Here is a 285529-nt window from a genome sequence, read left to right on the forward strand (position 1 = left end):
CTCGTGCAGCTTGTGCATCACAGACATGAACAAATCTTGGTGCTCTTGTGAGCAGATGAAGAAAAATATTTGTAATCTAATTGGGTTGGGCTGGGGGAAAGAAAGTCTGGAGTCATGGACAGGCCACATTGTTTGAAACTATCTGAAAAGAAAAAAAAAATCTTTTGCAAAAATTATCTTGGCAAATTCTTCTCATTTCCAAGAGTAGACAGATGAGTGTTTTAGATATAAAGCATGACTCACAGATTGAATAGAAACCTGGAATGTTTTAAGGATTTTAATGTACTGGCTGAAAGGACAAAGCCCAAAGCATCTCTTTGCTTTGAGTGATATCAGAAAACATGAGAAAAACCTACAGCTTTCTTATTTTGCCCCAAATATGAATGCTATATTCATGAATTTTAAAAAAAATCTAGGATTATTGTTCAAGGTAAGAAGACACAAAATAACATTGAAGCTATTAAGGCAGTGTGCTGTTATCTCTTGAAGGGTATTTAAACTGAGAAGAGGGCAAGTTTAGATTAGATATTAGGAAAAAATTCTGCACTGTGTAGGTGGTGAGGCACAGGAACAGGTTGCCCAGAGAAGCTGTGGCAAGTTTTGCTTTTCATATTCTGTATTTTTGATGTATAAAATATTTTTATTTTCTTTTCTGTATTTTATCATATCCGTTTAAAAATAATGAACTTTTTCCTTACAAAAAAATTTAATTAATAACCTGTTTTAAAAGCAAACAATTATTTCCTTCACTATTTCCTTGATATTTGGAAACTATAATTTGGTAAGTAACTTTTTTAAAAAAGTAGTTGATTGATTTTCTTAGAGGGGAGTGTAGTTACTGTATTTCATGGTGGACATGGAGTTTAGTCTGTAACATTTGTTTTATTGCTAATGTCTGTGCTTTTCTGCATTTGTAAAATACACCTTCACCCACACACAGATTTTGAGTGATACAGTTCTTGAAGGCTTATGAGCTTGCTGTAGCACTATTTTTTTTCATTCTCTCAAGCAACCCAGATATCTTCACTTTCTTTGCTTAGAAAAATTATATTTGACTCTTTGCTGAATGGTGGGCCATACCAGATATGGAGGCACATGGCAAGTGGACAAGAACAATAATTTTTGCCACAAAATTATTAAACAAAAACCTAATATAGAAGATGCTGATTTACAGATTCAAAATATGCCTAGACTACTGGAGAGCTTTGTTTTACTTTCCTATTGCTACTGATGGGACAATTGTGCTTGGACATCTGCCAGAGTAGATATTCCAGAAAAAACGCTTCATGTTTTCAAGTATTTTCTTCCAACACAAATAAAGCAATTTAAGTAAAAAACTCCACAAACCTGTTTTTATTCTGGAGGAATAGTGTTGACAATGGGAGGTCTGGAATAGTTATTGTGTTAAACTGTCAGTGTATGAAGGGAGCACTTGCTGGTGGGTACTGCAACAGATTTAAAAAAAACCCAAAACCTTAAAAATTATATAAGCTGTTGAAAAGGAAATTTTGGCTCTTAGAACAGAGCCAAGATAGACTCAAAGGAGGTAAGATAGCTAAATAAACTAAATATTTAAACAATAAGAGAGCAGAATATGTTTGGCCCTGTACAAATTCACAGGAGGTGAAAGTCTCAAGGAGCTTTTCACTTGCAAAGGTTCCTATTTGGCTTACAGGAAAGAACAGAATTATCCAGTGTCAGCCAAAAAAAGGATCCCTGCACAAGTTTACTTCCAGGATGGCTGGGTGGTCAGAGACCTTCACTGAACTGACAGGTAAAAATGGCTCTTGTCATGACTGTTTATGTCAGGCAGATGCACCTCTGCAAGGCTGGCTAGGTCTGGGGCTCACAGTTCCTTGCTGCCTTCAGAGGCACTCAGGCTCATCTGCAGATGAATTTACTTTGAGACCCAAAGTAGAGTGCAATGATTTGAATGACACATAGTTGGAGAGACTGAATAAAATATTGTAATTTCCTATCACGTGACCATGCTGAGTATTTACAGATGAGGGAGGGAGCTTGCAAAAATATAGTGACAAGTTCAAAGCAAATGAGGAAAAGCAAAATTTTTTTTGCTGAATTTTCTGTCATCACTACGATGAGAACACGTTGCTCTCACCATGTGTTTGTTAGTGAGAGGATCTCCTGTTCTCAATTTTTAAACACTTATTTACACATCACATGAGGACAGATCTGTTGGGCCTTTCTCTGCATTCAAAAAAGCATGCTAGATCATATTTCATGGATCTTTAGTATGGCCCTTGAGCTGCATTGTTTGAAAGATGGAGTATGAAAATGGTGATACAGAAATACCTGCCAGCATCCTCCTTTAAATTTAAACATCTCTCTTATGCAAGGAAGTCTAATTTTGGACCTGTATGTATCAAGCTAGTGTATTATCTGAACTGGTCAAAATCACACTGGGTCTAGAAAAGTAGATTCACTGCAGTACCCTGATGATCATGGCAATGAGGCAGCAGTGATAAAAACCCTCTAATCTTAGCAACAAGGGACCCAATTTTTTGCCATTGTGGGCCTGAAAACATAACACAAAAGGCCAGGAAAGGGTAATAATTTCAGTGTCAGTTTTATGAAGGCACCATTAATTTGATTTTTTTTGTTGTGTATTGTAATGTACTTCAGAGCATATTTTCTCCCTTTGTGGTAACTTATGTTCTCCAGCAGATGCCAATCACTTGTGACTTGAAGAAAATTGTAATTCCCTAAGTGTACCTTGCTAAACACACAGCATGTCCATCAGAATGCACAGCTACCTTGTCCTTGATTAGAGGACACTCCCCTATCAAGAGTTTTAAAACCTTGTTTTTCCTGCCGGTAGGTGATAATGCACTTCAGAGGCTGCTTCAATAAGTGCTGTGAAAGAAATGTGTAGGACTTCACCAAAGATACCACAAAGAGTTAGAATGAACACAGAACCAGCTGGTAAATGCAAAATGAATTAAAATCTGCAGTCTTATAGTGGCTGTTAAGAAGCTGGTAAATGGAACATGTCAAAAAGGTATTCCATGGGCAGACTGCATGGATGCTGCTGGTTTGTGAATATCATAACAATGTTAGTTCAAGGAGGAGGTGGAAGCAAGAAGGGAAAACTTGTTTCTTAAGTATTATTTATTTAATGGTGCACACTTACCTGTATTTAACCCAAACTCACACTAGTCCTCTGCAATTTAACTAGTTACTGTTCAGAAGGAACCACTACTAGGCTAATCATTGTTGCTTTCAGATGCAGCCAAGGGAGACATTTTCAAGAAAGAATTTTCAACCTTTAAAAAGGTCATGCTCACTTCAAGGCTGTTAGGTCTTATCCAAAGTGCTTCACTTAAGTTCCTTGGAATTTTCCTATCTAGCCTAGACAAAGGAGATAGTATTTAATTCTGCAATAAATACCTTTGACTGTAAGTATTGCTTTAAGAGAAATAAGAATGATTTATTTGTCTTGGCACTCATTGGGAATGGGCTGGATGGCTAAGGAATTCATTGTGTAGAATCACCATAGATAAGGCCAGATGATATCATCTTGGGCAAAAAAGAAGGGAAATTATGGAAAGAAAAGGCAAAAGAGATGAGTGGAGTTGCTACCCCTTCCTTTGTGCTAAGTGTATGGGCTGTGCCCACTGATGCTAATGGAGGAAGACCCAGGCCCTTTTAAATTTTCCTCTCATCAGCATGTCTGTCTGGAAAACCAGTGGGGAGTGTAAATGGATGGATGTGCAATTTTTCTTTATTCTAAAGTACAGTTATTTTGCAAGGACAGAAGAGAGACTGTTTTTTGAATTCTTCAATCAGAGACAGTCCATAACTGTAAAAGCATATTTTTTATTCACTTTCTCTTTCAGTTTATGCTGCTTTTTTTTTTTTTTTTTTTTTTTTTTTTTTTTTTTGTCAGTTTGTCTTTTTGTTTTTGTTTCTCTAACACTACTCTATAAGCTTTGCATGCTAATGTTGTCTCTGGCCATAATCACAGAAAGCTCTGAGCTAGAAGGGACCCACAAGGACCATTGGGTCCAACTCCAAAGGGAATGGTCTGTCCAGGGACTGAGCCCATGACCTGGGTATTGTTTGCTTGCAGTGTGCTCCTACTGTCTCTGTATGTTTAGTAATTCTATGTTTTATTTATTTAATGCTTCTGCTGGATTTGGAATAGGATGAGTTCTTAGATTAGTCTGACTCAATTTGCAGCCACCATTGCATGTAGGAACTGATGGGGATTCCTTCTCCTGTCAGTTGTTTCAACAGCACTCAAAGGCAGAAACAAGGAGTGATTGAGGAGGAAGTCAGAGACTGCACAGCTCAGCAGGGAGAGTCCAGCCAGAAACCAGTTCTGTGCATTTTTCCTCACAGGAAGGAGCAATGCCAGTTATTCCCCTGTGCCAGAACAACTCTGCCTAGGAAATGAGTGAGGTAAAGACCCTCTGAGGCTGCACCTCCTTCATCCCTGTGCCATGAAACTCGGGGAATGATGCTGACTGCCCTCCTGCACTGCTCCTGGCACAGCTGGGGAACGATGCTAGGCTGGAGCAGCATTTCCTCCACTTTCCAAAGCCTTTGGAGATAGCTGGTGGAAAGGAAAGCATTTTGCAGACTGCTGGGGCCTGGTCTTTGGTGAATAGTAAAAAATGGGAGGAAAATTTTATTGGAAATAATAAAAAATCATGTCAATGCTGGAGAAATACTGAGATCTGAGGTGGTGGGACAGACAGTAAGGTGTAAAACTCAAAGTATTTTGCTGAAACTGAAATAGAAAGTATATTTTATCACTTTAAGTGCTTATACTTCCAAAAGATCCCCACTTTAATTGGCTTAAAAGATAACAATCTTTTTCCATTATATAATGAAAACATAATTATGAGTGCTGTTGTTGTCTGCAACAAAAACACATTTAGAGTTTTGCTACTACCATGTGTCTGTTTTTCCTTTCAATATTTTCATTATTTCTGTGAAAGCTTCCTGATTGAACCTTCTTCTCTAAGAATTTTTAAGCACAAATTACAGATCATTCTAATTAGCTTTTTAATTACAGCTATCAGAGCACTCCTGACTGTTGGAAATGAGTCCATGTGGGGAGAAATAAGAGGTAAGTACTTTCAATGAAAAACAGCTACTGTCATTTTCCACTGACAAAAGGAAAAGGAAACAATTTCTACACCTCATAACAAATACAGACTTAGACTTGAAATGACTGTTTGGCTCAGAGTCCATACCTTGAAATTACCTGAAATTTAACTAGTTTTACCACAGGTATTTGCTACGAAGATTTTGAAGACATTGATATTATAACTTTCTAAATTCTTGTAGCAAGTCCATTGCATCATCTGGATAAAGAGTACCCCAGTTATGTTAAATACTGAATGCCTACAGGCTCTGGAAGCAAACTGTGGAGTAAGAAAATCTTTTCTGTGATCATCTGCCCAAAGTATGATAGAGCTTGAGGACAACTCCTGGAGTCATTGGGTGTCACAGGATGGGAGCAGCAGGAACAAGTCAGGTATGGACACTGCTCTGTGGAATTCATGGCTGCAGAGCCCTCCAGGAAACCCAGCCAAAAACTCTTTGGAGCCCTCTGCTAAATGCACGTATCTGGCTCCTGTTCAAGGTTAGCTAAGGAAAATGTGATTAGGTATCTGTGCTCCTAGCTCTTCTCTGATCATCCAGGTCTACATCCAGGGGAGCATAAAGGACAAAGTCATTATAATTTTTCTAAGTCTATAAATATGTGGTTTGAAAGGTAGCAATACTCTGAAAACTTTTTATAGCACATTTAAAAAAATAAATAGGCACAGAACAGTTCATTCTACTTTTTGGCCCCTTTGCTCTAATTCCCTCATATCCAGCAAAGTTTTTTTATCATCATGTTTATTGTGTTAACTCTCTGATAGCTATTTCTGTTTAGTGCAATCTACTTTTTGTAACATCTAAATATTGTTATTCCCTACTAATTCAGTATTTTGTTTTCTTAAATATTTATATACAAAACTACTGGAGATAACAGTGGACTGTCACAGTATGGAACAGCTGTCTATGGACTTCACTGTGTCAGACACCACCACTTTACAGTGATTCCTCTCCAATGCATGGAGAACCTTTGGAAGGAGTTTCTCTGCTACAGGCAAACGTTTGTCACCTTTCATTTGCAAATATCAAGGTAAGGAACTAAACATGTACATGAATACTTGTGTTCAAGCCTGTTTTCTACTTTGATAATTTGTGCATGGCTTATAATTATGCATTTGCTGTACAACTTTGGGATTCCTTGCTGGACTCTGGCCCAAACACTGGTCAAACCAGTTCTCTGCAGAGAAGGGTTTGCTCCTGGCTCCTTCCCAGGGAAGAACTCGGTTTAAATTGCCTGAATCCACCATTGAAACTTGGATTCACCAAGCACCAGGGACCCCAGCACCTCTGGGCACTTTTTTCCTTTCTGGCAATTTTTTTATTTTGATACTGATTGTGAAATCTGAATTTCCAGGAAAAGTTGTTCATCTTAAGTCAGGAATTAACAATACAGAGGCTTTGATTTTTTTTATTAGTGTTTTGTTAAATTCAAAACAATGTATTAAGCTTCAAAGGAATTAGCAATAATCATATGATATTTTCCCCTTTGTAAGAGTTTTCATTTAGGGTGGTGAATCTTGTTGAGGGGAAGAAAACTTTGAAGTAGTCATTAGAAATAGTAGTTGAAAATATCTTTAAAATTTAGGGGGCAATGATAAAACTGAGTTTAATTAAAAAAGAATCTTGTATGTAATTTGCCTCAAATGACACTTGAACTCCATGTGGCTGAATTGGAATTTTTCATTTAGGGAGTATGGTTTAAAAGATGTTAAAGAGCTGCAGCTGTAGGGTGATTCATAGTTAATTGCAATTATAAGCAGGGATCTGTCACCCCTGCATTTGCAGTCAGACTCATTTTGGAGTGGATTTTGTCTAATTCAAAATGAATTTTTTATTTTCGTATAATTTAGATGTTTAGAGTCAGGTTATTATCAAAAGCTAAAACTTTGGTTTAGAACCCTGTTTCAGTGGTGACTGCCATGAAAAGAGTGTGCAAGATACACTATTGGAGTAGTTGGAATATTTTCTTTGTATCTTGCAGAGAGTGGAATGGGATTCTGTGTCAATATTGATGGGATATTGGTCAGTTTGTTTCAATTATTGTGAGGCTACTTGTGCTATAAAACATTTCCTCTTTCAAAGTTACATATAAAATGTAAGGATCACTGTTTTGTCTGAGGAGGTTAGGATGCTGTGTTTAATTGCTTTTGGGCACCTATACTGCACTGGAAAATGCTACTGCTCCTTTTCTACTGCTGGACATGAGTTACAGTAAAATGTTTTAAGGAGCAGCTTTTGGATTTGGGGCACTGGATTTACTTCTCTATAGTTACTTGTATGACACTATAGAGTAATTGTTAAATGGAACAGTTCTAACTCTGTAAACACAGAGATTCAGTAATGGGTAGTATTAGTAGAGAACTGAAGGAATAGACATGATTTAGTATAAGTAGAGCCTGTAACAATTTCCACTGCCTGACATTTGGTCCTAGGACCTGAAGATCAAAAAAACCTACATGGAATTACAGGCTCCTGCTTAGAAGTCACAAAGGGAGGCAGGAGCTATTGCATTTTTTGGATTGATATTAGCACACTTTAAATAGTGGTGACAGGCAGATAGTTGTATTAACACCCAGTATTTAAGATCCCCTGCTAAGGTTAAACATTGCTTGGGTTCTTTCTTTGAGCTCAGGTTTGCTTGTCTACCTCCACCTCGAGTGATAGGATGGAGAAAGTAGATAAACTCAATTTAGTCTCAGCTCTGCTGTTAGTTCCTGATGAAACAGACATTTGGCTTAATATAAGTAAGTATTAATAACTTTTTATTAAAAGGTGGATTCAGAAGACAAGGAATAGGAATATGAAACTGTCAGGTAAATAATTTTATGTCCAGTATTATGTATTATATATATTATCTGTACCAACTTCCTCCAGAAATTCAGCACTCTATTAAATATAAGTATAGAAGAACACTTAAAACCAGAATAATGTCAGTAACTCTATTTTCTCCCTGCGTTAATATTTTGCTATCACAGAGTTAAGACATCTGTGAAAGCCAATTTAGATCAGCTTTGTTATATTACAGCACAAGAGAGATGAATAAATGGAGTAATATTTTATTGATCAGAAACAATACTTCTCTCAGCAATTAAAATGCATGATTCATATGAACAAGGTGAAAATGAACAACCAAAAAAACAACTTCACATTTTTTCCATTTTGTTCTTAGTGTAAGCAATAAATACAATGCATAGCTTCTATTAATCTTATTTACATAGTACAAGAAATGAATGTTGCCTGGTTGCCAGCCCAAATGTTTCTTGACATCAAAAGGAGTACATGTTGCAGCATTTCTACAGCCAAATACTCTTGTAGATCACCACCATGAAAAACTGCATTACATAAATACCAACATTAAACAACCCTGCAATGCAGCCATTTATTAATTGAAGACAGTAGCATTAAAAATAGACATTTTTCTCTCATTGAATCCTAACATGCTGGTGTGACAGATAACAAATATAAGACAACTCTTGCTGTAGCCCCTGTAGGATGATACAATAAATCCTCCCTAAATAATAAGAGAAAAAGAAACAGCAAATAGTAACAGGTAATAAACAAACAATCTGCATGTTCAGAGGAATCTCACAGCCTCACCAAGAGTTTACTTCCATCCCAGACAATACAGGTCTGGACTACAACATTCTGTAAAGTAGAAGAGAGCCATAAGAAATCAGCATAAGGATTTGATTTTTACCTTACAGTGACAGAAAAACATTTTAAGAAGCAAACCCTTCTCTTAGCTATGTAGAAACTGAAAAAGGTGAGGTAGGAAGACAAAATAGGGAATTGGTATTTTCCAATGCAAACTAGCTAACCTCAGCAGGAGAGGGGAAATATAGCTCTGCTATACTGTGTGACCCTTCACAGCCAGAAAGATTTTCCTGCACATCCAGCAGGATGTGTTTCTTTCCCAAAGTGAAGATGGGGGCATGGGCCTAGAAGGAAGCAGTGATTGTCCATCTAGAAGTAGGACAAATTTTGTAAAAAAACAATTTTTCCTCCTAAATTACTGTTACAAATTTCTTTAATAGCAGACACAGGGCAATTAGAAATATATATTAAATGACAAAATCTATAGTCTGTTAAATTTAAACTGCCTCTCTGAGAATTAAACTTAAAGTCTAATACTGTATCACACTCCAAACCAACCATGTGTTAATTGCAAAAATCCACCAGGTACCATGAAATAATTGTCTAATAATGTTCCATAAATGGCTTACAGCACATTAAAATGGACAGACACATGTCTGGGCTTTGAGTCTCAGTGGTACCTGCAGATCCTGCAAGGGGGCTCAAGACAGATTTATACCAGCTGGTGATCTGGTCCCACAAATATAAAACTGCTACACCAGAGCAGGGATTTTCTGCACCACTGATATCTTCAGAACATTGCACAAATTTTAAATAACACTACAAAGATCAGCAAGCAGAGTTTAAGCAGCCTCTTGTCATGTTGTAGCAGACGTTTTTATTGTCACTCATAAAATTTAGGAGACTGTGACATCTGATTGCCAGACCTCACACTGCTCTACACTACACAATGCAACAGATTCTTCAAATCATTCCCATCAACTGACCAGACAGCCCTGCAGAAGAGGAGAAATCTTTATTTGTGCATCCTAGCTGAGATTCTATATTGTGAAACTAAATCATTAATAAAACACTTTCTATATTCAAACTCCAGATATAAGAACTGTAAAAAAAACCTAAAGGAATATGCAAGTGGCATGAACTTGCCACATCCTCCTAATGTTTTCTAAGTACAAAGCATTTAATGCCTTATGAAGTCAGAAACTGATGAACACCAAAAATTACCTAGACACTAATGAAGCATAGAGAAAAGCTACTGACAAAAATGTTTAAATGCCAAAGTCAAGATGTTTTGTATACAATAATTTCATATGCAAATTTCAAACTAGTCTCAGAATGAACTGTCTTCCAATTTTTTGACTGGACTGTCTGTCACAGCTCCAGCATTTATTTCTTCTTCTGCCTAACTTTGGTTTTTCCCCACTTCAAGCAGATTTAGCTGCAAATGAAATGTATAAAATTTTTCTTATATTTTTTTAATTTTCAGTGAACTCACCTCGTTTCGTGCCCTCATTCTTAAGCATTTTTGTCATTTCACTTAACAAAACTGCTATTTCTTTAAAGCATAAAGATTTAACAAAAATATAAATTTCTATAAAGACACATTTTCTCAAGACCTTCCTGACAACCTCCTAGTTTTCAGAGAGACCTTTATACACCAGCAGAACCAAAGAAACAATATATAAAGTTCTGTTCTTAGCCAATTAACTGAGACAGAGATTCAGAATCAACCAATCAAAAATAATATTGAAATTCTCAATCCATAAAGTTTTGAACCTTTATAATACAAACTTTATACTGGATTTTCCAAATAATAAGAATTACTAACATTAGTTTGCTTGATGAGTCTGAGTCTCACATACTGGCTTTAAAGGTAGTATATCATGTGCACTGTGTTCAGTCTTGTATGCTCATCTCAGATAACAAAAATAGCCACAGAATTAATCAAAACTTTGCCCAAGAATGAAGGAATAAGTTATCAAGCATATGGCCAGGAAAATACATAAATGTAAAATCAGAACAATGTTAAAACATATTCGGTACATGATCTTCTCCAGCTGAGTAAATTCCTTAAGCAGACAGTGAAGTTCCACCAGCTGCTATCAGTGTCTGGAGAGACTTACAGTGACTCAGGTTACTCCTTTGCTCTCTGGCAGTGAGGCCTCATCAGTCTTGTCTTTGTTAAACCCAGAAGAAACTTCCATACAATTCAGGAGAAGGAGAGACTTCTGAATATCCTGAAACAGCTTAAATAAAATTGCTCAAATCTTGGTGCAAGATATTACATTGCAGTACAGAAGCACATCAAGGCTAATACTGGAAGCGGTGTCTCTGTGCTTGGCGTAAAACAGTGGGAAGAGAACAAATCAAAACATCAACCTCTTTGATCAAAACAGCATATCTATCTTTGAATCTGTTACCTCAGATTACCTGTCGGGCTTTTCTGACAGCCAAACAAATGCTGGACCAAAAAAAAAAAAGAACCTGGAAAACTTAATGTTGTTATTGCACCTACTTAAACCATTTTGCTTTGTTCTATTTTAGGTTGAATTAAGACAACAGAGTATGGTATTTACACTCTAAGATTCTATAGGCAAATGAAGTGGCTTCAACACAGCACAGTCTTATACAAACTTCCAAGAAAATAAGAAATCCTTCATTGATTCCCTTTGTACAAAAATTTGCCAACTTTGTCTACACAGTAGAAACTGAAGAGGCAAAGTTTGTATCCTTATATAAATGCACATACATATATAGATATATATATGTACAGATGTCCATACTGTATAGATACACAGAAACACAAACATACATATCTATGCATGTCTGCATACATATATATATATATATATATATATATATATACATATACACACACACAGATGTATGAGAAAGGTGTTGGTTGAGCTTGCATCATTCAGGAGCATACCCACACCCCACGCAGGTGAGGTGCTCTGGCCATGAAGTCACTGGGGCAGCGGGGCAGCCTCAGCCGTAGAGCTTGTCAGGCTTGAGCGCCACGCCGTCCATGTCGTGGTAGCCCTTGCCGTTGAGGTGCTCGCCGGCGCCCTCGTGGCCGTAGCCGTAGCCCTGCACGTCGCTGATGGTGGACACGGTGTAGGACGCCGTGCGCATGGCGTCCGAGTGGCTGAAGCTGTGCTCAAACTGGATCTTGTACTGGTTCCAGTGCCGCCTCAGCACGGCCTGCACCTGCAAACAGAGCGGGGTGAGAGCTCTGGGCTGCGTGAGGGACACGGCTACGGTGTCTCAGCAAATGAGACACCTGGACAAGCATTTCTGCGAGGAAAACTGGAGCGAGATCCAGCTGCTACTTAAAGCTAAACAGTCCAATTGAAAATTAACACCTATATTATTTATCCTTTTAACCTAATAATTAACTTCTCGTGACCCTCAGTGTGACACTGACCAACCAGAAACTACTGCCCGAAACCTCGAGGAAGGAAGATGAACACCAAAACAAAATCCTCCATCTTGTCCCATACCCATTACTATACTATTAAACCTCAAATTCAAAACCCTTTACCTTAACCCTTTACCACTTCTCTTTAACTACACCCTATGATTTTAGCTTCATCACCTGCCTACATGCCATTTAGCATTTGAGATGTTCTGAATTAGTCACCACTTAGGTAAGCATTATTTTTCAGAAAATTTGGTGTGACATAATGGCAATCCCAGTGTACTGCTAGAAAAAGCACAGGTTACAGGAGGTCACCCAGTTTTCTGCTTGCTCCCCTGTGAACTGCAGTCCAGTGTAGACAGATCAGAAACAGAGGTGAAAAAGGTAAATTCTGTTCATGCTTATTTTCAAAAGGCCACATCCTCAGCAGCTGTAAATTCATTTACTCTCGACATACCATAATTTACATTTACTATGATTTTGGCACAAATCAGTCTTTCCCAATTTCTGACTGTACCTTAAGCAAATGACTAGAAGGACAACTTCCTGAACTCCACATTTCTACCAGAGTTAAAAATAAAGCTGATAAAATAGCTGAAGCCCCCATTGGTTTACACATCTCCAGTGAAAGGATGTGATGTTTGTCATGGCCTTCCTCCCCCCCAGTATGGTTAAACACCTGTGCAGAGTGGATGAGGTGTCACATTCATGAAATTCACATGGAATTAGTCTTTCAGGGAAGATGCCAAGTGGGGAATGCTAACAATGGTAACAGCTCCTGCTGTTGCTTTTTTAAGCATTTTTCTATGTTAAAAAACTGCCTACAGGCCATGAATATTTAATTTCCTTTTCAGCCAAACTTTGTACAGAAAGCAGTCCTAACTGCTAACCAGTGAACAGTGACAGCCCCAGTTAATTGTTTATATTGTAGGCAAATATTTTTAGGATTTTCCATATGTCTTCAGGGTTTATGTTTGCTTTCCATTTCCCTCACACAATGGCTCCTTTTGTCTAATTTTACTCTGGCTTTAATGATGAACAATAAAAATAAATACAAGAGAAGGGATGTAGTTTTTAGACTTCCTGCAGTCTGGTATCAGAAACCTGTGTTTAAAGGAGAACTTCACATTTCTCAATTCCTTTACAAGGAAATATCAAAGAATAAGGAAAGAACTATAAAGCAATTAACAAAATAGCATTTTAGGGCAAAGGAAGTGCTCTCTCTTACTGTTCATAAAAACTTTCCAATCCATTCCAAACACCTAAACACATCTTCAAACCATGAGAAATCAACTATCTTAATACTTTTGAGTTTCAGATCTTATTGCTTTTCATATCAAAATTCTGTATTTCTTTCAGAGTCTAAACGCAGAGCTCTTGTTTTAGCATGGGAAGTTTTTGATTAATTAATATTTGCATTGCATAGAACCTTAGAATAGAGCCAATACATAACCTTAACCTTCAACCTTTGCATCTCCTGTAATCTAGCATAAAGGCAAGACAAGAAACATATTCAAAATTCCAGCTTTTCCAAGAGGGAAGCTTGGAATTTAGTTTGGAATCAATCAATCAGTGTTCATCTCTAAGCTATGTCCTATTTGTTCTCCTTTCACATCCAGTTACTTCAATAAGCTCAGCTAGAATGTAGACACACATGCAAAAAATTACACATTGAGCAATTTTCACTTTAGACAAGACAGGCTGGAGGTGGGGAAAATGCCAGCAACTGAAACTAAGTGACTTAACAAGGTCAAAGAAGTGTCTTGGCAGAGCTGGGAGATAATCTAGGCTTGCCAAATTACACACTCCAGTCCTCTCCCACACTTCTCGTGGTTACTTCAGTAACAATTGTTCATCTTATTTTTGCTTGTTAATAACATTTGTTAACCAGTCCTAAAGGATACCCAAAGGATTCCAGAGCTCCTGAGAGCCACCAGCATCCCTGCAAGACAAGTCTCTTGGGGCTACTGCCAGGGAAAAGCAGTCCAGCTGCTCCACGGCAGGGACAGAGAGCTATAAAAAGGGTTTCCTGTACAGGAGAACAGCATTTCCTCTGTGCCTGCCCCATCACTCTGCTCCATGCATTTCTAACTGAGCCATGTATTCCTGGCATTCTTCCCAAAACCTTTCTGTTACTGCTGAATCAGGACTGCATCTCTGTCCTGCTGTGTGTCTGCTCTTGGAGGGTCTTATATCCTTTCACCTCTTGTGAATGCCTTTCAGTCTTCTCTAACCTTCCAAGCAGTTGTAGAAAAAGGTGGGAAAAATTGATTACATTCTATTTAACAATGTGTGTGTCTGCCCACAGAGAGAGAATAGAACTTTTACCACCTTCTCCTCAGCTTTCAGCAGTGGCACAGAGCTGTAAATTTAGCTCAGGAGGGGTAGAACTTTGTAAGAAGAAAGGATATTAAGGAAAGCATTGAATGAAAAGTATTGAAATAATATGTGTTTCTCAGTCATTAACAGAGATGCTGGTTACAGCTGGGAGAGTCTTTCTTTCTTTCTCACCTTATAACTTAAAATGGCTGGATTTGATGAGTTTGCAGGAAGGACTCCTTTCAGTCAGCCCTTTAACACTGGTAGCTTGACGTTGAATATCAGACAAATTAAACAGCGCAGTAGCCAACCAGGAGAAAAAAAAACAACAAACCAAACCACAACACAACCTTATCTATCTCATCTATTGTACAACAGATTGTATAACCTTGCAAACCTGAGACAATGATCTTCATGGCAACATTTCTGTAGAGCAGTGAAATGAAAGAAGAAAAAAGCAAACAAGCCCCACAAGGCTTACACAGATCATGTAGGTAATTATAGCACCTGTTATTAAAATTTCCACAGGAATATTTCTACTGGTTTATCAGAGATCCAGGACAAGCTTCTCCTCTGACCACAGCCTGTATGACCCCAAAAGCCATGCTAAGGCCATCTGAAACTGGAACACATGGTGTTGAGAGCAGCTTACTCTGTGGGGTCCTGGCCCAAGAGCAGAATGTGAGAGTCCATGGGGAAGCCCTGCCACAGAAGATCCAAGCTGAAGGGCTTGCACATCCACCCTGTCTGGAGGAGGTTTGTGACCAACAGCTGCAGTGCCTCTAAGAACTGGATTTGACAGGCCATCCCTGGCTGCTCTGCTCAGCAAACTGGAGGTGTTCCTTAGCTACAGTCAGCACCACATACCAGCTATTTTTTCTTGCATTTCTTAATTTATCTTCACTGAAGTTCTATCCTAGCAGATCACTTTTGTTTACTTTTTGGCCAGAAGTGTCTTGCTTGAACAGGATTTGGCTCCTGATATTTGGTGAAGAATACACTAAAATGTACAGTAACAGCTGGGAAAGGCTGAGACTTAGAAAGAAATTAGTGCTTTTAGCATTTTTTAATTGCTAATACCCCAATGGGAATCTCTGCCTCACTGTCACTCCAAGAGTCAATTCCATGGTCAGCATCACCTTTAAAACATAGACTCGGTGCAGCCAAGTGCTGCTCCTCCTGTAGTCTCTCAGGAGGTGTTGCTGGGAAGGGGGATGAGCAGCATCCCCTGTGCAGCCCAGCTAAGCTGCAGCTGCAGGTTCTGTTCAGGCCCTGCTGTGACTGCAGGGGAGCAGGCGAGTGCCTGCAGCCCCACTTGCCATGGCCAGAACCTTTTAGGACACAAAGGAAACACATCTTTTCTGTGCTGACATTTTCCCCTACCTACATTGTCCCTTTGGATTTCCTTACTGATACAGTTGTTTATAAAACACTGAGTCCTTCTTGAACAAGGTGTACTGAAAATAATTTTAAAAAAGCAAATAGTGGTCAGTGAAGCACTGAACCCAAAAGTGGTTTAAAAAGCATAAGTTTCCACTCTCTAGAGAGCAAATACAGATATGTGTGCTTAAAAAATCCAGATCTATGGTCCAAAAATTGAATTCCTAAATTAATTAATGTTCAAATACCTAAGTCCTCCTTTAAACATTATTCTGCCAGTAGATATTCAGGCAGTGATTCACTTATTAGCATTTGTAGGAGTTGTGGAAGAGTTCATCTTTTACTACTGATGAGTCCATGGTGAATTTAGAGGATGACTCAGGTTTGGTTTTTCTTACACAGCAGAAGAGGATATACTAAAAAGTATGAGTTTTAAGCAAAAGAATATTAACAGATACAGGAATGGATTTCAATCTCAATCACAATTTAAAATTAAAAACAGCCTTGAAAGAGGCACGAGGATGAAGACAGAATTGAGCATCGGACAATGTTCTTTCATAAAAACAGAAATGTCAAGGTTTTCCACCCCTCCTCCCTAATTTTCCACTGCAGCAGAACAAATGGATTTTTTTCCAAATACCTGTTCTTTGAAGGCATTCTGAACTATACTATGGCAATCTGAAGGCATCCTGAGCTTTCTACTCTGTAGAAAGTGTGTGTGAAATGTCAATGCAGAGTGAGGGCAATCTGATCAGATCTGATCCAGAACACTTAATTACATTCTTGCTTTGAAGCAAATCTATGAGCAGGTTGAACCTGCATCTACCCTATGGTAAAATCAGGTCAAGGCCCCTGCCCCACACCCACTGAACTCAGAGAAAGCCTATCTTCATCTTTTCTGGCTCCTTGGAAAAAAATCAGTGAGACTCATGCATTTGGGTGGGGGGATACACAAGAAAGATACAAATAAACCTTCAAAGCCCATGGTAGTTTCATTGTAATTCTGTCAGCTTTGGACTTGGGAAAAGAAGGAAGGGCAACCTACATGAGTGAGTTCTAGCCAAATATTTACCTGTGAGTAAAAATTACTGCCCAATAACACTATGGAAACACACTGACACAATTACAGAACATCTGATTAAAAACCCTAAGGGCTCAGTCTTAGGAAAACATCTGGTTACTCCCACATTTCTGCTTACAGCCCATACTGTAACCATGCTAAATGCAGAACAAATGAGCAAACAGATGTGTAGGAATAAGGATAGCATTGTAATTGTTCTTCTGCCAAAAGCTTTGGCAAATTACCAGTTTGTTTTTTTTGGTGGAGGTAGTTTTGTTCATTTGTTTTGGGGTTGCTGGGATGTTTTTTGCAAGCAAGAGCAACTAAGAATTTCAGATCTATTTTTTTAGCCTTTCTACTACTTTGATCTCTGGCACTAAGCCTCTGGAAGTGTACTCTCTACAGCCTGGGGCAAGAGTTTCTACATGAAAGTCACCCTGTGCACTCCAAGGACCTTAACCTATCCAAGATAACAGCAAGACTTGTTAGCTTCAACAGGATCAATACCATCTATTACTGAAACCTGACACAAACCTCTAATGTCAGAATAAGGTTTGTCCTTGGAACTGGCTGACCATGGTACCTTAAACATGCACTTTTAACCCACACAAATTCCTCCCCTAAGTGCACCATGCTGTTAAGGTCTGACTCTTGGAATAATGCTTTTCACTTGTGCTAAAAAACACTTTTCTAAACCACAGCCTAAAATTTTCCCAGAGAGCATTATAAAACAATCCCAGACTCATAGAAGGAGTTTGGTTGGAAGAGACCTTGGTGACCATCTAATTCCAGCCCCCTGCCATGGGGTACAGCCACACCCCAGCCCAGCAAGGTGCAGTGTGTCCTGCTCCTGCTACAGAAGGACCAAGCAGTGATTCTCCAGGACAACATCCTGTCCAGCTTCCAACACAGTCAAATAAACCTTCTGAGTGTTAACTGCTTTGCAATGCTATGATATTTATATGGACTTTATAGCAAAGTGACAACTGCTGTCTTCAATTTCTTAATCAAGACAAATGTGTGTGTATAGCTTAGCACCCAAGAATCAGTCCTAACACACTTAATGGTGCCATGAATGATGGCACAGTCCTTTCCAAGCTCTGCTCTTGGCATCCTGACACTTTGTTTTCTTCTTTTAATTTAGACATATTTAGAAAGAAACTTAAAAAATATTACCACCTCCTTAATTGCTGAAACAAAAACATATAAAAAGAAAAATTATTATAGATAAAGTTGTTACTCTACCTCGCCATTAAAGAAGCAGAAAATTGTAGCCACCAGTAGACCCTGCAAGATAAAAAGATTCTGCTTTAATTCATATGCATATGGGGTACTTCAGGTGTGAGATAATTAAAGGTTTCTGATAAAATTCAGATATAGGTACCAGAGAAAATGCAGAGCAAATGTAAACATGATGAATTATTTTTAAAAATAGGTCACTAAAAATATGGGCCCAGCTTTCTGCCATATGTTTCTTTTCTTTGAAAATTGGAAGGCAATTAAATGAAAATTCAGCAAGCACATTGAGAAGACGACTGGATGAAGATCTTTAAAAATTGCCATAACACTTCATTTCTCTTTAATCTGATTGCTGTGCCAACTGCTGTGAGCTCAGGTGAGCAGGGTGTGTGCTGCCCACCTGGTAGTGCATGAGGATGTGCATCACGTAGTCATACACCTCCTCAGCGATCCTGCCCTCGGGTCGCCATGGGAACAGCACAAACTCGATGCCAAGGAGAGGGACCAGAATCAGGGTGGCTCTCACTGCTTTCATGTACAGGTTGGACTCAGCCTTGTGCGTGTCTTTCAGCTTGGTTATGAGAACACGGACGATGTTCAGCAGGAAGAAAAGGTTCACCTGTCGGGAAAGGAAATGACACTGAGAAGGAGGTCTGAAAAATAACCCTACACACTGCTCTGTGAGACTGGAAACCAGACAACACAAACTCACACTGCTTGGCTAGCACTGTGATTGTACAAGAGATATCAGATAAACATCTTTGAAAGCACCCTTAAGTAACTGAGATGCGGCTCTAACTTCCAGTATCCACACCCATTCCTCCAACTCTCCAAGCAAGTGGAAACGATCCACACACCTCTCTCTGCTGTCAGTAAATGTGCATGGGTGAAGGATTGGTCAAGAGAAAGGATGACGCTTTTCCCTCCTTGTGTTTAAATCTGGTTCTTCAAAAAAACTACTTTTTATTTTTCAAACATGAATTCAGTAAATTTATAGAGAAGAAAAAAATCTGAATAATAAAAAAAAGAGGCAAAATGCTGGTACAAGGAACTGTATATTCCTCTAGACAAACAGTCTAGATTTGCCATTCTCACAGTAGTTAATGGTTGGATCTTTTTCAGCAGAGCTGCCAATGGGGCAAGCACTGAGATGATGCTCTATGTCATCCCCTTGCACTACTGAGCTTAGTTCCACAGTTGTAAAGCCTTTTGCTGTTAGAAATGGTCTATCTCTGTTCCTTTTCTTGACCAGAAAAGACATCTCAAACTGTCACTGTGAGCAAGCACAAACCTGATACACAGACACAGATATGAGTATGGATGCACACACACATGCCTCAAGGATGAGTAAGCAGAGCAGCAGCAGCCTGAGGGATGATCCCACCCCATCACATCTCTGTACAGCCCCTGAAGGAAGCTGCAGGTGGATGAGACCCTGAGAGCTCAGCTAATCCTTATCCAAGGCACAGAGACAGGACAGAGGCACTCTGGGGAGCCACTATGGAAAGGAGAGACACAGGCTCTGCTCCTACCTCAGCTTTCTGAGGATTGTCTGCCTAGCCAACAGCTAGAGACAGGGAGGGTAGGGGAAGAAGCTGGCAGACAGACAGAGAGACAGACAACTCCCTTCTAAAATGTCTCAGAACTCCTGGTCTAGGAGGAGGCTCTGTCTTGCTGCAGCACAAATACAAGCAGGGAAGGCATTTCAGACCACGGGTGTCACGCTGTCTCCACAGCCCCAGCCCCAGCAGAATTCTTTCTGTCAGTTCAGGCTTTCAGAATAAAGAGCTGGGTGCTATTATAGCAACACGGCCCTTTGCAGATATGGGACGTTATTTATATTCTACTTACATGCTATTTAAATCATTCTAACAGGAAGTTGTTTAACATAGGAAACTACTGCATAAATTTCTCCTGGAAGCCTCCAGCTACCTTTAAGCTTTGTTTAAACAGCCAAGGTCTTCTGATTCTTTCTCGAGGGATTTATTTAGATTTTATGTAGCCCACAATCTCTATCCAACTTCCTATAAGTACGTGCAGACAATGAGTCCTTCCTTCATTTCTAAATTTAATCCTTCTCAAATCTACTTGTTCAACATTAATATGTCTCAAACACTGAGTTTTCTGCCCTCTCATGTTTTGGTAGAATGACCAATTCCACACTGTCCTTAAGTGCTAACTGGAGAGGAAAGTTGCAGCAGCCAGGCATAAATAGCTGTTCCTATTACAATATGCACAATGAGCTGTTTCTTTTAAAATATGCACAGAGTTTTTCTATTTGTTTCACTCACCAAAACCAAAATGCACAAAATTAATCATGCAAAGAGTCTGCAAATAGCCAAAAGGGCAAACAGAAAGCTGGAGGAGGCAAAGCAGGGGGCAGAGCTGAGTAGACCAGGACAAGCATCAGTACAAGTGTGTAGCACCAATTTTTGATGAATATCTCTTCTGTCAGAAAGTAAGAGAGAAATCAGGATGAACTGAATTTTTAATTAAAATGATGAAAGCAGGTCCTGGTCTTAAGTAAGGTGCTGAGTAGATTTTTACATTTAAGCAAAAGTAGGGCAGTGGAACTCCTCGCATACACATTGTCATCAAATTGACTGTGATGGTTTGGAAAAGCCCAAAGGAGCTCTGTTGTGCTAACTGCACAATGAACACAGAGTGAAACAGCAACAGCCCCACAGTGACCTGAAAACTGAACAGGGCAACTGAGTAAAAATAGAAACAGGCAGAGAAGGCAATCCTAGACAAAAAAAAATGTGTTGGTGCTTATACTGGAAACTCAGGAGCATTTAGGTTCTGGCTTGGGAGTGGCAGTGAAATGAAGCTGAGTTTCTAAGTCAATAGGGGCTGCAGTTTTTGATTAAACTCTCTTCAGATGATATTTCTACTTTTCTCCATGCTGAGCTTGCACTAAGTAGTATAGTAATCCTTGGAGGTTTAAATTCTGCTTCAATTCTTCCTTAGGATGATATATATATTTATATCATTCTCACTCGAGGCTCTCAGATATTCTTAGATATGAGTTGGTAGTCTTTGCTTGGCTTTTAATGCAGTTGTGTGGCTCCATATCTTTGCCTGCTTGGACACAACTGAGCATTCAACTTCTAAACTCCTAAGCCTGGCACCGAGTTCAGCTTAAAAACACAATAAACACAAGGACATGAAAGACAAAGCAGGGAGTACCTGAACTTCCTTCTAGCACACCTTCACTCAGAACTGGCATCTGTAATGGTCTGTCAGACTGGGACACCAATGCATAACATTATTACAGGGAGAAAGGAACATCCCTGTAACAATATTTATATAAACAATGGCATAACTAAATAATCCAATGGCACCCAAACAAAAAAAACCACAAGAGCACTGGCACATCTGAAGTCTACACAGAAATCACAACTGCTTTCACTAAAGTGCAAACCAATTCCTTTTCCCTTCCTCCCTCAATTTTGATCAATATTTGTCTAGCATGAAAACTAACATCACTCTCTACTGTCTCAATCCCACTCTGTTTCTTTAATTGTGATTGCTTAGGCAGACAGTTGTAATTTAATGGTGAGCTGAAGACAATTCCAATCAAAGTGCAACCTATGTCTGCTCCTGTTTCTTTGGCAGAAGAACTGACCACAGTTATGTAACAACAGGGACCATAAAAGCAGCGTTGTTTTAAACTTTATGTAATTGTAGGATTTTCAGTGATGTACAAGAGTTAAATTCCCATTGATTTCTGCCAATTCTCCCTGGCACCCACTTGACAGTCCCCTTCACGTTCTTTGAGACTGCTCCTGCAAATAGAAACAGTGTCTTCCCCCTCGTTATTTAATTTGCAGTTTAATGTTGTTGCTTAAATGTCTACTAAAGCAGGTCATGCTTAGTAAAGTGTGGAAATTGTATCTGGCAAGCAAGCTGCTTAAGCAAATGAGGGTTCTGTTCACAAAGCCTAAACACATGCATTTAATCTAATATCTTTAGCCCTGCCTTGTCCTTTCTGAATTGAAAAAAAACATCTTTTTTTGCTTCCAGAAAGGAAAGCAACTCCTTTAAAGTACTTTCACATCACAGGCAAGATGTACAGTTTAATCTGTTATTCCTACATGATTTTCAAATAAATTTACTGATTATACTGAGGTGAGAAAAATACAAGATAAACACTTTCAGTTGGATTATTAAAAATACAGGAATATCAAAGGTGGACAAAGTTGTAAATTGAAAAGAGGATGGACAAAGACTCTGCCCAGACCATCCCCACAGATGATTTATTATGCCTCCAGTAAAATCAAAGAACATTCTGAATGTGGCCCTGAATAGAAACAAGACTTGATCATTTGGGACAGATCCAGTGCATTCGAATCCCACAGGAGTCTGGCCACTTGCAGTGTGATTTTGTGGAGGCCACTGCTTAGAAGGAGAAAAAAAGACCTTACATCCTAAAATGAGGTCACTTAATGGAAGATAGTACAGTCTTACAGCTTTAACACAAATTTTCACATTGCTATGTAAAACAAATTCTAATACAAATTATCGTTCAGCTTGAAAGAACCTTACTGAAGTGATATATCTGTGAAGAGACACCAGACAACAGAAATGACAACCCACAAATTAAAAAAAAAAAAACCCCTATACTTTTCTATGCAAACAGGATTTCATCTTCTGTGTAAAGCAGAGAGAACAAAAATTGAAAGGATTTAGAACTGGGTTTAAGTTTACAGATTAGGGCACAGCTGATCCTTACATGATCAGATATAGCAAACCTGACTGCCAGGACAAGAGATTACCAACAATAATTCACAGCCCAAGAGTCACAGCTCTCAATAACTTCATGGGCATTGCTCTGGCTGTCCACACAGAGGGGCTCAGGTGTGTCATGGTATCATCACAGTCTTTAAGTTCACTAGTTAATAAAAAATGGAGTCACAAGAATCCCAGGATTTATACAGTGGTTTTCTGAGAGAATTCTCTATGCACAGAATGCCCTCCACAGGCATTAATTAACAAGTTAACAGAAGAGGAAACTGTAGATCAGAAATTGAAATTATTTCCATAAAGTTACTTAAGGTTTTCATTCTTAATCAACTTCCTTTTATGAACTGAAAAGCAGAGAGAAAAGGCAGCAGCCATGGACCCAACAGTTTGGCCAGATCAGCTCAAGGTTTCTGTTACAATAAAATAAATGACTGCCATACACAGGGGCTAATCACATACAGAATGCTTCTATGCTAATTATATTCATTATGTAGACAGTTGTTTAAGTACACACCTATTTCTATTTAGCAACAATCTACTGACTGAATTTCATAGGGTAAATCCAGTCTAGTGCAACTGACATACAAGGTTGATTTTTATTCAGTAATATCCTCAATTACTCACCTAGAATTTCACTTATAGTGAGCACTGAACAGAGCTGGCATTAACTTGGGGTGACACACAGAACACTGTGCTCTAAGATTTCATGAGCACTCCAGAAGCAGAGGAGCTGCAATACCCCAGTGGCCAAAGCAGACAGTGCTAAATTAGTATCAGAACAGGGGCAGTCACAGGTACTGCACTGGTTGTCTCACAAAGTGCCTGCTCTAGCTTCTCTCCATACCATATTCCACCCACAGTCAGTCCTGGAATCCAAGCCCCCTCTCCCTGAAGCTCAGACAGTCTGGTGGCTGTTTGGCCACAGCACACAATGTGGCTTCTAGCAGGGTCCACCTGACAATTAGTCTGGGCATGAGGAGCATTCTCAGCTAAAGGAAGGATTTTAAATTTCCCTCAAGTACTCCAGATAAGGTTTAGTCCTTCCTCGTCACTAGCATTTGAGTGGAATGATAATCAACATTGCAAACCTTGAGTTTCTCAAAGGACCAGAGGCACAGATCCTTGTGTCTGAGGCACCTGCTGTGCTAAGCAGCAGACTCACAAGTGACAGTGACCTCTAAATGTCAGCTTAAAGCTCTGACCTTTGTAAGCCCACCAAGAGCAGCCAGAAAACAAACAAGAAAACAAAATAGTATTTGAAAAATGCTTACCAAGAGAGCAGCACAAATAGGGCCATGGATGATGTAAAGCAGATGAGTATCAGAGCTGATCCAACAACTACAGAATGCAAACGGGAAAAAAAGGCATTTATTAGCTTTGGTTTATTTTGTACCTTACAGAAAATATAAAAGCTTTGCAAAGCAAGCTGAAACTACTTACTTGTCATTATAATATAAACTTCTTGCAACAGCATGTATGCAGGCAGGGATCAGTGGAAAACCTGTGGAGAAAAAAAAAAGTATTTTCTCCATTAGTAAAACCTGGTTAATAACTAAGCAAACTTGCAATCTTCTGTATTTTCACCTCACCCAAACTATATACCTGCAGAGAAAATAAACTAACATGGACCAATTTAAACTTTCTTTTCTTAGATTTCTTTCTGAGGGCTGTATGAAACCTTATTCCCACTGACTTGCCAAGAAATCCATAGCAACACACAGGAAAGGAAAATCAACTTTTCATTTTTTAGAACATAACAAGTGACCTCCATTAACACAGCTGCTTTTCAATCTGCAGTAGCATCAAATAGAAGGTAATATTAAAGTGGTGGCTGCATACATGAACACAGCTTTAACAGCATGACCATGGTGAGCATGTTCTCACTGGTATGAGGACAAAGCATCAATACCTTGCTGTATTTAGAAAAAAACTTTGAAATTAGACTCAGGAAATCAAGCAAAATGGAAACATTTTAAAAGAATAAGCAAATTAGCCATCTGGGGCCCTTGACACTCTGCTAGTACCTGATCTTCAGGAGCTGCTGAGCACCTGTGACCTTCCAGCCACAGCTCAGCTGTGCCTGCAGTGGGACCGTGACCCAGGTACCAGGTCCCATTGGAGCTGAGTGTGCCAATACAGCAAGGCTGCCAGAGCCTTCACTTCCACTCTGTGAATAAGCCCTTGTGCATTATCTGAAGTGAGCAGGCTTGGCTTATTAGTTTTCCTATTGATACTACTTGAGATCTTCAGTTATAGCTATTCTGCGTTTGCTTAGTGAGCAGCACAGGTCAAATGGAACTGCTGGAAAAATAAACCCTCAGCCGTCTCTAACTCAGTTCTGACTCTCCACCCTAGGCACGAAGAGACTTCTCTGAAAATAAACATCTTCGAGGTGAGGAACAATGAATAATTACTTCTTAAGATCTTTTTTATAATAGGAGACTATTTTCTCTATACAAAGGAGGAGTCACTTCCTGACTCCAGAAATGCATAATCTCTCTCTCTCTCAGCAGAGGGTACACACAGCTTCCTACATTAATATTTCTAAGCTTCTTAAAACACTACAGACAAAGAATTGGGGTGTGCCACTGTCACTCAAAGCTACAGCTCAGAGAGGCAAAGGTACAGCTGTTTGAAGGAGGAAGAGGCTGCATTGTCCTGAAAATATACAAGCTGAAATGACATACCCCAGCCAAGAAGGTAATACCACATCAAGTGCTGCTTCTCAGCAAAAACAGCCACCACAATCAGAGTGTGCAGGTAAATGCCTTCACACAGCATCCAAAAATAGTTGCAACCCATCAGGTACAGGTAGATGAACTGTGACACTTTGCAACTAACCTGCAGGGGAAAAAAAAAACAGAGTATAATATAAATTTTTAATTTGTAGAAATCTCAGAGCTTTATTTGCAAAGCGGAAAAAATACCACTTGAGGTAATGTTTATTCTGTTTTCAAATACAATTACATATTTATTTACTTTTTAAAATAGAATCTTTATGGCATTACAATCCCAACTTTATGGTGACAGAAAACTAATAACTGAGACTGGATTTTTATTATTCATGCACAAGGACCCCGAGATGCTCAGGTGTGGTAGAATGCTGTTATGATATTTTGCCTTATTGCAAATCTTGCCACACTTAACCATTCAAAATCCTTGAATTATCTGATAGTAACCCCACAAGAAATGTACTTTAATGTGGGTAATCCCTCTCAGCTTTACCCATCACAACATATAACTACCCCAGAGAACAATTCATGTTTTTGAAATGCTTACAGTACTTCGAGTTTTAACATACTCATAACTGCACCTAGGGACCAAGAGCTTGCAGTAGGTTCTGGAGAAGCCTGGCATTTATTTGTACTTAGCTTAATTAAAAAAAATATTATACAGTTCAAGTGCTATAATATAATTTATTGAGGTTGTGAACAAGGAGCAACAGCTAATTTGCAGATTTGGTCACATTAAATCCTTTTTTCCCTCCTTCCAGTATTGCTGCCTGTTTGATTGTTCTCTTTCTACCACTTAGCTTAAAACAAACCAAAACCCAATATTGTTTTACCATTTTCTGCTACCTAACTCACTTGATGATGATTATTAGCAGCTATCCCAGGTATGTTTTCCAGCATATTGATGACTGCTTCTACAGGAGAAAAGGAAATTATCTTTTTACTCAATTCAACTTCTGGAGTTTTATCCTAACTTCCACAGAATTAAGATTTATCTTCTGTGTCTAAATAACAATAAAGCCAGAGCTAGGGATTTGTTTGTTTGTATGCTTCATCTTTAGGCTTTTGTGTTGCAAAAATAAATTGTTCTTATTTTAACTGAAGATGACCAAGTTAAAGCCATAAGAAACTAGCAGAAGGAACTAAAATACCTTACAAAACCTTTTTTCCTTGGTGAATTCAGCAGTCAGCCTCCCTGACACCATCTAGAACAGGCTTTCCTGCAGTTGTTTCAGAGCCAAAGCGACTCTGTGGAGCTGGGAAGAGGCGTTCAGTAAGCTCAGTCCCTTCAAACACTTTCACTATTTCACAACCTCGAATGTGCAATGTCCCAGGCACTGTGAGCCATCTGCTGTGCTTCGTCACACGGGCAGGAACGCTGTAACCCCGCCACACACAGCATTCCATCAGCTGTGCAGCTCCCACCTCTGCTGAGCTGCTCCAGCCATTCAAACAAACACGGCTGGCAAACAGACTTGCACTTACTGGGTTCGTTGCAACTAATTCCTGGTTGTTGGCAACGGCTGTCAGTGAAATTATTGTTACAACAGAGTTGCAAACAAAAGAGAAAAACAGATTTTTATGCAGGGTAATCCTTTGGCAACTCAAGCTCCTAGAAAAGAGAAACAAGAACAAATGAGTACATGGGAGGACAGCTATGTGTACTTGGGGACAACTCTGACATTTTGAAATGCTAGAGCTCTTGATCTTACTAACAAGTCTTACATCAACCCTTTCTTCAGGTCCAGAGCAAATGTAATACACCAAAAGGAAGAAATCATGAACATTTAGACCCAGTATGTTTATAGTGAAGGACCTCCTTTGTAGTGGCCAGCTGAAAATGATTTAAATGCTGATAATAATTTTCAGATTATTTACCTTTTTTTGGTTAGTACCTGAAGAATTTTCCAATTACTTATTCCATGGATTTAACTTTCCCAAGCACCTATCACACCTGTGCTTGATGAAGCTGTCTTACCCTGTTTCTATTTACTCAAATCTGTTCAGATCTTTTGAGGGTAATTCCTGCTACTCATATCCTTGTCATTTTTCTTCCTTCAGCCTAAAGCTAGAGAAATATCTAAATAACCAAATTATGCAAATCTCCCCCAACATCTATCACTTACACACATGCCACTGAGAGAAATCAGAAACACATTCTAAAGAGCAGCAGGGGCCATGTCTATTCTGTCACCCAAGGAAAAAAAAATAAATCAAGTTTTCTTCAAATAATATGCCTAGAAATGATAAAGGAGGATTAATTTTTAATTTGAGAGGATGGAAGGAAGACCTTTACATTTTTTCAGAGAAATGCAGATATAGAATCTTCACAAAGGCTGGAGTAGTATATTGAAAACTGCTGACAAATGAAAGAACAATGAAGGTGACCCAAAGAAAAAAAGGGCAGCCCCATAAGCCTGGCCATAGGCAGATCTGGGCTGCTTCCTTTGCAGCTCTCACAGGGCACTGTACAAAGCACCCACAGATCCCTGAGCTCACAGCACCCACTGTGCCAGCCCTGGGACAGCCTGAGCCCAAGGCACTAAAAGCAGGGGAAGGAAGCCCCTCTAGAAACCAGTGCTGCTATTAAAAGGGACCCACAGAAAACTGAGTTTGCCACATGTTATTTGGCTGAAGAAAATACAAAAGAAAGCCTCCAAAATATGGAAAATGGGGTTGCATTTGAATTTGAGGAAAAAATATATGCCATTAGGCTGTTTAAGATTTTGAGTCTTGTTTTAATGCCCCAAACAGATAAACTTTAATTGTTACAACATGCAGGGTCTTACGTTCTTTGAAAATGTATTATTATATGTTTTTTCCCCTGTATGGTTCATATATGAAAAGAGAGACAATGCTAGATTCCAGCGAAGGGCTTTGTGTAAACAAGTCCTGAAAAACTCTGGAATTCTGTCTGCTTATTGTTAAGACTCAAGGCTCAGGCAAGGAAGAGCACGTACAGCTAATGGGGCCATCTCTCCGGGTCATCCCGCAGCTGTTCCTGTTGAATATTCAAACACACCCATCCACACCCACCTCCACCCATGCATGAAAGGGCTGAAAGGATCACCGGACCAGAAACAGAAAGCAAGACTGATGACATTTAAAAACTAAGACTGTTTTTGGTAATAAAAAGATTCTTCCTAAGCTTCCGCACCCTCCCTCTTCTGTTATTCTTCCTATATTCCTTTTTTTCTGTTTTTCTTAATGACATAATATCCTTTTATCACTTAATTCTCTTATTTATGATCTACATACATTTGAATGACCAACCCTTCAATTAAACCATGTGTAGTAAAATAAAAAACAGACTTCCTACTTTTTTGACTCCTGTATATCCTGGGAATTAGGGAAAAATTAATTTCTCCAAAAAAAAGTTAGCATTTTCAAAAGCCCCTAAGTGGGTTTGAGAAGTTTTTAAGGTATTTCAATACTGCAAAACTCAAGCAGTGAGATCCACACATGCACCTAAGGGGAATTATCTGTTCAGATGGCATTAACTGAGTGACTTAGGTAGCTCCTGTCTCCATAACAATCCAATAATCAGTGCTTTGTCCACTCTCTCTTTAGCACAGTGCTGCTCTCCTCTGTGAATGCTGTCATGGGATTTGACATGGCACTTGATCAACAACTCCTTTATTTCAGGTGGGTTTGTTTGGGTTTTTTTTCTGGCTGCTTTGAATTTTGTTGGGAGGGGTGGGGGCTCCCCTTTATCCTAAACCCTGCTTTTCTTGCCTTGTTTTTCCTTCTTTATGAAAACCATACCATTATTTTAACATTTGCAACATGTGCATGATCTCAAGTATGTAACAGAATAAGAAAGTAGAGACACTGCAAGAAACTACTTTTGTGTCTCATAGATGAGTTTTCAGACATGTTCAGAGTTCCAAGTTAATGACCTGTTTCATTCTGTTAAACCAAGAACTCCAGTGACCTCGGGGAACACAAGTCACAAACTGGACAAAGTATTTCCAAGCAGAAAATTTTCTGAAGAAAAAACAAAATTTAAAATGCAAACATAAAATGCAGAAAAATTTTAGTCCTAAAAAATAATTCAAATCCCAAACAGTTGATATTTCTTTTGGGGAAAAGTTCCAAATTTCTAGTCAAATCCAAAGACATCCTAATGATCAGAAATCCAGCAAATGTTGTCTGGAAACGTCCAATGACTTACAGAATAAAAGTTTTGGAAATGACAAATTCAAAGACACCCCCCACAATAGAAAAAAAAAAAAGTCCACCTGTTAAAGCTATGAATAATTATCCAAGCCTTTGCTGATATATAATACATCCTGGTATTAATCTAGGTCCTTAAATACCCTTCTGCTACTAAAAATACTTTAGAGGAACTGTACATCTCAAGAGAACAGCTTGCAGAGGACTTTCCTTAGCTTCCTTTGAATTTGTAATTTCCTTTTATATCCCAACATAACCACAGTCTAGAAAATGTGGTTTGTGGGTCTGGATTCATTCCATGCAGTTCTCTGAGGAAGGATGATCCTGCTCCCAGAGAAGAAAATCCCTGGATGGTGAGACAAATATGACACAGGATGGCAGCACAACTGTTCACCTGCTTTTGCACTAAGTGCCACAAGCAAAGATGAAATCACTTTGGTTTTCATATTATGGTATAGAAAAAGCATGCTTGACTCTCTGGGAACTTACAAAATCATATCCTACTCCAAATCTCTTTCTTTCCCCCGTGTTAAAGCATTTTTCTTGTCACATTAGATATTTAGTCTGCTAACCTTTGTGACGTTTATTGCAACAGCACCAACCTTTTTTATGCAAAATGAAAGCTCTTATGACTCAGAGCCATTTCACACATTGAGTTTATGGAAGGAAAGTGAATTCCAAAAGAAGAATTGTTTTTACAGATCATATAAAAATAAATTGATTGAAAAACAATTATATGTGTTTTCCTTTATGAAACAAGACCAGAAAAAGCTGAAATGTCATCTTGAATACTGGGTTTCAAAAAAAGGGCTACAAAGTTGAAACACTCCTATTTGTTGGAGATATGCAGAAATGCTGTGGAAGCCTGGGAAAATAATGCACAGCTAAAGTGGAGGCACTGCTTTCAGCCTGATGTGACTAAAAAGAACTTCTTTAAAGTCAGCTATCAGCTGCCTCCACCTAATCAAAGCCCACATCATGAGAAAAGCAGCATCCCCTGGCAGTGTGTCTGCTATTCCTGTTTAAATATCAGGAGGAAAGGGAAGCTGGAGTGAGGCAGCAGGGCACAGGGGCAGGAGTAGGTGAGTGTGAGGAGCAGATGTGCATTGCCAGGGAGAAGGTGTTTATGAAATGATTAAACCAGGCTGACAAGGGAAGCCCACACTGAGCATGGCAGCAGCTGGCACAGGGAACAACTTGTCTTTCTCAGCTCTGCTCATGTGGCAGCACTCCTGGGTTCACCTTTCCACCAGGCCTCAGCAGCTTCTTAAAGGACAAGAAAAAAAAAAAAAAAAAAGGAGCCTTTCATAGGGAAGGAAAGAAAATTCACCAAATATGAAGTAATAAGACTAATTTTAAATGGCCTGTGTATTCTATTATGAGCTGTTGGGGCAGTGGTGATACACTGCTCAAACGTCCTTTCAAGAAGGTGACATCATAACTGTTAGTCAGGAGATGACAAGCCTCTCATACACAATACTGTGAATAAAAAAAATGGGATTATTGTTATTATTTCTATTTCTATTGTAGCTCTTAGGCTTACTTCCCTTACAGTTGTCATATTTTGTGAGTAGTGCTTTGGGATGTTACTGTACCTATCAAATGTCATCACTATTTTGGTTTGACTTGCTCTTTAGCTCAGTTGATGCTTGGCATAACACAGAATCACAGAACATCCGGACTTGGAAGAGACCCACAAGGATGGAGTCCAATTCCTAGTGTCCATGCTGTAACTTACCTCTAAAAAAACCCAGACATCACAAACCCATAATGAGCAAACATTTTCCCAGTTCCTATTTTCAATATATTCTACAGTTATTGGGTTGCAGGTTTTTGATTTTAGGTTTCTGAGAAAAGAAACCTCAATTTTTTGTCACAGTATAAAGTCTAACAGCAAATCTATATACCGGCTTTCTTCACCTTCCTTCTTCATCTAATTTTATTTGGGTGGCTGGTGTTCCAAAGCACTGAAGCCAGGACTGTGGCCACCACTGGGATTTGATGAAGGATTTTAAACATACTTACTTAAAATAAAAGAATATGCCAAGAGAAATCAGAAGGGATACAATTGAAAGACCGTGTCCGATGATGGCCAAGTAATACAAGTTCAGAGCAGTCTGCAACAAAAAACAAAGCCAAGTGATTCAGACAGAGCTACTAATGATAAAGCACATACTTATACATCTCCTCTTGCAGTTAAGGTGACTATAATACTACAAAAAAAACCCCAAAGCCATTTCAAGTAATGATGGAACAAGTCCAGAATCCTGTCAAACAACATCCTACTGAAATCTCCCTCCATAGGGAACACAGCAGATTAATTGAAGAAATCACTAAAATTTACCAGTTAAAACACCAAGTTTCCATATACAGTGCTATGGTTTTTTTCTGAGTATTTATATAAATCTGTTTAAGTTCCTGTACTGGGTGCATTGCTGTTTGAGTCTTGATCCCTCTCTTAACACAACTCTGAAGTAAAGCACATGCTCCCTGTATGAATTTATATAATTTTTTCCCCACAGATTTTTTCTCAGCATTTAAAGATACTTCCTTCAAAGTGAGCTATGATTATGGCACTGGAAATTCAGTTTTTATTGAGCATTTTAGGAAGGGCATGAAAAAAATTAACAATGGCTCAAAAATCACAAAGACCACTATGTTAAACAGTCATAATTATGTTTCAATATTATGTTATGTTAAATAAGCCTACTGTCAATTATGGAATTATGAAAATCTGGGTAGAGAAAAAAGGTTAAAAAAAAGGAACTGGTGATTTAATATTTGGAATATGTTTATGTTATCATTAATTCTTGTAGCTAATATATTAATTAGCTGATTAATTTTATCAGAAAGTAACAAACGCTTGCTTTCAGTCATGGAACCTGTCTTGCAAAAAACACTTGCTGCATTAAATGTAAGGTTATCATTTGGCACATAAGGAAATTAAGATTTTGAGGTTGAACCTTATACTATCACAATAAAGCAGAACTAGTTGGGTTACACAGGGAGAGTTAGAGCACATATCCAAATGCTCACATACTGCAAACTCTGTGTATGCCCTGAACTTATCATTCCAAGTAAGGACAGAGTAATTGCAGCTTGCTGTATACACTGACTTTGGAGGTAATATAAAAAGATTACAGGTAAAGCTTTAAGTAGGTTGTAAGATGAAACAAGAGTAACTCTCGATGTGTGCTAGAAATTTTCAAATTATAATTACTTTTTAAAAGGAGATAACTTCCTTTAAAAAAAAAAGAAAAAACAAACAGCAGTGCAATAGATATAAGTGGAACTTATTGTGAAATGTGCAAAGTGAAAAATTTGTGAGTGACAAAAATCAAGCATTATCTCAAAATGCTAAAATTTGAGATGTATAAATGACAACAACCATTCTATGGCAAGTCCATTTCCTATATCACCCCCTCACTCAGTGACCAATCTATGCAGAAGGGAATTTTAAGGATTTAGAGATTGCCCCACAATTTATAATGGGCACAAAAGCATGGTACAGCAGGAAGCACTGCTGAGGGCAGTAACAATGAGAATTAATAATTCACAACAGCCAGAGCTACTGTGCAGTGTCTCAGCACAGTGAGGAGGTAATGCTGCTGAGAATAACAACACACAACTGCAGCAAGGCTTTCTTTAGAGCTGCTATTCCATACAATGGCTTCAGATTTGTGACAAGAGTTGAAATATGTTGGCAAAACAACCTGAGAGAAACTACCTCTTTATTCATAAAGTGGGATTGTCATAGATCTGCTCCTTTCTGAATAATATCCTCCATTCCCAGCCTAATATTAGCAAGAATCAATGAATTACGGCAATTCTGCTAATAGAATTAAACTACCATTAGCAAAAGTCTCATGATTTGAGAAAAAGCAATAATAAAGTGCCTTATTTGTAACCATCTTTGCCCAATATGGTTTTTAGGTACCCTAAGGCACTCAACAGCAATGGTGCAGGCAGTTAGAAATGCTACTACAGGTCAGATTTCTTGAAACAGCTACTACTGAACCCTTTAACACGAGGTCCAAATTAATTTACAGCCTGTCCTGGTCTGTAGTTTGTATTCCTGATTCTTGGGAATTTACAGTTTCAATTTACTGCCTCTTCCCACGACAGAATGTTTCATAAACATAAGGAATATTAGTGGACATAGAGTTGGGGAATTGGAAAGAATATGCAGTTTTGCCCACTGTATCCTTCATTTCACAAGGTAACTGTAAGAGGTCATTTAGAGATTTTGTTTTTCTAAATCTTTTAATGGATGGGCACGTTCAAGATAAACTGAAGTCTATAAAAGTAGCATCTATACATAGACCTACACAAGTACAGAGGCTACTTTTGATATATAGGAAATTGCTCAAAGCATTGTTGCATCAACTGTTGCCTTTTGAGTTTGGAAACTTGTAAAGATTCTCAGTTCAGTTTCTTGACTCAGGTACCATGCACTCATTCCTCTCCTACCTTCACTTTCTCATGGGTATAGATAGTGCACAGGGTGTAGTTTGTCCATGTCCTGTTGCTTTCTGGGTGTCTAAACCAATTCCCATTTGGATCACAGATCTTTGTAACTTTTTCTGCAAACAAAATTGATGGAATGAAAAAACAAAAGAAGAAAAGTGAAAGAAAAGCACAACGATCAGCACTGAAATTCTCCTTCCTAATGCCAAGTATTTAATAAAGATTGGCAAAAAAATGACAGTTTTATTAATATGACTAGAGAGACTTTGCTTGTTACTATGAGTTCTGAGAAACTCGAGGCCGTTGCTTTTGTTTGGCAGGGGCAACCGATGATGTGATTTGCCTTAAGAAAACAAATAGATTTTCTCTCTCCAATCCATTAAGCACCAAAATACATTGAACTAACTGTTAGAGAACTACCAGAAGAAGTGACAAGAATATTTAAATTGCTTGCTTAATATCCAAGGTGGAATCTGAAGCCTAACAAGAAATTAGTATTGGGCAGGCAGGAAAACATAAATAGCAAAACTGTTCAAGAACCAAACTGGAAAATTGCTGGAAACACAATGATTTCTATCATCAAATAGGGGCATGAATAGACCCTGGGAAATACAAAGAAATCCATGACATTTTCCACATGCTCACAAAGCTTAGCCCACAGAAACAGGAAGTGATTCGAAGTGGGAGAAACTCTTTGTCAACTTCAGCTGTTTAACTGAAGTAAAGGAGTAAGTCATATTTCTGCTTGTCTGTCAGAAAAGCTCATGCCTAAGAGGAGAGAAGTATGTTCTAACTTCAATTCCTACTCCCTAATCTACAGAATCCCTCAGGGACACAGTTCAGAAAAGAAAATAAGTAACTTGTCAGTTTTCTATGTGATAAAAGGAAAATTTAAATAATGGGTCTTGAGTTTCTGAAATCCGGGAGCATTAATGACTTGAGTGAGGCAAACAAGAGACATTAAAGCTCCAGACTCTCATTTCAGTGAGAAATAACATTGATGTAGAAGGCAATGCACTCATACCTGATGGGTTGAAATCCTGAAAGTAGTCAGGACAACGCTGCACTGACACGGTCCCAGCAGCAACATCACTCCAGCACAACCAGCCATCCCAGGTCCTGTTGCAGTAAGGACCTGCAATCAGATAGAGACCTGGGAATAAAGTAACTCCTGCTTCAGAATGGTCTTTCAAAGGTAAGGTCTAGGACTGGATAAGGTTGGTTTGCAGCAATGAGAAGAAAAGAGAAAAGATTGAGCAGTGGTTGATTAAAACTTCACTTAATAGATAGCTCCTTATACATACATTTCTATGAACATATTTTAAAATCTTGTCTCATCACCTTGAAATGGCCTACATCTACAATTAGCAAACCTCAGATCCAGAACATGGTGGGCAAAAACTCCTAAATCAATTCATATAATGAATCCTGTAAGTCAACTCAATAATGTACCTTAGCCTCACGATTTCAAAGATGGCCTTAGTAAATTTATTTATATTTTGGATGCATACCAAGCCTATACATATGTTTTCTCATTCACAGAAAACACGGTGGCATCCCAGGAGCCATGAGAAAGCCTGGCTGGGAGGCAGGCACAGCTGCTCTGCCCCAGGCTGGGCTGAGCCTGCAGCGGTCACTGTGGACAAACACTTCCCTAAGTGCCCCAGGAACAGGGAATTCAGTGTCCCTCAAGAGCTGTTCCAATGCCTCATTGCTCACACACATTTCAACATCTAAAATAAACCTCCCTTGAGAATAAGCTGGCATTTTATAAACAGCTTCTTTCCCAAAAGGCATGCAGAATGACTGTGTGCCTCTCTACAAATCTCAAGATGTTTTTATTATCTCACTTCAGTTTTCTTTTAAAGACTTAATAATGTCCCCATCTCAAAGGCTGCAGTTCTCAAACATGGTGTAATTCCTCCTCATCTGAAGATTCTCCCATTTGTGCAGATCCTCCTGAGGCTGTGAGGCCCCCTTATGTTTGGGCATAACTCACACTACCATCTTTGTATCCATTTCTGACCTCCAGACTCTCAGTTCCTCCAAATAATCATTTTGGAAGAGAAAAATCTCTTTGTAGAAGAACACAATCACCTTTCCTTGCCTCAAAAACCACTCAGTATTTCAAGAAGCTACCAAGTGAACACAGTGACAAGTGGAGTCAGTGACTTATCAGGAAAAGCAATAATGACACCAGCACAACCCTCAGAGCAGGGAAACTGTGTGGATTAAGGTACTTACAATTTTTAAAGGCAGATGTGACCAGGCAGACAGAGGTATAATAAGAGCATGAAATGAAATAAGGTGGTAAGATTAATTAGTCATGAAATTTTAATATAGATATCTACTTAAATTATCATTTTCTTATTTCATCACTAAGAAAAGCTTTGTGCTATATCAGAAGTGGTTCTACGGGCAGCCAGTATAACACATTACTTCATGCATCCTGAAATAATGTTAATAAAAAAATTGGGAAAATATTGTTACAACGTGGAATATAATTGTTAGCAAGATAAGAAATTAATATAACTAAAGGATCCTGAATTACAGAAATAATTTCTGTTGACCACTTGCATTAGTAAAACCTCATGGGAAAGCAACCTCTACCTTCTTTCTTGTGAATAGGGTCTTGCATAATCTGCTGGTAGCATTCATACTGTGCTGTCATGATTTTATTCCGTGTGACACTCAGCTGGGCAAAGTCCATTGTGGTGTTCTGATGTCCCTCAGCTGGAGTAGCAGTGGCAAAGAACTAAGAGAAAAACACTTCTTTTAGCAAACACATACAAGCTCCAATATAAACTTTTTCAATATCAATCTTTTCAAATAGTGTACTTTAAATATTATTTTCCTGATCTTCAAATCTTATTACTGACAACATGATTTTATGTTTTTCTGGTTAATTTAGGAATTCTTACTATTGAGTCTTGATAAATGTTTGCTGAACGAGCATGGGGTAGGAACAATTGGCAAGATTTGTAAATAAGAATGGCAATATGCACAGAAAGCACTAAGACAGTCAGAAGCATATGAACAGCTTCTGTAAAACCCAGTGAAATATATCAAAGTTTAGTCTGAGAGACATTTCAGTCAGGCCCAAAATGATCCTTTACGAAAAAAGACCTGCCATACATTTCATGCACTGAAGCATTTAGCTTGTCCAGAGCTATTTGGTTTCTCTGTAATCTGATGAACCATAAAGTCAACCCTCAAAATAGAGAACGTTATTCAAAAGACAATACATACACTTTGATAGTTATTAAAATTAAAAAAATCTTAGGAAGGTTGATCTTTAGCAAAACCTGAACCTTTTAAGTGCATTTTAAAAAAGAATTAAATATTTTATGAGGAGCTATTAAGCTTCACAGAAAAACAAAGCTGCAGATTGAAATATTGTACCACTGTTGTACAAGGGATGAAATTAAAATTTCTGAGGATGCCTCTGAATCTCAATCAGTTGCCTCCTCCTCTTCCTGGGGTATGGAGGCTACTGCCTCTGTGTCACTTCTCCACTGTTCTTAGCCAGCAGTGAGTATTCTGGATTCAGCAGAGGTAAATACTATTTCTGTTCCTTTGCCAAAGGAATTTAATGGACAACAGAAGGTAGATAAAGATCCTGTTGTACAGAAGCTACATTTGAACACAAAATTAGCTCTTTCTGCACTTCCATATTAATAATTTCTTTGGTACTCTCTACAGGGCTGTTAAAACTGGAAGTGATTTTAAAAATTCATAAGACTCACCATAGTAACTGATAAGAAGAGTAGCAAAAATGTGATCCAGATTTTTGTCATTTTTATATCTGGTGCAGTCAATTTTATGTCGTAGCTGAATGAACTCAAACTGCAATAGAAAAAAAAAAAAAAGAAAAAGAAATTGAGCAATCAATGAAAGCCAAAACTGATAAAAGACTTTAATATTTTATTTCTGAACTAAAATAGATTGATGGAGGCCCTCTTTGCTTCTTTTCACACACAGTGATGCCATGTGAAACACACAGGGCTGCACAATATGGTACTAAAACAAGCACTCAGTTCCTCAGCACTGAACTCCAGCAGCAGGATTTTCCTGCACTGCTACCTCAACCAACACCTTCAGAGAGTTTTTCCCAGGTGCCTGGCACCAGCCCCAAGACACAAACTGCACTTGGGGCCATCTCTGCCTTTGGGAGACCACAGCAAACTGCAGGTGGGTTCCCTCAAATACACTCAGACTTTCAAACACACACATTTATTTCCCATTTTCTTCATATCTCCTGATATTTAATTTTGCCATTTCTGGAATAACTGATCTAGTGAGAAGCCACTTGATCCTGAACTTCCAGCTTTGTAAGGATGATAGCAGCAATGCAAGAATTCATTGTGAGCTGTAAAATAGTTTCTTTATCTGTCATTTGAAGAAATTACAAATACCCAAGCCAGCTATGACCACCTTATACTGCAGACTCTTCTTGAAATTGATTCTTGAAGTGACAAATTCACCAAAACATACACCACTATTTATGAAGCACACAGACCATCTATCTAGTGCAACCCTGCTGTGAAAACTGCCTCAAAAGGAAGGGGAATGTCAGGGAGTTCTGTCTTTTCATATTTCAGCATCCTGAAGTATCCTGAGATGATCACAAAGCTGGGCCTGGAACTGAGCTAAGAGCTTTTCTTCTGATTGCATCATGGAAAAAGACCTCTGCATACTCAGTTTAGTCATTACAACTAAGCTGCATTTCAAAAATCCAAGTATCTCACTGCAGTAGCATTAATGAAGTTATTCTCAGCTAAAATAAAAGCAACAATGTGTGTGAGTTCAGTTCCCTGGTACAGATGAATTCATTCCAACTCTCACACTGTGATTTAAGACACAATCCTAGCATACCCCAAGTCCCTCCCACAGCTCAGAGACCCCAGGGCCAGAGAATGCAGAGGGCTGTGGGTGCTGCACCCACACACAAACCTGGGTCCTGACCCAAGCACATTCCCCCTCACATCACAGCTGCTCTCATCTTTCCAAGTTTTTCTTATTCAGCAGTGATGTGCTATGAGAGAATGGGGGATGACAAACAATTGGCTGTACATTGGCCAGCAGAGATAATGGTACAAAATTCTTATTAAAAGAAAACCCACCACCTGTCTCAGTCACAAAAATCAAATATTCAACATTGCTCCTTTTCTGCTTTAACACTGGACTGGGTCCTCCTAATACAACTACAGTACAATAAACAGCATCTTGTGGGACATTATTGACTACTAAATATGAAATAACTGCTGTTTATTGCACAGCCTGATGCAAAGACAAGAAATGTGTGGTAAAATCAGCTGTGCCTGTTTAACCCCTGTGCCTGTTAGACTAAAGTTGTATCCATAATCTTCCTTCTATTTTTGCCAGTGGCATGCAATCCTGGAACACTGATTGCTGCAAATTGCACAGGTGAGCTCTGAAATTCAAATCTGAAGGCTCTTAAAACACTTAGAGGAAGACAAATTAGCATACATGAAAGATATCCTTGGTTTGAGCTACTTATTCCCTGGATAATCCACTTGACAAGAACTAAAGTGAATAGATAACTTTAAAGACCCATATCTGTTAACTAAAGAAAAATCTAAAATCTTTGTACAGTGACTAAGGCTTGACTAAAACCAGATATCTAAAGTATATGTAAATTAACAGAAGGGCAATATGAGCTCAATTCTGCTGAACTACTTGGGGCAAGTGTGATTAATTCAAACCTATCACATTCCATTCATTTACAGCTGTGTCTGTTTTCCTAGGGGAAAAAGCCCTGACCTTCTAAGGAAATTGGAATTAATAACTTACTGTAAAGTAAGTCAGTAATATTTTCTCTCCCAAGTATGACAGAGCACATCTGTGCAGGGTTAAAATCCACAAATTACATGCACAGGACAAGACAAGAGATGAACCAAGAAGAAAATAGCAACTATAATTTAGTTCATGTTTTTCTATACCGATCTAACAGATCAAAATAATTTTCTCCACAGTAGTCCCAAAAATCCTTATGCTAAAACAAATGTTGGATAAAAAATTTAAAATGCATGTTTTTATATTGCTCTCACTTAGCCTTGCTTATTTTAATTTATCTGAAAGATACATCGTATAAACAAAGGCAGAAATTATCTGCTTTGATTCAGAGTCAAAGTTTATTTCTCTTTCATGATATCAAAAGTCATCCCCTTAGCTCAGTTCCTTTAATGGTCCAAGTCTTTTCATCCCTAGTGATTTTGTAGACATTTCCTATCAACTGCTCCAGTATATGCTGCTAAATTTTTAAGTCTTCTCAGGAGAAAAAATGTTAAGTCAAGCCTATAATGCACTCTATGCTTTCCACTCATTTCTGTCAGTTGCTAACATATATAGAGAAAGAAAACCCTAACCACTGCCTTTTTCTAAACATCACTACTTATGGACTTAATTACAAAACACAGGATGAAGGTCATTCAGATGCCTGTTTGGACTGCAGAAAAGCATTTCTTGCATCACTGCATGAATTCATTCACTCAACATTTATTCCAGTTAATCTGGACAAGCCATTTCCAAGGAAAATTAAGAACTTTCTTTGGGAGAGACAGTAATATATTCCATTGACTGAGGCAGCAAGCCAGTACTGCTAAAAAAGTCAGGCTGGTTTCATTATTCATCTGCTCTGATGAGATACAAACCAAACCAAATTCTCTGAAAGTTCTTTCCTTCTCAAAGCTGGGAGATACTAGGCCCACAAGAAATTAATAATGAAAAGAGACCATTCTTAGGTTTCCTTAAATAATTATGCTTCCCAAGCTGTTCTGCTACTGCAAGTCTGACAAGTCCACTTGTGAGCAGAGAAAAGAACTGCATTGGATTGATATTAATCTATGTTGAATTAATCCCTTGAGTCCACTCTGTGACAGTGGGAATCTGCACAAAAGCCAGTAGGGCTGGGATTTACTGAAACTGAGGTAGTATAGACAACACTACAGCTACAGGCAGTCCTCTGGCTGAAGTACTTTCCCACTAAGAAGGGACATCAGTGAGAAAAGAATTGGGGAACTGAAACAGTAAACCAGATCTTCGAAATATCATTTTTATTTCTGGTGCATGTTTGTGCATTTAGTGAAGACTGAGATTACTTAAACAAAACAAAACAACAACAAAAAAGGAGCTGCCATTAACGGTGGCCTATGTTGTGCTTGTCACTGATAGCAGTGACACCTACTGAAGAATGAGGAATTAAAAAGGAACTGCAAGCTGGACTTATCTAAAATAGTCACTGGTATAGCTTTAACAGATGTTCCCATTTCTCTTCCTCCCGCTTTCTCTACAGAGCCAGCCTGCCTCATCAGCTGTTTCTACTTTTAACTTTTCCCCATCCTCCCAGGAGTAAGTGGCACCCTTGATGAGCCCCAGACACTTCCCGTTTAAACCTCACAGTAAAAGGGTTAAAAAAAGCAGTCATTAAAAAGAAAAAAAAAATAATTTCTTTGAATTTGAAAATCACATTTAGTACAAAACAAAAAACACAATCAGATTCCACCTCAAGCAGTTTTCAAATCTGACCTCAAGTGAGAATGCAACTCTGTGCGAGTGGGACAGGAGGGAGATCCTACATACGGCCCATCCATAAATGCCCAAACGTTTTTCACTACTTGGTCATCTCTAATTTGCCCAGAAGCCAACAAACCAACCTTTTTTAATGACAACAAAAAGAAAGCCACAAAACTTGTGCAGAGTAAATTACAAACCTTGCAGTGTGCTGTAACCTTGTAACACTGAACTTAAACATGTTTGCATACAGACATAACCTTCATCTGAAAACGGAGTCAGAATGGGTATTTTCTTGACAATTTTGTTACTTCTGGCTCTTTTTGGAGGGAGACATACAACTTGAAGTATTTAAAACCTGGTTGTTTCAGCCCAAGATGAAGGCAAGAAAAACAAGTTGGAAAATGCCCAATACTTTTCAAAATGTTCCTAATTTGAATTGTTGTTCAAATTGCACTATTAATAAAAAACTCCCCCAAACCAACAAAACCAGTAGCCTCCAACGGAATTACAGATAGAGCCTCCACTTGTATCTTCACTCACATAAACTTTGTGGGAAATGTTGCTCTGACTAAAAGGGCTTTGCAAGTGGGCAGCAAACAATAATATACCCCAGATTCACTGAGTCCTGGACATGGACTGCAAACTCTCCACCCTTATACTAGAGAACAGTGTAAGGCAGTTTGGAAATCTTCCTGTTTGGGTAATCTGCCTTTTTTTCTGAGGGAATCACTTTTGCCAGGAATTGAACAAACTGCTCAATGGTATCCCATAACTGCTTACAGCTGTATGTGTGGGAATTACTCCATCCACCTAAAAATTAGAGAGCTTGAAAGTAAAGGTAAATAAAACAATGCCACACAAACATTCTCTCTCTACCTTTCTTTCCAGGAGTTTCTCCTAGGAAGAAGCTGTGGAGCAATGGTATTTGAGGATTAAAAGAAATAAAGAAACACAGTGGCATATCTCAATTTATCCCAGAGTTATTCTACAGCACCTTCGTTGTGCAGGTGGAAGTTCAGCTCAGTAAGGGAAAGTCCTCGCTGTTTAATCCTGGGCTGTGTGCTGTGCTGGTCTCTTGGTACAGGTCTGTGCAAGTAGGAAATTAGGACTGGCTCACTAAGGTGTTTCACATCTTGTATTCTCTTTATTAGCACACGTTTTGCTTTTGTTTCTGCATCTCTCTGGCTGCATGTCAGAGGCCTCGCAGAGATTGCAGAACCATCTGCATATGAGATTACACAGATTAAATTACTCCTGGGTGCTTCTTCCCATGAATAGCTTTTGGCAACCATTCAGATAAGTTTTGTCACCTGCACCCAAGAGAAATTACTAGCAGTAATTGGCAACACTCGTGGCCAGTTTCAGTAACACCTAAAGTTACAAGAACCTATGACAGAGTGATAGTGGTCCTAGTTTTCCTCTATTTTCTAACAGTTCTTTTGATCAGTTCACAGGTGTGGATAACACTGCAAGTTATTCTAAGGAGGTCCAGTTAAAATCAAAAGCAACCAAAAAAATGGAGCAAAAAATGCCACCACAACAAAGCTCTCCAAATAAGATTTTGGAGGAGGGAATGTCTACAAGGTTTTCTCCTGGTATATTCTACCATTTCTCTCTTTGGTCAACATTACTCCTCTTCACACAGCAGACTACAGAGCAGATTTTTTGTGGTTCTGTCCATCACACCAATTTTGGCTCTTTAAAACAGGATTTCCAGTGATAAAAATGGTAAGAGTATTTCCTCCTTGATTTTACACTGAGAAGTCTCCTCTTGGCCCTTGTGCTCTCCATGCTTTCCCTATAAATTATGAAGGCTCTGCCCCTCCTTGTCCAGTATGATGAACTTCCTACTGACTCCAGGACACACAAAGCAGCAGTACAGATCATGCAATACCATGTGGAAGAATGGCAAGGACTCAGTGGAGGTTATAGTTACAAGTCAGCAGGATATCTAACCCTGCCAAAGAAATGCAGCACAGGAATTTTAAAAAATATTGAAGCAAAGTAAAATTATTTGTCTCTCCTGAGGAACTAGTCGTTAAAGGAAGGCAACAGAGATTCTGGCAAAAGAAAATCTTTACCAAGAGACTGCTGGGGCTTTACTCTCAAGAGAGGCAAATGTAACTTCCAACAGTTTATAGTTCTTAATGCCTCCAGACTTTCCAGTGAGTGCTATTTGACTACTGTTGTGAAAAGCACATTTTTATCCTTATTTTACAAGCTTAACCCTTTTCAGCCCATAGCCCTAACTCAGCTGTGTCTTCACGACTAAAATCCACCAGCACAGCAACATATGCTGCCAGGCATATCTCACCACGTTCAGTTCAAAGTTCTGCAAGCCAGGCACTGAAATTCCAGAGCAGTCACTCAAGCACAAAGCAACTTTGCAGGGAGGCTGTTCTGCTGAACAAAGTTACCTGTAAAAATCCACTATCAAACAACCTAAAACCAACTATTAACTGAAAGTAACATGATGGCAGACTAGAATGATTAAATTCTAATAGCTGATGGATCAAGATGATTTAGTTTGGGTACTTCCTTTTTAATTTTTTTTTAAACTGTATTATATTCCTCTTATGGTAATTTTAAAAATGGATTGAAATATATCCAGTAAACTTCCCTGAAATTTTACTTCTTCCAAAACAACTGCTGTGATGTGGCAAGGATATTCCAATTAACATGCTATTTTAAATAAAAGGGAATCGCTCATGGCATTTGATGCTTTCCATGGGTTTCATGCTTTAACAAGTTGGAGAGCTCTCACATTGTAACTAGGTATATATTTACCTAGATACATTTGGATATGGATGATACTCTCAGCCATAAAATTTAACTTTAGGTAGTCCTGCCAGGAGCAGAGATACACTCCATGTGCTTCACCGTCCCTTTCAATTTCAGAAGTCCTATGACATGTGAAAAATACAGAATAGGTCTCCAAAGAAAATTTCTCCACCTTCAAGCAAAATTATTTCTGCTTTGAATTAAAGCAAAGACAGTATGAATTTATGAATTAAGCAAATGAACCTTAGGACTTGAGTAACACCCCTTGTTGAGATGCTGAAGTGGGATTTTTTTCCCAGCCACTGCTGCTAAAAAGCTGCAGAGTGTACTGCTGCTCTGTGTGCCCCTTTCAGGCAGTGTTTTTTATTTGAATGACTCTGTTTGATGCTGTTTACCAAGTAATGACCCAAAAGAGATCCAAAGGTTTCTTTGTGAAAATGTTTACGACATGAAGTAATTTTCTCAACTGGCTGAGTTTTAAAAGTTTTTTGTTATTTCTTCATTGACACATGCTAATTTTACAAGAACAGTATTTCCACAGTTCAAAGACTTTTCTCAAGGTCAGAACAAGGCAATGGGAAAATGGGTTAAGCAAAATGTACCAGGACTTTTGTTTTTTTCAGAGTTTACCACTCAGGCTTTTTCTCATTGGCTCCAGCCCAGTTTGACAGCTGAGCATATCCTATGACACTTACAGGTTTTACACCAGTTTCCTTTAGATTCATATTTACAAGTGTGAATATTTATGCACAAACATATTCTCATTCAGTCATAAATAAAGTGATAAAGTTTCAAAATGTGATTTTTAAATGAAATTGTTAATTTTCAGGTGGCCTGTGGCACAGCAGCAGCTCAGAGCTGATGGGGAGGGAGCAGGTGGCCAGGAAAGGGAACTGCTTTTGCCAGGATAAACAAACAAAGTGCTGGTGCAGCCACTGCATCAGAACCGGTGTCCCAACTTTGGGTTCACCTTTGGTCAATCACTTGACCAGAACAGATGAACAAAGTTGAGAAATAAAGTCTTCATGGAAATGTCAGAAGCACTATAGTCTTCTGATTCTGTGTTGCATTTCTTTCTTTTACTTAAAAAGCTCCCCAAACAACAACAACCAAACCAAAACCCGGAATGCAGTATAGAGAACTAAAATATCCCCAAGGCAGCTTTCACTGGCAATAGTTTTAGTCTGGCTAAGGATGAAATTTCAGATGGAAACTTCATGCCAAATATTAACATTTTCTCTCATGAGATATTTCTGATGCATTTACTAGTCCAAAAAAACTTCAGGTAAATTTAAGGCAGCTTTAGAAAAAATCAGCTTGGTATACTTATTTAAAACAAAATAAACCACCAGCTGGTTCAAAGCCTTTACCAGGTCAACCTAAGTCACCACAGTTCAGAACATTTCCTCTTAAATTTAAAATTTCACATGCCAGAAGTCAAAAGTGCAAGCTCTGGAATATTTCAGCCTTTGAATATTAGACAATTCATGATATACTGTGCTAAATTATCAAAACTACTAATCCATCCTGCAGAAAAGCCAAGAACAAGCAGCAGCCAAAACCAACCTTTTGAATTCTAGTGTTCTGCAGCCTGTCTCCTTTGCCTTAATTAGATGCAGATATTCCCCATCTTTCCTATGTTTTTGCATTACTAAAATGGCATTTTAAGAGCAAATGGTTTAAGCTGGGCTCACACAGGGCATGCTGGCTGTAAAGGAGTCGGTGAGGCTCAAGGAAGTTAAACCAGAGGTCGTTAATCTTGATAGTATGGAAGAAATTACCTTCTATATCTTCTAAAGGTCCATACCTGCCTATTGGTGTACCCACCTATGGAGGCAGGGGAGGAGGGCAAAGGCTTGGGAATGACCTCTAATGGAAGAAAATCATGAATGCACATCCTTGAAGGGCAGGCTAAGAACACAACATCAAAGCTCTTCTCTTTACATTAACAACCAGAGCCTTCCTTTTTATCACATATACAGGGAGATAGCTCTCTCTTTCTCCTCATAGACTAGCTGCAGAAATCATCTTAAAACAGCCATAAAGGAGGCAGTGATAGAAGGCTTTCCCATCCTCTGCCCACATTTCCTTCAGATGATACATACCAAGATATTGCTAAGGTCAATGGTATTTTGCATTAATGTTATTTTCTGTCAGTCTGAGTTAACATTAGTTTTGCCAAACTGAGGTATTACCTGAGGTTGTTTCTAAGTCTTTGAAATGGGAATTACCTTCAATTTCATCCATGCCCTGCCACACTCACAGGAATATTGATATAAGCAAAAGTCTGACAGGGGCCAAAACATCTAGGAGAAAGAAACACTTTGCTAGAGATGTTGTCAGTTTAAAAGTCAATTAGAAGATCAAAGTAATTGACTAATCAGCTTAACAAAATGAGATCCTTGGAACAGAGGCAAACTGCCCAGTGGCTGCAGTAACCCCTCCCAGTATTTGCCCAATGCATTCCTCATTCTGACCTGGACACAGAGGGCAAAAAATAACTGGCACCAGTATAAACTTCAGACTCTCAACATGTTTTGTTACATCCAATCCCCCAAAGGGCACTTATGACTCTTTGGACAGGCAATACCATTTTCAACCACCTAGAACATATTTGAGTGTTGATCTTTATGAACTATCATTGTGCACTTACTTTTTTAAAAGAGTAATTTCTTTTTGGCTTGAGCTCAGTCTTTTAGTCTGAGTAAGAGTATCTAAGTAGAAATCTTTAGCACTAACTGAAATAACACATTTCTATATCTTTTCTGAAATACCACTTAGGCAAAATTTCTTCCATCTGAAATTGTATATAATTCTTACCTGAAAGAAAGAAGCTAAGCCTTTTCTAATATTCAAATTTGTCCAGCAATTGCATCTTGAAGTCTTAATTCACATTCTGAAATACTAGAGAGTAATAATGCTGAAAACTGGACAGGAACAAGTCTAGCTGGCCTTATACTTCAGTTGACACCCTGTTACTTTTTCATGCTGTTAACAGAGAAGGGAATCTGTGCCACTGAAAAAATTCTGCTTGCAGATCTGCTGCTGCCGTGAAAGACGTGAAAAGTTTGAAATAGCAAGAGCAGCTGGTGGGGGAGCCGACAATTTGGCTGGCACGCAGTCTGAAAGCCACACACACTTCTGAGGGTCAGCAGGGCCCTCTCTCCCAGCCCCACACTGTGGCAGTGCCACATCCCAGCTTTCTGCACGCCGGCTTTGTGTGCTCTGCTCTTCTCACAGCACACCCATCTGCTGCACGGAGCTGCAGAATGGAACCGGCGCTGCAATTATCACATAAACCCCTCTCTCTCCGAGAGGCAGGGATTTTACAGACAGTGCCAGCTGCAATCTGTAGGAAGCAGTGTGAATGTTTCCATGAATTCAGTTGAAGATCATATGCTCAGGGTGTGGCCGTGGGAAAGACCAGTGTATCTTACACACAGTCCCTAAAGTCCAATTAGTGTTCCTTTAATTACAAACAGACTTTTCCATATCCTTTTGCAGTATTCCGGCCTCTCTTACCTGAATGAAAACCAAAATAAAATACTATGAACATTAAAAATACTACATAAGTTGGACACAAACATCTCTACATTGATAAACTGGAGTCTCACTTGGACAAGATCAAATATTACATATCAAGCACTATAGCTACAGCAGATGAATGTGCATCAAGCACAGCTATTCTGGTCATGAATTGCATGCAAATTTTATTTGCACACAATTTATACATTTAAACACATTATCTCCCCTCCAGATGTAACATTAACAATAATATAAAGACAGGAAATGTAATGGAAAATCTCAGTTTAAAGCTTGTCAAAACTGCAAGCAAATGAAAATTTCCACTGCAAGCATGAAAAATACGATGTGGCTTTAATATAGGTGCCCATATTTTCTGCAAACTCACATCCTGCATTTATTTTCCTTGAGAAAAATAAACCTCACAGAAGTCTCAGACTGATTTCACACTCCAGAAAAAAGTCCTTGGCAGGAACAAAATGCATGGAATTTGATGGGAAGCTTTTATAGGGATATTATACCCAAATTAAGTTAAAAAATAATCATTTGGGTTTGAATTTGTACAGATCAGATCCTGCCATCATTCAGTCAGTGTCTCAGATACCAGTGCACAACTCTCAGACATTAGTTTGGCTTTCATACACAGCTTGGACATCAAATTTGCCGGCATTACTTCCCTCAGGCTGAGGTACCAAAACCCATCAAGAAATGCATTTTAAATGTTTTTCTCCCTGTACTCTTTAACTTAGTAAGACATCTCAAAAGTTTCATCCATTTCATGCACCTGCAAAGATCTGGACTTGCATCCCCCCTTAACTATAACCCTCCCAAAGCTGCATTTGTGCACCCTGTTCCACAGAGCATATGAAAATTCAAATTCCTCTTTCTGAGAAATTTTGTTCACAGCTGCTTGCTTGGCAGGGATTTGGTTGGGGAGGGAAGGGAGGGAGGAGGGAGAGAGAATTTTCCAAGCAGTGGGGAAAACAGCACAGAACTTTCATCATCAATGGCCTTGACATTGCTAGAGCCATCGGAAACAACATCACCCAAGTGAGGGAACCATTTGGACACAAAAAAATCTCCTGCATTTATTTCTATCATGGTAGCTTATGCCAAGCTTCCTTTGGTGAAATCCAGATTTCTCCTGCATTGGCTTCCTCCTGCTGTTGATAGAGCAGGATATTTGCTGAAACAAGCAGGTAATGAATGAGATATTCTGAATTAATCAGCATATATGCTGGGGAGAGAATTGTGTTCTCTTCTGAAGCTCTAAGAACAACTGGCTGTGTTTCTCCAAAGGAGTTATATTAAGGTAACAGACATAGGATTTCTGTACTAAATTCTAACTGGATGCAAGTCTTGCTGACAGGTGAATTCTATAACAGGTACATGTCTTACTGACCCCACCAGTGATTTTATGGAAGCAAAAATGCCTGGCAATTGATACAGGCCTACACCACACAAGCAACAGGTAACATTTCATAAGCTAACTTCTTATTGCCACAACTCCTCCAGGATTCCAAAAGAAATACAAATTTGCAGGAATAAAGCCTGGTTGGCTTCCTCCCCAACCAGTAAACATATTTCCCTTTCTCAAGAGAGTATTAGAAAAACAAGTACCACACAAATTTATTTTATTATTGCTCAATGATGAGTATAGTGTATAGAAATCACACAATCATTTTTATTCTTGGTGTTTTCTTATGATATCCCAAGCCTTTACTGACTGTGTAGAGCTAAACACTTCCTGTACATCATTCCAAAACTAGTGGCATTTTAAGGATGGCATTAGGTATTCCAGGTAACATAGAAACGTTTGATAGACCAGGAGGCAAAGTACTTTTAGCTTTGTCCAAGCCAAGCATAGAACGGATTAGATACAGACCTTGATCAAGAAAGACACTGACAACTTTACATGTATTTGGGTTTTCTACTCTAAATGACATAATTTCCAATATTTTTTCAGTAAGATGCTGAGATATCAGAAAGCATCATTTGCAACCACCAGAATAAGTAAACCCATTCTCATGTTACTGCCACCAGACAACTTCTATATTTGAAATCATTATTGATCATCAGACTGCTTCATTACACCACTTTACAAAGCTTTGGAGAACAGAAAGACACTTTTGAAGAGTGCTTTTAAGGAATAGAGAATTTTAAATCTGAAGTGGCCATCACCCAGAGATCTGAACTCTGAACCCCACTTGGCTGGTGATCTCTGAGGGTCAGACATTACATGAAATATGACCCTAAAGCATCTGTTGAAAATCAGACTACCAAACTGATGGGACATTCAGTCTATTCCAAATCTGGGAGCCAAGTCTGCTACTGAAAATATATAATGCTACCAAATGTAGAATCATTACCCTGTGAAGAAAATTATTTCAGTTCTAGCAAGAAAATAATAAAAAATAGTACTTCAATGCAGCTTTTCCTGTAAGGTCACAGAGAAGCACCAGAAAAAAAAATACAAAGGGAAGACGAGAGCAAGAGAATTAAAAAAAACAAACCCTGATCCTAAATCAAAGAGTTGAGAGTCGGTAGATATATTCAGTAAGGGCTTTGTGAAATAATTCTTAAGCCATATGTGGCTATTACAGACATATCTATTGTGGGAGGTATTTTAACCAGCTTCATGTCTGACAGACAGTCTGTGGAATATAAATAAATTTCAGCTTCTAATACAGATAATTTTCCTTCTCTGTAGGAGTGAATACTGGTGAGAAAGTGCAGTGTTTAGGATCAGTTCGTTTGGATTTACAGTTTTTGAAAAGCCTACAGAAACTGACAGTTTTTGAAGGCCATAAGTAATAAAACCCTTAACATGTTCAAGAGAAAAAAAGAAAGGAATCTAAGAGACTTTCCCACCACCAGTTTGCATGTTATGTCACAACTGAGATTTAAATATTAATTCAGCAATTAGAAATGGATTTATCATTCATTTCTGTTGGGATTTTCATCAGAAAGACTGAAAGTAGACAATAAAATTCCTTGGGTTAAGAGAAAACCCAGAGAAATGAAAAATCAGGAAAATTTAAATCAGTATTTCTGCTAAAAAATTATCAGTCTTTTACCAGTCTTTCACCTGGAGTTGCACTTTCCTGCCTCTGAGATAGTCTCAGGACAGAAATCCCTTCTAAGGCTGTGGTTTGGGTGTTAATACCACTCACTAGGGAGGTTGAAGGAACATCTTCCACAAGGAATTCTCAGTGCTAACTGTTATTCGAGTGAGACAATCTACCTCTTACACACCCTGCCCCAATAACCAAACAGATACAGCTTCACATCATGCTCTACCTGCAACTCCCAGCTGGAAACTGGAAGCTGGAAATCTACTTGGTCTAGTGAAACTTCAGTGCCACATCCCCATTAAGTAACAATCCCCTGTAATAGACAGGCATTGAGAAAGGTGACTGAAATGTCTGATTCTGGTAATCTACTAATTGGTCATATTTGATTTTCCTGATTCCTTCATCACTCCCATAAAGACCTAAGAGGAGCTGGAAATCTCTTTTACATATAACCACAAAGCAATCACAGCTCTTAAGCAAGCCATCCTGACAGAGGATAAGAATGTTAAGGAAGGAAACGAACCATGAGAAAATTACTTGTTAGAGATGGCATTCTTAGACAAAATGTGAAAAATACTACAATGTAAAATATGGTAAAACAGCATGCATAATATGTTAGTACTAGGTATCCATTGAACACCACAGCACATTCAAAATCCAGTAACTGATAATTATCATTACTGAGGATCAATTAAAAAACCTGCAGACATAAGAGTCAAGCCTTCATTTAGATTTTGAAACACTCAAAAGGGATTTTGAACAACTCTAGGGTCCTTTTAGATGGGGAAATTTATTCACAGTGGTCTGGTTGAAATACATTAAGGAATTCTCAAATCTCTGCACTCCAAACAAAACAAAGGAACTGAATGGGTGTTAACTTCGGAAGCTAACTTGAACTTTTTAAATACCAGCACTATCATCTATTTTTCTCTCAAAAAAATACCCCAGGAACACCCACAACACATGCTGGTGCAGTGGAAATGGACCTGCCCAGATAATCAGGATCACCCTTTTTATTTTTAATCGACCTTTTATAATAGCAAAAGTTGAACAACTGACACAAATATTGCAGAAAGCACAAAACCATTAGAAATAAACCTGTGTCTCTGATTTTGCTTTCTCCAAACTGCTAGGGGGGCAATCAGTCTCTAGCACAGCCTCCATGCTTGCACTCAGCTGTAACTGCACACATCTTGCCAATGCTGCTCCTACCTGTGTGGGTCAAGCAAGTCCAAAGGCTAAATTCCCTGCCTCTCGCAGAACTCCCCATGCCCTCTTGAGATGCCCAGAGGGTGAAAGAGACACTGGCCAAGCCTGGCCCCCATGGATCTGCTGTATCCTGATGGACTGAGCCAGGCTGCTTCCCAGGAAGCAGCAGGTGCCTGAGTGCTGGGTCATCCCATCCCCTCCCATCCCAAGCAGAGACCACTACAAACCCTTCCCCTATTAGTGGCTTCCCTATAAACAGCTGAGCTGAAGGAATAGGAATAATAATAATATAATAATAAAAAACAAGAACAAAAAGGACTCCCAATAAAGGGCACGTTTCTAAGTACAACTTCTAGAGAAACCCCAACAAGAGCCAGGAGGGCATGATGCAAATTTTTGGTGAGATCCAACACAGAGCTGGAAGCTCTTCTCAGCAGGGCTGTCAGCATCCAGAACCTGGCAAACATGACTTGAGCAGTTCTCCAGTGACTGCAGTGTCCCAGTCAGCAGGACAGATGAGCACTGTGGGCTGTCCCTTCATTCATCCTGTTTACACAGCCCTTTTTGCAGGAAACGGCTCCTCCCAGGGTTTAAGGGACCAAAAGAGTCAAGTGATCTTCAAGTACAGAGAGGAGGTGGAGGAAAGGGTGGTATTCTTTCCCATCAAAGATCATTTTTATTTAAATATCATTCTCTGTTGAGCTGAGACTCTTGTTCCTGAGGCTGTAATTGACACTGATGAGCTCTGCCAAACAGCCCTACAAATGGCAGCTCTGAAGGTATAAACATACAAAAGCAGCACCCTTCTCTGCTCCCCAAAGGAGCTGAAAAGAAATGTATCTTTGTAGAGACAATATTTAACAAAGAGATTTATACACTCAAGGAGAAATGCTATGGTGGATAAGACCAGATTGTGAACCTGGGTAATCCCTTGAACAACTAGTTAGTCCTCTGAAGTATTTTCACCACATCTGGAAGAGCTGAAAAGCCCAAACAGAACACGCACTAAAAACAAACAAACAAATAAATAAATAAATAAAGCTCATCCGCATTGCTCTGTGAGGTCTAAGTTTTGCTCAAGGTCTCTTCCATGGACCTTTGGTGACTGTTCAGCTGGAAATTAAGGGCCCAAGAGAGTTTTGTGAAAGCAGAAAGGGATATCCTGAGCCCCAGCCAGCAGCCTAACAATGCAGCTCCCAACAGCCAGGACTGTGTGGATTGTGCTAGGAAGATCACTCATTACCGCCCTGTGCACTCGTGGAGTCTTCTTATAATATCATTTCAGCTATTAAAAATGTTCTATTTATGAAAGATACTACACTTTAATCAACAGGTTCCTACTCTATAAAAATCAAACTATGAATTTTAGTTTTTATTTCTCAATATATTCAGGTAATGAGCTTAAAAGGTACCGTGTAAAATTATAATATATTAATTGGTAAAAACATTTTCACAATTTGCACTCTTTATGCTGTGGAAAGTCTATTTCTAACTTGACTTTCATTTGTATTTCACCTCAGACCAGTGTAACTTGAAATTTTCTTTATGACAATCTGTTCTAGCCTTCAAGGCAAAAAAAAAATAAAAATTCAAAACCCAAACCCAAAATTCAAACAAGACAAAAACCCTACCCAGTCTGTATTAAGCTATCATTGAAAATCTATGCATCTCCTGCTGTTTTCTACCATAAAATAGTTCAAATGCATTTCTCTCAGCAACATCCTCTCTCCTGCAGGACTGTGACATAGGTGGAGATGATCACTGTGGGACTGGATTAGGTTCTTGGCAAAAGCGGTTATGACATACTTGCTGCTACATCCTAAGGTTTGTTAGCATTCCTTGTCCTAGCTCGGTCTACACCCCAGAGGGACAACTGAGGAATTACTGCAGAAAGCCAGTATCTGAGCTGTGGATTTCAGAATTAGCTGTATTTATGTCCAAGGAATGAAATGCTTCAATAACTTTTGTGTTATTGCACATTACTTCCTCTTTGTACTGAAGCTCATAAAAGTGAGAAAATAGAACTGCTAAATTATAAAACTCTAAAATTTCTAAAGGTACATCTTCACACTCTTAAGACAAACTTATGTCCCATGCAACAGTTAAAGAGCTACAAAACGTTCAAAACTGTGAAAATCTCTAAATTCTCTCATTTTTTGGTACACTTGGCAAGTAATTTGAATTAGGGTCTTTAAATTTAAACTGCAGACAGACTTGTTGAGACAAATACAAATGTGAGTCTTCACACATTTATCATTCTCCCTGTGCTGCTTCTCACAGCCTGATGGCACACTGGAACTGACTGCTCCATGTCATTTCTGCAGGGTTACTCCCCCTAAGTCAGCCCTCCCTGCCCAGAAGAAACCTGGCTGTGATTGTGGCTCTTCCCTGAGAAGCTTCTTCATTACCAAAACTTTGATTATTTTTCATTTATTCTTTCCATACTTCATTGGCCCTCACACTATCATTAGGCAAAACAGTCATTGAAATGTAACTAACTTATTGAGGGCATCTAAAATTAAAATGCACAGTGCTTGATGCTCACATTATTAATCCAATTTCTTGTTAATGAAGGAAGAGGGAAGGTTAGAATAGGTGGTGAGTATTGATTCTGCCTTCAATAATGCTCAAATTATTGATGTTCAGATGCTCAAATGGTCTTTGTGCACAGTTCCTCATCATTCCTGGGAAGTGGAGTTGTACTCAGCAAATGCTTAGTGGGCAAACAAGAATTTTGTCACTCAGACAAAATTTTGTCACTTTGACAAAATCTGACTCTGAGCCACAAGTTTAGTAAAGTAAAAAAGAAAGTTAGGGAGTTGTTGTTGATCAAGGTTTCAAACAAGTGTGACTTCCTTTCTGTGCTAATTCTAGGAGGAGAAGGAAGTCAACACAGTTAATGGCTGATAATTATAAAAATACTGTGTTGCTTTATACAGTGCAGCATATAGCTTTCATAAACATGAAAGATGTTTCATCCAACTCCTTTCAGACAAGTCCTGGATCCTATTATACACCATCTTTGTTAGTGAAATGTGTAGTTGGATTAAAGGTATGTGAGTCTCACAGTACTAAGTAGTTCCCAAGGCCATTAAGGAGCAATTATTTTTTCTGTAGACAAGGCATTGAAAAAATAAATTCAATTTCTTAAGGTGATGTATTTTTTTTTTTTTTCATTTCAGGAAGCACCATGCACAGGCTACATACAGAAATCAAAAGGAGGATACTAAAGCTCACTATATCTGGTTCAAGATGGGAAATCCTATGTCCCGAGTATAAAGGTTCCAATACAATTACACCTGTGAAACAACATTAAGTATTCTAAAAAAACCAAAAAGTATTAAATGCATTACAAAAGTAAAATATTCTGACACCTGAAATATTCTGATCCCTGAAAACAACATGTCACTGCTAACAAATCAAAAACATCTGTTTCCACAACATTAATTGGTCTTAAGAGCAATCTGTTGTGGAGACAAACTTTTAAAAACTTAAGGAAAAAAAAAAAATAGGAGTCACCACTGGAAAACACGTATTTGTCCACAGGTAATGTATGGCAAATGTGTTTTTCTTTGAATGATTATATTTACTGATTTATATCAGTGAAAGATGAGAAACATTTCCAGTGAGCTCAACCCTACTTCCCTGAGAAAAAACAACAAAAACAAGGAGCAGCACCAGCTGCTTGGCAGGGCTGTGCTGGAATGATAACACGGCCTCGGAGCGCTCCTGCTCAGGCCGTGGAACTAATTCTGTGAGCACAAGCACAGCCTCAGCACTGAGAGCTGCTTCACCTGGCCCAGCAGACAGCCTGCTCTGCCCATGGTGCTCCCTGCTCCATGCACAGCTCCTACAGAACTAGTCTTGCATGCACTCCACCAATATTGGAACTAAGGAATGGACCTGGTCAAGCTATAAAATATGTACAACTAGAAAAGATTTGTGGATAAGGATAATTTGATATACTACTAGCATAAAACTCTGTGCTAAATTTACCTGAAACTAACCAATATTTCATTTGATAATATTCACCCACTAATTTGAGTGAATCTTCATTAGCAATCCAGTTCTAATTAAAAAATTAGTATGAACTGGTCCTATAGTTCATTCTGCAAAACTCCCATCACCCTCCAATTTAAAAGACTCTTGTTCATAAAAAGATGACACTTATTTCCAAGAGAATGAAAAATGATTAATCTGAATTTAAAAAAACCCCAAAGAACAGTAACAAGGGAAGGGACAAAGCAACAAGCTAAAATTACCCAAAAGTCTTTTTCAACAAAGTGACAAAGGAAGAATAATAACCAAAAAAAAATTCAACCTGAAAGCCAAAAAAGAAAACCAATGAAACTACACACCCAACAAAGCCACACCACATCAAAGAAACTCAACCACAAGCTCCACTGTAACTGTGTGATTGGGTAGGTTTCTACACTTCCTTGGATAATGTTCCAGATTTGTTGGAAATCTGGACAGCACTCTCATGAGAACAGGCTTTCTGATGATATTTTAGATACTCCCAGGTTATAAGTCTGCCAGAAAAAATGCAAGAGCAGCCTTTTTCCATAGTAGTTTTGTACTTGGATCCCAACTCCAGCAAAAGAGGGGGAATTGCAGAGATGTGTAAACTTAGAGAGGGATCAGCCACAAAACTTTCCCATTCCTGACCAGTGCACAATAGGGTAGAGCTGAATTTTGGGGAAGATGCAAGAGAATTCTAATTTCATTCCAAGTTTTGAAAAAAGTATTAATTGGTGCTATTTAAAACAAACACCTGACAGTGCTTTTCAGTGTTTCACCAAATGGTCGTCTAATGAAGATCAAGAATTTCTGTGTCTTGAGCACTGTGTTGTGAGTTGATCAGGAAGGATTCCTTACAGATATGGCTGGCAAATAAAACAGGATGTTACAAAGGTTACCTTCCTCACACAAAACAAGGAAAATATTGAAATCATTTAAAGACTGTGAAAAGGGATCTTCCATCAGCAACAACAACATGCTTGCTACATTTTGGAAGGGAAAAAAAAAAAGCCAAAGCAACAAATGATTTTCTGTTACCCCTTAAATGCTGGCAACAAAACTAGAGGCAGTTTCATTCCTGAAAACAATGATATAACCACAACTTCACACATATGTCTTGCACTTCTTTGGAAGATGCAACTTAGAAACACGTCTTCTGAAAACCACACTCTCGTGCAGTCAAGACAAAATAACTTAAAAGATCTTCTGGGGGAGGAGGTTCCTGGCTCACCTTTTGTGTTATTGACATAGGTTAGCTTCTATGCTTTTTTTATTATAATATATACTCTCTGGTTTCATGGGGAGAGAACAATAAGTTCTTCCAGAGGGCTGCAAAAAGGTGGAAATCCTTTATCTAGACATTTGTGGATACAGGTAGCTTTGGAAAGTCCAAGACACTTACAGCACAGGCAAAGGAATGAAGACACATTTGGTTGTTACAGAGATATTCTGGCAGATGAAGAGTCAATAGGATCCAAGTCAACAGGAACACAAAGCAGAATGAAAAGAACTCCTTCCATCTCTTGGAGTATTTACCTTCTCAGCTGGGAAAAAACCTCTAGATACTGGTAAATTCCCAGGAGAAGCACTGGCTTGTCTTTGAAAGCTCAGGTTCTGCAAAGTGGGGAAGGAAGGGCAGCTGAATCTCTTCAAACAGAGAAGTTGCTAGATAACTTGGTGACCTTCCTGTTAAGCCCAACGGGCCCCAAGCACACAGAATCCATACCACCCATGACATCATCAAATACTGGAAGTTGTTAACCAAATGCCCAGTGTTAGGAAACAACTATCTGTCCATGAAAAACTGAGTTCTTCCCTCTCTTTGGGACTGGAACTAATTTATTTTCTATCAAAGTATGCTTAAGTCTTTCTTTCTTATATCAAAAGAAGTATTTTCAGCAGTCACTTGCAGGTTACCCCTCTGGAAACCCTAAAGAAATTGATTTTAACCTGTTTGTTGTCTCCTTACTGGAATGATATTCACCCAAAAAACTAGTGCCCTTTGAAACGGCCACACTCTAGGAAAATCCAACTAATGCAAAAAATCATCACCTGTAATCCCTTTGTCATGTTCAATGCTCTGAGCATTTAAACATTAGCTTTAAAAAGTTACAAATGGATTCTGGAAATTCACATATATTTCTTGGTGCTTTCAAAGTTCACTAAAACTGCTTGCATTCATCCACATAAGGTCATGTGGTGTTTTAGGAAGAGGACCTTAACTATTGTGCTGCAGTCAGTTGAGAGAGAGTACTGTTGATTGGCATTAATTAGTTGCTTTATTTTTACACCAAGCAGTGCACACAGCCCTTCCTATATCAAGTGATACATTTTTTTTTTTTTTTTAAACAGCTACAAGTAACATTAGATGTGGTAAATAACTACTGAGCTCACTCTGTATCTCACCTTTCAATAGTAGGAGTGCTGTGGACCCAGTGCACAAGACATTTTCAGCATCACATACTTACTCTTCAATATTTCCTGCTCATCTCTAGCTTTTTTAACTGCTTTTAAGTGTTGCTGGATTTTCAAACCTTTGACCTTGCTTTGTGCTCTGAAATACAGTCTCAATAAGTATGTGAAGTTTGTAAGCGTGCCCCTTGTAACTTCAAGAATTTTGTAGGAGACTCAAAAGCCAGAAGGAGTTGGAGAGCTGAGGAAAAACGATTGGCCTCTAATGAGCCATCTGTCAAACTGGACAAAAGCTGTACAGCTTACAAAAGCTTTCAAGGAGCAGCAGTAACTCCAGTGTCACCCACTGTCACCTGGTGTCCGTGGATGTGTCCCTGAGACTCAGAGGAACATCCTGCCTGGCCAGCTCCGGCGCTCGCATGCGATGAGGCACCACAGACACGCCGAGGGATCCTGCCAGACTTCCCCTCACAGTCCTGCTAACCTCAGCCCTGACCTACAGTACCCTTAGTTTTCCATTCCTTAGACTCTCTTACACAAATATAGCCCAGGGTTCCAAATTGGGCTGTTTATCCCGAGAACACAAAGACAACCATTTTCACATCTAAGAAAATGACGTGTCTTGATAAAAAATTGAAGCATTTTCATACAATGCCATAAACAAATGCAGTTTTCATCAGTGTCTCAAATCCCTGTGGACTGGTTTCTAGTCTATTCTACTGATTCCTGGACCCCAATGCCAAATACATGTCTTCCAAAATTTGACTGAATCCTTTCTTGCTTGAACTCCTTATTTCAAATTAGCGGGACAACTTCTCAAATGTTTGCAACTGTGCCCATCAGCAGGTGCCTTTCAGGCAGAAAGTAAATTTAACAGCCCACAGTTGTTGCTTTAACTAAGTTCTATTTTTCATCTTTGCCTTTTAAATCAAACTGAACATTTGGATTCCAAGTGTTGCAAAGCATGGAAAATATCCTATATGTCTAAAAGCACCACTGCAAATAAGCTGCCTTCTTTTCAAAATTCAAGCAACATATTTTTCTTTTAAACGATCTATCTAAACTTTCCAATACAACAGAATCACAAGATTCTGTTATTTCATTTTGCTAAGTACATTAAGGCTAATTTGCAGTTTGACGGTGAAAAAACTTCCTGACTTTTTTTTTTGTCATTACCGATGATGATAAATAAATACCAATATTATAAAAATCCATAAATTTGTTATAAATACTGAAAAGCAGCTTTCCACAGCACTATTAGGAAGAAAAAGCTTCATTTCATCAAATTGACCTTTGCTAGAAAATGAGCAGTTCATAGCCTTACAACACCAATTAATAATAGGGTGCTGACAAATAAAACAAGCTGGTAAATATGAATCTTGTTCATAACAAGATTGCACAAGAAAATATACTGTAATGACCCTGTCTGAACATCCTGTAATAGCCCATTGTTCCTCTCTATTACTGTCATTCAGCAATTTTTTTTAATAGCGGATGCATGGCAGCAGAGGAACCAACACAACATGGGAGAGCACGTGCACAAATCCTGCCCCATCCTGGAGTGAGGGGACAGCCCTGGCACTGCTGGGCTGCTCACTGCATGTGGAGATCTGCACAACAGCCCCACATCTGCAGAACTTGGATGAGACAAATAAAAATACTCAGCTATAAGTGCCTTAATAATTTGTAAGCTAAGAAGAGAAGAGAATCCTTTTACCTGTAAAGGGCAAGTTGCAGGAATAATGGGAATGAATAATGGAAAAATCATAGGCTTAAATTCTGAGAGACTATGGAGTCTTTTAGTCAGTACATGGTAGAAGAGAAATAGGTATACTTCTGTTCCATAGATGAAGAGGAAAGGTGGCAATAAAGATCTTCCATGGGTGACAAGTGAGTATTTCACCTGCTCTCTGTATGAGGAAAGATGAGCTAACTTAGCACTGCAGTTACTGACACCTTAACTAGACCACAGACTGAAACCCAGCATCTGGATTTGCTGTCTAATTAAAATACTGAATAGACAACTAATTTCATAACCATATTGTGAATCCATGTCACAGACATAACTGCAAGTAGTGGTTTCTCACCAGTTAAAGGAATCTTTCTGTTTATTGAAGTCTGACTGACCACAGGACACCTGATTGAGCTTTGTCTCTGCAATAAGAGTCATGTTAAAGGCAACATCATTCCATTTACTGATTTGTTCAGTTTCCTAAAGGAACATTTTAAGGTTCAGGCTTTTCTTTTTCCTTTGTGCATTTCTTATTCCTTCCATCATTTTGTCTTCCTCGCTACCAGGCTTCATATTTTTATTGTTAATTAGTACTGAAGGAAGGAGGAGTTGGACAATGTCCTGCTTAAAATGTGCAGATGTTTAAAAATATAAAATCTCAATTCTATGAAACACAAGGGATAAAGGAATTGTAAAAATAAAACAAAACAAACCAAACCTCTGGCTTAACAATTTCTGCATTCCTGTATGGTACAACACTATTTTTGAACACTTTGATTTGGCACATGTGCATTCCCTGAGGAAGCTGAGTTATCACCGATAACTATGTCATGCCAGTCTTTCTTCATTGGACAACATAAATTTCCACAGGAACTTCTCTTCCCTCGCCTATGCTGACTTAGAAAGGTTATTGGTCCCTAAAATCTGCTTTGAACCAGGCTCTTTTGGTGCTGCCACACCACAGCTGCATACCCTGGAGGTGGCAGCAGCCACTGCCGTGCTCTGGTGCCCCAGTGCCCCTGCAAAGACAGCACAAGTATTTTGCTAGCCTTCCAACAAACCCTGAATTACTGCCATGTCCTTCACTGGTCTGTAATGTGACTCTAGGAAAAGCTTAGCATGTCAGCAGACTATTTTATCCCCACAGCCCTAAATAAAAAGCGTCCAGTTAAACTACTTGTCTGAATTCTTCCCTTGGACTGCATGCACAATGTTCAGAAGAGGGATCGTATGTGGAGAAAGAGGTCTACTTGTACAAGCTCTTCTGAAATAACTGAGGGAGGAAAAGGAAAAGAAAACCTAGGGCCAGCAGCTAACCCAGTGGATTGTGCTGAAAGGTTAAAAACATCTGAGTGATTTTCCTAGGTACTCTCAAAATGCTGATATAGCACATCCAGCTGGGTTGGGGGAACAAAAGGCTCTTAAACGATCGTGCTGTGACTTCCACAATTAACCCAATAATGACACTTTAAAGAGTTGGAGACGGACCAAGATCACCTCCTTTAGTCAGAAAGTAAGAACTGCCAGAATGAGAAACTAAAAATAATTTCAAATGAATACTACTGTACTCCAGACAGAATTGTTTGAGCTTCTAATTATAACCATTACTCCTGTTTTAGAAAAAAACCTACACTGTGATAGCAAATAGATATGAAACAAAAATCTATTTTCACTGGTGTGTAATCTGTGGCAATGTTAATTGTACTTAGACATAATACACAGAAAATTACATCTGATATAATCTTTCACACCTCTCCAAGGGAAAAACAATGGAGGGTAAGATTGCTCAGTGCTGTAGGACAAGAAGACTGCAATAGCAGAGTTCAACTTGATGGGAATTCTTACTCTTATTTGCATATTGCTTTCTAAAGTTCTTCTTTTCCAGGACCATAATTTCCCTGTTGGTTTTCAGCAGAAAGGCTTTCATTTCCTGGTGCACATAGACAATTAACAGATTAGAAACATTTTTTTAAAATCCTTCTTTACCCACTTCTTCTAAAACTGGAGAGAAAGAAAAAAAACAAACCAACTAAACAAAGGAAAAGAAACAAATCCTTTCCCACAAACCCCACACTATGCTGGCACGAACATAACCACAAGAAAGGCTGCAACTCAGTTCAGTGTTTAAGTGCCTCCTTAGCATGTGCCTTTTTCCCAGCTGCTGCCAGCCACACACAAACCCAGCACAGCCCTGGTGGCCTTGCATGCATTTTAATGCAATAAACAACACATTTAATGAAGAATGCGCAGTGGTAGCCACGCAGAGAGGACTTGAATAGCACTCAGGAAAGAGCCTTAATTTGGCTTTCCTGAGCTTGTTGAAGGTAACTTTTCCCCCAGCACACGCTAAAACAACCCTAGAGAGGTTCCCCATGTTACGGTACACACGCTGTGCAAGGAAGATGGCTCTCAAGTTCAACACGGTCATTTATGGAAAGGGCTCCCACCCCCACCTTCCCCTTCCAAGAAACTGGACGTGTGAAGACAGACATTTCTTTGAGAGGAAGGATAAGGCAGAGGTTAATTTCATCTGCATGAGCCAGTATAGGATAAGCTTTTGGAAATATTGTCAAGCCACATTCTTAATGCCTGGCAAAGTGACTCACTCAGAGTCATCACAGGAAAGGAAGTTGAATAGAATCAAAAACGGAACAGGATGGGGGCTTAAACAGGAGAAAGAAGTGAGAGAAAGGAAACTGGATTGTTTAAAGTAGGCTGAGGTTACAAGTTCTAGAATGAGATTATTTTCTAAATAAACATATAAAATATATATCTGTAAAAATAGGTACACATACAGAAAAATATATGAATGTATGCATGTGTTTATTTAAAAAAAAAAAAAAAAAAAAGCTTCTTTCCATTTAAAGACAGACCTGTATCTGTGAATTGCCTTCTAAAGCTGCCTGCTGAGGTATTTGTTTCTGTTTAAGGCGGCATTGACATGGTCTGGGAAATAAACAACAATCCCCTCCAGAAACCCACAAGTTTTTAACAATCGCATTCCTATTCCACACAGTATGAAACTCTCAGAGTATGGAGCTCCACGCTCAGGTAAAAATCCACCACAATACAACATTAGTACATCATTCCCTAAAGAAACACTAAGCAATAAACTAGACATTTCTTCTTCCCCACACCAAAAAATCCACCACTGACTTTTACTTGAAACTCATGGCAAAGTTTCTCTTCTCCAAACCTTTTTACTGTGAAAGTTTAGATGATTAGCCACCTCACATACCAATTTCAGTTAAGTCAAACAAACAGTATGTAGACTGTCTCAAAATATAAGTTACTTGCAGAAGCACATCCTTGACAACTGAAAACACATTACTTGTGCAAGAGAATGTCCACCAACAAAAGAAACAATTTGGTCCCCAAAGAAGATAATAAAAACGTCTTTTTAATATCATCAAGGCAATATTGAACTGAATCACAGTTCTTTATGTTTCAGTCATGTCACCTGTGAGTACAAGTTCTGACTGTGTAATTTCACACCAATGACTGTCCTTTTTCGTGTTCAAGAGGGCACACAGAAAGAGCAATACACCCATTAAATCATACAACTAAAAACAAATTTCAGATTTAAGGAGACATGCCTAGTCAAAAAATCGTCCTCTAAAAATGTATTAGAATAGAAACACTTCTAAATTCTCCTAAAAAAGCTTATCTCTGTTTGTGTAATATTACTTATTTAATCCCCAGAGTGACACCTGCTGGATTTCACTAACTGAAACTAAAAGGCAGATATTGCCATTATACAGAATATTTCAGGAACATAATTGCAAAAATGTGTCATTTTAGTAATAAAAGGCTGTGGAGCATAATACCTTCCCTACATTTAGGGTACTAAATAAACACATAGATGTAACCACAGAAGGAAGTATAATGACTAAGGGTCTTACTCATTTCTGAAAAGTAAATTTTAAAATTTCTGTCTAGGAAGGATTATAGGGCACCCCATTTGGTGACAAATTATATTAATTTCTGAAAATATTAATATGGAAAAAATATTTTTAAATTAGTTTGGGTATAACAAAAATGTTCTCAGTACATCCTTTGATTTACTTTAATGAAACTCTAAAACTCTGCCAGAATTATCAGTATTGGGATAACATAAAATTTATACAAATTAATAGGCAAGATTTTGCCACTATAATGGGGGAGAAAAAAAGGAGAAAATCTAAATGGTAATTCAAAGAGTGATTCTTTATGCCCATACAAACACTCAAGGTTGTGCAGTGCTCAAGCTGAGAATTTCAAAGAATAGGTGGAAAAGATGATGCAGTTTTTAGGAACAGAAGATAATCAGCCTAAACACAGCTGATGGCAAACAACAGTGTATGAGGTAGGTGAAGGTGCTTTGAACACAGTAATCCAAGGAAAAAAATTACCAATTTCCTTGGCTGGCCCTCTGTTCATGGTATTACATGGAAAGTCAGACTGGTATTACCATCACTAATTTTTGGGGGATATTTTTTTCAAATATATCCTGCATGACGCAGACCTAAATCCTAAAATACAACATTGTTTTATTTTCTAAAATCCAGTTAGAATGGTCAGCTACAACTTAAAAAAGGCCAAAACTGCCAGAAAAGGCTTGAGTGATACCTAGAATATACTAAAAGGTAACAGCCTCAGACACACATGCAAATTTACAAGAGTCTGATTTCTTTTCTTGCAGGGAGAAAGTGGCTTTTCTCACGGAAAGTCTTTTCTGGTGCATTACAATGAGTTAAGTGCATTTCAAATGCATGTTTCCAAAAAAAAAAGCAACTCAAAATAAATCACTTTTGGACAGCATATACTGCAGAAATGATTGAAAGTGTTTGCACAGAGCTAGGGCAGAAAAAGGATGACTTTGCTGGGAAAATGTAAACAGTATAAACAAACTTGGGAGACTGAAGCATGAGAGACAACTGTTAAAGCAAAACTTTGAAAATGTGAAAGTTTAGCCTTTCAGTTCTGCCCAGATTCTAAAATAGAAGAAAAAGTGCTGCTAAAGAGAAATGGTCTAATGGAACCCAATTTCATAAGATATTCTATTGTACCACAATAGCTGTGGAATTCTCCACCAAGGTAACAGCTAAGAAATAGGCTATTTTCTGCTGTTCCTTGTGCAAGTTTTTTACACTGAAAACATCAGAACTGCCAACATGAATATAAAAAGTAAAAATAATGGATTGTGTCCACATACAGAAAGCTTTCTCTGTTTTGTTCCAAACATTAGAAAGATGCAGCTTTCAGATGGACTAAATTCAGAATATTAACACACGTGATTCCCAGTTTTCCAAACAAAGGATAAGGTCTAGGTTAATTTACTGTGAAAGTTTCTTTATAAACCTATCTTCTCTCTTTACTTGCTACATTGGCAATAATGTAAGTCAGCATGAAATGGACCTGCATATGTTGCACATAGAAATAATATACTAAATATGTTATTATATGCCTAATACACATAAACACACATAAAACCACACTTATTTTACTGCCTAAAAGTTATTTGTTGGCCAAGTCACATCTGTTTTGATGGTAGCAGTATTCATTCCTTCCTGTACCAAGGATACAGTTAATTCCAAAGCTCTGGCAATTTTGCTACACCAAACACTTAAAAAGCTTCCCGGGGACAGAGCAGTTCCATGGGCAAGCAAAGACTGTTTTCAATAAGTGCAAAGCTTGGCTTAGGACACTGCTGCACATGAAACTCAATGGCAGAGCTACCCAGAGCAACGAGGTAAGGCAAATATTGTGTGTGTGCCACAGGAGTGGCAGCTGGTCAGATGCATTGAAGGGATTTTGGTACCAAATCAAGAACATTGTAAACACATTGGCAACAGATGGGAACAATTTCTTAAGGAGAAATCCTGCTTTGTTTAACTAACTGTAGACTTGGACTTCTGATTGGAGAAATTCCCCCAGTGGCTTTAATAGATAGCTTATGTTCAACATTTACTATAGTAGTGACTAGATATACCTCTTTTAAATATCACTGTATACGTGGTATTACTCAAAACAGATCAATAGTTAGTTTCTTCCAAATGACCACGGCCCAGTTTGAACTGTATGACTGCATGGACTTTTGTGGGTCCAAACCTACCCAGCTCCTGCACAAGCCAGGAATGCTAATGGAAAAAGATGATTACCTCAAATGTACAGAATATAGAAGCAAATTATTAATTATATAAGTGTAGAAGGAAATCTGTTAGTTCCCATGGTTTTATTCTTAACTGCATCCCAGGCTAAAATCTGAACTGCAATACACAGAGAGCCCATGGAACAATCCTATATTCCCAGAGTAAGTCCCTTTACTGACCCAGATAAGGTATTGGTCACCCAGTGAGACACATATAGATCTGTATTTTTCAACTATAGTGCTCAAAAATTACAGAAATTAAAAAAAAATTTAAAAAACCCCAAAAACAGCTGCCAACAGACAGCAAAATATAAGTACCTGGTCCATATCTAATTTCTTCAATAGAAAAATACCCACATTTAAGAATGCCTTGCCCTTTGACAGTGTCAGTGGAAAAATTCCCACTAGCTCTCTGTGGGCCAGGGTTTCAACAGTTGTGTTGTACCAAAAAAAGCCTATTCCAAGGAAAAAGTACTAAATCTCTTAATCTCCAACTGATCAGAAATTCAGGATGCAGTAATGTTTGAAGTCAAAAGGACACATATAATGCGATTCTTGAACCTGAAAAGTATTTTAGATATCCAGAAACTTAGTTTTGTCCAGTAAGAAGTGCAGCCATATCATTCTATATCAATGCCCATCTTTGCTTAACCTGCAAATAACGTAGATTTTGACATCCAACCTGCAAACACACACATGCCTGGCACATCCTCTCTGGGCAGACCCACTTCAACCTACACCAGTTGCTTGTGAAGAACAAAAAAATAAGAAGCTAAATCATTTAGCTGCTATACTTCTAAAGACAGTTGTTCCCAGTGCACTGAACATTCAAACAACATAAGAACCTTTTACGCAAAGTGTCACCTCCATTGTCACCACTTGTCTCCAAGTGCCTTTTGTGCAGAAGACTTCCAAAGCTGGACAAACAGTTTGGTATTGCTCCTATTTGCAGTGAAATAAATGAGAGTTTAGGCAAACTAGAGAAGAAAATACTGTGAAAATACAGACTGTTATTCTTAATTAAGAATTCAGATAGTTCCGTAGCATGTGCAGTTTCAAAGAAAACCCATCTGTTTTCAGTTGTGGTCTTACATTGATCTACATCTAGAGTGTCTCCACCAAGGGGACCTCAGATCCAGAGCACATCCTGAGCAGCTTTCAGCTATTAGACACATTATTCGTGCAAAGGAATGACAAGATTCCCAGTAGGCACAGTAAGACTGGAAGACTGGACCAGCGCAATTGTAAGAGCAGCCAAGCCCATCCCCAAGGTACCTGGGGTAAGTTTACTAAGGCAAAGAGACAAAAAAACTCAGCTACTTTTATAATTATTTCATTCTTTTCCCTTATCAACTGCACGGATAACTAAAGGATTCATTGTAGATCAAATCCAAGTGTCATTTATAGTCTAACAAGATTTATTTTCCTGGTTCTATGGCTCCATTGCTTACACACACGAGCAAATGACTAGAATTACCAATCTCAGCACTGCAACCGCATTTGTAAAACCCGAGGGTATCACATCTGTTACGGAAAGCTTAAGGAGCGGCAAGACTTTTAACAGCCCATCAGCTGGTACTTGAAGGCACGGAATCACACACTTGCACGGTTCAATGGTTTCTCGAGGAAAGGAAAAGTGGGCAATTAGCTGTCAATAAATCAGCTCGGTGTTTGCGGTTAAAAACCTCAAACAGTAACACGCCGGCACGCGTACAGGCTTCAAACCAACACAACTTTTCCCCAAGCAAACAGAAAGCCCAAACAAAACAGTAGCTTTAAGTTGTTTAATTACAACACAAAACCTAATTATGAACAACTCAAGTACGACCTCTGTCTGGTACTATAAGTTGAGAGAAATACTCAGTAAGCGAACCTACACCGCTTTATCACCTAATTCAGCCTCTATTGAAAGAGTTGCAGTTGTATTGAATTAGTCTTAAGGACCCTTTTCAATCCAATGAGCCTCTAATTCTCTCCAGATGCAAAGACAGAAATTTGGATAGTTAATATTAGAGGTTTCAGGCAGAACGCTTAGAGCGCTGATTTAAGCACGTTATCTCCTTTTCTATCTATTCATCCTACCAAGCACAGACGATAACACCGCCCGCTATAAAACCAGCTCAACACCTCGCTGACTAAAACCACAGGCAGGTTTTCCCCGTTTCTGCCTCGGCGCCGGTCCCGCATCCCGCGGCGGGGCTGCTGCCGGAGCCCGCACACACCCGCGGTGCTACCGCGGGCACAACAATGAGCCGCCGGAGCGGCACTCACCGCGCAGCGCTGCCGGGGGAAGCCGTGCGGGGCTGTCCCGCTGTCCCTGCCGAGAGCCCCGCTGTAATCCCGAGCCCAGGCTGGCGGCTCTCCCGGCGGAGCAGCGCTGCTGCGGGAGCGCCGGGAGCGTGTCCGATGGCAGCGCGGAGCGGCGGCAGCAGCCAAGCATCAGAGCTTCCTGTTACATCACCGACCCCGCCTGCGGCCCGCGTTGAGTTACCCTTCTCTCCCGAACGCACGTCCCGGGAAAGCCGGGCTCCGGGGCGCTCGGCGGGGAGCCGCCCGAGCCCCGGCAATGCCATCGGCTCCTCTGCCCGCGCCTGGCCCCGCTCGCAAAATACTCACTGCTGCTGGGGACGAGACCACGGGACCTGTCCTTTTCACGTATCCTCCTTCTCAGCTAGACCACAGAAACAGACAGTTCTATTTCATTCAGCGACAAAGAGCCGCATTCCTCCTCAGTATGACTGACCTGACATCTCACACCGTAAGGGCTGAAAAGCTCTACACAGAAATACTTTTATTCCTCAGGTGTAAATCGGCTGCAAAGGTCAGATTCAAATTTACAATTTCAGGTGGACGCATCATTTACAGTGCCACTTTGTTTTGTACCCAAGGAAAAAAAAAATGTATTTAACAAAATAAGTCTTTGAAGTATTAAGGGTAGAAAAATTTACAACCAACAGGAGCATTATTATTGCTGATGTCTATGCTATATTTTTCTAAACCCTGGTGATTTGAAAGCATGAGTGTTAATGGTTTAAAAACTGGCACGACAGAGCACAAAACAAAATTAATAGCAGTCTTTCTACTAGCTTCAAAGAATACTGTACCAGAAAGTAAAAATGTTTCCTTAGAACCATTTGTTCACTAGTTTCTATACAATCAATTCCCTGTGCTGTGGACAGAACCTGTGCCCTCTAAATCAATAACCAGTTACTTTTTTAACACAATGCTGAACAAATGGGGAGTTCATGGAGCACGAAACTCAAATTATATGAACACCTGTAATACCAGTACTCCCTAGGGAACACCATAAGAACCTCCCAAAAGTCACACTGTCATAAGGCTCTACCAAAATTATACCACTGAATTTCTCATAAAACAACTTAAAATATTCTGCTTGTTTCTTGCTACCTGTCACTTATCCACCTTTTTTTTTTTTTTTTTCTTTTTAAAATCAGAACAATCATTTGCGGAACACATTGTGAACTGGATGAAGGAAATCATCTGGGCACGGAAAACATTTTCCTCAAGGAGGAAAATAGTGAAAAACACAAAGCTAAGGGGGGGAAACTCCCATAAAACAAATAAAAACTTCAAACAAAAACCAGCCCAAATCCAGGGTTAGAAAAAATTGGAAGAGGCAAAAGAGGGCCAGGAACACTTTAAATTCAAATAGCTCCTAGACAATACAATTTGTGAAATCCCACTCCAGGGTTACCCAAAAAGCAGGCTTGGATATTCATTTGGCACATGTGAGAGTTGGTGCTTCTAGGATCTCACATCACATGGAGAATGTTTGAGTTTTACAATCAGTGAAGCACTAAGGACTGGCAATCTAAACATCTAGGCAATATAAACAGATATAAACTGGGAATTAGCTCTGATTCTGAACAGTGATGGAAATTAACTTCTCTAAAATAAATGGTGTCATCCCAGGTACAGGAGGAATTTCATCAGGAGTGAGCCTGGTAGCATTGCTCTAGGTCTGGGTTGCAGACTGCACACAGAGTACATTACACACTCTAATTTGGAGAATAATCTATGTATTCCAGCCAAGCACACATCTCCAAGACAGGCATCTGAATTAGCTAGAGACACGTATTGCATAGGCCATATTTAAATTGGATTGTCAAAGTCAGTGGAGTTTTGTGGGGGCTTTTTTTTTTTTTGGTAGGTTCTTTTCACTTGGTGCTTGCTCTGGGGGAAGGCAGGGGGTCATAGGGTTTATTTTTACAAAGTGTTGTATTCTACTGACCTAGTTAACTTCAAAACTTATTTACTCCTACCCTACAGACAGCCAAGACCCCTCAGCTGGTGCAGCTCGCACTTCTGAGAGCCGTGACCCCCCGGCACTGCTGCATCTCCTCATCCCCGGGCTGCGAGAAGCGCAAATCACACCCGTACGGGCTGCCCTGGGGGCCGACAGCGAAGGAGGGAGAAGTTCAAGGGGACCTAAAAGTGCAAACCTACCTGCACTGGGACCAAAGAAGGCTTAAAAGCGAGAAAAGCATTTAAATCCCATGAATTCCCCTATTTCCATCAGAGCGATCCCGCCCGGCGCTCGCCGCGCCGCCGGCGCCCTCTCGCGGCCGCCCGGGGCATAAACACAGGCGCGGAAGCTGCGCACAAGGATTTACCCCCTTAATTAATCCAGGAATTAATTACCTGTGTGAACAACCCCTAACCACACGCGTACAGCTCTGCTTTACCTGAACCTCGCTCTTTCTTTGGAGACATCGCTGAAAACAACAGGTTAGGAAACGTAACCCTTAGGTCCCCTCCACTAAGTTTGAGAAGGTAGAAACCAGAAAGATGACTTGCTCAAAACATAAATTAAAAACTATCAGCTTTGAGAGAGTAAATAGATTGGAAAAACAGGGAGAAATTCTGGATCAAGTGAACTGGATTTAAAACTGAAGCAGGGAGTAGAAAATAAAAAGGAGAAAAAGGAGGGCAATACCAGTAAAAATGCAAGGAAAAAAAGAATGAGCAAAAGGACGCTATTTCTCAAAGACATTTTGTTTCATCGTTTTCATGGATTAAGGGCACATACCAAGTTAGCAGATCAGAAGACATATGGAAACTCATGAAACCTCTGTAAAATTGCTTCAGCTTGTTGGCTGTTATCATACAGCATAGGAGAAATTTCACAGCACCCTGCATTTCCCTCCAAAGCAACCGGAGCAGATTCTGGAATGAAAGGACTGATGGATGGAATCTGGTCAAGTGGAACTGTACACTCATTGTAACACCCTAGCACAGCTCATGTTTTGACTGTTTCACCATTCTGGTGCCTAATCCATATATTTTCCTGTATTGTGCCTCAATTATCCCCCTGCTACATTCACCCTTCAGTTGTCTTTGGGAAAGGCACAGATTTTTTTTTTTTTTTTTTTTTTTTTGTATTCTTGGATATGGTTTTTCTGCAGCTATGGGAGTTACAGGAGCAAAAAGAAGTGAATGAAGCAGAAGGACACAAAAGAAACTTCTTGTTATGTTGAAGATCGTATCACACTGCAGTCTGGACTCTTTATGGGAAAAAAATCTCTATGTACTGTAGAGCTAAACAAAAACAAAAACAGCTGGATAGCTGGTGTGGTGGCCAAACTGAGTGCAGACACAGCTGAGAGCAGCCTGAACTCTCAGATCAAATCTTGATTTATAATCAGGTTTTTACAGTCTGTGACAGTGCAGTCATCACTGCAGATTCTCACTGCACTAAGTAACAAGCCTGACAGATTAATCACTATGAAATGTTTTCTTGGCCAATTGAAACAGAGGTACTCTTGAGATGCTAGCAGTACAAATTCTCTTCTGTCTCAACAATGACATGAGAGCCCTCACTGGATCACTTAATTACTGTTATTACAAAATGTACTACAGCAGCACAAGAAGTTTCTTCAACACAGTGTAAGTGGGGTAAGAGAGGATGGGAGAGTACCTGTCAGTCCTATCCTAGCTACAGCAGTCCTGGAGGAGTCTGCACAGTCCTGGGAGCAACTGATCCCTCAGTGAGGAGGCCCTGTCAGTCTGCAGTGGAGCTCAGCAAGAAGGAAGCTTATAAGAATGGAAAGCAGCCACACAGCCAGGGTTCTGCTGGAACAGAAAGGATGATTTTTTCCTTAGATTTTTTTCCCACGTGGGTTTTGAATACAGGCAGCCAGGGACAAGTTGCTGGAACAAGAGGAAGCCCGAAGGAGAGACACTGTCATGAAATGACACAGGAATTACAAAACAATCTGCATATAATTTCCTCTTTTCTTTCCTATCCTTCTATATCTATTGTCTCATTTCAAAATACTGTTTTAGAAAGTTCATAATTCTAATTTGTAATCTAATAAATCTTGCAAAGCTTATAGTAATTTTCAGTGTTAGTGGTGGGATGGCTTCATGAGTCTCATGTCTTTTACATGAAAGCCCTAAATGTTTTAGTTTAGTGCAGTCACTTCAGCTCTGTCTCCCTTTGAGGTATATCATGTAATCTAGCAATTATATGAATTTTAAGGACTGGAAATTTTTATGATTAAGAATGGAAGATCAGATATTTTTACTGGATTGTGCATATTCTGTGCATAGCAGCCCATGGAGTTTATAGGTTTCCTGGCAGAACTGCACTTGTCTGATTTACGTGGTTATTGCAGTGGCAGTCTGAGGTGCTCATATATTTTACATGACAAGGCTATACACATATGTGGCTCTCTGCTGTACACTCCTGTTCCTTGAGAATCTTTCAAATCAGACTTAATGCACCCTAGATTGAAAGAGCTTGAAAGGACTTAAGCACCAGAAAACAGATTTGGATATAATTTCAGTATAAAAATCTGATTTTACTTATCCCCTCATTCTAGTATTTAGAATGCAAATTTTTTTATATTCCCAGCAGTAAAGCTTAGCCATGAGTTTAGATCTGTAACAAGGGTAAAAGTCAATGATCCTAACATGTACACTTTTAAATCTTTCAAAAAAGATTTTTCAGCTTCACACCTTTAATACACCTTTTATGGATTTTGGTGGGTTAATTCTGATTCCATATTCATTTTAGAGTACTGTAATTACATGCACTTCAATGGAGTTAAGCCTAGGCCCGCATAACCTAAAATAAATCTGATTAAAGCATATCCACTGCCTATTTCCTTTTTATAGTAATACACCTACCTTTTAATTGATGATTGAAACAATCAGCTTGACTAGCAATTATTCTTTCACAAATGTTATGTTTTCTTTAGTACAAAAGTAGAATTCAAAAAGAACAATGGGGTAAGAAATTAAATTTGAATCTTGTCTCCGGTTTAACCATTCACTCACATTGTCTGTTGTCCTGCTGCAGCTCTGGCAATTATATACAACCAAACTGCAATTGAAAAGCCTTTAGCAAAGTAAAAGGTAATGTTTATTAACATGATTGAGGAATACATAATAAAAATATATGCAGCTTAGTAATATATAATCAAAATAATCAGTACAGTAAATATATTTTTATGGTGTACACTGAAGGTTTTCATTCACAGGTGAAGAGCAGTTTACTTCACATTTCCATAAAAATCAAAGTTGCATTCTCTCAGGGATGATTTCCATGCCCAGAGCCTTTACTGGCTGTTTCTTTCTTTTTTTCTTGATTTTTATTAATCTTCTTTCACCTTTTTTTTTATTCATTCCTAAAGGTAAAATTAACAAAGTAAGGTTAGAAGACATTCAAGATCATCAGAAATAAGAGACAAAGCTTGTTTCAATAAAACTTAAAATAAGAAAACATTGTCTTACCTAAAGTCTTCAATATGCCTGACCAACTCCAGGTTGTCTTATTGCTGTTCTTTTACACTGCACTTAGTGTCCCTCCTTCTCTCTCTAGCTCTGCATCTCTCCTGATTTCCATCTCCACTTTTCTGAGACTTTCAACTATTACATTTGATCAGGCCAAGCCTCACTACCAAAAGTGGCAAGAGAACGTTTTGACCTGCACAATATTTACCTCTTAAGGATAGCCGGGGGCAGAATCACTTCCCATACCTTTCTTGCAGATCCTCAAACACGACTTTCTGGAGATGAAATTATTCTCGTTCCCACCACAACCGCTGTAGCTGAATGGGCGACACCTTCCAGTCGAGTGGTTGTAGAAAAATCTTAACTCTTTGGCTCTGCAAAGCCCTCTGTCCATAGGGGTCATGCACAAAGAAGGGATAGCAGGTGGTTCTGGAAAAGGTGGTTCAAGAAAAACAAGGTGAGACAACACTGCAGCATTTCAGTTTTATGTCAATATTATTTGAAGTTGTTGCCAGCAAATTCAATTCTGCTCTCCTGAAAATCCAAGATACTTTACATAAGCATCTTTTTTTATGATTAAAAAAATAATAATACCACAGTAAAATGTCATTCTTCCTTTGGATTTCCAGCAAAAGCTTACCTGAAAGCTAAATATTTATGTGTGTTGTTAGTGATAAAATTGCCATTTCTGCCACAGGAGAGAGCACACAAATTCATTTTGAGGAGTTTCAAGTGAAGCATTTGTAGAAAGTGAGGTGAAATCAATTAAATGTGAACAGCTTTAAAAATACGGTAAGTATTTTTAATAATTAATGGAGAAAATCACTGCTAGACATCCTGAAATCAAGAAGGTAAAAGTACCCAGCATTTCAATGTAAGATTCAATAACTCAGTGCTGAGTTTGTTGAATGACTACAGAAAACTTGACCTAAGTAACAGGGTCTGTCAGCAACCACTGAGCAGTTATAAAACAATAGCCTGTAACTTGCAGAATAAAAAGCTACTAAATGTGAGGAATAAGTGCACAAATTAGTGGAGATGCTGCTGTGCAAAAGTGATGCTGGCAGGATTTTACCATTCCAGGGAGAGGCTGATGATTTGCTCCTTCAGGGTTGCTGCAAGTGAGAACTGAAATGCTGGAGAATGAACCAGAGGTAGCCAAAGGACCTGGGCACTGGAACAATTCAAGAAGCAAATCCATCCCAGAACTTCCAAACCTGGAAGGAACTCCATCATCTATCACCCCAAAGTGACTACTATATAAAACTGAACTGACAAAGTTGCTGCACAGGCTGCAAGAAGATGAATGGAAGCCATTATATCATCAGTTATGTGGGACCCAAAGGAGCACCATTTTTCCTCAGGAAGCAGCAGAACTGAGGTAGCTGAGTGCATAAATGCAATAAATGAATGTATAAATGCAAACATGAAGCCAGTCAGATGGAACTTTTGAAGATACAGAAGGGGTTCAGTGGAAAAACAAAGTAAAAATTTCAGGAAACCATTTGGCTTACACCAAAGCTGAAGACATCCTGTGGTCACAGAAGGGGGAAGCAGATGAGTTGCTGAAAGCAAGTAGTTGTACATTAACCTGGGCAATTCAGGAGGCTGAAAAAATATCCAGAAAGCACATACTACATCTTAGGTGTCTTACACAGAGTGCAGCTGCTGAAAAAATGGTCCATCTGAAATGAATAAGGACTGAACTGGTGTGTGAAAACGTATGAAAAACTGCTAGGAAAGACACAGAATGGCGTGTTAGCAACACCATAGTATTAAAAAAAAAAAACAACCTGAAATTCAAAAACCAAGTAATGAGCTGCTTTTTTGAGATAGACTAAGCTAGTTTCAAGTTATAGAATGAGAACACTTAACTTCTTTTCATAATTGTGGCATTACAGCAATAGTGGGCTCAGAGTAGAAGTCCACAATGTGATAAAATCTGTATTAAACCTATTGGTTTTTTATAATGAAAGTGGTAGTTAAATGAACTAAGGCAATGCTTTTGATGCTGCTCTGAGAACTCTTGAGCCTGGAACTAATTTCATCTCTCTCTAGCTGGAGAGGATGTTAGTTTACAGAGCATATGTTCACCATAGCTTACTGTTTTAACCTACTAATTTTTGAAGCTACAAAGCACAGAGCAGAAAGGCTTGCCAATGAGGAAAGGCTCAAACAGCACAGGTTTGTTAATTAAAGTAGAGAATTCAAACGTGCATTTGGTAATGTAAATTACTTATCTGTCATGTAGAATTCTCCAGTGAGTAAACAGTCCCCTCATGAAGGGGTTCTCGCAATGACTGCAAGATTTGGGGGAACCATGGAGCCAGCAATGAGGTAAACAAGAACTGTGTATGTGCAGGGCACCAGAGAGAGCTGCAGGTGCTATTCAGAATGCCTCTTGTATTCTTCCCAAAAACTATGCTATTCCTTGCCTACACCATTCAGATAAATGCCTCAAATATCAAACACTGTTCCTTGCTTTTCTTCAAAATATCTGCATGTTCTTCACTCACAGAAGCAAGCAGCCCATGAAGAAAACCTCTTAATTTTGCCACCTAGAGCCATTTTTTCCAAACAAAACAGCATTTTAAAATAAAAACTAAATAACTTATCATAATTTCCTCTCTGCTGAAGATCATACAAAATACAAATTTATTTGAATGTGCTGATCACCAAAAGACTTGACTTCAGGTAAGCATAAAACATTCCCTTGTCATGCCCAGGGTGTCTGCTGGCAGGACAATCTGAAAGCCTGTGAGGCAGCATGTAAACAATGTCCCTAGAACATCACAGCAGCTGAGTTGTCTCTGTTCAGCTCCAGTTCCTACTGCAGTATTTATGGGTGTGATGGAACAGAAAGTGGAGATATTATGCCTATTCTTTGGGAGTTTCTTTCTCAGATGTTTCCATTTTACAGCCCCATTTTTCTGAAATCTATTGAAAAGTTCTCTCTTGCTTTTTCTATGAAGAAAAAAAGAAAATGAAAGAAGCAAAATTCCCACAAGCTGGAGAACTACATAAAAAAAGAAAAGGCACATGTTGTATGGTTTAAGATTCAATTCCTATAACACAGCCCTTTCTTAAATCCCATCCCCCTGAGGTATAAACAGGTGACTTGATCACAACTTCAGAATCAAAAATGCACATCCAGATGCAGACTCACATTTATCAGAAATAATCCCAACTCTGCATTGCAGCAATAATCCTTATCCCTCAGGCTTTGCAGGAGTTGTGTGACAATGGATTGCTAATTAATCACATTACAAAACAAGTTTGAAATGCTCTTGGAAGGAAAGGGAATGCAGTGAGCACTATTGCTGAATAGACACAAGTGTGTGGCATTCATGAAGCTTCAGGTTTATTGCCAGATTTTCAATACGTGCAGCTCCTCATTTCTGGTTGCAGCAAAGAGAAAATAAAAGAATCTTCAAGTAGACTTGAAGGCTATTACAAAAATAACAATTCATCTGCACTTGACAGTACTCCACAGGTATAAATTGGTGCAGATCCATTAAAGCAAATAGAACTGTGCCAATTTATATCAGCAAGAGATGACCATGACTCTGTATTAACAGGACCTGCATCCTTGTGCTATTCCAAATTTGCTGAGCTGAAAATTGACTTTTGATCCTGTCTCCCACTTAAATCTCACAAATCAAATGTAGCTACAGCTCTCACAATTTTCTACCATACATCACATAAAATTAAAGCTTTGATTCTTAGCCTCACTTTCCTTTAGTTTTCACAAAATAAAAGTTATTATAGATGTTTCAGCAGAGTGATACCAGAACTATCTTCAATCTCTGCAGAAAGTTCATTGCTGAGAGTGGTAGAAGCTTCATGTCTGTATCCATGGTTTCCTTCATTTGGCCATAGGACAGTTTAATTTTCTGAAGACCAAGAGCTATGTTGTAATAATAATCAGATATTCTTAGAGTTACACATAACAACAATATTTTTTTTCTTAAAAACAAGATGAAATAGCATGTCAATTGTGAGGTATTATTAAAGAGACAACTCCTTGTAATTTTTTTCATGCTTTGATGTAAATTAATGAAATTATATTTAATCTTCTAATAGTCTTTAAAAATGATACCAAAATTTCAATGATTTTTAAAAGACTGTCAAAAGCTTTACTGTTTTACATTCATTCATTTAAATAAGACTGCATTGATGCTTTGCATGTGGTAAACAAACAATACAACTGCACAGAAGCCTATGTCAAACCAGCAGTATATGTGGATAACAGTGCAGGCAAAAAATAGAGCAGAACACACATTCATGCTTTATTAGACACTCCGTCCTAAACAAAGAGCACAAGAATGCCACTTACAAACCTGTTATCTTACAGAACACATAAAATGCAAAAAGCTTAGTGAGTCTCTACATCACCACTCAGTCCTCAAAAGTACAAGCAAGTGCAAATGCAAAAAAACAACAGAAATACTTGGTGAGAATGCTCAGGCTCTTTCCAACTGTTTGCTGCTTCCTCTTGCACAACTGTGGATCATAAAAATGACGTGCTTCAAATTCAATCACCCTGCACAGTGTGAGCAAGCATGAGCCACCTACAGTAGACAGTGTCCAGCTGCTAATACTGTTAAAACCTATCCCTCCTCAGTAAAGGCCCAGAGTCCCATCTTTTACATAGTGCAAAAATACCTTGGAGCAACATTTAAAATTATTTCATACTCACTGTGATTGTACTCAACCCAAAACTGAGTTTAATATGGTCACAATGAAAACAAACATTATGGTATTAAACATATTATACTCTGCCATATTCTAAAATCCAAATGTCGTTCATTTTAATGGGTAAAAGGAATTAAAATCACTTGCCTATTAGATCCTGTCAAAAATATTAGTTTTTGACTGAAAGATTTATGCATCACTGCTTTTGCTCTCTGTGTTAATCAGGCGTTTAGGAAGTGCACACTTTTTAGAGAGTGGTCAGTCTTCCACTTCCTAATATTATAAAAGATCTATAAGTTGCTTTGCTTTGACTTCCTCTGCTTATGAAATCTTTTGGTAGAGGTGAAAGCCCATTCTTTAGTCTCATGTATGTCAGAAAGTGGGTAGGAAATGGAAATGCAATTCTGTATAAAAGACTGAGAGCTAAGAACTGGAAAAGCTAATTCTTACCAAAAAAAATGGGGAACTGGTTGGGCTCCTCCTTTGAGGAACTACTGTTCAGCGTGGTGGACTTCTCATTTGGAGCAGCTGGCAACAAATTAACTAAAAGAAAAAATAGAGAGAGTTGGTGTGAAACAGTCAAGGATGGGATATGCAGACATATCCAAGCTCTGGAAATGAGCTGTGACTGGTACTGTTGGCACTGCTCAAAAATCCACTGCTGATGCCAGTTGCCAAGCAACATCTCCAAGGACTGAAGGAGCAGGAAACTCAGCTTGCTGAAACAACTTTACAATGGGTTACTTTTTCTTCCCTAATTTTACTGATGTTAAATTTAGATCAAACACAGCTTGGTAAGGTTATTTTTATGTTACCAGCAGACATTCTAACCTTTGCAATTGTGAGCCTTTTTCAAAACATGCACTGCTGGCAAGAAAGCAACTCTGAAGCTATTAACATTATTAACTGCCCTGTGCTCAGGTATTTCCAGTGACATACATGTCTTCGAATAAATGGGAAAAAATCAGTGGACAAACCAAGGAGCATCAAAGGGTTGACTATAAACAGCAAAAGCAAACTTACCAAAAATCCCAGGAGACTGGCTGGGTTCTTCTGTTGGGGAGCTGCTGTTCACACTGTTGGGATGCTGTTCTGCTGAGAAACTACTGTTCACACTGCTGGGATGCTCTTCAGCTGCAACAGTTGGCAATAAGTTTGCTAAATTAAAAAAAACAACAACAACAAAGGCAATGAAAACTGTTAAGAAAAAACAAACAAAACTTGGTATCAATGAATCACTATCTCAAAAATAAGAACTCTGATCTATTTAGACCACAGTAACAGCCCCTAACCCTCTCTTGTTGTGTGTTCATGAAAATTTACATGAAAGTGTTATTTTAGACTAAAGTAATGAAAAAGAATATTCTGCAGCTTTTAGTCCAGAAGGTAAAAGTGGAATCACAGCCCAGGAAAGAAATGCTTTAGTAAAAGTAGGAGGAAATGCACATGGTTCTATATTTATAGTTTAAAAAGAAATCTTTAAAAAGAAGCATGGTGGGTTTTCTCTACTTTAAGTGTGAATAAGCTCGAGTTCCCCTTGCCAAAATGACAGCTTATGAAACAGTGCTGGAAAAAAGCCAAGTAGAGGCAAGCAAGATAAAAAGGTCTGAAGGCTCTCCATGAGAAAATGTATTTGCCTTATGAATAAAACACAGTACTTGGTGAAGGGTGAGGAGTTCCACACCCTGATGTAGACCATTTCGTTGGAAGGAGCAGGACAAGGAAGCAAATGACTGGTCTGTGGTCAGTCTGAATGGCTTTTGTAGCCACAGCTACACAGTCAAATAATTCCCAAAGGACAGACAGGTGTTCCATGAATCTTTGGGGGAAGCTAGCAATACACAGTAAGTTAAAAATTCCTATATGGGCACACCTCTCATTACAAGACTCTCTCATTACAAGACTTGGTTTGAAAGGAGCATATGCAGACCTATGGGTAGAAAACATACACTAGTGTTTTATGGTATTATAAAGCCAAACAAATGGCAGATTTTATGTTAGTCGTCATGAGAAAAGTAAAAACGTAGGAGTCCTGTAATATTCCTTACATAGTACCTACCAAGTGTTGTCTTAATACTTTACATTTTGGCATTTTTATTTAAAAATATGTATCATTATTGTAAATTTCACATATAAATTATTGCTGCCTCAGGGCACCCTAAATTGCCTTTTCTTTTTCCATGCAAAATCCTTTCAAAACACACAATTTTTTTTTTAAACAAGAGTAAAACTTAAAGTAATTAAAAACATCAGCTTACAGTTGTCTTGGCAGGTAGTCTGGCACTCCTCCAAACTCCTGAAGTTGTTCTGGTTTCCTAGACACCCACCATACTTGAAGGCTTCACAGAGTTTTGTCTCTTTGTTGTAGAAGTACCTGGTGAAATACCCTCGGCAGACCCCCGGCTCTTGGGCGTGGAAGCAGAAGTCGGGCTTTCCTAGAAACAAACCTAAACGATCAACAGGGTGGGTGAAGGAAAAATTAAAATGCATCCCAAGACAACAACAGAACTGCAGGAAGTTTACAAAATAAACCTATGAATTTGGGCTAAAAGCCAACTATAAAATAACTGCTGCTTTATTGTGCTGCTTTTGTTCCATGTTTAACACTGCAATATTACACTGGAACATTATAGGGGTATTTATTGCTCTGTTCAAGTAGCCACTCAATTACATCTTGAAAAACGTCAACCAGTGAGTCCTTTAAAGCTGCAAAACATTGATGCTCTAAGTTGAAAATTAGCTTTTAATTCTGGTTTAAAAGAAGACCTGAACCACAGCTGGATCACATGCACCTAAGTACACATCCTTGTTATTTATTTTTCAGTCAATGTTAATGTGAATTATACACAAAGCAATGTTCAAATAGAAGAAAAAAAGGAAGGAGTTTTAAAATATAACAGGAAAAAAATGTAGCAGTGCTGTTTGTTTAGAACAGTTTATAATAAGATACTGGAAACAGGGAGACAGAGCAGCTATTCTACAATATTTCAGCCCCAGTTCTGAGTTTGCAGTCAGTAACTACAATATCAACGAAGGGAAAGTTAACAAGTGAATATGGCATAATCTGACTGAATATCACAACATGATATCACATCCTCTGGCAGGGAAGAAAGACACAGCCATATGACAATTCCCAAAAGCCACTCCTCATCATATTTAGTTTTTTCTTAATATAGTATGCCTAAAATCATGGTAACAATAATGAAATATATGTGGAGGAATTCTCAGATTCCTGCTTATAGGTATTTTGAAATATGACTCTTGTCTGAGCTGACTTGCCGAGAAAAGTCTATTTAACCATGATATAAGAAAATCTTACCAGGTGTAACATAAAGGCCTTGCTTAGCTGTGAAAATTCACAAAACATTGAGACTAAAATGGTGTGCAGCAGGCTGTCATTTAAAAAAATGGATATAGAACAGTTACTTTGAAGTTCCTAACATTTTAGGAAGTAGATTATCAACTTATAAAGAAGTTAATCCTATTACACCTATTTTAGGTAGGTATATATTCAAATTCATTGCTAGAACAAGATTATTATCAAAGACAATTGATGCACATGTTGAATTTATATAAAATATAATAGCTCATAACCAGTGTTTTTCTAAGAATTAATTAGCAATACATTGCATTTCAATTTTAACAATACTTCATGAACTGCAAAAAATAATTTTCAGAAATCACATAAAAAATTAAATCACTAAAAGATTTCTGAATAAAGCAACCAAATCAACTGTTTTTAGCATTCCTGAATAGTTTCATTTTGATTCTTCATTACGAATTTCATTCTCTGCCAGTAAGTGTAATCCACACTTCAGGAGTTTCACCTCTCTTACTATGCAAAGGCAGCACCTATTGATGTGCACAGATTTAGAAAGCAAAGCTCACACAGAGCAAGATATATATAAGAAATATGTGAAAGGCATTGTGATGTGCTTTCAGCTGAAAACAAACGTGAGACAGGTGCACAGACAGGGAGCAGCAAGACTCCAGCAGGAGTATCTGTTCCATCTGCTAGGAGCTCATAGACAACAGGAGCTACAGAAAAAATCCTCTTATCAAACATTGCACAAAACTGTGAAATAACACAAAGAGCTTATTAGATACATATTAACTGAAAAAGGAAGGCAGAAAAAAATAAGGGTATGCAAAGTATGCTATAGTATTATTACTGATTCTTAAAAACAGATGCCCTTAATTTAGAATATTCTTATATTAAAAGGGTTCTTTCAGGTTCTTGCAAATGAAATTAAGTCCAAATTAGTTGAGTTCATAGTTAACTTTTATAGACACTTTTGAAGAGAGAGTTCATGAAGGCAATATAACCCTAACCATACAAACCAATATTACTAAATGCCACATCTTTCTCCAAGGATTTGATATTCAAGACTTCATTAGTGAAATAACAGCACATGTGCAATAATGCTGATGATAGCCATGAGCTGAATTTTACAGGATGTGTTCTGGTTTGTCATTAAAAGCAGAGAACTAGGGTCAGCCCTTAAAGGAAGTAGTGCCAAACTCTGCAGCATCTGTGGAAAATCAGCCTTAGTTGTTTCCACAGTATAATCACATTTTTTTTAATGCATTAAGAATAGAAAAGACAATAGAAAACAGGAAAAGAAAACCATCATCTCATATGAAAATATGTTCCAAATACCATTCCGTAAAGATAGGTGATTTAATTATAGTTTATTGAAAAACATATGTGCAAATATTTGTATTTCTGCAAGTTGCTAAATGCACACCCATTCAGCAAGTCCTGAGTGGAAGGAGGGATGAAGAAGAGTAAGCAGGAAAAGAGGAGCTGACTTGTGAGAAAGACAAATCAGGCCTGTGTTTGTGGAGCTCTGGCTGCCCATGATGGGCCCATCCAGGTGAGTCTCCAGCGTGCAAACAGGAAGGGTAGGGTAAGCTCTACTCTGAGTGTCAAACTTAAATACCCTTGTAAGAAATCTCAGTTTTCTCAACAGATCAGTGTTTCAGTAACGGTCTCCAAATGTTTTAGCACTGGCTATATTGGAAGTCTGGGGTATCAGGAATTTAAAGTTCTGTTAAAAGAATGATCCTTCAGGAATGTGAAACCTGTTCCCTTGTTTGATTTGCAATTAGGGCATCTGCCTTAACCTCTGGTAGCTCTTCCATAGATAATTCTTAAAAAGTACAGTTCCAGAGCTCTTTTTTCCTATTTTTCTACAAGTAAAAAGGCATTAGTACAAAGCATTTAGCTTGTTCTCAAAATACACGATAAGAGTTTCCTGTTGTGGCTAATTATACCATGCTTGAGTCTCTGCTGAGTTCCTCTTTCCACTGAAGAAAGAGAAAAGAATCATTATGTACTTATTTTGTGGAGAAGAGAGTACAGCTACCACCTTCATTGACCACAGCTTTCCTCAAATTCTTTGATGAAGACAGAAGATGATTCAGACTAAGAATTCACTTTAATCTGACACTGCTGTTTTTGTTAGAAGATAAATTATGTGTTGTTCCAAGCTAACAAAAGAAGATAATAAATCCCTTATTATGGTAGAAGAATCTTAGATGATACAAACATAATTACCTTTCTTAATTTTCGCTAACGCCATCTTCTGAGGCAATTCTGCAAGATAAAGAAAAATAAAAGTATTTAAGCACATGTTAATTTTCACTTGTGATACCAGTGTTTTTAACAGGGACAGTAAGCACTGAGAAGAAAATATACAGCATCTCTTCCTTCTTCTCTTTATCTGGGAAGCAGCACAAAAGCTCATTGTGGAGAACTGAAGTGTCATTATCTTTGTGTAGGAAGAGCTGCTGTATTGCAAACTTGACAATACAGAAAGTACTGAAATCAAATTATGCTGATATTGAATTGAACAGGAAAATTACTCCTCTTGCTACTGGATCCAGGATTTTGCATCATGTAATCTTACTCCTTGAAAGAGGACTAATTAGGAGACCTGCAAGCTGACTGCTGCAGCTACTAATACTGCACAGAGCTTTGGAGCTGAGGACTGAGTGAGACAGTAAGACTTGCCTCATCCTGTCCAATTCCCTCTGCTCTGCCATGGAGGGCCAGAGTGAAGCTTTCCTTACACAGTTAATGATATTAAGGCTCCTTTGGCCAAGTATCTCCAGGTATCCCTGGGGTATAGATGAAAACTTCGTCTGCACAACCTGCACCAAAGAAACTTATTGTCATTTTTAATGCAGGAGCCTGGGTTTTATTGGATCAGCTCAAGAAACTGGGTATCAACACCAAACTCCTTTTTAGAGATTGAAAACAAACCCACCTTCTTCTTGTAGGAGACTATCTAATCATAAAACTGTAAAGGAGTCCAAGGGCAGAGCCTATGCTAATCCTAGAAGATACAAGTCTGTATCTTGCAAAACAGTTCAGGCACCCACTGCACCTTCAGCTGATTTCCAGTTTCAAGAAAAGGCCTGGGTCCTCAATCAATTACGAGAAAAGGGCAAACAAAAACACCTGCCAATGTCTGCATAGCAGTAGTTGCTACCGGGGCACATCACTAATAGACAGCAGTGACAATTTTCAGCTGCTTGTGTTGTCCATCCTGAAAATAATTTACTAACTGCTCCCTGCTGCAGAATCACCCAGCATCATGGTCTTGAGCTCAGTAACCAAATACCAGTGAAAGCAAGATCTGTAGTAGGTACAGAGAAGAAGCCCTCAGTCTCTGAAATTCCACCAGTCTCTGAAAATACAAGCTTGCCAATTTCTAGCTCCACTGGCAGATTTAAGAATCTTCTAAATTTCATCCAGTCCTGTGAAGGATTTGCACAGCACTGAAAACCTTAATTAATTACAAGGATGAATTTTAGTAGCAAAACCAGCATTCACAAGGCCCTTGGTGCACATTGTGCTGTGTATCCTATGTTACATCTCATTTTCCTCTTTCCAAGCACAAAGCTGACAAATAGCTATAACTGACATTTTTAATGAGATTATTTACTACTGTAGAAGTAATTATGTGTAACAGAAGATGGCCAAAATTTTGGACAACTTCTATCAGCTTCTCAAGTGAAAGACAAATCTGGCATCAAAACTTGGGTTAGACACCCTGAATGCAATAAAAAAACATCCTAGCTACCCACCAGCTTAGCCCAGCCTCAAAAATCAATTTCACTTAAGAAATCACCCAAAACAGGGCTCTAGCTAGAAAATAGGATTCCTTGCATTGGTGTCTCTATTCTACAGGTACACTACAAAACCTACCTATCTTTCCAAATCCTAAATGTCTGCTTGCACCATGTAAAATAATATGACTACAACCTACTTGGGAACATAATTAATAGGAACTGCAGAGGGCTTCTACTTCCCAAATTCAAGTGGTTTGCAAAGGAGAAATAACTGATGCAAATGAAGAATTGGTAGGAGCATAAGAAACAGGTACTGGCCTTTTGCCACACACTTCTCCTGGCATTCCTCCAGCGTTAGGAAGTTGTTCTCATTGCCATGGCATCCACCATATTCAAATACTTCACACTTGCGGCTTTTAATATTGAAGAAATAGCGGATGTGGATGGCTTTGCACGGACCATCATCTGCTTTCATGGCACAGAATGAATGCACAAGCTTCAGTGGTGGCCAAGCAGCACCTGTAATGCAGAGGAGAAGTAAAATAACTGAGTTAATTTGCTGCATACTGCATAGTGTAACTCCCAAATGAGATTGCTTTTGTGTTCCACTAGAGAGGCACCACACAACATCTGTCTGCAAAGCTCTGAACACACTAAACAGATGTAGAAACAAAAACATCATTTGCATTGTAACACAAATTCCATTCAATCAAATATGTGGTTTCAATTTTTCCACTGAAACAGCTCATAGCATAAACCTCAACTCCTCATCACAAACCTCCAAACAGTTACGGAGTGTGGCTTAGGACTGGAGTGTGATGCTGAATAACAAAAACACTGAGAAAGTCCTGGTAGCTCCAAAAGACACGTCGACCAGGGGCAGAAAGGTTTCCTTGGGCTCTCCCCCATGCACTGCTCCCAGCGAATTTGGCTCATAAAGGATCTGCCAGGGAGCAGTGTGGGATGGCAAGAGCCCTGCAGAGGGCATCCCTCTCCTGTCAGATGTCACTTCGCTGGGACACAAACCCTGCCAGGACCACTGACAGGCACCAGACTCTTTTTCCTTGGATCTCACCGTTATTGCATGACAGCTTTCAACAGCATACTACTAGAACGTCAAGGCAAAACAAAGCTGAATGTTTTCAAGTTGTGTCATTTCTGTCTTTCAACATACATTAGGTCAGGGAACATAACGCATAATTTGTCATATGCATTGTGAAGAACACTAGCAAAATTTCACCCTGTCAATGTCTATAATGAAATTCTGACTAGAAATCCAGGTCCTGATACTGTTCCCTCAAATATATTTTATTGATAACTAATAATTTACAATTCATAAAAATATATTTTTTCTGTAATTGCTTTTCCAAGGCAGTATTTTACCCTAGAGGGTTTTGAAAGCTCTACAGAGTTTGTGTGGTTGCTATAGGAGCCAGAAGAACAGACCTAAAGTTTTTCATAAATTCTCCTACAGCTAGTTAGAATATGGATGTCTCAGAACATATATGCAAACATATCTGTGTTCTTCGCAGTGGCCCAGGAAGGAGAAAAAAAACAAATTAAGAGTTTACATGATTGAGTAATCATTTCAGATTCCTACTATTTCTAGGTTAAGTTTCCAGTTTTAATTAAAAGAATCCACAAAAATCAGGCTTATATTATGGTTAAAAGGGAACTTGTGTACTACCTACTTGCTCTGTGGCTATCTAATTTTAGCATTTAAATTGACCTTATTACACAATCTTTGAATTAAATTCAAAGAACTGAGATAAATCCTCATAAGTACTGAGGTCCAGGAAAGTTTACTAGTTTTATTCCATTTGAGATTTACAACTATTAAACCTACAGAGAAGAAACAATTTTCAGCACTAAAATATTTTAAAGAATAGCATTTAAGTTAAAAACTTGAAAAACCAGTAACTTCTACTTCACAATTACTACCAACAGAACAACTGTAGCATGCAATCAGATCTTCCAAAAGTGGACCATTTAATGTTAAAATACATACAAAGAGGACTGATTTCAAAACTCTATTTAAATATTCACTCCCCCAAATAGTTTGTGACTTATGACATGTTGGTGAAAATACATTTTCAGATTTTAAAGTTATATAGATATAAATATAGATATTGTTCAGATATAAAGTTATATAGATTTAAAAATATTATTGATGACTGTACAATAGGAAATATTGATGAAATAAAATTAATAATTATAGGAGATGTTAGATTTGGTAAACTTGCTATGAAGCTCAGCTTGCCAAACAAGATGTCAGAATTTTTCTTCTTTCCAGTTTCATTAGCTGGGTCTTCCTGAGTCCATAAGGATTTTGTATTTAGAAGTCACAATAAATGCCAAGCTGGACTTCAAAGGGCCTAAAGTTCTCCAAAAGGCTTGGGAATCCTTTGGAAGGCACTTAAAAAGCTCAACTTAAAAAGTTGAGGAGATACTGCATTGCAAAATGAAACTTTGGATTTCCCCCACTTAGTACCAGGGAGAAATTGCCTTTGAAACACCAAAGTTTTCAGTAAGTTATGAACTCACTACTGAAATGCTGAAATCAAACACTCAGAGCTCCACAGAAACCAATCCAACTCCAATGCGATCAGGGTGAGGGCTGGCAGCTGGTTTATAAACACGTCATTTTCTTGGCACCTGAAAAATGAGATCCCCTCTGTGACTTCTGCCAGTGACCCAGTCCAGTCTACAGGAGGTTGTGAAAACTTACCAGGTTTCTTAACTACTGAGATTTCAGACACAGAGTTATGTCAGCTCATTTTCTTGCTGCATTGCACCACCCCAATGTTGTGGGCTATGCAAACAAAAATAGTATGCAAGCATAGTTGCAAAACTACACAAAGAGGATGAACAAATGGCTTAGCAGGGTTCATCCTGGGAACTTTCTGGTCTCCTCTCCCAGCCCACTTCCCATCAGACCCACAGAACAAAATCATTGTTTTGGTTACCTCCTAAGGCCTTTCCCCTGCAGTCACAGGGATGCTGCTGTTAACCACTGTCAGATGTCCTGACATCTGCTGCAAACATAATGACTAACTGTGTCACACTTCTTGGCAATCGATCAGTTTCCCAGGAATGCTAGAAAGTTGCCATAGTTTGAGTAAAATCTGTACCCTGTCAAGCCCCCAGGGGCCAAACCCTCCAACTCCAAACAGTAACCAAGTGACTCTGAAGAAATAGGTCTCAAAGGGATTCATCGGAAATGAATCATTCTTCTGTCTGGAAACAGTGACAGAATTCTTCCCCATTATTTTACACCTGGGAACACTTAGCTCACACAGATGATATAAAATTAGCTTTCCTTCTCAGATTAGAGCAGCAGATGAGAAGGCAAACAGGAGTGTTTGCCCAGTAGATCTGCATAGACACACATCTGCCTGTACTTATCTGATTTGTGGAATATACCTTGAAAAACTAATTCTTAGTGTAAGGCCTCATCCTCTGCTCTTGAACACTGAGACAAAGTGTTCTTACATTTTAGGTGCTGTGTGAAAAGCACAGGATATGACATTCAGTGAAGATGTCTGTCAGGAAGGTCAGTGAAAATACATCAACAGAAACAGGAAGATAACACTTGAGGGAATGTTAATGGAGTTTTTCATCCAAGTGAAGTAAAATTCCAAGCAATGTGAAGCAGTCAATTCTAGGATTTCACTATTCTTCTTGTAAGACAGTCCTTTTTTGGTAATATACTGCCTGAACAGTCTTTATTATCTATTAAATAATTTTTACTTCCCTCATGCATAGAAAAAATAAATTAAAACCATATGTAAGCACATGGTAAATCAGTTTTGATTCTCCAATCCACTTGAGTGTCTTGCAACTCAAGGCTGCTGCAGGGCAGAAAGTTGATTTCTGCACTTCAGTAGCCCAAACCTCTATCTACTTTCTTTTTATTGAAAGACTTTTGTTTCCTTTTCATTATCTCTGTTGAACTCCTTCCCATCTTTTATTTGCCTTGCTTTCTAATTTCTCGTAATTCTTATTTGGATGTTTCCTATTGTGTGGATTCCTGGTAAAATGTGCTGCAGAGAGTTGAATATAATCCCCTACCTGAGGCATTACTACCAGCAAATAGAGTGGAATAATTACCCTTTGATTTTTTCCTTAATCCAACACAAAATCATTGCCTTTGTTTTTAAAACAACATTGAATTACTTTTGCAATGCTCTGTAACTTCCATTTACTTTCCGGCAAATAGAACCTTGTTACACAGGTACTTCAACATAAATTTTTCATCTCGTGTTTATGATTGCATTGTTTCTCCTTAAGTGTAGCACGTTGCATTTCTAGTTTAAAAAATTTCTAGTTTAAACTCCCACCTTATATCTGACTGTCGGTTATTTATTACTCATCCAATTTAGACATCTAGTCCAAATACATTAGGAGTTCCTGTATAATTGTAGGACTGTACCAGCCTAGACCAAGACAATTTTGTTATAAATACATCAAATAATGATAACACCTGATGTTCACTATCACACAGAAGTTATTACTTCCCATACTAAAACTGAAAATAAACCCAGCAAAATCTCCTCTCCCCTTTTTCTTCACTCTCCCCAACTTTTTAATGTAATGACTCCCTTACATGAGCACTGAACATCCACAGCTCTGTTCTAACAGTCACTGCACTCCACAGTCTGTGTTAAGACCAAAGTAATGCCCATGAAATGGCTCACAATGAGATCATTGCAGGTATTTTTTGTCACTACTGTCTTCCTCCAGTCCTTCAGCCTTGCTGCTTTTAGCAACTGTCAAACAAGACATGGGCCAAGACTGTTCCTCTACAGCAGAGCCATTCTCACGATTGTTGTCACTATGGTGGCAGCTCAGGAGGACTGTTTAACACATGAACACCACTCCTCATTCCAGGTCACTCATTTCACTGAGAGAGCTCTAACAAGCTGCAGCCAACCCTGAGCACACGGGCTGTAGGTGATCCAGGCAAGGCACTGTTATCACTTCACTAGAAAGCAGGGTAATATTAACAAAGCAGAAGTGGTGAACAATGTCTCTAATCCTCTTACGTTAGTACAAGTGAAAACAATACCTTTCCTCTGGATGTAGGCATAAAAAAACTCTAATTTGGCTTTCAGACTCTTGTGGATAATCTGCAGGGCTACTTGAGAGAAGACCTCCTTTTAATTAGAAAATGAACTGATTTCTATACTACACTTGCAGCACAATAAATATCAAAGGTAAGCAATATGGAGTTGCTGCTTTTCAGAACACAACAATATAAATTGGGAGAGTAAAGATCATTAATATTTCTGAACTTCTAAATAAAAATGCTTTGTTTCAGTCTGCTTAGGTTATGCTTTCTCAACTTTATATGAATTTCCGTGGTTATCCTTAATTGTAAAGATATGCTGTCATCTTTCCAGCCTTCTTTGGCAATGTCTCCCTTTGATAAGTGGTATCAATACCAAGCACCTTGTCACTAATGAATAGCTGTTTCTCTTCTCTCCATCTTTGTCAGTTTGACAGCATCCCACCCACACACTGCTCAGTGCTCTTCCTACCCTGTGTTTCCTACACTTTCTTTAGGCAGGCACATTTATTCTTGGCAAGCTTTCATATGCGAATAAAAAGCACATTCCATTTGTGAGTCATTTTCTTCAGGCTTTGGAACATCAACTAAAGTTCTGCCTACCACATAAGGGATTAATGAACAATATGCATAACCTGGTTATTTTTATACCTTTCATTTTTGTTATTACACTTATCTGTTGATGGAAAAATGACAGACTTTGCTGGAAGAGAACAAATTAAAAATCCTTTTTTTACTCCATTGGACTTGACCCTGCAATCTTGATTACTGTAATTAAAACAGACAAAAACCCACCTCTTAAATTCACAAAGCACTTGTACTCAATGTGATCCAAAAGTATGGCATTAAAAATAATGGATGCACACAACTAATTTAATCTTTTAATACCTGAAATCTGTGGAATGCTGTGGTAAAATATATCATTACTTTATAATATCTAACTTCAAAAATAAATGTTATCAATGATATTGCAGCAAACAAAATTTCAACATTTAAAGTCTCTAGGTCCAGCAGTTAAATCTTGAGAAACACAAAAACAATTTTAATTAACAATATAAATATTTTGTGAAAACAGAGTACAGAAACAGCTTTACTGTTATAAACACTGCAACAGAATCTTCAGTAGTCATACAAACATGATCTGAGTTTAATATCTAAGCCTCACATTTGATGGTTTTTTACTTCAGAATTAAAGCCCAGAAGTTCAGAACTGCTTCTCATACTAAATCAGTTAGTGGTCACATGATCCTAAGTAACAGTTTGCAAAATAACCAGTGAAAAAAATAATCCCCAGTAAAATGACTATTTAATTTCCTTGAGATTATTTACTTATTTTCTTTTATAAACAAAGGAAATAGAGGAAAAAAATTAAGCCATCAGATTTGTTATGGTGACAAAAGTGTATAAGATGATTTGGCCTTCAAAACCTGTAATCTTGGTTAAGAATTTATCCAGCACTAAGAGCTGTGGGGCAAAAATAAATGTGATTTTGCCCTCAAACAAAAAAGGCATTTTTGTAACTTCAGAGTTAAAAACAAACAAATGTATCTTGTGAGAACCAGTCTTTTACTACACAGCCTAAGGATACTCTTAACCTGGAACAGTGCATATCTTGGACTGTAGTGACTAATTGTGACATGGTCCTATGTATAGCCATGGCTGTGCACAATTATTATTTCTGTCTCAAAGAACACTGCTGCAAAAGTCTGACAGAGAGAAATAATCAGGATAAAAATAAGAGAAAACATAACCAAAAGGTTCCCCTTAGCTGCACTTTCATTTGCACTTGAAAATCAGACTTTTCAAGCAAAAGCATCCACTTCATAGTCCTCTGAAGCTTAGGGAAGTGATCAGAGTTTCAAGTCATTTCCTCACAGGAAAAAGGAATTTTTAGTGTGACTCCAGAAGTATATTTTTCCCCTCATCTTTCTCAGAATTGTTTATGAATAAATTGAAATACCCTTCACAATGATATCTGGTCTAGAATTCTGATCCATCTTAATTTCAGTGAAGTAAACATTAATACAATATCGAGAACATCCCCAGTTCCAACAGTCATACCGTTTTTCTAACAAAATTTTTCTTTTGGTGAGTTTTTAGTCACAGAATTGTAGAATATCCTGAATTGTAAAGGATTAACAAGGATAAGTCCTACTCATTTACTTATCCAGTGATGTCAAATCACTTGGGGCAATACAAAGACCCAGGAAAACTACCAGGACAGTAATTGTACCATCTTTAAATCCAACTTTGCAAATTAACTGTGACTCAAGAGAACAGAGATGCATGGAACAGAGCAACAGCAATCTACAATGGTATTAATCTTATTTCTGCTTTTTCTGTGTGAGGAAATAAAGCCTGAGTTAACCAGCTCTATGTTTCCTTGCCTGAACATTGAGCATTTCCATTGTTCTACAGCAGAGCTTTAATGGAATTATCTTGATATCTAACCCAATGTTTGATTAGGATTAGATGTTCCAAAAAGCTTGGGAAACAGAAGCCCCAGTATAAGGCAATTTTGCTAAAGCTTAATAGATAATTCCAAGCATCTCTTGCCTACTTAGAGATCATTTTTAGCTTAGTCCCATTTCAAAAGATTCCCACAAAAGTTGTCAAGTACAGAAGCACATCTGCAGTGCATTTTAACATAGTGGGCTTTGTTGTTTGAGTGATTGGTTTTTGTAGGTTGAGTTTCAGGTGTTTTCTAGTATCTCTTACCCACAACATGCTCTTCTTCGCTGTCATCCAGCTCAGCAGTTGTGTGCCCGGCGATACAGAAGAACAGCAACATAAAGGGAGAAGGTAAGGAATGTCTCTTCTTTCTTCCCTTCATCTTCCCTGCGTGACATAAAAATGACAATTGACAAATTCAGTCAGATTCCTTGAGCATTCTGCAAAAGTCATTAGTGAGGCAGTGCAAAGCCCTGTGGACAGACACACAGACTGACTGCTTTGGGGATAACATGAGCTCTTTTGGTATAATCATGTAGTAAGCACAACAAAAAACAAGACAAGGATTGCAGTTATGCCCAGCAGATTGCAAGTCTCCTATCCCATCTCCTGTACAGGTTAGAGGCACTGCTATTGCTTTCATTCCAAGCCACAGCCAAATCACCTCCCAGAACACAACACCACACAAAACACTTGGTACCTTTAAAGTCCTGGCGTTGCACAATGTATTGGTGCTTGCTAAGTCAAATCATTCCAAGTTTTACTCCACCTGCAAAACCTAGATTCATTGCCAGAACATTTTTAACAAATATTTAATCAATTTATAGTTCCCAAGGTCCCAGACTCTTAAGTAAGTTGCATTTCAGAGGAATCCATTAGTTTTTTTTGCAACGTGGACTTCAGCACTTTAAGAAGGACTTTGTACCTTGTAGATGTCTTTAATACTGAGAACCTCACTTAAGTACAGAGCTCTTATTTATCACTTTGAATCACTGCAATCAGTGACAGAATGAAAACACTTTTATTCCATGGCAACTGGCACATTCAGGTTGCCAAAGAGGATGTCACACATGCAGACATGAAATTAACTCTGGAAAACTTTTCTTTAGCTTTTTTGGAAATACATATTTTACGACTACCTAAAAGTTACTTAAGGATCTCTGGATTTTAATTAAAGAATAGACTGAATATCTTTTTTGTTGCCAACGGATCAATTCCCAATTCACAATCCTTAGTTTCCTACTATCTTAAATACAATACTAACTTTTTTTTTGCCATGCTAATTAACATTAAGTAAATAATACCTAAAAATCTAAGGCCTCAGAAGTTTCGAGCCTTTAGACACTTTTTGGTCTTTAGTGGTTTTTGTTTGCATGTCTGCAATGTCTTCACCAAATCAGAGCCACAATTCTCATTTCTCTAGAAAACTTACCAATTTTTCCCTCTTGCATACTCATTGTTTTTCCAGCTTGAAGCATATAATAGAAAGTAAATGATTTCTTAAAAACAACTCTTGATGAAATCATGAGCAGCACTGACTATTTAGGTAACTTTCAAATTTGACAATGCCCTTTAGAAGGCATCAGTATATAGTGTAGTGAAAAAACACAGACTTCTTCAATTTTTCTTTTTTTTTTTTTTTTTTTTCAATAATGGAACAAAAAAATTTGAGTTTAAAGGTATTTTTATTTTAGCCCAAAAGCGTGGCCACAGTAGGTTCTACATCATAATGTATTCCTGCCAAAATAAACAAGAAATTGCATGTCTTTGATTCCTTCTAAACTCAATTATTAAGCTTAACTTCTGTGGGAACAAATAAGAGGCTTTATTCACATACACACTGGCAAAACATTTTGCAAACTAATACAGATTTCATTTTGTTCTTTTAATCATGATTTCAAAATCTTCCTCAAAGACTATTTTTTAATTCTGTGAAAAAATGCAGAAATTGTTTTCTAGCAGAGATGGAATAACCTCTCTTGGACTAGAAACTAATGCACAGGCTTTGAAATATTCCGTGGATAAGAAAAATGAGCAAGAGCTGGAGTTGCTTATTTTCAGGTATTTTTCAAAGAAATGGAAGTAGCATCTTTTATCATAATTCTAACTGGAACTCCAGTTTTACCATCCTTTATATACAAAGTTTTGTAGTACTTGACGTTGGAGGAATTATGCATTTTCATCCAATCTTTCAATTTACCCCTGATAAAAAGTCCAGTCATGCTTTAAAACAGAAAGTAACTCTCTACAATGTAACCTGAAGTTGTCTAAGACTGCCCTTTGTGATTTGAGAGATGTCTGATTTATGAGGTTCATTTGACGTCAACTAAAATTAAAATAAATCCACAACTAATAAAAATTATACGGGGAGAAATATTCAGTAAAAAATTCAAATAACTGCACAGATACTTGGCATTACAATATAAACAAGGTTGTTGATAGTTTGACATCATCTAGGCTCATTTCAAGAAGAAATAGCATCAAATATTCAAAGATTTGATACTTAGATATAAAGTAATAACTTTCAAACTACCTGGCTCCAGTGAGGTCACTGGAATAAAAAAATTACAAAATACAGTTATAGTTCTTGAAATTACATGGGAAAGAGCAAATTTCTAGCACATTGTTTTCCTTAGAAGTAATCATTGGCACAATCGTGACTCTTCATAAAGGAACTTGCTAATTATCCACAACCTCAGTAACCCATGTATCAATTCCATGTGTGTCCTCAACAAGCATGAGCCTTCATTTTCCATAATTGAGTTTTTCCAAATATGCCACCAAAACTCTCACTAGTTCAGCAAAATCTATTTGAATTTGGTTTTCTATCACTTAAATTGATGCTTTGGTTCCTTCTTCCAGGGATCTGCAGAGTATAGATTTAGATTGCAAAATTTAGCCATCAATTTTTAGTCACTTATCCCATATTCTGAAAAGCTTTTCCCCCAAGTAGGAGAAAGGCAATCAGGCAGAAATGGAAATCCTTAGTAAGTTGCCATATTTCTTTTTCATATGGAAATAGAATTTTGTGTATCAAGAGCTATCACACAGAATTGTCACTGTGTGATTATGAAGACAAATTAGTGCATTTTCACAGAGAACAAAACCCTTACCAGGGTACAGCATTTCTATTCTTCCACTCAACTCCTACATTTCCCTTAAAAGGAAGGGTCAAAAGTGTGCCAAAAGCTGGGTATCTCCATGCTTGGGCCAGCTCCCAGCAGGAACAATGCAGGCTGTGCAGCAGCATATCTGCCTTGCTGCAAAGTCTGCTGACCAAACACAATCTCCTTTATCTTCCTGCTAACCTTCCCAGGAGGTCACAGTCCCAGAACACTGGGTCGGGTTGGGGTGGAGGTAGGATGAGTCGGATGAAGTTTTTGGTAATAAAATTCTTAAATCCTTCCGTAGTTTAATTATTTCTTATTATTCCTAAAGGAAGAATGAAATCCCAGATCAAAATGTACTTGGCACTGTATTTTCAATTAAAACCCAAACCCTCTAGAAAAAGTCCAGGTTTTCTGACTGGATGTTCAGCTGCCCAGCAACAGAACTTTAAAGCTGTAAGCCTCTTATGATATTGGTATAATTTTTTTAAGTATTCTGATATTGTTGTTTTTGTATGGAGTGCAAAATTCAAAATACTTCACCTATGATGTCTGGCTCAGTAAAATGTCAAATTGGTGAAAACTGTCATGACAAAAACAGAAAATGTTTCAATTTTAAATGTCATGTTTAACTGTCTGATTATTTCAGCCACATTCTGAAAAATTCTGAGAGTAAATAAAGCCTTTTCCTCCAGAAGGATTCTAGCTTAGGACAGCCAGACAGCAGTCCAGCATTAATACTCTGTATCATCATGTCATTAATGTACATTTCATACAGACAATTCCTTAGGAGCTGGCATTCTACTGCTCCCAAATTTCCCACCTTTTAATGAGACATTTTATAAGAGACAACAAGAATTTTACTTGATGAACGAGATCAAAGGTCTATGGGTAATAGGCACTGATTTATTTACTGATTTAATTAAACACTTTCATTTAGTGCCATTAGCTTCCCTCAGGCTGAAAAACAGGTAGCCAAGGCAGACCACAAGCAATCAAGGAATGTCCCAGTAACAGATCCTTACTACCTGGCCTAATAACCAAGCCTTTTCTACCTTGACACCCAAAACAAAAAACAAAAAAAAGGATGATCAAGTTTTTTTTGCCAAAACCAGGAAAGTATAAAACTCAGTGTCTTGTCCATACAGTTTGCAGGATTTTATGTGTGTGTACACACACTTTTTTTTAATACCTAGCAGTCTCTTCAGCACCAATTTCTACAGTTCCCAGAATTTTTTTTTTTTTTTTTTTTTTTTCTCTTTCTAGTGTGGTACTTATCTCTAACAAGCTAACTGGAAAAAGAAAAATAAAACTAGCATTTCCCATAGTAGCTAAAAAAAAAAATAAATATACATCCTTAGAAAAAGGCCTAAAGTGACATTGCAATGACTGTAAAAGTGACTCATTCACACTGACAGCCCAGGAAATATAAACACACACACAAAAAAGGCAGAAGATATAATTAAGCAGAGGAATTAATAGCAGGAGGTAGGATGTGTACAGCCAGAGCTCCAATTTAGCACAGCCTAAAATTAAGGGTTAAAAGGTCTAACTAGACAGGATTATAACACTTCTGATAAAAAAGCAGACCTTTTTCACTTCACTGTACTTCAGAGACATTGTCTTTGACCTATGATATCTTGTACTACCTACTAGGACTTGTGTTTCACTAGGACAAAGGTTTCATTAATCTTATCTGCAGCATCTTCTCCCAGCTGGCAGAGTCTGTTCCCTCAAAAATTATTTTATTACATGTGCTGGTATGGAGCTATTTTCTCATTCCCTCAGCTGTAAATATGAAGAATGAAGTGAGCAGGAATTCTATTATCTCTGTTCTGATGGTGATACCTGAGTCAGTGATGAGCTGTCAATTAAACTGACTTCCACCAGAGTCACCAGAGCCTTGTGCTGTCACAGCAACTTAGTAAGTTCAGGCAGTGAATCATGAGCATGCAAACATTACTGACTGAAAGCAAAAGCTATAGAAATTCCACCCTCCACTCAAAATGACCTCCCTTCTTCTGTACCCTGCTGTAGCACCTCTCAGTCTGTGTCAGTCCTGACACCAGGGACTCCTTCCCCTTACTTTAAGAACTTCAAATTCTTTCTTGCTATGAAAGATTTTGGGTTGATTACTTACCTTTCACCATTTGGCATAAATGCTTTGCTGCTGCACTGTTCCAGCCTCTGAAATTACCTAGTGAAAACTGGAAAGTGAAGTGAAAACTGGGAACACTACCGAGAAAACTCAGAAAAACTAATGTTTTTAATTAGCTTTTGTGCTGAAAAGTTGTCACTTTTCACATTCATAACCTGATGTCACTGTTTCAGATCTAAACTCCCACCTTCTTTCTGCTTTTATGAAGGTTGTAAATGCTGCTTTTCAAACATACCTGATAAAAGAATTGAAAACACCTCATCATATTTTGAAATATAAATGAAAAAAATTAATTAATAAACCCAGTGCAAGTCCCGTTTTTTTTTTTTATAAGCCTCTACACCTCTTGCCTTTTCATTTTCCATGTTAACTTCTTTCATTCTTGCTTTAAGACTGTTTTCCACTTTCCCACCTTAGTCCAGGACCCATTTTCCCCCTTCTGCTGGTCTGTTCACATCTGGCATTGGGTACTTTCTGCCATCCTGCCTCCACTCAACTTCTCTTGTGACGCAGCTCCAGACTCTAAATTCCTCCTCTAGCAAGTTCTCCTTCTTGCCTGGCTCAGTTAAGTGTCCCATCCATGGTGTCCAGGACCCAAGAGCTGGGAACTGGATGTTATCAGGCAGGCAGAGCCATAGTGACAAGCAAGCCTTGGCTACAGAATCCTGCAAACAACTTCCCCAACTCCCTGACCAAGCAGATGAAACAGTCAAAGCAAATTATAACTTCTGAAATTAAGACTGATTTATTAAAATAACTGCACTTTTTCACAGGAACGCTGGGTTTGTCTACAGCAAATCACACAACTAGCTCATTTTCATTTTGATATAGCTTTCAACGGGGGAGACATCTTCTGCTCTTATCAAAATATTTTTACATGTGGACTAAAGCAAATAACTAGTTTACATAATTTCATACATCCTAACAAACAAAACAAACCCACTGCACTCAGGCCTGTACTGCTCAGACAAACTACCCGTTGGTAGCAAAAACATTGGCCATCTGATCTTATTTTGAAACAGGGAATGCTTTCCGTATCCTAATAAAAACCACTCCAGAGCACAAAACCCACTAGAAAAACAAACAAGCAGCAATATTAGCTACATCTAAGCACTATAAAGTGTCTGACCTGGTTTTTTTCCTAGCAGTTTGGACTGGAAAAGTCCAGTCCATGTGTTCAAGTCTCAGCTGTGCTTATCAAGAAACAGAAGCATATTTAGATGCCACCTTTTCTAGTGAGGAGAGTAGTTTCAGTCCTATATATATATATATATATGACCCAGTAGTGTGTAATTTCCGTTTGCACACACTGTGAAAGCATGACTATTCAATTGTGAAACTGTCAGACACAGAAAATACCACAGGCAGGCCCAGGAGGAAACTCCTGCCACAGTGATGACTCTTGTCATCTTTTGATTATACCCATTCACCTTTTGTAACCTCATCATCACATCAATCACATTTTCACACATATAGAGGTTCAAAATACAAATTTCCTTGCTCTGTCAGACAAGTTTAGCTCACCTGGTCTAACTTCCCAGCTGGAGACAGAACAGACACTTTTCCTGCAGTGGATGTGTGACCATCACACACAGGTTAGAAACACTGAAACTGCCTTCAGTGGGAATCACCCAGAATTCAGACTGCCTCAGATTATCACCCCACAGCCACTTTAAATCAACACAAAATAACAATGCCGTAGAAAAGAAGGGCTGTATTCCCTTCATCTCTCACCACAGTATAAATCACACTTCTCATTCTGATGGCAGTGCCAGCTCCTGTAGACATAGAGCAAATGCCAACACATTTTGAGAGACCTTTCCTGAAGTTCATAAAAACAGTACCAACCTAATATTTACTTTACATAAAATTTGTATTTCTACCTGACTTACTGCAACTACTCTTTTCTATGAAGTTACATTAAAATTAGCTCTCTTGGAATGCCTGGAATTTTCTGAAGGAAGGTTAAATTTTCTGAAAGAAAGTTGAACTTTCTTGTGGTCCAACTTATACTCTGGGGATCAAAAGCCTAATTTTAATTTCTCACTAAACTGTAAATCTAATTACCTGGTTAACTTCAGAGCTACACTCAGTTATGAGAGGCACCCCTCAGGGAAGATGGCAGGAATACTAAAGATGGGAAATACATAGCTGTATTAACAGCACAGGAAGTTATTAAGAAACTGAACAAAGAGTTGTGAGAGAAAATTAAAAGGATTAAAATAAGCCTATTTTACTGCGAAGTAACTATGAGGGAAAGGAATTATACAATTCTCCATATGGTTTTGCTTCATTCTGTCCCCAAGGGCACTCTGTCCCATTGTAAAGTCAAATGGTTTCATAAGAGAAACACAGAAGTGGGTAATTTGTTCCTGTTTTTTAAGACAGTTTTCCCTGGTTTCACTGTGAAGAGCAACTTCAAATAGGAAAACTCCATCACCCTCTCCTGACTCTCTAGAGAAAATATGACTGTTCAGCCCAAACAAACAACACTAGTAACTACTGGAATTTGACAAATTTTAAACACTTTGCTCCAAAATTGAGATATGAGAGTCATGTAAACCTCAATGCTACAAGTTCTACTGATATTCTTATATTAAATTTGAAAATTTCTTTTGTTCTTCCTATACACATGCTCTGAGTCCTTCTGGCAGACATTCTCAGAATGAACACCAACAAAATCATGACAGTCAAAAAGCACTTAAAGCAGATACCACCTTATTTTACAATGCAACCTAAAACTACTGCCAGAATCACCTTTTTAAAGTAAATACAGATATTAAGGCAACTTTCCAGAATGTGAGAAAGAGTGTAATGGTCTTTTTTTCAGAGGAGATATTTTTTCCCCAGAACCAATCTTAATCCCACTGATATGTCAGTGGGAAAAGTCTGTGTTCTGTGCCCTAAAAGTAATCCAAGATACCCAGAATTACAATAGCATAAAGGAAATCAGTGCCCCTGTGCTGGAGAACACCTGGGTATCAGGGTCTGCTTCTGTTTTTGCACTTGGAAGGTCTATTTGAGAAACAAATAGTCCTTGCAGGTAGAACTGGAGCTGAGTAATTCTCCCTCTCTAACTGTGGACCTCGACACGTTCTGAGAGTCTGCTAGGATGCTCCTTCTTTTGCACCCTTGCTTTGTTTCCAAGATCACTTTTCTCTAATTTCTTATAATTTCCTCTTCCCAGAAAATCTGCCTCCTATTTGAATGCTGTCCCTCACTTCCCTTCAGAACTAAAATAGACACCAAAAGAGTCAAATTTTTACCACTGGGCTTTCAAAATTACTCTGTTGAGATTGGGGACAGATAAACTCAGTGCCATTAAATTTCTACCTATCTGTCCTGAGTCAAAAACATAAAACTCTAATTTTGCATTTAGAGTATTATTAGGTGAATAACAATTAAGTTTTCATGAGCAGTATCAGCAAATGTAGGCACTACACTAAAAAGCTAAATGCACCTTAAACATCATGTAGCTACACCAGTGAGCTGAAATGCTTCAAAACACAAAATTACAAACTATGCAATGCACAATGTGAGGACAAACATACAGATTACTGAAAGGCAATTTAAAGGGCACTTGGTGACTCTGTGGCATAAAAGTCATAAAATTTTCAGCTAAATGGATTCATCAAGCAATTGGCCACATGGCTGCTTTTTAATGAACCATTTCACATGGGATATTATTTGATGGGATAAAAGGCCAGAGGAGGATGTGTTTTAATCACCTTTACCTTCTCCTCAGCATTGTTCTGTACACACTACACACAAAGTAAACTTGATTATAACTCTCAAATTCAGCTTAAACAATAATTCAGAGAAATCTGCTGTGGATACAGATACTTGCTATCTTCACAGACAGTAATAAATGTCTTCTAGTGAAATTAAAAAATGGGCAGAAGGTTCCAAATGGCAAAGGCTGACAGCTTTGCCCAAGTAAGTGCCTAGCAATTTCTCCAGCACACCCTTGCTGTCCCTATCTGCACTGACAGCTGCACTTCCTGTCCCTGTGTCTGTCCATAAGACACTGAGGAAGGAAGGTTGATATCTTTACATGTTTCCCACAAAACTTTCATGGCTAATTCCTGGAGAACTGAGTCAGACTGACCATCCACACACACTCCCCCCCAATCCAAATTGCTGTTTTTCTCCCTACTCCTAATTTCCCATTGTTATGGGCTTTTACCTCATTTAAACTATCCATTTTTTTTTAACATATTAACCAATTCTAGCAATATTTTAAAATACAGGCTATTATCATGGCTTTTTTCTTTTTTTTTTAGACCATTACTAAAACAGAAGTTTACATCAATTATTCTAAGTAAAACATTACAAAATATTCTGGTTTTTTGGGTCTCAGTGTGCATCTGTTACACTGATATGACTGGACACTTCACTCACTACCCTCATTAAGAGTTTCTTGTAAATTTCAAATATACTGCGGATGAAAACAGATTATGTTTTACCAGATTAATTTGATTCTCCTAAAATCTTTCTGTACTTCTCAAAATATGAATTGCTCCAGATGTTAGTTGCCTCAGAGTGATTTGAAACAGCCTGGCAGACCACTCTGCTGGAATCAAGCCTCTCTTGGATCTACTGCAGTGGAGAAATTGCTTCAAAAAGCAAGAGCTCTTCTTTAAATTCGAGCTATTGATCAGAATTAACTTACTCAGCTTCAGGACAGTTTCCTTTCCAAGGACTGTCTTGGAGTTTAAAATACCTCAGACTGAGATTATGGCAATCAAATATTAGTTGTATTAACCATACAAGTATATTCATTGTTGTGCTGTTTCAAATTTGCAGAGGAAAAGAAGTCTCCCTTTTCGTAGCAGTCTTTGCTGGACTTTGAATCCAAACATCTGACTATTGCATCTAAAAAAAAAAAAAGCCACCAGCTGATACTGCTTTCGGCAGCTAAAGGAAAAAGAAGTACTCAGTTAAAACCGAAAGTCTGCTGCAAAGTACTCACCAAACTCCTAGCAACAGCTCTTGAAGAAAGAGGGAATTCCTGAATCAGAGCTGAATATGATCCTGCCCTACTAATTCACGTTGAAGGGGTGTGGTGTAAAGCTACAAAGGCAGGGCTGCAACCTGATCTGGCCGGAGCGGGCTCAGCCTGGTGATTGCTGAGCTCGCCTTTCGTAGCACAAGGGCTCCTCCGGGCACAAGGCAGAGACCCGCGGCAGATTCCGCGGCGGGAATCTTCCTGCTTGAGGCTCCCATCTGCCTGGAGCTCGGAGCCACTGCTTTCCGAACAGCACCAGCTAAAATGAAATGCGCCTTCGAAGAGTGAGAGACTGCAGGATCATTTATTCGTCGTACCTGGCAGGCTCCGATGCCACTCCCGAGGATGCCCTATTCCTTGCAAATTTAACAGATGCGGTGTGATGGACTGCTGTGTTTTGTCTTTAAACGAAGCTGTCTGGAGCTCTTCTGCCTGCAGCTACAACATCCCATCTATTTAAACATCACACCAGTACGTGATAAAACTCGAGTTGAAGGTCATTAAGAGTACTATGGCTGATGATAAGAAGACCTTGTGACTCGTGTGTGTAGAGACTTGTGTCCAGAATCTCAGTCCTGGACACACAGGATGGGAGTTTCCCAGGTAAGGGATTAAACAGTAAGAGACAGAAATACCAGCTGAAGTACAATAATTTAGACAGCAGCTGTAACTCATTGTGATTATTTCTAGGCAAAGACAAACAGGCAGTTAATCACTTTAATTGAAGGCTACATTCAGCTGTTCATCACCATCCTGAAACAGACTGACAGTTTGTCCTGGTCAGTTAATGGATTAACTATCTCTGACAGAAACACAAGGGCTCCAGCCGGCTCCTTAGATCTCCTGACTGTAAAAACATCTGTAATACTTCTCAGAACAAAGTCAGTAGTCAGCTGAGACTACCTACTATTAACTGGGTCAATAATCAAACGGTGTAACTGTCCTGAAATGGACCAGAAGCACTCCCAAAATAAAGGGACAGATCAAATGCTGGGGGCGAGATTCTACTGTGCAGTTACTAATTACCAGCTCAGGTAAAGCAAGTGGCAAGCCAGCTGCAGAGGTCAGTGAAAAGGAAATGGTCAGTCTGTAATTTGTGTCACACCACAGCAAATGAAAAACATTGGGTTAAGAATTAGCATCTATCAGTGCTATAAATCTGAGGGCCACCAGAAAGACAGTCCAAAGCAGTTGCACTAAAATTACACTCTTAAAGAAATGTTTGTACCTTTACAGTAGAAGCAAAACTCACTAGATTTCAAAAAATGTACGTACTTCTCCACTGTGACAATGCACCTTTATGGATGAACAAGAATCTGTGCAGATAGTTTCAAACCTGCTCCACTCTAGAAGAAATTTACAAAGAAGTTGCTTTGGTTTTAGTTGTACTGAGTGCTAAATGGTCTGAAATTGCAAGCCTGTGCAAATGTATTTCAAATCTAGGGACTAGGCCTGGTCATAATTTCAAGTGGATTTTTTTGTTGTTGTTTTTATGAGATTTTTTTTTTTTAATGAACATAAGCAAAACAGAATTTTCATCATTTGTGTCAATATGTTAGCATCAGTCTTTTTCTCACAAGATCTTACTCAAGAAACTCAAAGGAATTCTGAAAAATATAGTCCACGCAGACATAAAGTAAAAGGAAAAAGCTAGAGTTTAAAATACATTTGACATCTTATCAAATAAGGGGAGAAAAACATATAAAGAAAATACTTTAAAGAATACAGAAGAGAATGAAGCCCTTATTTTGTTTATAAGTTAGGCTAAGAAATCTTTGGTAGATAATAAAACAGGATGAGAGTTAAAAAGGCCACCATGTGCTTAAGGAACACATACTCAAAAGGAAAATTACAAGAAAACTATTTCATTTTCAGATAAGCAGTTTTGCTTTCTATTCTGTTGATGCCTCTCCAGCTCCCACATGCAGTCCTCCTAATTTAGTTGCTAGGAATTAATTTAGTTGCCTTACTAATTTAGTTTGCATTATAACTACAACCTAAAAGACTTCATTTGAAATTGGAATCAGACTTTGAACATGAAAACAAAACTGATTTGAACCTTTAGTGTGATCAGAGAATTCCATTCAGCTATGACAGGCCTAGACAATCACACTATTCTCTGGCCTGCCCTGAAGCCTACCGCTAAATCTTGTCTGTCCACAGTGGAAAACATGAGGAGATATTAATTAGCAAATGCATACAATAGTAAAAACTACAACAGAGGTGCCATGAAAAAACTTGTTTGTATGTACTTGCAATGCTCAGTACTTTGCTCTGAAGGGTCCAAAGCTGAGATGATTAGAATTTAGCCTTCTAACAGTGCATAGGAGGTTTACATAAGAGGTCAGCATCATTACAAGCCTGATGAACAAACAGATACTGGTTGAAAAGGCACACTGTCAGTTACCCTCTGGCCACACAAAAAAATCCCTTTGCTCCATGTCAGCTGGGAGCTTTCACCATCAAGCTGCTGCTGGTGACAGCGCCACTTTTTCCAAGAGCCAAAACAAGAGACAATCCCAGGAAATCCCCTAGGCTGGATCTCTGTCTTGATTACCAGCCTGCAGAAGGTAGGCAAGGATAACAATACTAAGGTAAAAGCCTTTACATGTGCAAAATGCTTACAACACACGGGTTAAAAACACCTGGCTCTTCCTTGGACACAGCAGTGGCTTCAGGCCAGGTACTCCACCCTTCTCTCTACCATGTCACTGTACACAGCCTACATTTCTACCAGAGTGTGGCAAGCTACTTTTACACTGACAACATTGTTAGTGCCAGCAGAACATCAGGAAGTAGAAGGTAATAGCTAATAACTACCCTGAAAGCTTCAGAAGACTGGGGCAGGGTCACTGTCCTCTGCCATGTCTGTTACCAGTTTGGGTTGGTGCTCATGCTGACTGAAAGGGATGGAAGGAAAGGCAGTGAACTACAAATTCAGATTTTCCTAACCTGTCAGTTTTTATTTGTGTATGGTGCATGGGTATATATACTTCACCACAGCCCTAAGTATATGCTGTTCCTATACTTACCCTGTTCATATAAAATGATGCACAAATATCCAATCCTGTAATTGTTTTACTGTACCAGAATAGAGACAAAGCAGCATAAAAATCTATGTTTTATTTGTGCATATATAATTTTACTAATATTTTAAGCCCTATTTCTGAAGCAAGAATCACTATGTCACACAGTGACAATTTTCACAGAGAAGACAAAAGCTTGCATAAGTGTTGCTCACACATGCCTCTCAGTGAGGGTGTCACCCTGCTGGAGCTTTAACAACACACAGTCTGTGATGCCTTGTTGCCCTCTAGCGATGCCTCTTGATTTTCCCACTGCTTAGGTCTTAAATTTCCTCAGAGCTGGGAGCTGCCTGCCTCCTGCCTTCAACAAACTGCATCATAACTTCATAGTTCTGCTGGTGGTTGAACGAGATGGGAAGGCACGGGTATTTCTGAATCCTTATAAGGAGTAAGGAACCCACGATTAAGATAGCAGGAAAGCTAGCATCAGCACAGCTGGCTGAGCCCAGGGAGCTTAGAGGCAGAGCTAAAATGTAGCAGCTGCTGTCACCTTAGAGACTGGAGCACCACAGCAAACGCTGACAGAGGGAGCACTCAGGTACCTATCAGAGACTCCACGTTTGCACTACCAGCAGCACTTCTGTGCTCAAGTGAGAGATTATCTGAACATTATCTGATCCTATGTCTTTTCCAGCTAAGGTCATCTATGAGGCCATGACACACAAAACCCTAACTACTAGGTTGTAAAAGAAGAACATAACTTAATTTCCTTTTAGTATGAGTGTCACAAATGGCTCTATTACCGATTCATAGTTGCTCCATTATTTTTATTGTGGCCTCTGTAGTATTTAATATTTCAATCCCAACTAAAAACACGTCAATGGAAGTGAAATAGATCTTCCTCAGTGAAACCAAGATCAGAATCCAGCAGCTGTCACTTGAGAAGCTCTCTCTGATGCACTTCTCTGTCTACTCGTATTTTTGTTGCTTTCCTGTAACTTTATTTAAAAACCATGGCTATTCTCAAGGGTTTTCTAAAGACTGAAACTGAAATGCACAAAAGAAGGTGACTAGTTTTTCTGAAAGCAGAACATTGAGATTGATTGAAGTTGCCTTATTGTACTTTCAGGCTGTGTTTTTGTCCTCACTCCAAAGTAGTTAATAACTAAGTAACACATTAAGTCAATATATTACTAATGAAAACTTAGGAACATCTTTGAAAAGGAGAATCTTCAACACTTAACACCCAATTTATTTCTGCTGGGGTTTTGTGCTTTGAAAGTGAAACCTTTAACAGGGCTATCAAGGGTAAGTCGGGCACGTGGACTTTCCTAATGTGCTTTTTTCTTCAGAGGGGAGAAGAGGAAAGGAATTGAGTGGTGGATGAGAGGAAAGTGATTAACAGATCAATTTCTTATTAGTTGAAAAATCTTTCCAAGCTGAACTACCCAGCCTGAGTAGCAGCAAGGAATGCATTCAGCATCTGCCTTTCTGATTTTCAAGCCCCAGTCTTATAGTGAGCAATAGATTCTCTTGAAATTAAACTGCTTAGCCCTGCAGAGGTACAGAGGTTCTGCAGTCAGCTGATGCTCTTCTTTTTCCTGAAAGAAGTAGAGCTTTTAAAATTCTCCCTCCTTCAAATCCAGGACTTAAAAAAAAAAAACCCAAAAAACAAAAACACCAAAAACAACCAAATCAAAAAGGCTCCCCTTTTATTAGGCAGAACACCTTGTCATCTATCCTACAGAAACCCAATATTAGCATGCCACCAGAATATAACATTGCCTATGTTGACACCAGATGAAGCAAGGAGTAAATACCCAGCATATTTAATAATCTAAATATTACAGTGAACAGGGAGAAGCAACGCAATCCTAAGGATTTTTCTTCTCCTGTATCACAAACTACTGCCTCTTGCCTGAGGACAGATGTGACAAACTTTTGCCTTTCTTGTTTCCATCTGGGCAGTTGTTTCCATTTTAATTATTTTTATTCATTTTTATGTGCATTTCCTTTTGCTTATGACCTTAAATATTTTTTTTAACTCCTCAATTTCTTAAGAGTAAAACATGGACATCTGGGAGCATGCTTTGAAGTTGAAATCCTAAAAAACTAGTTCCTATTACTACCTTTTGAAAAAGCCGAGAGATAAAATAATTCTGTAGTACAATTACAGAAAGAGTACAGGACATATCGTGTGACATCTGGAATTATGTGGAAATTAAGACTCATACCCAATAAAAACAAAATTGGATAACTAAGAAAGTAGAGGGGTCAGGTCAGAATCAAATGCCAAGAGCCAGCAGCTTTGTGACATGTGAATGTCATTAAAAAACTCACAATTCCTTCAACCAAAACACAAAAAGGGATGTCTTATGTAAGACAATAAGCATTTTGTCACCTTTTCTACAAAAGGCAGGCTTATTTCTTTTTGGTCTTTTTATTTCATTAATTTGAAAAATTTCCACCACACACATGCATTTAGATCTGAGGTAGATCATATCTGCAGCAAAATAGAACAGAAGCATTACCTACTGAATTCTGTTTTGTTAAATAATAAAAAAGGGAGTGTGTGTAGGCTCCATCAAGCAAATTGCCTCATTGGAAAAAGCTCTTGTTTTAAAATAATATATTCCTTATTTGGCTCAGCAAATGCCTGCTTTGAGCTATGGGTTAATTCAATAGATAATTTTTCCTGATTACCTATTTATCAGTGATATTCATTCTCCTGTGGCATTTCTAATTATCCTCTTAATGAGTCCAATGTTGCACTAAAGATCTCCGTAAACAAACATCCCTTTCCATCCACATCCTTTAGTGCTCAGACTGAGCCCAGGATGAGCTGCCTTAGTCACTGGATGTCACTGTTGCAGCACTGAGAGCTTGGGTGTTTTATGTAGGAACAGCAAGTAACTACACTTGTGTTTTATCCCTTCTTTATTATTATTATTGGTTTGCATTCCTGCTCAGGCTGCAGCCAGTGTGAGTTTTATCATAAGTTAAATATTTAGAAGTACTCAGACCTGAGGATAATTTCTGCTTTGAGGGGAAAATGTTTCATTAAACTTTTAAAACTTTCCTTCCTAATTTAAAAGTGTGCCCTTTATTTCCACTGCTCTGAGATTTATTTCTGAATTTCTTTTTATGTATGCTCAGTGTACATATTTATATTTGTACATTACATACATAGATATACACACCATGCCAGAATAATATAATTTGTATGCATGAACATATGAAATTGATATTTCTTTAACAACTCCAAAATCACTTCTGGTTGGTTCACGTAACCTGTAAATTTAAATGTTTGACTATTGCAATATCTAAAATACCTACCCCCCCCCTTGCTTTAACAAACCTGAGACAAGGCTAGGTAGTGCAAGAAACACAACTCTACATGTTAAGAATGTTGAAAAACAACTAGTTCAAGCATGTGTGTAAGTAGCTTACATTGTCAGAGACTTCTTCCATAGGTTTTTCCAACCCCCCTCTTAAATGTGTTCTAGCAGGACCAAAATCATCAATCAGCAGTATACTCTGGCAGTATTTTTTAGCTGTTTCTAACTCTTGGTTAAATGAAACAAATTAAAATTAAATGAAGCATGCTTTTAGATAGAAAACCATAACACGAGCAGAAATTCCCATTCATTGGGCTTTCTACTGATACCTCAGAAAGCTGTGAGCACTCCTGTATTTTATCTTGGCATAGAATGAATAGAAGTGAAAGTTATTTCCTTTTCAGAGAATGTGACTGAGAGGCACTAGTTACAGTTGCTCCTCCAGACTGTACCCAGGCCACCTTCTCTGTCATTTTGGGTTTTCCGATATGCCAGCTTCTCCCAGGCTGAGCCTTCCTCTGTGGAAGGTGAATAAATCAGCTGCAGGATATGCACAGGCCATGCCATAAGGAAGAGCAGCAGGAGCCCCACAGCACGCTTTCAGGAAAGGATTTTAAGGGTATGGGTAAGTGAAAGAGGTGGCAGCTGAGGACACCACCGTGTGCTGCCTGTTCTGGGGAGCCTGAGCAGCCCATGAGAGCCATTTCCTGGCACACAGAGCTGCCTTCTGCTCCCCCCAGCCCCACCGTGGGTACCCTCACACCTCCCAGACTCCCTGCCCCACTTGTCACTTCTGCTCCATCACCTCCTGGCTCCTCACATCTACCCCAGACACAGGAAGGCAGCCCAGGCACACACACACAGGAAACCTGCTTTCCAATCTGCTAAAAACCAAAATAAAGCACCAACAACGACTACTGTGATAAAGACCTGCACTTCCTGGGGCTGGCTGCTTCCTCCCCAGCTCACTGACGTGCAGTCTTCCAGGCGTGCATTTGGAGAGGAAAAGGCTTCTCGAGGAATCGCAGAGACAGCTAAAGTCGTTTGGGAAACACCACCTAAACTTTGGCTCTTATCAGTTGCTATCCAGTATCTAAGACAGCATCTCTAAGCAAAACAAACATCTCAAGTGTGTTCACTTGAGTCATTAGACAGCTAAACTCAGCCAGTTGTTCCTCTGAGAGTTACTGCAGTGCACATGCTTACCAGGGAACAGTTATTTACACAGCGCTTCCAACTCTCAGAGCAATTCTCTCTGCCCTTTACCAAGTTCCCGCCCTCCAAGAAACTGGAAACAATTTGTGTTTCACAGATGACAGAGCACTAATCCATCTTCACCAAAGCTTATATTGCCTAGCAGTGAGAAAAAGATTTTTATTCTTTTAGTATTTAATAATACTTTCCTGGTATTAGAAAATAAGTAATAAATAATGAGATTAGACACATGGAAGAAGTCTAAACACCAGATTACACTTCAAGAAAGGGAGAGGTACTGGATTAGAACTGAATGGAAAAAAAAATCCTTATTAAAAGTCCAGCACCAGCTTATTTCAAAACTAATCAACCAAGAGAAGACTGCCAAACACTGAATACTATGTACACTAATACTGAAACTCACGACATGATAAAAGTTGTTGTATCACAGGTCCTGTCAGATGGCTCCAGGAAGGAAAGCCCTTTCCAACTCATTAGGCAACAGCCACCTTAGATGGCTGATATCTGTCAGATTACTCAGTGGTGAAATCATTTGCTCCTTTCTTCAGAAGCAAAACTACTGCAAGGAAGATGCTGGATTCAAAACATCTCTTCTGTGCAACTGTTTCATGGCAAACACACAAAACAACAACAACCCAAAACCATATCCTTGGCAAGATTGCCTATCCCAAGGGAGAGAAAATGGAACACAATGCCTTTGACAAGAGTTTTCCATTTTGGCTTGATCATTTCAAGACAAAGAGTAAACATCCTGAATGCTGATCAGCCAAAGTCTCTCAAGTGTGTACCAAAAGCTAAACATGCAAGCGATAACTCTGGAATAAAGCAATGCTTTTAAAAGGAGAGGAACACAACAGGTTGCTGCAGAGCAATTTCCTGATGCTGCATTCTTGTCTCATGAAGGAATTTCAGACACGTTGGTGTGCTCAGCAACTGGACAAATGAAGCAATTTAAACTGTATCCACAGCAGCTCTTTAACAGAAATGACTTAATGATGGCTCAGGTGCAAGATTTACTCAGAGTGCTACCAGAGGACAAGTCAGAAAGGAATCTGAGACGTCTGGACTGAGAACAATGCAATGAACCTGCTTCATTCATTAGAAAGAAGCCCAGTATTTAAAGGTGCTAAACACATCCTTAGTAAAGCAGTTTAACAGAACTGTTCAGAATACTTAAAAAAGTTGCATTTACAACATATGCAAAACTGTTTGGTTCTTGTGGGAAAACCCATACAATTACAGTAAAATCCTAGTTTGCTGGGTGGCAAATTTTTAACTGGCAAGGATCTCTCACTGCAATATTCTCATTACCTTTCCTGAATTAGCCTATTTTAGTAAGAAAACAGGCAGTGAAGGAGGATTTTTCATAAAGCTTGTGTGCTGTTGGTAAAAGAAGATTAAGAATTACTCCAACATTTTCTTCGATCCTCTGCAATCTATTTCTAGCACTATACAAATCTCCTCTAGATTCTGACAGAAGCCTGTCAGCTTATTTGATTTCTTTCCAATCTGTGAGATAGCTGGAGTGATATTTTTTGCTTACTTACACCCCAAGGTAATAACAAAATTTGCCCAGTGCTAAAACACTAATACACATACCCTGCTCTAATGCACAGATAACTCTTCTAATAGACACACAAATTTCTTTGACAGAATAACCCTCACAAAAATAAGTTACAACTGCTGGCACTTTGTTTCAAAGAAGCTACTTGCAGTAAATCAAACACAGAAACACAGTTTCTTCTCAGTAGCTAAATACAAGCTGAACACGGATTTTTTTATGATCAGAGTGCTATGTTGGACCATATTTAATGAAATGTTTAAATACTCCCCCAACAGATCTCATCCCTCAAAATCTCTTTTTAAAATTTGTTGCTTTTTGGAGAAATAGCTGCTGTATAGCTGAATAGCTACCTTTTCATGGGGGCTTTTCATCCTATTAAGATATTCATATATAATTTGACCAAACTAATTTTTCCTTTAAATGCTATGTAAGAATAATAAACACAACAAAGATAATAAATAGAAGCAGCACCTTACTTTGATGCTAGATGCAAAAGAAAACATGCAAATAACAGATTGATTTAAATATTTCCAATTTTAAATATTTTGAAGGACAGCTACAATAGACAGGTCCATCCTTCCCCTCCCACCCTGCAGTTCTGGAATACACTGTCAGATTTCTGCCAGGAATGAGAACTAAACGAGCTATTTATGCAGAAAGACTGGGGTTTCCAGCTCCATATAAGGAGGCTTTGTTAGTTCAGTTGTTCCTTCCAGTTTTATTTTACAACGAGCTGTAAATACCATGCAGAGTATTTCCTACTTGTTCAGGACAGAGGATGCAGAGTTTTGAGGGTAAATTATTTCAGAAGTGTGACAAATTGCAAACTTCTCTTTTATTTTTATTTCATTACTACTGAACTGACAAAAGCAGAAGTATGGAAGCTTTGTAAGCAAGAGAGGCTTGAACAGATTAGAGTTGGAATTGTTCATACAATGCAAGAAAATGAAGTTTTTCAGGACTTGTTCCACAGAATATGAAGTGATATGTACACAGGCAAAAGTATTCTTAAATTTCAGGATGTTTCTTCATTGCTACTACTGTAGAGCAGGGAATAGAAGATGGGGTCAAGAACATCAAGAAAGCAAAGTTGAATGTTTTTCAGAGTTATCAGTTGCTCATTAGAAAAAAATTTTAAAATTATTCACAAGAACATATACTATTACAATTAACGTTTTCAACACAGGCATCTTGGACTTCACAATTTTCTTTCCTACACAACGACCATTGGTTAAATTAGGGCTATCAATCGGGATACAAATTTGGGCATTTTTGTAACATTTAGTTTGCTTTTTTCATACTATGTCAACATTTTGGAAATAAATGAAGAACATAGGCATTATTACTGGGTTTTTTCTGTTTAAAACAAAGATCTTATGGGTTTCTGAACTTTGCTTTTTGGATACAAACTGTAGGCAGGTGGACAGGCCAGATGGAAAGCAGAAGGGAAAGAAAAGAACAGTAAGAAGTTTTAATTGCTCAAAACAAGAGACATTTATTTAAAGATGAATCCCTGTGGAGATTTTGTAAGTATTGCTGGGAAAGAAAAAAAAACATGCTAAAATAGGTCTTCCCTCAGTAAAGAGCATTTTTCTGAAACTAAAGTGCTTTTTGCTAAACATAGGTGATTCACATTACTGAAAGAAGGTTGATTTTTAAAGAAAATACTCATTTTTCTAACCAAAATATCATTCATAACTACCAATGCTTTTCTCACAAGAAACAGCATAAAAATTTAACCCAAATATCTGTGTGAATAATGAGCTACGAGTTCTTTCTTCTTATGAAAGTAAGGAGTGCTGATTAATCAATTAAGTGATCTATTGTTAAGACCTGGCTTGGCTTTAAGGCATATTAAGGCTCAGGTGCTTAAAACACCAAACATAAAAAGAGTTCCTTGGGGTTTTGTTACTGCTCTTTTGTGATAAGGATTAAACTCCACAATATTCCATTTGATCACTTCATTTTTCAGGATCATTTGTGACTTAGGTGTAGTTTTTAGTACTATTAAAGAAGGAAGATACCATTTCTTTCTTTATTGTTGCCACCCAGTCCTTCTGCCTGTGAAATCCAAGAAAGTACCTTCAGCTCTGCAATAACCAAGCCTGGAGATCTCCCCCCAGCTCACAGATGGACCTTTATGCCAATGCCTGCAATGTGTCTGCAAAGAACTCATTTAGCTTTTTTTCCAAAACAGCCTTGAAATCAGACAGCCTACTCAGTGCAGCTTTATCTGCATTGATAAATTAATTATTTACATTCTATCCATTACAAGCTACACATCTGAGGTTAAACTGTACAATATGTTGCTGGATGAAAACAGCATTTGTGATTTGTTTACCCACTATATGATATATGAAGACTTATTTGTTCACATGCTTGTATTTTCTGAAATAAAAGGATTCAAACACACCCCCACAAAAATACCCCTCAACAAATAAAAACCTCAAAACACCAAATGCCATCTGTTTTTCCCACTTACAGGTGATACAGCAAATCTTCTCTGTATGTGATAGCAAGCAGTGGCTGTGAGGAAAAAAGTCAATCCTCTATTGAGTATATTTTTGTATAGTAAAGCACCACACTAATTCTCTGTTATTACAGTGGCTACTTGTGAGAACATCTCTTCTCCTCCAAAATAAGCTGACTTTATTTAAAGTGGAAAGCTGAATAATTACTACCTCACAGTTGGAGATACTCCAGCATCCTCTGGCACATCTGCAAGTGTTTGGCTCTGGCAGATTCTGGAAGCCCACTGCTCAGAAAAGCAGTTTAACCACTAGGGGAGGAAGCATTCCCAAGGGCTCAGCTGTGTCACTGCATGGCCACGATGTGATGCACTGCAGTTTTCTAGCATGTGCTCATTAATTTCCATTTCCTCATTTCCATGTTCTATGCCTTCTTGGAATTACACATTAATTAAATTGCAGAGGTGTTTCAGTAAGCTGGACCATACAGAAACCTGTGAGGTTCAACTTCTCTGTAGACAAGGGGTTCCTATTAATCTCAAAGCCTAAAGTAGGCAGAAGCTCTAGTCAGGATTCTGAGCAAAATTTTTTTTTTTTGTGGAATGACAAATAACACAACCGACTAAGAGACTATGCTATACTTATTGCTGTTATAAGCTTTGAGGCCCTGAAAACAAAAACCAGAACCTCAAAACTGGGTATCTTAGCAGACCTCTAGTAAAGAGCTCACAGTTCTGCTTTACTTGGAGTTCTAGAGCCCTCAAAAATATATTGACTGCTTTAAAAAAGCTTCTATATCTCTTTAGAAATGCCATGGTTATTCCTTTGGTCAATATCATCAGAAAATGATATTTAAAAAAAAAAAAATGTATCTCTCAGTCCTAAATTTGCCTCTATATTATTGTTGTTATTTGTTATTAAAGTCATTGCAATACAAGTTAATGCTTTCTACACAGAGCAGTTTCCTATCTGAACAAATGCTTCTGATTAGAAAGACTATCTTTAGAATCTGCCACAAGAAAACATGTAGGAAGTCATAACTAATTACAAAACTACGCTACATTATTATTCATGGCTCTTTAAAAGCATGCACCAACACACAAAGTCCCCACATATGGAATATCCACTAGGTCTGTTCAATCACTAAAACCTCTTCAAAAGAAGAAAAATAATTTATTAGTGTAACATTAGTGAATTCTGCTTTACAGAATAAAGGAGGGGTTTTTTTCAGCATATTTTTAGTCAAACTCCTCTTCCAAAATGGACTTACATCCAAGACAACAGAAAGAAAACTCAAAATGAATGGTGCAGTTAAGGGAGATAAAACCCTTCTTTGAATTGCAGGATCAAGCCACACATCACCTTTCAATTTTCCTGCGTATCTAGTAGCTGACAGTCTTTATTGTTCCAATTGAGAGAGAAACATCTTGACAGAATAACCTTTTTCTAACTGTTACTACCCATAGTTTTAGATCTAAAGGAGATGAAGAAATACCTGAATGAAGGAATCTTATTTTGTATGAGGTGCTCTGCTCATCCACAGCTGCTGGATTAAAAGCAGAAAACCCTCCCCAAAATGTATGTATATATGGATGGCATATCTTATTTTCTTGGGATAAGAAAAAAAATATTTCACACTATTTGCTACAAAAGAAGGTCAGTGATGGCTTGAATTCATGCTACTTCCAACTTACTACTGAAATGTAAGAAGAGGGCATGAAGAAATAAGTTTTCCTAGCTGCTAAGTGCTCAACCTCCTCCTGCCCAGTCACTGTAATTTTTGACTAGTTTTTCTTTTGTTTATTTGTTCAAGTCCCCAAGTTGAACTTATAGCCATGAAAGTTCTTTATCTGGAGGTAAATCAGGTTATCTACAGAATAAACTGTCTGCAGACGTCTCTTTTCTGGAAATCTTAACCAAAAAAAAAAAACAAAATACTTAACTGAAATAAACCAGGTCTGCAGCAGTCTATTGCATGAGGCAACAAATTAAGTGTATCATTTAATTAGAGTCCATTTTCATTTCTTGATGTTTCTTACTTTCAAAATGAGTTGTTTAAGCATTCCATGCTTCCAGGGATAATTCAGGGGCTTTCCAAAACTACATATCAATTTAGAACTTTTTAATACTAGCCTTAAGATTAACTTCAAGATAGTTATTTAACAAGCTATAGAACAAGTTCTGTTAATACAATATGAAGTTTTATAAGACAATTAATTAGAGAGAAAATAAGAAAAGAAAAAACTATTGATACGAGGGTAAGTAGAAATTATAGCCTCTGGGGAATTAAGAAGTCAATCCTTGAAGCAATATCTGTTGCTGTGAAAGTACAGAACAGACCTATTTGGCATGAACAGGATTTGAAAATTAGAATTGTATTACAAGCTCTCAATCAGCCTGAAATATGCAAATTGAAGTCATTATTAAACAATTTTATTCATAGACAGAATGTGATGTAAATTGAGCTAAGTCTAAAGCAAGGCAAGACAACTGTGTTGCTGTGCAGAGGGTGAGCCCTTGCACTGTTTTCAGCATCTTTGATTAGAAACACTAATTTGATGGCCAAGGAGTGAAGTGACTCTTGGCCTCACAGCTCTCAAGCCAAGGAATAGAGGCTCACAGTGATATAGTTCTGGAGAGCTGCAGCAGAGCTTCAAGAAATTTTTTCATTGAACCAGTATGTTACTAATTTCCACAAGCTCCCTAAGGTTATAAAACACACATTCTATTCCAGAAACAGAGCAGAGAAGCAGGACCACTGTCCCCAACTGGCTTTTCTTACAAAGCATGTTTTGAACAATGTACTCACATTGCTGGCTGGCTGTCAAGAACCACATGCTTTACACACAACCACACTAAAAGGTAATTTCTTTAGCTCCTTGCTGGATCTTTTACATAATGTAAGTAAAAAATACTCAGCACTTCAGCAAACATCACATTTATGAAGCAAAGTCTCTCTAGTTCTTGCTTGTCACCACGAACAAGAGCCAACTCTAATCAGTGTTGTAGCAGCTTTGTTGGCTAAAAACCAATTTACTTCTCTCTGACCTTAAAATTGTATGTTTTGATTGTTAGGCATTTTATTATAGGTAATGACCCAGTGACCCTCAATTATAAGAGAAACACCATGATCTGAGGACAGGGCAGACACCAGCAAACCCTGCTGAAACAGTGTTCAAGCTCACCAATAAAGAGTGCAGTATCTTGGATAGTTCATGGCTCCAGAAGCACCAAACCATGAGGAGCTCCACAACAAATATTTTTTAAGCCTTACTCATGCCAAGGCATTAAATGAGGAGCAGAACAGAATACTTCCTGCCAAAGACTCCAACATTCCTCTTCCTCAGTGTTGGGCTGCAGTCCAAGGTTTATAACCTAGGCCTGATCCTGCACGAGCTCCTCACTGGGACCCTTCCTACTCCACCCACAGCAACACCTGCTCTTAACTAGGCACTAGAGGATTTGAGGAAAAGGAGTAATTTCCATGAGGTGAGCTTAATTTTCACCTTTAGCTTTTCTAGTAAAAAAAAAAAAAAAAAAAAAAACAAGCTTAATTTCTTTTGATGGAGCTCATTGTTTTAAGAGTTAGGTTTAATTTTGGGAGGATTTGGGTTTTGTTTCCTTGTTTTTCTTAGCATCAAGGTGACCAGTGCTACTACTAACATCTGTCCAGAGTGAGTTAAAAAAAAAATCTTCAGTTATTTGTGTGTGTACTAACAAAAAATTAACTGACAAAAAAGGCTAGGGAAGATGGCTCAGTCTATATTCATTGTGCAGATTATTAGAAAAAGCTGAACAACAATTTCACCTTCAAGAATACAAGCTGGAAAGCCCAGAATAAACTCAAAGGCCACTACTGCTGCATTTATCAATAAATCCAAAGGCACGGACAATCACTCTAAAAACTGAATTGCACCTGCAATTACTATTAGCCAGTTCTGCAGAAAAATGTACAGACACAGCAAGCAACACCTCTGTAAAACAAAAGGGAAAATTGCAGCTCATGCAATAAATACTATTTAGGCAGAACTACTTGCCCTTCACTTATTTTCTCACACTGCTAACAAAATAATGAGAAAAGCTCCACCCTTCTCATCCTCCTGTTCACAAAGGGATTGACAATTTCTTGTGGCCCCCTGTGGCACTACTCACTCCATTTAAAATATGCAAATATAAATAACAACAGAGATCAGGAACTGCCTCCAATGGGCTGGAGCTCAGGCTCCAGGAGGCTTTACTGAGCTGTATTTGCCATCCATTCTCTCTCTCACATATTTAGAGAGTGTTTAAACTCTGGCAGTGCAGCAATGATGAACATAAATCCACTAGTATTCCTAGTCTGGAAAACCCAGGCAGTCCCAGAGGAGCCCTTAACATATTTCTTCCTCTTGAGTAAATTCAGTGCAAGGGTCAACAACTCTGGAGAGAGAGCCTGTATGGCATATGCATATTGAATTTTTGTAGCAATATTAAAACTTCAGCAAAAAATTTCTAAAGAGTCACTGAACCTAAGTGTAAAATGTTGTCACTTTTCCCTCCAATCAGATATTTTCCCTTCCAGGACAATACAACATTTTTTCCTGTTGAACAGTTTTTACCTTGGGCCTAGCAACATATTTTAAGGCTTCATGTTTGGGCCTATACTTTATATGGCACATCTGAGACATTCAGGCTTACAATTTAAAAAGCCAAAAAAGCCACCCCCGACAAAACCAAACAAAAAAATCTGCCACACAAAAAAAAAAAAAAAATCATAAAACCCTAACAAAAGCCCCTTGTTTAAGCTATATGTAAATTTAAAGTTACTGCAAAAAATATTAAAATGAAATTAAGTGGGCACTGGCATAATAAAACACTTTGCATTCAGAGATCTCAGGCATTTGTGACTTGAGATATTTTCTCTGGGAGAACCAGGCAACCCGAGTTCTTATATCTTCTCTTTCAAAAGGCCAGTAATTTTGTCACTCTTGCCCAATTCCAAAACAATAATTCTACGTAAATGAGACACTGGATCAAAAAAATGTACCAATTACTTATAAATGTCAGCCATGTTTGAGTAAGTATAATTGTGAAGACCAATTCTGTGGTTTTAATGAGGTACAACACTTCCTAAAGTACAGAAAATACATCTATGAGTCCAGAGAAAATTTGACACTATTGAAAACCTATTTTTCTCCCAGTTCTTTACTTAGAGTAAGAAGCAAAACCTGCAAAACTTGCACTATTTGTGAAAACTGCATCTCATGCACCATGAAGCTTCCTGGCATGCGCTCTGAGTTTCATACTCAATATCTCTTGAATAAAACAAATTTAATGTTAAACCATATTTTGTATGTATTACATAGCATGTTACTACATTTTTGAACCAAGGTTAAAGACGAAAAATGTTTAATAGCAGCTATGCAAATGTCAAAATAGTCTCACTTTCAATAAACACAGAATCCATTTGTGAACCCTGTCATGGATCTAAATAGAATTCCTTTAAATACCTATAGATGGTGCTGAAATACAACCATTCCTTAAAAAAAGCAACAATCACAAGATAACTGTAGCACAGCTACCCACTAAGATGGATTTTTATTCCTGGTTGTACAGATTTACCTCAGGAAAACACAGCTGAATCACAATTTGAATGCCTTATTAATGTTTTCCTCAGGTACTAATCAGAACACATTTGCCTCATGCTCATGATGCCTTATAGCCAAGGGTAGTTGCAAAATATGAGGCTATTTTTTTTAATTAATGGAAATACCCAATAAAAACAGCAGGGCCTGTGAAAATGTTGCTATCTTGAACATGGCATTACTACAAATGAAAGGAAACAAACGTGTTTCGCCAAGAATTTCCCTTTCAGGTGGCACAGTTCACCCTGATAAACATAATTTTTGCCACTCAGTATAAATAATGACAATGAAGCTACTAATAGTTGTCTGGGCATCAGCCCAGTTTGCTGAAATGAAGCAGAACTAACTGGCTTCTCCACAAACATATAATGGAAAAGAACAAAATCCTTGCCAGGAATAATTAACATGTGGTAACATGATAATCAGCACCAGATGAATCCATACTTTCTGGCTTCAAAAAATACATAATAATTCTACATTGGTCCTTATTTATAGAGAAAGTGAAGTGCTAGCAATTATGGTAGCAAACATGGTTTATGGTAAAAGTCATAGCTTGAGCCATTTCCTGTAATGCTGACACTCAAGTTCCAAATTCTATTCAGCCTTGCAAAAGATGGAACTTAAGGAAACAAGTTGCAGTAACAAAATAAATTTAATATTTCTATAACTTTTGAAATATAAATAGTACACAGTAAAAAAAATTGTGCCATCAACAATTTGTATAAATAATTAAATGCTTACAAAGATTTTGAACAAAGGTTCATGCATATCACATAAAACAACTGAACAACATAAAACATGAAATGTAAAAGACTATATAGTCCCTGAATGCATCTCTATCCATTTTAAAAGTCAAAACACGCAGAACACCAAACTGCTTCACTTTCATCTTGCACCATAAACTGCAAGTCACAGAAGTGTTTTTCCCCAGCTCATTATAAAAACCACAAAATGCTACACTCACCACCAATTCCATCCCCTCAATTTTTCTCTGAAGAGAAAAACAAAAGACCAATACATTAAGCTCCTAAAAGAACCAAAAAGTTTCTAAAAGAAGAATGAAATTTGATATTTATTCTTGGATTCCTTTGGTTGCAAGTTCAGAAAACAAACAAAAATAGCTTGCATGGGAAGTAGAGGTATACATCCCCACAAGACATACATCATCCTTTCACTCAGCAAGTTCTTTTGATTAAGATGTAATCCATGTTTTCTTTTTCCCCCACCACCTTCCAGGCATTCCAGCTTCCTTGTAGCTGATTTGGAAGTTTAAACCCAGTGTAAGAAGACTGAGATGCAGTAAAGCAATGCAGCACACACAGAAAGGTTGCAAATGGGATATGAAATCCACAGAGACTATGCTGTGGCTTCACAGCTAAGGCAGACTCCTGCTCTAGACATACAAGGATATTATCTTCAGGTCTAGTTTGGAAATGAAAATATAAACAAATATCAATTTAGTCTGGACCATCTCATTAGAAAAAGTTTTGAGCTAGCACAGGATGAAGAACTCAGTTATGTCCTTTGGAAAATCCTGAATTATACTCGTCCTTCTCCTCAGAGCTCTTTTTGAATTATAGGGCACTGTTAGTCTTCAGTTTTGCTTCCTAATATCTTCCCAAACTTGGATCACATATTTTGGTAGGAAAGACTGGATTACAAGTTAGTAGTAGTAGAGAAAACTAATTCTTGAGAAAAAACAAGAGAAGCAATGTTTGCCATCTATTTTCTGATCTCTGGCAAACTTCTATAAACATAGAGGCGAGTCTAGAACTGTTTTAAATTGCTTAAAGAAGCTGCAAAAATGGAATTCCTTGGAATAAGAATGGTTTTACTCTTCCTCAGAAAAGGTAGACAGCATAAATCAGACATTGTGGTTAATGTTTAAAATTATACTTAATTATATCTCTATTAAGTAGTTTGATTACACAGAGAGCATTTAAGCTAACGTGAACAAGGCATTAGATTAGATAGGGGAGAACTATTTGGCAACATTTTGATTAATTCAAGTTGCTAGGGAAAGGACTTCAAAACTTTAGTAGTACAAAATAGTGCTACTGAATGCTACAACATGGATCAATCATTCCATAGGCAGACAGCAACACACTCAAATGCAGGCATTTGTAATGATGCATTTATATTGAGACTGTAGCTCAATATTGCCTGTAGAATGAGAAAACCCTAGACAAAATTATTCAAAAAAAAAAAAGTAAATTTAAAACCCTGCTAACTCAGAGTTGCAGCTGAACTTGACAGGTTTATTTTCCAATAGGCATACTTCAAGGCTGTTCCATGTGAAGGTTTAGTAAACTAATCACAAAGACCTGGCTGGTGGTGTGGTCCTATCTACCTACACAGGGTAAAAGATTCTCTTGGCAGGGGAGTGGCCACTGGGTGATCTTTCTCTTCCAACCCAAACCATCCCATGCTAGGCTGGAAATCTGGCTCAATAATGTGTTTTATCAGTTTAGCAAAAAGCAATGAGCTGGCAGCTACATTACAAATCCACCTTAAAAAGTGAAAAGCTTTAAAAAAAAAAAAAAAAGCTTAAAAAGTCCAAACTCCTCATTTGGTCTATCCTGTGTACCCTGCCACTGACAGGGGACTACATTTTGTACTTCCAGATAAATTTAGAGTGGAAAAAGAAAACATCTGGCACATATGTAGCTATTTATCTGAGAAGCTGAGGGGAAACAAGACAATAACTGCAACCAGATTTGAGCCATCAGCACTGAAGTTGAAGCTTTATCTAAACTCTTGTCATTTTTCATGCTGTAAAAGAACCAGTGATCTCATTTGTCAAATTCTCACTGCAGACAGCTCAGACAGGATATTTCATTCACTACTTTCTCTTTTAATGTCCTCTGACCTGCTTGCGATTGTCAGGAATTGAGGTAAGTTATTATTCCTTCCGTCTTCCCCTCATACTGTGGGACTGTCACTTTCCTTGCCTGCCTTCTCTTCCCTTGGGGAACAGCTTTTCCTCCTCCCAACAACAAAATACGTATTTTCTTGAGAGGATGCTGCATTTCACAGCTTGAATGCTTATCATAGTCTAAAAACTCCCTGCCTTACAGGGTGGACATCCTCCCACATCTCCCAGCCTCCTACACCCTGCTTTTCTCTGTTGTTTCCAGCAACCACATGCACCCTGCTGTCCTTCTCACTCAAATCACTGATGCTCAGTAAATAACCAACAATCTTGTTCAGACAAAAGAGAGGGGATCATGTAACCAGTGGACGTGTGAGGGGAAGGAAGGAATAGGGACTGTCTCCCCTTTTGCTGACAGCAAGTTGCTGCACTGGCTCAGCTCCAGCAGCATCACTTTCAGTTTCCTGATTGCACAGCACATCTAAATTCTCCATTTACCTTTAGTTAACACCTATTTCTCAAATTTGCAAGCCCTCATCTGTCACTATAAAAATCTTTAAAAACAAACCCCTGTGTTTTAAACAATTGCAGCTGAAAATAACCAGCAAACATGCCTTTCTCACCTTCTCTCTCCCTCTTGCATGGTAACTACCCCAGTGTTTTTCCCCCCTTATTGCTTTCAGAAATATCATGGAACTCTCATCTACCTTTTCTGCACACCCCCATACTCCAGAGTCACTACATGACTATGATCAGCAATAAAAACACAAGTCCTACTCCTCCCATCAGCCCTCCTGCTACTCTACCTACACATAGGCTGTTTATAGACATCAGCTGCTCAGTCAAGAAAGCTCTATCAACTGGTACAAATAGCTCTCTAAACATGACAGCCACCATGTACATAAGTAAAAAAAAAAACAAAACCATATTAACTAAGAGACATAAATGTTGTGCCATTTTTCCCCCCAAGTTTACACTGGCTCATGATGTTATTCATGGCAAGGGAGTTGAACTGTCATTACTCAGGTAGGGGAACACCAAACTGACTGCAAGAAAAACAGGCCACATTTCTAGGAGAGGCTGCTTAACAATGAATCCTCTTAAACCATTGTACTAAGACACAACAAAATAGGCACTATTCAATACAGAATGATTTTATCAATTTTAAAAATGTAATTTATTCATTAAGTTAGAACCCAGACTGATTTTACTCCTATCCAACATGTTTATCTCTGAAGTTTGAACTCTCTTCTGAAACAAACTTACTGTTCACAATCATGCCTGTTAATGGCAAGGCAGTACAGAAGTACAAAAAAGGCTAAAATTGAAATAATTGTATTAATTATCATGGCAATATCTTAAAATACACAAAATTCTGCTCGCCAACTGTAACATACCTATTTCTCTTGAATAATGTTACTGCTTGTGAAGAAATAGCTCTTTCCAATGCTCATGTGCCCTTTCTCTGAAAAGCCTTGAAAAGGTTATCATCACAAAAACAATGTCAAATCTACGCGAGACAAAAAACTGAGCCAGGTAACAACTGAATAAACATACTTTTTTTTTCCTTTCTACTCTGTAAATCCGTGTTTACTCAGTCTGTCCAACTTTGGTGCCTAATTATGCAAAGCACTAGCATCCTAACTGAATAAGATTCCATCAAGGGAGAGCAAAAGAAAGGATCAGTCCATATACTCAGGTCTGGTCAGAAGTGATTAAGTCAATGCTTATCAATCTGTGTGTACTTTTTTATCGGGGGAATAATAAGTAAAGACAAAGGAGCAATCACTATGCAACACTTACCCTTTAACAACTTCGTCCAGCACAATTCAAGATAACTCTACTAAGATAATCTGTCATTATCTAAGCATTGGATCTTCAGTAACCACAAAGAACAAAAGAAAGTCTAAGCAGCAGCTACTTTCAGAGGCTAGACTGGAAGGAATGGGAGTTTCATGGACTGCCTTGGAAACTGCACAGGAAAGAAAATCCTGAGTCTTAAACGCATGGTCTCATCAATATTTTATGAATGGTTTTACTTCCACTCTTGGAAAATGATAAATGCTTTGCTCCATTCTATTGATTAACTGCATGCAATGCACAGTTCTGATAAACACACTCAGCATTCATTCTTTCAGGACTAGGTAGAGAAAGAAACTGCCCCTTATATTGCATCTGACAGTACAGCTAAAATTTTTATTCATTCTATCATTTCTCATTAACCCAGCCTGAGGTCAGACTGTTGTAGCACTCTGTTCATGAACACAAAAGTTACCTTATTTACTAGAAATGCTCCCCAAAGCCTATTTAAAGCCATTAAACTGTTCAAATATTCATGTGGGTTAGTGCTTATTTTTCTTTATTATATCAGCACCTAGACAAAAGGGTGTTCTCATACTCAGAACAGCAGCATTTTTTTCTTACCTTCAAGGATGTAGCAGTTCACATACATGGCAAACAGGTGCTGCTACCCTAATTTATTCATAACACACTGTGATGTTATCTAGAGAAGCACAGAGCAGACTTGTGTGGTTTCTACCATCCCTTATCTCTGCTGTAATTGATACTGTGCTGCTTTGCAATACCCAAGGAGCACTTTGGCATGCTGGCAGCTAGTAATGAAAATATCGCTTTCCTCCTCCTCCTGCCACAGGGAAGCTAGCAGCTTTCATGAGGTACAAAGCAGAACAAAAACATTGTTTCTGTAATCACTTAATTAATAACTTATCCCAGCCACACACACAGTTCTGCTTTCTCTCCTATGAGGATGCAGCAGACACTACAACTCCAAATTATGCAAGAATTTGATTAGTTACTATCCTCATCAGCTGAGCCACTGAACACAGGGGAAGAAAGGGCAGTGTAAGTTGCATCCAGCATTTGCAGTATTTCAGAAAGCCTTATTTCCATGCACATCTCACCTGAAAACAGGCACGGCACATCCAGTTCCTGCAGGTTCCGTGGGCTTTTCTCACTGACGCCGGGAAAGGCTGACCTGGAACAGAGCGAAAGGAATTAAATAGTTGTTTATTGAAGGATACACCTTGAGCAGTACAAGAGCCTGGCCAGGGCTACACCCGAAGCAGCTGTGGCTGCTCCAGCAGCTCCTCCACCAGCATGTGCAGAGTGATGAACAGCACTGGGCAAAGACAGCAAATAAAGACAGAGTTAAACAAGCGAGAAAGTATTAGTTTCCCCACACGCTTAGTAAAAAGTTGATGGCGATAGTGGCAAATCGCTCTTTGGCCCCGCTCCTTCCACAGGACTGCTGGACTTCGAGCCGCCCTCGTTCTTTAAACTAAGAAAGACAAAGCAACAAAATACCCAAACCCACACAAAGAACACAAACCGAACCCTTTTATCGGGAGTTAAGCTCAGTAGCTCCCACAGAACCCCTGTTTGGAGCCGGCTGTAGGAGCGGGGGGAGCGCCCCGGCCCCTCCTGCCTCATAAACCCCGTGAGCCTCTCACCTGCAATTAATTACTGTAATTAGCGCGGGGGCGAAGAGCGCCCCTGCCTCAGACCGGCCCAGTACTGCCTTGCCTTTAGAGAAATACGGGACAGATCTCATCCCTGAGGGAGCCAAGAGCGCCTGCAACCCTGTAGTAATTATATCGAGATGGACACAACTGGCACCATCACCAGGCCCTTATTAAAAACTTTTCACGCCTTCTTTCAGTGGGCTTCTCTCAGGCAACTCTGACTCCTTTCCTCACAGGCAGCTCCACACAGCACTAACTCCTTCCCTCTGCAAGTTCCTTTCTTCCTTCTACATCACTGGCTAACCCTCACACGGCATCTTCTTACCTTGTCTGTCCCTTGCATGACCACACATCCTTTCTTCCTCACAGCAGACTCCATCCCAAACTACAGCAGACTCTGGGTCTCAAGCTCCAACTGTAACTTGTGGCCAGCTGCCCCCACTCTTATAACCCCCATCCTCACTGGGCAGGCAAGGCTGTGTCCATTCAGCAATCAGTACAGCTGTAGTTCATTGGGAAAGATTGCCTTCTGCACCATCCTTACAAACCTCTTCCCACACGGCCCCGTAGCCCTCATCCCTCGTCACAGCGGCACTGCCTTGCCTGTGGGGCGATTCCCTCAAATTGCAGGGAATAGCAGGGAAAAAAAAAAAAAAAAAAAGCAAGGCAGAGGCCTCTTTCTCAAGGGATTAAGGGTTACGTTTCAAAGAATCAAGGTTTCGAATATCAGAAGAAAACTGATTTGAAACCCGTGGAAAAGAGTTTGCGGTCGTCCCGCACTCGACGTGGCTCAGTGTGACTTATCCTGATGTTCCTGCTTTCACCTGAGTGTGTGAGCCATAATTAGCTCACCTAGAGCCGTAATTAGCTCACCTGACAAGGCATCAGCACCCCAATCAGCACAACCCTGCCCCAGCACAAGCTGCTCCTCGCAAACACGTCTCAGGTGACACCGCTTAGCACAGGGACCGCAGCCCTGCGCTGGCTGATATACTGGTGTTAATAGTACAAGTGTTCTGATGATTGGATTTCATTCAGTTCTTAGGGCTCTAATGACATCTCATTTTGTTCATAGTTGCAGTCAGTTCGGCTCCACTATGTAGGTGGAATTCACACAACGTGCTCTGGTTGTTCATTGTGTTCAAGCACATTCTGATGCAGGCTGGCTCTGATTAGAAGCAGGTTGGTGGACGATTATTCCAGAGGTAGTTAAATACTAATCACTACAATTAATTTTGTCCAGTTCTTGAACTACATGTTTAAAATCTCTTTAGCACTTAATGCTTCTTCCATTTTTAACAGTGCCCCCAGGTTTGATTATTTCTCTGGCCTATGTAGGATGATCCCCAAAATATTGGAGATGACAAGTGAAGGAGACAATTGCCTTCCTCACTCCCTTCTCTGTTTTTATCTTACATCCTCTTGTCCAGTCTGCAAAAAAGATACAAACACTCGTGGCTTCCTTTGTCTTGAACAAATACTTAATTTTCATATTCACAAATACAAATATTTTCAGATTGTTGAGAAGATTTTGGTGGGAAGCTGTGCTTTACATACAGAAGCAGAGTTTGGGTAAGGCACTGAGGTATGTCAGTGAGAAGAGCTGAAGGGTTTGGGTTTGCTCAGCAGAGTCCAGAAGAGTTTGCAGTGAGCAGAATGGTTTGATGAAGGGGAACTGAGGTGGTACTACTGTGTTTGGGCAGGAAACACTGAGTTATTCACAAAAACATTTGGGTGATAGCTGGTATGTAATAGAGTTTGTCAGCTGATTCATTGGGCAAAAGGGCTGAAGAATCGGGTGAGAAATCCAACAAATCCTCTGGGTGAAGGAGTGGCATGAAACAGCAAGCCCTTGAAGGTAGAGCAGTGAGAAACAAAAAGCTGAGGAAAATCTTTACTGAAAAGTTGAAAAAATAAGAAGGTTAGTGTGTGAGACAGTAGGTCTAAGCTGGTAAGTGTATGAAGCAGGAGACAGGATGAAGATCCCAGTAGGAAACGCCAAAGCAGCTTTCTTGACCACTGCTGACAGCTGCTCTGGGTGCTAAGTAAAATTCACTAAAGCTGAGTCAAAGGCTGTACTTCATGGTTTGAGACAGGTTAGAAAAAAATAGTGTTGCATCAAGGAAAGAAAACAATCTTCACAGACTTTCCAAGGCCACCAGGGAACAAGGGTTTTGAATCGCACTTAGAAAAGTAATAATTCCTAAGAAATTGAGAAGGCAAGTCTTAAGCTCCCAACTTAAATCCTTTTATTATTTTGTATCCTTACGGCACAAGAACAAATATGGGACTGAGACTGAGAGAAAATTTTTAAGAAAACAGAGCAAAAGAGTAGAAATGAGGTTGGTACTCAGGACCTGAGGAGCCCTTTGAAGGACAGAGCAGTGTGGACAGCTTTGTTAGACAGGGTGAGAGATGTCTCCTTTTTGTGTCTTGGTTTTGGCTTTACTGAGCAAGACAGAAGGAAGATTCTGGTAGGATGGAAGAAATTAATTCCTGTTTTTCCTTCTGGTACAACCACTTCCCCAGACCTAGAAAATTTGCTCAGTCATGGGCCTTTGGTCTCTGCCTTGTTCCTGGTCAGAAGATGAAGTCCTGCCCTGGGGACTGCTGCTCCCAAGTGTGAAAGAGTGGAAAACACTGTATTAGCAATAAGACAAATATCTTGGTGGTAATAATCATATGTTCAAAAAACAAAAAAAAACTTCAAGTAAGTGTTTCTGGCAGTAGTGAATTGGTATAATGAATTCCTGATTTATTTACCATACTTGCTACTCACTTTCAGTTCTAGCAGGAATCAATAATCCTTCACACACAGACTCCATACAAATTCTCCTCATAGGGACTACATTCATAACTAGTATTTTTTATAGTCATATTATAGAGATGTGAGTACAATACATTATGGCATTCTTCATAAAGCCTGTAGGCTACATGAAACAAGTATAACTCTCAGTCATGTCACTTCCCAAAACTCAGGCTCTGAAAAGCATGACAAGATTCATCAATTATTGTTAGTCTGAGTATTAAATAATGTATGAATAAATAAATATGAATAAACAAAACACAGAAAAAATCCAGGTTGGTTTTGTACACGCAAAGGACACAGAGTCCTAAGAGCTTTATTAACTCATTTTCTTCATGAAATCTTACTCAGTGTGTGCTCACTCTGTTTTCCTGATGGAAACAAGTGGCATAATGTCATTATTTTCAGTCTGGCTAGTAGTTCACTGAAAATTATGTTACCAACCTGGGTTTACACCTAGTTTAATCTTCCTGTTTAATTTGAGGGTATTTTTCCTATGTTTTTTAAACATCTACAAAGAAATGCAGGGAAGACTAGTAATGATATCTGCAGTAGCAAGGGAGTTGCCAACACTTTCATTCCTTCAAATCAAATTGCAAGTTTGATTCCATAGTCTTAACTTTCTGCTTCTTAAAACCTTGTGGGTATCTTGAGAGGTATCTAATGAATCCCTAAATGGTATTACAATCTGGAAAGATTATCAGCCTCCAGCATTTTGAGCTGACCATAACAGTAATTTTGTTTCCATTAGATAGAAGACATATCACAGAACCAAATTGTTAAAAAGCCACTAAACTCAATCAGCCCACACATTATTCAAAATTTGAAAAATCTATGTAGCTTTATCCTAATGAAATGTGCCTTAATGCTGGTATCTTTGTAAAAATACTATTGTGGAAATAAAGGTAAAAGAATGCTGCAACGAGACCCAGACTGGTACTAAAATGTAAGGGTTATTCAGTAATAAAATACTAATAATGCCACGTGGAAAAACCTAAGAATAAAACATATATTTTAATGTATTCATCCTCTTCTATATGTGCAGGGCTCACTATCAGAACAGTTTGACCAGAGTATAATGGAAATAAATATATTTGTGTCTCTATTCATTCACCAAGCATTTCCTAATTATGTGACACTGTCAGTAAGCTGGCTGCTTTTGCTGTGTTTGCTAGTTTTAATTTCACACAAAGAATAATAAATACAAATGATCTCTTTCATATTCCTTCTCAGCATGTTAGAATATTACTGCTTTTACTCTGAGAATGTAATCTCTGAAGAGAATGATTGTGCCATCCGTATATTTCAATGGGAGAAAGATGAGTTAATGTTACTATAAAATTGGCATGTGCTGTAAAAACAAGACCATCTAATTTTGTGATAAATACAATCTACAAGAGGGAAGAGACAGAACTGTCCGTTTTCATATCATGTTTTGAAAGAGCAATGAAAACAATACTAAAAGATGCTAGATATGCAGTTTGAAGGAATAGAGCTCCTCTGTGAAGATGATGGAGGGGGAGAACCACCCTGTTTTCACAGTACTTCTCATTTTTGTCCAATTCATTTCATAGGAACTATTGATAACCCTTTAATTGCTATTACTCTCCTGTATAATTAGAGTATCTACATGAAGAATGAAATGACAGCTGTTACAGAATTATTCACTAAGTAATTTCCTCAGAAATCATTTTCCTGATAGCATTAGTTCGTGAGATACACAATTGCTTCATTCATTGCTCAATTTTTTTTACCCTTCCATTTTCCTTGACTTTGTTAGGTAATGCTCAGATTGAAGGAGGCCACTTCCTAAGGGCTCATCCCACCAGCTGACCAGTTCTCTTTCTTCATTGTCTTTTTCTGAAACAACCCTCAGAGGAGGCCCTGTAAATGCTGGTTTTGTGATGTTTCTTGGTTCTATACAAAACCCTTAGTGATAATGTAGAACTAGGAGCAGCTGATGGTGGCAGAGCATGGGAAAATTTGCATTAAAAGTTTTCTGTGCATTGGTATGCTTAACAACAGTAATTATGTAGAGTTTTAATCAAAAATTGAATGCCAATCTATTAGGGTACATCTTTTGAACAACTTTTAAAATAACCATAATGCTGGTATAACTTGAAATGCTTAAGTAACTTTCTGACAGTAAGAGAGAAGCGCAGTATAATGAGTACAAATTGATACAGCTTTGAGTTTATTTAGTGGGAAAAAACATTGTGTGGAAATTTCAATTTCTAAAGTGATTATCAGTTACTAAATAACTATTTGAAGTGAATAATTTGAAACTAAGATAAATGGGTAGCTCAAATTTGTGCAATTTTGTGTTTATCTGGTGTAACCATGAATTCTGCCTAGACTGAAGTAAACCTGTATTTATGCTGCATGAAAACATCAGTAGCCATCTCACTGTCCACAATTAGTAGATAAGAATGATCTTTTAAAGCCCCCTCCAATGGCCATAATTCATGATCAATGGAAAGTTCCTCTTTTGTTGTAATGGAAAACTTTTTATTTCAAAACAAAAGCTAAGAAAATAAATTATTATATTCTGTTTCAAGATGATAGATAATGCAGTGAGTAAATCATTATTGTGGTACTCAGGATGACATCACAGACTTATTAACTGAGATCATAACTGTTTTGTGTAGGTTAAGACAGACACTTTCTGCATTTTGGTTTCTTTTTTACAAAATGAAGTTAATTTAAACTTCCTAATTTTGTACAGTATTATTTGGATAACTGAATTAAATATTCTGATAAGGAAATGATAGTAATAATATAGAGACTGTTATATCTGCATTAAATTTATAGAGGATGTGGTGAATTCAGATATTGTGACTACCCTAAGAGAGAGACTTCCTAATCTTCCATGAAATCAGATTGTAAATTCTCAAGGGCACTTCCTACTCCCAGCCCAGTGGGTAGCATAAAGACTCTGCTCAACTGCTCCTAACCTTGAAAATTTCAATTGATTGTTGGTTGAAATACTTTTAATAAGCACAAAACACTTTTTTTTTTTTAACATTTTTTTAAAATTCAATCCAAAGTGAATTCTAAAGTATCTCTGAGCATTTAATAAGCATCTGTAGGACAACTATTTTAGTATCTCTACAAAAACCACATGGTTGAAAACTCTGATCCTGCACCAACAGCTCCTCCCTCAAGGCACTCAGTCTTTTACCTTTATTATGTTGAAACTGTCTGGAAAAATCATTCATTTATAGACCACCATTTGCCCTGTGACTGCATATATCCAACACAAGATGATTCCCCAGATAGGTAAATGCCAGGCATTTTTGGAAACAGACCTAAAAGCCTCAGCTCTCTGCTTCACCTGTGGTTCCAGTCTCTCACATCACCAAGATTTCATATTATTTATTATTAATCAAAAACCTTAATCCAGCATGAATATGTTCAAAGCATCTTTGCTGGTTTTGAAGTGGGTGCAGGGAATGGTTAAGTGATGATTAGTATGATTTATCTTTGAGAAACTATTTCAGATTAGGAAAGGAAAAAGCAGTTACTACTGAGGCAGTCACTTGGAAGTCACAAAGACAACAAAATGTAGCAAGGTTTGGGTTTTTTCATGCTTTAATCTTTTATGGTTCAATTAGTAAACCTGTGCTCCCAATGAGTTCTCATTACCTGAGAGCAATAAATTTCTGTAAGTAGAGGTAACACACACTGCACCAAATCAAAACTCCCTTTGTCAAAGACATATGCTGAGCCTTCAGCACTACTTTCCATATGAATTTTTCTTGCTTTGTTTTAGCATTTTCCTGAAACGGGTTCTTTCATCTCTTGAGAGCTGAAGACTTGAAAACATTTTAATAATGGTAGTTCTGATAAAGCCTTGTTGCAGTTTAAACCCAAACAGAAAATACCACAGAAAGAAAATATACAGAATACCACAGAAATACAAAATGTTCTTACTGCATTATTGTACTGTTTGTTTCTCATTGTTACCTCACTAAAATATGCAAATCTTAGCAGTACAGAAACATTACATAGAATGCAAAGCAGCTCACCAGTAGATACTAAGGAATTTTACTCTTTAGCATCCTAGTTACAAAACGAAAAATATATTTTTTGTCTATAGAAATAATTTATTAGCACTTAAATTATCTCTTCCATGCACTGGACTGTTTCCAGAAAAATTTAAGCAATTGGAGAGTCATTTCAATTCAAAGACCTTATACATTATATACTTCTCCTCCCCCATTCCTTTTTCTACCAGCACCAGCAGCTCAAGGAATGTGTATTTTCATTTCTTTCAGTATCTCTATTCATGAAGAATGGCATTTATTTCAGAAACTACTTACAGATAAAGCTGAGGCAGCTCAACCAAAATAATGCCAGAAATGAACACAGGCACAGGTTTGACAGCACCAAATAGTTCAGGTCCGAGTTTCACCTAAAAAAAAATTGAAATACAGTTGGGTTAATTAATGGCTCATTAGTGGTTGTGAGATCTCCATCTCCCATTTTGCCACTAATTTATTGAATTATTGTAGCTAAATTGCTTTCAATTTTACTGCTGCTGTTTACCCATCTTTTTCTCCTCTTTCTCATTCTCATTTATTTAAGAGTACAAAGGTTCTTAATGTAGTGTAGCCTGAGTTCTCAAGGCTATAAAGCTCTCAGTTGCATTTTAGTACTGTAATATTTTTTTAGAGAAAAAATAATTTAAGTTAATTTCAATTTTCCCTCTCATTTGTCTCAGTCATCTGTTTGGCTCCTGACTGATTTATTCTTGGGCTAAAAAAACTGGATTTGTATTGTGAACTGAATTTGCTTCCAAATAAAAAACCTGAATTTCAAGAAACACTTTAAAAACCAAATCAGTTCACTGACAGCATACCATATTCCAGTCTCAACAGCTTTTTTGCCTTTCTAGATACATTCTATACTTGTATTATAATATTGTAGTCCTCATTTTCTGTCTCAAACTTTTAAATAATCTTCTCAAGAAGTGCTAAATTTTGTTAGTTTCACCATGAGTTTCATTTGAGATGTAGATAAGGTATAAAAACGGTGATCAAAGTATCAGAAAAACTGCCACCATTATATTTTGAAATAAGTTATAAGTGATAATCAGACAGACTTTCTTATTTTTCATGGATTCTGACCAGAAAATTCCCCTGGATGCTGAGAGACAATAGAAGGTTGTGCCACTCATAAAGTAATATGAGATCCATATGATTTTTATCATTCTTGGGTCATTTTTTCCCCTTGGTCTTCAAAAAGAATTTGTATAGTTAGTTCTCTTCCCCCTTCCCCCCATTCTATTAGGTTAATGCTTATTGTTCTAAAACAATAATGGACAGTCCTGCTGGGCATCATGGCATGAAGCAAGGTGAGAAACATTGTTACTAATAATCTATAATTACAATGTAAGTAGCAGAATGAGGCACTCTGCTGACATTTCTTCCTTATTTTGAAAATCACTGATTTAGAGTTACTTAACATAATGATGCCAATGGACATTCTTGGACATTATGTTAGAAGGTTTCTTTTCTCATTTTTCAGTTTCAGTGTTTAAATGATAACACTTATTTAGGATTGTAAGGAGAAAATCTGTCATAACCAGAGCAGTGAAGCTAAACCTCTAGTTCACAAGCAAAAGTAGAATATTAAATTCAAATTGCCTTACCTTGGACAATATACATGGCAAAGCATTCTGTTTTTCACTACACTGCCCCTTTAAAGCTACTTCTTTGTAACCTTATGTAGCACCTGTGTACAATACACATTTGGCCTTATGAAATACCAATCACAGAACTTAGCTTTTGCACAGTGATACTGATGAATGCAAACTAAGGTCAAATGTGTCCATACATCAGCTGTGTTAAATTTTTTAAACTGATTTACCTGAACAAAAGGTTAAGAATGTGAAGACCAATTGGTTCAGTTTCAATAGAAGAACATCAAAAATGGTAACTTAATGTCTTGAGATACTATTTCCTGTACTTGGCATGCATATATTTTGGAAGGACAGAATGATTTCTGCCTGTGTTCAGAGCATGATTCACTGCTAAACTTCCTAACTACTACTGCTAATCCATTTTATTACAAAAAAAATAATTCCCTGCCATTTTTATCTTTTATAGATTTCACCTTCACCCTAATAGAGATCAAAAAGTTAATTGCACTAGTAATTGCAACCTTGATCAATAGGAAAAAAAGTTAAATCTGTCATTTACAAATTTTTTTCTTTATTATACACCAAATTAAGTCATCTTGATGTTCTGGAAAGTGTCAGTCTTTTATCGCAAAGAAGAAACTGATCAAGTAGGTTTGCTTGTAGCTTTCAGATAGTAATTATACTGAAGTATTTAATGTATCACAGCAATTATTTTCAGTTCTTCAAAGTTACCTATCATTTTTTTTCTGTGAAATACTGCTTTACAACATGAAAGAGGAGAATTTGAAATTAGAATCATGCTCTTTGTTATTCTCTTTAATCATAAAAGAATAGTATCATGTTTTATGATTTAAAATAAAAAGACAAAAGAAAAAGTTGGGGCTTTTTTCCAAAGACCTCTGGGCATCACTGAAGTCCAAGAAGACAATTTTGAGGCAGTAGTGTGAAAGAAAACAAATGCAACATTTAAGATGAACATTTTACTAATGCTGAGATCTGCTAAATTCTAAAGGATCTCCCTAAAGAAAAGGCTGCAGCCCATTTGATAGAAACTGAAAGAATATCAACACTTGATAGCACATCATAACAAATAAGTCAATATTGAATATAATTATGAAAATACACCAGTGTTGTGTTTTTAAATATCTGAGAAAATGGAAAAGTAAGTAGCCACTTACAGAATGGCCACACATCAGAGTTTCAAGGATGGATGCTGCATATTGATCTGCATATCCAGAAACATTCACTGCTCCAAAATACTCCTGTGCTGGAAGACAAGGAAGTCTCAATATAATTGATCTCAGCACAGCTTCCATAATTTTGCTATGAAGAATCATTTCAGATGAATGATTTCAACAATCATTACATTGGATATTTTGTAATACAACCTATACTGAAAAATGTTATCTTTCAGTGAGTATACACAGTCATTAACTTCACCCACCTATTATACTATATTCTTTAATATTCTATTTACTGTAACAGAAATTTTCATTAAAAAGAAAAATTTAATAAAAATCTTGAATTAACTATGAAAACTACATAAGTGACATTGGAAAATCAACTTTCTAAATGTAGTTTGCCAATCTGTGGCAGTTAACTTCTACTTAAAACAAAAGACAGAGGGCCAACTTCAAACAACCCTTTCAAGAAAGTGAGTGTTATTTCATGTAGAGTTGTAAGAAGTGCATGAAAAATACACACCCATAAAATATTATTGTGCTTAAGCGAAGACAGCCCTCTAACATGAACAATTATTTCTCTGGTAGTGATTTTCATTGACCCTGAGGGATGGTTTTCTTTTAATTGTACCTAATGAGCTGGCTAGACTATCAGTTCTCTCATTTCCACACAAATTAGCTCTTGTATAACTAGAATACTGAGGGGATGAGAGAGAGCAGAAAGCAGCTCTAATTTCCACATCACCAGAGCTATTAGAAAAATGCCAGCACTTCCATTTAGGGAAGCTTTTTTGAAAAGTGGAATTCTACTGTCAAATAGTACAAAGCCACTACATTGGATAGTATCTCATGAGCACATTCCTAGATTTGTATGCAACTAAGAAAAAAGGAAAAGGAAAGGTGAATGCACTTAGAATCATTTTAGATGCATTTCTGTGTTGCTAGGTGATATCTTACTGCCACTTCACAGCAAGGCATTTTATGATTGTTAATAACACAGAACTATATCCTCATGTGATGAAGACTGTTCTTACTCCAGTGAAACTGCTTTAAAGAGGATCATATGAAGATCTGATTCTGCTTGAAAATCTCTCAGAAGTCAGTGAGCCAGCACTATGACTATTAGTTGAGATACAGAGTTAAAAACTTGCCTAGAAGCACACAGAAAATGTGAGTAGCCATGGTTTGAATCCAAGGAATTTAAGATCTTACATCAGCATCAATGGCATCAAATCAAAGAACTAGCACTTTGCATAAAGATCAAGCAAAATCTAATAACTGAAGAACAAGCCAAAAGTTCACACTAATCTCTCTTTGTTTTTCTGGAGAGTAAAATTAAACCATAATGAAAACCATGAAAATTCTGTAAGCACATGAATTCACACACCAAAAACTTCCTGAAAGACAAATTTCCCAGAGACAGGCATCTCCAGATCACTTCTTGCAAAGGATTTCACTATGCACAGCAGATTTTTTTGGCTGCTCCAATAGTGGCTCTGATGTGACAGTGCCTGTGAAGGACATTGATCCTGTGGGATGAAAACTGCCTTGTTGTTTCAGTCAAGGGTTTGAACGTGGTATGTTGGGAGATTCTTGGAAAGAGCCTGATGTCATACTATAGGCAAATCTTTACTCCTGTGCATTTTAACTTCTGTTCTTGTGCCTAAACTCCTAAGGAAGGCCTGTAAATGATGAAAGCCACTTGTGGCAGCCTGAAATTTAAAATCACTTGTTACAGCTGTGTTAGATGTCCTTTGACTCTACTGCTCTTATAATGTACTATGGCTTTTCAAAAGGCTCTTTTTACCCAAGTACCACTCAGTTGACTTAACTTCATATCCACTAAATTGTGTGTAATCAGGGGCTGTAATGTTAAGAACACTGCAAAAGTGGAGTTTACAAGTAATTACAAATAATTTTCTCTCTCACCATTGTATCTTCTAGTAATGAAGAGAAAGAATATCAGAAATTCTGTTTATTATATTAAAATACCTTTCCCCCCCACCCCCAATCAGCATAAATAAATGCTATATTGACTCAGGGGAGTAATTCTTGTTAGGTCACCAAAACCATTCTCTTTTAATTGGTGTCATATGAAGACAAAACTCAGCATCAGTTGCCCACTGTTCATCCAAAGCAAGTGTAACAACAATTAAAACATGCAATTTGCCCAAGAATTATATTTATCTTTCAAAATTACATGTTGCTCTGGACTTGGGCAGAATTTTTTTATTGCTTTAGGATTGCATCTGCAACTACTAAGAGGCTTGGAGGTTTATATTCAACTTTAAAATCATGCACTTATACTGCAAAATAAACTCTATTTCTAGGATTTGCTTGATCCCATTTGAATTTGGTTTTACAGTGGCTTTCCATAAATAAGGACATAAAATCTCTCATACTTGAATTAAACACACAGTTCCTTCCTCAAGTTGATAACATAATCGTGTTTTTGTTATAACCTATGAAACAGAAAGCACTGATCACAACTTTTGACTAAAAATACTCCTGTATGCAGCAGCTATCAGCCACCAGCTCTCTGGAAAGCATTATTGTAAGGGCTTCTCACAAATTCACCCATCTCTGCTAGCTGCTTATGGAAAACTGCAGATTTTTAATGAGTGTGATTCAAGCTTTGGAGAAAATTAGTGCATTTATTCAGGTATATTTAGTAGCTAATGAATCAAATGGAAAAACATGTTTAATGATTGTATGTATGAAACACTGCACTAGCAAATAAGATTAGAGGTCACACTCTGTTTGAAGCTGATTTATCAGATGAAAGTCTTCACTGACATAAGCAGAGATAAAATGGGATCAAACTGCATCTCTTCAATTCACCAACTTTCAGAAAAAGTGGTGACATGAAGCTCCCTGTCATGGAGATGATGAAACTTTCTGATTCACCTACAGAAATTGTACATATAGTGGAGAAAGTGAGCATAATTCATTGCAGAACACAATGGTTAAGAATGGTGTCCCTGTTGGTGTCCCATGTGTGGTGACCAGTGACACTGATATCACTGCCTGCCTTGGGCATGACAATGCCATATAAAAACTTGTCTCATAATATTCTTCATTTATGATGAAAATAGGAAAGTTAAAAGTAAGATCTGTTCTTATTCAATAATGTATACAATGCACTGTTTTGGATAGAATTCACCTGTGATACAGTATTCAATAGGTGGCATTTTTGATACAGGAGGATACATTTCCTGCCTTCGAAAACTTCAGCTCAATCATTCTCAGCCAGAGATAGTGTCCTTGTAAGCTGGCACTCTTTGATGCATGTTTTCCTGCTATGAATAAATCTGGGCTTCAGAGTTTAATTACATGCCCTGTGTCACATTTTTCGTAGTGCTCATTTATGTCTGGCAGTCACAGTGCTGCTGCACAGCACATCTGTGTGGGGTCAGGCAGGGCCTTTCTGAACAGGAATCCTCAATGTTTGGGCACTGCTAAAGCACATGTCTTCTGTGGGCATTTATGCTTCTCTACTTTGGACACTTTCCAAGCACCTTCACTTCAGGCACACGTATAGAAAAGCTCTTAAGTGAGATGCAAGCAAATTGTGAGTTAGTGCCCCCAGCTGTCCCCTTCAGGAACTCAGAAAGATTGAATACAGACACCCTCAAGATGCTGTCATTGACTCTCTGGGAAAGGGTTAACTTCACGGGTTTTATGAAACTTGGGAGCTGACACAAGACTCAAGGGGGAGGATGGACCTTGGTCTCTCCTTATTTTAATTAAAGTATAGAAGTCACAGAATATCATCCCTTCCTTCAAAGAACTTATCAAATTAATGAAAATATGATTCTCCCATGCATTCTAAGTGTCTTTCTTTACAGCTCTTTCATTCATCCACATCTGAGCAAAATGTGCTTATTAAAAATCAAGCTGTCTAAAATACCTCATAGAGCTCAAAATTGCAGAACAGTCTCTATCTGAAGAGGTACATTTCTCAGAGCTGAACTCTCTATTGATGATTTTGCAAAACACAAAAGAAATTAAATGTCAGTTACTGAGAGACTGGGATTGATCAATATCATATATAATTATACTTTCAAAACAAAAATAAGAGGAAAGTGGACCTTCGGTATTGGGGTTTGGGCTTCAAAAGGACTTTTAATTAACAATAGCATTTTCTTTAAGTGTTGGTGTTATCTGTCACAGAGAACAGGCATACCAGATTAGGAAGCCTGCTAGCTCAGTGGACCTCTTCAGGTAAAGAAAGATCTGTGTTGTTAAAGACTACCAGACTCCATTTGTTTAGATCTCCCATTAGCTGGTTTTATAATGTATCTTGGGGTTGTTTTTTTTTTGCATCTGAAAGGAAAGTAAGAGCTGTTTCCTATTCATCTGCTCAGCTGTCTATTGCTGAAAAAAAGAACATGCATAGGCTATCCACACTTAATTAAAATTAATTTAAATTTTAATTTAGACCTGTGGATGCTGTTCCACAGTATTTCTGCTTATTCATCCCCCTACAGGCACGGTCTTGATCATGAAATTCATAGAGGAACACTTTGAGAAACACAGTGATGAGGAAAACTTGCAGTACTTCATTGGTAAGGTTACCCCACGTCATAGCTCATTTCTGTAAGCCAGGCCTGGCTGTCTGTGCTAATGAGAAATGAGTGCCATTTCCCTCAGCAGCTCCCAAGAGTAGCACTGTGTTGAGGGAAGGTAAAGATCCTTCAGAGGTTTCAGGTCATCTCAGCCAGTTTTGGTAGGGTAGAAGATGAATTTTGTCACTTCTACTACAACAAAAAGAAAGGTTTCTCATGCTTTTCAGTCTTTTTGTTAGAGATTAATCCATGCAAGTAACAGAGAGAGAGAAGCAAATCTGAATTACACAGCAAGAAAGAGGGTTGTGAGGGAGCTAAAAGTAATCACTTTAAAGTTGCTGGCCCATTGTTATACACAGAGCCAATGTAAAAACGCAGCTTCAGGAAGCATTAGAAGTTATGGATGGCTCAGGCCTATCTACAGTTTTGCCTTTTCAAGGGATGAATGGTTTATATATATTTTATAATATATATATACATTACCTGTCTAATTCTAGGCAGGTAAACTCCACTAAAGCTGTTGCTGGCTCATGGACGCACACTGTTGAGTGGGAAGGCTTGCCATGGGAGAACTGAGTTGGTTTCAAGTGCTTTTGTAAGAATTTATCTTGATCATAAATCAGATGTCACTGATGGGAGGGGTGGAAGGAATCTGGTGGAATATGCACCCTAGGGGGTCTTGAACTCGGAGAAAATAGTAAAAGGTCTGTGATATGCAGAAATATTTTCAAAATTTTGAAGCTCACTACTTGAGAGCACAGTTTTTTACTTCTTTCTCAAGCAGGTGAATAGCTAATTTTTTATTGCCACTGTTTTATTGCACACTGATGTCCAAAAGGACATCTGGTGTGCTCAGGAGCCAACGCAATCAGAAAGTGCTCTCCAAAGAGAGATGATCACTCTCTTCCTGTGATATGGAAAGGGAAATTGGAACAATTGTTTTCTGTTACTTTTCAAAAACCACATATTTAACAGTATGGTGTTAGAAGCATTATTTAAGACATCAGCATCTTGTAAGGATCCAACCTGAGAATTAAAATATTTCTTACTGAATGCCCAGTTTATACACTGAGATAATGTAGTAAAAGATTAGCCAAAGGGGATTGAAAAGAGGTTAATTTACTACAACACAGCTTGGATTGCTAACAGTAAATATTATTGATGGCTCATAAAGAAGCAGAGCTGCAGTCAGCATGGACCTTGCAAAATAACTCTCAGTTTCTCCCAAGAGGGAGTTCTGTCCTACTTCAGCCAAGTGGACTTTGAAAACTTTAAGATAAAAGTCTTCCATGTACTGACTTTATTTTTCTCCACATATTTTTGTTTCACATCACACATTATGTTTTTAAAAACAGAAACAGGAAGAAATTTTAAAACACAGTTGAATAACTCATTAAGGTATGTATATTATTTTTTAAATCCACATCTATTTCTCAAGAGCACCGAACTACAAAGGTTATAATGAGGTAATAATTGATATGAAAGTGATAAGAAATCTAGATCTCCTTGGTCTCCACAGATTACTTCAAACTCTAAAAGTTTGTGCTGACCTCTTAAAACAAATTACAAAATTTTCTAAAAATTATTAAAATTCAAGAAGCCTTTTTATGCATCAACATCAGCATCATGTTCTGTGGAGAAGCAAGACAGCCATCCCTGTCAACTTGTGATTTATTTGTGCCAAGCAAGCAATTCTCCTGTAATAACTCTTCACACACACACACAGACCCAGTTACTGTAAGCATAAAAATTAAAAATAGAAACAGAGTACCATCAGCAGAGACCACAGGCCAAGCACCATATGGTTAATTGAAAATAATTATGAGGAAAAAAACCCAATAGTTTTATTAAAAGTGATTAAAATATTATTATCAGGATAATTACTGGCATATATTTGTACTACATTAAATTATGCATTTTACTTGTGGGTTGATACTTCCACTCTATTTGGAGTCTTTCTGGTTTTGCTTATTTTAGGTGCTAATAATTGGGATGTTTTACAAGAACCTGCAGAATGTACTCCACAGGTAAAGAGATACTAATTCAATTGGTCGGTTTGGTACAGTTTATATGGAATTACACAACTCATTAAATGCTCAGTAATTATATTTCACTTTATTTCTTTTAGTTTTCTGAGTTTTCTGAGGTCTCTAATTTTAAATATGTTGTTGGCCCCTGAATCATGACTGTATTACATTCACCAAAAACAGACTAAGTACAAACATAGCACAAAACTTCCCAGACTACTAAAGAAAGTCAGATACAAAGCCAATATACTTTTTTGACTCTAACATTGGTTCAGACTTTAAGGTAAAGAGATGCAAACAAAATTTAAAAAAAGTTTGAAGAGATATCAACACTTCTTTGTCAGTCCCCAGAACTCAGCTCTGGCAATGGGCTTGATGTCAAAACAGATTGAGAAAAGAAAATACACAGAAATGAAAATACTAACAGCTCTCTGTAGAGCAAACAAGGATGCAGGTAGAATATGGTGAATAAATACAGAAACCTGAGTTTACCTATAAGCAGTTGCTCTTACAAGTTAAGATTAGGTCTAATTTAAAGCTGAGCAAGGATAAAAATTAATTTTCTGTAAACAGGAACAAATGGGAAGTTGAATGAAGCTGGATGAAGTACCCCCTTATAAAAACTATGGAAAAAAAAATTGACTATTACTATTATATGTTCCAGAAAGTGGTCAGGCAGGGAAATTCAGGGATCTGACTCTAGGGAAAACCACAAGATTTTATAATAATAGATTTTAGCAATCACTCAACATGAATGAAGGACAGAAGTAACATAATCAAAAACCTGAAAGACCAGCTTTCACACTAGAGGATGAGAAACTTCAGTGAAGTATTTACAGCCTGTTTCTCAAAGAGACATATATGGTGTACAGTGAGACTGAACAATATACTGAGAGACAGTGAAAATTAAATTCTAGCACTGCAAATGGAGCACTCTATGCCATGGTTTTTCCTGGCACTGGTAGAAATTTCAGGAGCTGCAGTTCAAGCTGAAACCCAGGAAAACAGCACAGCTGTACAGAAGAGAATCACAGAATATTTTGAGCTGGAAGGACCCCCAGGGATCATCAAGTCCAACCCTTAAGTGAGTGACCCATATATAGGGATCAAACTCACAAACCTGGTGTTATTAGCAACATGCTTTAACCAGCTGAGCTAATTTCAGGGCCAGGCTCTGGTAGAGAAATGTACGTGTCAGTTAAACAACTGTCCCATTTTGAGGGGCAGGGAGAAGTATTTTACAGCAGTAATTATAAGGATTATTTTGTGCAAACTATTTGCATTGCCTTGGGCTGTTGGAAAAAGTTTAAAGCTAAGGAACTGCAAGCCTGAGAAAAGCCTTAAGTCATCAGTTTCATCTGCAACACACAAGCACTGAAATACTGCACTCACTGGCTCATCAGCATCACCATGCAGATCTCCATCTTGTAGCTTTATTTATTTTAAGGCTCTATGAGTTTGCCTAGTTATATTGCAGTCTGTGCCATTTCAGAGACTTGTTTCTACTTTGCCTTAAGAGCTGCAAAACCTTAAAAAACATAATTATGACCCTCCCAGTCCCAAAACGCCCTGTGAGGCAACCCTTTTATCCTCCCAAAAGCTCTATGATTAATTGTTGATCCTTCAAGTTATTTGGGAAAATGACACATCTTGTCTTGGTTCTGAAATAAACTTGAACTACTGATATACAAAGATCAAAATATCTGCTTTTAAAATTCAAATTGTACAATTGCAGATTAGCCCTGTGCTGTGAGCCAGCAAATCTGTCACTGAAGTGCCTACATTTTTTGATCAGAAAAGATAGACAGGATTATGCCCACAGTCCTTTTGGCAATGATTCTGCAAACTTTATGCATGAAATAAATGAGAATTCCCATTTTCTGTTTACATTGATCCATTTTTTTTCTCAGTTCCCTCACTAACTAAGACTATGCAGGCAAGTTGGATGATGTATTGCTGCACTTAAGCTTTCAAAATCCTTTAGCAGTATTTTTTTCTTCAGTTTTAAAGAACAAATATTACTTCCAGATATGTGTTAACAGCTTTTCCACAAGTCATGTTCTAATAATGGTGGTAAAATATTTTTGCCATAGAGCATAAAGCATACAGAACAGTTTTTGTGTTTTGGAAATTTTCAATGCCCACGTACAAATACAGTTTGTGACACCAGTACAACTTGTCTCTTGGGAATTCTGCATGTAACTGTGCCAGATATTGTGAAACAAACCATTTGAAAATACATGTATTCATTAGTTTAAAAATAACATTTGAGTTTGGAATACCACACATATATTCCATGCAGTTTTCCAGATAAATAGCAGTCTTTCCACATAGCACTTCAAACAAAAGGTGTGAGCAAAAGTATAAAGTGGGCACAATAAAAAAATAATGGAGTTGTTGACCAAATTAAATTTCAAACTAGAAAATGAGACTATTTGCAAATAAAGTGTATAAAACTGTCCTTTTTTACCTTGGATGAACTCAAACATAAGTCCCTTTTTCTGAAACTTTGAGAGCTGAGAAAAATCTCTGAGGCAAGTACTTTATAATAATAAAATCCTCCATCACAACCTTCTTTTTGAATGACACTGCTGGCATGTTCCTCTGTTGTAGTCACTCCTTGTCTGCTGAGCCCCAATTTTCTGAACAATAACTGAGGTTTCTCAAACAGCCCAGAAAACTGAAAGTGAGAGAAGAATTTAATGTTCCTGTCATCATAGTGAATGAGAAGAGCCTCACAATGAAATAATAAATAGCTCTCACTTCAGTATCTATGTCATAACTCCAAGTCTCTGAGGGCTGTGAAAATCCAGCAGGGACCCAAAACTGGCAGGTGTCACATTCCAAACAAATAGCTACACTCCAGGAACAAGCTAATAATTCTGAGTAAAATAATTCAGATAGGTACTTTGGACTGCAGAAGAGATATTCCTTTAAAAGACTGTCTGTACAGGCCACCACTTTTGTTTGACATTCAACCTTTCTACAATTATCAATCTTGTTTTTTCCTGGGAACAGACTGTCATACCAAGAGCAAGACTCTGAATTTTTGGCACAGTTATGCTGTGCTGTAAACAGAATTAATCATTCATTTTTTTCAATTAATTCAGCTATGTTATGGGCACTCTCTGAGTTCAGCAAGCCAGAGGAAGCTGGGGCTGCTGCAAGCCCAGTGTGAAACCAACAGAGCCAGTTTGTGCAGAGTTTGGGTCTTGGGCTGACCCTGAACTACAGCTGTGTATCAAGGGCTACACAGCATCTAAGGGACACTGCAGGGGATACCCTACCACAATAAAAAAAAACAAAATATTTGTTCCCTAAAAGGTAGCCAGGATGCCCTTTCTCTGTAGCCTTACTGCCTGTGTCCATTCTGTTGCAATACCTAGAGAATTGGCAAACACTAGGTGGACATGATCAAATCTCCATTCTATGTGATATATTCCAAAATTGCAGTAAATCTCAGGGTTGATTGCCAGCCCTGGAAGACAGGCATTTTTTAATAGCTTAAGGTAGACTGAAAGCTTTTATAGTGAGCTATACCAAGAAAACAGTAAAACGATAACATTTATTATCAAACCAGGTCAGAGTAATTTTTCATTTTTTAAAAGACACATTCTATCTCTCCATGACAAGGTTACAAAAATTCTATAACATATTAGCACTGATTAGCTAAGTCAAATAAATTAATTTTAAAATTTGTTCTGTTACATTTAAGATATAGCCTTTCATATAACCATTCCCATCTTATGGTTTTAAGGACTGTTTTTTACATGTAGAGCATAAATAATTTTTCTGAACCAAAACATTCCCAAGGTCTAAGGCTTAATGCTTTCAGGCTGATTTTCAGTGGTGTTCAACACATGACATTTTCTCTGTAATTGGGGTAAGCATAGGACAAATGAATCAGATAATTAAATCTCACAGGTTATAATCTAGGAAAATTTTTATCTACTTTATCTAAGAAAAGAATTATCAGTTTCCTGTTCTCTGTGTTTCTTTCAAGGGACATTAAAATGCTACTGATAATTTTGTTACAGAGAAGCATATTAGCATTTATTCCAGCAAATCATTATACCCAGTATCTGCAATGTATTGCCTGTAGATTTACCAGTTTAATTTTACTTTCTTAAGAATAATTGTTTTTCCTTTGTGCTCAGATATTATACTGTAAAACAAAGTTATATCTGTGAATTTATTCAGTAAATCAACATCCAATATATTAATTTTTCTTGGCTAATTCACAGTGAGGATAGAGCATTCCTTTACTGACAGATGATATTATTAAATATTTAGCTCACACAATAGATAATTGGAGTATTTCTGCAGTAAGTATTAATTTACTCATGCTGGTGATTCATGCTGATCCACATGAGAAAAACTGCAGCTAAATTCACACTTTAAGCTGTAGGAATCAGCAGCTGAATCAGAAGATAGAAATTACCATCTAACCCACACAGCAGCAGAGAGATGGAACACAGGCACCTAAACGATTCATCACATTGCCTTTATTCACAATTTAAATTTTTGTGCAATTCCTCTTGGGATGCACAGTACATTGTCAGACTGCATCATGGTGTTTCCATTTTCAAATTCTAACTCTTAAAAGAATAATGTATGACTTAAATTTAAAGTTAACTTAGGCTTTTTGAATTGAAGATGTTTGGGTACTGATTTATAATTCTGCATATGACAGGTGTTTCATGTAACCTGTGATGCTTGGAACTTGGGTTTCCTGTGCTATTAACCCTTGGCAAAAATCAGCCTATTGCCTAGAGGAAGACACCACTCTAATGATATGCAAATTCTTAAATGAGCTGGTTTCCATTAATATGGTGTAATAAACCAAACTCAAATTCTCCTATTTCAATTCACATTTACTCATTCTCTTTAGAATCCTGTGTTATAGACTGAATGTAGCTTAGAGAGCTGTGTCTAAGCAGTATTACAAAATGGAAAAATTGAATGGATTTTAGTTCCAGAAAGTCACAAACCAAAAGCTTCACCTTATACATAGTCTCATGCTCTCTAAAGTATGGATGAATATTCATGTTGGATCCCTGGAATCTACATCTCATTCCCTCCCCTCAGCATAGTGCCTTTTTTGTATTCAACTGGAATAAATGCATCAAGCAAAATGAATACTACCAGAACACTTTGTCCATTTTTTCTTCATAGTAGGAATGTAAATCTTTATCTGTTCAGAATATTGCTTTGAACACTGGAGGCATCACAGATTAGGCAGGTGCCACAGACTCTCTGCAAGGGCTAATAGTGAATCAGAACAAAGTCTCTTCACTTGACACACATTTTCATGGCAGCTGAACAGGCAACTGCAGTTTCATGATTTGTTCCATTTTCATGGTATCTTATTCAGGAAGAATAGCAATGACATGTACATTTATAGATTTAATAATTTTTCCTACCTCTCACTGTTTGCAGAAGAATGATATTTAAGTTATTTAGATATATTGCCACTAAACCCAGGTTGGCAACAGGACTGTGGCAACCTTCCACATGAGTCTCAGAATTGTGGAATCGCATTGACATAGCAGCACAAGACTGACATTTGGGTGGGAAGTGGAATTAGGAGAACACAAAACAAAAATTTTCCAAGACTTCTTCTAAATGGATAATGCCACCTACAACTTGACTATATATAAGTTGTCTGTATTTTACTTGGAAGTTTCCCTGATACCCTCTTGCTATTCAGACACTGGAAATAGTAATCTTGTATAAATGACTGAGTGAACACATGACTTGAGAGATTACTTTACACAGAGATCCTGTGAGCACCTTTTGTAGCTGGTCAGCTGTCCCTCTGCACAGACACAGCACAAAACAAAAGAAAAACTCCTGTTTTCCATGTTCCTCCCCTCTGTCCAACAGATACCAATTCAATGTTCATCTGGGTTTCTTTCAGAGGGAAAGAAAAAACAAAACCTGTTTTAATTGATTGGTCATGTGCCCTGTGGATGGTTTTTTCATCCTTTTCACACACATTCTGCAGTCACGGTTTGTGAGTGCTGCTAATCAACAGAGCTACCAGCTGCCACTTTGGTTTCATCAGCAGGCTGATACACTGGGTTTGGGTAATCTTGTTCAAGTATTGATCTTTCTCTTGAAGCTAATGCTCTTCTATCAAACAATCATGAACCCGATGATCCAAATTTAAATAGCTGCAGAGTCATTAATTAAAAAGCAATGCATAGTAGCAATTTAAAATACGTGCTTCAATATTTATGTACGTCTCTGAACTAGAGAGTGAGTGTACAGCAGATTTAATTTAATTTGTCAATTTTTTTGAGTTAAACTTTGCTAGATTAAAAATCAACAGTAAACAAGGAAAGGAACAGCTGCAGCTACAGCTGCTGCTTTGTAGCCACTTCAGTTTGGCTCTCCCCAACATGTGCATGTAACTTATAAATTACATCAAAGGATACATTAAAAAAAGAAAAGAGAAGTCATGCAAGTGTGGAGGAGGAAGAAGAGAGAGAGAGATATGGTGCTTAGTAGGACATTAATTTCTTACCAATAAATTGTCGTTTGAAAAACAGCAGGTGCCAATGTAAAAAAATTGTGCGGAGAGCTGAAATGAATACAAATGCCGGGAATACACTGGAAGTGTCCGGCAGTTCTGCTGTGCAGTGAGTCTGCTTGACAAACATTGCTCTGCAGCAGGCATAAACCATTCAGCAGAATCAAACATTTAGCTGTGCCATATCTCAGTCCTGGGCCCTTGTGAGCCCACCTTTTAGCAAACTGACAGATCTGAGGCAATGCCATGGGGCCATTAATTGCCACCGTGGTGGTGGCCCCAGCACGACCTGAGCTTTGCACTGTGCAGCAGGATGTTTGCAGAAGTGTTGTGGTTTGCAGAGTTGGGTTCTCTTTGAACAGTGTTACCACTGAGCACAATTAGAGATAAAATACCACATATTTAGAAAAACTGAGTACAAAGAGCAATGTGGTTTAAGGTCAGCTGAAAATGTTTCACTGCAGTGGCTCCTGCTCAAGCCCCTCAGATAAAGGAGCAGCAGCTCAAATCAAATAGAATGGTTAAATGGACAGCTCTGGAGTGACAGCCACGTCAGAGCCTGAGTGAAGCATTAAGGAGCTGCAGACACAGCACTCTCCACATGTTTAATACCATGTAAGCCCAAGTACAACATGCCTAGGTACCATCAAGTCAGGGCACTTGGGTACCATGAAATCTCTAAGCAGATAATTATGTTCTATCAGACAGCTAAAACCCCTTTTGATTTGTTTTAGCTAGTAAAATCTTAATTTCTGAGGGAAACAAAATCCACAAGTCTGTTTAAACAGAAAAGCTGTAATGTAAAACTGAAGGAAAATCAGTGTTTGTAAGATCAAAAAGAAGAGATGTATTCAAGAAATTGCATTCCCTTGGTTTCTTCTTTCTGATGGAATGTAAAACCTCCTAGAAAAAAAAGTGATATTTCATCATAAAATAAGGGGATAAATTAGAAAATACTTATTACAATAAATACAGCAGACAGCTGTGTTCAGTCTGAAAAGCCTGACTTGCTCTTGGATCTGTACTACAAGTGTGTTAATTGTTCCCTTTGGAGAGGAAACACCTTTTTTGACAAAAAAAGAAAAATAGCTTTTGCATGTTTTATACTATAGTTGTTCTACAAATCCCAAGCAAACTATTTTTATTTTTGATACTTACTAAACTGACACGAGGATCCAAAGAAATATATAAAATTAACGTACCAATGAATAATTGCAGCTAGTTCTACACAAGCACAGCTCTGAGAACTACAATTCCCTCTGTGCTAAAGAAAAATATATGAGTATGGCCTGGAAAAATTAAAATAATTTTAATAACGAAAGAGTTACAGTGGTAAAATGTAGAACAAAGTTATGTTCCACAGTTGAAAACCATAAGAGCAAGTCATAAATGTAACTATATTAAGCTCCTATTTCTTTTTTAGCCTATGATACATGGAGGGAGAATGGATGCATGAAATAATGCATTATTTAGGTCATGAATTCCTTTCTACAGATTTGTATGCTGATGCTATTAGATGGTAGAGTCAACCTCAGCTGAAAAATGTAGGTCAAGTATTTTGGTATGAGATTCATACTTTTAAATTTTCTGTCCAATCTACAATCCATGAAGTCTTGTTCCATCAGCTTCCATTAATTCTGTTTTCATTCTTTACCTCAGTCTTTAAGTTTTCTTCCTTGGAGTATTTGTTACAGTATTAGAAGTTTCAATGAACCAGACCAATAACTTCCTACGTCAGTATATTTGTCAGCTACCTGTTATCTAATACTACATCTAGTTTGATAGTTTGTTTGTTTGTTTTTTTTTTTTTTTTTTTTTCTCAAAGAGCAGTTTTATTGCAGTTTCAGTATTCTGGAATGGAAATTGTCTATCTCCCCTTCATCCTTATTATGACAATTAATTTCCGTTTTTTTCAGATATGCTTATTTTCATTTCAGCATTTATCCTGTCTCCATCCTCGTGCTCTACATTATCACCCTTGCTGGAAACTGAGTTAATGTATTCCTTTAGTTCAGGCACAAGATCTTGATCAGTTCCAATCTTATTTTCCTTATTGTCCAAACATGGACTCACCATTTTATCTTCTGACTAAAATATCATTTCATCAGTTTTAATTTCCCTCCTAAAATATAGTTCTGTTTTTCTCTTGACAATTATTGCTTAAGTTTGATAGTCCCTCACCTTTAAAATCTCACTTTCTATGGGATACATCTTTCTCTGTGGGCTGCTTGTATTTTCCTTATATCCTTTCTGAGACAATAATTCTTCCATTTCTCATTGCACTTTGCCCCTCAGGGAAAGTTCCCTTTGGGCAAAGTTCCCTTCCCTTCATTGCCTTCCCACTCCCTTCTGGAATACAATACAAAATGTGTTATTTTCAGTACTATGCTCCCACCACAAATATTTGCCATGAGTCACTCACAGCAGTTGCAAAATCCCTCAAAGTTGCTTGACTTAGAGGATAACTGAATAATTTTAAAAGAGAAAAAGTAGAAACATGTAAAGTCTACTCCCTGAAATAATAACCAATCAAAAATAAAAGAATGATACCTCAATATCATCCATCATACCAAAAAATTATCATCACTCAGACAACAATTTTTTAAAGAATACAGAGGAATCAAACACACAGCAGTGAGTTAACAATTCTGGGCTACATTTGGAAGGTTCAGTAATGAAAACTCTTTTGTTAAATAACGTTTTCCATTTTTGCAAACATGATATCCCTTAAATTTTTCACTTTGTAGCAAAACACTATTCAGATTAGAGTTGCTATAATGCTACTATGACTTCTGAAAAGAAAATAACTTTCAAGGACAGGAATTCATCAACAGATAAGGATAGATGTTTGTATACCTTTCTTTTCCCAACTGTGCCAGCTAAAATAGTATCTTCAGCCTAAACAGCTCTTCTTTTTCCATGCATCAGGATAAAGACAGTGAATTGTACCATCTAAGAAAAAGAGTTTTCCAAGTATTCCATTACAATTGTTGTATTTTATATTAAAAAGAAAATTCTCTTTCAGAGAACAATCCCTGTGTAGGAGCTGTATCCTTAGGGTGTCCAGTAAGGAACACAAACAGCATCTATTTCACATAAAATGAGAATAAAACACTTTTTTTTTTTTTCGCCAGGACCTAGAGTGGAAGGGTATCCTGACAAGGTCAGGAGTATTCTCAGTCATAATCACTCTCCTTCAAATCTTCAAAGCTCCACCTTTGTTATTTCACACTGGATTAGTGCCTCTGCCCTTCCTACATGGGGCCAGGAGCTCTGAACCATCATGTACCTGATGCTGCAGCCAACTGTTTTTCCTGGCTGAAATCCTGTATTTTGCTTTCTCCAAATATTCCTCAGCTATTTATTGTAACAGGCAGTTTATCTTAAAATTGAATCAGCATTTGCTTCTGCACAGAAGTACCATTTCAGTTTGAACTGATGGTCTTTCTGGTGACTTGTTGCTTGATTAAATCCCCAAGAGAAATTCAGCTAGGATGCACAAGATATTTCACTGCAAGAAGATCTGGAGTGAGAGAAGTTTTTGTGAACATAATTTAGATTGTACTAAATTTCGATTTTACTGCAAGCATTTTAGATCCTAGACCTCCTTTCATAGTCGATCTTCAGTATTTATTTCAGTTTAATCTGAGTACAAAACCTTGACTAGCACAGCAGGGGAAAAGGCTGTTCAGGTTTTTTATCCATTGCCATTTTTAACATTATTCTTGTGACTTACATGCAATTCTCCACTACTAGACAAATTATTGCCCATACATTTTTAAAATAAACAGCACAGGAAAATACCTAAATAAATATCCAAGAACACTACCTAAATAAATACCATATGAGTAAATACAGGAGAATTCAATGAATTTTTTAAAGGTCCATCATGTTGAACAATGACCTCCCCTAGGAATTGTAAGTTCTAATGGTCTCAAACCAAAGTACAAAACTGCCTTCTCCCTCCATCCTTGTCACTGTTCTAACAGAAAAACCTGGTTTTCAGATTCGAGGTACGCTGTTAGGTGAGATGCCTTTACTAAGGAATTAACACCATGGAAAAAAATCCCCAAAGATGTACCTGCAATTGCTTTTGTTTCTTAGAGTTTGCAATCTTGCATTATTAAATGAACACCCAGAAATAAAACTAACTCAAAACAGAGATCAGCTTGCTATTATTATATAGTCTTTAAAGAGAGAAAAAGATCACAAAAAAGAAAAGTGGGGAATTATACAGCACAGATTTCTAGGCTGTTGCAAATTTCACATTTGAGAAATCAGAATGTCCCTAAGCTTTTGGGCTTTATTAATAAAGAAATATCAACCAGGCAAAATGCCTACAACCCTGGCAGCCCTTCTGCCTGCCTCAGAGCTCCTAAGTACCCTGCATATGTTCAGCTCACCTTTGCAACTCACCTGCTAATTTCAGCCACAACATAGTTAGAAATTGTACTAGAAAGAGAAATCCAGGGTGTTCTTCTCCTATTCATCAGAAACAAATGCACCTTTGGCTGGTCTTGAAATAAAATTTCATTTTAAAGATCTTACCCATTTTAAAAGAAGTCTAATAAAATACTGCACAGTGAGCCTCAGATTAGATAGACTCTGCAGTAATATTTGTACATGGAAATATCCCGTGCAGTCTGTAATAAATTCTCTCGGTTTTGAGAATAGTTCTTTTCCAATAGCCCTTCTGGAAAATTTAGTTTTAGAATGGCACACTGAGAAATCCATGCCCCATCACATAACAATATCCTCAACATACATTGGTACACATACATATGTACAATATATATGTGTGTGTGTGTGTGTGTATTTCCACATATTTTCTAATATTCATAATGCATATTTATTTGTATTTTTCTGATTATATGGAAAGGAATGTTCTTTTCCAGGAGACTTGCACAAAAGAAACAAACTTTAAAACCTGAAGTTGCCCTTCAGAAGATGTTTTTTTCTTAGAACAGATATTCCCAAAGCAGTTTTAAATATCTTAGCATTTATAGATGCATTATGCAGCATTTAGGTAGAGAAATCAGAACTTGCTTGGCACATGATTTACTTGCTCATCAATCTGACAACATCCACAGGGGAGGCTTGCAGTGGAGAACACAAGAGCACCACAACAATGCAATTTCCTGCTGGATTAGTTAATTTAATGCACATCAGCAGTTTAAATTAAGCTAACTGACCTTACATACAACTAAGCCACATTTACCACCTATAAAATGAATTCATTACCTTCTGCTAGAGAGCCTGAGCCATAATCTGAACCCAGAGAAGAAAAGCACAAGATAGAAACATTCTAAATCCATTTTGAATGTTTGTATAGTCATCCTTTCTTTTACAAATCACCTATTCCCCTCCATTCTCAACTGCTAAAGGCACAGACTTTATTAAGTTGCAGGTAACTATCAGAAGTTCCTGTCACTTTAAATCAGGTACTTTTTCTAACAACTAAAGCCTAAAACATTATTTAGTCCATTAAAGATGCTATGATCACAGGAAGAGCTGATTTTCAGCAATACCTCTGTATTTTTACAGCTCTCTCACGGTGCGGTGCTCTGATTGGGAATTGTGACCTAGAGGAAATGTTTCAGAAGGTCTTCAGGATTATAGAGCACAAGAATTAAATCTCCAGCTGGTGTTGCCAACTGAGGGATTTTATCCATTCCAAGTACTGAAAAGATATCTTTTTAATAAGATAGAAAGTCTTCAACACTAAGGATACTTCAATACTGTCAGTTAAGGAGAAATTTACACAGAACACTTGTTTTCACCATAAAACTCATTAATAAAACCAGAGCAGAATGACTAATATGTTCAATCAATATTACAATTACCATGGATCAGTTAGAGAGGTTTTGGCTATCAGTTTCAAACATTTCTTTTCTCAAATAAAGGCCCTCCTAGTGGCAGCATTTTCAATGCCAAATACCTAAACAGAAAAATCCTACAAAGATTGCCTTACTTTTCAAAGCTGTTTCTTTTTACCTCTAAAAAATACTGCTGTTCACATAGCATAACATATTTTCTTTGCAATATTATAGATATTTAAATTTTTTTTTAGCATTTTAATTTTCTTTCCTGAAATATATAGATTTTATTTAAAAAATCACATAAAAACTACATTAAAATCCACTGAAACCCCAGAATTAAACATGCATATGTATGGAATTCTAAAATGCCTGTATGTGGTCTCTATAAAATCTGATATTGTGGAATGTTTTGAAGAGTGAATAGGGTAACATCCCTCAAATAAGAAACTATGAATATAACTGATGGTGCTTTTAAGGAATTAAGCTTGACAATACTTAAACAATCAGAATTACGTGTTTATTTTAACATTTGAATTATTTATTTTTTTTCTTCTTTTCTTGGAATACTACTAAGCTAGAATACTGTGGAAAAAAGAAATCTAGTGTAGGCATTTTGCCCTTGTAGTTAGATTATCATTACATTCATGGTGGTTATTTTTCCACTAACAAATGCAAAGATAATGAAACTGAAGAAATGCAGTGGTGCAGCCCATAAATAAACACAAATTTCCTCTTTAATTCTTGAGGATATCTCCAGGAGTACATAATGATTTTCAGGTTTTAATTCCTACAAAGTATTTCCAAAGAATACCATTCTCTCAACCACAATGAAGTAACAGATTTTCAGTCCATACCAACTGTTACAGCTCCACTGACAACTGTTTATATGGGGCATCCAAGAGCCTTAAAATGGACAAACACTGAGTTTCATTGCTTCCCTCCTACAGCCTGACCTTCAGGCAGTTTGCAGAGGCACCAACATCATATCATATCATATGATATCATCCACAATACCATATGCTGCTTTATCTCTTAGTACAAGATTAAGTTACACTTTTAAAAGCTGAAAAAGCTTTTGATATAGATATGCAGGAACAGTGGTTCCTGCTTCTGAAATCCAAGCATTTTCCTTTAAGATGTTTCTGTTCTTTACATCCCATTCCAGTGCCTACTTGAGCTTTTTAGCAAGGTGATTGTTTTCTGAGGACCTTAACAGAAGACATTTCCTGCTCATATACGGATGACTAGTTCATTAATATTCCTATGCCCTTCACAGAAAGTTGTTTTTATGTTCTAATCATCTTTCCAGAGGCCAAAAACATAAACCAGGTCATTATGAGTTAATTCAAATCAATGTCCAATGACTTCCTAATTTTCATTTCACACTTGATAGCCTTAGTGTTGGCTTTTGGCAACAGTTCCGCTGAAATACTCTTATCAGATATTTTGGGAAGATTTTTCATCTTTCTGACACCATGCCTAATCAAGAGGGCAGCAGCATAAAAACACACCCACAAACCATTTCATAGGAAAATGCCTGGCAGTTGGAACTGTCTTCAACTGAAACATCTCTGTTCTAAAGCTTTGCTAGGATTTATGCTGACTAAATGCAGGACAGAAAAATGGCAATAAAGATTTAGGGTTAAATGCCATCTGGAGCATACTTTCAGTTCTGTTTACTTGCAGGATGTGCTAAGGAGCAGCACCACTATGGAAATAAAGGGATACATCTATGGTTTATGTAGCACAGACCATAAGTAGTTAAGCACAGACCATCCAAAGGACTTTTGGACTCCAAGTTTTAGTACCTAAGGAAAATAATTGCTCTTGAGGGTTTGGAATTAGTGTTTGAAGAAAGGACTAGTGCACTCTGTCACTATAGGATTTTATTTTGCTTCTGTTAAATTGGGCTGTAAAACTTCCCTTCCCAAAAAGATTTTAGTGATTAATGACTGCCATACTCCTCAAAAAAGCATGCATTACTCTGTTCTATGTGGAAATAATAAAATTCTATTTTGGCAGTGTTTTGCTTCTACAAGCCTTATATTTAAAGGATATCTAACCACATCTTTTTTGATTTTAAGATTTTAGTTTACTAAATAATGGTTGATTGAAAAAAATTTACATTTTTGAGTATACTTTGAGCTTTATCTCTAGATATATAATATTATTTTCATTTTGGTTGTGGGGACTTTTGGTTGGTTGGTCATCCTTTTTATGATGCATAAACCTGGTGCTCTCAGATGAAGAATTTAAAACCCAGTGTTGTTTTCAATGTTTAGAAAACTGCTATTTTAAAAGTTTTTTGCAATTCTCTCATGACTGTGCTGAAATTTGTTGGTTATTTCAAATATAACTCAACTCACTCCTTTTTTTATTCCTTATTTTACAACATTCCTACCCAAGTCACTTCTAAAACACAGGAATAAACTTTGTTTTCATTAATTCTACTCTTACACTTCTAGGCAAACCTTTAATTATTCAGTTATGTCTGTCGTTCCTAATTGGTTTCAGACTCACCTGATTAAAAATAATGGATTGGGATGGTTTGGATCTGAGGGTCCTTGGGGACTTTATTTTCTCTGAACACAAGGAGGGATTCTGTTGTATTTAGAAATCATCATGTTATTCCAAGGAGACAAATTAATGATTTAATTCATAATTATACCCAAGTAAACTGCTCATACAAATTTAAATTATGGCTTACAAGCATAACATGAATAAGAGCATTGGTTTAATATTATTCTGTATTTTGATTTTTTTCCCTGTTCAAGAATCTATTACATTACTAAACTTAGTACTCTTGTGGGATGAAGTTACACTAAGGCTCTACATAATTATTTTACTACTGCTTTTATATTCTGTGGAGTTTTTCCAGTTTCTTTTAGTCTAACACTCCTTACTTCTTTGACTGCTGTACTCTAACTAGTGCCATATCACTGTGGAAACAAAAAGGTTTCTGTGTTTATAAAATTTTTAATCTTTATTCTGTGTAATTCTTACTTTTCTGCTGTTTAAAATCTTGGAAATAAGATCTCATTATTAATTGCTAATTAATTTCAACATTAATCTGAGAAATACTTTGAGAAGTGCTTCACTGACTCATATGGATCTCTCATGATATAGCCTCAAGGGCAGATAAATAAATGAACAATATTAATGTGAAGGTTATTTGATGCAAAAGTTTGGACACAACTATTGCAAATGTTATGTATTAATACTCTACTACTCAGATTTGGACGATCAGAGGCAGAAGAAATAAAAGATCACTTGAAAAGACTTCAAGATGAAAGCATGCAGCTGTCAAAAAAAATACCCCTAATTCTGCTTAACATCCAATTCTGCCTCCCTTTCCCCCCATCATTCTAAAATTAGGAAACCAGTGTGCACCCATGAATTAATCCTGTGGGGGGAATTCTAATTGAAAAACATGGAATAGCAGCAGGTTATGCTTTGACCTTTCTCTAAAAAGTGTAATGCTTTGTAAAGTGTAGTTTACATTAAAGTTGTGGTTTGTTTCTGGTCACTGATACATATGCAAAGACCAGCATACACAACAAAAACATAGCATCACTAGTCCAGGTCTCAATCCTGAACATCTTTTAAGCAAATAAATTCCAATCCCCCTTTCCTTCCTAGCCAATTTACGTAACACATCCATTAGCATTGGTCACGACTTTACAGAAATACTGATTATTTTCAGTAAACGTATTTAAATGAAGAGAAAGTTTTGGAGTGTTTTTTTGCAAACAACAAAGTATAGATAACACAAAAATGAGAGAAATCAACTTTCTATATGTGATCACTCACTGTGATTTAAGTTCTGTATGTGCTTTATTGATTTTTTTCTTTGACATGTCTTGATATGTTCTGTAACCAAATAAACCACATGGTGGACTTTCTCATTTTTACATAAAGCAGATACACCTAGTTCCTCTAAAGCATTTATATATAATTAAAAACCTAGCACAGAGCTTCTAAGTGTATATTCCTGAGTTCAGAGGGATGCATGAAGCCATACATATTTCAGAAGACACTCTGCTTTAATTTAGATAGCTTTTGCTTATGTATCATATCCAATAGTGATGCTCAGGAAAAAAAATACCCACAAAGAACCATGTACTTTAGAAACAATGGGAACCAAATGAAATAAAAATAAATCATAGATTTACCCTTTAAAGATATAGACACCAAGCTTTATGGTCAATAAAGTACTATAAGTTCCTGCCTTTGAAAACTATTGTGTTAATGTTTCTCTGCATGTAACATATGAAGAGAAAGTTTCTCTGCAATGTAAAGGTTCCTCTTTCTGCTGCCTTATGTTAACTGTGTGGTGGATTATTTAAATAAGAGGTTTGGGTTTAGGTTCCATTAGACTTCCCTATGAATTTTTAGGCTGCAGCACAACAGTGGGCATTTAGGCCTCAAGATATCAATATTTCCATCAAGAAGATTTCAGGCAAACAATGCATTCACAAGAGATTTATTTATGTGCAAAACATTTTGTAATAATTTAACATACATAGAAGCTGTAATTATTTGAAAGATTTTTCATTATAAAGCCTCTGAACGCTCTTTCATGTCTCTAGAATGTGAAAAGTCCATGCTTTCTTGTGCTCTGTGGATAAGGAATTTTCATGCTCATTTTCTCCCAGGCTGAGAAACCAGATGGCTCAGATCTACTTCTTTATAAAAATTTCAATTCTCTGCTGCTTATTGCTCATTAGGTTTAGTATGGCAAAACTAGTACCATTAACTAGTACAGAAATGAGGAATTGCTTGAGAGTACTTTGCAGTCTGTGGAAAGATTCTTACTGCTGTGCTGCTAAAAAATTAATTTGGTTATTCATTAATTATAAGACAGCACATATCTTCTTTTAAGCTATCATGACAATACAATAAAATGCTGTTTGGGATGAATAACAGCATAATACTGAATTTTTAAAATACCTCTTCCAGAGTACTGTAGGAGGGAATGTAAACTGTGATGGAACTGCCATATGGTGAGCTCTTAGTGCCAGCATTAACTGAATCCCCCAAAGCAGCATTCTGTTCTTAAACAATAGGGGGAAAAAAGAGAAAACCTGCTTGTAAGGAGAAAGAAAAGCCAACAGCAATTCATGCCAGAACTAATCTCAAGAGAAGTTATCTATAGTGATATCAAACCTTCTTTTCTAAGGAAACTATCCTTGAAAGTACTTTCCGTCCTGAGTCTGTCTGGACAGATGCTGTCAGACAGTGAAGGATTTCAATCCTACAGTCTCCAGTGCTTTTGCCTTGCTTCTAGCCCTTGCTGCTCCTTTGCTTTCTTCACCTAGCTAAGAACACAGCACCTCAGCAACTCTTCCACAGAGGAGTCCCCAGGGCTGTGACCCTGCCATTTCCCTCTCTTGATCGTGGGCATACTCTGCAAGGTCAGAAGTAAAGACACATTCAGTGTCTCCCTTGCAATGCCACAAGTTCAAGAGCCATAGAAGAAAGAGCATCAATTTTTTCTATGCATATTATGGGGAGCACTGGTATCCTGGAATGCACCATGTGCTCCACAGAGACTTCCATATCCCACTACAACACTACATTTTGTAATATGTGTCCTCTGCAAACATCTGGCTGCAAAACAAGAGAGTTAGTCATTCCCCATTAAGCCTAAGTGAGCAGAACAAGGTCCCTCTGAGCTTTTCTGGACACACAAGAAATTCAAATGATTCTGTGATGGCCTGACCTTGCAGTCCCACTGAGTTATAAAAAAGAATTTTTTTGACTTCAGAGGAGTTCAGTCCAGGTCTTGATAAAATCTTGGATTTCTTTTTTCCAAAATGCACCTTTTTTGGGTACCATCCTTAAATATATCTGCCACTGGGAACATGAACCAAAAAGTACTTGTAGTATTTCTTAAGCCTCAAGGTAGGCAAGTGCATTTAATTTTCCACATGATGGGGTAGAATTCAACAGAACACCTCCAGCATTTTCAAGAGATGGGGCAACACAGTACTGCTACCTTAAGAGAGCTCCCTGCAAAATCAATGTTTGCTTCAGATACATCAAGAAAAGAATCAGTTGTTCTTTCTAATTTTCTCCAAATCAAAAGACTATGAAGTACAGAAGTTCTAAGTCTTTTTTAAAAGCAAATTATTCTACTGCTATCTTATCACTGTCTGATTTATAGTAAGAAAGCTATGTAATGAAAAACTTAAAACAAACATTACAGATGGTTTATACAAATGTGTTATAAGAAAGTTTGTTTTACAGGGATAATGAAGACAATACCATCTGCTAAAAAAAGCAGGACACCAAAAAAAAGCCTATTGGGCACACATTCAATTTACACTAGACACAAATAAACAGCTCACACTTTCATGTATTTTAGTCAACCAGAAAAATAGTGGATATTCCTTACTAGGGAATTAATTCATATAACTTTTTCAGCTTTGCATGCATGATAAAGATATGGGGAAATATACCAAAAAGAGAAATATTTATCTTTAAAATGATCTTATCTAGAGGAGAGGAGAAGACAGATATCTTGAAAAATGGAAAAGAAAAATCAAAACAAGCCTTACAGAAATTTCCAGAACTGTTTTCTTTAACTTAAAGGTAGTGAGTTAAGGTTTAATTTGGATACCTAGTATCAAGCTTCATGAGTCCAGTAAACTGGAATGTTGAATATCTTTTAAAAAGCCAATCCAATGACATTTCTGTTTTGACCCGAGGCTGAGACTGTAACTAGATAGAATTCAGCTATTTAACTGGATACTTCAGAGTTTTAAAGGAGTGTTGGTTAGGCATAAGGGGATCCTATATCACAGGAAGTGTTTCATGCATGTATATTCATTCCAAAGTTTTTTTCTGTATAATGCATCTGTCTTTTTAACACAAAATCAGCCTTTACACCTTGGAAATGAAATAAATTTCATTTTATTCAGAAGAAGTAAATAAGAAGAGAGAATGTTTAGAAAACCTACTATTGTGGGAAGGGTCAAGAAAAGTAAAAATGTTCTAAATAAAAGAATTTTATGCCATTCAGCAGATATCTGTGAGCTTGTGTCTTTAACAAATATTGGTCTTTCCTTTCACATAAACAGCAACAAATAGGCTAAATTAATTTTTTTCTCCAGATTTCTTTCTTGTTCTTGATGTGGGCATTCCCCATACAGGGTCTGTTTGAAAGGAAATTTTCAGTTTCATGGTCTCAGAAGTCTGTGGCAGATTAACAGAGCCAGCCCCAATGCAGATAGTTCTGCTCCCACAGTGCCGAACAGCTGGGAAAGCAAGGTTTTCCAAATTGTGTCTGAAAACCCTTCTGGGAAGAGAGAGGAATTCAAGCAGCATTGCAAAAATGAAAGGCAGGATCAACTGAAAACAGTGACTCAGCTCCCTGTGCTGAATTTGCATTGCAGTGTGAAGAGGGTACAATTTCCCCATTGTGGTTCTCTCCCTGAGCCAGGAGCTGCTGTCTTCTGTTACCTGCTGGTGGTTTTCTAGGGATTTTCTAGTTCAGGGGACTAAGTGTGCTTTGTGGCAGCCAGAAATTACACCTGGTTTTGATGCTACTGCACTAAAACCACGGATGTCCTGACTAAATACTGCAGGGAGACATGTAAACCAAGATTTGGACTTTTGGAAATCCTAGTGGAAAGGAACAAGTGATGTTGCCAGAAGGGCAGTACCAAAGGCAGGAACTGTTCTTCTTTTGGTGGATGTAGAGGAGAGAGCTCAGTGTTCTCAGTGAAGTCTGTGGACTTTCACAGCCCTTTTCCTGTCCTTGTTTGTACAGCCACACAACTTGCCTGCTTAGCCTTGTGGGCTCTGTGTTGACTAAGAAGAAAAGCTGACCTCTGAGGCAATCAGGACCAGCATTTTTACTAGAGCTGGGCAATATTTGGGGGTCTGTTTGTTCACAGGAGTCAGGAACACAAAGAATAAGTCAGCCAAAATCAGAACAGAAAATTAGGTGCATGAGAGAATTGATCCTGGAGGAAAATGAGGAAGAACAGAAGTTATCTAGTTGGAAGACCAAATTATGCTTTTTACTGATTTCTGATAATTGTTTTTTTTCTTTTAAGAATTCATGACTCACAAAAGCTTCGAGGGAAGAATAAATAGAGGCAGAGCTTGGAAACCAGAAGTGAGAAAAAATTTCTGAAAACTCCTTACTGGAAACTACTGGGTATAGGACCACTCTAATCTGATTAAAATTATGCAAGCTAGTTTCTGTTAGGAAAATAAGCTGCAATTCATAATAATTTCCAAATGCATTAAACAGCCAGCACATTCCCAGAGTGCATATTTATTTTAGAAAGATCAGCAAACTGCAGAGTGAAATCAATCAGGTACCCACCTTACAATATTTTAGGGTTTTTGCCACTGACAACAACAAGCTACCAGTTATTAGGATTGTTTTATTTTTGAGTGGTGAGGAAAACTTCTGTGTACATAGTAATGTACACAGTAATGAATATAGTAATGTACATAGTAATGAATACATTCTGATAGTAGAATGCTCCACACTTTCATTGAAGCTATAGAAATAATAAGATTTACAAAACTGATACTGGTACAAGATAACAAGTGTTTGGTGTAAAGGATGTTTTTTCATGACCTGTTTTTCACTTTGAGAGTGTGCATGCACTCAGGTATACCTAGCAGCACTTAAGCCTCAGACACATATTTATCTTTAATTACTTTGATACAGCTCTGAATATTACAGACCTGCTGGATAAGGAATTGCAAATACTTGCCAAATCCCAGTGATTTAATCAGGAAGGAAGTTCAGTCTCTGAATCAAGTATATGACTATAAACAAAGTATCTTCTTGATTTTAATTAGAGAAATAAACAAGCTCCTCCTCAGCTTGTACAAGCTTATACTGCATATTACCTTTCTCTAAACTATACCTCATGATTGAACAAGAAAGATTTTGGTCTAATGTCCCTTTTTAATTTTTTAAGTTTAATTCAAATTCCTTCAGCCTTTCAGTAATAGAAATGAAACAAAATATTTTAGGAAATGTTTCTTTCATTTTTATCTATCAATAGCAAAACATTATGGAAAAAAAAAAAAAAACATTTGAAACTCAAATTTCTATCAATGGGAACTGCTCAGAATTTCAAAACAAGGGGAGAAAAATGAAAGAAACCACTGGGAGCTGCAAGTTTGTGATAAATACTGAAATACCATACCAAATTTCTACCTAATTCTGCTAAATTCATTGTGTCATTCTAGAAGCAAACTCTATATCCTGTTTCCCTGACACTGCAGTCAGTATTTAAACACCAGAACAAGTGCAGACTGAAAGCAATTTAAAAAGTAAAGTTAATTTGTCTTGTAAAATGCAAAGTTCAGTTCTCATAATTCAAATGTCTTCAGACAATGCTGGTGCCTTGTGCTTTCTGCAGGCCAGGAACAGAAATAAAAGATTCTGTGGGCTGACTCTATTAATCATAACTTCTAAAGAAATTAAAAACATGCGCTTGAATATTCTGCTGCGATTCCCTGCGTTTTTTCTTCTGACAAGTGTTTTTCTTGAGAAACCATTTATAAAGCTGTAATTATTCACAGTTTCATTTATTAAGTGAGTCTGAGGCTCTACAATGGCTAGTGCTTTTTATCATTATTTAATAACCATTGCACCATTTCATCAGGCATTCACAAAAAGCAGGAGCCCTCTGTTCACAGACAGGAGCTAAGTGTTCTTGACCCTGAAACACATGAAACAGAGGGAGGACTGCCACAAAATACTATCTAAATACTCCAAGGAAATCTCTGTATACTGTTTCTTTTTGTCCTAGACAGATCAATCCCATTGACACAAAGAAGAGCTTGGAGCCCACCCACCTGCTCAGTTTTTTCAGCAATTTATCAGTGAAAACGTATTTCAGTGTATCAGAGGCTCCAAGTATCATCATTCTGCAGTCTAAACATGATAATTGTGATTAAGGAATCTTTTGATTACACTAGCTGGGGCAGGAAAGGTATTCAGCCCCAGAGAGCTGCCTGCAAATCCTTCCAGAGTGCAGAAAATCATCAGCAACATTTCCGTAGGTTGAAGAATTTACCTCAAGAACTTGAGAGCCCCTCTGTCACAATGCCGTGCCCTCACTGACATCTATTAAAATAGAATACAATATAATCTCATGTCTTAAAAATAATTTCTTGTGAAGCTAAAGGCTCTGCCAAGTGCCTTCAGGCTATTTCAGCATATTTTTAAAAGCAATTTCTAAAGAAATGAATATGGAAGAAATGCTCTTGAGATACAAGAGCATAAAGCAAGTGGACAGCACCTCTTTACTGCAGCTCAATACTGAGGCAGAACGCTCAGACCCTTGGGCTCAGCATACTCTCAGAGGCCAGGAAGTGTTGCTTTGAACACTACTAGTGGGTACTAGGAGCCAAGTCCCCTCTACTCTGGAACAGAGCTTTAATCCCAAATACTCTGCTCTTCCTCCATCTGCATCTTCTTCAAAAGCAGGGCTCAGAAACACCTATTTTGGAAGAAAGGAGATGAGCCTTCAAGTAAGGGAGTCTTGCCAGAGGTGGGGGGGTATTTTCTTGCTGCTGGAGTGAAGGTGAAATTTCAGTGGGGACTTTCAAATCTCTCTGTACCCTTGCTCAGGGAGCACCCAGGATTCTCCTTGGAGCAGATATCTGGCTCCTTGGGATCCCATCCTGGGGTGCTGTGCCCCCCACTGGTCACTGTGCAAGAACTGGGCTGGAACAGACTGTGTTAAGGACACTTCTTACTCATCCCATTTCATTAAGGTCATTTTTGTATGCTGAAAAATGATCATTATGTAATTTAGATGCATTAACTTTTGGCCATAGCTTTAATGTCTCTGAAATGGAATGGCTACTGTGCTATATATGAAGGGACTATTAACTCAGATTAAAGAGTGAACTTGGCAGGTACAGCGCATACCCAGGCTGAATTTTTATTTTGAGGCTTGAGCAACAGAGCAAATTCTCACTTGGCCAAAAGTGATCCTGTCAGATGACATCATGTCAGATAGCACTAAACAGCAATTCAATGTTCTGTGACAATGATTAGCCACACTTGCATAGCAGCAAAAAGTCATCACACGAGTGGGAATGTGTTGAAGTTACCTGAGTGTGAGCAGGTGTCCTGGAGTGTAATTAGCTCTTCACAGCCTTTTTGTTCCTTCAGACAAATCTGCCTAGAAGTAGCAACATGTACTGGCACACTGCAACTGAGAGGTGCCCGTGCATCTGCCATGCCTGTTGTCTTGGGGTGACTTTATGATGCTTGTATCCCCAATCGTCTGTTCTGTTGGTGTTGAATATTGAGTTCAGCTTTAATAATGGTTTCAGGAGTGAAGGGGGAGAGAAGAGGTGCAGTTTCTGATAACAAACTCTGAGATTAACCTCTGATCATTCTCAGCTTTGGGAACCAGCTTCTTTCCTCTCTAATAGGCTAGCTGACAAGCTAGGCTGAACTTTCTAATGGTTTCTGCTTTTCATATTTTAAAACAATTTGTAATATACATGACATCCCATTTCTCCTAACGTTGTTTTTAACCTATTTTGAAAGAGAGCAATCAAAGCCTCTTATAGCAAATGTAGTTGTACATTCAAGATCTTGAACAGAGGGAGAGGAAGAAAAAATAAATCTCAGTTTATGGTATAAGTCAAGTTTTCCATCTAGACTCAATTCTTTTCCCATTTCGACCTTTATGTGAGAAGAAATAGGACTCATTTTGAAACATTTAAAGAGAGAGACATGAGCCTCTGGATATATTTTCCTATAAAACCTGTGTAATAAACCTATTACGTATTGCCAAGCTAAGAGTCAAAGCACAATTCCAATACACCTTTTAAAGCTACAGACTATGTGCTTTGATATAAATCTTTAGGTTAAAGGGCCTTTAGAGATAACATTAAGCTTTTGTTAACATCCTGCTAACCCAATTCCCTAGGAAAAAAACCATAAAACACAGACCAAAAAATAATTTATTACTAATTTGGTTTAGTAAATATCAATCTAGTTTTCAAGAGGAAAAAATAAAGTATAAGTTCTACTACAAGAGATCTGTCAGGGAAGAAAGAGTTTTTCTGTATCACAAGAGGAGTTAGCAATGAGATTAGATTTAGAAACACAGGGCCATGCTTTCCAGCTAATATTACATAGGAAAAATAACATTTGAAATGTCACAAAAAGGAAGTACCAGAGTTACAAAAAATAAACAAGACAACAAAAATCACCAGGAATACCTGACAAACGCATTCATCAGCTTTCCATTAATAAAGCTAACAGTCAAAATAGAAAAAATTGCTTCAATTTTTTTATGCCAAAATATTTTGGTATTATTTTTACTTCTGTTTAAATTTAACTCACTGGTAAAGAAGATACTGAAGAGTTGACTCTTTTGTCTGTGCTGTGACCAAAGCTTTGATTAAAGCAAATTTGTCATGAGCTGTTGGGGAACTCAGAGCAAACTCTGGCTGCCACAGCAGGATGTGGTGCCGAGCTGAACCTGCTGGGCTTGAGAAACAGAAAGCAGATTTCAATCTGCTCAGTTCCATTGAGAAAACTGCTCAGTCTGTACAGACTTGTCTTAGGTTGCAATACAGGATGTGCCCAAAAGTATGTATTCTATCCCCATCTGTTGAAACCATGTGCGGCAGTGCTCTTTATCTTTTCCACAACCCATCCTCCCTCCAGGAATATATTGTCTGTTAATGGGCCATTCAGTCCCACTGTGTGACTGATAAAATTACATCATCCCACTGGGAGATGCTCCAGCCAGGGGGAGGAGCCAAGCCTTTCCTACCTAGATAAAAACTGAGATTTGGAAGATCAGAGCAGCCTTTTTCCACTGGATTCCAGAGGAAAACCAGACCCTTCTACATCATCCCTGGACCTTTAGAGGAAAACTGCACCTTCTACAGGAGCACTGCTCCAGCTGAACCACATCTGCCACTGCAGGAGGATGCAGCCACCATTGAATGGGACTGCTGCCAACACCCTGACTGACTGACAGGGTGTCAGGTTGTATTCTGACTCTGTCAGTGTTTTGAGTTTCTTTTTTTTTGTAATACTGTATTTCTATTTTAATTTTTTCCTACTAAAGAACTGTTATTCCAATTCCCGTATCTTTTCCTGAGAGCCCCTTATTTTTAAAATTATAATAATTTTGAGGAAGGGCGTTTACATTTTCCATTTCAAGAGAGGCTCCTGCCTTTCTTAGCAAACACCTGTCTTCCAAACCAAGACAAGACTACAGGGAACTCGAAGGACTTCCCTTTTCCAGGGTTATACTTCTTTGGGAGAAGATACCTGATAGTTGTTGTTTTGTTGTTTTGTTCCACAAAAGAAAACAACTGAAATCCATCTCATAAAAGAGAAGGCAAATCATCTACTACTTTCAAATAGCTATAAACCAGTGTGTGTTAGAAACTCAGCAAGCCATTAAATAAACTTGTTCTCGGTCTTGAATTCCTCAAGGTCCCATTTAGAAGAAATTAGGAGCTTTTTATATGCAGAAAAATCTAAAGTGCATACTAAAATAATGTCTCAAAAATTATATAAATTCAGAAGCGGTTGGTTGACTAAAACAGCTTTGCCAACAATGTGTTTATAAATGTATTGGTTGTTATTAGAAAGTACTAGAGCTATTACAAAAGTATACAAATGCATTAATAAATCATAGTAATTACACAGTGTTTTACATCTTTACAGTGCCATGCAGAAGTGTAGTACAGAAATACATTTCATTATTAGACTTTTATTGTTTAGTTAGATGCTTTTCCTCCCACTTTTGTGGCAATCCTCACAACTGGATCGTCCCTCACACTCATACTCTTTTTTCCAGATCACATTAGGCCACTTAGTTAAATACGAAAGACATTTTCAGGCCAGAGCAGAAATTTCTTTGTAAAATAGGGAGCTTGAAAAACAAAAAACTAGAAATTAATTTCAGGTTGAAAATTATTAAATTTCTATGTGAGAAAACAAAAAAATCCTCCAAATCTCTTGACTAATGCCTAGGCTAAGTTCCTTCCAATTTTTTTCAAGTAAGTCTTGACATGTAAAGAGCAGGTTTTTTACTATAGCTCTTCTGAAGTATTCCATTTGACACAAAGGATTGAAAAATATGAGAAGGTGCCTATTGACACAAAAGAAAAATTACACTGTTTAGCCTTCATTTACAAGTAGACATTCTCCCAGAGAGATGAATACTAGAGGCTACATTCACTCAAGAATTATTTTTTTTCTGTGAATGGCATTTTCAGAGAATCTTAGGTCTGTACAATTATATTCTGGAAAAGATGAGCCTTATCTTGTCCATGTTCTTAACTGTATAAAAAACCTTGTTTTGAAATTATTTTACATGAAAAATCATTGGTTTTTCGGAAACTAATAGGAATCAAAGAACCCTTGACTCCAGCTACAGGAGACACTTGGATTAGTCTCCATATGGAATTGCTCAATAGCAGCAAAAAAGACAGGATAAACCTGGAGGAAAGCTCACTGGAGTTCTCTACCAGCTCAAGACAGAATAGGGTCAGTTCAGAGACCTCTGACAAAATGAATCTGGCTAGGAAAGTAGGAAACCTCCTAAGGGATCAGCATGAATAAACCTAACCAAATAAGGGGCTATCTTCACAACTCCTCTGCTCTTTCCAATGCAAATTCTTGGCAAACAAAACAATTGAAATCCAAATAGAATCATTTTAGAACAGCTGTGACATGTTTCTTTACCGAGACTACAGGCTGAAATAGAAAGGCTCTTTAGTAGAAAGAATAACCATTATGAAATGAAATGCTGACAACAGAGATTTTCATACTTAATGGAAAAAAACCCATGCATATTCTATAAGTCTCACTGCAATTTAAGCAGTTTGACTGTATCCTCTGGATATGTAACTGTGATTGTGGAAGTAGCTCCAAATTTCACAACTAGCTGCCTTGGAATCAAAGGATGAAAACGTTTCGGGGTTTTTTTTTTGTTATTGTTGTCTTTAGGTTTTTTGTTGATTTTGTTTGTTTGTTTTTTACATCAGAACTTCTTTGTGTACAGCCCACGCAGGCCCATCAATATATGAAATGTAAAATGTCAAATAAACCTCCACAAATTAAAACAGTGGGATAGCCTTAATTATATATCACCACCACCCCTCTTTTTCTCAGAAAACTCTGAGAGGTACTGAAATATAGCCCAAAATAGCTACAAGCTTGAACTTGATACAAATTTCATCAGAACTGAGAATTTATTCTACTCCATGTAACAGCAAGATTCCTGTTGAGTGTAATGGGATCATTTCAAAGAACATGAGGAAATAGGATTCCATCTTACTGTAAATTGCCCACATGTAAAACCAGATTATTTTCTCACAAAGACACCTATCTGGATCAATCTTTTTTGAATTTATAAAAAGTAGACTGGAGGATTGGAGACTTCTCAGCTATACAGAGCTCCCTCAAAACCTCTCCTGAGATTGCAGACATAGACTATAGATGCTCTCACTTATTTTTTTCTTATACGTGTTTGATAAGTTTGGCTTTGATGACACAAATGCTACAAAGCTTCCTGTTAAATACTGGTAACAGCAGAAGTGGTTTTGAATAGAGAAAAATATATTTGCACAGCTTCAGCCAGCACCCAAGGTTTTTAAAATGGTTGTAGATGTTTTCCCCATAAGGCAGTAGAAGCTTATGAGTAATATCCCTTGTCTTCCCCATCTCTGACCCAACAGCAAACACTTGCAGAACTCCACTGGTCTGAGTTCAAATATGGATAAAACAAACTAATTCCCTTCAGTTACTAAATGTTAATATAATCAATCCCATCATCCTTTTATCCCATGGAAAAATGCACTGTATAAGCCTTATGCCATTATAAAAAAGTGCCCAAGCCCATAATTGTCATATAACAAATTCCCTTTCCTACTTCTAGCTATGAGGTATCTACTTATTGCAATTTAAATGAACTTACTCTGCCTGTCTGCTGCTACATCAATCTTCTAGCGAAATTGTACTTTATATTAATTTTAAGAACTCCACTGGTACCAGGTGCTAGGGTAAGGAAGGCTTATTCATCCTGGAGGGACAAGACTGTCTGAGGAATTCTAAAAGACTAGAAAAGGTTAAATGCAATCAAAAGAGTAAAGTGGAGGTTGGGGTAGGAGGAAGACTAAAAATAAAGGATGATAAAAGGACTGAAAAAGAGACCCAGAAATCCTTACATCAGTGCTTAGCCTGTAAGAAAGCAAGTCAGTGCTTCTCTAAGTGACTTGCTCCCCAAGGATTCTCACTTCCTGACCAGGGACCCATGCAGTGCTTTTCTGACAATTTTCCATGCAGCCTTTCTCTTCCAAGTGCCAGCTGCCCAAGGCACATTTCCAGGCCTCTGCTTAGGTGCACACATTTGAAGAGGGTTGAGGAGAGAAGAAATCACTACAAAATAGTGAAAATACAAAGCCTACATCTCTAAGGTGACAGGTCATGCTATGCTGAACACAAGAACATGCTTAAATGGCAGATGCTTTCAGCTCGTACTAGAATCTACTTGCTTTAGTTTTAGCCATACCAGACCTTCTGGAGTGCTTAGGCAGATAATGTGGTGGACAAGCTGAACATTAATCTAGACAATTAAATGATTAATATGATGGGAACCTGCAGGTCTGAGTTGATATGTCTCAGGCTGTTTTTCTCTGATTTTAGAATGAATGCCATAAGCTGAATAAACAGTTTATATCTGCACTATTCCCAGCTGGAGACATCAAAACTCATTAATCCTTGTTAAGTAAAAAGAACCCTCCCTGTCAATTCCTTGCTTGTGTTGAAAAGCAAATTCAGCAAAAGCATTATTGAGCATCCATGCACCTGTGCAATAGATAATAGTAGGAATTCTACCACCTCTTACAAAAGGCGGTGACTTACAGGACAGCTGAGGTCGAGGAAAAAGCATACAGAGAAAAACATTAAAAGGTCTTTTGGAAGATACTGGATATTTTTTCCTGTTTAGAGTTTTAACACATGCTTATCTTGCAATAATTACCTTGATAATTGATACCCTACATACTCTTCTTGGTTCATGCAGTAGCGTTTGTTTAAACTCGAGCACATGTAACATGCAAATTTTGTCTGATAAACTCTGCGCTGAATAATTGGACTGATGTTGATCCCAATCCAAGTTTGTCCCTGATCCTCCTGAATCATGCTTCTTTCATATTTAATTTAGCATAATGTCTAGCACTGCATGTCAGCTGTCAGCAGCAAGTAAGAGCTGCAAGACACAAAAAGGCAACCCGTTCATCTGCCTGTGTGACAATTCCTGGTGCCAAGTTAAAGCAGCTTTTCCAGCACTGTCTGACAATGCACAGAGAGCTTAGGTGGAACAAACTGTTCAGCTCCGAGCTGGAATGGGAGAGTATTGACAGCCCATACAAAACAAGGAGCAGGCTTAGTGTCTCAGTGGAGACATTAAACAGGGCTCCGTGGGTGCTGTGTCAGCACTCCCACACAAAGCACCCACACAAAGTTCTCACAGCCAAATCACTTCACTTGGAATTACAGAAAGAAGAGACACTCAGAAGATCAGTAATATTTAATAATGTGAGCAATTGGCTTTTAGAAGCCTGTATTCAGTGTTATTTTAAGCCTGAATTTCTGCAGAATTTTATGTTATTTCATCAACTCCTCTGACCTTGTTTTTAACAACAGCAAAGTGCAAAATATTCCAAATTGCAAATTACCTAGGAAAGTGAGTAACATTGGCTCATGTTTGGATGTGAATTTAATTGAACATGAAGACACCAGAATTAGACATCTCTTTCATCAGTCTCAATCTGCTGAGAAAGATGTAAAAAGGAGTTTTCTGACAAAGGATTCCAGGAAGCCAACAGAAACACTAGTGCTCATTCAGCCCAAAAGAACATTTAAGAGACCTGCCGGCCTGACACACAAGTACTTTGGTTATAAGCACATCAGGAAATGAAGAAAAAAAAAGCCAAAGTGTCAATAAACTTTACTTTGAAGTTACAAACTTACCTACAGTTCTCTCAACTAATTTGTTTTCCATAGCAAAACCCTAAATTATGAAAGCCATCTTAGGAAGCACATCCATGGAAAGAGTGAGCAGAGCAGCACACCTGACTGCAGTGAGGCAGCCTCAAGACAGCAGAGATTTGTCACTGAGCAGGCTGGGTTTGCTTGCAGGAGAGCTAAAAGCCACTTGGCACAGATGGCGCTGCACAAAGAGAGCAGCACTGCTCCTGTCACCTCTGGGAGTAGCCCAAAGTGTGCCTGTCCTCACTCCCAGCAGCTCAGCTGACAGTAAACTCTGCACTTTGCTCGTGTCTGTACAATGCACATACCCAATCCTGAACTGAGAGTAACTGCATTAAAGCTAAATTAAATCTGGAATGTATCTATAATCCTTCTATTGACAGGAGGAATTATCAAGGCACTCACACTCTGCTAATTGCTATGACATTGTCCAATAGCTGAAGGTAAAAACATTAGTAATGCTGATAAGAAGCATACAAATCACTTGAGATCTAACTCATAGTAAAGAGTGGCAGTCAAAATCTCTTACCATCATGTAATTTTTTTTTTGTTTAGATATTTTCTTTTAATAGAATATGCTCATTAATGTTCATAAAGTTTATAGTCAAGGTTTATGAAACTTATTGTTCTCAGTTTCAACTGTTTTTTATTGCTTTGTTTCATTAAAAACAGTGACTGTTTTCCTGTCACAAAAGACAAGAACTGGGAAATACAGGAAAATATATAGAGAATAAAGAGGGTTATTTCAACCTGTCATGAACAATGTCTAGTAAAAACCTAAATTTTATTGTAAAAATTTTTTAAAGCACTTTAATGTGTTTTAGTGGCTAATGGATGCAGAGGTGAACAACCAATGCTGCGCTTCTCAAGTGAAATGAGGCACTTACATGGAAAGAATTTTTGTAATAGAAAGACAATTACTTTTTTGCTCCTCCTTGGAGCAATAAGGTAACTCTAACAATCTTGAACACAGAAACCACTTGTTTTATCCTTTGTTCCCTATTGAATTTAATTTGCTACATTCTGTAGCATACATACATTAAAGTAGCTAAAGGGGAAGGAATTTCACATACAAGTTTTCAAGCAAATGACTTGTTCTGTGAAAAGAAATTTTCATAACGTCAGTAGTAAATATCTTGGTTCATAAAAGCTTTCCAGGTCTCTACTTTCCAGTAAAAAAGCAGCTGGAATTACAGGAAACTTCTGAAAATGTAGGTTTTCCATAGTACTATGCAGTGAAGTATGCATTATTATCTATTAGGCATTTGTGCTGCATATGTCTTTGATATAAAACCAAATCACGTATATATATATTTATATGTTCCTTCTCTTCCTGCATTTATATTTTTGACAGAAGATGAATGACCTCTTTCTTTCTAGCTCCATCTTTTATTTTTAATGTTAAAGGAAATACATTAAAAAGCATGGTTGCATCTATTATTGGCTGTTTTCCTCTCTGTGAGATAGAAAATCATTGGCACTCACATCTGGAGTGTCACAGGACAAAATGAAAACTTCATAATGAAAAAACACAGGGAATGCATTTTTCCAGCCACCCAGCTGAAAAGATTTTTCAGAGATTTTGGAATGTGGATCATTTCTAGTCAATTTCTAGCAAGAAATGAGTATATAATATTGAGAAAAAACTGTGGGTTTAGCTCTCTGATACATAATTCTCCTGAATTTTCATACATGGTCCAACACCAATCGAATTTTTCTGATATTTTGTGCAGTTTGTCCCTAAGGACACCAGAAAATTGAGATAAAATGACAGAAGAGTTGCCAAATACTTTATAGTATTGCCGCAGAGGTTTTGACTTGTGATATGAATGACTCTGACCAAGTGACAGGATAAAGCTGGGTATTAACAGCAGGTTTAGAAGTGTTTGCAGGTATATTTCTACCTGATCCACCAGCCAGTTTTCAGGAAACCAGGCCTGTTTGTTTCCAGAACCCTAAGTTTGTGCTTATATTCTTTTATATAGGCAAAGAAATGTTTAACTTTTTTTTTTTTTTCCCATGAAGGAAACTCTGAAGAAATATAGTTCTTTTCATTGTTCTTGTTTGTTGTTGTTTTGATTTGTTTTATGGGTTTTTTTTTTGAGAAGAGAAATACAAAGGAACACCAAAATGTATTTCTCATCCACCATCTGAGTTCAAATCACTGCAAGTGATTGAGGTTTAGCTTTAGAAGCCTGGAACTAAACAGGAGCAGCTGAATCATAGCTGAGAATCATTATCTGCAAGATATGAAAAGGTCTGACCAGTTTCTTCAGCTGGGCTGACCACCCTTTACTATTTTGCTCAAGCCCTAATATATTCAGCAATGTCCCAGAATAGTATTCATGGCATCTACAAAAGGAGATTGGAACAAGAAACTGCTGTTGTCTGTTAGACTATAAAAAAATTACACAGAATAAAGTCATCTAGTACTTGTGTATTTAACAGTTCAGATTGCTTATGCAAAGCCTTCAGTTTGTTAAATTATAAACCTTCTAGAGACACACAATGCATACATTCATAAATGGATATAGAATTAAAAATTGAAAAGTGAGGATATATTGCCTTTTGGCAGCCCCTTAAAAAGAATGAAAAATTGACATTCTCTGGGATCACTGTTGTCCTGCAGTCATACATACAGACACCAAGAGCAAATGCAGCCCCTTTTTCAAAATTGCTTTTGTTTTGGTGCTTTCTGTTTTGTATTTTAGACAGTTAACTTAGAAAAAACCGCCAGAACAGAGAGTTGGTGGTCACTGCCCAGATGACAGGGGATGGACAAGAGCTTTTTGCTGGTTTTTCCCCTTTTACCATTTCAAGTATTCAGCATGTAAATCTGTCCCCCTCAGTTCAGCATGGAAATCTCACTACAGAAAATGCTTCTTCGGAATATGAAATCAATTCCTGTGCAAAGCAAACTGGGCAGAGTGTTAGTGCAAGCCATAAGAATACTTTTGATTGAAGGAGCCCTGGTAAGATTCAAGGCAAGCAATATATTTTTATCAGGTCTTCAAGTCTGACCAACCATATCCACTGATTTTAGGAGGTAATGAAGGTGCCAAAGGCTGGGCTGCCATGATCTGTGGAGATGGCATTCAAAACCACCAGGCATTCATAAGTAAGTCCCCTCCTGATTTACTCATTCCTGTTAACATATGAAACTGCTCAGAAGTCACTTTTTAAAAAACTCTGATTTCTTTTATATCTTTAATTGCTGTTTAACTAAAAACAAGATGCATTCTGCGATCAAAAAATGGAAACATTCTAATTTATTTAAACATTTCCTTGTTTAGCCAAGGTTTTTTTCCTAGCTGAAATGCAAATTTCCCTTTTCAAGAATAAAAACATGGCAAGTTTTTACTTTTCCTAAAAAGAAAGTATGTATGTATGCAAGTAAGTATGACAAAGTAAGAGCCAGCAAAAGTTATTATTTTATGATTGCCATTTAAAAGACTTAGGAATTGACAAGAGAATTATTTCATGATCTCTACATTTGTTGGCAATTATAGCAATGATATCTGCTTTCCTGAAAATTAATTTCTAGAACATAAGGGAGTAAAATTACTGAGATTACTTTCTTAAGTCATATCAGTATATATGACAACTTGTTTTCTGGAACAATTCCCTCAAATCAAAAGACCTTTGAGATGAAAACCTTTCTAACCTTACTAATGAGAAATTGTGTTGAGTTGGGAAAAAAGGAAATGCTTAGAAACCTTCAGAGTATTTTGGGTTTTATGAAGTCAGTGACAGTTACAAACATCTGAAAGGAGAGACATTACACCACCTTAGCAGCACTGTCTTCAATAACCCAGCATGGAAACATGAGTCTGTGTTACAAAACAGCCACACTCTGGGTGATCATTAGATCCCCTAAGGCTGCTCTGTTTGGAGATTTTAGAAAAGTTTTTTACAGTTTTGAATGACAAAAAAAAAGAAAGTTATTCCAGGGCTATAATTGAGGACAAAACCCTGTCCTCTAAACATTTGTGCTTATAAATATGCTAATCTTGCTATCATTTTGCCTTAAAAGGCAGCAGCCTTTCCTTTACAGCTCCTGACATGCTTTGATGTGCTGCCCATTTAACTGGTTTAGATGGTAATTTAAAGCAGAATTTAAGAGCATCAGACAACACTGTCACTGTCTTCAAAAAGAAGCTGTTGTTGCTGTAACCAAAGTTTAATAACCATGTGGGAGGGAGACGAGTTCAAAGCAGAGATGGGAAACCTGGGACCTCAGTAACATCTGGTGCCTTTTTCACAGGTTACGAGAGTTAAATTGCACAGCGCTTCGGAGAAACGATTCTATTTGCTTCAATATCCAAAGATAATGCCAGCCACAGAGGATGACAGCAAGGTTGGGGATCCTGATAAATCTAGTATTTAGAACAGTCTCTTTCTACAGTACCTATCAAAAACTTACCAGAGCTCTTGGGCGAAAAAGACAAGACTTTTTTTTAAGTGCAAGGATCATTTGCACTAAATAGCCCTGACAAGTAAATGTATTCCAGCATGAATATTTACAACACCTGGCTGTCTGAAAGCAACCAGCTTTAAGAAGAGGTAAATAAATCTTCAATTTAGTAAATGATAGGGCTGGGAAGTTTTATATTTCTTCAGTGAGAACCAAATCAGATCCAGGAACTAATGGGGAGAAAGAGATCCTTTCCTTTGACTCCAGGGAATTTTGTCTCACTGTCTTTCAGCTAGCACCGAGAAGCATCCTTCTTTTTCCTGGCCACTTCTAAAGCCAAATTGATTATTCTCAGCCTTTCCAAATTAGCCATTCAAATCTTATTGGTTGATTCTTTTGTTTCTAAGCTTTCATCTACAGAGAAATTTCACCTTTGGGAATTTAGTCCAGCTGACTAAGCCAAGCATTCTTTGTCATTAACTTATATTTCTGTTTCTGATTATAAAATCACCACAGAAATCTGGCCTCTTTGGGATGAATTATTTCCTTAAGCCCCAGACCACTGAATGCCACATCCTGACACTAACAATCCTTTGAGGTGCATTTTACTGGGGAACTAAAACCTGGTTAATTGTCTAGGTCTGATTGCAACTCTGGATTGGGACCTTCACTTATGAAGGACTTGTCTAGAGGGAAACCCTTTCAGAATTGAAAATCTTGTGAAAAAAAAAAAGAATTTAAACAATTTTCTAAAAACCTTAAAACTACTATTTTCATAAATAATGCTGTTACAATGCATAACCTACAGTATGAAGAGCTTGAGAACTGGATCCTTCCCAATTCCTCATTTTTTTTTCCATTTCCAGTCACCTGTTTGAAAACAAATTTAATATTTTTTAATGCCCAAACTGTTACCTGGAATTAGAAAAAATAATTTACCACATAAGAATAAATCTAGATCTAAATTCTCTTATTTCACAGACATTTAATAACAAAAGCTCACAGAGAAAAAAACCTTCTGTGGCTTCCCTGCATGAGGGAGACTTAGGTTGGTTATTGGAAAAGGTTCTTCCCCCAGAGGGTGGTTGGGCATGGGACAGGCTGCCCAGGGAAGTGGTCACAGCACCAGCCTGACAAAATTCCACAAACATTTAGGCAATGGTCTCAGGCACAGGGTGTCATCCTTGGGGTGTCCTGTGCAGGGCTGGGAGTTGGACTTGATGACCCTTGTGTGTCCTTTCCAACCCAGGATGTTCTTGGGTAAACAGTAAATAAATTTTAAACAAAATGAAAGAAAATTAAACCATCTCATTAAATTCTTCAGGATGCTATTATGGTTTCAAATACCCAGAAGCTGTTAAAAAACAACAGCAATTTTTTCTCATCATAACACTACAAATACCACATAAAACTTTATATTGGTCCTCTGGTGCAGGCATTGGAATGCAAGCACTTTATTATATGTGTGGTTCTTACTGCTCACAAAGCCCACATTCCATGCCAGGGCTGGGAAATGGATAAAAGGGCAGTCAAGGATTTATTCTCACACATACAATAGTTTGCACAGAACATGATTAATAAGGTACAAAGAGGACTGATGTAGATCCAAATGGGAATCTATTTTATGCTTCTTCCTATTTTCAAAAACCAAGAATACCACATATCTAAAATAATTTTAATTGTTGAAGACTTTTGTTTGTTTATTTAAAAGTTAAATTGATTGGAATTTAGGTTTCTTTCACTTTTTTTACAGTTTCAGTTCGCAAATAGCATTGCCACTTGGGATTCCTGCAGCAACCCATGAAGACTGTGACAGAAAGGGCAAAATAGGAACTAAGAGAAATTGGCTTTAACCCTAATTGAATCAATGGCTCATTCAATGAAACACCACCAAGACACATCCAGCTCAGTTGGAAAAAAGGGTTCACAAAACAGAGCTAGCCTGGGGAATTCCTCACTATAGAAAAAGAGTTATAGAAATATATGGTGAACTAGAGACATTTTTTTTTTAATGAAAAGCCTGAAATACAGTTTTCAGACTAAGCCAGAATTTATTAATGTATTTCAAGTATGCTACTGTACCAGAATAGCTGCAGATTCTTTGTCCTTACTGTGTTCCTTGTTGTTATCCTTAAATTTGATCTTGCATTGATCAATGTAAGGCATGACAGTAACCAAAGGCATCAGGATGCTTCAAGGACAGACTTTATGGAAATACAGGGAAATAAATTCTAATAGATTTTATTCACATCACTGTATATGCTTTACATTTTTTTCAGTCAACAATTTCCATTCAGACACCCCTGGCTGTAGGGAGAAGCAAAACCCAGACTCCTTCTTTTCTAAATATGAATGGCACTTTGTCATGGTCTTGTGAAATCACAACTGTGACTAGTTTTTCTACTTTCTTTTTATTTACTGTACAGAAATACATTTGATTCCTGACACTTCAGAATGTAGTAAATTATAGGAAATATTCCTCCATTTTGTGTTACATCACATGAGCCTACTCCTAACAAGGATGAGTCACTGTGTTCACTGCAGTTCAAACACTGCACAGCACTTTTATCAAAATTGTTCAAAGCACAGCTGTTCTATTTTTATGTTAACCACAAGCAAACATTTTCAAGGTATGTATAGGACTTCCCTCAGGCCATGATTTTTAATCCTTTGAAAATGTATTCACTGTCTTTTCCAAGCATTCACAGCCAGCTGATATTACATTGGCATTTTGCCTTCTCATGATGCCATATGCCAATTTCTGGAGACCATCATGAAAATGACAAGAATTTAAATTATTTGTTACATCTTAAAAGCTGTAAGTCCCTTCTGTATGGCATTGTCACACAACTGCATGGCAGCCAGCTTGTTCTTGTTGGTTTAGAAAGTTAGAAAAAAAATGTAAAACATGGAAGCTAAAGACAAAATGGTAGCAAGTAAAATGAGATTATTACAATGACTGAAATTGAAAGGTTATACAACTTTTTGAGAAGGATTTAACCTTGAAAATAAGCAAACACGTATAGAGAAAGGAAAGATTTCTATATTTACAAGGGCTGAAACCATACCACAGACAAATAAAACACAAAATTAATTTTCACAAAATCTCACAAGACCACCCACAATCCTATTTTGACAGTCAAAACTATTACCAAAACTTTTAAGAGAGTACAGGAGTTTCTCTCCCCTGCCACCTTCCAATATTAAAAACTAAGTTTCGAGGGGTTTTTTTAAGTAATTCAATATCTATGTAACTAAACATTAAGATCCATTCATAGTTCTTATCCTGGCTCTCAAATACATTTAGCTGCACACAAGAAAAAAAGAATAGCTTGTGTAGTATGGCAATGAATATCATAAGAGAAATCATCTATAAAACAAAAGAAGGGGAAAAGAGCCACAAAATAAAGAAAATGTGAATCTCAGCACAGCTGAGCCTGCAATGGACAGCAATAGAGGAAGCCCTCAGGAATTTTATCCTGCTAAATGCCAGCATATTTCACTCACTGGTACATACTCCTGTACAAAACACCAGACCTAAGCTAAAGCAGCAAGCAAAACATGGAATATAAAAATTGATTATAACTAGAGCAGCAAATTCAGAGCAGTGACTCTGCCCTATTCTCTCCCTGCATTATCTCCTGCAGAACACATATTACCCATCTTTGAAATAGTAACAGTATGAATAGATCAAATCATTCACCAAAAGCCTCTTTGAACACTTGAACTCTATGACCATTCCCTAGGGGAAAAAAGCAAAACCCTCTAAGTGGCCTAGGCCACAGTTCACTGCTCCCATGCATCTGACACAAAGGGGTACTTAAGGTGAAATGGATTGGAAATATTTGTTAAATAATATACTGAAGCACATAAGGCAGGAATGTCAGAGAGGTAAGACTTTTTTTTAAAAGAAAGTTTCATAGTAAGCCCAAGACCTTTATACAATGGGATTTTAAGCTCCTACTGAAAATGTATCTGCCATCCAAAAACCAAAACAACGTAATGGAGAAATTCCTATGGGCTGGTTACTGATCCCAGATTTGCCCTAACAGTTAATCTCCCTGAAAGGCTCTTAGAGCAGCAGTAAGGACAAAGCAGATCTGCCTACATATTAACTCTAGGATAGTGACACAAATTCAGCTGATAAATGGTAACACTTAACTTGCTATTGTCTGGATACACAGGAGACTTAGTTATATCTCTGAACATCTGCAGTAAATCACCATTTTAACTGGGGCACTGCTTCGGATCCATGTTGGTGGTTACTATTGGGTTTTCATTTTTTTTTAATAAGCTCCTCATTTTGTAGCTAAACAGATAAATCATTGTTCACTGATATCAAGAAGCAGGTCACTGTAATTGATCTGACATGAAACTAGGAGGGAAATACCCTGACTTCACTTGAAATTACACTGCTGATCCTGAGATACTGTTCCCTCCCTCCCCTTGTGAAGCTCCTGTCATGTGTTCTTGAGAGCAGCAGGCATTATTTCATAGTTTAGTTACTTTAATAGGTGCTTTCAAGCATCAGCTGGTGAAGATACAGGTACAACTACACAATTCTGCTAGCTCTTCAAAAACTATTTTCTAAATAAGTAAGAAAATCAGGAATGTGTGACCTTGTCCTTTTCAAAGCATGTAAGCCAAAAGAGGGTAATAATAAACATTTGTGTGATGTGGTAACAGGGATAGGATGCCCTCTGGCACTGATTGGCTAGAAAGCTAATCAAAGTTTGCATTCATATGTATAAGCATTAAAAACTCAGTTATCTTGATACTCTTATATCAACTCTTATCTAACCAAAAAACTCTGATTACTCACTCTGCTGAGTTCTGTAAGGGTTACTTTTTGTCTGGCTAATATATATCAGCTGACTAGATAAAGCAACATTTGTATTAGCCTCAAATATTTCTAAATTCTAAGTCTCAGTCATTGTTTGAGGTGTTAAGGACAACTCCAGTGACTCAGTGTCTTTTGATTCCATAAGTGTCATAGTATAGACTGCATGGCAACAGTTCAATCCTAAATTGCCACTGAAGCAATGACAGTATAAAATTCATTTATGACTGAAGAATAGTAGAGATGCCAAGTGCCCATTTAGCACACATATTATCAAAAAAAATGATGGTGTCAATTCCGTGATTGAATACATTCCCTTAAGGGGCCTGAGTATTTGAGAGAATTGAATTTTAATTACTTTCTGATAGAAGATTATGAAACATATTTAAGGGCAGAACTTAAGTATGTGGTTTAATGTTTCCCTTTCACTGAGGAAATCAGTAGAAAGAGAACTAGAGGAATACTTTCCAGACTATCTACCAATTTCAGGAATCTCAGTTTGAGTTACCAGGACAGTGTATCCTGAAGCAACTTGAACATTTGTACCAAAATCCAGCAAATATTACCCAAAGCATAAATAGCTGTTTCCTAGATTAGAGTAACCAAGCCTAAAGTTAAAAAAGAGCTGTTAGGCACCAAGTGATAGTGTGACTTTCTATGATGAAAGACACCAGCCAAATTCAGGATAACCAAATGCAGCTGGAAGCTATTGCTTAGTTAGGTAAAATAACTCTGCAGTTCATAGGACAGGAACTCAGTGTGATCCTTTCGCCACATATAAAAATAATTGATTCTACACAATTCCATTTCTAACAATGTAATGGTTTGAGAATTAGGATATTCACCTTTTGGAACAAATAGAAAGCAGACTGTGCATACTAAAGGGTCTAGAGAGTGAGTAATAATTAGAGAACTGAAAGAACTTGAAAATATTTTCTCTGAACTGTTTTAGGTGTAAACAGAAAACCAGAGTTGGGTTTTTAAAAAAAATCAGCAAGGGTAGTAATTACTTGCTTTTCTCCTGTGGCTGAGTAGTTTAGGAGCTCTTTTTGAGATGCAAACCTGTGCAGAACTCTGCCCTTAGTCCAAGAGAATCAGAGTTCAAATCCTTCATTTTATAGTATTTTCCTAAATTGTAACGTACAGTACTTAGCCCTGAGCACCAGTCCCCATCACTGAGGGGTTTCCATTCCTCATCACAGGTGTGAAATCAAGAAAGAAAATCACTCCATCTGCACGCCCTAGCAAAGACATATCCAGAAGACAAAAATCCTGAATAAAGTGGAATCCTTCAGCAGAAGAATTCACATAACCAACCAGACACTTGCCATGCCACACTGAAATTTTACTAGTGGGGACAAAATCCAGTCTATGAAGTAGCACCAAAATTATTATTGACTGCCCAGTTATGAATCCCTGGAGCCAGTCATGCCTGTACATTATAGACTCTACTGATGTGATCTGGATGAGATTTACACAATATCTATTTAAAGAAGAGAAACAGAAGTTAGTGCAGCAGTCTTTCTCAAGCACTTCTCAAGTTAGGCAGCTTAGGTGTGAAAGGCTTTTGTTCTAGCTTTGGGCCATGACCACTGAAAGCTCTTGCCATCAGCTGATGGCTCATGGCTCCTGCAAAGGGACCAACAGCCCCACTCCTGCTGCTGATGAGCAGGAACTGCCTGTACACAGCAAGTGAATCCAAAGCCAGCACAGCTCAGGAGCTGACAGCTGTGTGGTCTGGGGACATTCATTCCTGTGAGCTGTCACATTGCTCGTCTGGGCTGAAGTATAACTGCGTACAAGTGTGGCACTGCTTCTCCAGCTACTGGTAGGAGCTTCTGCAGGCATTACAGCTTCCACTGGTGACACACTGAGTGTCTGCTCTGAGAGCAGATTCCTGAGACCACAATGGCGGCAATCTGTGGGAACAAGGTCTCTGTGAAGTTAAATGCCAGGTTTAAGCACCCATCTTCAAAATTGTTAACATACTGTTATATTTTAGCTCCTTGCTGACTTTCATAAAAATTGGCAGGACTCAGGAAAGATAAAAATGTGCAGACATACATAAGAGACTGGTTGTATTTGCTACAGCTGAGACTTTATCATGGTACATTAGGATAATTTCATCTGCAAAGAATATTGACAGAGGCTTCCACAGAATTAATATTTAAAATAATTTCCTTGTTCCATCAGCACTTCTCTGCATTTGCCAGTCTTCCACATTTAATGTAGTAGTGTCAGTCTGTAGGAAAAGCTGCAGCTAATTTGTCTCATTTTTTACCCTAATGAATGAAACAAATTATCCTATTTACTTGAGCAACATTTTGATTCAACAGCAATTTTCTCAGCAAAGCTATTTCACTGCAGTTCCAGTGCAGGGAAATATTTTCAGCCAATGTTTAGTCATTCTCACAAGTGTTATTAAACACTGTTAGTCATACACCAGCCATCCGTATCTCAAAACACTCAAATCTGGTATTAAGAAATGAGTATGTTATGGGGAAAGTCAGGAAAAAATAGCAGAAAATATTACTGAAAATTGCAAGACAATCTATAAACTGAATAAGACTACATAGGGCTGGCTTGGATATTATTTGAAATAAAATGTCAATACTATAGTGCATTGCTTATATTTGATGTTTGAGTATTTTCTGAAGTGATGTGCAGATAACACTCATTTGCCCACAATCATATCATCACAAAACAAGACAAAGAATTAATGAATAAAAGCCTTAACATTTCACTCAGTTTATCATCATGAAAGCAGAACAGCGTTGTTAGATCAGAAAGGATCTATAGAGCAACACGTTTGTGAGATAGATGGAATTGTATAATCACATTAAAGGATAAATTCAAGGTTAACTGCTTGGAAGTCCTCATTAGAGATAGTTTGTGGTAAGTAGACATCTTAAACCACTGAATTCTTTTGTTGTTTTTATGCTGAACTAGATTTCTGATATTGTTTGGTACCTCTCTCTCATAATTCAGTATTTGACTGTTCTCTCTTTGATCTGATTAAGGTTTAAAAATTTAGGAATGATTAATGATTTGGATGTAAAATTTATACTTAACAAACCCCATCTCTTTCACAAGCTGGTTATTTGAATAAAACCTTTGCATATGTAACTTTGTTCCAATTTTAATACACAGGCTTTTTTTCTCCCCAAAGCCTTTTTTAAACAAATAATCATCAGCTGAAATAAACATAGCCTAAATGCTCTTTTAAATTCACCTGTACTTAGAAGGAAATAAAATTACCCCCAAATTAAATTAAAACAAAATTCATATGCGGGTATAGTCACATGCATTCAGCGTGTATAGAAACAGAAAAAAGCCTTTTTCCAAGACAGCACTGCTGCTAAAACACAACTTGGCATCTGAAGAATTCTGTGCTTTTATGAAACCATATTCTCTCCCACACTTCAGCCCTGGCTCTCCACATCCCTTCAGGCTACACAAAAACACCACCCTAATTCAGACATGACACTAAAAAACATTGTTCTGTTTCCAGCTGTTGGTTTGCCACTTTAATCATCTGACACAAAATTCTAGTGCCAACCTAGATGCTGAGCATGTATGAATAGCAGAAAATTACTTGTGGGATGGGGAAATGTGAGCAATAAGTTAGGGGGAAATTCCAATTTCATCTATTTCTAAATGACAGGTATTTGCAAGGCTGCCCTTGAGGGTATATTCATCTCCTTTCAGACATACTGACTAGCACCACAGACCCCTGCCAATGTTCATTACTGAACAAAAGACTATCATTTAAAGCTTTACATACTGCTGAAATTGTAGTTTCTCCCCCATCATTGTTTGACAGCTCTGACAGAGGTTTTACAGAGGGCTTTGAAATCAAGCTTGCAATGGATTGGTCATGTCATCTATACAGATGGATCCCTGAGAGGTGGCAAACATACAGCAGTCCCCTAACACATGAACATGGCTAAACTCGGAAACCTCAAAGCATTAGCAGCTGTTTAATACAATCCTGATGTTAATTATTAAGCAGTCACAAGGGCAAAACAATACTTTTGGACTAAAACAGCTGTAGCATTTACTCTGAAAGCATTTGCACATGCAGAAATCATTTGTATACACCAACATGTTCCACAGATTTATACCTGGACTAATCATAAAGTATCATTTGCAAGGTGGTGCTAGAGATCACCTTGCTACTGCTAAGGTCCAGCTCCAGACTCACTCACTCACTTTAGGGCAGCAGGTCACAAGGGGAGACAAGGGGCTCATCCCTTAGACAGCTTTACCCCATTAAATAGTGGGGCTAGAGACAGATAATGGCATTTTGGGCCTTAGGCAGTGAAAACCCTCTTTAGAAGTCTCTGTTTAAGGCAGAAATTTGGAGTAGGATTTATTTATCCTTTCTTGCCATTGACGAATAAAAACACTTGCATTTTGGAATTCTGAAACTTTCTCTTGTTCTACTAAGAATACATTACTTTTAAGTCCTAATGAAAGATAATTAAAAATCTATCAAGTTACTAACTAATTTCTTCTAACTACTTGGAATCAATGTTATTTTCATATTTCTTCAAAGGTTTAAGAGTGTGACTAAGTCTGGGGAATAACGCAGCAATACTACTAAAATTCTTCAGTTTGAAAGACTTATGGAAATTCCATCCAATATTACTGATAGTAATAGGACAATTAATTTGAACAGCAGAGAGTAATCCAATTTGTGCACTAAAGGAAAACTATTTGCATAGTACAGAAATACATATACTTAGAAGAACTGATGCCAGGAGAATTTAAAATTAAACTATCCTAATATATTACTGGTATATCACACAATTTAATGAGATTTATTATCAGATTTTCCTCCCAGAATTCTAAGTCAAATATTGGTATAGGTACCTTAATAATATCTAATTTATACATATTATTCGATAAGTATTTATTTTCACTTTCTTCACCCAGATATGAACTTCCAAAAATCATTTGCCAGGAACCTCAGTTATTGCCATTCTCAACATAGGCAGCTAAAATAAACAGAATTAAATATTTATCTGCATTTGATTTCATTTGTTCTGTATTTCTACTTTCTACTTTTTGGTAGGTTGTAGTACATATGTAAATATGTCAGACTAAGTGAAAAATATGAGAAGTTGACTGCATGACAGATAGAGGAAAACTTAATTGTTTTTTCCCTTTTGAATTAAAGTATGCTTTATGCAGCACACAACACGAAGCATATTATTGGATTTAGTAAACCTTCAAACACAAACACTTGTAGAAAATAACTTATAAATGGAAAGGTGAACTTGATTGCCTTATATATATAAGACTAAAATATTGCAAATCTTGTGCAACTCTACAGTACACAAGAAATCATGCAAGTTCTTCACCTAGAAAGCACAGGGCAAAATGACAATAATAAAGAAGATTTTGTTGTTCAGTTTTACAGTTTTTAGCTTAAGTCACTACCTTTAAATAGTTCCAAAGTTCTGTCAGAGCATTGTTGTCTGTTGTGCCTTTATCACAAACAGCTGTGACCCACATAAGGGCTCCAAGTGAAGGAAATGTTGGAGAGTTTCTTTCAAAATCAGATTAGAAATTAGGGACTTATCAGAAGCAACAGCCAACATCACAACGGGCCATTAATATTCATAGGAATGAATAAAAAATCAGATATTTTCAGTCAAGGGCCTGTTAACCATTAGAAAAAGTTTGTGTGGCAATCATGGCAAATATCCAGAGTTCTCCTCTTAGTGTGATATCAATTCCTGTACACGAATGTTCAGGACAGGAACAAGTGTGAACTTCCTGCTATGGTATATATTAAAAAGTGAGCAAACCTGGTGAAAACACAATGCATTGAAAAGCATATTTTTGGTCCATTTCCTTCACCTATTGACTTGTAATTAAAGAAAATAACTTTAGGGTACTCCCCCACTTTGCAGATGCAAAAACTGAAGCAAAATTTCAAATACTTGATCTAGTCACAACAACAAACTTAAAAAAAATATTTACATCCAAACCTGATTTAAATCTAGTCAACTAACTGGCTTTCATGTAAAATGTTGAATTTATAGGTAGCAAATGTATTCTGTCTTTCAAGCTAGATGAGAAATAATGTGCACTGGGTTTGTGGGAGTTTCCCCACTGATTCAACCAGTTCTTCATAATCCAACAGATGAAGATTCTGACTATTTTTTTTTCATTATTTCTTCTTCTCTCCTTATGATCCCACTCTGGTGTCCACTGAATTCAAAAGAACCAGATCAATGGCTTCGTGGGGCTTCTGATCAGCTGCAGAACTGAGATAAGGTTGGTTTCAGAGTGCAGGCAGCAGAGCAGGGAGTGAGGCAGCATCACCCCAGCCCTGACACCCCTGCAGGGGAAGAGGTGAGCCAGGGCTGTCTGAGGGGTCATGCTGCCTTCACCCGTCCCAAGGTGAGCCAGCGCTTTCTTGCCCATCCCTAACTGCCCTCCAGCAGGGATTTTCCAGGCTCTGTCTGGCTCCAGAGGAAGGAAACATTGCTCTGTATTCTGTAAACAGCCTTACCCTCCTTTGCCCCATGTAATACCCCTCACAGCATTTTTCATAGCTGCTTTTCAGTGCCTACTGTATGGAGCAATCTACTCATAAGAAGTATCACATATCAAATATTATCCTTTGCACAGCAGCTTTATATCATAGCTGAGAGAAAACATAGTGAGACAACAACATTAATTAAATGTTAAAAACCACAATATTTGATTGAAAGAGTGACTTCATTCACCCAGGAATAACATACTGATGCTGTACATATGTACAGTTTATAATTACATGAGTATTGTACCTAATCTATTTAATCATCAAAGAGCAGACTTTATATACAAAGCAAAAACAGAACTTGATATCTTCTCCCCCAGAGTGCTAAGCAAAAGAACAGTTGTTGTATGTATTCATACAGCTGAGAATAGGCAATTCTTCCAGTTCAAAACTGGAAAATTTCTTTTCTTGCACTATGGGCTTACAGCTGAGATAAATAATCTGCCTGGAAACAGAAACCACTGCTTCCAGTCTTGAACGATCTATCCATTACAAAAAGGAAAAGTTTGTGGCACAACAACAAAGAAACCTGAACAACCCCCTAATGCTTAGGATAAATCAGAGATTTTAAAAAGCATTTTGATTGTTAAACTCTCAGGTTTCATTCCAAAAAAATAGAAATTTATCGAATAGATTGATTGATTGATAGCACTAGAATCTATAACCCTAAAGACAATGAGCTTTCTTAAATATCAAAAGAAATCTAATTCAGCATGTGTTTGGCAGAACTAGTCTTTTAATAGAAATCACTGAAGTTCAGTTTGGAACCATAAATACTGAAACATATACAAGCTAATTGCACAATATGCATGTTCTAAACTTCTTTTTAAAATGGGGAATCTTGTAAATTTTCATGCTTTACAACATGATTCAAATTCAATTCCACCATAACACAGGCCTTTATTGGTTTAAAATGTTTATTGGAGAAATCTGATAATGGCTATTAATTAAATGTTTGAAGAAATGTAAACCCTTATTAAAATTTAGTGAGAGTTGAAGCTTCAATTCACATTTCTTTCCCAATTACTTAACTGATCTCAGTGGAGCTCCCAAAATTTACACTGTTTAATTAATACTAATTTTAGACTCCAAGTGGTGTAAAACTTACAGTCTAGAGAGAAACAGAAAGTTTCTTTTTGTCTAACAGAAGGAGCGTAGAAAACCACTTACTCTGCTTGGTCTTGGATTTGATCCTTGTTCCTCACTCTCATCAAAGAGAGACTTCCTCTAAAGGCAGGGGATAAAACTCCTTCCTCACTGAGCTCAGTGAAGCCAGAGTTTTTCATAAAATGCTTTTCTCTGAACTGATGAAGTCCCCAGGCAGCACAAAGCTAACAAAGGAATAATCAGTTTCAATTGTCCACAACTAAATACAAAACCATTTTACAAAAGCAGTAAGTTCCACTGTAAAATTAATAGTAAGTTTATTCTGGCCTAAGTCAAAAGCAGAAAAAACTGCTCAAAGTAGACAGGCCTGTAACACTAATACTGTTTATTCTGGAATATTCATAACATCCACAGCCTTTAACATGAACTGGTGCTTTTCATAGATCATAAATGACTGGGTTAAATTTTTGGCAGTTCCTCTTGATAAAAGCCTCTGGTAATATAAGGGTTATTCCATAGTCTCTTTGGACTAAAAGCATTTTTGGAGTGATCTAACACATTCCATCTCCTAGCAACTGAATTAACAATTACTTAACTTCAAAGATTGTCCCACAAGGCCTTAACTGGGACAGGGGAAAACATTGGTATTCTGCAGTGCCACCCAGGAACTCTTGGTCCTTTTCCTCATGGTGACATTCCTGCAAAGGCAGTACCTGGCACAATGACTTCCTGGCATGTTTGCAATGCCGGAAATAACGTGACAGGATTGCTTTGCACTTGCTCCTTTGCTGCAGCTATGACAAAGGCACTGCTACTGTGGGTGCAAATGAGGCTGCAAGGACAAACAGCACTACTTAACCTCACTGAAAAACTTCTCATGCTTCCCTGCAGAATCTCCTGTTTGCCTTAGGAGTGAATCAGGCTATTTGGGAAACACAACATCACTGAGTACAGCTGAAAAATTTGTTGACTTGGGAAGGAGCAGCTGTGGTCATGACCCAGGTGTTACTGTTTAGAAGCACCCAGGCAAACAGAGCAAGAGAATCAGAAGCTAGAAAATTTCAAAGTACAGCCTGTACTACTAAAAGTGTAATTAAAGCAGCTGTACAGGAAACTGAGGCACAAACTGTGTGAGTCCCTTGAACTGCCTGTCACATTAGATACTCCAGAGAAGAAAGTTGAGAAAGCTCAATGACATAAAAGGATATATTCTACAAAGACAATCTAAACCTCATTGACAGCATATCATATTACATGTACTGCACACAAGAAACAAAGCATCAATAATCTCTAATCCACCTAAAGGACTTGGTGGGAAAAAACTTTTAGGCAGACTAGTTTGACAAAACTAGGCTGCATAGTCAGCTTTTTAAAAGCCATGCAGGAGTTAATGGATTTTCATTTCAATTTAGATAAATGTACTATACCCATTAAAGTTTTGCTTAATTGAGAAAAAAAATCATATCCACCTGCTATAAGATGGAACATAATGTGGTCAGACAACAGAAGGGCAATAAAAAGACACAGCATCAGAAGAAACAGACAAGAGGTGGGTGACAAAAACACCGCTTACAGTATTTCCTCCCTCAGACCAGTGCTATAACTATTCTATACACCCTAAATTAGGCAATAAGATGTTTGACCTCGACAAGAATTAGCTAGACATAGAGTAATGTTTCATGGAATAAAAATTTACAGCAACAGCCTGAGACCTGGGGTTCAGAAAGGAGGCCCTGGCAGGCAGTCCCAAGAGTGCAGCACTGCTCAGTGTGACTAGGGAGGTGATGTGGCAGAAACTGGGAAATATCACAGTAGAAAATGTAGAAGTTGGATTACTCTGTCTGCCAATACACCAGATCCGTGCGTGGTCTCATGAAGCAGTCTTTACAGTGAACTCCATCCTGGGCCAGAAGATTTAGTAGATATCAGTCTCTCCATGCAAGAAGCAACAAATAGTGCTACAAAATAAGAAAATGGTACTGCAGAGAGATGAAAACCCCAGCATACCCTTCAGGGCTACCAAAGTGCAGCTGCTTCATAGGCCCATCACTCAAAGAGTTACACTCCCCTGAAACTCCAAAATCAGGAGGGGACAAGATAAGACTTGGAGTGGTACAAACTCCACAACCAGACTACCTAGAGCCCAAATGAAATAGACACAGGGATCTCTTGGAGGAAGCCCTTCTGCATTGAAGATTTAAAAAGGATGCACAAATAGTACCCTCAGGCTAGCTCTGCTTTTGATGCTGAGCAAAGAGTGGCATGCATAAATTTGTGATGCATTTGCCCTGGCTTTGCCCTTGTTTCTTATTGAAGTTTCTTAATGATAACAGTATATTTCAGTCTTCCTCTGGTAGAAAAATGCTCATCATTTTTTGTATTTATTTCCTAAATTGAATCCAGAAGTTGTGAAAGATGCAAGATTGATTTCACTGTGTTTGCCAGCTGCTGAGAAGACAGCAGGACTTCAGCCAACCCAGAGGACTAATTCCACTGCTTATTACTGCAGATGAACACTCAGAGCAGAGCCCTCTGCTCTCCCAGCCATAAGTCAATCACAAGAGTCAGAAGGCAGTTTGCTCTTTGCTAAACTAATAGCCTGGCAATTATAAGTGTACTTCATTTCTTGCTAGACATCCCATTTTTTTCCATGAATGCACACCTTTACAGAGTGCAGCCCAGCAGCTTTCACATCTTCATTTCCATTCCTAGGAAGGCAAACAGGAATCCTTGGAGAAGTGTTTTATTTCAAAGTGTTTTTCCATAGGGAATATCTGCCCATCACTGCCTGTGTGCACACCTTTCTATCATGATTTTTAATGGGCTGCATCAACTCTACCTGCTTTTCTACACCTGATTAACTGCTTTACAGTTAATAACAACCACAGACAATGAAATGTAGCCATGATGGAGTGCCTCCTGTTTTCCTGTGGCAGTAATGCGATGATGCTACCTGGATAGCTTGTTCCAATACTGCTTTGATCTGTCTCCTTGGCTAAATTCAAAACCAAGTGAAGGAAATTGCTTGTTCATTTTGCTGAACAACAGGGAAAGGGCAAACCTCCTCCAAGCAGAAATTAAACTCTACAACTCATAATTAAATTGCTGCAGAGAGAGTCTTAGTAACACAAAGACTCAACTTATAAAAAAGCTTTATATTTGTAGGTATCACAAGAGTATGACTGGAAAGATTATACTTTTTTTCTTCATTCTAAAGTAGTAAGTTTTAATTAACAATTATTTCTTGGCTTAGAACAGCCTGTAAACTGTGGCAAAATATCACTCTCGTTTTGTTTTCAAGCATTTACTTGCACTTCAAATAACATCTATTTGAAAGTGCGTCCTCAAAACTGAACTGTATTTTCCAATACTGAAAGGGAACACAGATTAAGGAAAATTAATAAGCAAGCATGCTGTTACTGTGTGAATGTCAACAGATCTTTGTTTGAATTCCTACCTCAACTTCAATTGCTTATATGTGTGAGGGGTATATAGGTATATATATATATATATATGTGTGTGTGTGTGTGTGTGTGTATACACACACAAGATTTTTCTGGTATCCCATTCCCCACTCCTGCTGGGGTTTGATTGAAAACTCATCTTTCAGATCAAATTCAAGTTAGTAAAATATTTAAGCTAACCAGGTCTGCTAGAAATCTCATTAATCTGCAGAAATAAAAAACATCCTTCTGAATTAGTACCCAGCTCTCCAGTCTACAAGGAGGATCTAATGCAAGGCTGATTTTCAAAGGAAGTGTGTTTATCAAGACATCTTCACAGTGGCTTGCTATCTATAATCTTTCATATAAAAATGTAACTTTAATTATTAATTATCTTCTCATTTAACATTTTCCTTTAATTGCCAAATATTTGTAGCAGTCAGCTCTTCCAGATTGACTCAGTGTGAGTCACACCTTCCCTTTTGGATTTAACATTTACATAACTGCTTGTCCATACCACCACATGGAACATCTGGATTTCAAGTTGCTGGAAATGTTTCTACCTGTACAAATACTGCAACGTCCTAATGCTGCTAATTATGACATGTAAATAATTTACTGCTCCCTAGAGGCAACAGAAATTTCTCTCTTCTAAAGAATGCATAATATTAGTTTTTCTAAAAATTATCTCAGAACAGGAAGGTGGCCGGAATTCTCTTCCTGCTTATGTTACCCTTCCATAAATAGAGTGGGAATTTTCAGTAAGTGGGCAATGTCTGATTTAGAACAATACCCAAAACTCCCACTCATTTATAAGCAAACGTTTCTGCTTCTAAGTGCATTGCTTTGCAAAAAATTTTCCAGGGCATGTTTGGCAATATCTGCCTTTGACATCCCAAATTTGCCAGGAGAATTTTAATATAACAAAGCATAATGGTCATGTTCAGGTTTTTTGGTTTGGAGTACTGTTTTTTCTTTTCAGTAGTCCAAAAATTGGTGTACAATGAATCAGATCCAAGGAGGTACTTCAAAGATCTAGATAACAAGTGTAACAGATTCATTGCATGACAAAAAAAATAATCAGCATAATAGGCTCGTGTTGGTATTATGTAGTTTGAGAGAAGTAGAGCAGTAAGTTGCAAGCAATTAACTTGAGATTTTCATTAACCAGTAAAACACTGGGGCATGTTTGGTTTTCAATATGCAACTTGAGAAATGTGAAAAAAAAATCTGATTCTTGATAAATAACTGTTTACCTTATTTCTCATCCACTACAAAAGACTTCAAGTCCTTACTCACTCTTGGAAATTCTGACTGTATATTGATCATGTGCTCTTTATTAAGAGGATTCCTTTGTTTCCTGGGAACATGAGAGTCTCATGGGTAGCCAGTCTGACTGCAAAGCTGAATTGCTATCATCATGTTACAACTTTTGCTGTTTTGGGGGGAATTTAACTTTCAGTAGAAAAAAATTCTGTGCAGAAGTGCAATGTGTCTAAACTCAGTAGCAAGTGACCAGCAGAGACCCCAAGCACACATCAAGCTGGGTTTGCTAGTTCTGCTTCACCCTGCTGAAAACAAAGTTCTTGTTTAATTTGAAAATTAAATTTGAAAATTAATTTGAGCATGTTCAAGTTATTTCAAAAACTTGAACCTCACCCTTTTATTATAGCATGATATAATATTTTGTATTGGCAATTAACTCCTAAAATAAACTCTAATTATTTAAATTTTATATGAATACATAATGTATAAATGACAATATTAAATTTTCTAGAATTCGAGCAGGCACATTTCCAGTAAGTTAATATGACAATCTAGCACTCCTTTGGTAAGATCTACTGCAGTAAAAAGTTCCGCAAGTATTTCATGCCGGCTTTTCCTTACAGAAAGGTGAGAAACCATGACAAAGAACTGTTTGAAATTAAATTAATTTTTAAAAAGACTCGAGGCTTACAAAGTAGTCTTTTTTTCCCCCCAGCAAATTACTATAACCCCCTCTGAACCCTGAGAAGCTCTTTGATTATACGCTTTCTTTTGGAAAATGTCACTGCTATTGAATTTCTGCTGCAACTAAATGGTAATATTTTCACCAAATTAATCTAATTTTCTCATTTTTACCAGAAAAACCTTCCTTTCCCCCTTTATTTCCTGAGAATGTCATTAATTTTGTCTTTTAGGAATGGAGTTGGGTAGGTAACAGAGTGGTAAAGTGAAGATAGGACAAAGATAATCACCAAAGCTTTTTAAACAAAACTTCAGTCCTTATAAAATATGCTGAAAAAAATATGGCTTTTAAAAAAGCTTTTATAGCACAAATCTCACAATACTGGCAGTTCTAAACATAAAAAATGGCATTTCATCTTAGTTAAGCTGCTTTTATATATGTAATTACATTTTTAATGGGTATAGCAGCCTATTGTTTCTCATCAATAACTATTAGAAAATATGCAGTTTTCAGGGCACGCAAAGCCTTCTTCCAAGCTAAGAGCTCAGTTTTATACAGATTTTCTGTATAAAAACCAGTGAAAGCATTCTTACCGTACCCTCTACATATTTAAGCTTTCTGTATTTTCCAAACCATAGAGTCTGAGTTTATTAGACCCAAAGATACTGTGTTTCTCCTATGAGATATCCACAGGTGGATCCCCACCCTCTGGCCAATTTGTGCTACTGATTTCTACAAGAGAAGTACATTTCTAATTAAGATCTTCAGGTAACAATTAAACTGAAAGAATATAAAGGGCTTAAACATATATAAAAATTCCTTCTGTCTTTTGCTCAAAAGATCTATAGGACACTTAGTTTATTTCTGTCAGTATCAGTGTAATGTCATTAGGCAAAAAATACTTCAAAAATGAGAGCGAGCTCACCTATGGTCGAAACAAAATTGTCTCATAATGTTTAAAATCAAAATTTATGCACTAATCATTTATAGCTCATAGATATAGAGACCTTGAAATAACCTCAATAAAGAAATGTTGAAGACAGCCTTAATTGTAAAACGTGTCAAGAAGAAATTTTAGGAGCAATAAGAAAGGTCAAGACAATTTTATAGGATTTTTCTCACTGATTAATGTTAGACAAAAATAAAATGATTCAGCACACCAACATTGCAGTTTATACATCCTTTCGTATACCAAGAGATCACAAGTGCTTTTGAAAAGGAATCTTTAGAGCCCTTCATTTAGAATTATCATCTACCACAAGCACAACTGTCCATTTGGACAGGTTTTACCATTGCTTCAATTAAATTTCCTTTCCCAATGCAAAATAAATCAATGTCAATCAATTACTGGGTCAGCCCAGAGTCAGGAGACTGAGAGCAGAACTGGCTTGGGCAAAGGAGGCTGCTTCTTCATTTCTGGGATTTGTACAGCACTGCTCCAAGTCCTCTCCTGACAGATCATTTATAAGTATTTCTCTTTGCAATTATATTCCCAGCTTGTTCAGTGAAATTGATTTTAAGCTAAATAATTGCTTTAGACAAAGTCATGGATTTCTCCACTATGACTGATACAGAGAGGCAGTTGAACAGGAGGCATTAATAAATTTGTGAACTACTTTGAACAAATTACACATATTGTTACAAGGAAGATTTACAGCAACAACAGATCTAATTAAGTGCTTCATAAAGCTAAACATGGGGCAGATGTCAAACTGATAAATCAGCTTTTGTATTGTTATTCTGATTAGTTTTTACTTCTGTTAAGAAATATTTTCACCCTACATGACAACATTGAGCTATCCAATGTTTTCTGACATTTGAGCAAGATGAAATCCATAAATCTCTCATTTTGCAATTTTGCGTTGAGTGAACTGAAGTTCAGTTAAACATAATTCTTAACTTGGAAGTAATGTCAGATAATGGTGCAGTTTATGTTTCAGCATATGCATGATAGCTGTCTTTTCTAAAAGCAGAATAGCACCTATGGAGTATATTTACAGGCAAAATCTTTTACCTAGAAGTACAGAGAAAAGTTAGAGAATACATCAATGGCTAGAAACATGTTTTGATATTTATTTTACGAGTGAGTGGGTCAGCATTTTCACATTTCTAAGGTTTACCATATTTTAATAGCATATAAATTCATATAACGTATAAAATATTTTTATGTGCATTCATGTACCATGGAGAGAATAAAAAAGGAATCAGGTGTCAGACCAAGTCAAAATAAGCGAAGGAAAGCATGTGCAGTTTTTGTGAGCCTCCAGCTCTTAGACTGTTTGGCAATCTTTGCACATCAGTGAAAGAAGGACAGAGGCAAGCTGGAGTTGGATAATGAAACAAAGAAAATTATGGAGAGGCTAATTAAGGTCTTAACTGAAATAAGATTGTTCATTTAGGTAACAGCAAAACTGTGACTTGATAGCCATCAATGAAAGCCTGCAGCATGTAAATACATATTAGGAGAAGATTCCAAAAAGTGCCTTAGGAGGGGATAAATTGGAAAACAATGAAGTAAGAAAATAGAAAATACATGCTATCAGAACAAGGAAAAATATTACTACAAATCCTTCAGAATAACTTTCTTACCTAGAAAGACTAAATTTTTTGGTGCTGGAGACCAAATTTCACTTGTAAAGGTAATAATATTCCTTCCTATCTCAATGACAAACCTAAGGAATATATTTTTCTGAGGTTACTTACTGGTAAAGTCAGCACTGCACTTGATTTGCATTAGCTTTAAAATGTGTCTGCCACTGAGAGCCTGTGACTTTCCATTCAGGAAAACCTTCAAAGAGAGTACCCAAGAAAATGACTGCTGGCTCAAGAACAAGAAAAAATTTAAAAGGATTTCATGATCCAAATTATATTGCAGGAGCAAGAGTTTGCATTCAGAGTAAAGATGTCTTGTAAAAGAACAAAGTCAATAGGATTATAAACCTATACCCTGCCCATTTCACCATTGATTTAGTGCAGTCACAGAGAGAAAAGGAAGATTCTGAAAGCATCACAAAAGCAGAAGTCAGCAGATCTTACAAAGACAAATATAAGTTTTAAGTAGAACACCACTGATCTGTATCATTGATTTTTCTTCCAGCATCTGCATATCCCAAAGGGCAGTCCAAGTCATGAAAGGAAAAAGTATGCTAAATAAAGGAAAGGACGAGTTGGCTGTTGAATCTCTGCCTTGTAATGGGGAAATGAAACCCAGACACCTTATTCTATCAAAAGAAGGTAAGGAAAAGACAGGGTTGATGTTTTCCTCACTAAAATGTTCACTCATGTCCCCTGCAGTCTGTAGAACAGCACACAGCCCTGGTGTGCTGCTGATCATGACTCCAATCAGGCCAGAAGTACTTCAGCAATGTCAGTGAGGCTGGAGTCACCTTTCTGTGCCAAGAGCAACACCGAGGCTTCCCAGCCTTGTCCTGATGGATCATCCCTCCTGCTGCTAGTGCCCCTTTCAGAGCAAAGTGCTCCTACATGCACTGGGAGCCTGCTTCAGGCAATAGAGAGGCCCTGACTTTATACAGAGCCTGCACAATAGATGCAAATCAGTACCTGCATTAATCAAAAGTAATTACATGGTGTAAATGAAACCATGGCTCTAGCAGCTGAACTGTGACACTGGTGACTGTCCTGTCAGCCTTTCTGACAGCAGATGGAAAGTCAGCACTATGTTTCCATACTATTACCTATGTTGAAGCTTTATGATAGGGCCTCAAATAAGGGGAAACTAAGTAAGATTTGGATCAGAAAGTGCAATAAGTGAAACCATGTTTCATATGCCAGTTTCCTCTGGATCACCTCTCCCTGTTTTGCCTACAGGTTGTGGTAGAGTATCTGTCTTTTCTGCCCCATTTCATCTTTACTTTAAGAGCATAAAATAGGAAGCAGTTCTACATTTTTCTTACCTGGGCAAACTTTGGGCTTTTTCAGCTTCCAGTGTGTACTCAGCTGGGCTGGAGTGGAAAAGCTGGCACGGGATGCATCACAGCTGCAATGGGGCCCAGTTCAGGAGGGTTTCAGCTGAATTTTGTGTTACCCAATGGCATTTTGGGGCTCCAGTTTTAGACAATAAAAGATTGTTTATCTTGCACACTTATACTTCCTTCTGCCTCATGTCTCCTACCATCTACATGAAGGTGAATGAATGGGTAGATTTTGGGTGTAATCTACAGACATACTGGAGCTGTGCCACTAGAAAGCTGATGGTTGTACAGAGATCCACATGTGCACCCTTATATGTGATTATCAAGTTATTTAATCAAGAAAAGGACATTTTCTCTAATATTAAAGCAGAGAAATGTTTTTTGTTTTTTTTTTTTAAATTTGTATTCCAAGTTGGATCAAGCTGAAAATACTTTTATCGGAAGTATTGGACAAAAATCGGAATTCCAGCCAGATAAAGGCATGAAACAAGAACTTTACTATAAAGACAATAAGCCATTTAAAACTCTTACTCCATGGAATTCAGTAACATCCAGAAGGATTGTAAAATATTTGAAGTTCAATCATTATGTTGACTTCTTGCCTATGGAGCCTGACATTATAGTTAAACAAATTAGGTAAATGAAAAGTAATTCCAATAAGTTTTGAATGAAATATATTATAACAGAAGGCACTAAAAACCCTGTATGAATGGCATAGGTATTTCAAGCAAAGAGAAGTACTGTGACCTAATACTGAAAGCCACAGTCCAGGACATGGCCCCTAAAAAATAAAACCAACAACTTTACTCATTTTAAAAAAGCCAAAAATAACCCACAAACCTTTCTTCTAAACATGAAGATATTTTGTTTTGTGTTTATTACTACATATTATGAAATTTAGAGGAAATAGATTTCTCTTGTATTTGACCAGGATGCAAAATAATTTTTGAAGCTATTAATAACTTTCCAACAGTCTTATACCTCATAACCTCACGGGATTCAGTCTCCCACAGGTAAACTACTACAAAAAAAAAACCTTATTCCTCTGATACTTCCACACCTTCTAGAAATGCCTAGAAGGCAGCAAAGAAATTAATTTCCTTGTACTGACTTCTCATAAAGCATCTCAGGTTATTTTTGTGTATTGTGCAGTTATTGTTTCTATTTTACTCTGAAGAATAAGTCCTTTAACTTCACCTCAGAAAGCATTACAGTAGTTATTATAAATCTGTAAGATTTTGATGTCACTGGTAAAGAATTATAATGCTTCAATAGTATCACTCCTCCCCTGATTCTGAAGGTGTCAGATCTGCTATGCCTTGAAAAATCAAGGGAAAGAAAATCTGGAAGTGACAATTTGCACTGAAACCAGATGATAACTCTTAGCAGCACATATTCCCTTTTCAAAAAGCATTTTGCAGGGCTTGTCATCATGATCTTCAGAAGACTTTATTGTTGTCGATGCTCATTTGGAAACCAGGACTGAATTCCAGATAGGACTTTATAGCCCCATGTTTCCTGGAATCAAATGTTCACTGGATTCCCAGACACTTCTCGGTTTGTGGAGAAGGCAGCTCACATTAAGTGACTTGTGAAGGGGCAAATGTTAATCTCATTTTACCCATCTTTTCACTCAGGAAATTATTTCTCTTTTGGCAATTGGCAGTGCCAAACAGATATGGATGACTAATGACAAAGGTCATTTGCTGAACATTGTTCCTTTCTGACGGAGACGTCAATTTCTCAGCTGCCATGGACAAAATTAGGAAATTTTGTACAGTAGGCATTTTAAGAGAAAATAGATTTCTCTTTTTGTAAAGGCAGTTCCTTATTTTTGGCCTGTAATTGAAAATGTCAAACATTTTGATGAACTTAATACAAGCACAGTTAACAAATTATTGCTTAATAACTTAACTATAACTGATTTAATTCTTCATTTATATTTATTTATTTGGTGAAAACACCTCAGTCTATTTCACTTCTTTCTTGATAAGAAAGGAAGTTTTATGTAGGTATCAAATAATCATTAATAAAAATATTCTAGGGAAATTTTTACAATTGTATCCTCATATAAAATTGCAGTTGCAGTTCAGTGAACTAGCATCATTCTAATTACCTCAGTTAGAAGCTGGCTTGAAAATACAATTTGCCTACAGTCAAAGCATCAAGTATGACAAATCAAAGGTAGAATTAGTAATTCCAAGTGTGGTGGTTTATCCCCAGTCAGCAGCGAAGCCCCACACAGTTGATTACCCACTGCCCCAGCAGAGAGGGAGAGAGAATTAGAAGGTTAAAAGCAAGAAAGCTCATAGGTTGAGATAATAACTGTTTATTATTTGAAAAAATAATTATGAAAAAAAACCAAAACCACAGTTTGTTTGTACACTGAGAATGAAGCCACATGGTCTGGGATACCCCTTGGGCCAGGTGGGGTCAGCTGCCCAGCTGTGTCCCCTCCCAGCTCCTTGTGCACTTCCAGGCTTCTTGCTGGCAGCAAGGGTGAGGAGCAGAAAAGGCTTTGACTATGCAACCCCTGCTCAGCAAGAACTGAAACATTATCAAATGCTGCGTTATCAAAACTGTTTCCAGCACAACTGCAAACCACAGACCCACACCAGCTACTGTGAAGAAAATTAACCCTGTTTCAGCCAAAATCAAGCCAGCAAATCAGTTTATTCTTTTCTAAGAGGTGCTGGGACTTTTGAAATGTGGGCACTGTGCCTTTACACCCAGTCACAGAGACTCAGAGAAGAAAACGCTGAGCCATTCTATTTAATCATAAGCTTCATTTTTGTTAATGCTATGCTCTTCACAGATACTTAATAGGAAGCTTTTTTTGCAAATTGCAAAGTGTACAGTACACCAAAAAGAGAAGAGACTTCAATTGTAATCATGCAACAGTCTTACACACAGTTAAAATTACTATTTTCAAATAAGAATGCTGTGACAGGTGCTTTAAAACAGTCTATTATAGCTATAGTTAGATAAGGCGTATCACAGGTTGTCACCTTCCCAGCTCAAGGAGACTGATACAGGACTTTGGGACTCTAACTTGGCTTGGGGGCTGACCTGGGCTCCACACAGCAGAGCAGCCCCCAAAAGCCCTGAAACAGCAGCTTTACTGGGAATCTGATGTACTCAGAACACCAGTGACTGCTTTTGCCCCAGCTTCCACACATTTACTCAATCCACAGACACAGTGCTGGCTCTGTGTGGCTGGATGTACACACTTTGCACATGGCTGGGACCTCTATCCCAAACAGAACACAGCTGTTTCTTCTCTGCCTCATCCAAAGCAAAATGGAAAACAAAAAAATCAGACTGAAGCAGTTTTGATCACAAAACAAATCTATTTCACAGTCACGATGAAAACAATCTGGTTTTCACTTGTTTCAGTATTTACTCAGAATATAAAGCACTACAGAAAAGAACTGTGGATTAATTCAGTCTCGATTTATAGTTACACACTGTCCTTTTCCCAGAATGGATTGCACTGCTATAAGCTAACCCACAGGCACATAAAATAATCAGAGCTCTATTTGCCATGGCTTACACTTCTGTGGAACTATTGAAGTAGCAACATATTATCCCACAGGAAAGATGTTATCAAAGATTAGGAAAACGCCTCAGAAGACAGCAGATTTCTATGTTAAGGCTGCTGTGATTTACCAGTAACCATTCAGTGAGAAGATTCCTCATATTTTATCACCATGAAATTAAAAAATACCCTTTGAGTCTGTATAACACTTTAAATTTCCCAAACACTAAAAGAAAACCACCAACACAAAAATTTCCAACCACTGCATGCAAAAAAAAAAAAATTAAAAATTATTGATTGATTTTAAAAATAATTTTGTATTGTCCTGATACAGTTCATTTGACAGATCATATCTAAGATGATTCATAAAATTTATTATTAAATGTAATAAGGACTCAATATTATAATACATTTACCTTTTTCTATAAATATACTCTTAAATATCTGTTTAACAATGTAATGTCATCAATGTTCATGAAATAAACTTCAGAGTGAAAAAACCCATTTTGGATATTTGAAAAACCCCATTGTTTGTGCATGTCCAGTGATTCAGAAAGAAATCCTGTGTGTATAGATAGCCATCAGCTAACTCTACAGAGCTGGGATTTAAGGCTGAGAGAATAAAGGAAAAAAGGAAAAATGTGGAACATAGAGTCTTCCAAATTGTTTTGGTATCTGTTTCTGGATTCCTGTTTCTTAAATACAGAACATTTACTTGGAACATTCTAGCTTACACCTGGATTTTAAGTATAATTTTCTCTTTCATCATCTGCTGGAGTTCACAAATCCTGTCAACTCCTCCTGTAATTAACAATTGGATCTAGCTTGCCTTGTGCTTTTTTGCTTTGCTGAACTGACAGCTTTTCAACCAGCTCTGCAGGGTAGCTCAAGGCTTTAGGGCAGAGAACACAGACACAGACAATGAAAAAGTAACAGAATTAGCAAAACAGGAATAGGGTGGGAAAAATACAGTGAAGGTAGTAAGAGCATGTGAGAGAGAAAAATGAGCTGTTCAATCAAATGAGGTGGCTACTAGCTTTACTTTGTTTCAAAGTAGAGGACAAAAAGCACTTCATGGTGCTGATGTCCATAACTGGATTTAAAATGAGTGATGAAGCACCCTCCTCCACAGAAGTTATAAATTCTGTTTATCCCTGAAATAACTACATTGCTCTTCATATAAATGCTCCAAGTAGTAAAGTGCAAGTTTGAAAGAAGCAGCTTGGTGAATATTTTGATGAGGGGGGACTAGGAAAATTGAAAGCCATGAACTACAGCAGCTAATTCTAATTTCAACTAGATCCTAGTTCTCATTAAAATACAAACTGACAAAACAATTTGGTGCTGCTGTGACACATTGAGATTGAGGTTGAGAGTGTTAAAATGGCTGGAGTACCCCAGCAGTAAAATTTACAATTTAATCAAAAGCAGGATTTTGGAGGGAGGAGAAGGAGTGGAAATGCCTTTTTCTTCGGAAAAAGACAGAAAAACAACTCAGAGGGGAAAAAGTTTCAGTGATAACCCCTCAAATGAGCAAGAAAGGAGCTGATAATACTCTTAACTCAGTATTTCATTTTCTGATGACCCACCACACACCAGAGTCCCTGCCTTCTACCAAGGAATTTTAATTGGCACCCAAGGCCAGTGTGCTGCCTGGAGCAAGTCACCACAAAATATCTCATTTTGTAACTCTTAATATTATCTTATTAGACAGAAATAGTTGAATATATTTTTGCAAATAATTACTGTTGAGACATTAAATATCTGAAGAAAGTGTTTATGCTTAGACTTCCCTTTCTGGGTATAAATATTGGTGGAAATATCACCAAGCAAAGCAGTGGAGGGGGCTACTGATGGTGCCCAGCCAGACACTGAGGAGTGGCACAGGAGCCCCATCTGAGGCAGACAACAAACCATTCTCAGCTCTTGCTGAAAGTGACAGGTCTATGCTCACAACCAAACATTCTCTTGGTATTTACACTGTCTCTATTGGCAGCAGGTTCTGCTTACTTTCAAGCATTTCAGTATTGCCTCTTACATAAAAAACAAGACTTAACATCTGAAGCAGACATTTCTTCTGGATTGTTTACAGAAATTTGTAAATCATAGTAGACTATAATGTTAAAGTATAACATTTAACAGGTGAAAGCATGACAAAACTGACATGTAACACTTAACTGTAAATTTATTAAAACATTCCCTTTGGTTGCGCTCAATCTACACTAATAATTCACTTTAATGGTCCAGTTGTCAACAGCAATGCCAGCTGAGTCATTAAAGGCAGAAGGTGGACATAAAGGACACTTGAGCATGGGTTTTGCTGGAGGTGCTGTGAAAGCAGAGTGCACAGATCCCAGAGCCCCAGCACTGCACAGAGCAGCTCTGCCAGTGACTCACCTGTACAGCCTGCATTTAATGGCCTGTGTTTGTGTTTGGGGACAGCCTCATCCACATGCCTTGTGTGACTGAGTCTCACTGTGAGTAAACTTGGAAATTTTCAAATGAACAGTAGAAAGATAGTAAGGAATACAAGAAGAGAAACTGCAGACGGGCTAAACCTTGCTGAGATTCAGAGCAGTCTCTGAAACTTTTTGCACTTTATTTGTTAAAGACCTATCTAGTTCTGTTGTTATTATACCATACCACCAACTTAAATTTATCTCTGTCAGATTTTAAACAGCACCTGGAATGCAATTATATGCCTCATGATACATAAGCAGCAAGAAGGGAATTCATTTGACATTTTTAACTTGTCTTTATAGGATATTACAAGGGCAGGGTGCTACAAGGAAAAATGAACAAACAAACAAATACAAAAAAGGAGTACTCAAAAATTCAAAATTCTCATGTTAAAGTTCAAGAAATTAAGACCATTAATGCATAAAGCAAGCACATAATCACATATAATCAAGAATATTGTCTTGTATAGCCTGAATTCTAGGTAAAAATTATTGTTAAGAATTAATATTTTATTCTACTTATGCCAGACATTTTGTTTGTATGAGCAAAGGCATGGAAAGGAAGACAACCTACCCAGTTTCAAGAAACCAAATGGACTACCATACTCCTAGTGATCTTTGAGAGAAAAGTACAAGTGTATCAACAAAACTCACTGTTTTCAAAACCACAGCATATAATCAATGACTTTTTGAGCATGGGTTTTTTTTTTTTTTTTTTTTTTAGTTGTTTCACCTCCACCTCTGAGTTACAGAAGTCTTTCCAATTCCAAAAATGCAGAAAAAAATCATCCTAGTTGCTGTAGTCAAAGCCACACAAAGAACAGATCCAGAACGTCTTGAGATGAGCAAGAAAAAGTAACAGAACACATTTATTGATCAAAAGAGGGTCAATGGAACAAAGGCACACACAGTACCTAGTTAATAATAGGACAACTAATAACTATAAAAGAATGAATACTGGCCCCAATAACCCCAGCTGGTGAAAAGTCTGTGTCATGGCACAGCTTACGGCATGGAAACCAGGTTAAAAAAAATGAAAGCTTTTGGTCTATATTTCAGTATATATTCAGTGACAAAACCAACAAAAGCTTAACTGTTCCTCTCATGCCTGGTGGTGGTTTAGTTCTGCAGAAAGTTTGAGACAGCACAAACTAACAAAAAGCTTTGGTGACATTTCAACACATGCTGAACTTCAGGCAGAATCCCAGGAATTAACCCCATTAGTGAAGAATGCTGCAAGGTTCACAAGTGATGCAAGAGCCTCCAGGGCACAGACCTAGAGCTCCAATAGTCTTGAAGCTCAGTGTTGAAAAATCGACTTATCTGTTAAAAAACCCCTCCTCTCCACTGCCAATATGCCAGAGCCTTTAACCTGCACCAGTAATTACATATTAAAATAAAGGATAAGAACCCATCTGCTGGAATAACATATACAGAGTTTGTCATATCAGAATAATTAGGTATTCTATTTGTATTGTGTTGTAGTTTCAAATTGTGCAAGGTACCTTCCAGGATTAATCATCTGCCTGCACTGGTCTTTGAAAGGAGAGGTTTTTGTTTTTTTGCTCCTAAAGACCACAGTACCTGAAGGAGAACTGTAACTGGGGAGTCTTAGGTAAAGAACCAAAGAGGAATGATCCTGTAGGGTGCTGGATTACTTACAGTTATATTAAAAATGCCAGGCTGACAAACTCACACTGACACTTGCATCAGGTATTTACTGTCTGTTCAAGCAAGAGCCCAGCTCCTGCAGAAAACAACCCAGAAATGTTACAAACACTGAGTGTTCAGACAAATTACATCAATTCCCCTTGTGGGGAACACAATACTTTAGCCATCAATACTGAAGGCAGCGCTGGAAGCTTTGTAAATCTTCTCTGCCCTTCCTTATCCCTCGCACTAATTAATCTCAGTGGGATTTTGTAAATGGTGAGAACAGTAACTGGAAAATGGCATTCAACAACCATTTCTAAACTGGCACGAATCACTCCCCCAGCCACTGCAATTTAAGAAATCCAAATTCATTAAGAAACCCTCAATGCAAACTGATGGCATCAGTTCCATGTTACAACATGGAAACCAAGCTTCTTCAAAGCACAGAGTGGCTCCATGTAATGGGGATGGGGGTAAGGGAAATTGTTTGGGGTTTTTTGGTTGGTGGCGTTTTTTTCTTGACACACCTTCTTTCAAGCAGGTGTTCAATGTTTCCTTTCAAAATAGGGCCAGTGGCAGGGTATCGTACCTGTATTACAGCAGAAGAGTTATGGAATAGAAGAGTTATGATAGATGGGCATGTAATTCTCATGATTTGGTTTTTTTAAAATAACATAATTTTAAAATTATTTTCATTTTTTAATAAATGTTGCCTCAAATTACTGTTATTACCTCATTTTAGGGAGAATTCTCATGACCACAGTTAGAGAAAGTGTTGGCTAGACAACAACTTTACATTATTTAAATCATAGCACAAACAACATCAATACATAAGAAAACATATATAATTTAAATATTTGTATAGAAATAGAAACATAAAATTATATTCCAGTTTTTTTAGAGCATACTTAACCAAATATATTATCTTTTGATTGAAATTCCTATTAATAAATTAAGAGACTTTTTTCAGCATTTGTATTACTTCAAAACAGGTGTTGGATCATGTACATTCGTCACCATAAATATGGTACTCTCACATGCACAGCAGGAAAAGAACAGAGAAGAAAAAATTTAAAAGAACTTGGTGCAAAAAAAGGCCAGAAACACAGGAGGAAGATATCAATGAATTGCATAAAAATTACCTCTTTCAGTCTCCTCACCTTAAAATTTGACATTGGAGAGTAGCGTATGGCTGTAAATCATACATAAAGATAAACACAGAGAGAGGGAGTCTCAGGAGCCTGTAAATTACTAGCAGTGAACAAAAAAGCAGACTACAGTGGGATTCTCCTCAGGCATCATCTCAATTTTGCTAACATTTTAAATGACAGTTTGAATTATCACTTCAGAGGTTCAGCTTTGGCTATAATAAAGGCTAATGAATTTTTGTCATCTTGATACACGTAAGTCATAACTTCAGTATCTCTGCATAGATTAACAAATAAATATTGGCAGAACGTGAAGATGAAATCTATTAACAAAACTGTAAAGTCAGTTTTAAATAATGAAACAAAAAATCTTCCAATAGATTCAAAAAAGAAGTCAAAATCGACGCTGTTTGAAAACATTAACAGCATATGGCATGACCTTGATTTCATTTCAATCCAAGTTGTCTCAATGAAAATTGAAATAACACTTTAGTTGGTTGGCGACAATTGGAGTAATAGCAACTATTTGCTTTCATTTGTAACTTGTAATATATTTGGGTAGAGGCAAATGTATATATATTTAAATCAGAGCTTCTGAAATACTGCAAAATTGAGCTTTTGATTTAAAGTGCTTTAAAAGCACTTCACCAGCCCCAGCTCTTCCTGAGTAGTTTTGCCAGTACTGACAAGCAGCATGGATGGCACCTATCCAAAACCTAAGCAAAAATTCTGGTATTTTTTTGCAATCAAAATAGCATGATTTCTGAAAACATAAATACTGAGCTTCACAGCAAAGTGACTCAAAGCTACTTTCCTTATGTTATTGCAGCATTTACAGGGGCACAGAAGAGAAAGGTGGTCTTTGTTTAGGAGGAATGTCAGATTTGATATTGCAACACCGGCCTTCAAATCTTTTTACCGAAATTTATACTTGCAACAAAAGCCTAGTAAAAAGGTAGCAATGCTTTTCAGCAGCTTTCTTCACTGGTTTTTTAATAACAAAGAAACAAATATTAACCACTTAAAGCTCTTGATACAAGCAGACATTGAGATCCCTATCATTATGATTGTTATTCTGCAAGGTTGTCACATTCCTGCAGCATTTCTGTTCACTGAGAGGTCAAATCTCCCAACTCAGATTTTTAGTCACATGACAAAAAAATTCTTGTATTATGGTTCTTTACAGTAAGACAAAGATCCCCTCCTGTGCCTCATATAATAATTCTTTTACACTACATAAAGCTCTCAGTGCCTTATCTACTTCAATTACAATGTCAGAATCCAATTTTATTTGGTCTTGTGATTATATTAGTGTCATTTAAATTAGCACCTGCTTGCAGTTACCCCAGATTGGAATTACCTAGTGACAACAGTATTTTTGCTTTCTTTGTATAAGAAACAAGAATGGCTGGTGTGTCTGTTTTGCCATTACAAGTCTTATGCTTTCCCATGTTTTAAACTTCATACCCATGATACTACAGGCATTTGCTATAAAGGAAAACTGATTTAAATTCATGCATGCTGTAAGTACACAGTTCTCTATCCAAAGAGCCTTACTCCTAGTGATACAATATGAATAAAACTCCCATACAAGCAGCATTTGAATAGATAATGCTGCATGGTTCTGTGGAGGGATTTCTATGGATTTTTTCTCACCCACCTCTTATGTCTTCTGTGAAAGTCACAGCCCTGGGTTTTGGGCAGTAAAATTCAATGGAAAAGTCAGAGTACTGCACAAATCAGCTCTCCATCACAAAACCTGACCCTAGCAATAAAACCAACTAACTACTCCCTGGTACAGTATTTGAGGGAGAGAACTGCACATTTATTGTGCACTAGAACAACACTGGTAATTAGCTGAATCACAGTGCTACATACCATCAAAACTCATCCACTTCATCATCTAATTTTACCATCATCTAATTGGCTACAGGAAAGCCAACTCAGTCAATACTGATGCACACAAGTTATAAAGTGTGTAATTATTTTTTGTTCATGGCTATGAATCTTCTGCTTTCAAATAATTTACTCTTGTCAATGGAACAAATGACAGATATGCTTGTGACAAAAATTGTAAGTTAAAGATGTAAAAATCTCCACCAGCAACTCAAATCTTCTTTCAAACTTGTCCAATCTTTTCAAAAGCTGTTCAATATAATTTTGTAATCAATGGTACTTTTCCAAACTTCCCTATAGACAAAGCTATGTTTCTTCTCCACTTCATCTTCCCACATCATTTATACTGCTCTCCTGAGTCCCCTTACACTGTCTTCACCAATATAAAACAAATGGAAACAACCGCATAAAAATCTATACTTAGTCCACTGAAGTAATAAATAGTCTTTACATTCTTCTGGATGTTTTTTCATTATACCTGCTGTTGGGGACAATTTTTGTCATCCAGATTTATGGGCACATTAGGTATAATAATTCTGCTTTGTATTTTATCTCTGCAGAAACACTATTAGGAGCTGTTCTAGTCATCTGAGTGCAATAAAACAGTTATGCTTTTAACACATCTTATTTGCCTATGAATAGCTCTTAGCAAGATAACCACAGGCTCCTTTTTATCAGCATATTAACATTTAATGTGTGTTTGGACTCAGGGCCTGTGTGTTTGTTTTAAAGCAAGATTATGACATTACCATTTGCAAAGAACTCCCCATTGGTGTCAGTAGGGAGTAGCTAAAACATGACTGACATGAGATTATGTTAGTCACAGCCTTATCTAAGTTCCCTTTTTCTGCAAGACATTTACTGAAGGACTTAAAACAGGTGGTGTTTGCTCCCACTGAAGCAAGTAATTTCTAAAGTTCAAAGGGAAATATCTCCATGTACAAGCATCACTAATAGTATCCTAAAAGTGCTCTTTTATTTCAGTCAAGATGAAATGGGAGCAAGGACCTGCTGTTTACAACTTAAAACTAGGTTAACTTTAAACTGGGTTCTTTTGCCTGGAGGAAGGAGATGAAGAGTCCAAGCTGGCAGATCTAGGTTAGCAGTCTTCTACAGGGGATTGCCTGTTAAAATTGGAGCAAGGCATGTTCTCCCACTAAACTGCTGTTGGTAGAGTGCATGTGCTCACAGGGGAAGTAGGTTTAGCTAAAAAATAAGTATGCAGCAGGTTAAATACTAGGATAATTGTATGCAGTAGTACTCTGCTCCAGAGAGACACCAGCAGCCAATGTATTCTCAAAATAGCAAAGGATTTACATGCTGAGATTTACAGTGTTAAGTATTTCCAAGAAATGCAAGTTGACTTTAAGCACATGGCTTAGCTCCCTTTCAAAGGAAGGCAGGATAGCTGGAAAAATGCAGGTGGTTAAGTCTAAATCAACTTAAATTCAAACATCCTGCAATTATTGACTGCATTTCTTTTTCATGGACAATCAGTTGCTACCAATTGATTGTACAGAGTATACATACACATGAAAATAATTTTTGCTGAAAAGAGTCCTTCAAATACTATAAGAAATATGGAAAGTATATTAGTAAATAGTATAAAATTTGGGAAAATTGAAAAAGTTAGGTCTAAATAGTCTCATAACAGAATTTCTGACAGGCTAGGTATTTTTCTGTACCTGAGATAGTGCTACAACATCAGCTAAAAAGAAGATTTCAGCTGGATAAAAGAGACTTGAAAATAGATTCAGTTATAATCCAACTCATTTTGTTTAATGTTGCTTTCCAAAGATTTAATATGCACTGCCTGCTCCAGTTATAAAAATTAGAAAGTTTAACTTCATTAAGGTAAAGCTACAACTGTTTGCAAACAGACAGATTATGGAGCTGTCAAATCAAACTGATTTGAATAGAAGGGAACTACTCAGCCTTTCTAATCCTAATTTTGGTAGACAAGTACAACATACCATTACAAAACATCACATTGGTAAACTTATGACCACAGAAAAATAGCTGAATACATTAGGGCAATTGAAAACAATTCCATTCAAATAAAATTTTAAGTGCAAATCTGGACCTGCAGACATGATAATTAAAACATGGGCAATCCTATTCATTTCCTCTATTTTTTTTTTTTTTTTTTTTTCATATGTCTACATTGATTAAAATCAGTATTTGCTGCAATTGCTGTACTGGAACAACAACTATCAGCAATAGAACAAGTAAAAAATCCCATTCTGATTTGCCACATCTTTAAAAGCCAAATTTTCCTATGAAGTTACTGTAGAAATTAAAAATCTAACAGGGAAAGGCAGTGGAAAAATATTTGTTTCCACAAGTAATGGATTTAATTATTTTTTCCTTCTATTTTAAAAAGACCTTTAGTTCTTCATCAATGATAGTTACATTTAAGAAAATAAACTCATTTCTCAAATGTGCATTTTAAGTCTAATAGCAGAAGCTAATATCCTGATTAATATTACATGAGCGTTTCCATTATCAGCTCAAGCTGACTGAAAAAATAAATGCTTCACAACGCCTGTTTTCAAGTTCAGCGTGCTCCCCTTGTCTTCCTATAAGCCCTTTCTCTGTAATGCAAAGATTTCAGTGTGTGCCTTACAGAGCCTGCACAGCAGCAGATCAGTGCATGCAGACATGAAGGTGCTTCCCCATTCTCTCCCTTGTTGGAGAGCTCTGATCACCTGCAGGAACAAGGTAAGAGATTCCCAGAGCCTGAGCCCTGCTCATGCAGAAAGCTGGACAGGGATATCTGCTCAAGTCTGACCCCTATGATCAGTCCTTAGTATCCTGATACTTTTCCTCCAATTTTATGAGATCTTAGGTAATGGATTCTACTGATGAATGACTCCTCTATTTATTTGAATACTACCATCTTAGTCACTCTGAGCTCAGTTCAATGTCTCCGAAGACATTCTATATATTGCAGAAAGACATTAAATTTCTCACAGAAGAAAGGTCTAAATAGTATTTTGACTTAAACAGCTGAAATGAGTGACAAAATTCCATGCATAAGTATGGTTATTTGCTGATACAAAAGTGTTTTCTACTTAATAGTCTACAGCAGTTATATGAACTACAACTTACATTAATTCTTCTTCTTAACTCATTTTCCATTCACATCAAAGAATGTATTTTTTTATACTGTTCCCAGAAATGGGAGAAAACGGGATAACCAGACTTGAGGTACTAGCGGTAAAATTAACATCTTCCTTGAACATATATATCTTAATAGCTTTTTTATTCTGCAATGATATAAAATATTTTACTTTCACTGCACTTCTCAAATTTATTTCAATGAAAATACAACTTTTGTACAAGTAGAAAAAAACCTACCAATATGCCTATCCTGTTTGCTGACCCTACCTTTTCTCCTTCGGCCATATAAATTGAGGAAAGTGCTTTCATTTAGTTTGCTTTAACTTGTTTCTAAAGACTCTAATTTTGCTTCTCCTGTCTTTGTGAGAAGTCTAATGATGCTCATTCCCAAACAATGAAGTGGTGTTGTATGTGATAGACTTGTCAATGGAATAAATTGTTTTATCAAATCTGCAAGCACTGGAAGGACATTTTGCAGGCTTCATGTAGCAACATACCAGATATTTCACATGCAGCAGACAGAAAGACACCTGACTTATTACTATTTTTCATGTTTGATTTTTTAAAAATTAGGACCAAAATTGTATCCATCTTTTACTGCCTGTGATAGCTTTGGATATGCCAAGGAGCTGCAGAGCTTTCTGACAGTGACTGATGGAAATGCTGAGCACCTCTGACAGTCAGACCATGCACCTATTATTTTTCAGGTTTTTTTCTTGCCACAGAGTGTTTTTATGGCTTTCATCTTTGCACAGCTCATCTCTTCATGGTTTAATGATGCATTTCCTGTATGTCTCATGAGAGTTAAAGTTCCACATTCAATCTCTTCCCATTTTGTCTTCAAACCTCTCTGACTAGAGGTTCTTTCTTATGGATTTCCCAACATTCTTACAAAATACAGTGTCCACAGAAAATATTTTTAATGTTTAGAGCTATGAGTTGCAGCAGTTGATTTAGAGGCAGTCAACATAACCTGTTCCAACCAATAAAAATTCTAGACTCCAATCAACTGGTAAAAGTCTCTCCCTGCAAACTCAGGTCCCAGGACTGCCTGCCTCTGCAGAGGGAGGACAACTCACCATGAGCCCCTTCAAGGGGAACTGCACCAACTCTGTCCCTCTAAATAAACTAGACCTGCTAGTATTGCACCTCCCAGGAAAAGAGAAAAATCACTAAGTAATTTCTCTGTCACACTTTTCAGGCAGCTTTAAGATGACAAACATTGGCTGTAATTAAAGATTTGAGACCTGCAGCAATGCTGAAGATAGACAGCCAAAAGTAGGCACAAACAGCAACAGGCAAAGATTCATGAAAACCATGGGACTTAACTGTTCTCAGTATGTGATGAAACCACTCCTTTTAGGCAGGGTCTGCCTAAAAGCTGAGCTCCTACCCCAAAACTTTTTAAGATATTTATGGACAGCCCCTCTTATTCTTCCCTCACTAGAAATGCAGGGGCCAATATTAGTACTTTTCAACACAATGAGTTAAACAAGTGCTTAAAAGCTCTGCCTTTAAGTATTCAAAGTTTCCTACAAAAGAAAATAAAAACCACACTTTTAGCCATTATGAATACAGATAGAGAAACCAATGTTCTTTGTATGCCAAGGGCCTCATTGTTAAGTGATAAAAGAAGGAAGTATTATAAAAATGGTATGAACAGTTTCAAAGATTGGGGAATCACAGATGAAGGCTGAAATGGAGTTAAGATGACACAAAACAAGCCACTTTCAGCGGGCCCATTCCAATCACATCATGTCCTGAAAACATCAAACTGAATGAGACTGAGAAGTGAGAAAATGACAGCAGCATTTTCAGAGTTTAAATCCATTTTTCTACATGAGGTGAAACTAAACCAGGAATAAAATGAAGTCATGCTTGAAAGAGGTAATTTGTAAAGCAACATTACCACTGGTACATCTGAAGTTGATTTTTTTCCTGTCAAAAACCTAAAACATGCCAAATTGCTAAGGAATTTATTAACATTTTGACAATAGTTGTTGCAACATGAAAGAATTATGACAGAGCCAGGTACCTCCTGCATCTCTGTACTTGCTCCAAGCCTTTGTTAAATACCTGCCACATGATCTTGCTGCAGTGCTGAAACCATAAGGATTAAAAATGATGCAGTGATAGTAACTCTGGAGCAAGTTTCATTCAGGATGAGAATGACAGCTTAGTCACACCAAACTTTCCAGAGTAATGGAAATGAGTCCAGCACCTGCTGATTCCACACATGCTATGCTGGCAACGAGGCACACAGCTCTTATGCTGCAGGTGTGATTTCATGAAGGTAACTGGGAAGGTGTTAGGTTACATTGAAAGAAAATCAATAAAATGTTTCTCAGTACAGAAATTACAGGAATCAGCAACCCCATTATGAGTATCAATCAGCAAACAACCTGGAGATCCTACAAACAATTACTGCTATTTACCCTTGCAGTAACCAAACAAAACAACCCTTGGTGATATTATTTGAACCAGCGCAGTTGTACTTCATTTTTCAAAGTTTTTTTCCTCAATACATTACTCAGCTTTTTCATAGTAAAAAAAAAATTCTTTTTGAGATCAGCCAGCACAAATTTAAAGTTACCCAGAACACTGTCCTAATGCCACAGAAGACATATGTATGATGCAGAAGGCTTTATTTGCCCATAACTTCAGAAAAAGACCTATACTTTTAGCATTATATATGTGCATTTGAAGAAATTACAAGTTCCACACCTATTTGGGATGGAAAAGTCAAGTAACTAGTAAGAATCAGTTTCATTTTGTATTCTTGACACCTGTTCAGTATTTTAGAGCACATAGCGTACTACTAAGTATATCATTAAAGCTCATGGAATAATCAATATCAGAGTGATAAAGCCAAATCACCCTGTGTTTCTAGGGAAAAAAAAATTGTAATAAAAATGAAACTTATAAAACAAATTGTTCTCTGAGGCCAAACAAGAAACTGTGTCATAGAACACAACCCAAAACACTAAACGACCAAATTTTTGACTGTGTAACAAAAGTTATTCAAAGTTGCTCGATTGTTGCAGGGAAAAATAAAAGTACGTAGGAAATGGCCTAAAACCTGAGAAGGAAGGCCAAAACTAGAACAGGACAAGGAAAACAAAAGTACAGCAAACATCTTGCTGAAAAGTTAAAGAGCTTATTCCTATGTACTATTTTTGGAAGGGGCAAAGATGAGAAGACGATTAACATCACATCAAAGTGAATAATCATATATCCTGCATTGAGACAAAGTGCCCGATCTTAAGAGCACTTGTGCTGATTAACTCCTGTGTATAACTGCAACCAAATGACAGTATTCTCCAGTCAGTGTCAACAAAATTGGGAAGGGAAAACTGCAGGCAATTGAGGTAATTAATCCTGGAATAAATCTGTTCTTAGGCAATCCAAACTGAGTAACTTTTCAGCTCTATTTTACACTGGTTCTCATGTAAGTAAATGGAAAAGTAATAGACATGAATTAAACATTTTCATTTCACAGTACTAAGCATTCACCCATCACCCATGAAGCTCATTCCTCATCCCTTGGGCATCAATTTCAGCAGTGCCTGCTTAATAAATGAGCATCAATTATTCGGAATTATTAAGAAATGTACTCAGCACGTACTCCCCTCTCTCACGTACATCCAAGAGTGCAGAGCAACAGTCTGGCATACAAAATATCAAGGCATAGGGCAACTGCAACACATAAATAAACTTAACAAAGACTCAACAGTGCTAGTAACTATCCTTAGGACTGAGTACACTGTTTGAGTTCTTTTTAAGAAACAGAGTCTAAAAGCTAGAAAAATATCGTCAGAAAATATCTGTTACAAAAATCAATAAAATTATTGCTGCTCCAATATGTAATTTTTCCATACAACATGCAAATATACATATAGTATCTCTTTTCCAGAGAATTGTTACATATAGCTACAAATTCCATATTTGGAATTATTAATTGTTATACTTTTTATACTATTTCCTTGCATTACTTGAAGTAAAAATATTTTCAATACTAAGGCTTAACTAATAAGACAACTATACTAAACACCATCTGGTAAGTATCACAATATTCCCAACACCACTGAAACTCCCCAGCACTCTCTGCACAGAAAGTAAGTTCTGAAAAGACACTAAAATGTTGACTCAGGAATACTTTTTAGTGAAGAAAACCTCTTGGCTTCTACTAGGTTTTAAATTGTGTTCAAGCTTCTCCTATATTGCTTTATTTCTGGATAATTTCCCACACTGAGTTTAAAATGTTTTTAATTTAAATATTTAATATTTGCTGATACCAAGACTGATTAAAGTTTGTTTTCAGTCTACATTGAGTCAAGTCAATCAGACATCTTTCTAAGCAGTAAATACAGACCATATTAATCTGGTAAACTATTACTCATTCCTGTAAGGAATACTTTTGTCCCAAGGAATTTTGGAAGGAGTGTTAGTTACGAGGACAAAAATGCAATTCAAATTCTCTCTCTCCTGTTTTTCTCTAAGAGTGTGCCATTTTGCAAATGGAAAGGTTAATTCACACATATGCTTGTGCACTGAGCCTTCACTAGGCAGTAATTGATCTAACAAAACCCATCTGAACCCATTTACAGTAATTTACAAACTCAGATTCCAGAGCATCTAGTTATTACTCTCTTCTAAAGCAGTGACTAATTCCAAAGCAGGAAGTTCCTGAACCACAAATCTCTGGAATCTGCCAATTTTCCCTCTAGAAGGACTGGAAATTATTCTATGCTTTTCTCCTCCTGCCTCTTCTCCAAATGTCTGTTGCTGGCCCTTGTCAGAGAACAGATTTGAGCCAAATAGAGCCAGTGGGAGTCTTTGCATGTTATTTATCATCCAGCTTGCTTTCTCTTCACGTCTTTACTATTAATTTTGATTTAATTTTAATTTTCCACATAACCAAAGTTGAGAAAGACAAATTTAATTTTTACAATGGAAATATTTTTGCTTTTGTTGCCTTTTTCTGCTAATGTAGTGTGTTTGCACATACAAAGAAATCTAAGTTGAAAACAAAAACTAGTCAAAATTTCTCATTAAAGACACAATTGCTATTTAAATTTTATCTGATTTCTCTCTGAAGAGACACTGATCTCACAACTAATCAAAGGTGTTGGCACAATTTCACAATGCTTTCTCAATCAATTGAATTATATTATCTCCAGGGTTTCTTCAGTCACAAAGGATTTTAAAAATTTTTAAACAGGTCTTAATTTTCCATCATACAATCCTTTCTGAATTCATTAACCTTTTCTTGCCTTTTTTTTTTGTTTGCCTTTTTTTGTTTGTTTGTTTTTCAGTTGTCCCTACTCCTAACAAACATCTTAAAATTTTCCTGAGAAAACCTCCAGAAGATTGTTGGGTATTTAAAACACACAGCCCTTACCTGAAAAAGCACAGAGCGTTATACATCCATTACTCAAAGAGCTGACAACACAGTACCATCTCTAGGAAGCTTTTGAGCTCTAAACTGTATCATTTCTATGGCATAAGAATAATGCAGTTACACTGCTACCAAGGCCTGCAGGGGTTTGGTCAGTATTAATTTGAGTACAACTATAGATGCTGACATTATTTTGCAATGCTAATTTAAGAAACATTTTATGGATTGGAAAAAAGAATAAACAGTACCACTTCTTATATTTTATTTCTGGGCACTCTTATAATTTGCCTGCTTAAGAATACAAAAAAAACCAAAAACACCAAAAAACCAAAGACAAAACAAAAAAAAACAACAACAAAAAAGCAATAACATTCAGATCAGAGTAATATTTTCAAAGGCAATGAACAAACCCATATGGACAGCTGACAACAGTTACAGGCAGATAAAATGATGGCACATAAAGGGAAAGCTTTCTTCACACATGTCACGGCAAGGAATGTCATTTGTTGTTCTCCTGTAGCACACTGCTGTCTCTCATATGGTATAATGTCACATAACTGTTCTATTGCTTTCCTCACACTCCTTTCTTATTCCAACTCCCAGGTCTTTTAAACTTGTATCTGACCAGGAGTTGCATTAGTGCCCTGAATATAGAGTGCCACAAGCAAACAGGGATTTCTCTAGTAGCAAATGCCCAAATACTCAGAAACTTGCAGTTTTTAGTATCTTAAATTCAGAGAAACAGCTGGAAACATTTTCAAAGTCACAAGCTGCTAAAATACAATACTTTTTCATTTAAGCATCTCTTCATATGACTGCTGAGGAGTTTCATCAGACAACAGGCTACACTGTAAATCCTATTGCTCTCAAGAGGACTGCAGTTCCATGACTAGTTTAGATGTCTCTCACACTGATTAAAATTAGCATTTAAAATATACACACAGGGAGTATTTTCTGAACACTAATATTCAGATTAAGGCTTTGTCTTGGTCTGCATTTCCAAGTTTCACTGATGAACTTGCACCTGTTCAATTCAAATCACATATACTGCTCAGCAGGTTTTGACTTCATCAGAATTTCTGATATAGACAATTTCCCTGCAGAAGTGTTATTTTGCCTGATTAGTATTTGGGATGTTCTGATGACATTTGCTCCATCTACACTAGAGGGATAACAGGGTTTTGTTCCAATTGCATCTGCAGCCATAGTTGCCTATATAAGATGGTTCAGCCTGTGCTCATAATTGATCTGGCTCATAAAAGCTAATTAAATGATTCATGAGTCCTTCTCAACCCATCTAGAATCTGTGCTGAGTTCCAGACAGGTAAACACAGAGCCAGACAGTTTCAATTTAAGAAAAATGCAGTGAAAGTGCTGTGGCATCATTCAAAATCTGCCATTGAAGCTTGCCAGCAGATATCCTCCATTGTGTCTACAACACACTACAGCTGCACTCTCAGTAGTACAGAGAGGGTTGTGTGCAAATCTTATACCAGAGGAGATATTCCAGAACAGGGATAAAATTACCCTGTAGGAGACACAGCACCCATTGTCTCAAAAATGGCATGAGTATTGTGCAATTGGTACTGCACAGGGCATAGTGAGCCTGCTGCTCTCACACCTTCCACAATGCCTGCTAAATTCCAACACATATCTCCTTTTCTTATCAGATTCCTGACAAGAGACCATAAGATAAAAATTACCCTGGGCAGTTTTCCTGACTTGTTTTTTCTTTGTTTTCCTGTGACAATATTGCCCTAATTGGCAACTTTATATTTATATTAATTTTTACTTGGATCTTTCAGAATATTAATTAGAATTGCTTCATTCTCTTCATCATGTCTCTCCTGGCCAGTAGAAAACTAGAAATTAGCAAGGGGTGGGGAGTGCAGCAGGGGGTTGAGTGAAATGCAGCAACATGAAGCATTTCTGCAAAATCTTAGAAGTGTGAATCGATTCATACAATATGCTGATGAGAAGAGACATGTTATCACATTTTATGGAAATCTGAGACACAATTTAAATGACTTGCCTAAAGCCAGAACTGTCAGATTGGGGATTAGAGGGCCTGGCTCTCATTCTCTTCCATTCACTATTTTGACTTTTAACTGCAAAAGGGAGGCATAGCCTGACTCAAGAAACAGTATTAAAGAAAAACCCAAAGAAATTCTAGTGCCAGACTATGTTTTGCCTTGCAGAAGATAATCAAAGATATTTAAGCATCAACTTAGATTTTGAGTGTTGAAAAATTTTGTGGATTTTGCAAAATTATGCAAAACAAAACTTCTGTCAAATAACTAAGTTCAGTGTAAAAATCAGATTTAAATTTTTATAAATATCTGAAACAACATAAGACATTATTAAAAGACTAGAAAACCATTGCAAAGTGGACATTTGGTTAGATTTTACAAGTTCTGAGAAAGCAGTGTTGGATATTTCTCAAAGCTGGTACTCCCTGCATCACTCAGCATTTGTTGTTTGCCATTGACAATAGAAATCTAACCTGATATCACTAGAGAAAACAAGCATGCAAGTACCCTGAAAAGACTGTATCTGAGTTTCTTTGAACCATGTTCAGGAAGAGCAGTGAAAAGGATCAGGGCATATATTTTTATCTACACTATTTTTTTAGTATCTTTTTATAATTACTAAGTAACCTTTAAATAAGTGAATAATTCAGTTTCACAGTATAGCAGTGCTAAATAATTTTTCCCAAGCTCCCATAAAATGCTTTTTACAGATTTGAGAAATCAAATCAAAGACAGAATTTCACCATCCCAGAATAAGGTACATTAGTACTGAATGCAGTGTGCTAAGCTGACAGTGATCTGATTCTGATCCCATTTTATCTCCTCTTTTTTCCACTGCCTCCAAATCCTTCTTGGTTTTGTCTGACAAACTAGACAACAGCTCCAAAGAGAAGCCATAGCCTTAAAAATACCAAGAACTTTTGCCAATAAAGTTCAAAAAAAATAAAGCAAATAAAGAGAAAAAAATCTGCTGTTTACCAAAATGTACAAGCCCCAAAACACTCCTTTTTCCAGTCACCACATCCCACATCTTACCTTCTGGAGGCTTCTCTTTGATTTGTTCCTAGACTCAGAACTTATTCTGGCATGGTCAAACCTCAGTAAAGAGGAGGATGCGCCCCAACTAGGAACACAGCAGCATTCTCACAAAATTTGTATATTTACAGAGTGAAAGAATCAAGCAGCGTATGGCTAAGAGGAAAAAAGATCCAGAAGGAAAGATAAAGAGTCTCCAGAGAAGAGCAAAACTGGAAATCAAATGCACCTGTTGTGTTGTTCCTTCCTAGTGTCCATGTCTGGAAATGAGAATTATTTTCCAAATAACTTCATGAAACTAAAAGCATATGTGTTCTGCAACACTTGTCCTTAAAATCCCCATTGTTTTGTCAAACACTGCAAACTTTCCTTTGGCAGCTTTGGAGCTTGACATCTCTTCATCCTACCCACCACTTCTACAGCTGATGTGGTGCCTTCTCCAGCTGAGCAGCCAAGAGCTGGTGAACACAGCCAAGACCCTCATGGGGACAGCAGCCTGTTGCAAGTGACAGGAGAGAGGCTCTGGTGCAGGGGAAAAGAGTCCCAATCCCTGTTATCATAAAGAATGGAAGATAAAAAGATTTTTTTTTTCAAAAACATACAAGTTTTTCTTTAAATTAGGAAATAAAAGAAGTTGGAGTATGGGAGCATTTTTGTAGCTGCTGAGCCTCTAAATCGACCTTCTTCCCAAAAGAAAGGGAGAAACATAACAACTAATATAAGTTATGGTTCTTAACTGCCTCGGGAACGATTTTATCTGAGAAGAAAATGGCCTGCAATAAACCCAGAACACACTGGAGACTGAACAGCATTCCAAGGAGAGGAAATGAGTGATCCATTCTGCATTTACAAGGTACATCCTGAAGTAATCATTAGAAGCTTTCTCTTGCATCTTTTGAACAAACCAGTCTTTGAAAAAGAAGCTCTGCAGGAAAAAAAATGTTAAGTGCCTGCTTAAGTTCAAGAGATGGGAGAAGGAAAAGGGGATTTTCTTTCATGAAATTAAACATGCCTTTGCTCCCCAAAGATGGGAGAGCTTCCAAAAGAACGGGTGTTACATAGACTGTTTCCAACTGAGTTGCACTCTTGCCATATCACATGAAATTAACTCTTCATATGAGAACTTCTTGAAGCTGTGTTCCCCTTACTTCACAGAAAGCCAGATTTTAGTTGTTCCATGAGATAACTCAGGCATTTTGCAATAAACATACAGTCTGCTCCAAAGAATTGGCAGGCAGTGCATTTTGCTTAAGGAACACCACCAAATATTATGAAAGCAGCATCTGCCAACAGTTTGTGTGGTGCAGTCTGTGTTCCAATACCTACATAGCTCACACACAGTGTTCAGTGTTAGGCTTCACCATCAATTGGAAAATAACATTTCTAAATTAATTCTGTCTTTCAAGTATGGTTTTCCAGAACTTCTAAGCATGTTTGGTAAAAGAAAGATTTCTATTCTTTCTTTTATAAGCAGAAAAAGCATTTTAAGTAGTCAGTGATATGAAGGCAGGCAAACATTCCACAGAGCTACAGAACACATCACACAGGAATCTAGTCCTGAACCAATATGCCCAGCACATATTTTAACTGAAAGCAGTAAAAGAAACCAAACTAATCAATGAAAACATCCTGAAATCATTGCAGAGGCTAAAATGAAAATACTTTAATCTGATTTTTAAATTTTTTTTGATGTTTCTAATTAATTTTTTACATGGAGTAGAGGTTGGGAAATGTGAAATTGAATGTACTTCTCATTAAGGAAAATTTGAGAAACAAACCTACAAGTTCAATTAAGCACAGAAGTTGAGACAGAGCGAGTGTGGTGTTTTTTTTATACCTCACAGTAAAAACACGTGGCCTAGAAGTTCCATAATGCTCAAATCAGTGTATTCACACTGTCTGTGTGAGTTTGCACTAACAGCACTGAGCGACCACACATCTGGTTTGATGATACATTATTTCTTACTTACTGAGATTAAAAATATTTCAAGTAATTTTTCCACTTATCACAACTGTTATTAGTGCTGTGTTAAGGCAAAAGATAGGGCATGAAGTGTGACAGAACATCAGATCAATTCAGAGATCACTGTCCATGACAGAGCAATCAATACACAACATGCCAAAGCAGCTGCTTTTTATTCCCACAGCATCTGACATGTATCCCTACAGGGAGCAGTGCTCAAGTACAAAAGAAACAACCCCCTCACTTTCATGCATTTATATATTGCTCTGAAAGCAACAGTCAAGTCATTGCTATCATCCTTCATCTCCCTCAGCTTCATCTTTAAACCGTGTGTTGTTTGTATCATAAACAACTCAGGGAATAGAATCATTGAGAATTAATTTTTTGGTGCATTAACATCTGTTCTTCCTTTCTTCAGTTTGATCCTAGCTCCAAACTACAGACTTTAGTGTCATTGTCACAGTGGTTTTATGAGTCATAAATTAGAAGGTTTCACACTTCATGCTGAAAATAAAAAAAAAATTACACAGGTTCTGCAAAATATCAAGTAAAGATTTTCCAAATATTTTAAAGGGAGCAGGTTGTCAATAAATACTGCATAGGTTTTAAGCTAGAGGAATCCTCTTTATTCTCCAAAATTCCTAAGCTAGTACTTCATGAACCCAGCATTATTCTGGAAGACATTTTTATTTACCATTTTGCTCAAAAATTAACTAGGATTGCAAAATTGCATTAGTCACTGTCATGAAGTACTCAATCTCTTTGCTTAGACTGGGAGAGCAACTCAGCTTCTTTTATTTCATACCAGGTCAGAAAAAGTATTTAAAAGTATAGTGATGTCTGGGTAAGAGGGATAGACCAGCCTGTGTTATGCAGCCAGTACTACCCAGTTCCTGAAAATGCTTGTGAGACAACCACACAGACAAGGGTCTGGTCTCTCCAAGAGCTCCAACATTCTTACCAATTTTATCTTTTCCAGTGGGTGCTTTGACAGCATGTCTGTTAGATTAAATCTTTCCATGGAGCAAAAATGAAGAACAATTTTTATTAAGCCATTTGATTTCTACAAACTGGCAGAAATTAGCACAGTACCTATATTCCACTTTCCACCTAACATTTACAGGGTTTTATGAATACATCAGGGTCAAGTGCACTCATAAGTGCAGTTTAATTACTTCCATTTTAATATCCACACTGAAATCATAGGGAATTCCAAGTTTGAAGTGTTCTTATCAGGTAACTAAGAAAGAATAAGCAGTAACCTGAGGTAACAACAGGACTATAATTATCAAATACAAATGGAAAAATAAACGCTTATATTATTTCTCTCTCTAACCAGCAGTACCTAGAAATCAATTCCTCTGTCCACAAAGCTTCAGACTTTATTTTTTTCAATACACGCTCAGACAAAGGAGTTCACCAGACATGCATAATGCTTCCAAAGCAGTTCAAGGATACATATACAGTCCTTGCCACAGGGACACATCCAAGATACTGCAGGAATTTACTTCCCATTCCAATCTCAACCATTGTGTGGCACAGAGCTTGCATGGTTTATTCCCTCCCCATGCTTCCCAGGATAAGCACTGCAGTTCAGGGCTATTCATCAGCACTACAAAATTTGCAGCCATAGACAATTTAGTGATTATACAGTCCCATTTTTAAACTCAAACAATAGATGATCTATGTTAAGTCAACTTCTCCAAAATCTAAGACTGTACTTCGAAGCTGCATCTCGCCTCAGCTAAAGAAGAAAAATACCAAACCTTCAACAAAAACCTCTCAGTTAACTTATCTCTGCTCTAGGTTTTCTAAAGACCTTAATTTTTACAACATGATATTGCCCATAAAGGTGGCAAGGGTCTGAATCACACATGGCTAAAACTAGTTTTTGCTGAAGCTGTGAAGCAGAGTGTGAAACAAAGTTGGACATGAACTACAGATTAACCCCAAAGCAATTCGCACAAAGCAAAGATGTCAATGCTGTCTGCTAAATCCTCACCAAATCAGAACACTGGGCAGCTAAAACTTTAGTTGCAGCACTATAAGCTTATTCTAAGGAAATTTAAACATTTAGTTGGCTTTGGGTTTGTTTTTTTTTCTTTAATCTGAAATCAGAGGTAAAGACTTTAATCTCCAAAACAGGACAATAAGCTTGAAAGGGTCACACCTGAGTGGGAGGAAGTTGCATTGAAAGGAATGAAAATCATCCTGCTCAAACCTAATTTACAGACCTGTCCTTTCCAAAACTTCTAAAGATTTCTCATGGTTTACATATAATAGGATCCAAACAGTGTTCATGGCAACTTATCATTCACCTAGAAGCATGTCATAGGATTTACAGAAGTTTTTCTGCCCAAGTCCACTTTTATTATAATCAACAGTGAGAACATCTGGAATATCAGTGCAAAATTTTTAGGTTTCTACTGAGAGTTAACTGGCTGAACTCTTTGCTCCAAAAGTTATTACAACTACTTCAGTTGTGATCCACTCTCAGGGAAAATGGGAAACATGGGAAAGTTTCTGTTGAGTCAGCAAGATTCTTCTACTTTCAGCAACGCATTTTAATTGCCGAGCAACACACAATGTAAGAAAAGTAAAATAATAATAACAAATAATTGCCTTATGCTAATTTCAGGCAGATAGCATGCTGACTTAATAATTTACTCATTTTGGTCAGACTTGAGGCACATTTGCCCCATACACAGAGAAGATCAGCTCTCTCTGTACCACTAAACACACCTGACAGCTGGCTTTCACTTTCTCTATTAATAATAGCCTTGAAATTTCCTTCTTAAAATGAGATCATACTTCAAAAAGACTTCAACAATATTAGAAAGAAAAAATACTTTCAGTTAAATAAGTACTAGATAAAATACCTAGTTAGGCTGAAATGAATAAGGATTAACTCAAAGTATATTTAGACCAGCAGTGATCTCATTGGGCTCAATATTTTAATGGGTTTGTACTAGAGTAAAACATGCTGAGGTGATAAGTTTTAATTGTTAATGTAATTTTTTACCTTGTAGATAGTAGGACTTTTATTCTTCCCTATGATGCTTTACAAATATATATATTGTATTTAATATGGCTTATTTATGTATTTAATGCTACTACTGCAAGCAGTGATTTAAGCAAATTTAGCTAAAATATTTTTGCAACAAGCAGCAAATAATTAGTATTAGAGACCAAAAATGCTAAAATTCACAGGTCCTACAAGTTAGTAGCCATATGAAATCCTGTCCAAATTAAAAAAAAAAAAAAATAATAAAAAATGGAGTTGTTAAACTAGAGTTGAAGTGTTCACTCAAATTTTTCTGTGTTATGGGGATTTTTTTTGTTCTGTGATACCATGGAAATTCACATTTATAGCTTCCCTTATCTGGCTGTCCACAAAGCTTCCAATAAAATGCAACCATTAGAGACACGATAAGATCTGAACCTGCTTCAGGAAAATTTTCAATACTTTAGGAGGCTATTTGATGATTATCCACCAAGTAGATTGAAAGCAAGAGAAAACAGACTGGTAGTACATTCAGTGAAATGGATTTCTAGTTTGAGAAGAAAAGTCTCCGAGAATCCATGGAAATTAATTCTTTACTGGAATAGCAGAGACCCCCTGTAGATAGAAGTAATTTCCATCTGCACAGTGCCAGCCCTTGTCAGTCTTTTGTCTCACTTAGAGATGGCTTAGATGGAAGCTGTCTGCTTGCTGCTGAGTCCCTGCAGGTCAGACAGGAGCTACAGGATGGCTGTGGAGGCTGATAATATCTAGGTACAAATGACTATTTCCTACTAATTCCCTGCAGTGTCTCTGGTGGCTGTAACCCCGGTCAGGTCACACCAAGCCCATGATCAGTGCTGTCTATCTGCTTTTACAGACACAGCCATGACTGATGGAGACAATGTTCTGAAATGCACTACATTTTAGGGCATTTTCCTGTGATTCTTAAGTGAGCACAATTATAAGGTTAATTATTTAAGAGTTAACAGGAGAGAACAAGCTCTGTCCTTATTCCTCTAAACTATGATTGCCACAGTAGGCAGCATTAAAGAAAGATTGTGTTTCTATGGGTACATCAGGTGGTGAATACTTTCAGACTTCAAAAAACTTAAATGTCAAACTAGAGATCAGAAGTTTATTTTAATCGGCTAAAAAGATAATCTAAAGAGAAAAATAGCCTTTTGCTTCCCCCATATTAACATCACATTCCTCATCTGGAATATCTACTGCTGTAAATGTACACTTTGTTAAGCAAAGCAGTAGTTGGTCTGAAAATTGTCAGTGTGACAGAAGATTAGGCATTATGTGTCTGAACCAGTGTTCATTGTTATCTGCTTATCCAGTAATCAGTAACTCCTTTTATCTACAGCACAGAACCATTCCTAACATGAATCTTCTGCTGTCATTTATAGCACAGTAAGCAGCATGGAAGTATTTTCCAATTAAGCCCACTTGCTCTGATCTTACCCATATTAGTAGCCATAGGTGAAAGAAAGTGGACTCGGTTCTCAATATTGTCATTATTTAAAAAACCAAGGAATAAAATCATATAGACATGCAAAGAAAAGTAAGAGCTCTTCTTCAGACAACTACTTAATCCCTTTTAATTGCAATTGCCTAAAAGTAACCCTAAGTCTTAACTCTTTCAGCCCCATATGGCACTTACAACTGGTCCAGAGGAATTAGCTTAAATCTCCCACTCAGAAACTCTAAGACAGGTGTGCAGCTTTCCCATTCCTAGGAAAGGCTCTTAAGCAAGGATTGTGCCAGTTTTAATGGGGTAAAATCTGTATATTTGTCTCTTCAGCACACAGGAGCACTTTGTGACAATAATGTTTTACATGATCAATACAAGGAAGGAATAAAAAGTCCCTGAGTTAAGTTGTTCATAGCAGCCACAAAAGCAGCATTGACAGCTCCCCCCCACACAACTGACAGCTCATACTTGGAGCTGTATATTTGCCACTCAAAAGGCAGACTCCTATCATCAGAACAACTTGATTGTCAGTGCTTTTCTTGTTGTTGTTTTGTTTTGAATCTGATAGAATTAGTTCTTAAGAATCTGTAAAGATTAAAGGATTTGTAACATTCTCAATGAGCCCATAACAGTTAAAAATTCCCAAGTTAGTTGGATTATTCTAACATGTATAACATTACACAGTATCTCTAGGCACCATGAAAGGATCAAGTCCTAAGAAGCATTTTGAAGGTAAATATTGAGAAGGATTTCTGACTACTCCACAAAGTAGCATAGGAAAAAGAAAGGAAGAACCACAGAAATAAGAGCCCCAAAAACCCAGTTGAACATATGGCAGAATAAGACCAGGAAACCAGCTTTAAAGCTATTCACGAAGAAGTAGGAGCATAAAGCAGCATCATGGTACAGAGAGGTTAGGGTGCACAAAACTCCAACAAAATAAAATACCTAACAGCATGAGACTTTAAATTACTGGGTTTTTTTACCAATAATTAATTGTGGTAATTCAATGACAAGAATATTTTTTTGGCATTTGTTAGATGAAACACCATTTAATTTCAACATTTAATGCAGATGAAACAGCATATCTTAATCTACCATCTTTCTGAATTTACCAATTTCAGAATTATTTCTATTTCTTCCAATTCATTACATGTTTATGATAAATTTTAAAAATCAACTTAAATTAAAAGAGCAAAAGAACAAATAAAAATTATATTCTTTGACAAAGACCACTTTTTTGAATACAGTATATAATTAATGATATAAAATAAAGAGATGAGAACTGAAAGATATTTTGATAAACTTGTTAAAAACAGATTTGTCAGCCTACAAAAATATTTTCGGCTGTTCCTCAAGAAGATACTACAGGTATATTTAATAGGGTTTTATTTTTGAGAAAGTCTGCAGAAATCATTGACTTTTACAGAATTGCAATTCTTTCTTAATTGCATATTCACTGCAATTCCAAGCATTTGGTTTAGTGAAGTTCAGGAAAGATTCCACTTTTTCTGCAAAGGAAATGAGCACAGACTTTGCACCTAACAAAAATTTAACTAATGTAGTCCTACCAGGAGAAAGTTCCATTTATTCATTACAAAGAATAAGAAATTGTGTCACAGTTTAAGAAAAATAATTGGGGGATGGATGTGAGGCGGGTGGGAAAATCAAGTAAAGCAACCCATCACTACGCTGCTTTAGAGCACGTATTTACAGATAGTTTATCAAGTGTTGGGTGTTTTTCCCATATCTTGGCTCTACTTTCACTCATGCTCTTTAAAAAAAACAGTATCTACATCCTTATCTATTTTCTACACATTCCTCACCTATTAACATCCTTATCAGAACATTACAGTTGGTTCCTCAAATACAGCAAGGATACCATTAATAATTAAGTATATGCTTAAGACATCAAATAAACCAGGCTTTATAGGCTCAGAGCCTATCAATCTTCACAGAATCTCTGTGGATTAAGTTAAATGACATTATAATCTAGGGACAGCATTCGGGAGGTTGTGCATAAGACTACACAGTAAAGTGTCTAAATAAGAGAACTTTTTTCTAGGAGAAAATGAAAATGTAGTTCAATTTATAGTGAGATACAAAAGAAAAGAATAAGTTTAGTCATAATAAGTGGGGACACTGCTCTCAGATTGTTTAAGTTGTCCTTGTTGGGATTTTATGATGCACAAGCTCAGTTAAGAGGCAGGTCCAGGAACACAGATGGACACCAAAAAAAACCATACATTTGAAACTCTCCTCTAATTCAGCAATAATATTAACAAGTAGTTATTAAGGCCATATAATTCATTATAATCAAAGTGCCTTCAAAAATTAAACGAGTGCTGGGTTGTGTATGCATTTTACAAGAAGGCAATGCCAACTAGAGCTTTGTTCAGCAGAGCAAAGCAACCACTCAAAATTCCTTAAATACTCCTAAAACCATTAAATCTGCTCCTGTAAGATCTAAAAAGTTACAGTCACCCTCAAGTAACTTTCCAGAAAAAGAAATCTCTTTGAAAACATACTGAAGAAAAGTTGCCCAAACTACAAACTGATACATAAGAACCCCAAGGACGCAGCTGATCTGCAAACATATTAAATACTTAGCAATGGAAAATAATAATTTTTAATATTTTTCTATAGAAAATCTTTATTATTTCCATGACGATTTCCAATTTTATTATCAAAATCAGATGATGTTTTCATTCATAAAGCAGAATTGCCTGTCAGGAAAATACCCTTAGAACTTGCTTATTTCAATTTTTATTATAAGTATTGAATTATTCTGACAAATGTCTACATTGATGTCTCTCTACTGCTAAATGGAATAAAACAGTAAGCAGAAAACCTGCTGTAACTCTTGCTGTAATGTCAGTGTAGGCAGTGACTGCAATTTGGGATGTAATACGGTGCCAAAAATTTAACTCACTTATAAAATGCCTGACAGATAAATCAGGGCTTGGGCCATTTTAACTGTGATCACAGAAATTTATGAACATGAAGTCTTGAAGCAAAATATAATTTATTTAATCACAGATAAATTCATTCAAATAATTGTCATAATGATCAGCCCCCAAAGAGAAACGAAAGCTGAGGTTCAGTATTAACTGATATTATATGAAGACTTAAGCAGAAAAAAGCTGTTAGAATATCAATGCCATAAAATGCAATTTAACTTATCTCTTAGTTGAGACAGAATGGACTCACATATGAAGTAATAAGGGCTTGAACTCCGGTAAAATATATCTAAATAAGTGCTAAAATGGCAAGAGGCTTAGCTGTTCCTATCCAAGCTGCCTCTGAAAGCTCCACTTGATACTTTGCAAAATATCCAGGATTTAAAATTGAAAAAATGTACCTTATTTGAGCTAATGTTTTCCTGTCAGAACATTCTTGTAGTAGCATAAATGTTTTACTTTGTTTTTCTAGATAAGGCACAAATGAGCTCAGATAAGTCCTTCTTTATGGAAGAAAAGCACACTGCCATCTGTGAAATAGGCTGAACACAAAAAGCAGCCTCCTCTGGCATCCAATTGCAAAGATACATCAGATCGATTTTAGTCCCCAGTAAATCTAGGCCATGTTTCACTTTTAGCGCTACCTTGTATGGTGTTTACTTCATGGCAGACTCTTCCTATATTTAATCCTCAAATTACCTCACTCTGTACTTCTCAACCTAAAAACTCTGTAAAAAGGGTTTAACCTTACTGTAGCCAGGAAGTTACTTCTCATTTTTGCCATGCTCAAAAAGCAATACTGTGGGAAAAAGGATTATTGTTTGCTATTTCTGTGGGGAAGAGGAAAACAAAAAGAAAAGGAGAAAAGGAAGGAGGAAAAACCAATTCCAAGCAAATAATTTAGAGGAAGAACATGAATTAATTTTTTCCTCTGCCAGTGTTGGAGGATTTGGGAATGCAAACCTGTGCCATGCTCTTTCTTTTTTAAGTTTCAATCCGGGCACAAATCCTCATGGGCTACCCCAGCAAGAGGAAAGCTGCATTATTCCAGCGTGCAGTGCTGCAGGGAGGAGCAGAGGAGCTCACACATGGGAGGGGCTCCCTTCATGCTGCCACAGCCAGCAGAACAGCAAACCGTTCTCAGATTTGCTGCATCCCTCTGCGAGCCCTCTGCCTTTCCCTGCCTGTCCCATGCCAGCATGGCAAAAGTGTGGTTGGAGCTTCAGTACCTGATCCTGGAGTCCCCCAGTTCAGCCAGCAGAGCTGATGCCAGGCAGCCATGGCCGTGCCCAGGGACCTGAATTTGGGCAGGGACATCCCAGAAATCAGAGCTGCTGTCACACTAGTGTATAGTTAGTCAGAAAATAAGAAGTCTGCTTCATATGCAGAACAAACACATTTTTAAAAAAGGAAAAAAAAAATTATGAAATGTGCAAGCGTACAATTCAAATTCAAAAATTTTTATGGTAGTAGTAAATATTACAAAGTATAACAAATCAGCTATAAACAGAAGAGATGAGAGGTTGTTCTAATCTTTGAGACATACCTTCTGCCAGCCACCACCAGCAATGTACCCTTTTCTCCTAAAAAACATTCCAAAGACGTTTGAATTATCTTGCATCATCAAGGCTATGAAGGCACCAATATAAACTAGTTGCTTCAATTAGTGCAGTTCTCAGGACTAGCATTACTTTGATATAATTTGTGTGCTTGAAAAATTAAATCCATTATTTGCCTTAACATGCCTAATGGATGAGTAAGATCCTTTCAGCAAATTTCAGTAATATTTTATGACCTTTTCACATCTTTAAGATATTGGCTGCTGGCAAAGCTTCCAGCTGGACAGATAGGCAATTCCCAATCTTGCAAGGACATTCTTAACTACAAACACATTTTGAAAGAGTTCTTACTGAAGGACTTACTATGTAGGAGGTTGAGCAATAGGCAGCTCTAGAAAGCAATGCTGGGTCTCAGTTCTCCAAGTATGTATTGGTCTGGTGTCCAAGCCCTGAAGTCAATCAGGAATCAGAGTAATGCAGAGAAGAATTTCCTGAGTCTGGAAAATATTGGCAAGAGGAGCTATATCTTAAAGCAGAAAGCCAAAAGATGTTTTTTCTAAGTTTACTTTTATTCTGCACACATAAACTTTTATTTATTTGATTTAGTAAACCTTAAAGTCAGCCTCAGAGAAGGTTTTTGATGAGAACATCTTGGGCTGCATATACTTTACATGAAAAATACTAAGCTAAAAAACCAACATGCTGTAGAAAACTTGCTCTAGTATTCCACAAATGTCATTACACCACAGTAAGAAAGGTATTGTGAAACTTAACGGAGGCATTCAGGTAGTTTATTTAATAGCACTTATTTAAATTGTTCACAAGTGTGCCAAATTAGTTTAAAGTATTCATACATTGAGATTGTTGAACATCAGCAGTACACAGCTGCTCATGGCTCACAGGCAGCAAAATTGGTAGGGAGCTATTAATGAAGTGGAGAGATTGCATACAAGAGCCACATTAGAGGAACACCACTGTACAGGCAGTCTTGTAACTCAATTTAATGCTTCCCAGAGAAAGTTTAAGCAGAATTGACAAAGCAGTTACAACAGATTCTCAGACTCCTCTCCTATTATATTTTTCCATTCTAATTGGCACACTATCCCAAGGTACCATACTCCAGTGGCACAAAATCTGCCTTTCCTGTTAAAGCCTCCCCAGTAGGGAATTACTCTGTTTTTGCTATATCCATCAAGTTTGGTATTTGAATTACACAGAAATTGCCATGGCAGGAATACAGTTTTGGAGACAGGTTGACAGGGTGTAACCAGCAGTAAGACATCATAAGATGTTAAAGTAATTCATGAAATATTATCAGTTATTGGAAGAGTACATTATGATATACATCAAATAAGGGATTTAGGGTTAATGCCACGAGTTCTTGAGTGCCTCAAGTAAACTTTGTGAGGTGCTTAATATCTGTTAGCTATAGGAGAAGGAATTAGATTTTTTCCTTCTGCCTGATCTATAACCCTAGTTTGAACATTAAGAAGAATCCAAGTATTTTTAAGTTAATTCACAGCAAAAAATCTATTATGGCACGATAAAATAATGAGTCTATAGTGCTTTGAATGCATTGCCAAAGTAATATCCTGTATTTGTGAATAGCTGGTATTTAAAGTGACTCATGGCCATCAGAAAACCTTCAGTGTCCAATAGAGACACATAGGGTAATGTGGTCACTGCTTTATGAGGGCATCATAATAAAGAAAACTGTAAAATAATTAGACTGTGGACTTAAGAAGTAATACTTGAATTTTCTTTAACAAAGAATACTTATATTGCTGCATCACATTGATTCTCACTGAAATATTATTTTAAAAGCTTTCAGAAAGCGTTTATGGCAAATAAATTCTTCAGGTATTTTTTTTTTTTCCATTCCATGAATTCCAGATTCAAGCGTATTCAGCACTTTTGTAGAGATGCTGTAATGCATTGAATAAAGTGTAGTACAGAGGTATAACAGCAAAGATAACAGACATCAGTCTTTGTAAATGTCTTGGAGGCAAGGCTAATAATAAAACAAATATAAAATAATATTAAATATAAAATAAATGAAACATAAAAGCTAAGGGAAAGTTTAAAAATAGCATGGTGAAAAAACTTTAAAATAACATGTGGAAAGAAGCAAAAACCTCAACTCCCAGCACTGAACCAAGAACCATCTTTTTCTAAGTACCCTCTCCTATAAATGTCTTTTATTTAGAGACGCAGTTAACTTTGTTCAAGACCCCAAGAACTAAAATAAGAACTTTAGAAAGGGGCAATAGACAATTTATTTCAGTTTTGTGTGCAGATATAAATTATGGATCAAAACTATCCTTAAGAGAAGAACTGGCACTACTTTCCTAGAAATTTAAATTTTGCTTCAGTTTGTTCATCTCTGCTCAGGAAAAAGTTATTCTTGTCAGAATTAATAACATATTGAACATAGAAGGGAAGGAAAGAAACAGAGTCCCATGTCAGAATAACTCCTATGATTCACATGTTTAAAAAATTCACTTTCCAAACCCAGATAGTAAATAACAGCAGGAAATCCAAGAAGAAAAATGTAGTTTGCCTGAAAATGAGGTGCTTTCACCTTAAAAAAGTCCATTGCTTTTTTTTTTTTGGCTTCAGAAAAATAGTTTCTTGATTTATATTTTACACATATTAGTCACTAGATTAAACTTCTTACGGTTTTATGAATTTAGTCACTGCAGAATTGAGGAAAAAGAAATTTGCAGATTTAATCCAGAAGGGTATTTTGGCTATTCTTGGCTTGCTGAATTGGAGTGGACAAGGCTTCTCATACAGAAGCCACCTGTGCTTGCTGTGACGCCTGAACACCACTGGGACATGAATTGTGTTGACAAGTTTCTCTTGAAATGTATAGACCTGCAGTAAGGTAAAGCATGCTACTGAACAGTAACATAAAATGTGACCCTTCAGGAGTGAAAATAATCACTCAGCTCTCTACTGATTCGTGCAGCCACTTTCAAGGCAATGCCAACATGAAGCAGGCAAGCACTATTTGAGCTTGGAAGGCTGAATTCGCACAATGAGAGACCTAAACTTTTCTCTAATGTGTAATAATTGTAAATATTCCAGAAACTAAAACAAAATCTTCAGTATTTCCTTGGTTTTGTGGCAAATCTCAGAGTAAGCAAAGCTAGACTCAGAGGGGTGGCTACAGCTATATCTGAGAAGCAGCACTCTTGTAGCCTAATTTATAGGGTTGGTTCAAAATTGAACTCAACCTTAAACATCTGTGCACCCACTACCCAGAAGTATTCCAGAAGACCTCTAGCAATTTCAGGAGTTAGGTGCTCACTTCAGGAGGTGTCAGTGAAACAGGCTCAATGTCAATCTGGGGCATCTTAGAACACAGAAAAGAAACGCAGCAACAGAAGCTAATGCTGGGCTTGCAATTGTGTCTGTTCATCAAGGTACACAACCAGAAAGTAAAAGAAATATGGCTATTTAGCAGCATCCCAGAATGCTAAAAATAAAAGTAAATAAATAAAAAACAAAGGGCATGATAAGAAATTCACAATTAAATCTTCCCAGCACTTCTCAATTTTTCAAGTACCCAGGCCAGGGTTCTGAAAATTATGTGGCATTGTATTAAGATACAGGGTCTGGAGGACAGAGCAATAAACTTATAAATATTTGACACCAAACTTCTGTTACCATACTGCAAGTGAAAAATCTGAATTCAGACTCCAACAGCCACAGAAAGAAGTATAAAAGCTAGGGATGATATGAAAAAACATGCTTTGAAACACTCTCCCATGTTTTTAATTAAAAAGCATGGAAGTACAGGAATATAGTTTAACCAGAACAGCATTAAAAACTTTTTTCAGAGTTTTTTTCTTGTGTACTAATTCATATTGTTCTCAGCTTTAGAGAACAAAAACATATTTGTGAGTGGGAAGAGAAATAAAGAGAACTCAGTGTCATACTCTCTATCAAAGGAAATTAGTGGCAATTTTCCAAGAATTCAAGTGCAGACTATCTAGACCCATTTGTAGTCCACATTTATTAGACTGATTAGCTTTTAGAACACAATACTTAACTGTTAAAAGTCACATATATGATGAGGACATTGTACAAAAACATGAAGAAGCAAGAATGAAAAGTTTATGGCATAGCATGGGTACTTAGGAACTTCCTGCTTGTCTGTCCCTTGCTACCTTCTGTAAGGTAATCTGAAAATTCTCAAGTGCATGCAGCAGCAATATTGATAAAGACCTGAAATTCATGAGAAATCCAATTGTTTTCTTTCAAACATTCTGAGGAGGTGGTTCGTCTTACTTCCAAGTAAGGCAGGAATTGAGTGCAAAGGTTGTGAGTTAAAATGAGAATATACAATTGTAAAGTAGCAGGGGTTACTAGAAAGGTTTTAGAACTGAAGTAATTACTTACAGTCTGTATAATAGCTAATTCCCCCCTCTATTTTCTTATTGTATGAAATAGTGTATAAATAGACACAAACTGTGCTACACCAATTTCACATTTTTATTTGTGGTATTTCAAATCTTGGTGTTTCTTCTTAATGGATATCTCCAGAAATACTGAAAATTTTGGGACTAAGAGTTTAAATTGCAGTTTCATGGAAGTTAATCTTCATATTGCTGTATAGACTTGACAAGAAATTTGGAGAGACACAGAGAAAGCAGTAGTCCGAAATCTGAGGTGGAGGCTTTGATCTCTTCTCCTCTGGTGCTTCAAGCAGCATAATTTCAATACAAGGCTGCTAGTGAAGTGCAGATTCTGGAAATGCTCAAAAATAAAATCAGTAAAAGTAGTCAGAGAACAGCTCCTTTCCTCCCCCACTCTTCTCCAAGATCCACATGGGAGCATATCCAGGGAATCAGGAATACTGATGTCAAAAGCATAGGAAGGCTAATCAGGTCTAGTTGCCTGGCACACTGCTGCTATTAATTATTGACCACCTCACAGTGACCTTCAAGCAGTACTTGAGAAAGAAAAGACAGTATGGGTCAGACTAAATCTATGCCAACTCCTCCCAGAGAGGGTTTTCAGTTCCTGCACAGATACTTGTAGTGTATAGCTGCAATAATGAAATAAAGTGAAGTTACATAGAGTTTGGAGTGCACACTCGACCTGAAGACACAGCAACTCTTCTTAACATTATTCTCAAGTGAATTGAGAATTTAATTACAAATTTTGACTAAGTCATTCCACAAGAAGCAATTCAGGAACTCTTTCCTCTGAAAATTATGAGCACTTAGATAAGCAAAACAGTTACAGATAAAAGTGTTTGAAAACAGGAAAGAAGTTGTGATTTTTTTGAGAGTCAATTAGAGGACATTAAACGCCCAAGGAACAGAAAGCAGGAAAACATTAAGAGTCTAAAAAGCACTGGAAATTATTCTGTAGATTTGCAGCAAAAAGAATGCTATAGGCTATTCAACAAAAGCACACAGGGAGTGATTCAGCTCCTACGTTCTTCATAAATTACCTTAGCACTCCCTTAGAAATCATAATATAGGGCTACATGAAGCAAGGACAGTATAATTTAGCAGACCTTTACCTATGCTTAAGCTGGAAATACTGCATGCCTTACAAGAATAAAGTCATTCAAGTAGATTTCTCTAAGAGCTAACTCAGCTTCTCCAGCCAACTTTTTTGAAAAGGTTCCAAAAGCCTACATCACCCACCTAACCACTACCACCAATTTTCCAGGGCAGCATAACACAAAAGAGAACTCAAACTTCTCTGTATGCTGAGCTATTTAAAAAAAGAGTAGATTTCATATTAAAAGCTGATATCAAAGCCTGTAAAACTACTAGCCCTGTTCTGATATGTTAAAGAAGCTCAAACCACAGCAAGGACAGAAAGCAAAGAACGGGTATCTTGATACAAGATACGTTTAAACAAGACATACCATGTTGTAGAAAAGCCTCCTACACAACTGAAGCTTTTAAATTTGAAAACCGCTTATAAATATTAATGCTATATTATAATCCATTTAATTCTAGACATCTTCCTAAATTTGTAACAGGGATTTTGCAACTCAACTCTTTCATCTACAAATATATGTTAAGATGTGAAGACAAGAACCATCACTTTAAACCCACCTGCAGTCTTTCAAAAAGACAGGGTGCAACCTGCTGGTGGAGTTACAGTTACTTCCCCAGAAAGGTTCTTGAAAAAACTCCAGAGAATCAAGAATCAGGTTTATTCACACACAGCCTTGAAAGCACTGATTAAATACAGCTAGTCTTGGGTAGCTTTCCTTCTATGAATACAAAAATAATATCTGAACTTGGAGATCTTCAGGTAGAGTTTATACATCTTCATTATTAACAAAACTAACTTAGGCATTACATACTAATGATAAGGACTGTCTCCTAACTTACTGTCAGGATCTTTGTGACCGAGCAGAAACCTGCTCAGCTGCTTTGAAAAGAATGCTCCCCTACTCAGAAAGGATCAGGAAACATAGCAAGTGATGAGAAGTTTAGCAAAAAACTGAAAAGTCTGACCTAGGGTTAACAGCATTATTATCATCTAGATCAAAATCTGCTATGTGATGTTATCCTAGTCATGTTAAAAAAGGCCCATGTTAATTGGAACATTAATGAATTTCCCTGTTTTTCAAGTCAACAAATCAGCAGATGAACAATTAATTCAATTTATTCTTTTACTTGGCTAAGGAATATCTCAGCAATTTAGAAGAGACATCATTCCAAACTCTAGTCAGTAGTGTTTGCCTCCTTTAATAATTGAATAGTGAATTACTTGAATTATATACCTTTCTACATTAAGATCTAAGAGGTCTGTCTGCAACTCCCAAATACTTGGTTAATTATCTTTAGAGCTCTGGCACTCCTATTAAAACTTGAAGTACACATTAAAATGCTGTTTCACATGGGGATTATGGTGCTCTCTTCACACATAGAAGACCCCAGGATATTTAAACACAGTAGTGTATAGAGGGAAGCAGAAGAAGTGCAGCACAATGTTTTTCTTCTTAGCAAATACACACAGCACAAATTTCACATTCTATTCACAGTCTTAACTTGCAGCATGTCTTCCTATTGTTCTGTTAGTGTATAAGTCATGAATAATACAGTCACATAAGAAAAAAGTTGTTAAAATGTTAAAGATAACATATTTGTGGATAAACTAAGCACATTACCAAGAACTTACAACAGTTTTTCCACATAATGGTTTGATGCCCCCAGAAACTTCAATTAATCACATTGCTTGAAACAAACTGCACACAGCTTTTAGAAAACCTACTAACTCTGGAATCTCTGTGACTGGAAAAGCATAAACAGAAATAAAAGGAGACACATCAGATAACTTAAATACAACTCCAGGTGTTTGATATCTTCCTTTTTGGATAACAGATATCTATTCCTGTATCACAGACACAACACACTACCAAAGTAAAAGAAACAAAACACAAGATGAAGAAGAAAACCAAACCCCAAACCTACAACCCCCTAATTCTTGCAGGCTTATTTAGATTATCACAACAAGTCTTCAGCCATGTGGAATGAGCAGCTATGTAGCTATGGCTGGAACATATGAACCAGAAATAGACACAACAGATTTCTGTTTCTAATTGAAGAAGTTTGTGCTACAAACAGCTGCACCACAGTTACCACTGCACTCAAATAAGCACAAAGCCACAGTAAATAGAGGTGGTGTTTCTAAAATTCTCTTATTTTCTGAGATGCTATTTCGTATTAGCCAGTGAGGCTTCAGCACAGAACTACACATAATAGGCACAGACTTCAACACTCTTTGTACTAGATTATCAGCAGTGCTTCTGAGACACTTAAATACACCCCAAAATCAGAGGCCCATTATTACATATGCTGGAAAAATACATCTTGTGTCTGTAAGACTACCAAGTATCAAAACTAAATGGGACTATTACACTAATACATCATATTTCAGCTATTTCTTAATATTTTGTGGGTTTGGGTTTTTGTTTGTTTTGTTTTTATTTTAACTCCAATAGAAAGATTGTATTGGTTACATTAATTTATTTTCTGGGAAAAATAGCAGGGAACATAGAAATGTAAGAACATTCCCTGGCATTCATCCTTCCTGAAGCATGACAGAAATTTCTGAACTTTAAGGAAATGTCTTTTGATCCACAGAGCAGCACTGAAAATCCCTTCTTTACTGGCACATTTATCAGAACAGAGTTCTGGTTCCTCACATTGCTTGCTTTGTGCATTTACCAGTAGAAAGAACAAAATCGTTTAGAATGGCTTCAGCCTCCCAGATGCTTTGTTTAGACATCTGCAGCATCCTATGAAATCGATCTCACCAAAAACATGTCTATATTTAGACCCCTGAACTACACAAGTGTTTTACTGCAGAGCTGCAATTGCATAGAAATACAGGCCAAGGACCACCAAAGCTTTGTCTAGTTCATGTTCTGACAACACAGCCTCATTTCTCTTCACCACTTCTCTCCCTCCTCTGCCCACTCTTGCTGTAAATAAGTATATTTTGGCATTCTTGTTGCCTTCTCCTTCCAGCATCTCTAATGGCGTTGCAATTTACCACACTGCAGCCCATCAGATCGCTGTCATTTCAGTACTGCTTTATGTGCTGCATACGTCAGATTTTTCATTTGCTGGCAGGAAGTCTGAGCAATGTGTCCTCAGCAAGGATCCACTTACTTCCCTCATTGCTTCCTGAAGAAGTTGCAAGACATGTATAATCATTCACAGGATTTCTTGCTGAGTGCTTTGGGCAAATGTGTCACATTGAGTTATTCTTCTCTCTGATAAATATTTGACCCTTAAAAAATGTTTAAGCCAAGATAGACAGCTTGAAAGTAATAGATCCTTGGAGGAGAGCAGCCTTGAAAGAGAATTACAGCCTAAAGACACATTAAAAGCCCAGGCAAATCTTGTGGCAACACTGCAAACATACCCAGAATAGTCATGAAAGAGATATCAAGCAGTAATTTTGTAGAAGAGGGCAATTTTGTCTCCCTCCAAAGTTGTTATCCAGTACCAACAGCCACAGAAGATCCCATTATAATTCTTCAATATTCTCACATGTACTGTCATGTTCCTACAACATGGGGGAGATAATGCATTTATACTGCTCTACAGAACCGGGCGTAGTGTCTAAAAGTTTCTGGGGTTGGGACAGCAGTGGCTTCTCATAAAACATCTCATATAAGGTTCTGCTCATTTCCTTTCCATAGGATAGTCATGTTGTCATCTTTTAATCCTTAATAATTTATTAAAGACAATGGAAATCAGACTGATTATGAGTTTTGAGCTGAGATTTAGACTACACATCGTACTATAATACTGTATGTTAGCATAAGCATAGAAATTCTTAGTTTCTATTCATTCAATTCCCCATTCCTCCCTTTGCAAATAAATGCTTGCTGTTAGTTTCTTTCTCCTGAGTAAAATAACTTGCAAAACATTAGAGCAATGGAAGTTGATCCTTACACACCTCTGTGTTTTTTATCTCCCTCAATGATGTCATTTAAACATTAAGTACAAAAGGTGAAAGCATAGATTTTTTTCAAGATTGTTTTACTAACAAAGACCAGATTCAGTGCTTTTCACTGAGGAAAGTGAGCAGGACCTCATTCACCAGCTCAGGAGACAGTATATTCACCCACAGATAGAGAAACAACACACCAACATCCTGATTTAACCAGTCTTAGTCATACCAGCAGTATTTTGTTTGCATAACTTTGTAATTACTTTGCTACAATTTCTTGCTGCTATGACTTCAGTCAGTATTGGGTTGTTTATGCTGTTAATTTCAAATTTAAGAGTCATAGTGCAAAAAACAAACAGAAGCTTCAGAAGAGGGTGTTAAACAGATCCCTTATTAGGTCTCGTTATAATTACACCATCATGAATGCAAATGCATTAAAAATGCTTTTTAATCCTTAGAAGTAGCCAAAAAACCCCATCTGGATAGGATAGCAGAGAATAGCCATTTGAATTACAAAACATGATCATAAATGAACCAGACAGATTTTCCAGTCTCCATTGCATAACTCCACTATTTCAAAGAGTTGCATTCTACTAATCTAAAGTCACCACCTGCAAGAAATTGTCAAACAGCCTAGAGAATGTGAATTCAGATGTCAAATTAGAACTCCGACTAGTAAAACTGAGTGGAGTTCCAAAGCCTGAAGTAAATGAAGGTTTAGAACACATATCAAATAAGCTTCAATTCAAGCCTACATGATCTGCAAATGCAGCTTTATTACTTATCTCTGCTCTTTTTGATATTCTCACACCCTTTGTCTTGTATTAAATTTGCTGCTGACATCTCAGGTGAGGACAGTGCTTCCTAAAGGTGATGCAGCACTTAACACAGAGAATACTTCACCGCATTTTGGACTTTTGCCTTTATTAGTACAGAAACTTTGCAAATTTATGCAAAGTCTGAGCATGTACATTCTTTCAAATGCAAGTTTTTGCAAAAAAACACCAGTATTGGGCAATTATCTCCACCCTTAATTTTTTAAAGCTAACATGAAATCTATCAGATGTCTCACACAAAGGCTAAAATCATGGCTTCTAGAATTTTATGACCACATAGCTCAATCTAATTCCTACAGTTCAAAATCGCTTGAATGAACTTGGAAGTTGTGCTAAGTAATAATGTCTTGGGTCATTAACTTTACACTGCCAGCTTGCCCTCATGATTGCATTTACTTTAATTAATGTAAGTTAGTAATTAATGGCACACTTAACAGAAAGGTCTGCTTTAGCACATTGCCAGTTTTTAAAAAATAAAGCCATCTCCAAATGCTTCAGGCAAGACTGGAAATAATCTGTTGCAGGTGGCAAGTGCAGAGACAAAGGCCAAGCCACTGTGTTCTGTATTATTATTTTTTTTATTTAGGTGTAACAGGTTTAATTGTCATGCTAAAAAGTTAGCTTACATTTCATTTCTTTTGATTTTTACAATACTAAATTTGATTTATGATCAACTTCCTATGCATCCATTGATTGTGTCAAATTATGAAACTGTTGGAGAGAGAAGTGTTATTCTACCATAGCAGTGAGGACATCAAAACAGGACTCATTAAATAATTGTGTACCAACCTCCTATTACTTTGAACAGCTCTTTTGCAGGAACACTTGGTATTCAGACCACATTCTCCCGTCATGTACCTTTTGCAAGGTTTCAACTTGTGGTGAAACTTTGACCAAGGCAAGCTTTATTCAAGGGATCAATGTCTCCAAAACTACTTTACACAACCTTTCATAAGTTTTGGAACAAGTAAAAAAAAAAATCTAAAAATCTTCCACTAGCAGAAATAAATGTATACATAAGAACAAGAGTTGGTATAGGGTAGAAAATTCATTTTCTAAATACTTTGCTTCATGAAAATACTAATTTATGTGGTGACTTGAAGATTGCTTACTACATTTTCCAAAGCCAAGATAAGTTAATTCTGTCAGTGTAGCTTTTAAACAATGTATTTGAAGAGAATACTCCTTGACAGAGCTGGATCAATTATCTGAACTGGCAGATTGTACACCACATTGACATGAGACACAATTAGATGCTTGAATGAGGTATCAAGTATAGCTGATATACAAAACAATATCACAAAAGGAAACTCATCAAGGAGAAAGCTCATTTCTTTGACTTTTCCTTCTCTATCCTGAAAGACAAAATGAGAGCACAGACCTACTTATATCTGTATGACATTATCACAATAATCATTACCCCAAATGTTTTCACTGGCAGAGGATGAGAGACTAAAGACCTAGGAGGAAGAAAAAGATAATTCCAGATATAAGATTTCTTTTGGATGATTCAGAAAGCCATCTGTCTGCCAGCATTAAGAACAATTTACTTTGAGAGTCATCTGTGGGAGACAATTGCACCTGAAGTCTGGCAAAAAGCACATTTTTCTTTTAATGACTCATTAGTTCACTTTCTCCTCTGAGAATGATAAAATTTCCATTCCTGCCTTCACAGAGGAGGTTAAAATATTGGGACAAAGTGAGAAAAAAATGGCAAAAACTAAAGGGAAAGCAAAGAACATTAAAAAAATATTGGAGAGGAAGGTGCACCACATGCCCACAAGCCTTTGGTTTTCATATTTCCTTCCACAAGACTGCTCCCTCCATCACATCAATGATGAAAGAATTATCAGGAGATGTTAAATGTCAAAGAGGTGTGTGGGAGTACTTCAAGTCAAGCTGGAGCTGCAAAATTTGTTTAAACAGATACCTAAAGTATCTGATAAAGTTAAGAACAAAAGCAGCCACCATAGGACAGTCTGCAGAAGTAACAGTCACAATATTTTCATCCAGCTATCAGTGCCAAGAGCTATCATAATATGGGGAATCTCTACCATCACACTACTGTCATTTCATCCTGGCCACTTCACTTGGTTATTGTCACCCTGTATCCTGACTATCCAGAACAGAGTATATTAACCAAGAGATTGCTGATCATAGCACACAAGTTGCCTGGCATCAAAATCATTCATCATTCTCACATTTAAATGCAATATCAGACAATGCATTTCTGAAGGAACAGAGCCAAAAACTCAGACTAAATTCAAGTAAGTACAACTGAAAGTTACCTTGTTAATATGCAGACAAGATACCAAGATAAAAAACAGAACACAAATTATTATCTGTGTTCAATACTTAAGAGGAAAACTAACCACGTGCAATGATTTAGAATACCTTAAGCTGGAATAAAATAAATGCCAAACTATGAACTGTAGCTTACTATCACACAGCAGATAGGAAAAAATCTGAGCAACTCAATTACTTAAGAGATTTTATCTCTCTTCTAGAAATTCTGCCACTATTCCCACCTAAGAGATGCATTTTCCAAACTGTTCTTTCAGACATAAAAACTGGAGTTATCAGTAAATGAGGAACAATATCTGACTGAGGTCACTCAGTCAAGAGGCATGATCTGTTTGCTGCACCATTGGTATTTCTATGATGCTATTTTAGCTTGGTTTCTCACATACCTTCTACAGCTTTCATATATCAGTGTGAACCCAGCATTTTAAAAAGTGGTTTGTTTAAAACTGCATGTTGGACAAACCCACCAATCATGTTGGTGCTATTTCAGAGGACACATTTGGGGATTGATACAGATGTATATGGCATCAAGCTCTGAACTGATGCTTCAGAACATCTTTGTCAAACCTTTTAAAAAATGATCTTTTTCCCTCTCCTTTGCACACAGACCTCCTACATGGAGCCGAAAAACCCAGAGCTTCTGACTAAGTCATCTGGAAATCACTTCACAGTTAGAACCACAGTGTAATCCTTCCCCTTGACAAGATATATTTCAGGCAAAGTCTGAAACACAAGAGCTTTCAAGCTTTCAATCCAGCAAATTCCAGGAAACTGTCCACAATGGAGTTTCTAATTCTCTATAGGTAATGCGTTTTAAAATTCAGTGCAACATAATTTTAATAGATAGAAATAAAAAAAACACAAATTAAGGTAGTTTTGTACTTCTGCTCCACAGAGAGTGAATTTGATTCAAGGCAGTAGTACAATATGTGATAGATGCAGAGTGACAGCAGTCACCCAATTTCAACATGCCCAAATGTACAGGCTTTAGTGGTGCCCACAGAGGCTACTTCTTCTGCCCAATCACACTAAACAGCAATGAACAGAGTCAGCTGTAATTAGTTCTTCACTGGCTTTGCAGTAAGGCTTTAATAGGTTTGTTTGGGGCCATGCATTCGTGGGTTAAAGTTTTTAAGAGTGAGAACTGGAAATGGTTGGCAAGCTCACAAAAATAATACAGATGAAGTCTGACAGGAGTCAGAGCACTGAGCTAAGACTTTCTGTAATTGAAACATCAGGCAATAGAGAGACTGATTGAAATCAACATTTTCATCTGACTATTTTGGCCCTCCAGGACATGGTCCAGAAACCAAATTGCTAGAAATTAGTCATGCCTTGCTCATTACCCCAAAGGCACAGACTTGCATACAAGAATTTGAGCACATAACTTGAAAAACTCACTGTTGTCCAAATGGGACATTCTTAACAAAAAAGACATGGAAAACAAGCACAGAAAATCCCAAAACCTACAGAAAGCTCACCAGATTTAGACAGACCCATAATATTTATTTTGTTCCTTTCAAAAAGATTTCTACTGAAGAACTGTTGGTTTAATACATATCCCATCCACATCAGGATAAAAATGTGAAATTATCATATTTTACCATCACTATACATAGAAATAGTGTAGTCAGTAACTAAATTTTGGGAAGCCATGAAGAAATTCTAATACAGATTAAAAGCACTGGAAACCAGGTACACAGTTTTTGTCTCCATTGCATTATTTGTGTAAGCCTTAAAGTGAACTAAGCATATATAAAATACACAAGACATTACATCATATGCATGGAATACATATCTATGTATCAAACCTGTAGTAGGAAGAAGAATAAGTCCCGAAAACCAACCAAAAAAGTCTATTGTTTTACTTGAAATGAACGGTTTCTTGACTTGTTTAATTTTAAGCTCTGCATACATCAAGTGAAGTCCTAAGTTAAACATAACCAAAGATCCTTTTCTGATCACTAGATTAGCATGGGACAAAGAAGTTTTATTAAATCCAAAAGTTTATATTGTTAAATAATGAACTAAAATTCAGGGCTTAAAATATTTGCAAAAAAATTAAGGCAATAATGATTCATGCAGTTTTTGAAATTGCAACCATCAGGCTATGTTTCAAATGTAACATGAAACTACTGAACAGCTTTTGAGTTAGACAATGCTAGATGATTGTTTTGCCTCTTTCAATGCCAAGGAAGGGTTATGTTTCCTAGACATTTTTTCCCCTGAGTTGGCTATAATCCAATAAGGCCTCAAGTCTAGAGAGGTTTCATTTGTTTCCAGACACATTATTTGTAGAGCCACTAACTTCCTGCAAGAATCTTTCCTTTAAAACAAACATTAATTTGTCAAGGGCAGACTAAAATAAACTTGCTCTGTGATGCGTACAATAAAAAATTTCCTTTGTGAATACAGACCAGTATCCCCAATGCATGTCTCGACTGAAAATAAACACTGACTTCTTAGATTTCCTATTCTTCCTTATAAATATTGGAAACTGTACATCAAAAAAGGTTTAATGAGAGTGCTTCTCCTCTAGTATCCAAGATATACATGCAGCAAGATCAACTGAAATGGAGCAATATCACATTAACACTAAATAAAGTCTAATAGTCAAAAAGTAGTTAGAAGGTTAGACACTTTCCCCCCAGTTTATAATTACTCTAGCAGGTCCTCTAGGAAGATTGGAACTCAGTCGACAAAAGCAGAGCTGTTGCACGACAAACAGTGGATTACTTGTGACAAACAAGGCAGTCTTTACTACTCCTTTCTCATGAATAAATATCATAACCAAACTGAGAAGTGGGCTATCATCAATATAATATTTATTATATATAATTCAAATGAGAAAGTTATGTTTCAATGATCCACAATATTTAAAATCATGGTGCTTGACTGCAACTATCAACACCACAGCAGGATACATATGAAGCAAGAAAGTAATTTCATTTCCAAAGGGCTCTCTTGAAAGTAATTTTGAAGTGCGTAAACACACACACACAAAAAAAAACCAAACAAAAAACACTGAAAGACTCCTGTAATAGCATTTTGAGCTTATACTACCCATGTACACATTATGACTTCAAAATTTATTATTCTGGAAAAGTGATACAATTATAATCCTAATATTGGGGGAGGGGTTTATCTTGCTTTTTTGATACCCAGGCTGGGAGGGATCCCCAAGATTTTCAGAAACTTGCATTTAAACTTAGAGATCAGAAATTTCTTCTCTCTCATGGTTAGTTTGGACTTGCCAATAAGGAAAGACCTGGAAACAGGCTGTTGGGCAGGACAGAGAGCATTTTGCAATTTTTCATCTAAAACATGAAGAAAAGAGGTTTTTAGAGGGCCAGTCACGCCATTGTCACTCAGAGGGTCTGGCCTGTATCACAAATTATGTTTCTGAAGAAATAAAAGGAAATAAACTCCCCATATTGTGTTTATTGTAAAAAGAAAACAAGGATCACATCTACACCAGAAGTTTTTTGTAAAACACTTCTAATATATTTAATTGCAAAGATGGGTCAAAAGTTCAGCTACTGATTTAGTATTTCATTAAGCTAGGGGACACTACCCACTCTGGTGACCTGGCACCTAGAGCACTGATTTAATGACTGAACTGCATCTTCTGAAAGTTCTTGATTACAAGGTCACTTCTGATCTCTAAACAGACTGAGATGGTCTCTTTCTTTAAAGTGTGTTTCCATAACACACAAAAATTTTCATTAGAGAAGATAGCAGATTTCTGTTCAATAAAAGTACATAGTTTACATTTTAATTATTCAATCTGAAAAGAACATGTCTGAAGGGGAATTGGCAACACAACTTAAGACAATTTTTGCAATAAGACTAAATTTCTAAGTTTATGAAATTACTCTCAGTGATAAGAATTTTCTTCATGATCAGCAAGATGCTGAACAGGAAATTGGGGGTCAAATTCATTGTCCTTCTCATTCCAGTAAGGAAATATAAGCCAATCCTGATTGCAAAGAATCTACAATTAAAGTACTTCACAGAGAATTCTTTATAAACATCATGATGTATTCAAAGTCAGTGATTGTAATAACTTAGGAAGTAACAAGCTCAAAATGAGCAGTGTTTGATAACTTCAGAACCAATCTAGAAAAAAATAAAGGCCTATTTATAGCTTAACTTTTGAAAATGATAAGGACAGGGCATTTCTTATATAAAAACCAGATTCTGACTTTAAGTATTCCTGTCTAAAAAAAAAAAATAAAAAAACCCCCACAAAATCCCCGTAACATACTGTTCTAATATTTTGATGTAACCACAGAAGCTGAAGACTGAATAGGCAATGTGACATACTCAATCATGAAGCACCTAAAAGCTTTTATATGGATCAAGCTATTAAATCAAAGTCTAAAACAAAAACAGCCAGTAGTGTCCAAGTCTCTCTAGAACTGGGATAATCCAAGGAATAAGCAAGCAGGCTCCCTGCTCTCTCCAGCAGCAGGAGCAGGTTTATTTCCATGATGTTTCTTATTGCTAAAGAAATAGATACTGAACACATAGCTATCATTAAGATGCTACAGCTTCTAGGAAATCAAGCAATGTGTTTTACAAGGTGTATTTAAAGACAAATAATTAATCACCACTGATCACAAGGGGTTTATATCAGGGTTTGGTGTTTTGCTGTTTGAGTTCAGGCAGTAATTCCATCTGTTGAACAAGGTAGGAGAGGAAAGACATGAACAAAGGTAACCTTTCTGCTTCTCTTTTGAAAACCAGTCACTTTTCAAACCTCACTTGTGCTTTGTGCCTGATTAAAGCCACCCCTCCATCCTCCACAGCCAACAGATCACGATTACAGCAAATCTGCCAAAAATGTGGGCCAGCATCTGATGCCCAAAGACAGCTCTTAAAATTAAAGCTTTTTTCCCTATACACACTGTTAAGTGTTTTTCCTATGTACACCATAAGTGTATTCCTGTTTTCAGCAGAACGACCATCGCATCAATCCTAATGAAAATTGTAGTTGTATTTACAAGAGTTATTTACATGGAAAAGCAATTTCAGACTCTACCCTCCAGGTTTAAAGCTAGAAGGCAACTTTCACTCAATGTATTCCCTTAAAATCATGTATATCTTTTTCCAGGAGTGCTGCTTTTGTACTTCTTGTTCATCTTAATGATATTTGAACAAGTTATTTAAGAAGCTATAAACCACAATTAAAAATTTGACTGATTTTTAAGCAACCTAAAATACTTTATTGTAGAGCCTTAAGTCTTAAATAATAATTTTCTACATAGCATTTAAAAAATGAACTTGCTGCAAAATGTGATCTTTATAAGGTAAGCCTCCAGAACACAGCCATAAAATGAGTTTGGGACTAAGAGAATGAATAATACTGCATTTCTGTCATGTTACAAGGCTTCCTCTTTTGCACATCAAGTGATTACAACTTATTACTATGTACAAGAACAACACAGGCTAAATTTGTGTAGCATCTGTAATACAAACACTCCTGCCTTCCACACTTTTCCCTTAACATAATGATCTCCTATTCTTTTCTTCAAAGAGCTAACTGTAGACAGGGAGAAAAGGGAGAATTACCTCTGTACAGGCAGGAAACAGGATCAGAGAAGCTTAGCTACCTGTTGGAATTGATACAAGACCCAAGCCTTTCTCCAAAGCAATCTTAGCCATGAGACTGGTATTTCTTTGAAAGAAGTCTAGGAGATTTCTAAAACACACCTCGAAACAAAAAGGCAATCCACACCTCCATTCAGACTGTAATGGGTCTTTCTGCAGAAGCTAAGTTGTTTAATAAATCTAAACCCAACCCAAATTCATTCACTCCTGAAATTACCCAGTAGTCAGACCTGATTATGAACATTGATGGAGAGTAAAGATAAAAAAGCTAATGCTGAAAGGGTTTGAATTTTATGTTTAAAACTGTTCTCTTGATTTTTGGTAAAATAAAATGGATTGCAAATCTTCTAAAACAAGTGTTTAGACAGATTATTTTCCAGATCAGGTTATCCACCAAAAAAAAAAAAAAAGGGGGGGAGGTAAGTAGGAAAAAAAAAAAAAAAAAAGGCAGAAAGTTGAAGAACCCTGTTCTTCCATTTATGACCACAAAACTAAAAAAGAAAAAAAATCAAAACAATAAAAACACCCCAAATCCACTCTCCCTTACACAAATGGGATTTTCTAATGCATACCTATTCTTTAGATATGCATGTAGATAAAGAATTAAGAATAGAATAAACCTCTCAGGACTCAGAATCAACAGCCTAACATTCCAGGTCTAATATTGATACTTGCTCTGAGTGCTCACACATAGCTGCTTCTACAAAACTTAGTTCCAGAGATTCGGTAACATTTCAGTATTAAAAAAAAAAAAAAGAAATGCTCCCTATTGTGTGAGATTTTTGCTTTCCAATTTTCAGGCATGAAGGAACTGGCAAGCGTTCCTGCACTGTTACAGAAAGTATATTTTGAATACGTATAATAATAAGCTTCACTAAAAAAAATGGTGCTTGGTCTGTTTTGAATTTATGTCATCTACTTCTGGTAAGGCTTCATTTACTAAATATTCCACTTCTTTGAAGAGTAAACAGTGTGAAACAAATTTACAAACACACTGTAAAAAACTGGGCTTATTCAAGCTATTTATTACTAGCAAATTCTACATCAGTTAAGCTAACATCTTGTATAAGTGTGGCATGAATTTCTCACAGCTCTTGATAAGGTTTTCTTAAATGTGTTAGCAAACAATTCTGCTTCCAGGACTGTCAAACATCAGTCAAAACTTTCTTTTAAGAAGGAAATGAATATGAAGGTAAAATTGAAATTATTACAGTAGATGTTTGCACTGGATCATAAAAACACCCTCTCACTTTACAGCAAAAAAATTGCTACATTTTAAGTCTTGGCTGTAAGTATGGAATTGAAAATAGAGGGCTCTGCATGATCATTCTGCATTTTATCAACTGTGCAATAGTGATACCAATTCAGTAAAAATCCTAATTAAAAAAATCCTAATACAGCGCTTGCCATTAGCTCGTTAATCAGTTTGAGGAAACAGGAAATAAAACAAACTGAACCAACTTCATCCCAGTAAGTTTTACTAAGTTTCTACCTTTGCATTTATTACAGATTCTTTATCTCTATGGGAAAATTTGTTTTATTCTCTCAATCCCTTTTAGGGTGGAGGAAAAACCCATGGCCTGAAGTGTTGTCTCACTTTCCAAGAGTTTAAACTTTGGCGCCCACTACTTATCCTGAAGAACTAAAATACTGATTACAGAGGGCTGACCTGGAATTAATACTGATCTACATATTGCTCTCCTCACTATCATTTTGGCTTATGTTAAAAAGTACAAGATTAAATACACTCAGAGGGTTTGAAATGCCCTTCTCCCAACTCCCCAACAGAGCCTACTCATGCCCAACCCTCAGTCAGAGCATCTCTTTGGAAGCGTTTCAAAGTTCTCACCATGTCAGATGCTCACCTGGCACCCAGGCCATGTGGGACTGATCAAAAGGCCACTTACAAACACATTTGTTGAACCAAATTCATTACTTGGACATTTTTTATTACTTTTCACCCATTACTTTTAATACTCATCCATACCTTCCATGGTATCGTTTCTTGCACTGTTAAGAACAAGGCACTAAGCATCAGCTTCAAAGTATTTGTAATAATTTCTATTTTGTGGGGGTTTTGAGAAAGTAAGGGCCTTTGGATCTATTTTATCATATACTATGCAATAGTCTGAAAAACTCTAACTTTGTAAATTGGATGCAAAATAAAAATAAAATGAAGTTTTTCATTTAGCAAAACTACAGTCTGAACTCTAAAAATGTGAGCTATGAACTACAGCTATAAAATAAACCATCCCAAAAGTATCATTCCAACAGAATATTATTCAGACTCATTTAATTCCAAAAGTTATTTTTTCCTGAATTTTCACTATCTCCACAGACCTTTGGTTCTTCTGCACATTTTCAAACTCTAAATTCATAATATTCACCTTGACCATGCACAAATCTTTTGTGAAGCAATAAATGAACTAAGAATGAGTTTTTGTAATCACATTACAAGGTAGCTTTGTTGTGTAGGGCTTTTTTTAAAGAAAAAGTGTACTTTTCCCACAACACACGGCTTGTACTCCTTTGTGACTGCTCCAGGAAAGGAAAAGAATGAGAAGCTGAACTTCTTGCAGCTAATCAAATGAGTTAAGATTGGAAAATCCTTATCAAGCAAATCTTCAGGAAGGAAACTTAAAGAACACTAAGTGGCTTAATTTCTCACTAGCACACTGGGAAGGAGAAGGAGCAGGACATAGCAACCCCTTCTCTCACATAAGAATCATTAGCATTTACAAAGTCTAAGCTTCGAAGGGAAGAAAAGCTTCCAGATCCATTCTGCAAAGGAAACCTTTCAAACACCAACTGAGGGCAAATAAATGATGTGCCAAGTCTGCTGTAGAAAGAAAACCTGTATGCCAGAAAGTTGCTCTCCCCCTTCCTTGGAGGGCAGAAAGAGACAGATTGTTTATGCCTACTCCTATCCTGAAGTTCCCAGAAAACTCTTAACTCTTGATAGACAAACTCCAGGGTACAATTCGCCCCAATCTGGACTGTTGTATCCAGCAAGCCCAGAGGGAAAGAACAGGCAAAAGCACATTGCTCTGATTCCCTGTCCAAGTGTAATATGCAAGAAAGGTTTTAATGTTGAAAACGAAGAAACAAGGCCCTGGAAAAGGAATTTAACCCAATACTAACCTTAGGACAACCAAGCAGGTAAACTTAGGGCTCACTGAAATCTTGTAGCCATATCTGAACTTATAAACACTGTAGCAGTCCATATCAAACTAGATATTTTTAGATTTTACTTTACTCTGCTATGAAGATGCAATTTCAAGGACAAAGCAGTGGGTATTAGAAGGAAAAAAGCCTCCAAGTCTACAGAAACAACATGAATATATATATATATATATATAGTTTGTATTCCATTCTTTTGTAGGAAAAAAACCATGGAAATCAGGCAGAATTACTTTGGAAGAGGTGGAATCAGTTTCAGACTATACTGTTTTCTGAGGATTCCTGAAGCTTAACATATACATTCACAACAGAATCATGCCTCATGTTAGTTTCTACATAATTTGGTTAGTCTCTCAAAATAACAGAACCTGTTAGCAAGCTTCACTTTGGAGCTCACTTAACAGTTCCCAGCACCACATTTCATTTTTTCCCTATTCTTGGTTCTGTCTTCTATGCCTCTATCTGCAAAGTCCAGTGAGCACAAACTTACTTTTAAAAGCCAGATGACAAGTAATTGTTATCTGAACTCCTTTAAGTAGAATTATGCCATTTATGAAGCACTTGGAGTCATCTCAAGGTCACATTTCACTCAGATAACCACGCCTACAGGAATAAATGCTGGATCTACATACTTGTATACCACAGTCCCACATACTCAGCATTTCAGTGGCACTATTCCTATCAGTCTTAAAAATGTATCACCTAACTGGACAAACAGCTCCATTTCATCTTATTTCTACATTAACAGCCTACAAACTTCAAATTTGTGGCTGTATTTGGGGCAGAATAGAGGGATAAATAGTTTCTAGGCTTGCAGCCTTGAATTTGGAGGCAAGGGTATGTCTGATTACAATTTTGTGTGTGCCCAGAGAAGTTAATGACCTTCATGCATATTACTTAAAAGCCAATTCTCTGTCATTAAGTTTCCATTTACACAAACCTGGAACTGGCAGGAGTCTACATCCTCTAGTGAATATCTTATCTATCATTCAGCATAATAATTAATGCAAAAGTTCAAAAGAACACTCTTACTCATCTGCTCTACTCATAATTTGACTAAAAGATTAAGACATCCCTTAATTTGCAGCTCTACAAGAAGATATTTCTTCAAAACTGACCAGGCAGTTCACTGAAATAATTTTGAAGCATGTGGCTATATATTAAATCTGGTGATTAAGACAGACCTTACTAGTAGCTTTCTTCCAGACTCAGAGCTTTCACCTTGCATAATAATCCTTGGCTTTCTTGAAGGCACTGAGCCTTTGTTGCCAGCTAGCACGAGTTACAGTAGTTAGCACCCCACTTAATTGTGTAATTAATTTATTGTGACTAAATTTCCAGCTGAAAGCTCCATGAGTCACGCAGACCCTGCTCCACAGGTCTTTCCTCCAATTTCAGTTCAAGCAAAACAAGCATTAAGCAGATTTGTTTTTAAAGCTCAGCATAACACCAACATAGAGCTACTCTAACAGCTTCTCTAACAGCTTGTAAACCCTTCTGTGCTATTTCTGTAGCTCCAAGTGCAAGGACTGTTCTGTCACCAGCTTCCAAGCTGAAATTTTTTTGTGGCTTAATTTTTCAGCCTCATGTCCACAAAACAAGGGTCTTCTGTTCAAGACTGTTCAGTTTGCAAGTTTTTTACCCAAAAGCCTTCATCCTCATAGTGTTTTACCTTCCAATGTCAGCAGTTCCCTCTTGCTCTGTAAGAAAGAAGAAGCCCTGCTCCCCACCTCTCTGCCCTGAGGCTCTAGTGAACCAACTTGACTCACTTTCAGTGTGCTCGGCTCCTGAGTTTTAAAGGCTTCACTCTTGCCATTACAGATCCTTCTGCACATGCCAGGTCAGACTGACTAGTTGCCCCTGCAGGTGTCACTCAGCCTTTACATGACAATGAACTCAGCTGGCTCCAGTGAGCACAACTGAAAAGGTACATCTTGCTTCAGCAACACAGAAATAAGCATCAACAAGCATAGAATCAAAGGTCATTTAAGCAAAGCTCTAGCTGTACATTCTGTTTCCCTTCTGGACAAATTACTACCAAAACAGTACCTCATCTTCCAGGATATTAGTGTTCAATTAATTCAATAATTCTGCTGAAGCAAGGACCAAACTCTTCTGCTTGCACCTGCTTCCCCACCCACATCCTCTCCCCAAATTAGAATATGGCAATATTGAGTATTAGCAGCCCCTTTACACCCCCTTCACAGATTCATGCCCCTAAACCTTTATCCTTCAGTAATCATTCAGTACAAAAGAAATTGTACCTGCTTTAATTAGAACACCTAGCAATGCAACTTCAGGGAAGCAAGAAAAACCACAAGAAGCAAAGACAGGAATGTTGGGGTTGCTGTATGACAGGGTTACTGCTGAACTGGTTTTTTTCACATAAGCCATATACATAATAGTCCATGGCTCTAATTTTGTCATCCAACCACCACCATTTCCTTACCTATCCTCCACAAATGTGTCAAATTCTGTCCCTGTTGATCACACGTTTCTTTTGAACCAGCTCAGATTATTCAGCAAGACACAGAGCTAATCTTTTGGTGTACTCCTACTCACTATCCATACCACTCTAGACAGAGCCTTAGCAGATTAACAAAGCAGATTTTGTCTAAGACAAACCCTTACACATGCAAATTTAATTTGAACAAAATTTACTTCTGCTTTGCTTCTAGACATTATTAAATGTTTCATAACACAGCTGCAGCATCTACCCCTCCCACAATTATAGGCTCTCCATTGCTAAGGCCTTTTAAAAAAAAAATTAGAGCTACACATGCAGCTTCAAATCTTTCAAAATTTACCAAGTACTCAGCCACAAATTCTATTGTGCTCCTTCAGAGGAAAGCATTATCTATATGCACTGAACCCATGAAATGTGAACATTCGACCAGAAGCTCATTTTGACTTCCATTTGGGAAAATAAAGCATTAAACAAGCTCCAAACCCTTACATGTTGGTGATGCTGCCTGTGAACTAGCAGCACACAAACTCCTTACCAAAATAGATATGTTTCTAATTGTGTTTTAAGTTAAATTACCCTGCAAAACATGCAGCACCCAACAAAACCCAAATACAGCCTGAGAGTTTCCCCTCAAAGGGGGCTGAATTTCTACCTGAAAATACCTCACTGTCTTTTTTCATCTGAGCTAGAGAATATTTAAGAAAGCACACAACCATGAATATCTGAAAACAGATTATTTCCTGTGACTCAACTCATTATACTTACCTTAATTTTAACACCATCCATAAGCAATAGTGACTACTTTTGGCACTCCAGGAAGTTGCATTTCTGACCACCTTTCTCCCCAGTTTAGCCTTCACTGAAGTTACATGTTGAAAAAAACTACTAGATTTTCACATTAAAATAGTACCAAAAAGGTCTAAAAATATCTTTACCCAAACTACAAGATATTTTCCTACATAATTTACAGATTTCTTCTGCAGCAGTAAGAAACATGTTCACCATGAACAGCAATAGGATACAGCTGAACTCTTCTGTCCTGAACCAAAATTAAGCAATAATAAGGGGGAAGGTATTATCAAGCATATTCACGTACAAGATTAATTTAAAAAAATAATTACCCCACAGGTATTAATTTTTGATAGTACAATTCCAATGACAAACCCCTAAGCAATCCATGTGTTAAGACATTGTTATAGTTGTTTTCATCTGCAATACCAATGATTAAAAGTATTATAAGTTTAATATCCCTCTCAATATGTTTCTACTTCACATAAGTATCATTTGTCTTTGATGTTCTCATTAATATTTTATTCATTGTACCCTGTGCAGTACTGATTAACCCCAAAGATGAATCTTCTGTATGATATTGTATAAAACTCTCAGCTATGGTTAAGTGTAATTACATCTGGTCTTCCATCAGTCCCCTTTGTTCCAGAGATATGACTCTTTTCTTTTATGCTGACTCTTAACTACCAAACCCTGGGTAAGTGCAGGAGCTCTGATTTTACTCAGTTTTACCAGCTGAGATATATTGCTGAATCTCTTTCTAATTTACATAATTCATTAACATGGGGATAAATGGGTCATTTGAGATCCAAGACTCCCCATCACAGACCTCTTTCATTTTATATTTTCTAACTTTAAAAAAATTCTCTGCAAGTCCTATTTTTCACATTTCACAGCTAGAGTTCCTTTATTAATTTGAATGCTACCTTCCTGTCAAAAGCCAGGCCTAGATCCTAGAAATATCTATACACATGCCTAGCTTATAACACTTTGCCTCTCAAGTACAATTCAGATGTACATAAAGCAGAAACAATTGCCTCTGAAAGCAATATGAAAATATATACAAAATAATTCAGAGAAAATGAGACCAATGCAAGCTTTACTCTCTATTACTCTGTATTGCCTGTGTTTGCATGAAAAAAGTGCTTTACACTATTGTCTTAGCCTTCATGACCTTTTTTGACTGCTTGTTTTATCCAAGTCAGCCTTCACTAATGACTCCATAAAGTGAAACAAAGAGAAACACCACACATCAGCCAAATGGTTAAGGATCGATCAGAACTATGATTTTCTTCTTGTACAATTTATTTCTTTTGCAACACAGTTTGCTCCAGGACACTTAGCAACAAAATATAGATGTATAGTATTAACAATACTCAATTCTCCCAATAATTTTTGTTTATACAGTATGTTAAAATAAGGTGAGAGAAGAAGTAGAACTCAAAGCTAAGTCTGAAAGTTTAGAAGTTAGAAAGCAAGCTTAGATTTTTAAGGGATTTTTGTGATTTCTAAGACCATTCCTTTCTTTCCCTGCCTTAAAGGTTTGTCCTTAATGCACAAATCAGCAGCTACCACAGTATGGTCCACAGAAATTGAAAAATTCTCAACTGCTTCATGGGAAGCCAAAGAGGACAGCTAATCACTCAAACCCTCCTCTTCCCTGCAGACATCCTCAGAGCACCATCAAGGCTGCAACTTCAGCACTCCACAGCTATTTATGAAAGTTATATATACAGATAAATAATGAATAAGCAGAATTTCTTGGGATGAGGAAGTTTAAAGCTACAAATAGATAAAACTGACAGCTAAAGCCATAATGTATTATACTCATAAGTTATAAAAGGAATATTATTTTAGATAATGTAGAAGTTCAAAAATGTGTTTGGTCAGCAGCATTATCATCAACCCAGAGAACAGTAATAATGGAAAGAGACCAATTTTCCAAATCACAAATTCATGAGGCGAGACCTCACTCTAAGAAAGAGCAGACTGAGAAAGATTGGCAAAGGGCACTATTCTAGTCTGGTTCCTTTGACAAGTCTAACAGCAAGGATTTGACAAGTCTAACAGCAAGGAAATGTGATTCCCCAGTGGGAATTTGAATTGTCAGCATGGAAAACAAATATTGTTTGTTTTTCTTTCATTTTCCTTCTAATTATCTGACTTTTCTTTTCTACAAGGCTCAGCAGTGTAACCTAAAAAGAAGTCTAATGAAATAATTTAATGCAACTCCCACGAGCTTCTAGGATTTCAAGTATTCTCATTTATAATTCAAGCACAGCAAAGTTTAAGTAATCTTAGTTCAGAGATTACTAGCCAAGATATACCATCAAACTCTCACATGGTAAGGTGGGAGAATCCTCAGTTTTAAAACTCCTTAATGAAGCAAATCAACATGAGTCTACTTACTAGGTCCTTATCTGCACACATCTTAAAAAACTAAGCAATTCCACCAATTTACACATATAATTTCTGAGATTTTAGGTATTTAACAGCAGGCAGATTCTTTGTTCACATGAGGGATTGTGTTCCTGACCAAATCTTTAATTCTACTCTAATAATCAATAATAATCAATACTGTGCACTCTGTAGCTCTAGTTTGCCTTTCAAAAAAATAGTAATACTTTATTACTGGGTATGTAGGGGATTCTGGGGGAAAAGATCATGCAGTTTATACACAAAGACATGGAAAGACTAATGAATATTCCACTTGTGTATGGGTAAGGCTAATTAAATTGTAGAATTACTATCCCAGGTAGAACCCTTCCTGCACCATATACCTTTATGATATTTAGACAGTGAGAACAATTACTTAGATAGCACAGTGATTCTCAAAAGGTCTAAAAGTTTGTCATAAATCTAGTAATAAAATAAATATCATTAAAGTCACATTTTCCTGCACCTTTTGCCTCCTTAGAAAGGAGCTTTTCACAATTACAACTTAATTCTCAGATATTTGCTTAGGTCACACAATACCAAGGAACATGTTTTTCCTGAGTTAAATCTTTAATTATAAGAAACATTTCATTTTCTTCTTTGTCAATGACAGAAGAAATGATAGGAGTATAATGAGGACATGTAGCTTTACCATTAATAACATAACAGGCAGAAGAAGATATTCATCATTTTTATAAAGTGCAAATTCTACCTCCTGTTCACCAGAATTTCCCATGGTTTTAACAACATCATCTCAGTCATTTGTGAATTATTCTATCATTTCATTATTGCTATACCCAAGACCCCTAACCACCACCCCACCCTCCAGCCCCTGTAGTTGAAGTTGATAAGATCCCTTGCAGCTGAGAATAATTAGTTAACCTACACATTGTGGGACATTGTGGGACCTGAAGGCATTAATTACTTTTACTGTAGCTATCACCACATTTTCTCCTAGCTAGCAAGAATATAAGAACATTTTGAAAGGCTTTCTCCAAGGGATTTTGACAAACTCCTCCGTGGATAAACTGGGAGTGATTTGTCAGGGCTGGTGACATATTTTATGCCTTCTACACTGGTATTTCCCACTGGATTTGATCAATCCAGGTTTAGTCAGAGAAATCAGAACTGCTCAGAGCAAACACTATGTAGCTTAAGCTGAGAGCTTGAGAGGAACCAAGCTGTCTGTTCAGAACAAGATTAGGTTTAGGCCTGTGTAAATCACCCAAAGTACAAAGCTGCAGGACTTTTGACAGGGAGCTTTGGAATATGCTTACATATGTCCCATTCTTTCCCAATGCAACTCTCAGTGAGGCCTTTGATTCAAGGCTGATTTGACAAAACCAAAGCCATGTCAGGCAGGTTTGTAACCATGCTCCATCTCTGATCATCACAACAGGGACATCTGCCCTTCCCTCCCACTCTAAGGGGAGCATACCCTTCTAGAAGTGTAAATACAGCACATGTGAGCACATTTGCACTAATATGCAAATAGCAGTAAAGCCCTAGATATTGCTGAAGGAATCAAGCTTCAGCTCTAGGTCAGCTCTGCAGCAGATACAATGAGTCACCTGGTAAGTATTTTAGCTGCTAATCCAGCTCAAACTGTGGTCACAGCTGTGGGTATAGATGTGGTTATAGCTCCCAGCAATCAACACAGAAATCCAGAGCTAAACCATACTGGGATATAGCCTAAAAAGCTTTGCATGTGCTGGTCTCTGAGTCCCATTCAAAGCTTTTTAGCATGTCTCAAATCTGTTTTTGAACCTTAATCAGGAATTAAACCTGAGAGCTCCATGTGACTTGACTCCTAAAGGCACAAAAGCATCAGTCTTTGTCATTGCTTCTTCAAGACTTTTAATAATTCAGCTTTCAAAGCCATTGAAGAGAAAAACATACTATTTGTCTAATAGAGCAGGTGAATATATTTCTTAAATAAGAGATATTTTAATGAGCTTTTCTAGCTACAAAAGTAACATAGGCATCTTATTTCAAAGACCATATATATAATCCCCTGGTGATTATTTTATTACCTAGAAAGAGGTTTCTTCTGTTATTATAATCAACTATCAACTTCTTAATGATAGCAGTGGCCTTATCAGAAGTGAAACAATATATTCCAATTACTAAATTCCTGTAGGGAAATTAGATGGAAAGGAAGAATTTAAAAAAAAAAAAAAAAAACCCAAAAAAAACCCAAAACAAAACAAAAAAAAAAACCACAAATCAATACCACCAAAAAACCCAAAGGAAAAAAGGATGAAACAAAACCAAACCAAAAAACATCCCCCTGATTTCAAACAAGCATTACTTAAGTGAAAATAAGCACAAATGGCAAATGTCAACCTTAACTTTTTCAAAATGCAGGAAACCTACAAAGCTAGCATATTTCAGTTGCCACAACATGTGTTTAACACCAGGAAATTTACCTTTGTTTGGAGAACTAAGCACCTCGTGTTGAAGCAATCCCAGATACTTAAGGCACTGCAAAGACAAACTCAAAGTTACACTTTTACAACTACTTTCCACATGCTCACAGACTGATATACTGAAAATACTGTGACAGTCATAACAATAAAACACATTGCAAAAACATATTTGAAGAAAGAGTAGATAAAGCAGCTTGAAGGAAAAAAACCACCCCATTCCAAAGCTACCTACCTATACAAAGGCTGCACAGCAAAGGGGTGCAGCAGCACCTGCACCATTTATAGCAGCATTTATTGCATATATATAAAACAAAGGACCCACAGGCACAATGCAATAGAACAAGCACACAGCACCTGTGAGGGAACAGGGCCTCAGGAAAAAATTCCAATGGCCTGAATGTGTTGAGGGCCCTGAATAGCCTCACCTGGGGCCTTCACACGCAGGCTCCATTTAAACCCAGCCTGGGGCCAGGCCCTGCTCTGCTTCTGAGGGACTGGGTTATGGCCTGGTGATGGCCTTGGCTCTGGGGGTGCCCTGATGGCTGGTCAGCTCTGCTTTTCTCCCTGCCTGCTGAAGGGAATGGCAATGTTGGCTCCCACAATAGCTCATCAAGTCTACTTTTCTACCCTGCCCACCAAGGGGAATGGCCAAGGTGGCTCCCCAGTGGCTGGTGAGGTCCACTTTTCTCCCCGGCCCGCTGAGGGGAATGGTCATGGTGGCCCCCCAGTGGCTGATCAGCTCTGCTTTCTCCCCGGCCCGCTGAGTGGAATGGCAATGCTGGCTCCCACAATGGCTGGTCAGTTCTGCTTTTTTCCCCCTGCCCACCAAGGGGAATGGCCATGGTGGCTCCCCAATGGCTGGTCAGGCCTGCTTTTCTCCCCTCCCTGCTGAGGGGAATACCAATGCTAGCTCCCACAATGGCTGGTCAGCTCTGCTTTTCTGCCCTACCCGCTGAGGGGAACGGCCATTGTGGTTCACCAAACTGGCCAGGTCTGTTTTTCTCCCCTCCCTGCTGAGGGGAATACCAGTGCTGGCTCCCACAATGGCTGGTCAGCTCTGCTTTTCTGCCCTACCCGCTGAGGGGAACAGCCATTGTGGTTCACCAAAGGCTGGTCAGGTCTGTTTTTCTCTCCTGCCCCCTGAGGCAAATGACCGCAGCAGGTGAGGCTGACCACCACGTTTAGTTTCCCCCAGAGGTCACCTTGCCCTTCCTGAGGGAACAGTCCCACTCTTATGTAAAAACAGCATTTTATCTTGGTATTTCTAACTAAATATACCTGGGGAGTAGCTTTTTTTTTTTTCTGACCCAGTATCTAAAGGCTCCACAAGCCATGTGGAAAAAGCAATTACTGCCTTTTGCTAGCAGGTTATTTTCCCCACATCAAGTCCACAGGAAACAGCAGAGGTTATGGCAGCTTTGCATTGGGAAATCTAGCCTGCAAAAGGTGAGGCTTTAGACATCTCCTGGAGGGGGTGGAAAAATAATTTAGTATGAATTAGAAAAGACAGTAATGGTTACATAAAGTTAAATGTAATTTTTAGAGGATAAGTTGTACCATTTCTTGTTGTGGGTTATTAGGCACAAGGGAGTGTGCCCGTGAGAAGACTGGGCAAGCAGATTTTACCCTCCTCCTAAGGACTAAACAAAACACTTTTCTAGGCTGGTGAGGGATAAGGGACTCATTGCTGCTTATACTTCCTTTACAAGATACTGAAAGGTGTTCTTATGCTATGTAAAGCCTTGAAATTAATATAGTCTTATTTGATATACAGTGAGGCTTATATTCATTGAAGGATAGGTTACAATAAAAAACTTGGATACATGTAGTTCTTATCTAATTGCCTCTCCAGGAAAAGCTGACAACTTACTTCATTGTCCCAGCTTGCATCTCAGATACGTGGTTATTGTCTTCTTTTCCACAGCTACTTGATCAAGCCAATTTCTCTGCAACTAGTTTACTACTATAGAAACCTCAAGTACTCGCCTGAATGCTAAATAATAGCAGGAGGGGGCCTGTGGGTTATTTTGGCTAAAACTTCTCATTCTGACATATTCCTGTGTGCATCTGATGTTAGAAACCAGTCTAGCTCCTTGATACTTCTGTTTATTAAAGCTTCAAGCATCTCATACCCATCCAGCCTCACAGGTGGGGCAGGGAAACCACAACAAGCTGTTGATTACTGACTGTGAAGTCCCAGCTTCACATGCAAAATGCTTTTGATAGTACATGAAGGAAACCTTTTAGACTAAAATTAAGCAAAAAAAAAAGAAATTTATCAAATAGTGACAGATAATAGCTAATACATTATTGGTCACAGCTCTGCTTTCAAATATTGATTTCATACAAAAATTAACAGCTTACAGGAAATGATTTTTATTCAACTGATTTGTTAAAAGAAAATGGCCTCCATGTTTTTGTATAGAGTTTTTTGTTTTGTTTTCTATTTGGTTTTGAGCTAGGAAATTTGGTCTTACCTTTTTTACTTAATTTTAATGCCTTAATAGTACCTTCTCTTTTCAGAACTGCAACAATTAAAGGGCTGTTGTAATGCCTGGTTAAAAATAGAAAAGGAGCTGTGACAAAAGAAGTATTTTGATACAGTATTTAACAATAAAACCTGCTTTGATGATGTCACCTTCTTGTGGGTGACTCATTCTTCAATGCATGAATTACATCAAGACAGACTGAACTGGTACCATCACCAGCCTTTTATTAAAAACTTGACATAACTTCATTCAGGCAACTCTGACTCCTTTCCTCACAGGCAGCTCCACACTGCACTGACTCCTCTCCTCTCTGCAAGTTTCCTTCTTCTTTCTACATTACTGGCTAAGCACCAACCTGTCTCTTACCCAGCCACCTAGCCCTGTCTTGTGTGTCCCTCACACAGCATCCTCTTACCTTTTCTGTCCCTTGCACAACCACATGTCCCTTCCTCCTCAAAGCACACCCCATCCCAAACTGCAGCAGACTCTGAGTCTCAAGCTCCAGCTGTAACTTTTGGCCAGCTGCCCCCACTCTTATAACCCCCATCCTCACTGGGCAGGCAAGGCTGTTTCCACTCCTCAGCAATCAGTACAGCTGTAATTCATTAGGAAAGATTGCCTTCTGCATTATCCTTAGGACCTATCTTCCCACACTGAAAGTGCTGTGTCTTCCTACCTTAAGCCTACAGTAGCCCTCCAATTCTCCTGCAGATTGCTGCAGCAGCAAGTTCAGGAATTGCAAAGTTTCTGTCAGGCAAGCCCTACCAGGATTCTATTACCCCATATTCAGTTTGGTCAGGTATCACAATATGAAAGTAGATTAAGATTTCAGTGCTATTTCTTTGCCAAATGACACCTCACATATTCACTTTTCTAAGCTTATATCAGCAAGATGTTACAATGCTTGATAACTGACAGTAGCAGCAATACTCTTCCTGTAGCACCCGTGTCCTCCCAAGAACATCTCTAACAGTTGTTTTTACACCTTGTGATAGATGAAAATAACTGTGTGTGCACTCATGTAAAGCATGTTAGGGGAGAGCCCTGAGGCATTGTTGGGGTAGAAAGGCTGAAAGCAGGGTTTTGCTGGTGAGCTACAGCTCAGCTGAGGGCACTTAGCTGGTGTTTGCTGCAGGTCAGTCAGTTAATTGAAACAAAAGCTGGAAGCAAGGAGCTACTCTGGAAAGGCAATGACTGAAAAATGATTTTTTGTTAATGCTTATTTCTAGCTATCTTCCATAGATCGTGAAGTGCTTTTCTACTTAGCAAGTTAATTATTCTTGACTGTACAGAACTAGAGTCCAGCCTTTCAGATATTCAAAGAGAAGTAGCCTGGCCCTCACAGTGTCTGAGGCTGTGGTGTGTAAGGAATGTGACCTCAGTCTACAGTAGTTTTGTGTTATGAATATCCATTGTTCTGATGACTATTTCATCTGACATGAACAAAAGGAATGAGACAAAATGCCCTGAATGTTATCTTGAACTCACAAGAGCAAGAAATTACTCACTCAGGACAGACATCTTACTAGATATCTCTGTGGAGTGGAGTATTTTGCATTTAAATTTGCAATGCTACCCTGTAGTTTGGGGATCTTTGGAGATGGTCATTGTCCTTGTGTAAAGTCTACTGAGGTGTTCATATTGGATGCTCATAAGAATCTGAAGCTTTCCATTTGAATTTCCTTGACTCTGTGATATGGCATTCAGAATGTGATTTAATACAAGGCTTTTTCCTCTTTCAAAGGCTCTGCCTTAGAAACTGAAGGTAAAATAATAAGGTAATTATATCCAAAGCTGTTTTCTTAAGCTAATTTAAATAGAAAAATTAAACACTTCAATTGCTTTGCATTCCTTGGCTTCTTTGCAATGGTCTGTAGCAGTCAACAAAGCAGATTGAAGTGGAAAAGGATTTTGCTCTTGTGATGGACTTGTACTGCAACCTTGCAGTAAGCTAATAAAAAGACTAATTGAAAACTGAAATCTAGAGATTTAATGCATTTAATATTTTGCATTTAAAATGGTGTAGATTTATATATTTTATAGAAGTATTAAAGAATGTTTTGAGGGGTTTTTTTTCCAGTTTGGAGTGAAATCTATGTTCTTTTAACAAGAAAGATTAAAATTATATTTTTACCCTGAAAAACAATATAGTAACATTTTAAGAAGGAAAAGGGATTTTCACTTTTGTAGGAACAAAGCAAATGTAGGAAAGAGCTTTGTCTTCTTCCCTGTAAGAGCTGCATATACAGGTGAAAAATAATGGAATAGTTAGATTGTAGTTAGATGTTTGAGAATTGGATGGACTTGAGTTTGTGAAAAACTTTTCTTATTGCTTTGTGGAAAGACACTGCTCTGTGTTTCTCATGCTTTGTCTTCCTCTCAAGAGTGCTAATTGCTATTACAGCTACTGTGATCATTAATTGAAGTTCTGATGAAAAAAACCCAATTTTTTTTCCAGATTCTGCTGTTGGTCTAAAGAAAATCATTTTTATAAAGAAAGAGGAGAAAGTCCAAGTAGCTTGCAAATTGTTCTAATCCATAATCTAATCCACTTTTTTCTTGGCATCAGGTGGAATCTGTAGCTGAACAGTCTATGACAAAGAGTTGCCATCCACACAAACCAGGAGAGCAGGTATTTATTAATTTGTCTTTTATGTTTTCCAGCAGTTTCTTCTCATCTGAGACATTTAGTAAGGGTGTGATATTCTACAAATAAAACTCCTATAACATTTTCAGAGTAAGACTAGCATGAAAAAAAAAACAACAATGTTTTGATGGTTTTATTTTTTGGTTACTTCAAAGCTTGTCCTTTTTTTCTTACTGTAGACTACATGCAACAGAATTCAACTTGGTAGATTTTTCAGCTTTCTAAAACAATAAAACCACTGGCCTGTGGCACATACAAATTTACAAGTGTGGCCTGACAAACTAGGCAAAAAAATTGGTTTGTAAAATTTATTCTGGGGCTAATGTACTGAAATCAATATGAAATATTTGCAAAGTTTTTATTTGGCAAGGAGGAATGGATATGACTTTTCTCCCTGTGTAAATAAAAATGTCAGTCCCACATTATGTCACAATGTTACAGGTTTTACATGGGAGTTTGATAAATCTTCTCTAGGCTTTACCTTACATCTTCAATGGATTCTTATCACTGTAAAATACCAATGCTCTATTCTATTCATGATTAAATTACTGCACTAGAAATAATTTCTATGGGGCTACATTCTGCAGGTTTCTAGAGATGCTGCTTTAAAGTGTTTGTACGCCCAGACTAAATAGAAACCTTTTTTAAAAGAATGATAACAAGGAGTGGATGATAGGGAATAGTCCAGAAGAGCAAACATGAGTGATGTTTACCATCTGGATTCTGAAGGAGAAGGAATAAACTCTTTCAAGAGACATTTTGCTTCAGGAGGGACAACATCAATTGTCAAAATCTCCCACACTTTTCTCTTGCCTTAAAAAAGAAATCCATGCAATAAAGTGTCCTAGGAGGACTATGCAACCATGCAACTAAACTGTCTATTTTGACTGGAAAGACTAGCATATTTCATGGCCTAAATTTTGGCCTAAAGTGAATTTAGACATTTCTGAATCCATTTTGATGCTGGTAGGAGATCTTTTACTTAAATTCTGCTGTTTTCTTCCACCAAAGAATTATCCAAGACAGGTGTCCTTTATTCATATCATATGAATATTCTTTTTTTCAAGAAACCTAAGGAAAAGTGATTATTTCTGTAAGAAAATTTTCTCCCTATCATCTGCTGTACTTTCTTTCCCTCCCCCAGTCCATTAGATTCTCATGATTTGCATGCTGTTTACATGATACATTGATGTACTCTGATGCTCTGAAAAATCATAGGATTCTGTTGGAAGCATTAACAGTTTGACCAATCTTTCCCAATTCTCTTAGTATTTTCCCCTAGTCTCTTGATTCTCGTGATTTGGATTATAGTCAAGAAAATAATCTGGAGAGCACAGAAGAGTTTGGGGTTGGTTTGTTGCAAGTTTAAAGTTAAGAAAATAATAAAAATTATTGTCATATTCTTAGATACTTCACATAATTAATTTAAAAACCTAAAAATAATTAATCCCATCTCTATTTTTTCAAGGTATAAAGACTAAATTTCAGAAATCTGAGTGAGGCTCTTGTCCATACCCAGAAAGAATTGTCTGTATTTGGTTTGGTTTTGCACTGAAGCAGAGCTATTCTGTTCCTGCACTCTAGTAACCTCTACTTTTTAGAGTCCAATATAGTAAAATATGCCAAACAAAGTAGGAGGAGGAAATCAAACCACAATTTGATATATCAGGGAATGCTATAGGGCATGAATATTTTCTTGGAACTTATTAACAAAAATGAATAAATTGTGCTGCTTTTTGCAGCGATCTTCTTCAAAGGAGACGTTTCCTGTTTGCTTTCTTTTCTTTTGTTATTGGATATTGACTCTCTCCTTTTACTGGGATACAGAGATTTGAACAAATCTAATACTTGTTTCGAAAGGGACAAGTCCACAATATTTGAGGGGAAAAATAATCTTGCTGGTCCCAAATCTTTTTTGTAACAACAGGGTGCAGTATTATAAGTGACAGTTCCAACCATGAATAACAAACATAATTTAGATTACTCCTTGACAGCACAACATACATCAATTGATAAATTGTTTAAAAATGTGTAGAATCAATCCACAAGTTGAAGACCATATTCTGTTTTCTCCACTTGTGGGCTGGCAGAAAATTTTTCTCCCCATTTAGGACCTAGTGATGTAGAAAAATCACATTAGCCAGACACCAGTTACTTATTGCTGTATCATGTCTGATTGATGGGGGTTATTTTACTATTATCAGATTAGAGATGAGAGGAGATAAATTAAAGAGGCAGGGGAGCTTTCTTGTTGTGGTGTCATGTGCCTAAAACTGCCCCTAAGAGGTTAATGAGGTTAATGCACAGCAAGGTATAACAGTAACTTAGCAATTACTTTTAAAACCCCTGTTAGTTTGCTGTGAATTTGTAATGGAAGTATTGTGCCAACTCCCAGAGACAGGTAAGCAACTTTTAATTGATTAGCAGTTGGGAGATGGTACCTTCTCAAACAAACATGTGAATGTGTTTCATTTAAGCAAATATCATTTTGCAGGCTTGAGGGAGATTGCCAGCACTAAGGAGAATATGAACTTTGCCTGCTGAAGGCTCATCAAACAGCTTAGGGAAGGCTGTGAAGTTTATCTACAGGCAGGTTCACCAAGCACATAATCCAATTTGCTTATTTTCTGCTTGCTTTGTACCACCCTATCATCCTGCTGAACTGCTGCTGCAGTTCATCTGTACCTCACTGTACTTGATTTTCTCTGAGGATTTCCTGTAGTGGAAGTGCTGTAACAACCGCCCCTGGCTTCAAAATATGCTATGGGCTTGGAAAGGGTTCAGGTAAGAGAGGACTCAGTATTTTAACTCCTAACATTTTCAGTGTATATTTGGGAAGTGACTTGCAGTAGGACTTTAACTTTTTTGAGTTCATTTGGTTGAGAGATGTTGATCTAAGAAATTATTAGAAATTATCAGGCTCATTGGGCATCATCGCACTAATGGGGGACATATTTTTCCATGGTGAAAATAAAGTGTAATTCTGCATTTCTGAAAGATACTCAATCTTTTTTGCTGAATATTGGAATGTGCAAACTTTCCCTCTCATTCCCTATTTCTTGGTGTTTGGAAGCTCTACAAATACTGTGACTGGTGAATATAATTTGAGCTGTAGGGAAGAAGTAATCTATTTTAAGACTAGGACACTAGGAAGTGAATAATTCAAATGATAAAATATTAAGACATGTTTTGCAGTCAGTGCAACAATGATCTAAAATTAATGCATGGACTTTTACTTGTATGGAATTTGGGGAACATAAGAAGACATCTAAGAAATTCCTACTAGTGAATGCAGTTTGTGTGTAAAATCCCAGCACACAGCTCCGCTCAAGTTAAATGTGACTTTAATCAGTTTCACAGTGATGGAAGTGTAATTCAAATTGGAGTTTATACATGGTGCAATTGGCCTGCAAGGAATAGCCAGTCTGTTCTGCAATCATGTAATGAAAAGGGTCACAACCTCATCTGTGCTTTGGGCTTTTGATGTATTTTAAGGCGTTTTGCACTCTTAGGTGATGTAGTAGATTTTATTATGAGTAAAGGCACTGACTCTCCTGTTCCCAAGAGGGAGAGACCTTTTTGCTGAGGTTGTGTTTTGCCCAGGACAGCCTTAAAGCATGTTTTTCCCTGATTTCCATTTTGTAACATAATATATCTGCTTTAATAGTCAAGCCACTCAAATACGATCATGTAAAGAGAAAAGTGCATTTTAAGGAACCTTTAGTAATAAGATATCACAAATTGATCAGCTGTATTGTGCAAATACTGTATTAATGTTTCTTTATGATGAGATATTTTATTTTCACAAAAAATTGCTTTACTAGGAAATAGTTTAATCTCTCTGTAAATAGTCTACAGTATTTACTTGAGTTTAATTTTAGTCTTAAATGCTTTTTAAATAGTGTTGTTTATATTCCTTACCTTTCATAGGATTGGGAAGAGCAGAGATGTTTTGTTTTCAGTCTGCAGACACATCTAGAATGAGAAATGAAGTCCAATCATTATCGTTAAAATATAAATTTTAGTATTCAATGCTGCTGCCAACAAAATTAAGGGCCAAAGTTCTTATGCATTAACCTCATCTTACAGTACTTGAATTGGGAATAATTTATACAATTTTTTGAATGCTGTTTTCTCAATGGTGTTTTAAATGCCAAAACCCCTTTTTCAATTATCATATATTGATCACCAGATTTTATAAAAAGGTAAAATTCATCATTTTATTCCATTAATGCACCTTGTTTTTTACCTTATTTGAAAGGTCACTGGACTCTTTTAGCTGTAATCTTAAATTAAATGCAAAAAAGTTACAGAGCAATTTTCCTTTGCACTATCACACACATGTTCAGAGAGAATTGCAAGATGTTTCTAGCTTGCCCTTATTTAATCAGTAGCTTTCAATACAAACAACTGAAGATCCAAAGAACTTTACTCCTCAGTGTGCTCACATTTCATTTTCCTAAGGACTTTTCTCCTGCTTGTTCTGCTGCTCCACAACCGAAGATTGTTCTGGTTGACAGTCTCATTATTTAAAATTTGTTGCAGAACACAAAATCAAACTCAGAGTTGTGAAAATACACATCCAGGAGTACACTTTGTCCTAGCTAATAACAAATTCCTAACATAACGTGATAGTATAATATTAGTCAATTTGTACTCTTAAATCAGATTTGGTCTGAAAGGTCAGCTTTCTATAGCTCCCAGCTCTTAGAAATAATTAGTGTTACACAGCAAGTTTAATTAAAAACCCAATGCAACTGAGCCTATCAACCTCTAAATACTTCAAATAATTTTAATTATATGAAAGTTGGGGTTTTTTTTTTTCCTTCTACCAAATGTCTGTTACTCCCTTTCCTATGATTTTGTATGTGTTATGAATTAAAGAAGGAGAAAATAATGCCTTCTTGATACTGGAAGTTTTTTTCCTGATCTGGAGTATCCTTGCATAGAAGATAATACATTGCCAGGTCTGTTGGTTTAATGCAAACCAAGATATGGAGGGGAAAAAAACCCCAACGATAATTTATTTTTAAAAATAGCTTAGAGGTGTCTATCTTATTTTCTGTTCTAAATATACACCTTACAATTGGGGGATGGAATAGATATTTTTTCAGGCTCGTGTTTCTAATATGAATCTGAGATTTTGGGGTGCTTTTTAGCAGAATGCTCTGCTTTTGTTCCTATCAGGTTTCTTCAATAGAGCTGGCTGAAAGATTGGCTTTGTATGATAAAACGAGGAAGTTTGGGAAGGTCTTATCCATTCATGGGTATCAATACAAGCTACATATTTCCTTCTAGATATTTTCATTAATGTTTCCTAACCAAGGACATCAAAGCAATTGTTACTTAAACTGCCAACTGGCAACCGTGATCTTTTTTTATTCTGGAATTTTTCCTTTCCTCAAACAAAAATATTTTTGCAGCAAAGTAAATCTCCTCTTTCTGAAAACAGCTGTTTAAACTTGTGATTCTGGACACTTTGTGTCTGTTTTACTATACTTCAGTTAAATGTGAAAAGTTTTTTTTGGAATTGAATACACAGATTTAAGCAGTAATTTTGACTGCTATTGATATTACTTTCTTCAAACTTGAAACTTTAAAGCCACTATGTTTCTCCTGTTCCCTTTTTCCCCCATTATTGTTTTTATAATGCTTTTTTCTCTTTGCCACATAAGAAAAATAAATAGACAACAGAACCTCTGTGTTCTTCTACTCACATGCTGAACACATAGAGTCTTTATGCACTGCAAGTAGGACATGAAATCCAGCTGGTGTTGATTTCAAAAAGGAGACATTCATCAACCATCCTCTTTAATAAAATGGCACAATTGTATTGACACTAAAGATGTCCCCAAAACAATAAAACTGCAATAGAAAATATATGACAAAAATAGCTGTGCCTTTTTGAATGTATCAATGAATCTTTGAACAATTGCATCTTCTTTGGCATTGTGTAGTATAGCAAGATCCATGATGAACAGACAGATGCAGTGATATGTGATGTTATTTCCTAGATTCAGGTTCACAAACACTGCTATCATTTTTCGTTATGAAAATCACACTAACCTATAATGTTTCTTCTCTTGCTCTCCATTATTATATTTTAAGGCTGTGATTTCAAAAACTCATACTACATAATGTATGGGAAGAGTAGGAAGCAATGATGAAATTGCAGGGCAGGTGTTAAGTGGTCTTCACTACCCAGTTCCAGAACTTGGATTAGGACAATGTTGGGTATGGCATAAAAGGCAAGATTAGTACAAGAAAAATCATAAAGGTGAGCTGATATCCTCCTCTCAAATACACCCCTCTTTTTTTAATGAGAAGGATTAATAATTTTCAGGGAGGGGAACATCAATTTATTTTGCTGCTGAAGTTGAGATCTTTGCTCAAGTGATCTCTGAGAGCAAACAGTCAATGCATAAACCACAGGCAAAGTGTCTCCTTGTGAATCCAATCTGTTTTATGTCTCTTCTCTTTGGGTCTACTGTTACTTCTGTTGTCATTGTTTCCTCTTCTTAACACTGTCTTTTTTCAGAGTCCCCTCTACTCTCTATTTTTGTATACATACATTCATAAAATTCCTTTTGAGCCACACTAAGACTTCATTTATTGCTGGCAGTGTATTTTGCTCTTTTGCTGTCAGCTGTGCAAGAGGTCTCCTTCACCCGGTTTGCTGGCATATGGCATAACCAGATTTCAGACTGCAAGAGAGCAACCAGCCGTGGTAACAAGTGGCTGAAAGAAAAGGCTATTTCTGCTCCCATTTCAGCAAGAACAAGGATTTTGACTTTTGCTGGTTTTTTGCTTATTTCTTCCTTATTTCTGTATGTATTTTTGCAGTTTCAGTTTGAGTTTGAAAATCCTAAATACCTACATGAGTCAACCCTTGGTTTCATCTGGCTAGTTAACTCTTGCTGTACTTCTGCATAACTGTGAAGTTATATATAAAAAATGCTATCAATTCTTGTGTTAATTTGCATTTAATATGAGAGATTTTCTTTGGAACTTTATCTCTTTGGAGATTCTTTTGAAGTAAGTGTATGCTTGCTAGATATCAAAGAAGATAATAATGAATGTTAAAATTTGCTTTAAAAATATAATTTATATGCTACGAGTTCTCTAAAATAAGTATGATTGTGGGTGTACACTGAGAAACAGTATTTCTGAGGAGAAAAGAACTAATTAAATCCTGCAAAATGTCACATTAATGATTAGAAAAGATTATTGTTTGAAAAGAACAAAGGAAGAAAGTGGTAGAAAGTGAGGTGTTCATAGCTGAATTGATGGTTTTAAACCTAAAAATAATAACTTTAAAAACCCCTTCATTTGTCGCCCTCATTTGAATAGATAACTTGTATCATTGACTTTGCAGCTAATACCAAAAAATTTGTTCATTTGCATTTCATGTAGAGAAGCCAACCCTGCATTCCTTAGGCATCTGTTTAAACAAAGTGTGATATCAGATCAAGGGCAAAACTAAAACTGGAGTAATTTGCTTTTCATGGAAGAGGTTAATAAATATCCCACAGTACAGTGTGATTGCAACATATGACTTCTGTCAAGCTACAGCTGATTTAAACAGCTCCTGAAATCTTAATCTGTTTCTTGTCTCTCTCAGTTGGAGTTTGTTCTCTCTAGTTGTCCTAATCAGTCATTTTTAAGACCCTGCTCTCAAATAGGCAAGCTGAAAAAGAAAAAATGAGCTCTCTTACTTCTAAGGTGCTCCTTTAGACATACAAAATGTGTATCTAAGCTTGTAAAGAGGCCACACAAACAGCTCAGCAGAAGAAAAGGTAAGAAGCAAGTTTTTAAGGCTGAATAACAGTCATCCTATAAAATGCTTTTTGCACTCAGGAATTATCCTAGGAATTGCATAGTTTTCTTCAATCCTTTGTGCATATCTTCAATTTCAGCCAAGCAACTTTTAATTTTTTGTTTTTGTTTCCTTTCAGTTCTCACATTAATACAGGAGAAATGTATCCATGTTGAATGTATTTCAGTATTATTTACAATAACTAATCTCAAGCATGCAATACTTCCACCTAATGAGCAGTATAGATTAAAGGCAGATGTTTGCTGAAACTGTGAATTTGGCATTCATCTCATAGCAACATTTAATCTGTGCTGTATGTTTACTTCTTGGTATGTTGGTTGCCAAGTGGTTGCAGATTTCTTCTGTTGTAGTTTAAATTTTTAAAAAAGGCCTCTCTCTTGCAATTGAAGAATTATAGAATATCCTGGGTTGGAACATACCCACAAGGATCACCAAAGTCTAGCTTCCATCCCTGCATAGAACACTACAAAGATCCCACCATTCACCTGAGAGCACTGCCCAAAAGTTTCTGGAACTCTGTCAGGCGTGGTTCTGTGACCTCTTCCCTGGGAAACCTGCTCAGTGCCCAACCACCCTCTGGGGGAAGAGCCTTTTACTAATACTCAATCTAAAACTCCCCTGAAATCTTGTGCCCTTCAGACATATAGAAAAGCAAAACTGATCAGCATTTAGCAGAGAACACAAGGAGGTCTGATATCCAGAAGCTGCTGAGGCTGAATCTCAACAGGAATTGGATTCTGGATAAACCTGGACACTTGTAAAATGGCAGGAGTGAGCTTGCAAGTTAACTCCAGAACCAGTTGAGCTCCTCCTGTTGATATTGAGCATGTGTGAGGCTTCTCCAGCAAACAGAGAAGCAGGTACATGTGTCTCTACTTGGAATACAGAGGTCCTGGGGAGCAGTCAGCAATTGGTCTGATCACTTATTGTCATCTGACCATGCACAAGATGCTCTGGTGCTGTGATCTCTCAGAGCTCAGGTCTAGTCAGTGCTGGATGCTGAGAAGTTGGTTTGTGTTGTGATGTGTGAACACAAGACTGAGGGGATCCCCAAGCAAGCAAGATAACTTATTAACAATTAAAGGTCAATATTTAATTATTTCTAACTGAAGAATAAAAGAAAAAGAAGTAAGAAAAAAACAACTTTTGACCAGAAACAAACTGAAGCAGAAATAGCCAGCACTGGTTTCAGCTGAACAACAAGCAAATTAGGATATGAAAAGAAAAAAAAAAAAACAACAAAAAAACAAACAAACAAACAAAAAAAAAAAAAAAAAAATGAAAAACAACTTAGAGGCATTGACAACAGGAATTATTTGAAATTATTTTAAGTTAGAGGCAGAAGCAGAGAGATAAATTATTATAGGAAGCTAGGAGAAAGTACACCTTCAGGGAAGCTTATTTTGTCTGATGTCATTGGTGAAGACAATTGTATTGTCCTAGCAGACATCCTTAAGCTTTGGTAAAGTAGAGAAGAGATTGTAATTGGGATGGTAGGAGGTTTTTCAGGGCATTGCTGCTTTGTGTTGCTAATATTGGCCAAATACTAATCTAAAATTACTTGCCATAGTATGGGTACATTAGTTTTTCTTGAATATGAAAAGCTGAAAGACTCTGAAAAGAGATCAAAGGAAGATAAAATATCATGCTGAGTCATCTGCCTTGTTTCTACAGCAAAGACATTCTTTAGAAAAGCTGAGTGAAAGAGAGGAAAGGAGATAGATGGACATTTTACTTTTGGATGTTTTCCTTAGGAACTTTATTCCTAGTTTTGTTACTGAGGCTATCTTTTGCTTGGTGGAACAAATAAGCTGTTTACTTGCTTATTGACATGGTGGGATTGGCTACCCGGAGGTATTGAAATGAGCAGTGAACAGCAGAGAGCCACTCCACCCACCTGTGTGGGAGTGTGAAAGCACGCTTGTTACTCAGCTCTAAGGATCAATTGCTAAGCTGATAGCAGGAACCATTAGCGTGCAAAGATTAATTTATTCCCTATGCTTTACCAAGCAAGAAGTGGGTGGTTGGAAAAATACCTTATCATTGCAGAAGGCTAATGACTGATAACTGATGGCATCATAAAACCAAAGTTAAAGACAAGTTTTTCTCCCTTCATGTCCTTAGGTGAAGGGAGGTTTCAAGGTGCAGCACCCAGAACTGCACATCCCTGTTGCCTTTTGGATGGTTATAATAAACAGCTCTGTTTTGCCCAGCCACACATTGCACTGCCATAGTTCTGTGAACTGTTTCCTCTTTATTCAACAGGTAGGCACCCATGACTTTTTTGAAAGTAATACAATAATAACATAAACCTTTACAAATTAGAACAGTTATTGCTTTCAAAGGGATGCTTAGACTCCACTCTGAGGTGTGCTGAATGTTAAATAGTCACTAGGGGGATGTAGGAGCTCTGGATGGAGTTTGGGTTCATCTTGAATGAGTTCTTATCACAGCATTAAAATGCTGCTTCATCAACGGCAATTTTTGAACTTTACCAGAAAATATTGCACTCTGTGTAATATAAACTTAAATACACTCTCCTTGGCATTTCTTTTGAAAGCTCAGCTGGGCTTTTTGCCTGAGCAGTTTCAGATTAGTTTTAAGCAATAGATCTTTCAGATATAGTCTCACATATGGCCCAAATTCTGGGAAATGTTTACTCATTATCATTCTTTGTTTTAATGAAAAGCATCTGAAGATCATTGCCATCAGCAGAACTAAAATGCTAACTGCATCTGATAAAGGGAAAGCAGTTTTCAACCTCCACTTGTGGCACATGGATGGTGCTAACCAAGGGACTGCCTTGTCCATTACTGAAGGCAGGGCATAAAAGACCACAGTGTAGTTCTACAAGAGTAACAATTCCAAGACAAACAATACAGAGAGAGTTCAGCTCAGTATCGGTCAATGGATTTGCAGGTATCTTTTAATGTTCTCTGAATTGCACAAATTCTTCACACCTGTTGCTCTGTTTTATAGAATGCACTATTACCTTTTAGACAAGAGCTGAATTTTTCCTGCAACATTAAAGTCCACTTACAAGCTATGTACAGGCTCAGGTGCTTTTCATTTAAAGCATAAAAAAGAAGGATTGCTATTAAAGGAAAAACCCAGGGAAAATGATGTAAGATACCTACCAAGGAAATGGAAAGAAAGTATGGTTTTGAAGTGTTTGGCAGAGAATAACACAAAGCTTTGATGGTCTGATAGCTATGGAAATGTGTCTATTTGTGCTTTGTGAAAGTAATGAAGACTCATGAATGTGTTCATAAATCACATGTATCAGTTACAAACTAAAGAATAATTCGGTTACACTCCTGTAATTCAAGAAGAGTACCTAAGAAGCCCAGAGGAAAACACAGAAGTTGATTCAAATATCTGAGCAAGGTTGTTCCATCTATTTGCAGATGCTAGCTCAGGGGGTTGCTTTCCACTAAAAGGTTTGATGTTCTGTTCTCCTTGCTTGAAGACACCTGTTTGTGCCGGGAAGTCTATAGCAGATTCTGGCAGTTAGCAATCCCAAACTCCAAACTGATGCTTCCTCATGTTGTTTCACCTAAAAAGACAAATTCATTGTCTGAAATTTACTGAGGATTCTTAGATGGGACTGCCACAGGAAGAGACTAATGACACTCTTTTTCTAGACAGATATATTCCAGAATAGAGAGCATACGTAAAAATATTTACAGTGCTAAAATTTTGTGAATAATGTGTTTTCTGTGAAAAATAAGTGAGCAAGAAATGTCATGATTTTGGCTGGTATTTATGACCAATGATGAGAGCAGTGGGCTTAAAAATGATGGTACAGCTGACTACAAAGAAAGTAGGTTCATTTGTGCAGAGCACAAAAAATGCTGATAATTCATTACACTCCAAACTGTCAGCTACAAGGTAGTTCTAATTGGATGTTTATTCTTTCTCCTACACATCACAGAAATGTGGTGTATATCAGGCCTTTATTTCTTTTTGCATTGTTATGTTCTTTGATACAGTATTAATACCATGCTGCTTTCAGCTTTCATATACTTCCCCTAGCCTTTTAAACGTATTATCAAATTTCTTTCCTTGTAACTTTTCAGTTATACATGAAAATTAATCCAAGGGTTTTTAATGTGCATATTAAATGCATGTAGCACTTCTGTTGTCCATCACCAAGGCTCATATATAAGGTAATTTGTATCTAATGTGAATAAGTAAACTCAGCCTTAATTTCATATGCATCTACATCCAGTCTTCAGTAAAGTAAGTATTAGATAGGGACAAGAAAGGAAAGTTTGGATTATGACACATGTATATAAAATACCGATTTGATCTTGATTAAAAGCTCCAAATAATGCTTATGTTTTGTGAGGCCTTATCTAGGCTATTTTACTAAACTTTGAAGATTTCACTTTCCAATTTACCTGCTGATAGATACTGTAGTGTTTATGTCAGGGGCTTAGGGATTCTTCCAGATCTCCTTCCAACATTCTGCCAATTAGTAGGCCTGAAAATAAACTTTCTTGATTGAGGTTTTACTCTTGTACAAATATTTTATTAATATATTGACCTTTATGAAGTCCACAGGAAAAATCCTTGTGAGTTCTGTGGGAGCTAACTTGAAATTTTTCTATAGTTTAAACACCATTTTGTAAATTTTTGTTGCATTTTTTTTTTCAAATACTATAAGTATTATTTTTAAAAACTTAGGTCCATGTGCAGTGTAAAGAAGAGTAACAGTTTCTTTGATTCTTTCTATCATAAGTTAGTGGCACGGTTAGTTTTTCAGGCTTTCTTAGTGTTCTAAGTTTTTTGTCATAGACTAAGCAACTTAGACCATTCAAATATTTTCAGAAGTAGATGTTCTACCACACTTCAAAGGATTACTGGCTCATAAAAAAAAAATCAAAATAAATATTTCCTACTCTTTTTCTGTGCAAGGAATATTTTAGTTTTTAATGGAAATTCTCTATTGCTTCTTGCTTTTCTCAAAACTTTAGAATGAAGTGCCAATGTCTCTGTTTTCTCTTGGTTTTTTGATGGAAGGTTTATAACCAACATTAATTAATGAGAAGTTCTACATAGAATATTGCTTTTCTATTTTGGAAATATTTTGTAGGAGTGACTACAATAGTTTTAATGTCACATACTCCCAGAAAAAGCTTCAGGGCTACAGAGTCTGACAGCCTTTGGGATGAAAACTCTAGTAGGTATGAAATAAAGGACCTTCTTTATGTATGTTGTTATTACACAGTGATAGCCAGCTCAGGTTTGCAATGAGCAGCAGTAAATCAGTCACCACCACCTGCACTTGAACATTGTCAACAGCTTGTTTTTCTCATCCATTTAGTACTTGTTTCCTCAGGCCCTGAATGGGCTCTAACAACTCTATAGTTAAGACATCTGGTTAAAATTGTGTAGCCTATGGCACCTACCAAATCAAACTAATGTAATAGTTCTTTCTGCTCTTAAAGATTCACAGAAATGGGAAAAATGAGTAACAGCATAACAAGCAGAAAAAACTGTCAAATATCGGGCAAGAATGTTTTAATAAATGGGAACATAAGAGAAACACAAGAAATATTGTGGTTTTGAGTGAATAACTCTTCTCATCTTTGAAACATGACTACATTCCTAGTTAATAAAGCTAGGACAGACATCTACTCATATTTTCCCTCTTTCCTAACTGTCTCCATATCATATTTTCTAATGTATATAAGCCTCTGTCATAAATCCTTACCCAAAAGAGGATTTTATTTTGTCAAATCAAAGTGAAAATTCAGAAGATAGGATACTATACAGCTGCCTTAAAGACACTGGCATCTGCTCTGATGATCTGACCAACTGTAGCCTTGTTATGTGCTTGGTGAAGTCTATAGATAAGGCAAATAATTGGCAGGCTACTCAGGTCCTTCTGGCCTTTGCCATCTGTGATGCCTAAAATGATCACAGTGCTAATGTCCTTCCCTTTGCTGAAATTCAGAGGCTTCTTGTTGTTGTTATAGTCTAAGATCATTAATATCAATTTCAGATTCTTATATCTGTTTACAATGTGGCAATTTACAGTTCTTTTGGCAAGGAGAGAAAAATTTTAAATGGGCATGTACGCTGTACAACCATAACAGCATTAAAGGAGCTACAAGTTAAATAGAATAACTTATCTGGCATTGTTCTTCATAAAAAGGACTGAACAGGGGTTGTTTTGGTTTCTTGTTTCATTTCCTTGCACAGTAATGTTAGGTAGCTTTTGGTCTGTGAGAGGTGAGACTGTTCAGAAGGGTGGGGAAATTTCTCAGGTTTTGTAATTGGTGCAATTCTTTAAACTCTGTTTTCTGTAGTAACTATTTTCTGTAAAATCAGTACAAGGGGTCAGTATTTATTCTTTGATATCAGCATAGCTACAGCTCTAAAATATTTCTGATTCTATTGCTTTTGCTTGTCCTCTGATTTCTACCCAGTCATCAGCATCTTTTTACAGTCTCGAGAACAACAGAACCAGACCATTCATGTAGGGACTAGGGTGCAAGCCTGAAAGTGGAGGGGACATTTCATAAGGACATAAAGTGACAGGACAAAGGGGTATGGCTCCCAGCTGAAAGGGGCAGGTGTTGATTAGATATTAGGAGGAAATTCTGAGGCTTGTGAGACACCGGAATAAAATGCACAGAGAAACTGTGAGTGCTGCAGATTTGGAAGTGTTCAGGGTTGGTCTGGATGGGGCTTTGAGCATCCTGACATAGTGAAAGGTCTCTGCTCATGGCAGGGGATTGGGACTGGATGATCTTTAGGGTCCTTTCCAACCCAAACTGTTCCATGTGTTTCTGAAATAGATTTTTTTTTTTTTTTCTCTGAGTATCCTCTTTTCATTTCTCTTGTGCCCAGTTCTTTGCTCAACTTCTCTGCTACACACAAGTGTGATAATCTCAGTAATGACCTGAATTTGTCCACTTGGATTGTGGGGGATCCAGACTACTAAGCAAGGCAGGATTTGGTTCTTTTGCTCTCAGTCTTTTGCTTTATGAACCACATCAATTAAAAACTAAGAGGAATAGGTATTAATATGAGAGTTCAAATGTTTTTTGCTCTACTTTTCCTCTCAAATAATGTCCTCATTCCACCCTGAGGTTACCACTGTTGATGGGAAAAAAACATGACCATAGAAGAAAGATGTCACATTTTCTTCTCTTCCCTTCAAATACTATGCAGCAAATTTAAGTTGAAAATAGATTTGCTCTACATTCCTTTTATTTAAGCATTTCAGTACAGATTATGTCAAAAATATATCACAGAAGTACTAGAAAGCTTCCAATCTACTGAGTATTTGTCTCTTGTGTTATAAAATGTCTCACTTTCGTTTAGAAAAAATTTTGCATGCAGAAGGGATTTTGAAAAATGTCCTTTCCTAACTAATATATTCTATACATGTAATTTTATTGCATTTAAAACGGTATAACTTGATTTTAGAAAAAAATCTAGCCTGACTTCATCAAGCATACTGTACTTCAGAATACCCAGTAAATAAAAAACCCCATTCCTGCATAATAATTTATTTTCAGCTTCCTCTGATGTAGAATCTGCTATGGTGCCAGAAAAAAACAACTTAAAGTGCCCTTAATTTTACTTTTTTTCTGCATCACCTTTGAAAAACTCATGTATTTCAATTGGCAAAACGTTGCCTTATGGGAGAATAGTTTGTAAGGATAGTGCAGAATGCAATTTTCCTCAATGAATTACAGCTGTACTGATTGCTGAGGAGTGGAGACAGCCTTGCCTGCCCAGTGAGGATGTGGGTTATAAAAGAGTGAGGGCAGTTAGTTGAGAGTGAGTTGGAGTTTGAAACCCAGAGTTTGCTGCAGTTTGGGATAGAGTCTGCTGGCTGTGCTGGGAGGAGGAAGGGATGCATGGTTGTGCAAAGGACAGGCAGGGTAAGGAATAGTTTGGGGTTAGCCAGTCATGAAGGAAACTTGTAGAGGGAAGGAGTCGGTGCTGTGTGGAGCTGCCTGAGAGAAGGTACAAAAAGTTTTTAATGAGATTGGTGATGGTGCCAGTTGTCTGTCTCAACAACTACATAATTACTATATTTTCTCTTTGTCTAGAATGTGCTCTCTTTGCAGATGACAGCTGAGCTTGTCTAATCAAAGTAAATTTGGTACACTTATACAACAAGGCTGAGCACTTGTTTACGATCTGAACCAAAAACCAATTTTGGATGTATGTTGTGGAATGCCAAATAGATAAAGTTGCTTCCTGACACTGAAAAGAACTGCTGTTTTGCCTAAGGAAGCACTGCATGAACTGCCTTGTTGCCTTAAAAAACACTTACATGAAAAACGACCAATTGAAGCCTAAATTTTTTTATCCCAACTTTAAGTGTGCACCTTGTGCTAGATGAGTTTGTGTGTGTATCTTTGAGAAACTCTAAAAAATAAGGTTCTGCATAGCAGTTTACTTTTACTTTTCTTCAATGATTTCACATAATTCCTCAATTATCTCTCTTCCCATTCTCCCTGTCACTGTTTCTGACAGGGACAAATGGCTGAGGAGATGCATGCAATGCAGTTGTCAGCTCCAACAAGATGCTGTAGGAAGGTGTATGGGAATAGCTGTCAGTAACAACAACAGTCAAAAAAAAAAGTTTATTTCTGTTGGTTATTGTGTCATCTGTGACTGAAATGTGTTTTGCTCAGATTCCTCAGATTTTCCTTCAACTGTCTTAATGTTGCAGTAGACAGGTTTAGAAGGGGTATTTTTTTTTTCTTGTTTGGGTTTTTTATTGTCCTACATAAAGTATTTAAGATTTAGTATATGAAAACGGTAGCTGAAAACAATTCCTGGATTTGATGTTATTTAGAATATAAAGTTAATACATTTTCCCCAAGTGTTTTCCATTTTTCTTCTTTCTCAGAGTTCATTTTCTATTTATATTTTGGAATTTAGCTTGTTAGTTTCCTGCTGAAGTTTACAAATAACTCTGGAACCATATGAAAATTTAGTATTTGTTTCCTTTATTTGAGAGACTAAACTGATGGCAAATTTCAGCAGTTTTGTGATGTCTAGAGCAGGCAAGCTACCAATTTACATGGGCTTTATGGGACCTATTTTGGAGTTCAATTGGTTTTGGTTTTTAGTTTAGTCATGAATGGAAAAGGTAGCCACACTAATTAAATTTTATATGTTTCATAATTATGCATGTAATTATCTAGAACTTACTGATTTTAAAAACTGCTTGCTCCTGACTTCTACCTTTTTTTTTTTTTTTTTTTTTTTTTTTCCTGTCATGATTTTTCCATTCTGGACCATAAACTGCCACTCTGAACTCTTTTCCATCTTGTCTTTGAAACAAGAATACACCTGCTGCAGACAAAACGCCTTTGCTTTGATTTCAGTGACA

At 37.4% G+C, this 285529-nt stretch overlaps 2 protein-coding genes across 7 annotated transcripts; both read right to left on the reverse strand.

Moving 5' to 3' along the window:
* Nucleotides 1-8173: 8173 nt before the first annotated feature.
* Nucleotides 8174-69289, reverse strand: CALCRL (calcitonin receptor like receptor). Its single transcript, XM_056496175.1, has 13 exons — nt 68955-69289; nt 38014-38113; nt 36878-37022; nt 35292-35402; nt 34271-34383; nt 31826-31917; nt 27110-27236; nt 25580-25733; nt 24333-24393; nt 24164-24230; nt 18547-18765; nt 18153-18194; nt 8174-11937 (listed from the first exon to the last, which is right to left on the reverse strand). Exons 1-13 carry the CDS (start codon nt 69254-69256, stop codon nt 11716-11718), a joined length of 1755 nt encoding a protein of 584 aa, XP_056352150.1. The 5' UTR covers nt 69257-69289; the 3' UTR covers nt 8174-11715.
* A 4677-nt stretch (nt 69290-73966) lies between these two features.
* TFPI (tissue factor pathway inhibitor) lies at nt 73967-222793 on the reverse strand. Of its 6 annotated transcripts, XM_056496176.1 has the most exons (12): nt 191183-191209; nt 137226-137314; nt 134726-134817; nt 127037-127110; nt 94003-94122; nt 86535-86735; nt 84697-84735; nt 81395-81583; nt 80160-80294; nt 79587-79679; nt 74688-74870; nt 73967-74335 (listed from the first exon to the last, which is right to left on the reverse strand). In XM_056496176.1, exons 2-12 carry the CDS (start codon nt 137238-137240, stop codon nt 74223-74225), a joined length of 1254 nt encoding a protein of 417 aa, XP_056352151.1. In that variant the 5' UTR covers nt 137241-137314; nt 191183-191209; the 3' UTR covers nt 73967-74222. The 6 variants fall into 6 exon arrangements, with proteins under 6 accessions (XP_056352151.1, XP_056352153.1, XP_056352155.1 ...); XM_056496178.1 differs by lacking the exons at nt 137226-137314; nt 191183-191209 and adding an exon at nt 222723-222793 and having other exon boundaries at nt 73972-74335; XM_056496180.1 differs by lacking the exon at nt 137226-137314 and having other exon boundaries at nt 73972-74335; nt 191183-191218.
* Between the last annotated feature and the right edge of the window lie 62736 nt (nt 222794-285529).

Source organism: Oenanthe melanoleuca, chromosome 7 (assembly GCF_029582105.1).
Source record: "Oenanthe melanoleuca isolate GR-GAL-2019-014 chromosome 7, OMel1.0, whole genome shotgun sequence".
NCBI lineage: Eukaryota > Metazoa > Chordata > Aves > Passeriformes > Muscicapidae > Oenanthe > Oenanthe melanoleuca.

Excerpts from the sequence above, each read along its gene's own strand:
- CALCRL (XM_056496175.1), bottom strand. The coding sequence starts at position 69,256 with ATGGCATTGCCGGGGCTCGGGCGGCTCCCCGCCGAGCGCCCCGGAGCC. Across the intron at positions 27,237-31,825 it reads GGCATATTCTTTTATTTTAA|GAGCTTGAGTTGCCAAAGGA; the intron begins GTAAGTATGTTT and ends TCTCTTTTCTAG. Across the intron at positions 18,195-18,546 it reads ACATCCTCATGCACTACCAG|GGTCTACTGGTGGCTACAAT; the intron begins GTGGGCAGCACA and ends TTTATCTTGCAG.
- TFPI (XM_056496176.1), bottom strand. Across the intron at positions 127,111-134,725 it reads GAGCTGCCTCAGCTTTATCT|GTCAGCCTTTCCCGGCGTCA; the intron begins GTAAGTAGTTTC and ends GCTCTGTTCCAG. Across the intron at positions 79,680-80,159 it reads CCAGTCTCCTGGGATTTTTG|TTAATTTGTTGCCAGCTGCT; the intron begins GTAAGTTTGCTT and ends TTTTTCTTTTAG.